The sequence below is a fragment of the Perissodus microlepis genome, chromosome 7 (assembly GCF_051167445.1).
Source record: "Perissodus microlepis isolate ML-2025 ecotype Zambia chromosome 7, ASM5116744v1, whole genome shotgun sequence".
NCBI lineage: Eukaryota > Metazoa > Chordata > Actinopteri > Cichliformes > Cichlidae > Perissodus > Perissodus microlepis.
Window position 1 is genome coordinate 27,232,975 of NC_140467.1, and position 288,358 is coordinate 27,521,332.

The following is a 288,358-nucleotide window of genomic DNA, read 5'->3' on the forward strand; positions in this document are numbered from 1 at the left end:
GCCCGGCCCTGCCTGGAGATGTACTGGCAATCAGACACGCGAGTTTCCATCAGAGCTGGAAAAAACCCTTGCAGAGCTCAGCAGAGCCTGCTCCAGGCAGGTGCTTTCTGCTTGTTCTGCTTCAACAAGCAAACAATGGCGACGCGGAGAGAGTTTCTCTGTTGGAGGCTCCGATTTTTACCAAAGATATTTCAGAGGCCACATCTCCAGCAGCTCAGGGAAGCTTTGTCAGCACGTGTTACAGCCTGCAGAGATCACCTTTGCAGCGTGTTGTAATGCTCAAATGTTTATGTTTTCCTGTTGCTGCTCATTTTAAAGATGAACATCACACAGCTGTTTCTGCACTCCTACAGCAGCTGCTTCCGGGAGATTAGCCTGGATTCTCTCATTAATGTTCAGTAACTTCTTATCTTTTGTCTTTAACTTTTATCCTCTCCACTTGCGTTTCTGGACACAAATTTCCTCCTTTTGTTGTTTCCATGAATATGATTATTGCAATCCAAGAGTCCAAGAGGCCAAGCCCCTAACTGTGCAAACCTTAAGCCTTAATAGAGTTTAAAGAGGTGAGCTGCAGGTGTAACAAGAATATAAATTAGTGCTGTCAAAATTAACACATTAAGAAAAATTAATCCGCCATCACGGTCAACGCGATTAAAATTTTTAACCCAATTAACGCATCTGGAGTGCAGAATGACTCAAAATCCCTGAAATGTTTCTGTCAATGCATTTCGGGCAGTTTGTCCAAGTAGAGTTACCTTCTCACATGCGCAAATGGACAGTTGATCTGGTAGTGACGGGCAGCTGAACCAATCAACTCAATATGGAAGATGATAAATGCACATTGGCCCTCTCGATGGGAAATTTGAGTATTAAAAAAATAACAAGATGGAACAGTCGACCGACACAAAGTATTATTTATGCACATTGTGCATGAAGGAATTTTTTTTTTCACCAAAGCACTTCCAGCTTAAAATATCACATTGACGCGAAGCATACGTTAGTCGGGGATGCTGCTAGCACTTTGGCTAACGTGTCACCCAGCTGGCGACAAACCACTCACAGAGCATCAGGGACTCAGTAAGTCTACCTTGGAAATATTGACTGACACCATTGCCAAGTGGATTGCAACAAACTGCAGACCTGTTAATATTGTTGAGAACACGTGCTGTACATAGCTTTGGTTCCTCGTTTCAAGGACTTGAAGTGCCTCCCCAAGAGTGACAGAGAGAGTTTTTTGTTGACATGAATGTTCAAGATGTTCAATAAACATATTAAGTGCATATATTTTCCCTTTTTTCTCAAGTCTGTTTGCTCATGCAAAATGAAATGCGACTAATATACCATAAAAATTAATTATATTTAATTGTAAGTAAGCAAAATTAATCCACAGTAACCCTGTGATGATTCTGATTAAACATTTTAATTGTTTGACTGCACTAATACATATTATATATTAGTGTATACTTACCTATTAGTATATAGGTTTTTAAAAAGTTGTATTTTAAAGGAGAGAACCTGTGTTAAAAGACTGAAGAAAACTATTCAAATTCTCTTCGAATTTAAGCATACATTCTTTGTGTAAATGTCAGTTACGAGCTGAAATTGGTCAAACAAAGAAATTCATTAATATTCTGCCCATTTCTGTGTCCATGTATGTAAATCTGCACGTGCCAGTGCATATACTGAGATTAATTTTCACTCGCCTGAATGTGTATGAACTCGTTTCCTCGCTCTGTATTTAGATCATGAACAAAAATGACAATAAACTGTTTTTTTTATTCTGCTGTGCACGTTTCTGCTGCACAAAGCGATGGATTTTGAATGTGACGAGAGATTAAATTCATTTGTAGAGTCTTAGCTACCACAATAAAGTCATGTCTGCCAGAGCGCACTCTCTCACTCATTGTGTGCAAGCTCACGCAGTTTTAGTATATGTGGTCGAGCAAATCCCACCACTCAGTCAGCTTTATAAATATGTATTTAGAATACTAGTGGCTCTATTTGTCTGCCCTATATTCAATTTATAACTAAGAATAATCTGTGAACTATTAGGCAGAATGTAATCCCTCCTTATTCTCAGTCTATTCTTACAGCTGACTGCCTCCACGCTGCAGAGCAGGGTGGAGTATGGTACTTTATCTCTGCATGCTACACACCTGCACAGGTAAACCTCTGTCTTTATGAACGTATGGTGCTTTATCCTGACTGCGTCATATGAAATATGAAATAAATTTATTTCAAAGTTATGTACAGAGGATGTTTTTGTCAGAGTAAAACTGTGGACCTACAACAATGTTCAGGTATTATTCAGTTTAAAAAACCATTTGAAAAATGCTTTTGGAAGAGTGTGAAACTAATAAAAGTGATGACCGATAGTATACATAAATATGTGAATGTATATCTGAATTATAACTGTCATTGTTTCTAAATTTATACATAGATTTTGCTTTTTTACTTTTTTGTGGGGCAAGATTACACAAGCTCTGCGGGGAAGTGGGGTAATAATGAATATGGTAAATAAACAGAGTTGAGAAGGGACTGAGGAGCATGTACATACTTGCTCCTACTCCATTTTGGACTTGATAATTGAGTGGTTATTTCTTGTCACTGAAATTTTGTTTATTTTGTTTAAGCAGGTGTGTGTATGTGTATACATATGTGTGTGTATATATAGGCAGGTTATCTTCATCATCGTCATTGTCATCATATTTTAGCTTTTAGTCTCCACAACAAGCTGTTCTCCATGGGATGAATAAACATACCCACCCCTAATCTACTGTTTGTCCTGGTGGTGCTGGCAGCAGCCAGGGATGCCTGGACCTTCTTCACCCCAGCTAAAGAGACATGATATAGCCATTGAGTCCTGGTCATCTCCAGGAGGCATCCTGGTCAGATGCTGAACCCCCTCAGCTGCCTCCTTTCAGTGTGGAGGAATATCAGCTCCACTGAGCTGCACCAGGCTCGTTTCCGAGGAAGCTCATTTCTGCTGCATGTATCTGCAATCCCAAAGGTCATGGACATTTTTAGGGTAGGAATTTAGCTTACTGCTGCAGTGGCCACTTGTACCTCTGAACACCCACTGGGAACAGGTTTTAGCACCAGCAATCATGCTCTCCGTGGTTCTACAGACTCTGAACACCCTAAAACAACAGTCCCTTCTGAAAAGAAGGGAACTTTTTTTCTTTTTATTTCCAAACACTCCGTTTATCACCGTTTTTTTTTTTTTTAATACTCTTGGATGATGTCATGGGAAGTGGCTATTCCAAATAAGGTCACATCAAACACAGTAGCCACACTTTCAGTACCCACAATTTCAGTCTGGTTTCCGCCCCAATCATAGTACAGAAACTGCTTTCTTAAGGATTACTAATGACCTTCTGATGGCAGCTGATTCTGGTCTTTTGATACCATTTCTCATAAAATCCTTTTGAACAGATTAGCATCCATTGGTGTTAGTCATTACCCCCATTGCCTGGTTCACCTCATATCGCTCAGACAGCACTCAGTTTATCCGATTTATATCCCACTCTTCAAGTTTCTTTCCTGTTTCTGCTGGTGTGCCCCAGGGTTCAGTATTAGGGCCTCTTTTATTCATTATCTGCATGCTCCCTCTTGGCCATATATCCTGAAAATATAATATAAATTTTCACTGTTATGCTGATGACAATCAGCTCTACATTTCTTCCAAACCTAATTCATCCCTTCCGCCTACCTCCCTCTCAAACTGTCTTATTGAGATTAGATCATGGTTTTCCTCCAATTTTCTCAAATTTAACAGTAATAAAACAGAAGTTTTACTCATTGGCACGGCCTCTACCTTAACCAAATCTCAGTTTCTTCATTAATATTGAAAATCCCCCCATCCTTCCTTCCCCTCAGGAAGAGGGTGCCATATTTGACTGTACTCTTTCATTTCAGTCTCACGTTAATTACATAACCTGGTCTGCATACTTTCACTTAGGTAACATTAACCGACTGCGTCCCTTCCTTTCTCCCCATGCTGCTGCCATCCTTGTCCATAGTCTTATTACTTCCTGGATTGATTATTGCAACTCCCTCTTATTTGGTCTCCCCAATAAGTCCGTCCATAAACTTCAATTTCTTCAGAATTCCACAGCTTGGCTCATGACTCATACTCCCGTGAGAGAACATATTACCCCAATTCTTACACAGCTTCACTCGTTGCCCATAGAAGCTAGGATAAACTTTAAAATTGTAGTTCTCACATTTAAGTGCATCCATACCCTTGCCCTTCCTTATTTCTGTTATCTGCTCTCTCAGATCTTAATGTACAATTCATCTTGTTGTTCCTTCTGCTCATCTTATCACTATGGGGAAAAGAGCTTTCCGTCGCTCTGCTCCTCGGCTCTGGAACTCACTTCCTCCAGTCATAAGAAATATAGATTCCCTTCCCTAATGTAAGTCAGAGCTCAAAACATACTTGTTTTTAACTGGCTTACTCGCTTTATTACAGATCTTACTTATTGTCAAATCTTGTTTTTTTTGTTTTTTCTATCTTACTTTATTTTAGTCTACTTTTTTAGAAAAGAAAGGTGCCCTCAAATAAAATGTATTATTATTATTATTATTATTACTTAATTACTTACTTCAGTTTAAGGGCCAGCCAATCAAAAGAAAATTGGCCTAAAAAACAGGGGATGGACTGAGGGGCTGCACCGAGGCCAAGGATCAGATAAAGAGGGATTATTTTGAACTGTGAATCATGCAAAGCTGCCCTGGTAGAGTCCAAGAATAAAAACTTGGAGCAGGAAGTGAGCAGAAGAGGTTCACTGTTACTGGCAGAAGATTTCAGATGTATTGATGGCATAGATTCCATGTAATTATATTTGGGTGTCTCATTAAAAGCAAGTGAGCAGATTAGTTGAATATTTTAAATCACATTAATACACAGAGTCCAAACAGACCAGGGAGCGAAACAGGCTTTCAGTCTTAAATAAAGGTTAAAGAAGAGCCCAAGGGAATTTTAATTGCCCACCAGTCAACCGCACAATCTGTGATGCTCAGCTCAACAAACAAATCTCAGCAGTCATGCAGAATTATTTATATGCTGAGATATTTGCAGGTCTTCAAAAGCTCTAACCATGTCTCCTCGAAATCATACAAAACTAATCAGGATTAGCAGACAGTATGTTAATATATTTTATTAACAGGAGAAAGAGTTTATATCATTCCATATTCAAATCCTAATGGCTGATTTTTGACAGGAGGAGAGCAACAGGAGTGAAAGGTGGTGGTGGTGGTGGGGGGGGTTAAAGATGGCACTGAGACCTGCTGGGATGTTTGGAGACTGTGGAGGTTGAGCTGAAGATGTTAGAAATGAGCCCATCAGAGGGACTGCAGAGTCACAGAGGCTGAGATGGTCTGAAGATGTGTAGAGGAGGGAGGGTGGAGAAACAGAGGAAGAGCTCAGGGGAGGTTCATGGATGTAGTGAAGGAGTACATGCAGAGGGCTGGCATGACAGAGGGGGATGCTGGGATTGGAGGAGGTAAAGTCAGATGATCTGCTGTGGCACCCAATACAGGGAGTAGCTTAAAGAACAAGATTCTAATGGTAATGATCGGCATCGGGCTCAAACAGCTCAAACCGTGCTTTACCCCTCTGCTTCATCTCCGCTTGTTTTGTTTCAGCTGTGCTCTCTTTTGACCACAGCATAGGTGAGCAAAGCACAAATCCAACACACCTCTAACTAGAGGTTTGCTGTCTGCTATTAGCCAATCAGTGCTCAGATAGCAGATTCACACTGTCAGACGCTATAAAATACTCTAGAACTTTGTACACAGTCTGTAAATGTGTACAAAGTGTTTCCTGCAGCTCTGTTTGGAGTTGGGATTTGGTGTGATACTCACCTGAAATCCAAGGACAGCCTTTGCTGCAGAAGCTCATAGTGGATCGTGGAGAAAGTACTTGGGTAGAAAAAGCATAGAAGCAAGTGCTTGTATGAAGGGGTGAATTAGTTGTGTTGTATAAAGCGCCGTATAAGAGCCAGTCCATTTACCATTTCCAGTTTCATGGTAACCTGCTCAATGGTGATTATGTGTTATCACTTCCACACATACAGTAAGAGGCCACTTCCAACTGTTAGGAGTTTGTCGTCACATTCATTGGAAGTCATTTCAGCTTGCTGAATGGAAGTTGTCGTGAGGAGGTAGAGTGGGGGTTTAATTAACTCAATATAAGAGTCTGAGATGATCCGGGGGGCGTCTGGGTTCAAGGAAAAAATGGCAAAGGTTTCAACACCAAGAGTGCTTTTCTCAGGGTTAGGTGAAGACAAGATCGTGGTTTGGGTCCAAATCCCACTGAAGGAAACATGTCAGCTCCCACTACATTTACCACCAGAGATTTTACTTGTGCCATCAATGCTTGATTTCTGTTCTCTTCTTTGCTTATAATGGATAAAAACAGCCTGCTCAGTAGAGGATGACATATACTCCTGATATGTATGACATGATTATAAGGCCCACAGGTTCCTGCAGTGGAAAACTCCTGGAAAATCGACCCTGAGGGCATGCAGGACCATTAAATCTCATACATGCTTTCTAGACTTTAGAACTTCTTACAGATTCAATTTAACCTCTGAAAGGACTCTGAGAGCTTCCTCAGTGGCCGCTTGTACCTCTGAAAGGAGCACTACTAGAATTTCTTTAGAATAAATCTCCCATGCCGTCGCTGCTCTTCTGAGAGAGCAGGATGAATCGTGCTGATGGCAGTGACTGTGTCCAGACAGAGTAGAGTGATAAGTGTGGAGAGCAGCGGCGGATCAAAAAGGAGACACGAGACTGAAATTAAGCAGACGAGTAAAAGGCCGGCATATGACATGAGGACTCCAGAGAGATATTTACAGTGTCAGAAGGCAGACAGAAGAGCCTCAGCTCTCTATGTGAGCGGGTAGATGAATAAAAGCACCTGAAACATCATGTCACTTTAACCTGATTAAACAGGTTGTGCAGTAGTTGCAGTCTTGGTCTGTTTTGGGGATGTCAGCTGCTGTCTGCTGGAGGTAATGCGCTAACTAGGCCAGTACCTCACACAGCTTCAGCCTAATTAATCCAAACTAACTCTTTCACTAAGTGGCTTCTTCCAGCCCATCATTATGTGAAAAACAGAGAGGGTGAGAGATGCGACAGTCAAGTGGAGCATGCGTCTGTCCTCTCAGTAAGTGATTGAGACAGTAGACAGCGGTGAGGAGGGCTGTGCGAGTGCAAAAACACATAAATATACCTGACAGCCGAAGCAGCATCTGGCTGCAGTTTAAAGACTTTTTTGTCTCGGTCTTGGTGTCGTCTCGACTTTGTTTTGGTCTTGACTCGGTCTGTCTTGGTCTTGGTCTTGTCTTGGTCTCGATACCCTCTGGTCTTGGTATTGTCTTGGTTTAGGTGGTCTTGACTACAAGTCTACTTATTTCCCAATCTGTGTCTGAATCTTAACAAAGAATCAGTTCCACATTTCTATGTGCTTATGATCTATGATCTCTGCTGTTTCCGCTGTGAACCCTGACCTTCAATTACATCACTTCTTGGCAGACTTCACAGAGCCCATCATCCTTTATCAGCACAGTCATTTTGACATGTTTATAGTCAAGGTCAACGTATAGGGTCACAAACAATCACCTGTTATGACAGATTTACAATCCGCTGCAATTAATATTGAAACTTTGATGACTAAGAGCAGTTTTTACTGTCAAATCTGCCAATTAGGAGGTGTAAAACCTCACGGTCAGCCATTACTACAAATCATGAGAACTAAAACTGTCTAAGTTTATCATTAGCACAAATCACAAAATCATAAAACAAGATGTGTAAATGCATAAAGTGTGAAGTATAGGGAGTATGATGGAAAGGTACAGGGCTCTCAGGCCTGAAATGTTAGCTTGAGTAAATCCAGCACTTCACAGTATACAGATCATTCCAGTCTATATGTCATAAAATCTCAGCATCCTCTTTTCTGATAGCTAATGGCATCGGGACAATCCACAGGTCACGGTGCCTCCAGCTGATTCAAATCAGCAGCACAAGGGTTCACAGATCTGTGTGTTTGGATGTTTGGAGAAGAGTCAGCTCATGCAAAACCTTTGCTTTGTGTTTGTCTCAGCAGCACTTAGAGAAAGTTAGGGAGTCAAGAGACAGTGGATGGGCAGGTGGATCTGACAGGTGAACATCTTCATGAGGAGAGCGGACCAAGCTGGGAGGCAGCAGGTGAGTGAGAGAGTGCTCCAGGTAACCGTTCCAGGGCGGCTTCTGAACAACAGAGATCGCTGGCACAGGTAAGCTTCAGAAAACTTAATTACTGCGAACGTAGACGACAACCTGGTGGAGGGTAGTGGCTTGAGCTGCTCCTTAAATACCAGCAGGGTGAGGAGATGAGTAACAGGTGTGTTGGGAAACAGAGGATGCCACCCAAAGGCGGGACTACTCAGGGACCTGCCCATCTCTTCCAGAAACAGCAAAGCGGAGAGAAGCCCCAGGGCGGCCTGGGACCATGGCACACACACCTCGTGATTACGATGATGACCATGATGACCATGATGACGATACCTCTTACATGATGTCTCATACCTGTGCTGGGACTACACTTTTTCTATTCTCATATCTGAGTCTTCCAAACTCTCACTCAGGTGGATGTGATCCTGACCCAGGAACCAGGTGATGATACAACATGTGCTGTCGGCTTATCCGAGCACTGCTTTCACGTTTTCATTGAAGGGAAAGATACACATATTGTCCCCGGCGTCGCCCCTAAAATCTACACCTACAGTGATGCTAAAGACTGTTTTGAGTGTTCAGCATCTCCATTCGGGCTGTTCAAAATAGAAGCAGGTGGATGGCAGCATGGCTTCGCGTGTCTGGATGTCCTTATCATGGGTTTTGTGCCTGATGTGGAGCGGTTTGAATCATCTGTGTTTGAAAGCAGCAACACAAATAAAGCAGCGTCACCAGCCCTGGCTGAAGGGCAAGGGAGGGAAGAGGAATGTGGGAAAAGAGGCTACGGATAAAGGAGGAGAGATGGAGACTTTCAGCAAGCAGATAAATGATCCTGTATTTCTTATCACGTTGCTGCACACTGTATGCACATGTGTGGTTTTCTGTGTGTTTGTGCGTCGGCCCGGTTTGCCTAATTCTCTCTGTAAATCAGTTTCCCCCGTCAGTCCTCGCTCGCACTCTTTCCCTCCTGTCCTTTTGCTCGCCGGCTGATCTTGTTGTATTCACAGAGAGCTGAATTGCTATTGTGCGCCGTGTTAATGTTGCTGACAAATTACAACATGTAAATAGTGTCTGGGTAAACGGCGGTCCCCTGGCAGCAGGATAATGGAGGAGAGATTCAGCTGTTTATTGAATGTTTTTCACAGGATTGTAGCTTGGGGCTATCTGTCCTCTCCTCTGTCACGGTTGTTCTATAAAAGACAGTGTGTATGTGTGTGTGTTAGCTAGAGGTAAAGGACACGTCCTTTTGGAAGAGGCTGTGTCTTTTTTCACAGCGTGTCTGCCTCTTTGTGTGCAGTATTAATCTTACCCAGGGTGGCAGCGATGGCATTATGGTTCACATGAAAACGCTGGAAGCACAAGAGCACACGGGTCACTGTTTGTTTTAACAGCTTCCTTTAAACTCCTCCTTTCACAGGGAGAGGCACTTCCTGCAGATTTTCCAGAACATCAGTGCCATCACGACTGTCTGAATATCTGCTCTGTAATAAGGCCACCTTTAAACAGACTGACGGCCGCTTCTTTCCTCGTCATCATCCAGTCTGATGTTGTGGCTTATTAGCTGGAGGCGTTGCTAGTTATAACGGACTCACTGGCAGCTGTCATGTTTTATATGAGCAGTTAACAGCTGTCATGCAGATTAAGTGCTTTTTCTTTTGGCAACACTTCTTTATTTTTTGATTTATTGAACAGCAACAGTGTAAATGAAGGCAATATGACAGCATCTGTGGTCTCTCTGTGCAGGTTTTATAAGACCATATAACATACAGGTGACAGTGACAGGCAGAAATGATCACAGATCTAACATGGTCTCCTCTCACGGCCCCCGAGGTCCACTAAACGACCCTTCTTTAAAGAGAAAAAAAACTTTATTGTAGTGCGCTATCTGATCAAAGTCAGGATGTAACCTCTGCCTGGTAACTTCATGACAATTATTCTTCTGCAGGTTATTTTTGCACTCAGAGTTGCAGAAAAATGGCTACACAGCTAAAGACAGACACATGGCTAACTAAAAATCAATCACTTATTTACAACTTGTCACAACTTGAACTAACTACAGTTGTGGTCAGTAGTTTCTATCCACAGAAGGTTGTCTTGATATTTGATTTGGCTGATATTTGACCGCTCTTCTGGGTAGAATTGGTAGAGTTGTCTGTGAAGGTTCTCAGTCATCCAGGTCATTGTAATCAAAGGAGCTTGGAAAGAAAAGTGTTAAAGACCTTAAAGAAGCCAGATGCTTTTCTTTCCAAGCTCCTTAATTGGTAGAGTTCATTTAAATTGGTTCATTTCCTGGCACAGTCCTGGCTTTTAAGCATAGTCCACACATTTTCCACAGCGTTGAGGTCAGGGCTTTGGGAAGGCCATTCCAGAAGCTTAATGTTATCCTGCTTTATCCAAAACCAGTTCTGATTTGTGATTGTCCCGTTGGAACATGATGTCCAAGTTTCAAATGTCTAGCTGCTGATTTGAGGTTAAGTTGATGACTTCATTCATTATTCAAGCCACTGACAGCAAAACAGCCCAGAGGATGATGCTACCAACACCATGCTTGACAGATGGTTCAGTAGTCTTAGGTTTGGAAGCCTCACCTTTACTCCTCCAAACATACCTCTTATCGTCGTGTCCAGACAGCTCAGTCTTTGTCTCGTCTGATCATCAGACCTTTCTCCAGAAGGTGTTTGGCTCGTCCTTGTGGGCAGCTGTACCCTCTTGGTCCATGGAGATGTGAAACTGTACTGTGGACATGATTCTGGTGTTCCAGCAGCTTCCAGTTCAAGGTTCAAACCAGTCAGGTTTGAACCTTGGTGGTTCCTGGATTGTTCCTGAACCAGTTTCCTCTCATCTGAGGGAGGCAGTTTGGGTCAGTGGGACTTTCCCATTGTTCTGAGTGTTGGTCAGTCCAGTCAGTGCTCAAACAAATTCTTTCATGCTGCAAGCAGAAACTACCAGCTATAATCAATCGTGATCCCAAATGAGAAGTTAACAGGCCATGTTAAATTAAAGATACTGTAAGAACCTTCAGCACCACTTATTAAAAGGTTGTAAAAGTCGTTAGAGTGTTTGCTTTACAATCATTTTGCCCTGGAAAAACAACAGTTCAAAGATGGTTCGAAACGTCTGACACAGCTTTACATAATAAAAATCTGTTAATTACAGCTTCTTTATAAAATAAGTTATACCGTATGGAGTCATCACACAGTACACAATCGTTTTAGAAATGAATCACCACACCTGTTTCCATGGTCTCTATAAATTTGTCCTGTGGAGGCACCTGTACAGGCAGAGATATGACTACACGAGTGCTCGAGTCTCTCCAGGAACACGGAGCCAAGAACATCATGTCTCTGCTCAGTCAACAGAAACACATAATAATGGCATTATCATCACTCTGCTCACTCTTTGTTGACCACAGTGCAGCTCTGCACACACTGCTGCACACCCTCTGCATGTATTGTATGCATGGATTTAAAACAAACAAACAAACACACACACACACGCACACACACACACACACACACACACACACACAGGTTAGTGCATATGGCTGTGCCAGGCTGCAGTGCAGGTGAAGTCTTGGCTCCACACCAGCACACACTGGTCTGAACATCAGTAACAGATTGTGTTATTTTATTGGAGCTTTGTGGGTCTTGTGTGCCTGGCATGGTGCTGGAAACAGGATGTGATGGGGAGGACTGCTTTCCTTTAAACACGGGCAACGGTGCTGTGACAGAGCTGTGACAAAGAAACTGATTTGCTTCTGAAAAACCACCAGCAGGAAGCTGAAATGTTGTGGGTAGTGTTCCATTGATGGCAATACTGTAGGCATGAACACCGGGAAGTGTGACCAGTTATTTACGAGGACTTCTCACTAAAACTAAAATCACCTTGAACTGAGAAAAAAACTTTCCATTAGTGATTATTTCTTATTTTTCTTCAGCTCATTTGGATTTTTCTACCTCAATGCCAGCTAACAAACCTGCAGCATCCAACCATGGAATCATAAAGCCAAGCACCATATGACATCCCCCCAACATTCAAGTATTCATCATCCATCTGTATAACCAACAAATCATTAACCCTACGAGAAGACAACAAACTCTGTAGCCACCAAATCTGATTTGTGTTCAACCCTCCATCCATCCATCCAACCAAACATCTAATCATAAACCACACCACCATCTATTTTCCAACAATATAACTATTAAAAGTTTAACATCCATTCATAAAGCCACCTGATTATCTCAAAAAAGTCAAAGAAAGGACTGGTTTGTTTTGGTCGGCCCTATTCACCCACAAGGTGGAACACTCACATTACCATATATTACCATATATCACATACCATCACAAGTGGTAGAATGGGTATTCTACCAATCTTCTGATTGGTAGATGACCAGCATTCTGGCGAGACGGCAGCAGCATGCAGCAGCCACTCCGGACCAAAATGGTGCTGGTTTTGTACTCCTGAGCCTGTACACCAGAACAATAGGTGTTTGTGTTTACCAACGGCAAACACTTCTAAATTACAAGCATCATATAAAAACTGACCAGGAACTGCTGGAAGCGCTGTGTGTCCTCAGGTTGCTACGGAAATCAGGCCTTCAGTTCCTGGCGTTGCCTGTTACCCATGGCCAGGGGAAGGATTGCCAAAAGTGGTGTGTGAGGAAGCGGAAGTGCGGCAAGCACGAGGTGGTCTGTGCTAAGACTAAGAGCAAATCCAAGCTCTTTCACACATCTTGCTCTCAAACATTTGCTCACTGGACAATAAACTGGACTACATTCGACTCCAGCGGACCACACAGCGGGAATTTAGAGACTGCTGCATCTTTGTTTTCACAGAAACATGGTTCAGTGACAGAGTTCTGGACACTGCCATTCAGCTACATGGGCTCACCTCATTTCGTGCTGACAGAAATGCAGCTCTGTGTAGTAAGGCTCGAGGTGGTGGCTTATGTGTCTACATCAGCTTGGAATGGTGCAAGAACTCAGTGCTAGTTTCTAATTACTGCTCATTGCTGGTAGAGTTTATGACTGTTAGATGCAGACCTTTTTATCTACCTTGGGAATTCACTGCTGTGCTCATTACAGCAGTGTACATCCCACCCAGCGCTAATGCCAAAGAGACACTCTGTGAGCTGTACGGGGAGATCAGCGAGCTCCAGAGCTCACACCCCGATGGACTGTTTGTTATTGCCGGAGATTTCAACCATGCAAATCTCAAGTCAGTGTTTCTGAAATTCCATCAACGCATGGACTTTGTGACGAGCGAAGCCCCGCCCCCATCTTGGACACTCAGACCACTTGTCTGTTATGTTAATTCCAGCATACAGACTGCTCGTCAGATGCTGCAAACCGGTTCTGAGACAGGTGAGAACTTGGCCTGCAGGAGCTCTCTCTGCTCTTCAGGACTGTTTTGAGCACACTGACTGGGCAACAAATGGCGACCGCACCAACTTGGAGGAGTGCACATATTCTGTGACCAGCTACATCACCAAGTGCATCGATGATGTCACTGACTCCAGGACTATCATAACATGCTCCAACCAGAAACCACGGATGACTGCAGAAGTGCGTGAGTTGCTAAAGACTCCAGACTCCACCTTCAGAGCAAGTGACAAGGCGGCCCTGGGAACAGCGAGAGCCAAACTGTCTCGAGCCATCAGAGCAGCGAAACGTTCTGATGGCCACAGCCACTTCCAGGACAGCAGTGACATGTGGCGCATGTGGCAGGGCATCCAGGCCATCACCAACTACAAGAAGATAACACCTGCCTGTGATGGTGACGCCTCTCTACCAGATGCGCTGAACAACTTCTGTGCACAGATTGACACTCAGAATGAGGTGCTGGTGAGGAAGTCCACCCCACTTCACAGTGACCAGGTTCTGTGTCTGACCTCTGTTGATGTGAGGAAAACTCTTCGCAGAGTTAACCCACGGAAAGCTGGTGGTCCAAAAAACATTCCTGGAAGAGTGCTCAGGAAATGTGCAAACCAGCTGACAGATGTCCTCACTGACACTCAGCCCACTTCTGTTCTCTTTGCTGACTCACGACTGCTCAGCAATGCACAGTTCAAACCATATCATCAAGTTCGCCGATGACACGACTGTGGTGGGTCTCATCAAGAAGAACGACAAGTCAGCATACAGAGAGGAGGTGCAACAGCTAACAGACTGGTGTAAAGTCAACAACCTGTCTCTGAATGTGGACAAAGCAAAAGAGATGATGGTTGACTTCAGGAGAGCACGGAGAGGTCACTGTCCACTTAACATCAATGGATTGATGGATCCTCTGTGGAGGTCGTCAAGAGGACCAAATTCCTTGGTGTTCACTTGGCGGAGAACCTCTCCTGGTCCCTCAACACCAGCTCCACAACTAAGAAGTCTCAACGATGTCTCTACTTCCTGCGGAAGCTGAGAAAAGCCCATCTCCCTCCATCCATTCTCACCACGTTCTACAGAGGGACTATTGAGAGTGTCCTGAGCAGCTGCATCACTGTCTGGTATGGTAACTGCACCTTATCAGATCTTAATATCCTACAATGGACAGTGAGAGCAGCTGAGAAGATCATTGGGGCCTCTCTTCCCTCTATTAAGGACACTTATAGCACCCGCTCCATCTGCAAAGCCACCAGCGTTGTGGAGGACCCCACACACCCCTCACACACACTCTTTACCCTGCTGCCTTCTGGAAAGAGGTACCAGAGCGTCCGGGCCCTCACTTCCAGACTGAGGAATAGTTTCTTCCCTCAAGCTGCCAGACTCCTGAACACTCAGTGACTGGAATGACACACGCACATCTTCATACACGTCTTCATGCCTCCCCTGCACCCTGGTGACACATCTTTACCCCAAGGCCCTGCATGTGTGGGTGATTGCGGTGGAGCGGGAAGAGGGTGGCAGCTGGAGATGGGGAGGGAAGCTGGCCCCAGGGAAGGGGCAAGTGACCCCTCCCTGGGGCCAGCTCCCCCACTGACCCCAGTAGGCACCCCCATACTCTGCAACCCGCCAGGGAAAGGGGGCCCAGGCCCATCCGGACCGGGGCCCAGTACAGCAGCGCCGCCCGGCCCCACAGAGCCTGGGACAGCCCACCCGACTCCACCTCAGAGAAAACTGCACCCACCCCGTCATCCACTCATCTTCCAGACTACACAAGACAATAGACGCCCAGGCTGAGATCTTCCTCCACCTCTCCTGTATCTCCGCCTCCTGCAGAGTGAGTTCCTGAAGAGAGGAAAGCTCCTGCAAGATGTAACAACCTCCCCCACCAGTTGAAGAGCCCCCCAGGTGGCTCGATGCACTGGCGGCACCCTGCGCCAGGACTGGGCCCCCATACACCCACCCGCCCACAACCCCGGCAACACACCAACCAGGACCCAAGCCCCCGAGGCCCAGCCAGGGCCCCAGCCCAGAGACGGAGCGCCCCCAGAACCTCACGCCTGTCCCGGACCCACCCAGGGGCAGCCAGGCTACCAGGTCAGTAACCCACGTCCGTCAGCACAGACCCTCCCCTAGCCCCGCTGCACGCAGCCACGAGGAAACTGTCACCTAAGAGCCAACAGAGCCCTTAATAGGCCATGACCGCTACCCCAGGTTGAGCCCTCCAAGGAAGATGCTCCTGGGGAACCCCCCGACGCCCTAAGCCTGTCCCTACCCCCACACCAATCACAACAACGAAGGTGGGACTAAACTATGACCCCCCACCCCGACTAGGTGATGGAGCTGATCAAAGGAGCCCAGAGCAATTGATCTGATGTGGTGGCAGAGGCTGTATCAAGACTAATGTAATCTAATAGATAATTTCTATATTGGTTAGAATTAAGATTAGTTTTTTATTTTTCCAGTTCATGAGGACTGTTTTCTTGGCTATGCATAGGGCAGTGAAAACCATATGGGCTATATTCTTTTCTGTAGTGACATTATCTAAGCTATATATCTATATATATATATATATACGAGACATAATTGAGAGATCAGTTGAAAATGGAAATCACTGTCAGCTTCAGCCTAACAAACTGCACAATTAAAATGGATAAATCACTTTAAATAACACAGACAGGCAACTGGAGCAGCAGGCGAGTTTCTGCCTTTCAAGCCTGATTAAGCTGTGAGAACAGAAATGCTGTGTGCCACTTTCAGGGGTTTATTTGCTTCTCAGGTGCTGGACTCTGTATTTGAAGACAGGAGCATCCATTTGCTTTGGAGGAAAGCTGGTTTGGACTGTCTGTCACTGCCTGTTACAAATCAATCAGTGTGTCATGGTGGGGAGTGCTGTGCTTTCAAGGAGAGTGTGAGGAGCTGATTCAATTTGTCATGACTGATAATGTATCCCACAGCAACACAGACTTCAAGCCTGTGTGGTCAGCTGTAGCAGTTTGGTAATACTGAGGACAAATTCAACCTCACAGGCCCTTTTCCACGTTCTGAGCTCATTCCTAGTGATAATAGTAGCATCATGTTAAATTAAAACAAGAGGATGGTTGTCAGAGTGAGCAGGAAACTGAGTTGTCGGGTACTTGGAATATATTAAAGGCAAACAAGCTGTATTCATCATGTTTCTGGTGCTTTTAACAAACTGCGAGCTGTCACAACACGACAATAATGGAGCATGACCTGGTCAGAAACATGAAAGCTGACCTTTTTACAGCTTAAAAGGAACTTGAAAGTCAGATGATTACTGTACTCGGTATAAGTCACATCCAAATCCCTCTCAAGCAAATCTATTCATGAAGCATGTTGCTGGTGTTTCTCAGAAACTGAAACATGGCAGGGCAAGATTACCGCCTGGTTCCACTGATGAATGCATGAAGGCACAAGAATACAGCCTGTTCAGATTAACCACAGCAGGAGGGAGCAGGAGTACAGCCCAGATAGTTGGATGAAAGCATGACGGTACAGGAAACCTGCCTCACTGGACTGACCAAAGCGCAGCAGCACACGAGTATGACCGGGTCAGCTGGATGAAAGCATGATGGCTGGAATACAGCCTGGTTGGAAGGCTGGATTCATGAAACCCTTTTGGAACTTAAAAGGAACTTCTAACTTGAGATGATTACTATACATGGAAAAAGAATTACTGCCACATGCAAAACGTTTCAAAATTTGAACAAACGTATACATCGAATATGCTTTTCAGAAAATGAGAGGCATGACAAGCTTGGTGCAGGAATTCTGCTGATTTATGGATCATGTAGATTTCTGCACCCGACTGCAGACTCATGAAATTAACCAAAAATGAACCTTTATTAACTAAACTCTATTGACTAAACATGTGAACATCTAATGATGGAGAAGGTGATGGAGATTCCAAAACAGGACACGGTGAATACAGAGATGACTGAAACTCAGGGAATAAACCATAAATGAAAAATATTACTAAAATTAAAAACTGAGCAAGCCTGAACAAAAACAAAACTAAAACTAAATGAGACGGACTAGAATCCACACTGACAATGACAAGAACAAACAGTGATGAACAGAGCTGAGAACATTGGGAGAGGCAGCCTGATGAAAGCACCATGCTGCCTGTTTAGATGGACTAAAGCATGATGGCACAGGAAGACGGACCAGCATGAAACTTGAGATGATTACCATGCATGGAAAAAAAAGTCACAGCCACATCCAGATTTTGAGCCACTGTATTCCTGATATGTGCCGCTCAGGCTTTCAAACCCGGTCCCTGACTAACCTGCCAGGAGACTGAATGCACTGATGAAGGTCATCAGTGAGATGGGAGGGAGAGACACTGTGGCCCTTCCATAAATGAAAGAAAACCACTTTTGTGATGTAAAGTGTGAGAATGTGTGTTTTCGGAAGACATTCAGTGAGTCAGCATCCACAAATGGGCTCAGAAACACAAATGAGAGGCGCCTAAAAGCTGTTAAACTTCATCGCGTATTGTCCAATTACAGTTCATAGATGAAACAGGATTATTTTTGCTGGATTATTGTCTCGTGTATCAGGATTTTAGGACCGGGCTCAGATCAGAGTCTTTGTTAGGGGATTTGTTTTAAGTCTGTCCAGCTTTCCGGTTTTACACTCTGGATTTAGTTTTGGCCGTGTCCAGTCCTCCTCATCCTCCTCCTCGCCCTCCTCCTCCTCACAAGTGCTGTGGTGTTCAGGGTTTAACAACTCATGCTTCAGGTCAAAGTCTGATCAGAGCCTGTAAATCCGGCAGCTCAGCTTTTCACTCTGTCCTCCTATAGACACCTCTCCCACTCCCTTATTCTCTGCTCTTCTTCACCTCTGTGTTTATCTGCAGCCTGCAGATTTGTTAGCCCCCTCCGCTCCTCTCCCTCAGGATTTGTCCCTTCCCTCATTTCATCGGAGGAAAACGTTTCTACTCTCTCCATGGTAACGCTGGCTGTTTTCATCAGGTTGAATTTCATTACCTCGTGTGTTTGTGCATCTTAATAAACCAAGTGTGTGTGTGAATGTTTGGAGTGTGTGTTGACAACCTATTAGTGTGAGAGCTGCGCTATGCGGCGCTCTGCACATCGATGTGTGTGACTTTACAGCTGTGTGTGCTGCAGAAGAAAAAGGTCAGTGTTCTTTTGAAGCCTGAATTCCTCCATCAGCTAAGAAACAGAGCTGGAGGGGTGAGAGGGAGAGGGGAGGAGCGGGGAGGAGAGGGGGGTGCTAAAGGAGAGTTAAAAACAAAATGCTTCTAAAACAAGCGAGAGCAGGTGAGGACAGGAGAGGAGGCAAGAAGAGGATAAGAGGGGAGTGTTCATCTGAATCATGGATGTCTGAGTCAAATGCAAGTGTTTGATTATAAATGGGCTAAACCAGTAAACTCACATCCATCCATTCATTTATTCATTTATCTATCCATCCATCATCTTCCACTTCTCCAAAGGTGGGTTGCAGTAGCAGCAGGAGAAATGTGGTATTCTACACATTTTGCCTCCTTCCTCGTGGGGGATCCGAAGGCATTCCCAGGCAGGATGAGATATAGGTCTGCCCTGAGGTCTCCTCCCCGTTGGCATACCTGAGAAAACCTTACCTTAACCACCTCAACTGTCACAAACTCAGCTGACATCTCTCTGAAAGTATAAACCCGGCTATCCTGTGGAGGAAACTCATTCAAGCCTAATATTCCTGACCTGACTCTTTCAGTCTTATGATCATAAGGCAGAACCTATGACCATAGGTGAGGGTTGGAACGACTCTGACTTCCAGCTCAGTGCTTCCTTAATTTCTCGAGTCTGTTACTGCTGACTCCTTACCAATCCGCTGGTCCTGGTGACTGTAGCGTCGTTGTCTGGGGCAACTGTGCCACTTAGGGAACGTCTGGTAGCCAGGCCTTAATCTGTGGGGCTTTTTAAAGTGCTGCCTCCCCAAAATAATATCATTCTGCCACATGTGGCCCACTACCCACCAGGGCAGGCATAAGGTTCGGGGGGGTTCTCAGGGAGCAGGACCAGTAAACAACTGCCTGCAAAGTTTTACCTATAAAATAATTCAGTTGGTTGATTTATGAACCAGTTTACATTCTGAAAATTTCACTTTCATTAAAGTGATTAACACCCAAAAATGTCTTAAGTAATTTCAACATTACACTGCATTATAAAGAAATTCTGCTTTAGTATAACAAAGAAAGCAGTCAGCATAGCTTAACCATGCTTTCAGAAATAAATCAGTAAAATTACATTGGCAGCTCATTACTTGCTTTTTGTCCCATAATTAAATGAGAAATTTTCTGTTAATCTGCAGAAAATCCTTTTTTTACTGTGGACATACTTAAAAACATGAAGTTCTGATATTTGATGGTTCACAGTGAAAGGAACTTTCCTGTTTTCTAGTGGACCCTCAGTTTTAAACGCTGGGGTAGTATTGTACTGTGGGTGAGTCTGTTAGTGACAATGTTGTAAAACTGTGAAAATGATCAGAAAAATGAACATCCACAGGGCTGGTTTGAATCCTGTGTTTGACCTCCCCGACATAATAATCAGAACATGAGTGTTACAAACTCCGTGCGACTCACTGCCTACCACAGCGTGCTAATAGTTGAACGCTATCATCACAATAATGTCATAACAATAATAATAATAACGTTTCATGCTTTGGAAATGTAATTTTTACAAACTGCCAATCATTTTCTCTAACATGTTAAATTTGCCCTCCACAACAGCAGGGGGTGCTGCTGTGATCATATAAAATGATTTTTAAGTGTGATTCATGTAAAGCTACTTTTAAAAACTATGACGTCTTTGTTCAGTTGATCTGTGACCTCAATGATCGCTTCTGTTGTGAAGGCTCACCTTTTAGCACACTCACTTCACCATATGCACCTTGTTTCTCTTCCTCACCTTTGATTGGGTGTGGTGCTTGCCCTTAATTGCACTCACCTGTCACTCGTTATATAAGGACTGCACTCACCTACAGCTCACTCTTTCTTCACACATGGGGCAGCAGCTGAGGTGAGTTTCTATTTGAGTTTCCTGAGTTCATGTATTATTTTGAGTTACTTAAATCATACTTTATTTCCTTTCAGAGATGGCAGTCCATGTGTGTCTTTCCTTTTGCTCATTATTCAATAAAATGGAAAAACCTGCAAGTGATTGCTGACTGTTCATTCTCATCCTGACCGGATGAGCCTATGATGGTAACAATCTCCAACCTCCTCTGAACCTTCCTCCAAAACAGCTTCACTTCGCTTTTCCAGATGTTTTCACATCTATTAATATTTATGTTCATAGAATGTTCCTAGTTTATAAATGTGCATTATTTGGACAGACACTAGATACCAGAAACCTCACCAATTCCATCTGGCTCAAGTAAGACAACATAAGGCTGGAAACTGGAAACTCGGTGTATGAAGAGAAAGCCGGTGCTCCGATCTCGGAGTTCTGATGTTGGGATTTCTTTGGACTCTGCGCTCTTTGTTGCTATGCATTCAGCAGCTCTTCCTCCTCAGGTGATCTATAAATACTTTAAGTCTGCAGCCAACTCGTTATTTTACCTTAAGCTTCTGAAGCGTCACCTCTTTTAACTCACTCCTTCTCTTAAATTTAGATTCCTTCTGTCCTCCCTTTCCTTTCTCTTCCTCCCTCCCACTCCATTGTTGTTCCAGATCAATATAGCATTAACCTTTACTCTCCCCTCTTTAACCTTTTCTTGGTGGTTGTGCAGGTGTATAATGTGATTACTCCCAGCGGGGCTCTGTGTGAGATGAACATGGACTCTGATCAGACTTATCTTGCTGCGGCGCGGGTGGATGTTCATGGTGGAAGTAGACATAAGCATTTTCCCTGCTGCTGTTTAAGTGGATCACACCGATGCCTTTTGAAGTTCAGAGACGGAAACGTAAATTAACAGTGCAGTGAGAGGAAGCACAAATTCAGTGTCAAAGCATTTCTGAATAAATGCTTTGAGTCTTCATATTCTCAGGCATTTTCACCATTAAACCTCCAAGAATGAGCACAGGGATCAGGAAACCCCCACTATCAACATGTAGAGCTGAAATTATCCAGTAATACATCAGCATCATCACTTGCACACCTGTGTTGTGCAGTCTAATACCAAACAGCAGCGCCAGCATTCAGGCTGCATGAAAACCCAGTGCCGAGGGGCGATTTACTCTCTCATTTCCTCTTTATCATTGAAGTTTTTGGATATGAACATTTATGTCCGGCTGGTTTCAGTAATATTCTGGGAACTCTTGCATGAGATCACCTTTGGTAGATTCACAGCAGATATCATGTTGATATCGACCCTGTCAGAGCTCTAGTTCAGCAGCGTTTTACGTTCAGCTGTGGCGAATCCCACAGATTCAAAATGTAATCATGTACAAAGGGTAATACATTATATGTATCTATTTAATTTACAGGGGTTGATCATGTAGGCCATATACTTTATTGTGATTGCTGCATATTCAGCATTAGCTTAGCCAGCAACAGTCCAGAGGTTGTTCATGCTACACTGAGAGGAGGGCAAACAGTGGCTGGAGATCAAAGCAGGAGCAACATTATCTGAACTCTTTAAAGCAACTTTGGTGCACCAAGAGAGCAGTAAGATGGAGTTTCATGCAATCTATAAAAATACAAAGATTAACTATATGAGTCACAATCATGGATCAGCTACTAGAAATTCCTCCGCAAACAGGGACATAGTTTCTGCAGGACTACGATTTTACTACAAAATGACAGAGACAACTGTTGTTCAATAAATTTAACCTCATAACAAAACATCAAGCAGTGGAGGAAAACCTCTCAGCCCTCCAGCTGGATGTGAAGCCAAAAACTATGAGTTGTACAAGGAAATTATCTCTTTAATTTGCAGCACACTGAAATTTTAAATGGGGTATATGTGCAGGCCTTCCTGCACTGGTACAAATGTACTGGAAGTCGGCCAGTAATGACTGGTGTGCCAGATTATTGGCTGATGGATTATTGGTGGAAGTTAGTAATGAGTTTGAAAAATAAATAAGTTGGAGGCCGGATAACTGTGTAAAGAAACAGATTTGAACATGTGAAATGTGCCACCATGGACTGACTGTGCTTGTGTAATTCCTATTGCTGCCAGAAGGGGGAGACGGACATTTCACACAGCTGCTTTAATCATTTTTAGATTAAAAGAAAAACAGAACTAGATTTAGTAAACATGAGAATTTCTGTTCTTTTAAATTCATTTTGTTTTTTCAAAATAAGAAAGCGTGGTCCCCATTTGGGGACCGATGCCCTACAGTCCTCTGTTTACAAATATATGAGTGTGTGTGTGTGTGTGTGTGTGTACATATAGGACTGTGTGTGTATAATCACTGATAGTAAACCCAATGAATTGTGTTTTGTAGAGCATGAGAATGCTCTGCTGATTTGGCCAATTATACGTGCGCTATCAAAAGGTCACCATTTCATTACACACAACACAGCCGAAGTCCTCCTGTCGCTAAGAAAGGGAAACAAAAAGAAAGAAAAATGTCACCAGAAACAGAACAACAGTGAACATGTTTGTACTGCTGGGCGTCACAAACTCTGTGGAGCAGGTGTTGCATTCAGAGGAAGTGTGTCTGCAGGATCGTCTTTGGAGATGTGATTTTAATCATAGACTCATCTTAAATTCACTTGGAAAGCAGAAGGAGAAAAAGAGCAAGAAACATCCAATGCAAAAGTATTTACATTATTCACCTAATTTATTTCTGTTAGTTTCAGCTCAGTGTGAGAGTCTTTGCTGCTGCTTACACTGTGGTCGAGCTCCTTTCCTTTCTGTCACGTGAGTTCCCCTCCTCACACAGACAAGTAAAGGGAAAAGTTAAAAACACTAAAAGTTTTCTTACTACAAGTGTTAACCTGAACATGAGGAGAGGAGGAGCGTGAGAGAGCCAAGCTGACAGTGAACGCATCGTTGTTGTCTGTGGCGTAATTAAAGCTACTACTGTTTGGCGCACTTTTTGCTCATACCTTCCTCCACGCTGTGCTCGGACCGTGCACCGATGCTCTTAGACAGTAGTGTTTCTGAGTGCAGTTCAGTCTCTGAGTCCCTCCTGGTAGTTAGTGCATGACCACAGGTGGCAGAAAAGATCCACATAGATGCAGGGTCTGAAAAATTAAGCCAGTGTGGATTTGCCTTAAACTTAAATATTTTTGTAGGCCACCAGGGGGCGATAGCTGTGGTCGCAGACTTCCTGTCCTAAACAAGCCTGTGGGGAAATGGCGCTCTGCAAGAACCTCAGTAAACACTGAGTTTACAGGCTCAGCCACTCTGAAGGTCTTCAGTACCAGACCACACAAACCAGTGGGCAGAGGTGAAAAGTAACGAATTACATTTACTTGCGTTACTGTAATTGAGTCGTTTTTTTGTGTATTTGTACTTTTTAAAGTAATTTTTCAAGTCTGTAATTTTACTTTTACTTAAGTATATTTTTTAAAAAGTATTGTAGTTCGCTACGTTTTCAATCACACCCGTTACTGAGTAAATTAAAAATAAAAAAAAACATTGCGCTTCGGAAATACTGCAGGGAATGATGGGTAGTAGAACAAATTGGTGCTAAGGTCACGTTAAAGATGGAGTCTGACATCGGTGTTACGGATCCAGTGAAAAAAGAAGCCCCGTCGAATTCTGCTGACCCTGAACTCGAAGAAACGGATGTGAACCCCTGGCTGTATTTAAGGGACCATTTCGGCTTCAAGTGCAAGAAAGGAAACAGCTTTATTATGCAGTGTAAGCTGTGTTTGCCCAGAGAGACCGAGTTAGCAGCTTTTAAAAATTCCACATCAAACCTGCGCAAGCATGTAGAGGTAAGTTAAATACAACTCGTACCGTTATGGTAGCAAAAAGGCTGTGTTCAAATTAATCACATTAAGTTAAGACATCTGTGAAGAACATAGATAATGTTGGTTGGTACTAGCAACTTGCTGTAATCGGGCACGTTGTTGTCCACGCAACTTACATTTTTTTTACTGGGTTGGTAAATTGCCAAAAGAAAATGTGTTTACCTACGTTTTTCCTGTTTGTTAATAATAATAATTTATTTTAAAAAATAGTTAAATTAAAGACAGAAGCGGCTACTTTCTTACTTAACCCACATATGTTCACACTGCAGGCAAAAGAATAACAGAGCGCTCACTTACCTTAGATTAGTCAAAGACAGCTGACTTCTGTTACTTGTTAATTAGCACTTGCAACCTCCCGTTAACTAGCCTGTTACTGGCCAATAAAAAAAAAACACGAGGTATATCGGTATAATTTACCAGCGGTAGCTATGTAATGCATTGATGTGTTATTAGGGACGTCAAAAAACTTTCTCTCAAACTTAACACTGGCCTGCCTGCCTCAGCTGCCTTCGAGCGTCTCTTTAGCTGTGCTGGACTACTGTTCACTGCAAAGTGAGCAAGGATGAACTCTACTAACTTTGAAAATCAACTGCTCCTCAAAATTAACAGGACGTTCAGAGAGTAACACTCTAGGATGGATACAAAGGAACTTTATTCTAGAGGTACAGTAGGGCAGGGCCAAGTTTAAAAAATTAAAAAACATTTTTAAAGCAGCTGCCGTTCAGTTCAGTACTTGTTCTCTTATTTGACAGTTTAGAACACATTCTCATGTGAAAGAATGATATGGTTTTGTATTGAAAACACTGTGATACCTGACAGTTTGGTTGATTGGTTTGGTGACCATTATCCATTTTCATGTATAGACTTGCAGTTTAACTGCCACTGCACTTTAATTTGTAAAGTTTTTCTTTTCACTAAAAAAGAACTACTTTGAGATTTATATCCCACTGTCTTTTTTTGCACTACTCAGAAGCGGCTGTCCTCCTGCTGACAGAAAAGTAACTATGTAACTTTTACTCTGAGTACATTTTAAATGAGCTACTTTTTACTTTTACTTGAGTACATTTTTAGACAGGTAATTTTACTTGTACTTGAGTAAAATTTCAGCAAAGTAATAGTACTTTTACTTGAGTAAAATATTTTAGTACTCTTTCCACCTCTGCCAGTGGGTGACATCACTGGAGCACCGCCCATTTTTTTATGGGCACTGTCACCTTCAGGCATCATTTCTGACTGATGCCCACTCACACTAATGCCTCCCCATGAAACCGAGCCACTGCTCTTAATTAGCTCGTAATACATTTGTTTTTAATGGAGACAGTAACCAACCAATGGTGTGATACACTTCCAGACTCACTGACACTGAAAGCGAGCCACTGACCTCCATAGCACGTCTGCAAACCGTCACGGCGTCACCATGAACAGCAGCTCGCAGGCTGAATGCAGCAACTATACATCACACCGATCTGACAGCTCACTGCTCGAGCATCTGCTGTTGGAAACATATAAGTGTGTGTCTTGTATAAATAACCTGCCTCTGTGTGTGTGTGTGTGTGTGTGTGTGTGTGTGTGTGTGTGTGTGTGTGAGGAAAGTGCCTGTGTGAACAGATTGTGTGTATTAGCCATTCGGGTATTAGTCCACAGAGACTCAGATCAGGTCAGAGGCAACATTCATCTCTCAGCCATTTTTCTGCTGAGCAGGAACATATTACACACACACACACACACACACACCTTACACTCTGAAATCTGGTGTAAAACTGCGAAAGGCTGCATGAATGCTTGGTGTCATCCAAGAGGGAACAAAGAGAGGATCCAAACAAAAAGCGGTACAGCTGACCTTCGGTTCACTTCAGAAAGCCTGAAAAAGCAGACTAATAACAGCTTACACTCTGCTATTTTACTTCATTCAGCTCACAGTTTAGTGCGGAGACTGGAGAAGAAACAGTGCTATTTCAATTTCTGCTTCCTGCTGTGCACATTAAAAGTTTTCAGTCGTGGTTTCAGGTCAGATCATCACCAAGCAGAACTTCTTTCAAAGTTTCCAGTGAATGAAAATTAAATCAAAGAATTTCAGTTCAGTGTTTGTAAAATTATTCACTCCTAACCTCTCGACTCTCGCCTGGTTCACATCTGTTCCTGTGTGCAGTGCTAACCTAAGCAGGTAGAAAGAGCTGGAGAGTGAGAGTTCAAGTAGGACACCAGGACCAAGCTTCTTTGTTTAGCATGCAGCTACAGTGCAGCCTAACCTTGTTCCTGCCCCTGAGGATGTTAAGAGGTTAAGCTCATGTACTGAGCTCTCTCCTGGGAATTCAGTTTCATAATTTATCAGCACCGTTTGGTCGTGCTGTGGTTAAAGTAGAGCCAGAGGTCCATGCCCACAGGACGCGCCACATGTGAGTCTTTTGTTTAAGTGTTTTTCATTTTGAATGGCACACCTGTAATCATATCTGCACAGCTTCTTTCTTCTGATGATGGTTGCAGACAATGTCACGCAGCACAGCACTTCACATTAATAATTACTGAGTTTGTTTGGGTTGAAATATATAAAATAAAAATAACTTCCACACAGATCAAAGCGATAAAAGGTGCAGAAAGAAGAAACTCTAATGAACTTGCAAAAAAAGGGGGGTTTACAAAAGCAAAATGCCTCTATTCATACCTGTAAATGTAGCTATGCTCATCAACACACAAGCAAAGCAAAGCCACGAGACCTGCAGTGATGACATCAGGACCTCATAAATGTTTGTAAAGGTGAGTCTTGAGCTTTGAATAAGCTCACAGGTCATAGACTGCAGGGTGTGTGGGGTGGGGTTGCACGGCTGTGAGACCTGTGCCACCTTCAGTTGTTGGTCTGGAGTTTAGGATGGATGACTGGGAAGGATCAGACCTGAGAAATAGTTGGGTTTCAGAGTCAGCTGACTCCTGGCAGGTAACTTACTTACTGGCATGGGGGGGTCTTGGTTTGCTTGGTTTGTCTTGTTCCTGTTTCTTTGGCTGGTGTCATACCGATGATTAGTTGCAGTTTGATTCACACATTTTCACCCCTTTAAACTTTGTTTTCATCCTCACTACTAATCACAGTCTTAGGTGTCATGCTGTAGACTTTATATGGTTTAATGAACAGTCTTAGGCCATTAAATGGGACTCAGTATGCACTCACTTACCAATTTCAAGTATTTTACCTGGCCATGAGTCCACCTACCTCTAAGTGGTGTGTGTAGAGTATGATCCATGAGGAAGTACAGCAGGCTGAAATAAAGCAGAATTATCCTTTAAATGACACCATTTCTCCTCCAGCTGTTCCATAGCACCAGCTGTAGAATGAATAGATTAAAAGTCTCTCAAACATTGTGCCTGATTTGGATGAAAATCTGACCGTAGCAGCTGATGTATTTCCCGGAGTGTTGCAGTTCACGCAACTAAACCTAGTACAGTCTTTTTTACCTAAAAGTGAAAAGGATGTGCTAACTCCAAATCTGACCACTTTATTGCGGCCACTTTAACAAACATCCAGTTTTATCCTGCTAGTGGAAATTCATGGAACTGATAGACTAACTGAGAGACTAACTCACAGTAACACACATCTTGGCTTCATGTGATTCTTTGTGTTTAAAATGAGTCGGGGTGGGTGTGACTCAAGCAGAAGGCTGACAGCAGCACAGAGTTTAAAAAGGCACCAGGAAGAATTTCCTTATGTGGGAATGAGATGTCACAGTGGTGCCAGCATGATGGGTCAGGATGGATGGTCATGTCATCATCTGCACAGGGAGCAGTGTCACAGGGTATTTCTACATTATGGAGAAGAAGATGAACAAAATAAAAAGTCATAAAATGATATGTGACCTGGCAAAATGCTGTAATGGAGCCAGTCTATCTGCTTGCATGTTGAAGTCATAAAAATGGGGCTGTTGGTCCAAACCTCATTCGATGGTCATCTAACTTACTTCTGCACCATTTGCATTCAATATGTCGGGCCAGGGAATCTATTTTCTGATAAAGGCATCAGCATTTAGGGCAGTGTGGAGGAAAAGTGTGAGGAAATGGAGACGGACAATTATTTTCATCAGGATCGGAGTTATTTAGTGAATGAAATCATTTCCATAAACACATTAAATCCATCTTTTCATGAGCTTGCTTAGTGGTGTGCTGGCTGATACTGTAGCTAGTACTACGGCTGAAGGTTTGTCTTCCTTCCAGCTGCTCTGTGGTTAGTGCAGTTCTCAGTGCACTTTGGGTTGGTGCTGATTTCTCTGGTTAATTAGGGAGTGATCATAAATGACATAACTGACTGATGTGGATTTCGTTGCTATGCAGATGATACCCCAGTATATTTGTCTAAAAGAAGTAATTCAGATTATCTGGTGAAAGTACAGGCATGTGTCAGAGACATAAATGTCCTGATGGCCTGTGCCTCTGCTTGTAAAACCAGATAAAACTGAAGTCATGATGGAATGAATGTCATGTGGTTGGAGCTTACAGAGATTAGGTTACGGCCTCAGTCACACTGGCCTCTAATTTACTTGAAAAAATTGAGAATTTTTACCTTCAAACTAAAACTTTGTTGGTTGCAGTAAAAAGGCACAACTTATATTTTGAAGGCAAACTATCTTCATTTCCAGGTTGTGTCTTCAGTTACTGCCAATCAGAGAAAAGTTTGCAAGAGTTTAGAAAAGATGGCCTCTTCCATGCAAATTAAAGGTAACTGTTGCAACCTGCTAGCAACCAAAGCAACTGCAAAGTTTCAGTGCAGCACTGTTTACCTCTTTCCAATGAATTCCACACTAAAGAGTGGCAGCATCCTCATAAACCACTCATCAACTGGTGTTTGAATTCATGCTTTTTACCTAGCAATTAGTGGTTACCCATTGATTACCATGTGGTCTCTAGGCCCGTGTAACTAGCTGGTTCCCATTTGCCATTATAACCTCTTAAAAAGATATGAAATAGCACATTCCTGAAAATTTGCCATATTATCTTTTCCAGATGTGTATTTTTAAACGGAAGTGTCTCTTGTTCAGTATTGCTTGAGCTCAGTGTTGCTTGCTCTCAGTGTTGCTCTTCTGGTACCGGCCTTAGTTATAGTTTCTCGTTTTGTGCCATACTGAATACATAACTAGATTTATTTTTTTAAGTCTTAGACATACCATATTTCAAAGTGGAGGATTATCTGTAGTACGAAATCATTCACTCATCATCAGTCATAAGTCATTAGCCAATGAGCGTGCAGTTTCAGTCAGACCCTCTGTTCCTCATCGCATCCATTTCTTTGTAATCAAGATGGCGACAGCTCATCTCACCAGCAGGTGATGTAGCTACATCCACCTTTTATACTGTCTGTGGTTCCAGCACTTAGATTAGATGTTGGTACTTGCTTACTCCTTGGTTCAAAAGTGGGAGAGTGGGCTGGTTTATTTCTCATTTCCAACATGAAGAGAAAGTCGTGTAGGCTCGAAAACTCGTCAAACATGAGTGAGTTAATCAGCAGTAATTCAGGCCGATATCAGGCACACGGAAAGCACAGTGTCCTGTTTTTCAAATTTAAGGAAAGTGAACTGGATCTTCTCCTCTGCTTCAGACATGCCTGTTTTCCCCTCCATGTGCTGACTGCCAGTGTTTTGGGTTAAATGTAGATTCTGCTGTGATTGGCCCTGTGAAACTCTGCCTCCTGGCTGCACCTGCTGCTGATTCGTTAGGAGCCCAGTGTAGTCCACTTGTTGGGGGATCCACCTGAGAGAGGCCCTGTTTAAGCCCGGCTGAGTGTGAGTAATCCTCAGCTTTGACTCTGTGAAAGTCTAGTTTTAGTTTGTAAATACAGCAGCGGACGGTTAGGGCACCCAGTGTGCTGAAGCCGCCTGTAAGGCTGAGCTCAGGTAGCAGGCAGGGTTAATCCTGTGCTTGAGGTGCTGGTTCCTGCCTGGGGTTGAGCCTGGTGTACACACACATCCAAATGCACTCGTGCATACACACAAGCTGTTGTGTTGATTCACATCAGCTGCGGGGTGCTGCTGCTCTGGATTTGGCTGATTTCTGTTAGCTCGGCGCTCTCTCAGGTCCTGCTGTCCCTGCAGTTTCTCTTCACTGCTTCGAAGTCATCTCTTGATTCCTTTTCCTGTGTTTGACATTAAACATCCCCACCAATCCCTACAACCTCCACCTTCCCTTCCCTCTCCCCTTGCTGAGCTGGGAGCTGACCTCCACCTTTACATCGAGGTTCATGGGACAGATATATTTTCCACCTCAAACACAATCTGTAACTGAAGAGTGAACCTTTTTAATATTACAGAAATTGTGAGTGTGTGCAGGTAGACATAAGTGACTGTCTGTAGGTATTTACATTTCTAAAACATGGAGCATATTTCAAAGTGGGCGTGTTTCTGGATAAACTGGACACATACGGGAAAGCTGGCCGTTAGCTGGTCACATGCATGTGATGTACTCTCAGTTTCAGGCCTGACTGTTTATCTATCCACAGTATGGAGCCTTTCCAACACAGCCTGCAGTGATTTGTCTGTGAGAAGTGCAGCTCAGAGACTAAAAGGATAACCTGAACCAGCCAAAACCTTCCTACCATCTTCCACTTTCACCCAACGACATGGAGTCCTGTCTCTGACTCGCTCCTCATGACGTAAGGATCCTGCAGCAGTTATCACATGAGTGTGTTGTCTTCTTCTGTGTTTTCCACAATGGAAGATGGCAGGAAGCACAGACAAGTCTGTGTACTTGTCTTCCTCTAATTAACAGTGTTTGCTCATTTAATTTCCCAGGGTGCTGCGCTGCAGATGGTCAGCATAAACTGTTCAATAGGCTCAGCTGTTCAGCCATCACGGGCTCAGTGTGTGTGCACACACTCATCCACAGGTCACTATGCTTCTGCCTGCATGCAGAGCACAGTGCTCTCCTCCTGGAAGACTTTTCAGCTTTCACACACACCTGTGAGGCAGTGCAGAGGTTTGTCAGGTGACTTTTTAGCAGCCTGGTGTCGTTTGCATGTGATTTAATGAGAGTAAAGTCAGAAAACGGCTGCAACATCACTGCCGGAAGACACAGTGCTGTTAGGAGATGTGGATTTACAGTGTAGTCCTGCGTTTGGACAGCAGACGGATTTCTACACATTCCTGCTGAACTTGCACATGTGGCCACCGGAACGTCACCCAGTGATTCGTCCTGCTCTGAAACCTTGAGCAATTTTTTCTGTGAGGAGTGAGCGGTGGACATGCCTGAGACTGAGGGAGGTGCTCATCACTTCAGTCACACTATAGCTCCGCCCCAGCTCAAAATCCCCATTTCCTGCGACTTTATTACTTTAATAATTAATAATTTCATGTTTTATACAATCAGACCAGGAACCAGTGACTGAGACCACAAACTCATCAGGAAAGAGTTTTTTGAGCTCAGATCAGTTGAGCGGGAGGCCCATTTTCTCATAACAAGTCTATACAATCAGACCTGTTACAACCAGAGGAGCCACTCCCTGCTGGATATTAGAGAGAATGCTGTTACCAGTTACCTCAGTTAGTGTTTAAGCATAGCACTGAAACTTCAAAACTCTGCAGTTCCTCTGATGTCCAGCAGAGGCAGCTGTGAGTCAGTCCCCATAGACTCCCATGTTATAACTTTACAACAGAAAAATATTTACAGGCTGACACACAAACGGTTTGATGTCTGTGGATAATTTCCTTCTTCATCATCAACACCTGTACAGGAGGATGTTTTTAAAAATCATCTGGATTAATGTTTACATTATTAAGGACGTGGCCTCTTTGACTGAGAGGTGGATGGTGACTATGCAGCTGTAGCTGCTAGCTTCACCTGCGCTGGACCTCTGAACTGTGTGTGCTGTTGGAGACTTTTGAAGCATTTTTAATGACACCATTTGACCAGTAATATGGCTGCTGTGAGGTTACTGTTCTAACAGACTGTCCAATAAGGTGGAGCTCCAGCTTTGCTGAGTGAAATTTGATTATTTTAATTAGATATTGTTGATTAGCAGGTACTTATGTCTGAGTGAGGCTCACATACACACTGTGGATGCAGACTGTAAACTGCTTGGCTGCTGGGAAATAAATATGTGACTTGTCAGTGCTGTAACTGAGAGGTAACACACTCTTTCCCATAGAGACTGATAATTCATTTTGATTTATTATGGTTGTTACTTGTTTATAATGAATCTCGTGGCGTTTTCAGGGTTGAGTATTTTTGGAGAACGTATGAAGATCATTTATGATTTATACGGTTTGATTTGGATTCCATATTAAAGTTTTCTGTTTTCTGTTGCTGCTGTGATGCTTGACAGAGTCAGTCTTAATAAAGTTTTCCTGAGTGAGTCTGATTTTGTATTCAGTGTAACTTTATTGTCAGTGCAAAGTAAGACCCATCCATAACATACAGCCTCCCGAACATGCTCCATCAGGCAGCTTCAGTCTCTTTTTTGAGGATGAAATCATATTTCAGCTGCAGCGCCTGTCAGGGTGTGCGAGGTGCACTCGGTTGAAGATGAGCGTCTGCATTTGCATCAGCATGCCACGTCAACAGCTCCTGAACAAAAATAAAACACCCGAGTGAAACGTGTCATTTCTGTGATTACTTTAGTCAGAACACTGAGTTACCTGATAAAAAAAAAATGTTATTCAATCCTCTTGGTCTTCTTTCCTCTGCATCAAGCTGCTCTCTGCAGGCATCAGACCCCCAGCCCACTGTGTCCATGTGGAGCCAGGGCTGAAGCCTGTGCTTTAACATCACCTCAGCTGCCACGATGATCTCTACAGATCCTGTCAGAGCAGGTGGAGTTAGGCAGGCAAATGTATCAGCAGTTAGAGGTCGATGCAGAGTTTTTTAGCAGATCAGGGAGAAGCATCAGGATTACTGTTCAGCTGTCTCACCACAGAAGTTTAAACTTTAAAAAAGAGCTTCGGTATCCACAGGTAAGAGATATTTAAAGAGCCTGAAGTGATGCTGTGATTCCAAACTCATGCTAAAATACAGGAGAATGTTGTTTGGAGATTGGTTAGAAAGTGAATAATGCCACAGACACATTATCTTTGCTGGTTTAACAGAATAACAGCAGACAGAGTGTGAATATGAAGCACAGCAGAACAGCAGAATCATGGCATCAATATTTAAAAGTACTGAAAGTCTCCAAAGTGAAGATGAAAACAAGCTAAATGTGATCTTGCTTCTGGTTACAGTAATGAGCTGGAAAAGCCCCAAATTATGACGATATTAACTGATCTTAAATATGATCAACCTGTCTCTAATAATCGTCTCTGCACCCTTCAAGCTGGCATCACAGCACAGAAACAGCTTTAGTGAAGGTTACTAATGATCTTTTTATGGGCTCTGACAGTGGACTCATCTCTGTGCTTGTCCTGCTAGACCTCAGTGCAGCGTTTGATACTGTCGACCATCATATCCTATTAGAGCGAATATTGGCTTCCCTTCATTGGCTTCCTGTTAAATCGACAATTTAAAATCCTGCTCCTTATTAAATAAGTTTAACTGAAGCAACCTGAAATGTTCTGTCACACTGTCTGCACTCAGTCTGAAAACCCGCAGTCTGAAAAACTGAGTTTTTTCTAGTAAATATCTGACTTTATAATCTTGGTGATTGCAGGCTCTGTTATTTATTTCTTACTCATCGTGGCCCTAATACAGCACTGTTAGTGATCACAGTATAAATCATGCCTACGTTGAACAGAAACTCTTAAATTAAACAGCGTATTTTTAGCTCCTACAGTATCTGAAGACTGAGAGATGACAGCAGGCTGTTGGGGTCCTATAACTGACTAAACCTTGTGCATGTGCAGCAGGAAACACGAGTACGGCACTTCCTTCACCGTCGTTTCTAAGTGAAGTTGAAACCGTGCCAGGGAGTTTGTGCCAGAACACGAGCAGCACGCTGAGTTCCTAATGTACCAGCAGCCGTATGCCGAGGCCACATCTGAGTGTAAATACTGTACATCCCTACATGTGATGATGTCCTCGGAGCCTCAGGGAGACGGAGTGTGTGGAAAATGAGTCTGAAGAGCCTGAAGTGAGCATTCATGACAGACTGAAGGCTGGTGATTATAAATCTGTCTTCCCTTTGTGAAGTCCTCTCCAAGCATAACAGAAGAGCTGAAGACATTCTTCATGTGGCTCACAGTGAAACATCGTCATCATCGGAGGAAAAGGCAGGAATATAGAGCTGGCTTTCCTCCACACAGCAGGATTTCTTAAAGGAAAGGTTCACTCTTCTCTCACGGCCCCTTTATTGTCGCATTCGGTCTTCCTCACGTTCAAACCCTCCAGCACAGGAGGTTCATGGATGTAGTGAAGGAGGACGTGCAGAGGGCTGGCGTGACAGAGGAGGTGGATGCAGATGATTTGCTTAAAGCAGGAACATCAAACTCATTTACATCATACAGAGCGTTTTTTAATCAGTGTCACAAACTTTAACTACACATTTAATCCCTGAGATATTCGACAGTTTAGCAGCACATCTCAGGTTTTCTACATGATACAGAAATTCAGCTGCATGTCATAAAAAATAAAATACATTTCAAATTACATAAATAATAAAACAATATTTAAAAAGACTGAAATGCTTCTTCAGTGAATGAAAGAAATCTGTCAGCATGTCTGAGGGTAAGAAATAAATGTGTAAAATCACAAAGAAAGAAACCGTTTTTCTACTCCTGTGTCGTCTTTGTGACATCATTTTAACATTTCTTTATCCTCTCATGTTATCTTTTAGATTTTTTTTTTTTCAGTATTTGGTTCAAATTTTCATTCTTTGGATATTATTATTAAGAAACACAGATTTGTGTAATTTGGACTCAGAGTCAGAGTACTTCCATATAAAACCCTCATAAGAGCTGCAGACTGTGCCCTTCACTGCTTGCACTGGAGCCATTGTGGATCTTAACTGTTAACAGGAGGAGCGGTTGGAGCGAGCGAGTGCCGGCAGGCTGAAAATGGTGTCAGCCCTTCAGTAGATTAAAGTCTCTGTGCTTCCTGAAGCTTTAAACCTAACATGCAGAACGCTCGCTGTCCTAATTGTTCTCCGAGGACTCTTTAGGTTGTGCAGAATAAAGAACACGAAGACTCGAGCTGAAACGTGCATTCCTGTTTCCTGTAATGGGGACGTGATCACCCCTTGCCCACCACGTCTTTACTTTGAGTCTATCAGAGGGTATTTTTCAAAGACAAGTTGCACAAAGGCTTTCTCACTTCTATTATAAAAACCACCAGTCAGCCAATTATGCCGCACCTCTGCTTGCCCGTCTCCCCGGACTTCCCTCATTTCCTCCTTCAGACGGCGAGCGGCGGGACACAGCGCTGCCTTCCTCCAGGGCCCGCTAGTTTTAGAGCAACCTACTTACCAATGTCAGGCGGTCTCATATTTAGGTGAAGACACGACCAATTTATTTTGTGCACATTACAGTCTGCCTCAGCTCCCTCTTTACCTGCTGTCTGATTTCCTGCTGCTGGTCATTTGTTTTCCTCTCTGAAAGCGACTCTGCTGCTATTTGTGGCACAAACCGGCTCCGCCTCAGATCCGTTAGGAGCTTTTTTTTTCAGCCCAGCTGAGCAAATAAAACCAAATTATTTCCATCATCGATTAGGCTTCCAATTATTTCTTTGAACTGTTTTGCGTATGAAACGACGGTAATCAGTGAGAAATCAAACCGTCTTTGATGAACACTTCAAAACTCCAGGATGCTCAGTCATGAGGAGAGAGCTCTGAAGATGAGAACCCAGGAGGGGCAAAACACTGTGTGATTATGGAAACACAAGCAAATTCATTTTGGGTTTATTAACTGAGTTTTACTTTTTTGTTTTGCTAGTTGTGTGTTCATAACCAAACGTGGCTCGAGTAATTCATACCCAGGGGGAGGAGCCCTGACTATCTCCTGTTTAGCTTTGTTCTTGTACTTGGTGAAGTACAGCACCAGGCTGCTGCTGCTAAGTATTTCCCTGTAACACCGCAGTGATTTTACTTAAAGTGCCTCGAGCTGACGCTGTAGGGTCACATTAAGAGCGTTAATTCAGCAGTTTGTGTTGGAACTAATGACACAGAGTTACTAAGTGGAGCTGTGAGTGTAATCTGCTAACAGCGCACATGAAGAATGAGTGACTGATCAAACAACATCCACACGAAACTCAAGTTTCAGGTGTGTTATCCAAAATCGAGCCAAGGCAAATCAAACCAGTGAGAGGCAGCTGACAGCTGATATGAGGTGAAGTTGATGGGGGCTGTGTGGAGGTCAGGGTGGTGAACATTATGAGCTTCAGCAGGTTTTCTCAGCTTTTAAGTCTGCGTCAGTTCAATGTGGTGTGGCGTAGCGGTTTGGGGGGGTCATCCAATAAAAGACTTCTGAATTACGGGAATAAATGCGAGCCATTCTTCATTTCATCACTGAAAAACATGAAGTGGCATTAATGATGTGACTCATGCGGCTTCGTGTGAATAATTAAATGTTCAGCTCTTCCTGCATGGCTTCACGTTCAGTGCTCAGTTTCAGGATTTTATTTTTCTTACTCGTAGAAATGTGCTGTCTCCCAGCTCAGCTGGAGCGGCTGACCTCCCCTCGCCGTGCTCGTCACGCTTCAGTTCAGCTCATTGAGCAGCAGCGCCCGTAAACGAGCTGTTTGCACATATGCGCTGTTGTTCCTGCTCTTTGTTCCACAGACCGAGGCCACCAGGCAATAAATGAAAGACACTCTGTCCCTCTGACACTCTGAGCATCTTTGTAAATGGAAATGTAGTTGAAATTAAAGAATATGTGCTCATACCCCCAAATGAAGATCGACAGGCAGAAAGGAATGAATCTTTGGACCAATCGTAGCCCACACCTGCACACCTACAGGTTTCTACTGGTCACATTTGGCTCTGACTCAGTGAGTCTGGATGCTGCAGGTACTGACCACATTTCAGGTGTTTTCTGACATTTGTGCCACATCTGGTCCATATGTGCTGTAACTCCTGGCTCACATCTGGCCTGCACAGCTTTAGCCAGTGCAGTGCCCGAGAAATACAGTTCCAGCTGTCACTTGGGTAGATGTCTGTTAGCTCGTTTTTAAACCAGATTCAATAAATCTTCAATAGGTTTGAGGTCTGAGCTTTGGGAAGGCTATTCCAGAAGCTCATGTTATCCTGCTTTATCCAAAACCAGTTCTCTGTTTGGGGTCACTGTCCTGTTGGAGAACCTGACTGAGTCCAAGGTTCACCCAGATAGCTCATGATTTCAGGTGAAGTTGAAGGATTTGGAGGTAGGCAAGGCAAGGCAAGGCAAGTTTATTTGTATAGCACAATTCAACAACAAGGTGATTCAAAGTGCTTTACAGAGACATTAGAAACAAAAACAAATAAAAAGCATGATTTAAAATTGATTAAAACAAGCAGACAAACAAACTAACTAATTAACAAACAAACAAACAAAACAGTATATAAAATCAAAATAGATAAAATCAGAACAATAGATAAAATCAGTAGTTAAAATGTTAGTTTTGAAATTTAAGCTTAAAAGTGTGGATTTGGTGCTTTATTCAAATGCAGCTGAGAACAGGTGAGTCTTCAACCTGGATTTAAATAAACTGAGTGTTTCAGCTGATCTGAGGCTTTCTGGGAGTTTGTTCCAGATATATGGAGCATAAAAGCTGAATGCAGCTTCTCCGTGTCTGGTTCTGACTCTGGGAACTGATAAAAGACCGGATCCAGATGACCTGAGGGATCTGGAAGGTTCATACTGGGTCAGGAGGTCACTGATGTATTTTGGTCCTAAACCATTCAGAGCTTTATAGACCAGCATCAGAACTTTAAAGTCTATCCTCTGACGGACAGGCAGCCAGTGTAAAGACCGCAGAGCTGGACTGATGTGGTCCACTTTTTTGGTCTTAGTGAGGACTCGAGCAGCAGAGTTCTCAATGAGCTGTAGTTGTCTGACTGATTTTTTAGGTAGACCTGTAAAGATGCTGTTACAGTAATCAAGCCTGCTAAAGATGAATGTATGGACTAGTTTTTCCAGGTCCTGTTGAGACATCAGATCTTTTATCCTTGATATATTCTTGAGGTGATAGTAAGCTGATTTTGTTATTGTCTTAATGTGTTTTCCTTCTTCTTTATTATCCCGTCTACTTTCTGCAGCTACAGCCCAGGGCATGATGCTACCACCACCGTGCTTGACAGCCTCACCTTTACTCACATAAACATGTCTCCCATCATTCAATTCAGTTTTATTTTAGTTATTATTTTATATATTTTATATATTTATATATTATTTTTACATGTGAATAACTTGTACTTCAGTACAGTTGTTGAACTGATGACCTTGGAATCTGCCCGTGATCAGCAGGTTTACACTGCAGCATATCTGAAGCAGATAAACTGGAAGCTCTTTAAGACTTACAGTTAAAATGCTCCTTTATAAAAGTGAGATAGGTGTGTGTTTGTGTGTGTGTGTGTGTGTGTGATGTTGTTGTTTTGGAGGCTGTGAAATAAAACTAACATGATTTCAATTTTCTGTGTTCAGCACAATAAACTGAACTTACTCATGACAGAGCGTGAATTTAATCGTACGACTCTGTTAGTGTGTGTGTGTGTGTGTGTGTGTGTGTGCGTGTGTGTGTGTTTACTGTGGAGTGTGTTGTTTAAAACACAGCTCGATGATAATCACTGTGAAATTAAACTCCAAGCTGTGTTAAAGACTTCTGACGTGGTGTCTGTGCTGCTGAGCAGCCTGTGAGGACAGCTGCAGATATCGGTGTGATCTGAGCTGGGTGACGCCGCCGCGGGGCCAGATTACCAGCCCGCTGTGCCCGGTGTCCTATTAAGCGCTCAGTGTGCCTCAAATAAAGCATGTGTCCTGTTGAAGGCTGCTGCTGGGAAATAAAAGTGCAGTAACATGACGCTGCTGCTCCTGAAATAGCCCAGAAACAGAGCTATGATGCGGCGTGCTGCCCGAGGACGGAGAGGGGAGGGAGGAGAAGAGCGTAAAGCCCCACACAGCAGTGGGTTTTGGTGCAGACCCCCCTCAGTAAATATAAGTTGTTGTGTTGTACCTCAGAGGCGCTGCGTCAAAGAGTCGTTTGCCAGGAAAGCGGACATAAGAGGCATTAAAGGTCTGCGGGAAACGTGAGTGCCCCACAGCAGATTTTAATGTTAGCGTTCTGCTCGGCAGAAAACATCCCGCGGCTTCAGTAACAGGAAGTTCAGGCACATACACGTGAGCCCGAGCAGGATAAGGCGGGGCCAAGCATCGCGGAGGCTGAGAAATGAAGCCGAAACCAGCAGAGCCTCAAATATAACAGAGCAGAGATGTAGCAACACGTTTTGCAGGCTCTCTGCTGAGGTTAGCATGCCTGTCCACCCTCATTATAACACTTCATCACTGAAGAGGCGACAATAACCACCGTGACCTCCAATCTGCCCTCAGTACACACTTTCTGTTGTGTGGCTTGGATGAAACTAACAGTAGAGAGCCGCTGAGGTTTGCTCTAGCCTAGCCAGACCTCCACTTCCACCACTTCCACAGTGTTATCATGCAGTGCAGATGTAGCCAGGATCCACTCTGAATCAATGTCTGATCATCAGTGGAGCGGCTCACACACTAATGACGAGGTCGAAGGTGTGATCATCAGCTCTACGTGTCCAAGGACGCGAAGCCCTGAATTACTGCTATCAGTGTGTGTGGATGGAGGACTGGATCAGAGAGGCAGATCTCTGATAAACAAAGAACCAGAATGACAGAGTTATCATCGGGCTCCACATGTGTGTCACTTCAGGTTCAGTCTCCACCTTTTCATCTCACTGTGCAAAGACATGCTGATGTGATCTAAGGTGTGTGTTTTCTGTGTATAATTCTGGCTCCTGATTGGCCAGTGGATTTATTATAATCCCCGACTGCCAGCAGAGTCGCCCAGGTGGATCTGACCGGTGGGTTTAACGAGCTGACCGTGAACCGTAACCTCAGTCTCCTAAATCCACCAAGGGATTACAGATGCATCTCATTATCTTCACTTCCTGTCTTCTCTCCACTATAAAAGCATCAGTTTCTCAGGATTATTGAACCACCAAGTGCGAATGAGGCAGCAGCTCATCTTCCTGCTGCAGAGGTGAAAAGCTCCTGTTTGTGTGCAGAATGTGGTAGATATCATCATTATTGTTGATATGAAGGTGTAATATGTTAACGTCATGCCCACCGCATGTTTGTGCGTCGGTAAATTGCGTTTTTAATCAGAGAACACGAGTCACGCCCTGGCTTTGCCTGTCATGTGACTTCCTGTCGCTGCATGAGTCTGAAGCAGATGAACCACTGTTCACACCGCTCACATGCAGGCTGCAGCAGCTTCCACTACATCGAGGACCCCAGTGAGGACACCGGTGAAATAATTGGAGAATAAATCCAGAGTATGTGTCTGTGTGTTGCGGGTGTGTGTGTGTGTGTGTGTGTGTGTGTGTGTGTGTGTGTGTGCGCGCATGGATGTACCAGATCCCCCTCTATTGATACAGACACGCTGGGCTGATCTCCACCATTATTCATAGGAAACGAGGAAGTTTGGAAGCTGTAGTGGTGTTGGTGGGGGCTGTACTTATTGTTATTAGCCAAGTGGATAAATGTGTGGAACAGCCATGCTCTCCTTTCATTTCTATTCTTTGTTCTGCTCCATGTTTTTTCTGGCTGCAGACTTCAAGGCCGGCGTTCTGCAGCGCTGCATTTGCTTGACAGGTAAACATCTCCGCTGTCTTTAAAGGTGACATTTTCTACAAAGGACGAGAAAGGAAAAGAAGAAAAAGACCTCCATATCTTTGTCGACTCTAATTTTGTGGAGGTGTAATCTGTTTCCCCTAGATTTTTTTGTACATTCAAAGCGCCGCCTGCTGCTCTCAGAGCAGCGTTATCTCTGTGATAAGGGCCTGTGTTTAAAGGTGCCAGTATCAGCTAAATCTGCAGTCGTGGAAGAAAGAATAAGAGCATCCGTCACCCACGCGATGCATATCTGCTGGATAAGAGCTGAGCAAAGGGAAGCAATCAAGTGGGAGGAGCAGGAGAGTTGGAAGCGCTGCGCTCCAACAAGCACACTAACTGCTTCGTTTGTCCAAATTAAGACCTGATTTGTCCACGACGGCCCGTCCCGCTTCATCCCTGGACCCCCAACCAGATTTTGCTCCACATGTTTATTTCCTCTTTGCGTCACTGAACGTAATGAAAATGCTCAGAGACTGAACTATATTCAGTGAGAGGGTAGGAGCGTTCTTCTTTTTTTATGCTGTGTGAAGTGCAGCTGTGAACATGATCAGTGCCGTCTGACAACTCCTTTAAACCTATGTCACATTTAAAAACATGAACGCTGTTATCAAAATTCATATTTAAAGCAGCTCTGGTTCCCATTCATATTTAAAAACAGAGAGGCAGAAGTGAGGGGAGCAAAATCAGAGCAACCACGTACAGATGTTTAGGACAGGATCGTCCTAAACATTGAAGACTGCACACGAGATGAGAGAGTAGAGGCTTCAGGCTCAGCCCCCCGCCCCCCCAAAAAAATATGGAGATGGTCAGCTGTCCATTTGTCTCTGTGCATCTTCAGTTTGGTTTCTTTCTTCTTTCTCGCAGTCTGCAGAAAAAAAGAAAAGCCTCTGGCAACGTAAACCCTGCAGAAATGCACCTGTGGATGTTCAAAAAACATAACTCTGTTATTTTCTGCACCATTTAGCTGCTATGGCCACTTACGTTTAGCAGCTCCTGTAAACTTGCGGTAGACCACACAGCTCGCTACTGTTTTCCTGGGGTTCGATATGGAGACATTTCAGCAGCGCATTAAGGATTAAATATGTTTGCTTGGAGGCGCCGAGTTGCACCACTTATCAGCGTCACCTTCAGGCCCGATCCCTGACACAGGAACAATGAGGCCAGTACGTCCTCCGGTGCCGGAGGATGTTTGTGTCAGAGATGTTGCCCGACGCTGCTGCTGATAAGCTCTCGGCCAGTGTTCACGATTTACATAAATGATTATATCAGAGCATGTCCCTGCCTCAGCTCGCAGGATGAGTTTGTTTAAATCACATGTCCATGGGGGGTCGTGGACCTGAAGCAACCCTGAAGTTTGACTGAGAGCGCGTCATTGCACACAAACAGTGCACAGCCCCCGGCACACAAATCCATCCCTAAATCAGTCAGAGGAAAATATGTCTCCATCAACAGCATGTTAAACATGAACATGTTGGTGATGAAGATACACTGTTTAACATGGGAGTCTATCAGCTTTGCAAAGGAAAGGTTGCTGGTTCGATTCCAACTGGAGATGATCATGTCCTTCATTTGGAAGGATATCCAGCAGAAATCTGTGCCAAGGTCAAACATGCGGAGCGAGCCGCTGTGGTGCCCCCAAGAGGGAAACTAGCCTTAGCCTCTGCAGGGACTGACCAATGACTGTAGAAAACATGGAAGACGCGACAGCTCCCCAAAAATGAAGCCAAAACGTCTCTATCGCCCCCTGGTGTCTGGCTGCAGTATAGGTCATAAACCCATAAACCGCGCCTCCTCCATGTTAGCGGATGGGACTGGGGTCAGACTAAAATTAATTAATTAATTAATTCTCCTCAGATACATTTTTTCCAAAGATTCCTTCTTTTATTATCAATAGTTCTCATCACGCTGATTTATGTCCAAGGGGTCTCCTTCCCCATAAGTTTGATTCTAATTCCTAACGGGGTGATGTTAAATTGGGGTATAACGTCATCATAGCAGCTTTGACTGGCAGCTGCAGTCACGGAGAAACTTGTGTATCTCTGTTCGGGAATAGCAGATAGAGCGTAGGCTCTGAGAGGAGGGCCAGTGTTTACGTTACGAAAACACGACCGACTGTTTTAACTAGTGATGTGCAATACCACTGATTTCCTTTCCAATCCGATACCAAGTAAAATTCAAGGTGGTATCGATGATACTGATCCGATACCGATACAATAAATAAAATAAGTTTTTGTGCAAAGTATCTTTTATTGTATCTCAATGTGACATGCACTACACACAGGCACACACACACACACAGGTCTTTATCACCAGATTCCACATTTATTTATAGTTTTCCCTGGGTTATGACTGAACACAGTCTGACAGCTGTCGGTCCCAGCTGATTTCCCTCTCTCCCCGCTCCTCTCCGTCTCACTATAAAAAGGGAAGGAAACCATCATCAGTCCAAATCGCCATCAGCTGTTCTCCCCTGCATCTCCAGCACCGCCCCGTTGAGCTCACTGCACCACTCCTCCCCTGCAGCCGCGCCCGGGACCACACCTCCGCCACACTCAAATTATAGCATCATAATGATTACAGGACATCAGATTACTTGTTCTTATCACTTAATAATGCAGAATTCATCATATAGAAATAAAAAAATCTGAAATTGTGCGCTATTTGAGCATGTTGCCTGCCTGCAGCACTAAAGGACGTCTGTCTCGCCCTAGCAGCACCTGTCCATGTCCACTCCTCCTCTTCAGTTCACCTCAATATACGCTCGTCATTTTCTGTGATATGATTTACTCTGAGATGTTTGACAAGGTTAGTGGTGTTGCCACAACACCTCACTTTCTTGCCACATGTATCGCAAACCACGTCTCGGCTGTTTGTGGATGTAAAATACATCCGCACATGACTCCAATTATGCTCAGCCATTGTTGTGAGTGCGCACGCCAAGGGGCTGCAAGACATTTATTCAGCCGTATTTCGCACATGACTATGAAAGGAGGAAGAGGAAGTAGTTCCTTCCAATGTAGACAATCCGAATGATATAGTTTCTTTCCACTGTGTTCCTGTTAATGATAAACTACAAATTTACCCTAAATTACTAAAATATCGATATTTTAATGTGAGAATCGATTCCAGAACATAAATGACTGGTATCGGAGGAATCGTTATTTCAGTATTGATCCGCACATCACTAGTTTTAACCTGACAGCCTGAGGTGTGCTTCAGTAAACTGGACTACCTGACAGAAGGCAAGGCAAGTTTATTTATATAGCACAATTCAACAACAAGGTTCAAAGTGCTTTACAGAGACATTAAAAAACAAAAACAATAAAAAGCATGATTTAAAATTGATTAAAAACAGTAGATAAAATCAGAACAGTAGATAAAATCAGTAGTTAAAATATAAGTTTTGAAATTTAAGCTTAAAAGTGTGGATTTGGTGCTCTATTCAAATGCAGCTGAGAATAGGTGAGTCTTCAACCTGGATTTAAATAAACTGAGTGTTTCAGTCCTCAAGGACCCGAGGCCCCGCTGCACTTTTTCGGTAAGTTAAACGTGTTTGTAAGCTAATCCGTAACTACCGTCCTTAGCTAGTTCCTGAGACCTAGCTAGCTAAGATGAGGACTCGGCTGTCGGGGAAACTTGTTTTCGTTCGTTTGTTTAGCTAATCCTTGCAGGTGAATGAATTTACCCCGACTAAAGAAATCAAGAGAAACGTCTGGGCTGCTCAGTCACTAATTACCTTTACTGTACTTTTATTACAAGTATTATACTGTAAATGCAACAGGCTGCACCCTGCTGCAGCTCCTGTGCAGAGCTGATTATTACATATGTGCAAACAACAGCATGTTTTCAGTCTCCACATGTGTAAAGACAGTAACACCATTTTTTTTTAAAGCTTGTACTTCAGTAACTCCTCATTAAGCAGTAACTGTGGATTAAACTGTAGAACTGAAAAAAAAAATGTAAGAGAAGAGCTTCAGATCCTGAGTGTGTGGGACAGAAAAGGATCAGCTTTATTTCAGATTTGAGACAAACTTTATATTCCAGTTTGTGATGGTTCTGTTCTCTTTGTGATTACAGGAGCTGCCCTCAGATTCAGACCTCAGCACCACCCAGTGACAGCAGACAGATCATCCAACTTGTTCACATGTTAACTGCAAGATTAACTGATGAAAACAGTACAAAGGTTAAAGTACCGCATGTGCTGTTAGTGAAAGCTGCAGCTGTTTTATTGATAAAGTTAAAGACAAAAAAACAAAAGGATTAATCACTCATGTAACTGTGTCACTATATATCAGCATTAACAGGACCTCAGTTTGGTGTTTCACAGAGCTGCTGATCTCAGACCTGCACAGCTTCCATTTTAAACACTTGATGTACTCAGCTGCATGAAGAGCACATGAGATTTTCAAGTAACAAGTAATGTAAGGGATTACTATTGCAAAAACGTTAATTAGATTACCGTTACTTTCCCGTAGGAACGCTGCGTTACTGCGTTACTAAAACCGTGATTTTTTTGCGAGAATGTCTCATGACAGTGACGTAAGCGAGTGCGACGTTCGTGACAACAGCTGTGTGCAGATCAACAATGGATAATATATCGAGTGCGGGAGAGGGTGTTTGCGTGCAGCTTTTAAAGCGTGGAAGTACTGACCTTATTTTGAGTTTGATTCCATAAAAAGTGACAAAAACATTAACGTCCGTTGTGCGTGGGAAGAAAACTTCTTTTTACAGCGAAAAAACCCTAAACAAGCACCGAGTGCGCTACGACATAATGGGAAATTCACAGAGAAGCTGCTGTATCCTTCCACTGACTGCTGCCGCACACCTGCACCAGAGCACACCTCCGTCTACCCTACTCCTGCTTTACAGGTGAAAATAGAGCAACAGGACCGCTGAGTCTTTGATTTTATTTATTTTCTGCTGTGTTTTACTTGCATCTATTTGAAAGACTGAGTGTAAACACAAAAAAATATTTTATTTTATGTGCTGGAATGTGCAGAAAATAGGTTTAAATGTTAAACTAATTTCTTCAAGTCAGAGAATGATGCATATAATTTAATTTTTGCTTGATGCATAAAGTTAAAAGATTAAAACTGATAAAACAAGTTAAAAAAACAGAGACTTTTCCATTTGATTACATTTTGTATGATGGATTATGCAGAAAAAGTAGAATTGGGCTGAAAGATCTATTGCTTTATCACCTATTCAGGTTGTAAATCATGTTTTTAAAAGTAACTAAGAAACTAAGTAATTAATTACTTTTGAAAATAAGTAATCAGTAAAGTAACGGGATTACTTTTTTGGGGAAGTAATCAGTAATTAGTTACTGATTACTTTTTTCAAGTAACTTGACCAACACTGTTAACAACAGAGTGATTTTAGAACTATAAGATGATAAGCTGTGTGTTTAAAAATACAACCATACAACCATGTCACTGTTATAAAAAAAAGTTTTTATAACAGTGACATGGTTGTATTGACCTTAATTAAACGAGTCATCAGTCGCGGTAAACCAGCTCAAAACTGGAGCAGCCGGGCTACGTAAAAGTGTAGGGGGGTGTGTTTGCAGTCACATCCAGCGGGTGTGTGGGCGGGAGCGTTACACAGTCGCTCCACCTCAAGTCACTACTGCACAGACTCTGGCTCCAAAAATGCAAGATGGCAGCCTCCACAAGTGGGATATTTTGGCTTCATTTTTGCACAATGGGAGGAGGCGGTGTCGCGTCGTCCATGTTTTCTACAGTCATTGGTTGTAACTGGTGTTATCGAAGGCACCAGTGCTGATGTCTCTTCAATAAGACACTAAAATGTTGCTCATCAACACCAGAAGTACAATTATTTTCTCCTACACTACACAGGACACACCTGAAACCCACTGCTGCCCCTTGGTAGGCTTCCAGATGAGGGGTATCCATACAGAGGCAGAACTGAGGATGAACTGAGGGAGTGCACTGAGGGTGCCCTGGATATTAACAGGTGGATGATTTTCATTCCTCCATTTCTTTCTTAACACCAGGCAGACAGAAGGAGTTAAAAGCTTTCATTTATGAGCTGCTCCACAAACACTCTTTGAAATCAGTTGCTTTTATGGAGCGCTTGGCTGCTAAAGCTCAAAGGAGTGGTGTTTCTGAGCTGGTGGAGACCAAAACCAGAGCTAAAAACATCTTAGACATAAACTCAGTTACTGCAGATCTAAAGCTGTAAAGAATACCCACAGCATGTGCTTTCACCCTGTTTGTGCCGGCACAGGTCTGTGGCTCACAGCGCTGGCTTCAAACGGGGAAGGCAGGTGACCTCCTGAGGCTCGCGGCCTGTCTCATTAACACCTGAGTGATTCCACTGGCCTTGGACTCGGAGAGGCACAGAGACGGAACGCTGAGCAGTGATCACAGCTCCCCTCCAGGCTCTGCATCGTCTACTGGCTCCTGCTTTTATTACGTTTCAGCACGGAGCATTTTATTTTTAGCTGCTCCCACCATAGACATCTCACGCACACACACACACACACACACACACATGTACATATACAAACTTGCACGCACACATATATACACACATGCACGTACACACGCACACATGCACAATCACGCACAGACACACATACACACACGCTGCATACATTACAGATGCCGAGTCTGCAGGGCTGTCCAGGGTTTCATGTTGTTCAAAGCTTCCCCGCAGGGCGCTCTGTGTGACACAGGAGGAAGTTTAATTAAAAGCTTTAAGCTTTAAGGATCCTGACAAACTAGTAAAGACAGTTCAGCTGCGTTTAGATTTACAGCGATCAGACATGTGGATGGCGAGGTTTCTTAGTTTTTCTTTTTTTCTTCTTCTGCATTTTGAAACCAGCATCCTCTGCGTTTCCTGCTCTATCAGGGACACTCCAGTGATCTGTACAAACTTTGAACTTCATTATGAATATTTTACTACATGCAATTTTTTGTTTAGTGTTACCCAAGTTACTAGGTCATCAACAAAACACACACAATTTGAACCAATCTGTCTCCACAACCTGGCAAGCCAGACCCCAATTCAGTCTCAGACAGAATGAAAGATGGCGGCCTTGAGCTGAGTGTTTTTCATCATTACCATCTTAGTGTTCTTAAACCTGATGTGAGGAACACACAGTCATTGGTTAACTCCACAGATCATGATAGATTATGGATTACTTACTTCAAGATGGCAGGCATGACAGCTTCATGGGTTACAATCTTTCAATCTGAGGTAAATTTTCTGCCACTTTCCTTTTGGCTCTCGGAGGAGGCGGACGCACTTTTTCTCCTCTCCTCTCCCTTATCTTCCCTGCTTAGTTCTTATGTCCTTGTCTAGTCTCGTGTTTTTTTGTATTACTTTCCCTGGAACACTCTCTCACAGTCTGTTTCTAAAACATAAAGAGAATTATGGATTTGATCAACTGGTCTCTGAATGCTATTGACACCCTTTTCTCAACGAGAAGTCTGGGCTCGGGAGAGCCCGAGTGCCCTGGAGGGACTTTCCCTGCCGGATACACGATGGACGGGTGGCAGAAATGGAGGGTCGTGTGCCTGGCGGGACTGTCAATTGAGGACGCTGAAGATATCTACCTATTCGGAACCATGATAACAGGGTTCTTGCTGATTGGAGCTGGCTTGGCCCTGGCTCATCGGAGAATTAAGAAAGCGGAACCGGCTGTTCAAACCCCCCCCCCAAGGCTGCCCGCTGGGATTGAAACGATGGGACGAGGCGCAACTTCTCAGAATGGGCTCATTGGGAGCAGCATGGTTAAGACCTTGGAGACGCTTACGGCTGCAGTGAATACTCAGAATAACACCTCTGAGCGTATATTGGGTTACATCAAGGAGAGGCCTGCTCAGAACAACACCTTTGAGCAAAAGTTGGATTACATCGTGGAACAGCTGACTGCAGTCATGAGTTCTCAGAATCGACTCTCTGAGCAAAAGAATGAAAACACCAGCAAGTTTGATACCATCATGGGCAACCTCGCGGTTCTCCAACGGGAGTTTGAGAGACCAGTGTCGGAGTATTAAAGAACAGCTTTGAAATTCTCATGAGTTGTTGCAAAAGACAAATTACCATCATAATCCGGCTACCCCTTCAGCGCCAGCTGTGGGCTCAAGGCTGGAGCTGAACAAAAACTCCCTGATAACGACTGTGTTGAGTCTGTTCCTTCCCATTCCATGCAAGGCCACCTGGGTTGGCTGGAAGACTGTTTACTTAGCCTGGCAGGGCGAAGGACACTGTCTCAGCTGAACTATGGACACGCACACACATACATATACTGATACTGATAAGCACTCACTGACGCATCACCCTCCCTACCCCGGATCCAACGCCACCTCCAACCCTCTGATGTGGACATCAGGTCAGCTGGAGGTGCAGTCGAAGATTGCAGCGGTCCCAGATCAGATGTACACACTGGAACACTTTCCCATGTTGCTTGTCTGTGTTTATTGTGCTATGGTGTGTTGATATCTGTGCATTCCTGTATTATCCTTTTGTGTTACACATTTCGATGTTTTCCTCGCTACCTAGCCTGACCTGTCTCTCCAATGTGATGTTTGTGTATTGTATGTACGGTCGGCAAGGTCTGTCATCTCGGTTGTGGGCAAAAGACCTGCAACTGGCAAAAAAAGGCTATCTCATCTCATCTCTCATCTCATTTACAGTTAAAGCAGTTTTTATCTGATAAAATTTCAAGTTAGAACTGGGCACAGTACCATTACTACAGCTGTGATAGTTGGCCCTGGACAGGAAACAGCATTGCACTGCTTTACGTGTGTATTAACATAGGAATTTTATATTGAAATGAATTGAAACAGCTGTCAAAGGCATTTTACTCAGTGGATCATTTGTTTAAAAAAAGTATTTATGCTGATTTTTGTGTTAAATGGTTTTGAAATTATCTGGTAAATCAAAATCAGTGTGTTCATGCAGAGGAATATAAATCTGCAGCGTTTCTATTTTACTTTCTATTTTTCTGAGTGATTTCAGTAAAAATCACTTTATGCTGATGATACTGTCATATACACACATGCTCGAACTTGACACTGCATTTCACTTATTGCTAACTGCTTTCCTGTGTTTAAAGTTTTTTTTTTATTATTATTATTGTTGTTGTTGTTGTTGTTGTGATGATGATGATGATTATTATTATTGACAGTCACACCTCATTTTTCCATGATGATCCCCTGGATCATCTTTCTTTGACCAGAACTGACAAAAAGGATCCAGGGGTCAGGGGTCAAGGGTCAGGATTTCTTTACTACTCAGACTGTTTTTGCAACCACAGCTGTCGCCCCCTGCTGGTCACTAAACAGACTGCAGGTTTCATGCTGGGGCTTCCCTTTTCCTTGCCGACCTACACGCGCCCATGTAAATCATCGAAGCCCCCTACGTGCTGTTGTGTTTTTCAGGATTCTTCCTCTTTGAGCTTTTCGGTGCTTAACTAGACCTGCAGCTTTGAGAGAGCCTGTATCGAGGCATCATTCATCCAGTGTTGTCTCACAGCTGTTATAACTCAGCTCCATAAGTTCAGCTGAAATGTGTTTTGGTTTGGCCTTTTCTGCACCTCCCGGTGCCACTAAAACATATAATAAAGAAGGACGAGTGGAGCTGTAGGTGCACGTTAGAAACTCTGTTTTCTGGACTTTAATTTCCAAAATGAGCTTCATGTTTTATTCAGTGAGACTTGAAACCAGCAACTGAACCATAAACTCATCAGGAAGGTGAGCAGTGGGCTCATTTCTCACACTTGGATCCAATCAGACTTTGAAATGCAGGTTTGTCTCTGTGCTGCTTTCATCTGTTTTATTGGATTGCGCCTCTTTGTAGTCATCTGAGATTCATCTTAATTGTCTTTGAGTCTCTTTTCAGCCTTTGCATCGCTTTCTGTTTATTTTCCTTCTGATTTGTGGGTTTGCATCTCTGTGGTCCTGCAGCTCTTTCTGGCTTCAGTCAATCTACAGGAAGTATTTGCAGTCGGAGGCTCTGGGCTTCACGTCAGTGTGTGCCATGTTTTCAGCATCGAGCTTCTTCCTAAATCACCAAACCTCATCACCTCTCTGATTGTCATCGTTCAGTGTGAGAAGGCACTGCCTCAGAGCCTGTTGTGGAGTTTCTCTCCTTTCGGGTCGACGGCTGATAGAAACATGCCTGACAGCAGGCGTGATGTAAATAATTACAGGGTGTCGGAGGGGAGTGGGTATGTATGGGTAGTTAGAGCCATGTTAATGCATTCATGTTTGCTTTCTGTGTTCTCTCGACTCTCAAACGAGTTAATCACCAACCCCAAACTCTAAATCCTTAACGCAGACTTTATTCTGCTCATCTCTGTTTTTAACTCTGGACTCTCCTCACACAGCTTCTTATGATTCACAGCCGAAACACGCAACTTTCTTCTGACTGGCTGCCCTTCCTGATCAAGAGTAGGTGGGGCCAGTGTGTTATATCCCTCTCTGTGATGTCACATTGAGGTAACAGTAGAAAAAACTGTGTGAAGCCAAGTGGAGGATTTTCACGGAGAAACACAAAGTAAGTAAAGGGCTGCATGTGTCTGAATCCAAATTAGTGTTTAGGAGGAAAATGTTACTGAAAAATCATAGAAATGTTCTCAGTGTTTAAATGAACTCACATTTTGCCAGCTGTATGATGTCACACTATGTTTTTAAACACTTAATATCTGAAATTTTATATTTTTAGACTTTGGTGATGATGTGACAAATGACAACAAGGCTTAAAATCCTCTGCAGATCATCTCTCCCCCGCCTCCTGCTCTAGCACTCATCCTGTCCCAGCGGGGCTTAAATTGTGATGTAAATGAAGCAGGAGCTGAACACGTGGCATCTGATTTATCATATTTAATGTTTCAGAGGTTTCATTTATTACGGTTATTTTTAGGCTTTGCTCCCACATCACATTTCACAGCGCCGAGTTCTTCGCGGGAAATGCGACCCTCACACAGCTACGTCGGTATTTCTCAGACAAATAACGACAACCTTCCTGCAGCCACACGTCACCGTCGGAGTGATGAGCGGCCTGATGACGAGTGTGTGCATCACAGCGGCCGCGATGATTGTTGCTGACATCTACGAGTTATCTCTCACTCTGAAGCACGATTTCCTTTTTCTGACCCTTGCTCAGGTCATCAATCCCTCTGATGTTTGTGTTCCTGTATGTGTGTCTGTGTGTGTCCCTGTGTGTGTGTGTGTTCTGATGGTACTGCAGTATTTAGGAATTCTTCCACCTCCTATTGCTCCTTCCTGTCTAGTTGCTATTTCCAACCGTTTAATCCCCTCTGCCTCCTCTCACTTCCTCCTTTCCAATTTCACTGTGTCAACAGCAGCTTGTGGTTGCCGTGTGTGGTTGCTGTGCACGAGCAGCCACTGGATGCTCTTAAAGGTAAAACACGTGGTGAGTTGTTGTAAATGTTAAGTTTAGAGTTTGTTTGGTGGGTGTGACCTGAAACATCACCTGATTTGCCACACTGCCAGCGTCAGTCACTGTGGGTCAGCTATGTCCATGTGATGCCCACCAGTGGAATGAAAAGTTTCAAAACAGTAAAGTGAACATAAGCCAACATGTTACTGCTCTGAAGGTCACCTGCTCCAGGTCCACTTCATCTGCATAGTGGAAATCTCACAAAAACATGTCAGACCTGTGAGACTCAGAGGTGTGCGATTTGGAGGTATCGTCTGATAAAGTCTGATGTACAGCTGTACCTGTGAACCACAGCTCCTTCGCCTACCCCTGATTGGATAGCTTCCAAACTCACCCTGCCTTTTTTACACTGCTTTTCTGTCCTTGTGCGTTTGTTTTTATTTATTTAGTTATTTATTTAGGGAACACAGCTGAACTCTATGATGAAAATGACCCCTGCTGTGCCGGTGACCTGCTGGATGTTCAGTTTAATTTGAACTTTGTTGCTCTTGATTCAGATTTGACTTCTTGTAAGAGCACAAACATCCCAGAGATGGAGACAGCTGCAGAGATATTTCTGCTGAAGCTGGAAAGATGTGGATCCAGCTCAGTGGAGACACAGGTCTCCAGAGACCTCCGTTAGAGCCCTCTGAGACTTCTGTTTCCATTTCAAGAGGTCTCTGAGTTTCAGTACCGACCTCAGAGGTTGGTGGAGGACCTCTGTCTCCACTGGAGACCTCTCAGTGGAGACAGAGGTCCTCACTGTGGTTGCCTGTGTTCACATTTGAAGTTTCTCCTAATTGGCAGTCTTATAGCAGAAGAACTCTAAGGTCAAATTAAGCCTCAGAGGTTCTTCTGCAATTCCATCACGGAATTGCAGAAGAACAAAATCTTCTGTAGGTTTAAACAGTCTCTGGCGAGTCCCAGAGCTCAGCTCCACGATCTGTTTCTTATCTTGCTGTGTTAGCAGAGAAGACTTTCTCTAATTTGAGTTGTGCACAAACCTCCCAGAACTTGTTGGTCTGATAGCCGAGGAGATGCTGGATGAAAGAACGAATCTTCTTTTTAAGAGCCTGAAAACGATTCAGCAGACCTGCAGCTCCTATATGTTTGTGTCTGTGCCGTCCAATAGGATATCTTCATCTCCTTCCTTCATTTGCATTCAAGTTTTTGATTGGCCGTCTGATTTGCACATCACACCGAGAAGAACAGAAGATGCTGCAGACAGATTGACAAGCTGAACCGCTGGGCTCAGACTTAATGAGGCAGGAGCGAGAAAGCCGGCCCTTTAAATATGCTCACACACATGTTGCTATAGTGACAGCAAAAACAGTGTGTTTACTCCCAGATATTTCAGACATACCAAACCTCACACACAGACACACACTTGCACTCGCACACACACACTCGCACACACACACACTCGCGCATACACACACGCACTCGCGCACACACACACACACCCTTGTACAGACACAGGCACACATTACTGTACATGTCGTCTGAGTCTCTGGATCTGAAGCAGCTCTGATTTTTATTACAGGTCAGACACTTTCTCTCAGCGTCAGTGACAGATTTCAGTTTTTGTTTCACTGTTTTAACAAAGAAAAAATAAAAATATGTAATATGCTATAACTTATCTGGGCTCACAGTCTCTGAGGTGCACACACTTGCATAAAAGATGGATGTCGCCTGCTGGTCAGTCAGGTCTCCAGCTTAGTGTTACGCTTTGTGATACAGCCCTTATGTGCCTGTATTAAAGTGGAATTTAATGTATTTTATTTGAAATTCCAAATAATGATGCTGTAACTGAATGGAAGACATTTGTTAGTAACTTTATGTAGTGCATGAGTAATTTCTGTGTAGTTTCTTGGTAATTTTGTGGAAAAACAAACAATATTTCTTCATCTTACATTTAAATATGTTGTACTTTTTGGGGCTGAATTATGGAGCGGCTTCACCTTCAAGCTGTTGGACAGGGATGGAGTCACAAATGAAACTGTATAAAAAAACTGGCTTGATTATGAACATAAAACCTCTTGAAATTAGGCAAAGTTCAGACGCTCCATAATACAGCCTGGCTGAGCCCCAGAAAGTACCGCGTTGCTGTAAATGTTCCAGATGTGATGTGAAACCTGGTGGGAACTGCACACTCAGCCACAGTTCCCATGTGTTTACCTGGTTCTTTCAGGGAGTCCACCTTTAACAGGAGGTGTAGTGCATTACAGGTCCGAGGTAATGCTGTGAGGGGGGGTTTGCATTACTGTGGCACATTTCATTACAATATAAAGCATTGGAGGGGACTGTTGTTGTGATATAAAAATAAAACTGTGAGGCAGCCAGTGGTGGACCAATCACAGTGTCTGATTATGAACAGAGCTGGGTCACATGGATCTGACCTCATTTTTATGTGAACACGGCTCTCGGCTCTGCTTCTGATTTGAACCTGGATCCCTCATCGTTCAGGCCCAGTCTGTTGAGTTCACTGCTATACAAAAGCGTGGTAAGATCCACCACAGGCACCCCACCAGCACCTCAACTTATTAATGAAAGCAGGTCTAATGAACATTGTAATCAGCCCTCATGCATAATTTGTATGCAAATGTAAACCTGAGAACATGGCTTCCTGTCCGTGGTGGAAGCTGCAGCCCCCGACGCCATATCAAAGTTTCACGTTCAGCGTGTAACAATGTGGACAAATATTTGATTATTTCTGATATAATTAGAGGCTTTCTCAGGCTGACTGGGCACCGCTTTTCTTCTGTCTTGAAAGTGCACAATAGTATCATAAGGACCTTTGCTCGTTTATGAGCACGAGTCTAATTAAAATTGTAATCAGCCTTCAGAATCACGCATAATTTCCCAGTAAATGTGGGATGTAAACCTGAGAACATGACTTCCTGTCCTCAGTGGCACCTCCTGAATATTAGCATGATATTAAAGTTTCACACTCAGCTTGTTACCTTGTGAAAATTATTTTATTATTAATGTGATTATATATTTTTCTCAGGATATTGTTCTGCTTCCTTTCCTGTTCTTCTGCCTCAGATTGTTTAGTTTTGCTTTGAGCCTTTCAGACTTGGACTCAGGTTTGTCTCAGTTAATGAGGGGAAGAGGGAAGCTGTCCTTCCAGTCTCTTCACTTATCGCAGGACTACAAAGCCATACACAAATCCTTTATCCTGGTTCTTCCTGGAAGATCCTTTTATACTAAATGAGATTTATAGTATCTCCAGAAAGATCTGTTCCTGCGTCAGAATGCCATCCAGGTAGTCATCCATGGAAAGCTACTGAAGGACCCCAGCTCCTGGAGGAGGAACACACCATCTTATTTGTCTGTTTCATAGATGGTGGCGTCCACACAGTTACCATAGAAACAGGAGCACATAAAACCTTCGCATCAGCTTCATAGATCACAGATCCTGAGAGAAGTCCACAAACAAACACACACACATGATTGGATGTGTGAAGGCTGAAGGCGGGTTGTCGGGCTGAGAGGCACACTGTGTGTCTCAGGAAGCTCCACTGTTTTCACACTGATTTAAATGTGTTTATTCTGGGTGGAGGTGGGCTGTTTGTGGGTGTGTCGGCTCTCCTTAAGTTCAACCCGGACTTCTTCTCCCTGAGCTTACCTGACCTTGTCTGGTGGCTGATGATGGCTGCTCCATCAGGAGGTGGAGCGGTAACACTGTCGCTTGGAGCTCAGCTGACATTAATCGTTAGAGTGAATGTCCACACGGTTAAACTCCTACCTCACCCGCCACCAACCTGCTGCAGCAGGGTGGAGCAGCGAGGACGCTGCGCAGCAGCTACAGATGATTGATCTGCAGCTCTTTGGATTCAGGATGAAATATTTCAGTCATTTAGTGTAAAAGACTGAAGAGATCCTGCTGTCCTAGCGTGAGGGTTTGAGGCTTTTAATGAAAAGCACAGCCTGACGTAAACCTGGAGGATCTCTGAGTAACTTCGTCTCACCTTGTTGTGTGTAATTGCTTTAATCAGCCAAAACCAGCAACACACACATACAGACACACACATACACACAGAGCATGTTCTGGTTGTCACGTATGACTTGATACCCACTGTCACCGGTTTCGATCCCGGCTAGTCCACAGAGTGTTTCACAGCTCCATGCTTAGTTTGACTTTGTTCCTAACTAGATCCACCTGAGACGGACCTGAACGCTCTGCAGTGGAAACACAAACTCTGAGTGTCTGCTTCATCTAACAGAGCCAGATATTTTTCTGGTTAGGTATGGCTGAAGGAGGCAGTAAAGCACAGCCAGTGATGAGAGGATAATGAGAGGGAAAGACAAAGTGATGAGGAAAGGGCCGGCAGATGGATCTCAGGAATGAAGACATAAAGGAGGCTGAAGCAGACGTGACAGGCGGATTCGGTGTGGAAATGGAGGGAATGGAGATGGATGGAAGGATGATGATTTCACACAACCTGCTATCAGTGTCGTCTGAATCAAAGTGAGAGAATCAGGATTAGCCGGGAGAGAGGAGGAGATGTGACAGAGCTGAGAGTAAGGCAGAGATAAGAGCAGAGAAGCAAAGACACAAACTCTCACGTGCACATCGTTTCTTTTTATTCTCCCGTCTGCTCACTAATCTGTCTCACGGCGTTTCAATCAGCGGATTCCTCACGCTCAGCTAAAAATACGGAACAGCAAGAGTCAGGTCAAAGTTCACATTTAAAAAGCCTCTTGTGAGTACATCGGGGGAAGGGTGCCTCTCACTTTATTCCTGAGAGCTGAACAACGCAGAGAGGTTCAGCTAAACTGGGAAAGGGTTTCTGATGAGCTGCAGCTCCAAATGAGCGAAACACGTTACATAAAGTCTGCATCACCTCCTCAGACTGTGACCTTCAGACGCATCAGCACAGAAACACTTCATTTACCTCCTGCTAACGCTCAAGTTAAACTGACAGTGTCTAATAAAGAGCGTGGTCAGTAAACACTGTGAGCCTGAAGCTCCAAACACTCCGGCTATCACAGTTTCTTCTGCTTGCACATTTTTATGATGTTAGTGAGGGCGGCTATCCTTATATGACTATGTCAGGGACACAGCATCCCCGTGTGAGCACTGACACTTTCAAGCCTTGTCCCTATGAGGGACAGCCAATCAGAATAAGGTTGGTTAAAGGGGGAGGAGCTAAAACAGCTCATTTCAGACAGAGGATGAAATAAGGAGCTGCAGGTTCAGGATCACACACCGGGACTAAAAAGTACAGGAAATTAAAAGAAATAAATAAAATCAAGCTTGATGTCCATCTATAGCTCGTAATCAGGATCATGCAGTAGATGTTAGTGCTAACGTTCGACACTAACATTACAGGTACAAACTGTGAGGCTTTAGTGCAGCTTCACAGCCACAAACACATCAGATCTGCAGAGCTGTGCTCGAGTCAGAGACCTGAAGAGTTTCCAAAGCTTTCGAATGTTGTTAACAGAGCAACACTTTACAAAATGAGCCACCCCATATGGAAAAGATATATAAAAATACTATAAAGTTTGTATCTGTCTTGTGTGAAACTTGTATGAAAAGCATACAAAAGTGGAAACAGATATAAGATCCCTTGAAAAATTATATAAATGAAACTTGTATGTTTTGGATACTTCCTAAAACAATATATGAAAGTGGCCACTTTCATGAGTAAATCATATAAGCCTAATATGATTTACTATATGAAGTAGGCCACATCTGATGCAAGACTTTTATAAGTTTTTTCTATTTCTTTTCCATATGGGACAGAAAGCCTAAATGTGTAGATTAAAGCCATGCTGACTGTTTCTGAAGAGAGAGTGGTTTTTGAATGAGTCAACAGAAGCCTGAAGAGATGTGTTTGGAGCCAACAGCATGGCTTCACTCTGATTTCAGCCTCCAGCCACCATAGTTCCCTCTCGGCTAGTTTGATGCCGAGGAAACCTTCACCAAACTGTAAGACCACACAGAGGGATTTCATCAGGCTAGGGGCAGCACTTTACTGAACACCTGTGTGACGTGTTTGTGGCCTTAACTAAGCACCCACAAAGACAAGTGTAGACTGTGTCAGGTGCTCAGGCAGAGGTCATCATTCAGAGAGGCTTCAGGAGGACGAAGAACTTGAAGAAGAAATGTTTGTGGACAGCTGTTGTTACAGATGTTACTTTTATTTCCAGACACATATTTCATTACACTGCTGAGCGCTGTTAAAGTTTACAAATAGATCAGCAAATTTACAACCTTCCTCACCGTCACCTTTGTCCTCATTTTACTCTTTCCCAACACACGGTTGTACCAGCACAAAGCCCTGTTCAGTCATCTTCAACACCAATGTAAAATCAGACATCCATCCTGAACAAACAGTTCTTTGTTTTCAAATACAATTAGTAATGAATGAATTGTTATGAATCAGATAGCATGGTGTTCCACAGGGATCGATCGTTGGACTTAAATTTAAAAAACTTAAATTTTACACTTGCGTTAGTGATTTGTTTTAATTTTAGTTTTTGCTGACGATACCATCCTATTCCTTGGAGATAACCACATTTATACAGGAGGGAAATTAAGTGCAAATGTGAAAGATAAACTTGCCTGCCAACAAAAACAGAAGTTACTGTAAATATTGCATTGTGACATTTCTGCCATTCATTTCAAATATTTTTCTCCCAAAATTTGAATTCTTCTACCATTAAACAGATAATTTTGTGATTTGTGTGCTGCTGAAATCGAATGTTTTCATGTTGATGTTGCTTGTAAAACAGGGGACCATCAAGCCTGCCAGAGATCATCTTCTGGGGATCATGAAAAGTTACAGTAAAGTTATGGAAATCGATTTTAATATTTTGTTATTTATAAAGTTCTGCACTATCTCGACACTAGAACTTTAATTCTGAAATAAAACCTGAAGCTTCAGCAGCACTAAGGCAGTGGAGGGATGAACTGCCCCTCTGGGTACCATGAATGTTCACACTGCTAATGAAACACTCAGGATCCCGATGTGCAGGGCATCATGAACAGCCAGCGTTACATTAACACTGAGTTTAATGAAAATCACATTTTAATTCACATTTTAAGCGAAAAAAGGTGTCTGGATGATGCCGGTGAGAAACTCCAGGGAAAAATGCTCCTGGAATAAAAGTAGATGAAAAAAGCAACATGATTATGGGACAAGAGGAAGGCCGAGGTGATTAGAAATATATGACTTCATCGTCCAATTTCAGACACAAAAACAAATCAGTCCTAATAATGATACTGCTGAAAGCCCGAGGGGAAATATCACAATGTTTACAACAAATTTAATAGCAATCTCACTGATTTGGACAATTGTGTAATGACCCTTCACGGACACGGTAATACGTTTTCCTGACCGCTAGCAGGGACGACAGTAATAATCACACTAAAGTAAGGACGCACCAGCGCCTCTGGAACTGATCTCAGGTCTTCCAGCCCACGGTTGGCACAAAGTGACGACTACCTCGAGCTTCAACTGGTGACAACCTTGCAGCACAACAGTTCATGTTCCACATCCTGGTAGCTTCTATGAAACATAAAAAATACCCCACAGAGTGGCCAGAGGTACCGTACACACTGAAAACCCCACACACACTCACATATTAAACACGTTAAGGGAAGCAAACGCAGGAGGAAGTGATCCAAATGTTACAAACAGCTGTATGCCATCCACCTGTCAGTCAGAGGCCACGCCCCTAATAATGTAAACTTTAATACAATTTAAACAGGTGAATCATAAAGAGTGATTATGAAGGGGAAATTATCTATAGAGACCAAACAGTTTGTGTATCCGGCTGTACACGTGTTTTTTGGGCTGACTGCAGAAGAATCTGAGCCAGTCTGCTGGAAACAGTGACCCTGCCCTTTAACACGCTAACACTAGTGACAAATCCTTTCCTTGAATTATTGATGTTTTCAGTCACCTAGTTCTCTTGGAACTTTCATTTTCTCAGAAGGGAGTTTTTCTTCCCCACTGTTGCCGAGAGCTTCTGTCTAATTGCAGGGTCTTACAGTATAAACACCCCTGAGGCGACTGCTCTTGGATAGTTGAAGCAGTTTTACATGTTTTTTGTGCTTTTAGGCTAAAAAGAGAAAGCCTAAAACCTACAGCGAAATGAAATCGACCAACTTGTAGGGACAATAGAGGAAACAGCTCCTCGAGGTGAGCTAGTGATAAGTTCAGCTTTTCTCCATTCTAAGTGACTGAAGCCGCTACCAGAGGAAGTGACGACAGCCCGATAGCATCGCCTGCTAACATGGTGCCAAAGAAGTGCACTCGACGTCTGGAAGCTAAACATAGATCCAAAAGAAATGTGGTCTACTTAAAAACACGGTGGCTCTGAAGCAGGTACCACTTCATATGATCGTGTTTGAACCGCTGATGATAAGAAGCAGCATAAGAACACAAACAACTTTTATGCTCTGAACTGAAGAGTCTTTGTCAACAGCCCCAAGAGCTACCAGGACAGAGGATGGTTTCATACAGGTAGGAATATAGTTGAGTCTTTGGTGCATCTTGGAGGCGGTACATTTGAAACCAGAAACTCCGCAGACATAAAGCTGCTGTGAATATGTCAGGTGTCAGCTGCCACCCAGCTGCCTGAGACTCTGCAGCTGTAACGGGTGGTGGGAGTCACTTTTTCTGATAGTGCGAGCATAGCTGGTGATCATCCAGAAACTGTGTGAGGAAGCTCAGTAGCTATAAATCAGAGACTCTGGGAGTAAGCAGGGAGTAAACATTTTCCCTGCCCATTCTGCTCTTAATCACCTATTTTAACAGCCTGCTGCGTGTGTGAAGAAGTACAACTCAAATCTCCAAATCTTCTAATGAGCAAGCGAATGTAGGTCCGACTTTCATCACAAAGGACAGACTTTTTTATCTGTTCTCCTAACCCAAACCAACGGGATCCAAAAACCCGTTGGTTTGGGTTGGAAAAAATGCAGTGAAGGGGCGAGCACTGACGACAAGTCTGGTGGGACACAACCCAACAACTGTGCTTGGCCCCAGACTGCAGTCACTCTCACTGTCATTTCTAACCTGAGTCCGTCTGTGCTGAACAGAGTGGCTCGTCTTTGCGTAGCAGACATGAGTCGATGGGCAGGTCTCTGGTTCTATCCTTATAGAAAAACCAGTTCTGCAGATTTATCGCTGTTGTGCAGAAACGACGTCACTCTTTATTGAGGAATTTCTGTTTCAGGCCGCTGAGGTTCAGGCTGGACTGTGTGATTGAAGACACCAACATGTTTTTTTGCCGTATTATTAGGAACAGCTTGCATTTAATTGCCAACCTGACCTGTTCAGTCACAGAAGGACAGCAGGCTGTATTGCTGTGTTGGTGCTCCAAAGTTGCTCCAAAGTTGGATTTTATTGTGAGCGGTCACAGCATTGTTCCCCGTCTCAGTGCGCTGGTCTTTACAATTTTGATGGGTCTGTGTCCACCACCACTGTCTGCCCTGCTGTAACTACAGCACCAGCAGCACCCATTTAAACTGAGACTGTGTTAAACTGACAGGGGCTTGGTGGTCTAATACCATGATAACAGCTGTAGCTTTGTTAGCAATACACCTACAACCAATCAAGACAAGAGGAGGAAAAATCTAAAACTCCCAAATTTAAGAGTCTGAAATTTAAAATTTGTTTGGTTGAGAGTACACACACATCGCTGTGTGTCCTGCAGCTGAGTCCTGCTTCCTTTGTTTGCTTCCACATGTCTGTACATCCACATTCAGCCACCGACACTCATGCACAAACACACACACACACACACACTCTCACAATTTTACACTTACATTTGTGAAATATACACTCTTTTTTCATATTCCACGTTAAATGAAGTTTTTTACAGAATGTCGACAACAAAATGAAGAGAAAGACCTGCGAAAAGCACACTGGTGTACAGCATGAGTGTTTGTGTCCTTGTGGGGACCCTGTTTGCCCGCTAACGAGGTCTAAGGGGAGGGTTACAGCGTGTGCGTTTGAATGTATGCAGTATAGCTTTCTTGCCACCAGAGAGGTCCAGGGAAGTGATAAATTGAGCTGACAAACACAGAGGAATGATCCGTCCCATCTGTCCAGCTCTGTCGTCTCTCTCACCATCGCGCTTAAGACTTGTTCTCCGTGTGTGTGTGTGTTTGTGTGCGTGTGTGTGCAGTTCCAAGCTTGAGCCAAAGTCCCTGTGTTCCTGAGCCCAGCTGTCTCGGATCCCAGAAAGCTGGAGGCAGTGAGTCTGAGCTGGGCTGCACACAAACTCTGCAGACACGGAGCTTTGGAAACGAAGTCAATGTGATCGAAAATCCCAGGAGTCTCTCTGTGTCTGCCTCTCTCATTCTCACCCTCGCTCAAACACACAACACACCCTCTCACGGTGTGTGTGCACTGTGTGTGTGGTGCAGAGAGCTGGCTAATCCGAACGTCCTCCAGAATAACTTCCCTCCTCCTCTGAAAGGCAGTTGTTGATGTTGGACGTCTGCTGGCTGACATTTAGTGTGTGTGTGTGTGTGTGTGTGTGTGTGTGTGTGTGTGTGTGTGTGTGTGTGTGTGTGTGTGTGTGTGTAAATGTGTGTGTGTGTGGGCATGTACGTGTGTATGCTAGTTCACATTTATGAGACGTGGAACAGGAACGCTGGCAGGATGGACACACACACAGTCACAGGGAGGAGGTGGAGGAGTGGGGCTGATGGCCGGCTGCTGCTTCTGGGCCCTGCAGAGTCTTGAGAGTCTATCGAGCCCTGGGCCAACAGAGCCTGAGCACAGAGGGGGGCAAAGGCACGAGCATTAGTGCACAAGTGTTTGTAACGCCTCATTCTGTGGTGTCCTGAAAATCTTACAAACAATGAAGCTGCTTGTTAGCTGGAAATCAATATACCTGTGAATATATCCATGAAAGTTTGTATAAAGTCCCTCTGACCAGCTCCTGTTCTAATTACAGACAGCCACATTTCATTCTTCAGTACTAATATTATAAATCCATAATTTGTGTGTCACTCGTGACTGCAGATTTCTGAAACAAAGCTTTTCTATCGAGCGGGTTCAGTTGTGGGCAGTGTTAGAACGCCTCATACCTCATATCTGGCTTCAGATAAAGTTTTCTACAATTAAACATTAATTCTTCATCAATATATAATTTCTTACTTTTTCAGATGTGTACCGTTTAATCTTGTCTTGCTATAATAATATAATAATAAATCTACGTACGGCTGTGTTAAAGTCTCTCACCACTGACCGCATGTCAAACTCTCAGATATCCCAAATTGAATTTTGCTATCAATAATTGATTTATTTCTTTTGTAACTGTCAGCTGTAGATGGCGGCGTCACTTAACCAGAGCAAGCAACTCGGAGCGTGAACCTCTGAAAATGCAGCTGAAGAGGAAACATAAAGCGTAAAATCTGTGGTATTGCACATTTGTAACATCGCTGCACTTTTATTCTTTATTTTTATTTTGTTGCAGGAGGAGCAGTATCCTACTGTGGTCGCCGCCCTCAGCACAGATGGTGTGTGGAGGCCGAGCAGGAGAGGTGTCTGCAGGAAGGTAAAGTGAGTCACAGAGCTGAGCTTTTATGGGCTGCTAAATATCTGAGTCTAACTCTCTTGCTTGAGTTTCAGCAGGTAATTCATTTTGTGTCTCTCTGTTTTACAGACAGATCTCCACCGAGGCGCAGCCGCTCCTTTTCTTTGCCACCACACTCTCTGCCGCTTCTTATTCGTAAATATTTCATGTTGGAAGTTCATCTCCATCTTCAGGTTTGGCAATAATATATCAATAAATGTTCTCCATCTGTCATGTGACTCTCCTCTCCAACCCTGGGTGGTAACAGCTGCTGATGAAGATATTAGTGTGGTGATCAAGTATTAATACAGAGCAGCTTATTGGAGGGAGCCTCACTTTGTTTCCTCACACTACACTTTACAGTTCAGCTGTGGATCTTTAACCCGAAAACAGATGGAGGACACTCAGTGAACCGGCCACAGGGAGGCTTACACAGGAAGTCTGGCAGCGAACTCTTAGAAATGAGAGTGGGCGAAAACACTGAAAACTTCTACTGCTCGCTTTTTAATGTGCCAGCTGTGAAACTGAGAGCTGAGTACACACAGCATCCCATCAAAAGACTACAGACACTACACTCATACGGTCAGTCACAGGTAGCCCCGCCCTAAACCCTTACCTGTTTTCTGGTCCTTTCTGAGTAACAGGACCTGAAACTCCAAAATGGACATGGTGCTTAAATGAGGCCTGAAAGCAGAGACTGACACCATAAGCTCATTGGGAAAGAGTTTCCTGAGCTCAAAGCCAGAGGCAGTTTCACCCATCCTTTAACAGTCTTTCCTGAAGATCACATCTCACCTCAGAATGATCTCCTCATAATCTCACTCGACCAAAAAGCCCATGCTGTAATAAAACAACACTTTTCCATTATGTTGACCAATAATAAAAGCTTTCTCTGTGATGTAATAGTGGCCCTCTCAGACACACAATCAGAAAACGTCTAGTAAACAGGTGTCAAACTTCAATTCTTGAGGGCTGGTGAGGTGGCAATTCAGCCATTTGATTCATGTTACAGCAGCTCATGAGTGAAAGCACAAGGTGCAAAAAAAGTACTTTTAGAAGTAAAAATTTCCAAACACTTACATTTACTTACATTTATTTAAAATTACTTGAGAAGGGATAGGGGTTGCCACCTCAGCATACATTCAAGTTCTATTGAGTCTCGCTAATGACCTAATTTTATAAAAGGTTGCAGCAGGGACACATTTAAAAGTTTCAGGACACCGGCCCTTGAGGACTGGAGTTTGACACCCCTGGTTTAGTATAATCAAGAACTTCCATTGTCTGGACTTCCTGTTCCATAAGGGGTGCTCTCAGGTCTGTCCAGAATGAACTTGCTCAGATGATTTTAGTGAAAGGGCTCTAAGCTGTCTGTCTCTGATAAAAATCATCTGTTCATTTTTAATCTCATCGTCTGATCTGGTGATGCACGTCAGCGTCATATAAACAACCTGAACACCACATCAGCTGGTCCAAGTGATGGGGGAGATGGAGACCCCTCCACCCATTACTTCAACCATCGTTTTTAAAGTTTTGATCAGAGCTGCTCACCTCCTCGCACTCGAAGTCATCAGAGGGGATGCACTTCTGTCCTCCATCCTGTAAAACAAGAGCTCACTGTAAGAAAGTATCAGGCTGAGTATTGAATAAGATCCATCCATCCACCCATCCATCCATCCATCCATCCATCCATCCACCCATCCATCCATCCATCCATTGATCCATCCATCCAGATCAGTAATAAAATGTGTGAGTGAACAACATTGTGCTTTCTGATGAGTTTCAATAGAAAAATCAAGCCATGGTGCTGGACTGAGACCTGCAGGAATTTGAAGTGTGATCTCCCTCTGCTGAGAGTCTTCATCTGTAATATTGTGCAGAAGCTTGTCAGAGAAAGCTGAAGGCTTTAGTTGATCTGTAAAAGCTCTCAGATTCTCTCATGGTGCACGCAAAGACCTCCACAATATTTTCAATAAATGATGGCACCATTTTCCACAGAACTGACTGGCCAGTGCATGGGGCTTAATCATGCTGTAACCACTGTGAACCCAGAGTTGAACCTCCCTAAAGTCCAAACCCTGTATCACAGTACAGGCCACAGACTAATAATCATAATGATTTTTGTACTTATACTGAGGTTTTGATGCATATGCTCAATCATCCAGGTAAGTAAATCCCCAAAAGTTGATTCTGTTCATCTGGACGTAGCGTTTTCAGTGGGAGAAACGTTTCGTCACTCATCCAAGTGACTTCTTAAGTCTCAGCTGACTACAGGTTTCCCCAATCTTATAATGATTCACTTGCTTAAATCAAAAGGATTTAGTTCCAAAAAGTACTCAGAGCCAGGTCCATAAATACCTGGACCCCACAGAGGTTTGAAATGCAGCATGCACACTTCAGCTTTAATTCAGAGGTAAAAATTAAAGTCAGTGTTTTCAAAGGCTCTCAGGTTCTCTGCAGATGTCTGTCAAACTGAGTGGAAACAACAGATTCCTCAGAAACAGATCATCAATAATTAAAGCAGATGGTCAAAACCTGAAGTAAAATGTGGTGTTTGCACCACTGCTTCTGTGAGATCGTTAAAGGAAGCAGCTCCTCCACGTTTCAGCCTCCTCGGGTTGTTAAACTGAGCTCCACCTTCATTAAAATGCAGAGTGCTGATGATGACAAGGATGCACGCTTATTTTTCCTCAAACACACACATGCCAGCATTTATCTCCGGCCTCCATCAGCTTCTTTGTCAGTGCTTCATTAGCATATCTCCTCCCGCTGCCTGGGTGGGTGAGCCAATCAGATCTTATCGCTCAGCGAGGAGGAAGAAAATTCTTTTCAGCGTCGGGGAAATCATCGCAAGTGGCCGGATCATTATCGTTTCCCTGAAATATACATGCGCAGAGCCACAAATAGGCATCCATGTGCACGCGCACAGGCTTATTTATCCTGATCATTAAAGCGTGCAGATGATTTGCTATCATATGGACATCTTCCGACGCCGGACGCCTCTGCACGTCTGCTTCCTTTAAAAGAGCTGAAAATGATCGCTGTATTCACGAGCTTTGGGGAAAAGACACCATTCACAAAGCAAATTCAGAACAGTATGCATGAGGTGATATACAGCATCAACAGAGACGCAGCGCACAGCAGTATCACATTCCTGCCGATCCCTTTCTCTCTTTATCTGCCTGTTTTTCAGATGTAACTCCATCTGCACTGCCGGCTGTCCACAGAGCATTCAGACCCACTCCAAACATGCACGCTGACATCGCAGGTCTTTAGAAAGAGGCTTTGAAAGTGCTGACAGGTAGCCGTCTGCAGCTCTCTGCACCTGATGGAGGGCTGCAGGGTGAATTCATACTGTCACACTATGTTAAACGTGCAGTACAGGTGCCGTGAAATTGGATCATCTGACTCAGGGTTGGTCTCCTGTGGTCGCAGAGCGTTTACAGGTGCTCAGAATGCTTCTGCAGGCACTCTGGCATAAAAGGGTTGGTTGAAGAATGGAGACAGGAAAATAAACCATCCATCCATCCATTGTTCTTCAGCCTTCAGCAGATCGCTGCTATGAGGGTGAAAGTGAATTTAGTTACAGGTTACAGGAAGCCAGAGGTCACGTCCCATTTGGACCTCTGTGATTTGAACATTGTTCCACTTTTTTAAAAAAAAAAACCCCAAAAAAAACAGTTTCCTCTCACTTCTGCTCAGTGGTTCTCCTTACTGTCAGCTAGTGGGTTAGGTTTAGGTGGGACTCTGCACCTCATGAAACTTGATGAAAACTTGGGTCTGAGCAGACCATCACTGTGACCTGATGTAGTGTTTTCCAACTGAGGTCCAGTGGTTGTGGGGAAACACTGAACAGAAATTCAGAAAGACAGATTTTTGGTCATGATCTTTGTTTGTGTTATCGTTTTTAAGTTTGGTTTTCTGACTTTAAGAAGAACTCATCCTTCCTGTGATGATCTGCTTTCACCTCGGCTCTTTATCCTTCCAGCCAGTTTCTCAAAGCCACATTTAACACGCCAGAGTTTACTTTCCATCTGTTTGCCTTCTTAACGCTTCCATCTTGGCAGTCTGTGAACTTCAAATGAAAACACTAAGCTCTGAACACACACGTCTTCATAAGGATGATCCACTGCAGCACTCTGCACCCACTCAGACATTACAGCTGAAATGCTGGCCACGATGCGCTGTGCTGTATGTGGACTGGATGCAGACTCATATCTGTGCTACAAGGATGTCTGCAGGCTGGACATAAAGGGAAGCACCATCGACCCTGAGGCCCGGTTGAGTTCAGACGACCATCACAGTGATCAACGCTGCAGCTTTGGACTGAGAGATGGGAAAACAGACACATGAGCTCCGATTCATCCGAACACTGTGCTCTGTGCAGCAAAAGAATTAAACAGAAAGAAATAAAAATGAATAGAAATGGTCCAAAAAGCAGGGACAATCCTCATGAGGAGGAACAAACTGAGTCATCTGCTCTTTATCTTAAGCCGAACAAATCCAACCCGTAAAGGTCCCAGAATCGCAAACCCTGGTCTTCATTCTTACTCCACTGAAGAATGAGAATTACAGAAACTGTTTCCATTCCAGGAAAAGAGGACCAGAACTTTGTGCACTTCCTGTCACAGGGACCACCTTAGTGGGACCTTTTTTACCTCACTGTCACCATAAAGCTGCTGATCCTAAAGTTGGAACCACAGTCATCAGAGGCCATGTGAGAAGTAACTGCAGCAAATGCAATAACTGGCAGATGCAGCCATCAATTTCTAACACCAAAATTTATAAACAGTATCATAGGTGGGCGGAGCTTCTGGGTCTGAAGACTGTAGCCACAGGGGGTGATATATGTGGCAAAACAAATCTACACCCTCTGCAAACACTTTTTTGATTTTATGCTCAATAACTTATTTTAGGTGATACTGAATAAAACAAAAAGTCACTTGTGTAAATTTTGGTCGTTTGATGTTTCAGAACGGTTTATCTGGGATACACGCACTGGTTAACTGTCAGTCCTAAATCATTAGCCAATGAGAGTTCACTTTCATAGTCTCCCCCACCCCGTTCTCATCGCATGTCGTTTGAAAACACCAACATGTCAACAGTGGAAACTTTCATCTCGAGCCTTCAAACTGGGACCTCACAAACGAGTAGGTCAACTGAGTACATGATAATGATATGTAATCTCAAATCTGCTAAAAGGGCCTCTGGTTAAACATCACTGAAGCACGCACTGCACAGGGAAAAAAAAAGGTTACTCCAGGGTAAGAACTTCTAAGAAACTCTATAAAACTGCAAGGCAGGGTTTCTCCTCTCAAACCAATCACCACCAGTTATTTGACAACAATCAGCAACCACCTGGAAACCACAGGTACTGTCACTAACAGGACAAATCATCCTTCAGTTTCAAAGATCTGTAATAGAGGTAGTAGTAGAGGTGTATACTTGCTTGTAGACACTGTGGATGGGCACATTGGTTGGCATGAAGCCATGCTATTCTGACATGGTAGCTGGTACATTGTAGTCTCGGTGAAGTTTGGTAGAAGCTGGAGGCCACATGTCACTCGAAGGTGAACTCACCTTCCAATGACAAAGCTCCAAGCTCACCCAGCTGTAACCAGAACTTCAAAACCTAGCATGGCTTAACTTGCTTCTGCTTCTGTTGTTGGGATTATGTGTGGAATTTACAGTGTGACTGAAGCTGTTACCAGTTATCACAGCCTTTGAGTCCAGTGCAGTGGAAACAGGCTGAAGAAGTGTCACCTTTACAGGCCTGATCACTGTGCTGTACACCAGCCTTTGGTTAGGGTTACCAGACATTGATTATTACAGTCAGGGATGCATGGCTTTGTCATTGGAAGATGGAACAACACTGCTAATTAAAGGTTCGTGGAGCCACCCGTCAACCTGAACCTCCACCTTAAGTGTTCTTTTTTTTACTAAAATATCAGCTGATTTCCTGTTTTTGTCCCATCATGAGAATTCTGACCACTGGAAAGCTGCTGGTGTTTAAGCACAATTTCCAGAAATGCCTGAGATATCTGCACAAAATAGAGCTATTGCTACTTTTAGCTGCTCCCTCCTTCCCAGCGGGGACCTCCGTATGTTTGATTTGGCAGAATTTCATATTGGATGCTCTTCCTTCAACCCCAGAGGGATTAGTGTCTCCTCCGCACAAAATATTAACTGTAAAACTCTTTCTCTACTACAAAGACAAAGAGAATAAAAACAACCCCATATGTTTAGGTGTACGAGTGCACCAAAATAAAAGTCTTCACATATTCAAGGCTTACGATCTAAAACAGAATGCCAAAATCCACAAACTGCTCCACAGCAGACAAATAGGAAGAAGACTCCAGTCTGAAGAACTGCAAGGACGATGTGAATGATGCAGTTTATTACAGACACATCAGCTTCAGCTCCAGTTTCAGTGATACTAACTCAGTATTTTGTGACTCCAAAACTGAAATGTATTAGAGGTGTTCTGGGATGGCATGAATGCTGGCAATGTGCTTAAAAAATAAGAACATTTCAGCTTTGGCTCAACCTTTAATTTTCCACATTGGCACAAGACTGCCAACACAGAGCTCAGACGGACCGAAAGAAAAAAATCTATTAGACATTTGGCTGCATGTGAGGAAACCATCACATAGAAACAGCTGAAGCCAAAACCCTCCAACAGAGGATGGCTGGACTTCAAGACTCAACATAAACTCTATAAAGAATCCAACATTTACATTATAATAATAAATAAACTAATAAAGTAGCCCTCATGTCTGTTTCAAACTAAAGAGAGGTATCAGCTTCTGCAGCTAGTTGAAATCATGGCCCTGGAAATGTGTTGAGGACATTCTGTGGTACCAGTCAGTGTGTGCTGGGTTCACTGGTCCACTTGTGTCTCCTGCTTTGCCTCTCCAGTCTAACACAGATAGTTTTACACTTTACACTTTTCTGTGTGTATGTGTGTGTATGGTTTTAAATATGCATTGCATGTTTTTTAGAGTATTTTTGGAATGGTAAAGTATATGATACCATGTCATAATTGAGAACCAACAGCAGGAAGTGACATTTATGGACTGGTCATTTAGTTCAGTCCTGAGGGTGGTGCAGTCTTTGAGCATGCTGATGTTGTTTAGCTGTCCAGGCTTAAATAAGAAGATTCACTGATTCATTGAGGTGTGTAAATTGTTACACATCTCAGAAACTCATTAAACTCATTGGTTTGTTGCAGAATTCTCTCTTTTCTGTATTTGAGCCCACATTAAATGAAGCTACAAACTCAGTACACACTGACTTAGTTAACGTGCACACTCATGATCAGCAAAACTAATGTTGGGTATTTTTTGTAGAGTTTTCATTTCTTTCATCATTAAAAGTTATATGTGTATGTAAGTGGGTTAAAAATGTAAAAGTTCAGTAAAATGTCACATCCATCCCATTATATGATGAAGTTTTCTATAATTCATGCTTTAAATCTCTTTCATAATGCATAGCAATTTATTTTGGCCTATATAACCTCCAGCCTTGCACCTCTTCTCTGTACATAATGGATGGAATTCCACTTTCCCACAATGCAGGCAGGATGACGCTAATGTGTGTGAAGGTGAAGAAGAGCGACGCACATAAAGCTGCAGTGCTCAGACCTCCTCAGTCATACCTGCTGTCTGCATTTCTCTTTCTATAACCACCCGTTTTTATTATACTGCTATAAAAAATGAGCTTTTTCAGATTTATCCCTTTAGAACCAAATATTCATACTTTATTTTTTGAGGCGATCCACACAGGTTGACTTTAGTCACAGTGCTCCAAAGGTACGCGTTCTCCTGCTTTCGTGGTTTAATTGTGGCTGTGAAACATCTTCAAAAGGAGAAACAAAATGAGGGCAAACATATTTTTATGTGTTTTTTTATTGCTAATAATGAACAGACTAACTTAAAGAAAGAAAATAACACAAGACCTTCCACGATTCTTGCTTCCTACTAATAGCTGGTTTAATTTCTTCATTTGGAAGAATCTTCATTTGCTTCTTTATCAGCTTTCCTCGGTTAACCACCACCTGATTTACAGATTTATAATCCACGGTGTGCCAGCAAAACACCTGTGACTGAGCTCCAGATCTCCTCTCCACACAGGAATGTAAGCTGCACTGTTTGCCTACCTGCTAGAGTTCTGAGACTGAGCTGAAAACACACAGACAGAGCTATCATGTCCTAAGCTTAAACACATTTTTACTGAGCCCCGGCATGGGAAGTATGAGAGGCATGCCCCTGTGGATTATACTGGACTGAATACAACCTAATATTTGTTTTTAAAGAGAAACTAGATAGTTATATGCTCCTTATATTTGATATAGATTTAAAATGAACAGTAGTTAGCTACCTGGCTGGTTATGGATTTAGACTACCAGCATGGTAAGCCAACAGGTCTGTAAGAATCCCACTACTGAGGTGAAGGTCCACTGGGGTTGGATGGATGGGTGTAAATTTCAGTATCAGAAAGTAAGTTTGAAGCGTGAACTATGCATGCATCCTTGGAGTGGACTGAAAAATACAGTAATGAGAACGGTTTGTCTGTGGTGTCTCAGCTCTGGAAGTGTTTGGTTAGCTGAGGGTAAACTGCACTAAGCTTTCAATTATTGAAAACTCAAACCAAATTCACCATGTCCTCTCAGCAGAAACACAACCATTAATAGCACAGCTTCTATAATACATTTTACCACCTCAGCCTCTATACTCCTGCATCATTCTGTAATTAATAATCCAGCTGAAAAAAAAAGGTTAGGTCCTTTGGACTTAAATTTTCAAACATCTGGCAAACATGGTGGCATAATCTCTGCCACCTAAAACTGCACATACATTTTTATGCAGATTACACTGTTTTATATGCCACTGGCCGTTCCTCGGATCAGGCCACTGCAAATGTACAGTCTGCTGTTGATACATTTCAAAATTCTCTGATCACACATAATCTTATTTTAAACTCTGGTAAAACAAAATGCATGAGTGCATTTAAGGTCAACTAAAAATATCCAGCATACAGTCCATACTAAAACTCATCATGGTCATTAAAATTGTTCTCTGTTATAAATATTTAGGACTCTGGCTGGAAGTTAGACTCACTTTTAAAAACCACTATTGAGGAAAATAAAAGATGAAGATTAGAGTTTCACATAGAAACGAATCTTGTTTCTCATTCACAAGCACATTGCCAGTCCTGGTAAATGGACTGCTTCTATCAAAGCGCTTTTCTACTGTACCCGAGCACTCAAGGCACTTTATACAACTTGACTCACTCACCCGTTCACACAAGCACTTTTTCTATGTAAGTGCTTTCTATCTGACATTCGAGGCAGCCCGCTCTGATGGATGCATCAAACAGCAACTTGGGTTTAGTACTCTCCACGCAGACTGGAGCACCAGGGCTTGAACCACCAACCTTCCAGTTAGCAGATGACCTGCACTACAGCCACGCCAAAAGGTTTGTGCCTTGGAAGGTAATGTGATTGATTTGGCAGATTTTCCATTCCTTCCTGCCCTGTGTCTGTAGAGAACCAGTGACCTTTTGCTTGCCATGCAAATGTGTCAACCATCACATTATAAGCAGAACACTAACGATGATATTGTTCATATGCATGCTTCTATATCCACCTCGACGCCTCTTGATTTTGTGTATTCTGTGCACTGAATCGTGTCTTTCCAGGCTCTGCTGCTTACCTCTGCTCCTTTGCTGAATTTAAACACAATACTTACAATGTCAGTTTGCATTAGCTGTGTCATTAGCTGTGCCTCTTGAAAACTGCATTTAAATACTTCGCTGCCTATAAATGGAATAAGCTAAAAACAAACCCAAGAATGGTGTTGTTTGATTTCACAGGAACGTTTTAAAGGGTTGCATTTGTTTATTTGCAACTACTTGAGTAGGTTTTTCTTCATCTGTGATGTGTAATGGCTTGTTCTATTGTGTAGCCGTCTGTCTAAATTTTTGAATTTATTTTGTACTGACATTCCTCTTGAAAAAAGATCTCGTTCTCACTGAGCTTACCTGTTGTAAAGAATATAATAAATAAGGCAGCAGCCATGTACTGTAGCTCAGGCCGAAACCATAAAAAACTATATCCAGACCAAACCTCTCATATATTCATCGAGTAATTTAAATAACTCGATGATAAAAAAATCCTCACAGCAAATTTTTTTTCTTCAATGCTTTGTTCCGTCATTACCATGTAAATGCGAGCGACACATAAACAGGCCAGAGATAGAAACTTATTCAGGAGTAGTGAGTGAATAAACCACATTAAGAACACACAGGCCCCAGTCTTCAACAAAAACACTGGTAACAGAAGAGCAGCAGAGATGATGACGCAGGCACAGTTTAACGTGGAGGAGGTTTGTTTCACATAGAGAAATCTGCAGTGAGTCTCTAGAAGTTCATTAAAATCTGCAGATGAAATGTTAACTTAGTCTGATATGTGTTTAAATTATACAGCTCGCTGAAAGCTGACGGCAGCCGTCCTATTTTACATGGAATTGATACCTGCAGCGAGCAGGGGTGAGTCTAAAGAGGGACATGGGGTGTACTAGTATTGTATTAATATTTCAAAATATAAATATTTAAAAAAATGTAAAAATATATAAATGCAAGAGCATTAAAAATGTACATGGGCCAATAAAACTGAGGATTGTTAGGTTGGACAGTGAATTATTATTAATATTAATTAAGGTCTACACTATAATAACATCTTGTTTTCAGCAGCACAGAAAGGCACAGCACACACTTCACAATGCTGATACATTTCTCTTCATCGCAGCCACCACATTTTATTTGTAAGCCTTTTCTTTAAAGGCTTACCGATACAAACTCACTCACTCTCGAGCATAGTTAAACATGCAGACACACACGCACAAAAACTCATAAACATAAACACACAGCAAATCCACCTCATCCAGGAGATAAAATGCTGTCACAACTCTTTCTGCCTCCTGTTTTTATTATTGCTCAACAATAAGACAAAAGTACTTCTTATCCAATTGCTTGATTAATCAATGAAATAATCACTAGAATACTCGATTACTAAGGCCTAATCCAAACTCACCTGCAGGTTCGCACAAGTGGAAAACATACAAGCACTGTCCAGGGGTTTGATTGCATTTCCGTGCAGAGAGGGAGCAGGTTTGGCGATGACTGGAGGCCCGGCAGGGGGCAGGAAAGTGGATGACGGCTCGGTTACGAGAAGAGTCCCTCCCTCCGAGCTGTAACCAAACGACTGGATGGCATTTTCTGTGTGGAGATGGAGACGGGCGGTCAGAGAAAGAGCGAGAACTTTCTACACCTGCTGAGAACCACACTGACCTGACAACCAATTACTGTTTTCTAATCAAGAGGCAGCTGCCACCTGGCCTTCCTCCAGGTAGGTAACTAGAATCTGACGCTGGTCTGTATCCCAAATTTAGATCAGCACACATGGTTCACTGTTGGGTCCTAAATCCCCCCCAAAACAAGCCAAACCCTCCAAGCTCAATCAAACTGGTAATTATTACCGAGTATGTCTGTGAATGTTCTAAGTCAACCATGTCATCGTAGTCTAAGGAGCTTGGAGAGAAAAGCGTCTGGACTTCTTTAAGTTGCTTGAAGACGTTTCACCTCTCATCCGAGAAGCTTCTTCAGTTCTAGGGTCACATGGTGGAGAGTCCCAGATTTAAACCCCGTGGGAGTTTCCCCCCAAAGAGGGACAAAAGGACCCCCTGATGATCCTCTACCTAATCACATGAGCCAAGGTGTGAAAACGGGTGTGGGTCACAATCAGCCAGGGTTTCGGGTGAGCTCATTGTGAAACCTTGCCCCACCCTATCATGTGATTTCCTGAGGTCAGATGGCCCAGGGTGTGAGTGGGCGTTAAGGCGTCTGGGAAGGGATCTCAAAACTGGATTATAGATGGCAGACAGTTGGTGTTGTAAGCCACCGCCTCTGTTCAAAGATGGTCATTCACAGTGGACATAAATGGCTTCTTTCACTTCTCTTTCAAACATCTGTCTTCTCTGTCCAAAATGTGAACATTGGCATCCTCGAAAGAGTGACCTTTGTCATTTAGATGCAGATGGACTGCCGAGTCTTGTCCCGTGGAGGTGGCTCTTCTATGTTATGCCATGCAAAAACACACAAAACACCATCCTAGCACCTCTTGTGGGTAACACCCCACATCACATCAAGAACTCCACCAACTTCACCGACAAGGTCCAGAAACTTACCCTGGATCCAGATAAAACCATGGTGTCCTTTGATGTAGTCTCTCTCTTCACTTGCATACCCACCACGGAGGCAGTGGAGACTGTCAGAAAACGACTACAAGAAGACAGCTCCTTGGAAGACAGGACCAACTTCACACACGATCAGATTTGCACACTGTTGGATCTCTGCCTTACCACTACATATTTCAAATACAACGAGGGTTTCTACAGACAAAAACATGGCGGTGCCATGGGCTCCCCCGTGTCACCTATTGTAGCCAACCTTTACATGGAGGAAGTGGAAAGAAAGGCTCTTGGCTCTTTTAAAGGAAGAGTACCCAGCCACTGGTACAGATATGTAGACGACACCTGGCTCAAAATCAAAACACAAGAAGTGGAATCTTTCACTGCGCACATTAACGCCGTGGATAAAAACATCAAGTTCACCAGGGAAGACACAAAGGACGACTGTTTGCCTTTCCTGGACTGCGCTGTGCACATTGAAGAGAACGGCAAACTCAACATCGAAGTTTACCGGAAGCCCACACACATGGACCAGTACCTCCTCTTTGACTCCCATCACCCTTTGGAACACAAACTTGGAGTAATTAGGACCCTACACCACCGGGCAGAACATGTTCCCTCTAAGCCTGAAGGAAAAAAGAAGGAACACACACATGTAAAGGAAGCACTCAAAACGTGCGGCTATCCTAAATGGGCGTTCTTAAAGTCAGCAAAGAGGCACAGAAAAGAAGACCAGACACCAGCGAGGGAGGATAAGAAGGACAGACGCAACAACATTGTCATCCCCTATGTAGCCGGTGTATCAGAAAAACTCAGGAGAGTTTTCTCCAAGCATGACATCCCGGTGCATTTCAGACCCAGCAACACGCTCAGACAGAAACTGGTTCATCCCAAAGACAAAACTCCTAAACACAAACTTAACAATGTGGTGTATGCTGTACAGTGTAGCGAGGAATGCCCAGACCTCTACATTGGAGAGACTTAACAGCCACTTCACAAGCGCATGGCATAACATAGAAGAGCCACCTCCACAGGACAAGACTCAGCAGTCCATCTGCATCTAAAGGACAAAGGTCACTCTTTCGAGGATGCCAATGTTCACATTTTGGACAGAGAGGACAGATGGTTTGAAAGAGGAGTGAAAGAAGCCACTGTGAGCGACCATCTTTGAACAGAGGCTGTGGCTTACGACACCAACTGTGACCCACACCCGTTTTCACACCTTGGCTCATGTGATTAGGTAGAGGATCATCAGGGGGTCCTTTTGTCCCTCTTTGGGGGGAAACTCCCACGGGGTTTAAATCTGGGACTCTCCACCATTTGACCCTAGAACTGAAGAAGCTTCTCGGATGAGAGGTGAAACGTCTTCAAGCAACTTAAAGAAGTCCAGACGCTTTTCTTTCCAAGCTCCTTAGACAATTATTACCGAGGCACACCTGTCAGAATCCAGCCGAAGTGTGCCCAAGTCTAGCCTGAAGTGACCTAATTCAGCTGGTCACCTGGGTGACCTCGAATAAAGTCATCTGTCTACCAGTTAGATGCTGACTCACTCCACCTCTCCTTCATTCACAGCCTCCTCCAAATACCTCAGTATCTCACCATCAATTAGAAGGACAGCCATGGCATTTAGTGCAGATACCCATGGTTGATGGAGGATGGGGAATTTTGGTGATCTAACATTTACAGTTTTGGGTGAACTGTTAACTCTGTGTCCACCCAGGATCCCCTGAGGATAATTTGGGATCACTTGGTTATTATCTGCTGTTTCTTCATTTGAAGGAGTCCAAATACTTTGGTGTTTTTGGGATTTTTGAGTACTGAACCTGAAAAACCTTCAGAGTAATAAGTGACGCTATGGCTTCAGACCAGATTCAGATTAGATTTAAGACTTTTAAGAGTTAAAAATGCAACTCATGATGAAATTCAAGGCCAGCATGACAACTATAAAACTGAAGAAACAAACAGACACAGGGTTGGAGACACAGGTGTTTTCTTTCACTGCAAAGACTTTTAAAAGATTGATTTAACCCCAGTTATGTCATTTTTAGTTTAATTAATTCAAGACCTTTTATGGATTGCAGGAATCCTGGTTTATACATATGAGTAATGCACACTGAAAATCAAATTTTAACCTTCTTTTATGGCTTTGAGTGTTTTTTCTGGTCTTTTTTACATTCTGGGGATCCACTGGCCTTGGAGATGAAAATATAACCTAACAAACTGAAGACGAATGACTATCGACCATTTTCACGAGGGCTGAATACAGAATAAAGAATATACAAGTTAGTATTTACACCACAGTCTGGCTGAACTGTGTGTGTTTATGGGAATTCATACTGAGACCAGCACAGAGATACACCAACAACTTTTTAAGCCCAACACACTGGTCTGTGGAGTCTGTTGGTAGGATCCATGGTGGTCTGTTTGGAGAATGATTAATGAACACAGCGCTGCAATGCAACCCACTCAACACAAGGCAGAGGCTGCTGCTGCCTCAGTGCAGCAAATCACGTTCAGATAACTGAAGGTTATTCTTGCATCTGAACATAAAACGTGTTTGTCCAGGTCTGACTACACCTCGACTGCAGAGAGCATTCTCCGCCCCTGTTACACGTTAACGTGCCGCCGTGTGTCTTCTGACAGACCGGGAGATCATAGAGAGGGTACTCGAGCCCTGACGCTGTGCTCAGGTATCTGCACCAACATGCAGATGCTTTCAGGCCGTAACCTGGGAGGTGGACCTCCATGGATTGGACTGTGGGTCCGAAGTTCACCTGATCCGTGATAACTCCCGCACACTAACAGGAGCCATGATGAAGAGATAATCAGTGTTATTCCCGTCACCTGACAGAGCTCACAGTGTTGAGCCTGATCAGAGCACAGTCCAGTAATCTGAGTACTTTTGGGTTTGAACATCTGGAGACATGTACATCATAAACAAGCTTCATCCTTCATTAACTGACTGACCTTCACATATACATGAATGCATGAAGTTCAATGTAACGGCATGGTTGTGTTCTTCGCTGCCAGCAGCACATGGATATGTATGTGTGCATCCACAGCAGGAGGAGGAGGAGCGGATGTGTGATGGTGGAGACGCAGAGGTGATGTTGGAGCTGGGTCAGTGTTATTTAAAGAAGGTATCTGGGGATCTTTAACACATCGGCTCGTACTTCTCTGTTTTTCCTCCTCCACTAACCTTTCCCCTCAATTATCTGCCTCACTCACACCTCTGTTTCTTTAACCATGCCAACGTTTTCAGCATTTCATGTGCTGAGACGACACATTTAACAGTAACATGTATCATGATTTTATTCATCGATTTAACCTCATGCTGCAGTTCCACAACTCTGCACAGCTTGGGTTAGAGTTTGATAACATTTCCATTAAAGTCTGAAAGTCTCATTATTTATGAACCATTTAATGGTTTCCCAAAATGAACGCCTACTTTTAAATGTGAATATTATCTCATTTTCTCTGTAATAATTTCTACAATCAATAATTAAGACATTTAAAAATAAGAAATTATTCAGTGTGAATATTTTCTGCTTTTCTATGCTTCATATTTGTAAACTGAATTACAGCGCCCAAATCACTTTCCTTTTATGGAATAATCAATTACACCACTGACAGAAAAACGCATTGATAATCAAATAGAATATTAAGTACATCAACCCCTCCCTCTTGCCCCACATGGATCAGCAAAGATCAGGTCATGTGACAGGTAATAACGTTATTGCATCTAATTAATCAGTAACACCTGGAGACGTTCAAACTTCAGTGTTTCCAGAATTTGGGAAATTGTTTGTTTACCCTTCACCCCTCCCACCTGTGGTCGTAGATCAGAGCTAACAGTTTTTGGAAAATGCATAACCTAAACAGGCAACATCACTGATAAGCAACATAGAAATGAAAAATTCTGTTCTGAGTTCTGTAATATGATAGAGCTGAAATTTTGAATTTCCATGAATTTCCACCCTTTCAGTGTAAAGGTGGAAGATACATTTCTGTGAGCAGCAGCTTCATAAACTCAGATCCATAAATGACTGAATCCATCAGACAACAAACAGAAAACACGGCATAAAACTACCTGCAGGTATGTTCACATGGTGTTACAGCAGTGTGACGGCTGATTGGCTTATAACCTGTTTGATTAATAATTTTGTTTTCTGGATTATTTAGGTAAATATTCTCCAGACTAACTGGAGAGGATCAGCACTTTACAGCTCTGACCCTCCTGATCAGGCATGCAGCACTCACTGAGGCAGGTGTTGTGTGTGAAATCGCGGTGGAAAGCTTCACACTCGTGCTCCTGGTGGCCGGTGCCCCTGCAGGTGCACCACAGGCTCATAGTGATGTTGGACGGGCTGCTGTCGCTGTAGTTTGGCGTTACATCCGAGCCTGAGGCAGGGAGGGGGGAGGAGGAGAGGAATAAGAATTAGGGTGGAGATTAGCCGGGAAGAAAGGTAAAGAGGATTTTTGCAAATTGGGAATTGAATCATTGGATGATTTCCAGAGAAGAAATGAGTCACCAGTAGAATGTTTCTCTGCTCTTAATTCTCAACTGAAAGATTTAAATAACGGTCAAGTGGCTGCTGATCACAGCCAGAAACGAACAGGCTGGCTTCACTAAACAGGTCATGTGGTAAAGTTAGAGGAAGGCACAGTTACCTGAACTCATTACATCTAAACAACTAACTCTGTGCTGGAGGATCTCTGTACCAAACACCTGTCACAGGTTAGGTCAGGTTCTACTGTAAACAGGAAGATATTTTGAGAAAGCAGAATTAATTACTAATCTACGGTGGCCCTGAGAGGCCAAACAGACTGCAACAAAACACCAGCAATTAGTAAAACGCTCCAAAAGCACACAAAACACAATAGAAATAGGAAAAAACAAAAACAGAAACAGGAAAAAACTGATTTCCAAAAGCACAAGGCAATTGTTTCTGTGGAGACAATAACCCGACGGACCAGTTGCAGGAATCAAAATGTGCTAAGAATTGCGCTGGGAGACACTTAAAAGAAGTGGAGGATCTAATGGTTTTGCGAGGAAAGAAAAGATGAGAGGTAAGTGTGTTAGCCTAACTATTAGCCTAAAAATCCGTCATCAGTATTATATGAATCATGATAAAACACACCTACCATGTTTTGGGTTTCTGCAACTGGTCCGTCGGGTTATTGTCTCCCCAGAAGCACTTCCCTTGTGCTTTTGGAAATCTGTTTTTTCCTATTTCTGTTTTTGTTCTTCCTATTTCTGTTTTGTTTTTTCCTATTTCTGTTTTGTTTTTTCCTATTTCTGTTGTGTTTTGTGTGCTTTTGCAGTGTTTTTCTTATTGCTGGTGTTTTGCAGTCCGTTTGGCCTCTCAGGGCCACCGTACTAATGAAGTCATTCAGATGTCAGTTTTCAGCATGTGTGACCCAAACTGTGATAAAAGGCAAGCAGTATTGTAACGACAGTCTAACCGACTCCATCAAACACTTTAATTCTGTTTCCAGTATTTGGGGTTAGGGTTGGGGCCATCACCACTGATGATGTACACATCAGAAGGTTAGCCGAGTGGAGGCTAGACTTACCAATGAGGCCGACATAGGACATGAGACAGCCGTGGTAGTTATCGTGAGGGCAGGTGGTGACGGTGTGTGGTGTCACCTGGCAGTTCATGTGGAAATCAGCAAGCCGAGACCTGCAACAGGAAGCAACACAACAAAAAAACATCAGTAACATGATGTAATTTGGCCAACAGCTACCAGCTCCCTGTGTGTGTGTGTGTGTGTGTGTGTGGGGGGGGGGGTGCTGTCAAGCTTGCCTAGAGTGAATGGGGTTCTTTGCCTCTGGAGAATAAACCTCCCCCAAAGGGCTTGAGACAATTGAAACACTTCTATTTTTAGATGTTCATGAAAGACCTTTCTGTCAGTTTACGAAAACCCCCCCATCTTGAATTGGGGTGTAAAGCGAGCAGCAGCCCCCTGTTAGCATCACCTTCAACCACCACAATCAGCTGCTGCTTCTACACACATGGTAGCTTCTGCTGGGCTTTAACGACGCTGCTAACATCTGCTGGAGTCATCGCTTTGAAACGGACACCATCGAGGGAGGAAGACCTGCCCTAAATCCTGAACCGGCCAATCAGCACACATTAGCAGAGTGCTAGCATTTTATGGCAATCACTGTGAGAAAAACTAAAGGACAGAAGAGTAGTTTTCCTTCATGCTGGACTTATGGAAGCAAAAATGAAACAGACTTTTGTGTACAATCAGCTGGAAATAACATTTTGTTCTATTCACTCCATCGAGCGCCTCCTGGTGTGCCCCCAGCTAAACTGCAGGCACAATGGACAGGCAGTGTAATGCTGTGGGTGGTTCAATGAGAGTGTGTTTTTAAATCCTGCATGCTGCTCGTCACGTCTGCAGAATCATTCCCGTGAACACTGAAAGCAAACACGTGTCATGTTGGGGGGTTTTGCAGGAAGGACTGATGGTCACATGACACTGAGTGGTCCTTAGTAATTAAGCCTAACAATGGACTGTAATAAGCAGCAGCTGCACAAACAACCTCTGGGGTTGACTTTTTTTTTATGGGATTCATCATCGGTTGATGGAGCACAACAGCTGGTGGAGGTGATTTAGCAGGTGTCATTAAACCACAGAAGAAGAAAAGAATGTGGCGAGGTGACGTCAAAGCCCCAGTCAAAGCGCCAACAATGGAGGCGTGTGGGAAACATGACGTTCAGCTCTGTGTAACAGTTTCGATGCTGAGGACACGCCCTGATTATCGCTGGGCTTCACCCTGCATCTTGCTCAGATCAGCAAACTTTTAAAACAGATGGATTTACAGAGTGGCTAACATAAAGAAAGTAAGAAAAGAGCAATTTTATTCAGCTGAAAATGATTCACAGATGGCATCATACGCTGTAACAGCTACAGAAATGGAAATGAATGGGAGCCGACTCTCGCAGATGTGAAGGGGACAGTTTTTCCTCTCTACATTTATCATACAGACCTGTCCCACACTCACAGACGAGTGGAAGTAAATCCAACAGATTATGTTTGAAGTCTTTCACACCAAAATTTCCATAGACAAAAAGTGGCTGATTTGGACTCCTTTGAAAGAAGACGGGTTGTTTTGGCAGCAGCATGGATGCTAATGAGACACTGGGGGAAAAATATCCTCCCCTCATGAAAGATGGGCGACGGCAGTGCCACAGTTGGCTGCTTATGAGAGATGAACAAACTGTGTTTAATAAGCTTCATGGGCTTGCCTCTCACTGCCTTGCAGTCTGGACCTCATGCCGAGTCCGGTTCAGCCCTCAAAACAAACTGATGAGTCAGCTTTTGTGCATGTGTAAAAAATTCAGACCTGACTGAAGAAAGAGAGAGAAGGGCCAGACTCTGATGGACTCTTTGCAGTAAGTGTCACTGTCCATGCATGCATCCACTTCCTGCTATTTATGAGGGCCAAATTAATGTTAAACCACAGTCCACGGCCTCGCCCACAAACCAACCAGTAACTCTCAGTTAAAGGTGCAGTTTATCAACACATGTTTAGTCAAGAGGAAGGGCGGCACACCAAAGATGCATTAAACATGCATCCCTACATGACACCAAACTCCATAACTGACTGAAAACAGGGGAAAACAACCGCATGAGAGAGAGCAGCCATTTATAAACTACACAATTTAGTTAACGAGCAGAGAGCAGAGCTACTGTTTCTCCATGTAAAACACTGAATTATCAGAGATTTGGAGATCGGGGACAGGACCAAAACACTGCTGCTGGGAGCAGGCTTTTTAAAATGGCCGGATGTAGACAGGAACCATTTAGCAGCTGACATGTGGACAGACTAGCCCATGGGTTTAACCAATCAGGTGGAGAGACACATTCTATCTGTTTTGTCCTCGGTCTGTTCCAGGATCCCATCCCGCTGTCTGGATAGGTGATGAGCCACCTCGGCTGACTCCTTTCGATGTGGAGGAGCAGCGGCTCTACTCTGAGCCTGCCTCTCAGGCCGAGCACAGACAGCTTTGAAGGAAGCTTTATTTCTTTTGTTTGGATCATCTGATAATGCCACCATCAGGAAAACTGGACCAGACTGTGAATCGAACAAAGGCAGAGGGTCTCCCCAGACAGATGGGCTTATGGCTGAGACCCTGCCTGAAAGAGCCTGCCCTGCAGTGTTCCCACCACCCGGATGAGATGCTATAGGGGTCTGATGATTTGTCACTGGGAAGGCAACCAAAACAGCTTGTAAGGACATAATTTACTTTATTTCAATGACAGATTAATCTGCTGATATGCTTCCAGTATTTTCTGATAACAGGGAGAGGACAGAGTCCTGTTTGAAAGAGTCTGCTCTTCTGGATTTAGTTCTTCTTGAGGTAAAAACACAGACATTTCCCAGTCAACCAGTTCAAATCATTCACGCCATGCCCAGTTTATCCACTGAGCAGAGAGATTTCAACACAACGCCTCAGTGTTAATGCTGTTTAAGTGCTGTGAATGGAGTATAAAGTGGGTATGTAGCACTTAGACTGCCGTTATTTGCACTGTCGAAGTGTAAAGTCCTTCAGAAATGCAAACAGTGTTAAAAACAGATCGAACAGATGCCCAGCAAACTCTCCTGAGAGCTGAAAATCCTTGTGGAAATATCCGCCTGATTCATGCAGTAGTTTGGGAGATTATCTGCTGTTCCTGCGTGCATGTCCTGCAGTATCCACTACATCATGCATATGTTAATGCACAAGAAACTGTCACAGGCAATAAGAGTAAAGCTGCTGAGCTTAATCTACTGCCTGTCCTACTTTTGTGTTTCACATCCCGTCTCTCCTCTTGGTTTCCTTTGTCTCGCTCTCCTCTTAAAGCCTCTCACCTGCTTCGTCTCTTTAACGTCGCTCTTCTTCTTCTCTCTTGAAAATTTTTGACAGACAGGTGAGGTGAAAGGTGGCATGTGGTGACGGAGACGTGTGATCTTGTCGCTGTTTGAGACAGCGTGATGGGCTTTGTGTTTACGCCGAGCTTTAGCTGGCCGCCATCGCAGGACTGCATCATGTCCTCAGAGAGGACATGATGCAGGACTGCATCATGTCCTCAGAGAGGACACGAGAGCGTGACACGGAAGACATGACTGTGTGGTGGCTGTAGAGAGTGATCGGGTGTGACAGGCCGACTGCAGAGTGACTTTCAAACAGAGGCCACTGAGTGTGTGTCTGTGTGTGGGTCTGCGTGTCTGTGTGTGCGTGTGTGTTTACGCAGGCACATTATGACAAAACTCACTCACTTGAACACATCCTCTAAGCATCTCCAAGGAAGGCTGTCACTGATGAAGGTCAAGTGATCTCAGCTTTCTCAGACCTGCTGCTAAACTTCACAAGTTCCCGGGCCTCAGCAGAACCAGGCCCTCCAGAACTTGGTGGAGGCTGGACCAAAAAAATAAAACTCACAGGAATGCAGTGCTTCATCCGTCCATCCACTGCAGGCCTGTCTCTGTGAGTGTGTGATGATGTTGTTGTATTTCTGTATTTTGAGTCCCATGTGCTCGTGTCCCGGCCAGTCCAGCTCATAGAAACTATGCGGGGACGTTATACTCTCCAGGAAACTGCTGACATCTGTGAGTCCTTCTGTTGATGATTATGATTATTTTTCTTTATGCTAAGACGATGACCGTTTCTCTCTAACTGATAGAGTCACAGGAGGAACTGTTGGTGCTGAACAGACCAATGACAGTAGCTGTAGATCTCTAAAAAAGTGAAAGGTCAGATTACACCGCTGGTTATGGCGCAGATTTCCAGCTGAAGCATAAATCCTCAGTAAGCTTGGAGCCTGTATTACAGCTTTATGCTGAAATACAGGCAGAGATCGGTGATGATGGTGCGGACTGGTTAGTGTGGGTCTGTGAGTAACTGCACAAACATGAGACCTTACTGAGACTCAGACTAGTTTATAAGATTATTTTTGTGTCTTTGTTAAATCTGATCTTTGTGTTTGAATCGCCTTGCACATACCAGCACACACACCTGCTCTCACACGAGAGACCAGAGCTGTGTTTATGGGAGGACCATCCTGACCTAAACCAGCCTGCCAGTGACCTGTGGCTAAACTGAGTCTGCGCCCTCAAACCTCACCTAACCTTCAAACTGCTCATTCCAGAGACAGAAGTACCATCACTCACACACGCACCGTACCATCGCACACACTCACACACACCTGCCCCTTCGCCCTTTGCTGCCTCGTCGTGGCAGATGCCATGTGAGGCATGAGCCAACTGCCGTCGAGCTCTTTGTTAGTTTTAAGGATGCATGAGGAGAGGGTTTACCACACGAGGCTGGTTTTTAAAGGACATCACCACCATCAGCCCATGACCTTCCTGCAGTTTTCCTACTAATAATTATGTCGAGTGACCTGAGGATCAGCTCCATCTGTCTGACTTCAAACCTTCACGTTTACTGGGTGAAAACTTAAAAAGTAGGTCTGCACCTCTATAGTGCCTTTTGCTTTGGGCTTTATGAAGGGCTTTCATTTATGCCTCCTTCTGTCATCACACAGTCACAGACGTGCGTGCATGTACGAGGCTTTGGTCGTACATGCACGGGTATAATCGTGTTCTGGAGGCTTAGGAGACCTAGCTGTTGTCAGCTCTGTTACCTGCTCAATTTTTAGCTCAGTCTTCAGCTCAGGCATCAGCTCTGTTTCCAGTTCACCCATTAGCTCTGTCACCAGCTCAGTCAGTTGCTCAGCCATCTGTTCAGCCACTTCCATCCTCTGCTGGAAGCTCCGGTGAGCTCATTCAGCCAGCAGGGGACTGCATCTCAGTAATAAATCCCGGACAGACTGTTTGCACTGCACTGCCCCAGCCGTTGCATCCTGTGCCGGCCGTGTGCCCCATGCAGCTACAGTTAGCGTCCCTTCTGCCGGAGGTCTCCATACCTGCTGGCCTTGCCTTTGTTCCTGCTGGAGGCCCAGGAGAGCCCCTCCAGCAACCTTCCTCGTCCACTGGGGGTTCAGGAGAACCGCTCCAGCCTCTTGCCACGTCAGCTGGAGGGCCCAGAGAGCCCATCCAGCTTCATGCCACATCAGCTGGTGGTTCTGGAGCGCCCGTCCAGCACCTCTCTGTGTCCACTGACGGCTCTAGTGAGTCCGTTCAGCCACCACCTGCGGCTTCCACACTGTCACCTGTAGCACCACCATCTGGTCCTGCCTCACCTGGTCCTGCCTCGTCCACATCTGGTTTGGTGTCAGTGGCCACCTTCCAGGCCGCTGACTGGACTTCTTCACCAGCACAGACAGCCTTTGGACCTGCTCAATCGCCACCGTCTTCCACGCGGTCAGGCTCCTGAACTACTTCGTCGCCACCGCTGACTCCGCGGTCGGCCTCCTGAACTGATAAACGATGGACTGTTATGCTGTCACCCTCCGGGTCGACCTCCTGAGTGGTGCTTTTGGACTTTGTTCACCTGGAGTCAGGGTCAGCTCCTGAAATGTTTATTAACTGTTTCCTGGGCTCCTGTGCCTTTCGTGGGCCTTTTGTTTCGGACTGTTTGAGTTCCAGGTTTTCTTATGAACCTTTTTGTTTTATTGATCAGTTTCAGGGTCAGTTTTAGGTTGTTTATTTAGTCTCCTCTTGTTTGCCTTAGTATTTTTCTATCAGTTCATTCGTGTCTGCATTTTGAGTCCACTCCTTACTACATACAGTCTGCCTCAGCCAGACTGTGACAGAATATTTGCTGAAGTTTAGGATGCTCAGTCAAATTAATCAGCTCTTCAAACTTAATACAACACGCATGGAAGCCATGACCCAGAAAAGTGGATTCACATCAAATTTTAAACCTGGCTTTAAACACTGAACATCTTATTAATCTCTTAATTAATATTTTACTCATGAACAGAAAGACTGAGCAGGCACAGGTTTGGTTTTGACTCATCTTTGAGACCGGATGTTTCAGACTCTTTCCTCCACTCTGTGAGACCTGAGAAGACTGATGACAGGAACCTCAGGGCATCAGTAAAGGCATTGACGGGTTCATATCCAGACTCATATCCACCACCACTAAAATAATCAGAGTATTTTACCCTGAAACAAAGCGCTTTACCCGTGCAGGAAGTAGTTAGCATGGTGACAAATGAAGGTCAGAGAGCGATGATGGCAGAGCCAAAGACAGCAGAGGAGTTGGGGCAGATTTAGCTGAGGAGTGCAGTCTGCTGCCTCAGAAACCACTTGATCAAATCCTGCCGAGCGCTCATCTCCCTGCAGGGCTCGTTAAAGTTTCATCTCCACTAATCATCAACTGGCAGAGAGATGGAGCAGATGTACTGTACGCTGCCTGACCTAAGATGTTTCCTCTGAATTAGACTCAGACCCTCGTAATACCAGGACTCTGGAACAGCATGCATGAAAAAATATGTTTGAAAAAGTCATGCCTGCAGGTTACCGCACGGAGGTGTTTGTGTGACAGCGACAGGAAGTTCCCGAGCGTTCAAGTCCTTCTTTGATTTGATGTGTTTCCATCGTCTCGTGTTCAGACATGTTTGTATGAACTTCTTCTTACGGTCATTACATTTAGCACGCTCTTTGAATTTTGGTTTAAAGGTACCGGCTTTACAGCCACCCCTCAGACGCTCCAGGCAGCAGCCATCATAGAAGTCCTGGACTCAGCCGTCTACATCAGATGACAACCGAGGCCTCGGTTTGCTGCTCCAGTTCATGGAGATTTATTCCATTAAGGGACCATTTTCAACTCATTAGCCTCTGTTTAGATAACACTTTTATTTGTAACATTAGCTAAAATATTTTTCCATATTTTCTTTAATAAACGTTAATATTTTTATTAGAATTTTAGACAGCAAGTGTTCATGAGTCACGTCTGCCCTGCAATATCTTTAGCTGCACTTGTAGCTAGCCTTTTATACCATCTGTTCAGATTTGTGTTCGATCATTTTATTGTATTACATTGAATTTTTACGGGCTGTGTCCACAGGCAGGGTTTTCTCTTCAACTTCATGAACATGAAACCAATTTTTTGAGTACAATGCAACTGAAGTATATAAAATCAAAGATTTATTTACTCAAACAATTAATCTTTAATTAAAATGTGCTCAGTGAGAAATGAATGTGTAACAGTTGAGTAAATTTAATTAGAGCAGAACATTTTATATTTTACAAAATTATATGGAAAATTTCAAATTAAAAAGTGAGAATTTCAATGTGAAGTTGAAATTCAGAGTCTCTTCAGCAGAGAGTTTTTTTCCTTGCTAAGGTCACGACACAAACACAAAATATAACCAATCAGGATCGAGAGTGTGCAGACATGACAACATCAACACTGTAAATACCCACGGAGCATGAATGCATCACTTGTTCCCAACTAATAAATAACACATTCACACAGGACACACTATTACACACACACACACACACACACACACCCACGCACACAAACTCACACATTAATATTTAGTGTTTCTGCGATAAATCAGATCGTCTGTTTTCCTTCTCTCATTTATCGCTGTGCAGTGTGTTTGTGTCTGTGTGTGCATGTGTGTCTGCGGTGGTGTGTGTGAAAGTGAAGGTGAAGAATATTAAAATTTAAATTACAGTGAGGCTGGGTGAGTCTAAATGCCCTCATTACTGACTGTCAGGCAGCACGATGTATTCGCAGTGACAGACACACACACTCAGGCCCTGCTGGAACGAACGAATCCAATTAGCTCTGCTGTACATCCTGACAAACACACATTAAAAGTGTATATGGTGATTTATAAGAGCTTCCATCAGCCGTCCATGCAGCATGTATGTTCCCTTATCCTCCCCCTCTGACCCTGACTTGTCAGTCATGGTGTAACAGACTCACAGATCCCTCAAGAGTTATTCAATTATCAGGTCTGCATTAACGGGGATAAACAAAGCACAAACACACACACACAGACACACCTATGTGAATACTCAGCGCACATTAATGCTCACTAAACAGACCTGTGTGGCGTGGCAGAAAAACAGGACACCAGTGGAAATAAACTTCCTCAAACCTGGAGAAGCTTTCGTGAGTGGGGGAACAGAATGTGTATTTCAGCTTTAGGGGGCTCACACTCTTCTACAGTGAGACGGGTCCATCCTTCAAGAACCCAAGAGGAGCATTGCAGATCATTGAACCAGCTCCTTGCAGCCTCGAGGGCGTGTGAGTTTTTCCAGACAGTCTGCTCGTGTTTTCTGGACCTGGAGAAGAAATCTGACTGCAGCCCCTGTAGACGTGCTTGGTTTGCATCACCATAATGGACAGACGGGTGGGCCTCACAGCCTGTTTGATGTGTTTCTGTGGGTGTTACCAAGCAATGACTCCACTGCGGCATTTTTGCCGGGGTGAAAATCGGCACCTCCAAGTCTGAGGCCAGGGTTCAGAGAAGCAGATCGCTGGGGTGAAGACTGAGGAGAGTGTGAAGGATGTTCTGCCCTCACCTGCCGTACCGAGGTGTGGGCGGTGACTGAGGTGGAAATGGGCTTCCACTGAAGGAGTGTGAGGGCTGTCCATAGGAGAAGAGCCATTGCTCCTTCACATCAACAGCCGACCACAGCTGGGCTGGTTTGACAGCTGGGCTGCATGGCGCCTGGGTGACCAGCGCCGGGACATTACGTCTCTCTGCTGACTTGGGAACGTCTGGAGAAGGAGTACAGTTTATGACCTTCAGATGAAACAGCTAAGCTGCTGCTAACTTTATAACTCAGCTGAACCTGAATCCTCTCGTTCAGGGACGCCTCGATTGGCTGTGCTAATCCTGTTATTGGAGCCTTTCAGCGTTTTTAACTCAGCCATGTCTCAGACTGATTTTGTGTGCAGAACTGTTTGTTATCAGTTAGAGGATAATCAATGTGACATGTCATAAGCAAGCGATCATGAAGTGATCACAAATCCATGGTTGATGAATATGAAATGCAGATTTTGTGATGGGCCATTTAATTATGATTAGTCATCTACGGTGTGTAAATGCTCCACATGTCGTCATGAGTTAGGCACGCAGTTTGAAACCTGCGAGTGAGTTCATTCATTCACTCATGTGTAATAAATGATTTATGATTTGAGTACTTGTTGGTGCACATGCCTCGACAAACTTTTGATCTGATTATGAGATTTATTGTGCATGAAAAATTAAAGTGCAGACACTCCAAGGAAAATAGACAGGTTAACACGGCGGAGTCCCACCTGTTTAAAGAACCACCCCATCAACTCATCAGCACAGAGAAAACACAGGAATAAAAGTTCCACACAACAACAAGACGCAGTGAAGCTCATCGCTCCATCAAGAGCAGCAGAAAAACAGAGCACTGCAATCGCATCATCACACCCATCACTGCTGACATTATAACGAGTTCAGCTTTCAGCAGCTCAACATTACACGTGTGAATACTTCAGGGTCCCTGGACCACTGCAGAACCTCCACATGTTCACTGATGAGAGGATATAAAACTTGAATAAAAGTCTGTGGATGCAGAGTAGTGAAGCTCAACATCAGGTTCCATGTTCAGAAGCAATCAGTAGCGCAATTAGTGCTCACATCAGAAATGTCTGACAGGATGGACTGTCCCTTTAATCCTTCCAGCTGCAGCGTGTTCCTAAATCCAGAAATAATCCAGGACCAACAGAGAGCTCTCGTGTGCACGTTTCCTGTCCCTGCCCTTGTAAAGACCTCAGGACACGAATGTGACACCGCCGGGCGCCGCACGTACGTAGATATAATTAGAAAAAGATTTAGTGCATGAGAAAGTGCAGAGAAAAGCCCCGCAGCATGAGGGTAACTGACATCAGATAACTATAAAACAAGCAGGATGTTCACATCAGTAACACTGAGCTGTAACAGTGGATCATAAATCCATATATATTATATAAGTACTTGAGTATATGAGTATCACTTTGCTTTCTACTCATTTAGATGAATAGAGCACCTGAACAGCAGTGTGGTGCTTTGAGCAGAGTCTATTTCACATGAATCTGAGGACGTATATGAGGTAAAGTGTTGTGGGGTCCCACAGGGATCCATTTTGGGTCCCGTGTTAATCACCATGCTAGCCCTAGGGCTAATCGTGCAGAGCGATGGCCTTGGCTGCCTAGTCTCTGTGTCCTGTTAAAGCCCATCAGCTCTGATGACTCACACACTCGCTCTGCTTCATGGTGCAAAATAATCCCACCCAGCACAAGCACCGCCATTGGTCTGTCCTCTTGTCTGGGCCTCGTGACCTCAGGGTGACCTTTGACTCAGAGCAGGTCATCCACGCTGTCCTTTGTCCTCCACATCAGTCATCCTCTCACACAGTTGAGCTTCACCTGAAATCTGAAGAGCTCAGACAGACGAACTCTGCAGCCTCTTCCTCTTCCTCTCTTCTTCTCTCCTTAAATTTTTTAAAACAATGAATGCCTTCTGAAAGTTTGACCTCCTTTTTTTCATGTGTGTGATTGTAAGAATACTTGCTTTCTCTCATTTCCACTGAGTTAATAGTTATAACAACTGAAATAGTCACTTAAGGTAACTAAAGGTAAAGTAATAAAGGTCCCGTCTTTGTAAAGTTCCTGCTGATGATTAACTGTGCAGTTCTCTGCAACGCCAACACTACTCAAATTTCATTAGGAGCCATTACTCTGACATTACCCTTTGTAAGGTGAGTAACTACAGACTGGAGCAAGGAGGTTCATAAATGATTGGGAGGGTAAGTTAGCTCATGATGTCAGTGTGTTTCCTTCCTGTCCTCCTCAGTATTTGGAGCTGTTATGGGTCTAAAAGCAGAAGAATTCCTTTTTCTAAATTCTGTGAACTGATCCTTTAATAACTCCTAACTTAACTTGTGATAGACTTGTTGGAGCTTTCCGCCGGGACACATCTGGCAAATGTGAGGATTTATGTGCATCAGATTCCTTGTGACCCCCATCAGACTGAGAATGCTCGCTGTAATGACAGCGGGGCGTATGCAAACACATACACACACTCATGTGCCGAAGTGCATGGCACTAAACTGCTTCCCCAAACCCGCCAGCAGTGACGGAGGCGGCGGCTCAGTGCTGTTTTAAGGCGAGCGAGCCAATCTAGCAGCGGCAGCGCTCCATTACACGGTCAGTGAGGTGGGGTGGTGCCGTGATGGAAATAGCTGCCTCTTTTCTGTAGGTCACAGAGGACGCCGGTACACGCACCAGGCCCGTCCACTCGTGCCGACGTGCTTGTGATTCATCTCATTTCCTCTGCACTCGTCTGAAGCCTGCTTTCCGGGTGGGGGTGGGGGGGCAGTAAGACGAGCTCACCCTGTGAAGATGGTGCAGAAAGCAATATAACCATGAGTGTGACCGAGGGCGAGCCATCCTGATGCAGACGCTGGCTCGTCAGCTATGCTAATATGTAAATATGCAAATGAGCATTCCCACTCAGGGACTCTTAATTAAAGAAACAGCGAGAGAAAACAAAGCAGCAAGATCACCAGACACAGACAGGAAATTGTGTGCACCCAGGTTAAACATTCAGGAGGAGCGCCACGGTGATGCCACCAATCACAGAGCAGCCCCTACCTGCCGCTCGCCCTCATATTCAGAACAAACAGCGCCATGTTTGCTCATCGTAATGAGATCCAAACCAGGATCTAAATCACTCCACAGAGTGCTGTTTGGAGCTCAGAGCAGCTTCAGTGCCTTGCTTTGTTCTCAGCCCCAGAACCACAGCCGGAACCACAGGCCCAACTAAATACTCACGCCCGAGCCCTCGGACCAAACCGCCGCCATGGCCGCCTCAGAGAGACCACACCTCTGATACCAGACGCAAACACCACCTCTGTGGACGCACTGAAGAGAGAACATCCACCAGGTCACTGCAGCCACGTGCTAAACAAGTTTCTAAAACCCAGTCACGTCAAGTTATTCATGAGCATGGTGGACCAGCGTGCCACACAACTAGCTGGAAAAAAGCAAAGCAAGAAAATACTGAAGACTAGAAGAAAAAAAAGTGTCAGAAACTAAAGATGTAAAGACTTCAAACAAAGATTTTAAAGATGAGTGTTGGAGAGGTCATAATTTGAAGAGCCAGACCGCTGAGCCGCTGACCTTAACGAGCTGTTAGCACTGTGCTTAGTTAAAGTTCAGAAAGGTAAGAGTGCTGATCCATGTACTGACTTCAAAACAAACAATAAAATGTTAAAATCAATTCTAAAGCGCACTAAAGTGAAAAAGAGGGAAACACAATCTCGTTTACGAGCACCTGTCAGGAGAAGAGCTGCGGATGCTGGAATCAATAATCAAGCCTGGACGAAGTGAAAGCATGAATTACTTCATCAAAGTCAGCAGATGAGAGAATGTTTTTAGTCTCTGCAAGTTTAAAAGATGATTCCCTTTCAAGTCAGACCGGTACCGGTCCGTGAGTCGTTTGGTACCGGGCCGCGAGAGTTGAGGCTCAGGTGTGAAATGTATGGTTTTCAGGGTTTTTATTGGTTTTCAGCGTTATTTTGTTATCGTTTTGATCGTTAACTCGGTTTTCCTGGGTCTTTTCACGTGTGTTATGAATAAATCTTCTTTTTTTCAGTACCGGTACTAGTTTTATTTTGTTGTATTTATCCGCGACACCTTAAAGGCCGGTCCATGAAAATATTGTCGGGCATAAACCGGTCCGTGGCGCAAAAAAGGTTGGAGACCGCTGGTGTATACCATGACTCCGTGCAGAGATCTGCAGGTGAAGCCTGAGTGCACACAGGTGAGTGTGTGCTCACAGCAGGAGCTCTGAGAGGTGCCGCCGTCTTTGGCTCAGTGAAAATGAACAGTAGGTGTGACTGTGCTCTTATTTGAAATGCAAATAAAGTCCAAAAACCTTTTAGAGCACCCCGTAGGTTTCTCCTACATTACCTGTGGCAAAGGCCATATTTAATTACTCCTTCTGTCACTCAGAGTCCCTCTTCCAGCAGTCGCTTCATCCCGGCTGCTTTCAGCCTCAGCGGGAGGCAAGCCACCCTCCGAGGCCGCCGAGACCCGGAGGACCTGCGGGATTCCCGTGATTATGCAGCTCTCCGCTCTCCATCCAGGGTTAATGGAGGCTAAAAGGAAAAGAACGAGCCTGCTCCGGATTCTTTTTACAGGCAATCAAACACGATTCATGCTCCATGTGTGATACCGGCCGTCACCTGCTGCAGAGTGCACTCTGAGGGGAGGGAGGGGACTCGTGGGGGGGGGGGGGGGGGGGGGTCCTGGGGACATTTATTTGGATTTTTGCCTTCTGGCTCTCAGCTCAGTGCTGAGGTTCTTTTGGTGGTCTTACTCCAACTCCCACTCACTGGTGTATCTGCTACTTCTCCATAGGTCACACTTAGACACCGAAACCACAGAAACCTCCTGCTGCTGTCACCGAGAGGAGCTTGTAAAAACCTGGGAGCTGTCTGCAGGGGCAAAGGATCATCTAAATACTCCACCAATAACCACGTCATGACTTTCGGGCCATGCCGCGCCCACCCAACAGCTGACATAACCTCTCCATATGTGGGCAACCCAACATGAGCCACTTCCCGAACTGGACTCTGGACTTCTCTGCCAGGTTTCTCAGTGAGTCCTAAAAGCAGCCCAGGTTAGGCCCCGAGGAGTCATCGAGGAGTTGAGTTGCTGAATCAGCTGATTGAAGAGTGGAGGAGCTTTCCTGCATCGTATGTTGGAAATACACATTCTTAAAAACAACCTTTGCACATGTGGGAGCAATAAGAGCATCAATCTATCACCTTCACAGGTTCTTCACAGTGAAGAGATCCAGCCTGCTGTGGAGGAGCATCGCTGCTGCTGAAGCAACAAGCAACCTTTGATGGGAAGAGAGCTCAGCCCAGCAGGCAGGTCAGCTGTTTACATGCTTCTCTCTAAGCATGCTCAACCCGCTGAACTGATACCCACATGGAGGACAGAATATGTGACTGAAAGCTGACAGCAGGACGGATAGAGACGGTAAACCCCGGAAAACTGGCAGAACAACCTCGGGATGAGTTCTCTACAGCCACCGTGTGAGAATTAAATATGCCACTGGTGCACTAACAAAGGATCTCAGTTCAACCTTCAGGTGTTAGCACCTTTCCTCGAGATTAACAAACCGTCCCACCCGCATCGCTGTTTGTTTCATCCAGATGGTTTAAGGTCTGGATTCAGGGAATACCTTTAGCTTGGAGCCCCTTCTGGGGATTTTAAAGGTTGCCTGGCATTTACATGTAAACAGCCAAGTGACTTCAACGTGAGTCACTGTGATTCTTACACCTGCTTCAGAGGTTTTCCTCCAAACTACTGTATTTTTCGGACTATAAGGTGCACTTAAAATTCTTTAATTTTCTCAAAAATCGACAGTGCGTATGAATTCTGGTTGAGCTTACTGACCTCAAACCGATTTTTTGTGGTACACGACACTCAAAAATCTGCTTCAACATAATATTATGGTGTGATTATAAGGACCCCAAAATGACACCTTTTAAGAGACATGCTTACGGGCCGAAATCGCCCACCTGTCAAACTCAGACACTGAAGATCGAGAATTTGATGGATTTCTGGACAAAGAATGAACTGAAAAAGTGAGTGTTTTGTTCTGTATTTTATGTGTTACAACTGAACAATGTTGAGAGTTATCGTGAATGAGTTGAATAAAGTTTGAATTATGTGACAGTTTTGTTTTGCTTAATGCACCTTATAATCCGGTGCGCCTTCTGTAACAAAATAGACCCGTTCATTGATATTGTGCCTTATAATCCGGTGCGCCTTATAGTCCAAAAACTACGGTACATTATCAGTTGTAATCACACATAAATAAATCCAGGACCAGGACAAGAGTGGGAGAAGATCCACACAAGGACCCTCTGGCTGTTTGCTGACCGCTGTTTCATTATCAGCTCATTTTAAAAAAAGACCTGATCTCCTCTTTAAAGGCTGAAACTGAAGTCCACATGAAGAGGTGGTTGCATGAATCTTATCTGGACCAAAGCTTCACTTTGTTCACTTTACTGTTTCACCATAGGCACCAAGTGTACTAGGGCTGGCATCTGGAACAATACACAGCTAAAAATGTCATATTAAATTAAAATGTAATATATTTCCAAAGCATAAAGAGTACTTTATGAAACGTACCTGTACATAACGTTAACCTTCATGTCACAGAGCTTGAATTTCCACCAAACCGCACCAACGGAGCTCAGGGTGCACTCCCGGTCATCAGATACATGCACGAAACAAACGTTTGACCTTTGAACTGCACCCTGACACTAACACAGAACCAGTGAAAGGACGCTAGCAGTCACAGTGATTGAATGGTTCTGTCTGCTCGAGCAAGTAAGCAGCCTTGGTATTAGCATTCAGAACTACCTGAAAACAATCCAGGGCAGATTTACTAGTTGAGGAAAACAGCGATCGACAGAAATCCATACAGGACGAGACTGAGTACATCAACTTACACCATCTTACACCCCAAAAATCCCTCCATAAGCTTCAACTGGTTCAAAACTCTGCTGTTCACATTATTATCAGAACCCCCTCCTACCAGCACATCACCCCTGTTCTTCAGGAACTTCACTGGCTCCCAGTGAAATTCAGGATAATATACAAACTTCTTCTGCTCACCTTCAAGACCCTTCATAACCTTGCTCCTCCATACCTTTTTGACCTGTTAAGCACTACCTACCCGCTACTACTGCCCGCTCACTTCGATCTTCTTCTTCTATCCTGTGCCTTCTTTCCACCTCACCACAGTGGGAAGGAGAGCTTTCAGCTGCTCTAGTCCCAGGCTGTGGAGCTCTCTACCCCCAGATTTAAGAAACATTGATTCCCTCCCCCTGTTTAAATCTTTAACTCAAAACCCATCTGTCCAAATCTGAATATTCACTGTGAACCCACTGTTTGTTTTTGTTTTTATTGTCCTTCATTTTGTCATCTCTATTATATGTTTTATCCTATTGTTAAGAGTCCTTGAGTGTCTTGAAAGGTGCTTTTAAAATAATTTAAATAATAATAATAATAATAATTATTATTATTATTATTATTATTATTATTATATTATATATATTATTATTATTTTATACTTATTATTATTATTATTATTAATAATAATAATTATCATTATTGTTAATATCTATAGAAGCTATATACCGGTATAAGTAGGTATGGAAGGACAGGGACTGATAGAAGGCACATTATGAACATCAAGAACAGACGCCCTAAATTATCACTGATCAGCAGGATCACCACGTTTTATAAGGCAGCAGCCATAACCTCTGGCTGTGTGGTCCCTGGCAGCAGTCAGGCGGTCCATTAGCATCAATAATAACCCGATCGATATATTAATGACTGATAAACATGTGTCAGAGTTGACTGTATGTCCACTGTGTTCGCTCATTATCTTCGTGCCGCTGTGACGGCTCGCCCTACTCTAACTTCAAGTTCCTCTTCATGTTGTAAGCCTGACTCATGCAGGTAATCAGTCCTTGTTACAGATGTCTGAGTTTATTTGTATGAAATATCTGGAAACACCGGCCTCACTGTGTGACTGCACATCTGATATTTCTGTTTCTCTGCTGAAGCAGCTTCATCACTCAAAACCACGAAGAGACAGCATGTGCTCACTTTAATCAGACAAGTCCATCAAGTGCTTAACCTCCACCCTCAAGGCTGAGTGCGCACACACACATACACACTAACACACACACTCCCCACTCATACATGAATAAGCTTGATGAGATGAGTCTGACCCCAACTCTGTGCTGAATGTATGAAGGTGCTGAAAGGAAACAGTTTGAATCATTAAATGATGGCAGTGAGCTCTGTGAGCTCAGCCTCAACGGCCAGGCTGAACCAATGAAAATGCTGAAAATGTGTAGCAGGAAATAAAAAACCAAACAGGGACTGACGGACTGAAGGTGGCGATAAAACTGACCTACAGGAACAGGAGGCCTGATTCCAGCCTGAGATCTGCTCCCAGAGCTCGACTAACAGGTTCAGGTTCAAATGGTCATCAATCCAAACACAGCTCTTGGATATTAATAAATGACTGACCTGTAGTCTATGAAGAGCATCCTCACGTAGCTCTTCCTGTTCTCCAGATGGCTCAGCGCTCTCTGTGAAGGGCGATAGTTTGCTCTGTAAGCAAACTACTACCCCTCCGTGGAGGGAGAGGGGGTAAAGAGTCTCTGATGTACAGTTTTCGTCATATTTTCTCACCACTCTGGCTCTTTTCTTCTCACATTTTCATATTTGGAACTTTATTATATTAAGATAAACTTGATTTTTCTAACTGAGGGACAGGAACATATGCACTGTGAGTGCTTTTGAGGTGATGATGAGATTAAGCTTGACTGTCTTCAGATGCAGCTAGTTCAATGGAGAAGCATAAATCCAGATGTTTAGAAGACCCGACCTCCACATGTGGAAAAATAGAGATTTCTTCTGTTTCAGAGTGTAAATATTTCCTGCAGCTGTGGGTTTGAAACTGTGCATAGCGTTATTTCTGATGATTCCTCTAAGTGTGTGGCACCTTTGCAGCATCAGTCACATGACCTAGCAGCTCTGTCTCAGGTCAGGTCCTGTCTCCATCAGTGGATTCAGCTCATACTCACGCAGATAAAAAAAAACATCCAATCATGTGTGAGCCTTTTCCCGGCAGTGCTTCCTTCTCAAGGACGCCTGGCCTGTAGTCGCTAAAGGAGGCAGGTGTGTGTGCGTGAGTGTTTGTGTATGCGTATGTGAATGTGTGTGTGTGTGTGTGAAATGCTGACTTGCCCACTTTGAGCCTCTCTCACCTTTAAAGCCGGTGCTTATCAATCAAATGTGTAATTTGCACCTGTGAGGCTGTGAGATTTCTCCCCATTAAGCTCTTAAGCTGCTGATTTCATTGATTAGCTCCTCCTCGGGCTTGGTGGAAATCATGCTGAGGAGCCCTAACGAGGCCTAACAAGGGTGGCTCACCTGCACAGGGCGTCCAAGCGGCAGGTGCGCCGCAGCTCCAGACAGCTGGCTTTGTGCCTCTCCTGGTGTGAGCAGGACGGGACAATGGTGCGACGGCGACGCTCAGCACACGCCTGGTCCGGGCACGAGCAGAACAGCAGGGGGTAGCTCAGCTCCCATGACACCCGCTCGAAAAACTGTCGCAGGGCCTGAAACACACGGCGCGAAGAAAAAGGTAAACAAGACGAGGAATGTGGTACAGGTGATTGAGTGCAGCGAAAAAGCTAAAAGCACTAAACTATTATTCCTTAATATGAGAAAAGAAGCCTGCATTAACAGTATAGCACAGCCTGTTAAATAATAATATCACTTTCCTAAGTGCCGAGGGAGACAACCGCCTGGCCGGGACTGGTGTCTGCATTTTTCTGGAATATAAACTAGGAATTCCCAAATTAGGAAAAAATATCTGGAAAGAGAAAAGTGGCAAAGTGGTCTGTTTCACTGAGGAGGGATCTGCAGCATCACTGGTCCCTTTGATTTAATCCTCACTAGCTTTACAACAAACCAGTGAGACTGGTGTCCACAGGTATCCACATGGTCGGGACGCTGAGTAAAATGTTAAAAAGAAATCTGAATGATTCAAAATGAGCTTAGATTTTTATTAAAACTGAATTTCCTCAGTTTAAACACGTGACAGGTTTTCTGTTTTCTACTGAGAATAAATTCTAGATTTCTGAGATCACTACATTCTCTATTTATTCACGTTTAATTCAGCATGAAAACTTTGTCAGGATTGGGGTTGTACACGGATAAAAGTTGTTCACGTCACACCTGCAGGAGGCCCTCAGCGTGAACCTCCCGGCACACAGTTTCTGTGCTGATGTTAATGCTGAAGGAGATCTGGAGCGCCGCAGTGACCCCAGTACTAACATAGCATTCCACACATCTCACGGGTCTGAAACATCTGGGCTCAAAGATCAATAGGTCTAAATGTTTTTGTTAGAATCCCGGTGAAGGCCTAAACTTCTTTGGAGGCAGCTCATTTGTTTTTCTTGTTAGACTTGTCAGAATTGTTTGCGGCTAGGGATGGGTACCGGTATCCGGTGCCTTAATGGCACCAGTTCTGACATAAACGGTAGTAACCAGACCGAAAAGCAGCGCACATTTTGGTGCTTTATTTCGGTGCTTTTTTTCCCTGAGATGTCATACACTTCAGATTCTAGCCAATCATTTTACCTTTGCAAGCGTAGTAGGCGGGCCCAGGTACGTACGTTCTTTTAGAGCAGAGCTACAGATTAAAAATGCCCAAGGCAAGCGGTCAAAAGTCTGGCTGTACTTCACAGCAAAAGATGCAAACTCAGCAGCCTGCAACAAGTGCGTTAAGGTGATACTGTGCAAAGGAGGTAACTCCTCGAATCTGATGAAACACCTGGCGACGTATAGCATTTTGTTAAAAGCAGAGAAATGCACCGTATTTGATAGCTTGCTGCGAGACCTCACATCGAGCACATCTACTGCGGGTGTGGTGCCTGTTATCGGACCGGAGTTAGCAACATCCCCCAAAAACCCAAGGAGTAGAGTCCTGGCCCCTGGCCCTGCCAGTGTAGCAGAAATGATGACGGATGATGATGGCAGCAGCAGCCGTTCTTCTCTGGGTGAGTAGCTTAATGTTGTTCGTGTGTAATTTACGTTGAGTAGGCTAACCACGTTATTAAATTAATGCATGTAAGGTGAACTAGCAAACACTGTCGTAGTTACATACGGCTGTCTTCTTGTTTGATGGCAGATACTCCCGTTACCCTGGCCAAAAAGGCTAAAATGACCAAAGGAAAAGTGGGAAACAGCTAAACATGAGAGGTTTTTGGACAAAGTTTGTGTTTTTTTTTTTTCCATTGTTTAAGCACTGCTTCCAGCCAAGAGTGATACCATAAATCCCCTATAGCTGCAGAAAAGGCTAACATTGTTATCTTTTTACAAAAAAAACGGCTAAACATGAGAGGTTTTTTTGACAAAGTCTGTGTTCTCCATTCTTTAAGCACCGGTTCGAGCACCGTTTAAGCACCGTCACCGTTTCAAAAGTACCGGTTTGGTACTGGTATCGGATAAAACCTAAACGATACCCATCCCTATTTGCGGCATCATTTGAAGACATAAACTGTAGATAAAAGATGGACTTTGCCTGCAGTCTTTCTCATGTCCATCAGGGGGTGATTCCTCAGGTCTGATTGGATAGTAGTCTGTTTGAGAAGTCTGAGCGTCCTGTTCGACTGGTCTCTGAGCTCAGTTAACTGTTTCCTGTCAGGTGTGACTGAATCAAACAGGATGTTACCTTTTGCATTATTATAATTGCAGGGTCGTGACCTTACAATATAAAACGCCCTGAGGCAATACTGAAGCTGAAACACGACGAGTCTAGAATTACTTCACCTTTTAGCCTTTAGAAAGCTTTTAGGATCACAGCGTGCACAGCGCTGATACCATAACACCAGCTCTGCAGTCCAGGCGCCGTCACATCATCACCATCATCAGAGAGACCCTTGGACGGTTTAAACATGGAGGCCGTGAGGTTTGAGCCTCAGGTGCCACAAATGCTGTAAATGATGCTCAATCACTCTGAAGGGCGCTGAGACATGGGCAGCTGTCAGTGCTAGCTGTGTGCTAACTGCACATGTGCATATGTTTGTGCTGGTGGAGCATTTTTAATGACATCATCTGACCAATAATATAGCTGCTATGAGGTTACTGTACTAAAATATCATCTGAGAATAATTACATAATTTACACCTGCAGGTATTATGACCTGATAAATAGATCAGTCTGTGAGTGAGTGCTGCATGCTCTCAATTTACATGAACTAGTTTCAGTCAGAGGCTCAGAAGGAAAAACGGTTATTTATTTAATTTTTATGTTGGCCTTATTGACAGATACAGTGAAGAACTGGCAGGAAAGCAGAGGGAGAGAGAGGGGGGAAGACATGTAGCAAAGGGCCGCGGGTCAGATTTGAACCTGGGCCGGCCACTCTCAGCCGTACAGCACATGGGTGCCTGCTCAACGCACTGAGCTCAACTGCCACCCTGAGCAGTTATTGACGAATCAGAAGGTTGGAGGTTTGACCCCCTGCTACTGCAGTCTGTATGTTGAAGTACCGTTGGGCAAGATACTAAAGCCTGGTGCATCCATCAGAGTGAGTGTGAGTTAAACCACTTGCTTCAATACAGAAAATTGTGCCTGTGTGACCAGGAGGATGAGGCCTGAAGGACCTTCAGCATAAAACAGGGCTTATTAAGCATCCCCTGCCTGTGACCTGCAGCATGTACCTGCAGTCTGGGTCAGAGCTATGATCCCTGTCTTTAAACCACCTCCCTGCTACATTTCCCACATTCCCTGCCTCTGACGCTGGAGCAGGATGCTGTTGTGGAGAGGTTCGGAGTTTTTTTTATCTACGCTGTGTGAAAGTGTGAAATAAGCTGAGCTGCACAAAGCTCAGCTGCACTGCTGGGCAGTTTTCTCACTGCTTCAGGATTTCCCCTCAAACTTGAGGCACTGCACCCACCTTCTGACACCGCTTCCTGCTACACGGCTCCTGATAGCCCGCAGAGGGCTGCGGGGGCGTGGTCTTGCTGCAGATGGAGTTATAGGCAGATCGGAGACGTTTACACGTCTCGTTAAGGTTACAAGCCTTCGCCGCATCCAGACAGGGGTTACAGGGTTTCCCTGCCTCGGAGCAGGGGCTCATCTTGGTCAGAGATGAATCTGCAGAGAGAGAAGAGATAAAAGATAAATTAAAGAGACTCACACACGTCTTTGTGCCCGAGCTTGCACTAATTTGTGCGCTTAATGAAATAATCTGCTGAAAGATAATTGAACGTTTTCAGAGAGCGACTTGACTTCAGCAAGGCTCCAATCAGCAAGGCTGTAATCACTCCACTCGCGGCACTCTCGCGTCTCCCAAAAGACACTTTTAGACTGAAAGCTTCGATTTCTGTTTTTATGATTAACCGTGTTTTTCTGCTTCTCCACTTACTTTGAAAAGTCCGAAGGCCGGAGGTCAAAGAAAAACAAAAACAAAGAGAAACTCAGAGGAACAACAGAAAGTCACCTTTGACAAAATAATAAGAACACTACTACAGCATGCACCATTAGACAGGTGAATTTGAATAATAACTACAGAGAAGCTTCGCTTATTGTAGAAAAGTGAACATTTCGCCTCCTGTCTATTCTGGCCGGGCTTGTCCTCCAGAGAGGAGGTTAGCCTGGGAACGCCTTGATGGTTCTGGATAAGCTGGAGGACGTGGTGAGAAGGAGGTCTGGGCTTCCCTGCTGCTGCCCCCGAGACCCAACTTCAGATCAGCAGAAGAAAATAAATGAATGATTTAATGTGTTATTTTAGATTTGAACTTTTATTGAAGTGGATGAACAGCAACCAGCTTCGATAATGCACGGCGCATTGCTCAGTCACAGTTTTAATAACACGTGAACTTTTGTACTAACATGTTTTCATACAATATTTAACATCAGTTTTTCTGCCTCGCCGTCTCGAGTATAACGTGTAATGTTGATAATGAAGCGGCATGGTTCATTGTTGAAGAATCTTTTTTTTAGTAGACTAAGAAAGTAGTCGCCAGGAACATCTCTGATTTATCTAACCTGCGATCTTTGTGTAAACCCAGTGACATGTTTGTACTGAATAACATATTAAAATCACACGAACGATGTGTGACTGATTGCTCCGTCAGCCCTCTAGCCTGCACCCGCATGCCCAATAATCACAGGATGAGAGCAGAGTGATCACAGATCACATCCATCAACGTGATTGGACAGGTTAAAGGTCATCATTGTAACTGTGTTTCTTCCTAAAACAGAAAACTCTAAATACAAAGCTGAGATTTTATAAATGATATTTTTATCAGGATGTCTGAGTTGTTGTGATGAATTCAGATAAACTTAAATGAAGAAGAGCTGTCTTTGGTACGCTGTACGAGCTCATGTGACTAATCCTCTGTAATCCTGCGTAAACCACTTACTGCTTAAGTTTGCTCCATGATTCAGAGTCAATCAGTCTGCATCCTTCTTCAAATATATAAAACTACTTTTATATATTGGACGTGTTTAATAGAGAGACTCAACATCCACACAGAAACATTTTAACAACTCAGACTGTGAAGAAAGAAAACCACACAAGACAGCAATCAGCGCCGCACACAGACCCACAAACAGACACAGAACATGCCTCCGTCAGTCAGGGCTCCCTGCTCTCAGAGCCAGCTCACTGTGACACAATCCTAAACAGCACAGCTGTCACGGTACTGGGTCGTGTGACCCAGTGTTTGAGTTTTTGTGTATTTTTTGTATTCATTTTCAGTCTAGTTAAATTCTAGGTTGCTGTTCAGACCTTATTTCTTAGTTATTTCTGTCATCTCCGCCTGTACTCAGTCTCCCTGGTTCCTGCGTCTACGTTTCATGTCTATGTGGTTAAGTTCCTGTCATGTTTTATCTCCATGTCTATGTCTCCGTGTTTCCTGTTTTATTTTGTAAGAGTCTGGTGTTCTTTGTTCATTGTAGTTAGTGTTTCTCTCCCCTGTATTGTCATTATGTTTCATTCGAGTCAGCTGTGTTCTCATGTGTCTCCACTTCCCCTGATCACCTCATGTGTGTATTTAAGTCCTCAGTCTTCCTTTGTTCGTTGTAGCGTCGTCTGTGTGCTTCCCCTCTAGTCAAGTTAAGTGTTTTTCAGGATTCTGTGCAGTTCATGTTTGCCATTTGGTTTATGTTGTTTTTCATGCAGCCGCACGATGAGGTTCCGTGCAGGTCATGTTCATGTCTGTTTTGTCATGCCATTTGGTTCAGTTTCCATCCATCTGCACAGCATTCTGTTCACAGTGATCATAGTTATTCCTTTCAGTCAGGTTAGTGTTTTTCCAGTTTAGATTTTTGGTTAGTTGCAGTCTCTGTCCCTGTTATGTTTTGTCTACTCCCTCCTGCATCAGCCCAAATAAAGGCTCGCTTTCAGTTCAAGTTCACTCCTGTCTCCTCGCCTGTGTTCACGCCTGGGTCCACCACACACACTCTCCACACGGTCTGCCCCCGCTGACCGTGACAACAGCATCCACCTGCTCGCATCCACCCAACAAACAGCAGCACAGAAGTCTGTCCTTCCTCCATCAACAACTTCAGCTCCATCAGTGCACTCACCATGTGACCTAATTAGGACTGTAACAGGAGGCAGTGTTTGTGGTTCTGTGTCCTGCAGCTGTGTTAGGGTTTAACAGTGAGCACGCTGCAGGAGCAGTGAAAGTGCTGTAGTCGTGTCCATGTCAGGTCTGAGTGCTGCAATCACATGTACCCACATGTGATTACCTGTAATCACCTGCATTCACATGTACAGCGGTGCTGATTAGCATCTCCTGCCTGTGAGGCAGACTGCTCTGACCACCACCGCTGTGCAGGACGTTTCTGATGAGCGCATGATACACAGGGACACGCCCAGACTCGCTGACCCTGGGTCAGCTGCTAACAGGCAAATAGTCTTAAGTGGAGCAGAAGCAGGCCGAAGGACTGGCAGCATGTCTGACAGGTCTCTGCTCACTGGCTACAGAACATTACAGGGAGAGGGGGTCAGCTGACGGCCTGTGAGGTGCTGATTAAACGATATCATCAGCAACGTGGTAAGACACCATCAGCATCAGTGCAGCTTCTTTGTTAACGAGCTGAGCTTCATTGAGTCTGATCTGTTTTACCTGAGTGCTGATTAAATGTGACTGACGGGCTGAGGTTTCTTCTCATGAGCGGCTTCATCCAAATACTGAACATCCTGAGTTTAATGGGTTTAAATGAAGCGCTCCCTGATCGTGCCCTGCTCCGTTTTTCACTCATGGAATTTATCAGAGTGGCTTTGCATGATTCACAGTTAAGAATCATCCTTCTGTATCATCCTGTTCCCTGATGGCCAACGTCTGGAAGCCTACTGAGGGACAGGACACAGTGTGTGTGTTCATTTCTTTACATTTACTTTATGCCGCCAATGTGTTCTTAGACTTTAATTAAACACTGGCCACTTTATTAGTTACACCTTGTTAGGATGTGGATGGGCTCTTTTCATTCAGAGCTGCTTTAACTCAACAAGCTGCTGGAAACGTTCCTCAGATTTTGTTCCATGGTATGACATCATCATGACATCATCACACAGTTTCTGCAGGTGTGTTGCTGCCTTTGTGATGAAGGTGAAGGTGCTCTGTTGGACTGAGTGCAGCGAACTTGTCGTCATGTTCAGAAACCAGACTGTTTTGTGAGTCTGAGTTTCTTGTTCTTACTGACAGGAATGACACAGTGTGGTCTTCTGCTGCTGCAGCCCATCTGCTTGAAGGTTCTTCTGTAGACGTTGGTTGTAATGAGTACCTTTCTATCAGAAATCTGCTGTTTCTCTTCTGACCTCTGAGCTCAGCAGGGCGTTTCCTCCCAGAGAGCTGATGTCCACCAATGTCTGTGATGGTGGTTGGTGGTAAAATCGCAGCAGATTAGCAGATTGTGCAACACTCAGACCAACAACCACGCCGCCCTCAGGCCCTTAAAGCAACTTTCTTATCATTCTGATGCTCAGTTTGAACTCGTGCTGCGCCACTCTGCAGATTGGTGTATATCCAACACCAGGTAAATACAGGGCCAGTACCACTGATACCGATACCGATGCCAATAGTGATATTTTTAACTATTTCTAAAGGCAGCTGATGTCGGGGAGCGCAGTGTGTCCTGATTTATGAGCTGAACCATCATCAGTTTGCAAATTCTGAAGACATTTTAAGTATCACTAAATCACTGTGATTTTTACTTTTAAAATAAGGAGTTAACACAGTAAAACACACCTTCCAGCTTTTATTTTGAAACTGAGCTGAATGTAGAGTTGTCTGGCTCAGCGTCTGTAGTTTAACTGTGCTGCAGGCTGTAAATAAAGCAGACAGTCAGCACAGACATGTTTCATAGCTCATGTTCGGGGTGTAGAATTTTAGTAAAAAATAACTTATTTAACACGCTTCAGTGAGCTGCACATAGAGGATAGAAACAAAGCATCGATCTGATACTATCGATACCTGGACGAGACCACCTCTAGTTTGAATTTCAGCATGTTTGCACACCTAAAGGCTCTTAACTGCTGCCGTGCGATTGGCTGATTAGACATCAGTGTTAACGAGGGATTGAACAGGTGTACCTAATAAAATGGGCGATAAAATGGGCGGTGATTATGTATTTAATGGTGTGCTCAGAGACTGGGTGGGTGGGTCGTGATGTTTGCGGCTCTACCTGCAGCAGCAGAGCTGAGCACATGTCTGTTGCCTTCCAACACGATCAGGATCTACAGAACAACGACACCTCCTCGTCTCCAGGGCTACGGTGAGATCCAATCACGCGTGTGAATGTCACACCAGCATGTCGAGTGTGAACACACACGTGTGGACACCATTAAGTCTCAGCCTAACACATCCAATCACACAACTCCAATGGAAAAGACAACTGTATCTGCGGCTCAGGGACAGATCATGAAGTGTGGCATCATGACATTTCCCTCAGTGTTTTAGCAAATTTACATCAGTGACTGACAACACCTCCAGATTCATGCCCTCCAGTGCTGAGCAGAGAAATCAAAGGCTTCCTGTGAGGCAGAAAACTGGGCACGATCAATGAAACCCCAGAAAAAATAATCTCATGCAGAGAATCCTCGAAGGAGCGGAGCCTCCAAACCTCAGAAATATGAATTAAATTGGCTTTTCCTCGGTGGAGGTATGAGCTCAGTGCGCCAGTTTCTCTGTTTACACAAAAACCATCAAGCTGAACCTCCTCAGGTTGAGAGCAGCACGGGACACCGGATGCAGATTCATCCACTCTGGAAGAGTGGGGGATGATGTCAATACTGCAATCTCAAATACCTAACATGCTGTGCGCTAAACCTAAACCTTTTAAAAATCACTTCTTTAAAGATGATTCAAATTCATTAGGAAAAGGTGGAGGTGGTGGGTTTTTAGGTAACAGCTGGTCCCTGCAGGTCTTCAGCCTCAAAGCTGGGAACATTTATCTATCCTAGACCTTCAGACAACTTCACCTCCAACTCTGACCTCAAGGTCAGAGGTCCAGTTTTTACAACTCCAGAAGGAAGTGACCTTGGATTTTCATATTTATGCCATCTAGCAAAAACCACTGTCAGTATTTTATACAGCAACAACATGCTTCTGCTTATCGCTGATGTCATTTGCTTCCCTGAAGACCCTCAACCTGTGATTGCTGCTCAGATCTGCAGCTATGCAGCGGCATCGTTTCACCCTTTGAACTTCTGCACCGCGTCTCTGTCGAAACCGCCGGAGTGAGCCGAGGTGACGGAGAGGACACCGCTGTGAGCTGCCATCACCTCTGACTGACACCTCACTAATTAAATATGAATGTGGTCACCATCAATGCACCTCTGCAGGGTCCTATCAGCATCTTCACACTGCAGATAACACACACACACGCACACACACGCAAACACACATACACAGACATACACACACGAACATACACACACACATAGTTACACGCACAGACACACACACACAGACTCTCCGTGTGCTACACATGTAGAAGTTTATAGGATGGGATGCTCTCTGGTGGTTTAAAACCTTTTATTTTCAGTGACAGAGTCGGCCCTCATGGAACATGTTCTTCTTTGAGCTCAAACATCTACTGACAGAGTACAATACACACACACACACACACACACACACACACACACACACACACTAGCCATTGTGTGTTTCCAGGAAAGCTCGAGCTGTTGAGGTGTTGCTTTGTGGCTCCATGAAAGCAGAAAGTCGAGCCATCGTGAAGACGTCTTCACCACCCACACGTCTTTCAGGAAACATCAGTCATACTTTGAGTTTTTTCTCACACTTGTTAAATCTGATGCAGAAAAATAAAAACCAGAAGAAAGGTTAAACCCAGATCTGTTCTAGGTGCTTCCCTGACTCTCCCGTCAAGCCCTAAAGACTGTGGAATCATTCACATGTGAAGGAGTCAGGATGAGTTATTTGGAGCGAGTTGTCGGTTACTTATAAAGAGCAATCAAGTTGCATGGGGAAACTGGACATGTTATCCTGCGGGAGTATTGTTTTTTAATTGTTCTCATTGTTTTCTACTCTGCTTCTATTTTGTGCTTTTACTTGCTGGTCAGCTTGTGGTTTTGGTTCTAAGGGTTTTAGCTGAATATTTACCCCGACACCTCCACAGCAGCATGTCAGGATAACCCAAACCCACAGCAGGCTGTTGCTGGTTTGGGTTTGCAGAGGCTTTAAGGTTTGGGCATTGCCCACCCACAGATGTACTGAAAACTGACTTCTGATGAGGAAAAGAATCAATGATAAGGTCCTTCGACAGAAACTGATAATGTTTGAGAGGGTGAAGAGGCAGAGATGCTGTGACTGAGTGATGCTGCTTCATGCATAAACTGCACAACAGCCAGCGCCCTACATTCCCAGCAGGTGTCTCGCTCATGCTAATGATCTGCAGAAAGTTTTTGTTTTAAGCACTTTCCCCAAAAACTTTGTCTGCCCATCATCTGAGTGCAGAGAGTGAGTCGTCTGGAAATGATGGAGCCGTCCACCGTCGAGCGCATCCAAACTTTTCACTTTATCTAACTGAGCAGAAAATGTTTGACAGGCAGAGAGAGGAGGTGGAGGTGGAAGAGAAGTACGCTGAATGCAGAGCGATGAGCTGTAACTCTGTTTGTCTCCAACAGCAAACTTTGATCATACTTTTGGGTTGGTAGATCTTTCTACCAGATCAATCATGAATGAGCTGACCGGGCTGGCAGAGCTGATGATGAGGATGATTCAGAGCCTCCTGAAGGGATCAAAGATGTTGGAGAGGGCTGCTGATTCACTCGAAGGCCGTCAATTGGGTAGGATGTTGTTGACCATAGTAGATGATGTTGTGCACGGCCTCAGTGTCTCCAACTCTGTAAATGTCTTACCTCGGAGAAACTCCCTGAGACTCGTTCCTATTCTCATTAAAAATTAACACTTTAATTATCTGGCTGCCCAGTTATTCACACAGCTACATGTCTGACTTATTTTGGAAGGTTGCTGCTTTGCCTGCTGATGGCGCTGAGCTGCAGATGTGACATGAAGTTGCTCTGATGCAAAAATAAACATTTGTATAAATTTGACTTTAATTTTCTCAAAATATTAAAATATACTATATCAATTGCTTTGATTTTGTTATTCATGCAAGTTTTTTGTTTTTTATTCCATTAGATTCATTTCCTCATGACAGAGCTTTGTGCTGTTGATAAAATTATTCTGTCTTTGTCAGACGACATCAGTTCTCTGTTCTCTGTCACTGGTTCTCTTGTGGAAGACATACAGAACTTTTTGCAGTAAAGCAGAAGAAGAGCTGAAAGTTGATTGAAGTTCAGATAAAGGCAGTTAAAGGTACTGGGAGGTGCATGTTATGCAAAAAAAACCTCTAAAATAAGTCTTTGTCCTTGAGCTGACAGCCACTTAAGGCCTAAAAGCCACTTCATCAGCGCGACATCAGCACCATTTAATAAGGTGAAAACAGATGACTGAGCCTACAACCAGGTGTTGGTCACACCTACTAGAGATATCCACACCAGTGATGCTGGGCAGCTAATGAGCTGATGAGGTAATCAGGTGCATTAAAGCCAGTATGCAAATATAACTGAGGACAGCGAGGCTGTTTGAACCTTTTTGACTTGCAGCTCATTTTCCAGCTTTAATGAAGCTGCTTCATCACCCTGATCAGCCTGATATCACCTCTGCCTCCACAGCAGCTTCAGCAGCTAAACGCTCGCTGGCCTGGTTGGTTTCATTAAAGTTCAGCAGTTTGGAGTCGTTCTCGCTGAGCTGAATGTGGCGGAAACTCGACATCTTCATCCTTGACAGACAGCACAGATAAAGCCACAATGTGCTTATATTCCTGCAGGACAGCCGGAACATTCTCATTCTCCACATCCAAACAGCGCCGGCTTTGAAGTGGGACAAAACAGCGAGAGAACATGCACGAGGATTTAACAGCTTATGTCCAGAAATCGAAATGAAGGTAGCTCAGCGTCGCTGAGGTTTGTGCTGCGCTCGTTATGCACACTGTTTCACGGCACGTTCAGGGACATACAGAAAACTTGTGCTTCCAGCCCATGAATAATTTCTGAATTTATGCAGCCTTCTCAGTGTTTCCATAGCGCACTTAGTTAAATGGGCGTGTTTGGTCTCTGAGGGGCAGCTAACACCTCCTCACACCCGATTATATCGATTCTGTGAAATGAAGCAGGCTTCCTCCGCTCCACACGCACTCGTCTTAATTTTGTGGCTCTGCACAGCAGAGGCAGCTGCTCCCTCTGTCCAGGTTAGAAAGAGTCCATCACCTGGTTAGGCCGTCACTGTTAATATGACACTAAATTCTACATCAGCCTGAGGGAATGCATTATTATCAATTTGAACAGCAGAATCCTTTTTAATGCTCCATAACTGAAGAAACACTCAGTTTGGAAGCACAGAAAAGCTGCATAAAACCAATAAAAGGCCACGTTTGTTTTCAAAGGATTGCACAAAACAGCATAAAGTTGATCAGAAGTTTTAATGATTAATGACATCACAAATCACTAATCATTAGTGATCTTAATGGGACATCTACGCAGGTGTACAGGAGGATGTTTCCATTTCTTCTCACAAGAACGTCATTATGAGAAAAAATCATAAAGATCCTTGTTAATGCCTTCGCTGTACTTTTTATGCACTCCCTCTTCATGCTGCTCATTTGTTAAATAAAAGTTTGAAAGAAACTTTTCTGGGTCCCCTCAAACTTTTGAGGCATAAAAATAAAAGTTATTTAAAATGAGTATTATGCACTATTAAAATATAAATTATGAGACTACAGCAGGGTGCCAGATTTCCACTGACTGTTGTGTAAAAGTGCTTCGCATTGTGCATGTTGCACTTGGATGTGATAAAAATAGCTGCTGGGATATTTTCATTAACTGTGAAATAACAGCTGCACATTTCAACAGAAACTCTGAGAGCTGCTTTTTTATGACTGACAACAGTTTTTTTAGGGACTTTTTTTCTTTTCTTTTCTTTTCTTTTTAACATGGAAGCTGCAGACACCAGTATTCACAGACTGGGGAGAGGACATGAATATGATGAAAAGCTGTGCATGTGATTTATTATGGAGCAATAACAAAGAAGAAAAACAGAAAAGCAGCAGAGGCAGCAGTGAGCCAGCCCCCATAGACTCCCATGTTAAATCTTTACAATAAAAATAAACATGTTTACAGCCTGATACACAAACTTCTTGGTCTCTGTGGATAATTCTAACACCTTCATATCACTTGTACAGTTGGAGGATGTTTTTATAACTCACCCTGTGGTATAACTGCATGAATTTTGGTAAATCATCCAAATATTTCACATGGTGTCAGTGTCAAATACTGAAGGCATCCTTCAGGTTAAATGAGCACCAGACCTGCCATATGTATTAAGAGACTGAAGACTTCAAATAGCAGCATTTTTGTTTTAGGAAACATGAGTCCACATATAAATGAGGGGTTTTCTGGAAGCAGTAACCATCAGAGATCACCGTGAGTCACAAGAAAAGAGAACAGGGCATCACAGAGTGTTTTCTTGGGGCCGTGGCGTTCCACAGGGCTCTATTATTGATCCTCTACTTTTTACACATTTAAATCATGTTCTTGTTTGTCACAGCACAAAATGTTTCCTCCTTTGTAACAACGTTATGGGGCAGAGTGTTTTTATAACTCACCTGTTTTAAGGCTTAAAGTTTGCATTATTAGGGGCGTGGCCTCTTTAACTAACAGGTGGATGGTGACAAAGGTGGCTGTAGCTGCTAGCTGTCTGCTAGGCTTTACCTAAACTGGACCGGACCGTGTTTGTGCTGCTGGAGCCTTTTGGAGTTTTTTTAATGACATCATGTGACCAATAGTATGACTGCTATGAGGTTACTTTGCTAACAGACCATGCAAGAAGAGCTCCAATTTAGGGGGGTGAGGCTTTGATTAGTAGGTATTAGCAGGTGACCACCATGCAAATGTTGAGCATTTAGAACAGATCATCATACACTAGTGTGCAGCAACAGTTCAGTTATGTCTATCTTTTATATACCATCCATATATATCAGTCAGCGAAGCCTGCCTCCACGTGTCATTCATGAACTGGACTTTCTTGTTAAACCTGAATTTAACATCAGCTCTGAACTGAGAGTAGAGAAAAGCTCCATGAATTAAAGATGTACAGGAAAGCACTTTTCCCACTACTGCAGGTAAAAAGATTTCCAAACCTGACTCAGGTACAACGTTTAAATCCTTCCTCACTTCAAACTGCTTCACACCGCAGCACATTCACACCACAGCGCTGCAGAGCTCTGATTGTTTGCTAGCACAAGCTGAATACATAACAGAGCCGCTTCCTCCTCCTTCAGAGTGACTGTTTCATTAGTCTGTCTCGCTGTTTAACCCTCTCGACCCGCGGCGTCTTCCTCCCTCTACCCGGCTCTCTCTACCTTCCAGCAGAGAAGAAGAAGAAGAAGGAATGATATGAGCGCAATGTTTGAAGAGGAGCAGATATATATAGAGAGAGAAAGAGAGCGAGTATCCGGGGCAGGAGTGCGGGCCAATTAGAGAGTTGCCCTAGGTTGTCCTGTTATCTTCCTCACACACAGTCTCAACAGGATATACACACAGAGCCCCGCTCAGGGCTATACGCACACACACACACACACATACACACACACACACACACACACACACACATACACACACACATAATGTTTTATTAAAACACTGCTCCAGTGTCCGTTATAGATATATACACACCACGGAGACACGATCTAACGAGGTCAGAAACAGAACTGGAGGGAGGATGTGGGCGTAGGAGAGAGAGAGCGAGCGGGGAGATGAAGGGGAAAAGGAAAAGAGGTCGAGCTGTGACAGAGTGAGAAGATGAAGACAAGAAGGAAAGACGTGACTGCAGCAGGATGGAGCACACCCACACCACCTGCAGCTCTGTCAGCTCCACCTTTCACAGGTGACCCCAAACAGCCTGAGGAGCATTTCTGTGGTACACCGGGGGGTTCACACCTGCATTCAGCTTCATGTGGTGGAGAAATGATCCACCACCCACACAAACAACCTGCAGTCACAGCTACTGAGTCTGACTGGCTTAGCTCTTTGACTTTCTAAACTCGACATGTGACAAGTCCGTACCCCTAATGAAGAGTTCTCACACCTCCACATGTTGAGTGAAGATGTGGTCTGAGCACCATTTGAAGAATTGCCGGGTTTTTGTGAGTGTAGCTGCACTAACTTCTGAACAAACCCAGGCATGTGGTTCTTTAAGCACCCTGAAATAAAACAGAAACCTCGCAGCTCAGCAAACAGCTTCAAGGGTTCCTGCTAGCAGGCTCTCAAGACTTAATGAGTTAATCATTTTACATGTGACAGAATATCATACCACAACAAGTTCTCCAAACTTCATACGGACACCACTAACCATGTCCGAGTCTAAATCCGCCTTCACTCCCTAAAAATAACTCTGAGTTAAAAAATAAAAGGATGAGTGTCTGTGCTTCCAGCTGTTTCAGTAAAGTTCATTCTGACTGAACTAACAAACAACATACAGCACTGCTGTGCCTAAACTAGATTATATAAGAATGGATTAACTGCTGGCTAGCTACCTGCAAAATGGAGGATGAGGGTTACTCAGTAAAGTTCATCTTCAGGGTCCCTGATGGGCAGAGACGAACATCGTCACATGACAGGAAAACAATGCCGAAAACAGAGAAACCAGGTGAGAGAACATACAAGATGATCCATCTACAGCAGGAGGTCTGTCATTAATCTGCTGGATTACTTGCTTTGCAAACGTCCTGATTTTGAGCTGGGCACAGATAGATGCAACACGTGGCAGCTCTGTTAGAGTACAGTCACATGATCATCAGCCAGAGCAGAGTGAAGACATGACAGCAACACACCTGCTCCCCGGTTCAAAGGCAACGGTTGCTATAACTGCGGTCTCCAACCGGTGTTCATATGAGCCTCTCATCTCTCACAGCGAGCATCACTTTGGAGCTGACAGCTCCATACTGGTTGCCTTGGTGTTCAGTCAGCCTCTCTGAGGCTCTGTGTGACATAACTATGACCAGCAAACTACGAATCACAGAGAATTTCAACAACCATATTTTCGTTGTAAGCCAATGAGTAAAAACTATGTGTGGTTCATTACATAACACTCAGAAAGTCTGTTTTAATTATGGAAGTGTTGAACTCTTAAATCACAGGTGTCGAACTACAGGCCTCGAGGGCCGGTGTCCTGCAGGTTTTACATGTGTCCTTGATCCAACACAGCTGATTCAAATGGCTAAATTACCTCCTCAACATGTCTTGAAGTTCTCCAGAGGCCTGGTAATGAACTGATCACTTGATTCAGGTGTGTTGACCCAGGGTGAGATCTAAAACCTGCAGGACACCGGCCCTCGAGGCCTGGAGTTTGACACCCCTATCTTAAATGAAGAACACTTTAATTTTGTCTTGTAAATATTTAAATATCACGTGTTGTATTCGGGCTGCTGGTCTCCAAAGAGTAGCTGTGCTGCATCGTGTAGCACCGGGCTAATCCTCATCCTAATCCAAATCCTAATGCCAGTGCTAATCCTAATGTCCCCATTAAAGTCAGAATCAAATGGCTTTCTGTAACTATCGTGCTTTTCACACATTTTTCATTAGTTCATGCTGTTGTTGTGTCGACCTGATGGCGCCGTGTCCAGCTGCCTGCTGCTGCTACACAGAACGTTCAGTGAGATTAAACCTAATCTGCTAATTTCATTATGACTGTGAAAGAGCAAAACACAGGAAATATGCTTACTCTTACTAAAAAAAAACAAAGGGGGTTGAAAAATGCACATAAACAGAATTTTTCTGGTGTGTTGGTTTGACAGATGACTGACAAGGTGTGATGCGTCAAACAGGGACGAGTCAGGCAAATTCAACAAAGGGAAGGAAGCTGAAGAGCTGAAAGAAGCCATTTCATCTCTTTTCCTTAAAAACAACCTGAAGGGGTTTGAAGTGTCAAATGATGTTGGAAATAAACTGAAATGTAACCTCTGAAAGTAGATAAACAACACAGGAGGATAAAAGTTTAGCTGTTAAAGCACTGAAAGAAGTGGCAGCCAGAAAACTGCTCTTGAATCGAAATGAACTCTAAAACTAACTGTTAAAGACAAGTTTTCTTTCTTCTTAAAAACAGAGGCCGGGGAGGGTGCGAGCACTTAATCACTTAAAGCAGAGGAACTCACAGATTAAAGGACTTAGTGAAAAAGTTGAAATGAAGGTCAAAACATGGATTCAGAGATAAGTTTAGGTGGAGCAGAAACTAGAAACTGAAACTTAGGCTGAAGTGGAAGAAGAAATCCAGACACAGTGGAGCGAGAGTCAGCTCATGTCCCAGAGCTGAGGAAATGATGGTAAAAGGTACAGGTGCAGGTGAGATGTAGCATGTTGCAGGGACTTCAGTGGATAAGCTGTGTGCTGATGGAGTAATGACATGTAAATAGCTGAGATCACGAGTCAGGTGACAGCGATCAGACTCCACTGGTCTCCATCCGGTGCTGTGGTGCAGACGAGCTCTGTGGTCTAGGTCACAGTTGGAGCTTTCAGACGTGGACAGGGGTCAGAGGTGATGCTCTGTGCATCCTATCAGAGTCTGCATAAACGTTTGAGGTCCAACAGCTCATCTGTTGGATCGGACCACAGCCTTCACTCCCTATGTGCATCAGTGAGACGCCCGTGACCCTGTCGCTGGGTCACCGCTGTTCCTTCCTTGAGTCATTCTGATAGATCCCGCCCCCGCAGACCAGGAACGCCAACAGTGCTGCAGGTTTGGAGATGTTCTGACCCAAACTGCACCCAAAATCTTCTTCTAATATCAACTCTGAGGACAACATGTTCACCTGCTCTCTGCTAGATCCCGCCCACTACCAATAGCCATGATGGAGAGCAGTCGCAGCGCTAGGCCTGAGGATCCTGCATGCTGACATCCCTGCAGCACCTTACCTGGCTGTCCTCTGACCTCAGCACCGTTCAGGTATATGTTCGGCTAACAGTGAGTGACCCCCTCTATACTGAACATAATTTCTCACTTTGCTGTGATGATGAAGTGAACAGCTGCAGGGAAGTGTCTGAAGTCAGAGTGAATCTCAGAAAAACCCACTTGCCTCCTCTGAACGTGGAGGACGCTGGGCGGACGGTGTCCTGAGCGAGCGCACAGACGAAGCTGCGTCAGAGGAAACGTCTTCCTCCCCTGTGGTTAAATTATCTGCTCCGCTCTCCTTTCTGCTGCCATCAACTCTCCTCACTTTCTGCTTTTCCAAGCTCTCGTCTCACATTTCTCCTCCTCTCTTATCATCTCCACTCCTCTCGGTTTTCTTTCCTCCCGTTGCTCCCTCCGGACCGCTGGCGTCACCGTTTCTTTCCTTTTCTCATGTCCTTTCCTCTATCTATCCTTTCATATTCTCTTGTCTCGCCTCCTTTGTCTTTCTTTCTGTCCCTCTCATATCTCTTCCAGATATAATTGAGCCCAAGCTGAAGTTGAAGTGAGGACAGCTGCATCCTTGCTGTGTCTTTGTATTGTTGTTTCAGATGTAAACGTGGACTCTGAACAGGCTCAGACCTTGATCAGGTCAGAGAGCTGAATAAGGGGAAACATCTGGAGCTGTAGAGTCTCTGAAAACATGCAGAGGGGTGTAATGAATGCAGATTAGGGGCTTTAGAGATGAAGATGAAGAAGATGAAGAGCCCTTTATTTGGGTGAGTGGTGATGATGAGCCTGGCCATCAGCTGCAGCGTGATTGTGTCTGATTAAGTGAATCATGCAGTCTCTGAATCATCAGCACAAAGAGGAAACAAACAAGCTGTATTTAAACCACATGACCATATACGGATGCTTTTCAAAGTAAAACATGTCATTACAATAAATCCAACATTAAAGTGACCACACAGAGACTCTAACTGCTGCTTTTTAGTTTCCACAGCAAGTGCATCTAAACACCATTAAAAGTTGAATACATGCAACACTTTATTTACAACTACAGTATTTCATTTTAAGATAATTAAAAGAGTTAACTTGAGCTAAAATGTTATCCATGACGCTGAGCTGCAGATGTTCAGATGTTCACTGGGAGTCCATCAGAGTCCCAGAGGCTGAGATGGTTTGAAGATGTGCAGAGGAGGGAGGGTAGAGGATTAAGGTGGAGCTGCAGGGAGGAGGAAGGAGTGAAGGAGGACATGAAGAGGGCTGGTGAGACAGAGGAGGATGCTGGGATAGCTAAAGGAGAAGAACTGAAATTTTATAACAGGATGTTATAAAGTTATAAATGTTATAATTTTTAACAGAGTGTTATAAGTTAGTGAAATGCACCCTGGGAGTTGTAGCTGTTCACAGGATTTTTAATTAGAGATGTTCTAAAATACTGACCTTCGTGCTTGTCCGGTGAGGTGATGTAACGTACAAGTTAAAGGACGTTTCATTGTTTGAGGGTCAAAGCAAGTTTTGGTAAACTTAAATTCTGCCCTGGGTCCCAACCTGATCAGCCTAACACCAAACTCCTCCATCAGAGTGAACCTAACAGAGTTTGACTCAGACGAACTCCCAAGTTGCTTCTGTTGCATTATAATCACAGCTGTTGCTTCTGTGGGCTTTGCTCTGCACATTTCCATCTTTGGGAGGATGAACTCTCAGCTCAGTGGCTGCTGTGTAAACTGAGTCTGACAGCAGCCTCTGGGTCTTTCTGCAGGTCTCTGTCCAGCATCAGCTTCACTTACAACACCTGACAGTGTAACACTACCTGCTGCTCACTAAAGTATTCTCTCATATCAGATCACATACCTGTTACAGCGCCGCCTCTCTTGCTGCTTAATGACTGCCTTACTTTCTAAGACACCAGAGCTGCTGTCAGTTTATCACTTTTTGTGTCTGTGAACACAACATTTCATCCAAACTCAAAGTTTACCAACCCATCTATCCACCCACCCACCCGCCCACCCATCTGCACATCCATCTGCACATCCATCTACACTGGCTGTGCGATATGACCAAAATCTCATATCCTGATATAAGACATTTATTATCCCGACAACAATACATATCACAAAAACTTTACATTTTCTGTAAAGTTTGTGAATCTCGGGTTATTTACCGTAATTGTCGGGCTATAAGCTGCTACTTTTTGCACAAGCTTTGAACCCTGCGGCTTTTAGTCAGGTGCAGCTTTTCTATGGAATGTCCATGATTTTTGTGATATCGTAAGACGATTTGTTTTGTTTGTCCCGCTGTTGTACGGCACTACGTTGCCTGGCGGAAGGGCATGTGATCAGACACACAGTATCGGGGTTCAAGAGTGGTATGTTGGTCACATGTCCATCCGCCAGGCAACATAGTGCCGTACGAAGTAGCGCGAAAAACAAACTTCAAAGTAGCGCTACACATTCAGCAGGAGGCGTGGATGACGAGCGGCGATAAACTTGCGAAAAGCAAGTTATGCTCAACTCCACCAGTGGATTCTGACAGCGTGGAAAAGTGTGAAAACATCCATGATTACCAACGGATTTCGAAGGGCTGGACTGCTGCATGATGGAGAGGAGGACACCGCCACGGCCCTTCTGAGGGTGTTCGACTCTGACACTGACAATGAGGATTTGTTTGGTTTTGAAAGTGACAACGAAGGAGAGAAGCTGAGAGTGGATGACGTAGCCATCCTGAGCCTGTTCGTATCCGACACTGGAGAAGAGGACTTTGGTGGTTTTAGTGCGCAGGAAGATGGTGGTGAATGACTGACTTTTCTTCTTGTTAAAGCCGTGTCACTGCACCTGAGCCTAAAAGGTAGTCCGAATCTATTTTTCTGGTGTGCTGTAGGTTATTGTTATGTACTACATTTGTTACTCATTTATGAAGCACAGTACATGTTTCGTACTTGTAATTACCGCTACTTGTACATATACCTAAAAAGTTATGCAAATATGTACCCCTAATTTGTTTTTCAAAATATTAATAAAAGGGGTGTGTCTCCAAACAGCCATCTCTTTCCTGACAATTCCCTTTGTGCATATTCTCTTACATATGATAAGTCAACATTGAAACACCTGCGGCTTTTAGTCAGGTGCGGCTAATGTATGTACAAAACAGGATTTTCCCCTGATTTTAGCTTGTGTGGCTAATATTCAGGTGCGCTTTGTAATCCGGGAAATACGGTACTTATTAAGCTCTGTTACTTTTTCTGTCTCAGTAACTTTACCTTACTGGGTTACTTTGTCAGATTCTGTGTTGCAGAGTTTGACCTAAATATTCTGTTATAGGTTGCACATGAATTTTGCAACTTTTAGGAATAAAGTATATCATCACTGCTTTGCTAACACACCCCTCCACCCTGACCTCCACTCTGTGCTAATTTTGTGATTCTGGGGAGCTTTGCTGTCGCATGTTTCAAACGTGATGAATGATGACTGACTGAGGGACACCGCCCTATCGTGCCTCTTTGACTCTCCAGATCTTCAAAATAAGCTTCATGCTTTATTCAGTGAGACCTGAAAGCAGTGACTGAGACCATGAACTCATCAGGATGATGTTCACTGAGCTCAGAGATCAGGGGAGTGGGAGGCTCAATCGCTCAAAGACTTCTATACAATCAGACAGCCAGAGGAGTCGCCCCCTGCTGGCCATCAGAGAAATTGCCAGTTTAAGACAACTGTGCAGTGGATGGCTACCTACATGCATGTTTCATGTGTTCAGGTTATGGCTACACTGGACTGATGTAGTGCAGACAGAGGAAAAGGTAGCAGGTAAAGTGGACTTGGCCTTTATTGGAGGTGACCTCAGGTGGGCCCGAGAACTTGATGGATGGACCACATATCTACATTTGCTGTGGACTGCTGCAAGTACATCAGTTGCTCGCAAAGGACAATTTGACTTCATTCATGTTTCTACTGACATGACAGGAGCTGCCCCCTGCTGGGCATCAGGAGGAACGCAGGTTTAAGGCGCTTCAGTCTGCAGACCCACAAGCTTTGCCCATTTTTTCCCCCTCTGGTGGCGGCGCTCCGAGAATGCAAACAGAGAGTTTGTTTAGAGGAGATAACAATATTTAAATTTTATAATCAGGTTTGCAGCTGCTTGTACGAGCTGAATCATTACAGCTCTAATTCGCTGCACACGCTAAAGTATTCTCACTGCGCCTCGAGTCTGCAAACAGTTAACAAGTTCTCGAGTACACACACTCACACACACACACACACACACTGTATTCACAAAAACTCTGTCACGCTTAGCCTTTCCCTCCAATCAATTTGCGACACTCTTGTCTGAAACGTACTTTAATGTTCCAGGGCTCTTTCTTCTTGCCACTGCTGTTTAACACACTTCTATATGATCCTCTTATCCCCCCACCCCCGTCTTCTTTTATCAGCATGGAGCATTCGAGCTTCTCTCGCTGCACATCTTCACATCATGCAGTCAGACTCCTGATGACAGGTGATTGGACTGCAAGCCGGCCCCTCCCCACACGCGCCTCTCCTGCACGCGTGCAAAGGAGCGGCCACAGATTAATGTTGTGTTTGGTGACGCCGTGTAAGAGGAAATAAGGGAAACTTTACACAACACCTGCACCAGTGTCCTCTGTGTGTCTGTGTGTGTGCACCATGTTTACATGACTTTGTGAGGACCAAAAAATGCTACTATAGTTGCAACTTATGGGGACAAAGTGCCCGTCCTCACGAGTCTGAAGATATTTTTGAGACTCAAAATGTGGTTTCAGTGTCAGGGTTACAGGTAGGTTAGGATTATGGTTAGGGTTAGACATTAATTTTTGATGTTTAGGGTAAGCAGCTAAGGAAAGGGTTATGTCATTTAGATGTCCTCACTAAGATATGAAGACAAGTGTGTGTGTGTGTGTGTGTGTGTGTGTGTGTGTGTGTGTGTGTGTGTGTGTGAAAGAGTGTGTGTGTGTGTGTGTGTGAAAGAGTGTGTGTGTGTGTGTTAGGAACAGAAAGTGCTTTTGAAGCTGTGTTGGTTGCAGCACTCCTGCGTTGACCGTGTTGTTTGTACTCGTGTTAATCTGAGAGAGCAGAAGCCAATTTACAGAGCCGTGAGTCTATTTCACAGATGTTTGACCACACACACACACTAACATACACACACATACACACACACACACACACACACACACACACAGAAAGAAAGTGTAAATGACGCTGTATCGCTCAGGGCGTCTGACATTTAAACACTCCTCAGAAACGTGTGAGACCGAGACGGAGAGCCATGCACAGCTTTAATGGAGTCCTGCTAACATGCTGACAGAGAGTGAAAAACACATTTTTAATACATCGATTCATTTAAGTGCATCTTTTCATGAAATCCTCCATCGATGGCATCCAAAAACATCTTTTCCATGTTTTATTTTTTGGTGCTGGCTCATTGCATGAGGATAAAGAAGATAACTCTGCAGGGATCCTGTGGTGATGATAACTGACTCATCAGCAGCCGTGATATCAACAGCGAGGAGGTTCTTTGGAACGTATGAAGGAGAAGACTGAACACACACATCCAACAGTTTCACTCAGTGACTGCAGGGCATTTGAACCTCACAAGCAGCTTTCAGCACCTTACATGACCCTGGTAGATTTAGTGCCTGACCCTAACCACGTCGCTGTTCTCATTTCATCCTTCAAACATTCCTGATGAGCAACTATGCGTTACATATGCCTCAAGAAAAACCAATACTTTACCAAAATCAGTTTATTGAAACTCATTTAAAATTTTTGCCATTTGCACTTCAGCGCATCTGAGAAGCCCAGGTGGTACCAACAGTCATGTGACACATGATACAAAACTAGAATAGGTCCTAAAAACTCCCTGAAAAGCCTTTCAGTTATTCAAAATGCTGCAGCAAGAGCAGATTTCTCCTATATTGGCTTCCCTTCATTGGCTCCCTGTTAAATCCAGAATTCAAAATCCTGCTCCTCACATACAAGGTGCTGAATAATCAGGCTCCGTTTTATTTTAATGACCTTATAGTACCACATAACCCCATTAGAGCGCTTTGCTCTCACACTGCAGGCCTACTTGTTGTTCCTAGAGTTTTTAAAAGTAGAATGGAACCAGCTTCCAGTTTGGATTCAGGAGACAGACACTATCTCTACTTTTAAGATTAGGCTTCAAACTTTCCTTTTTAATAAAGCATATAGTTAGGACAGGATCAGGTGACCCTGAATCCTCCCTTAGTTATGCTGCAATAGACGTAGGCTGCTGGGGGATTCCCATGATGCATTGAGTGTTTCTTCAGTATGTGTTTATACATCTCTGCATTTAATCATTAGTTATTATTAATCTCTGGCTCTCTTCCACAGTGTGTCTTTGTCCTGTCTTCCTTCTCTCGCCCCAATCGATCACAGCAGATGGCCCCGCCCCTCCCTGAGCCTGGTTCTGCTGGAGGTTTCTTCCTGTTAAAAGGGAGTTTTTCCTTCTCAATGTCACCAAAGTGCTTGCTCAGAGTCTGATTGTTGGGTTTTCTCTGTATTATTATAGTGTCTTTATCCCACAACAGAAAGCATCTTGAGGTGACTGCTGTTGTGATTTGGTGCTGTATAAATAAAGTTTAATTATGTTAATACAGGTGAGGATAAGTGAGATTCATATACCAGGACATGTGAGTATATTTCATTATCCTGCCATGGTCTCACTCTGGATGTTTTATAGTTAGAAACAACACGTAACTCTGCCACTGATCTCACATAACACTATGATTACACACATACAGCAGCACAGCAGAGGACCGTGTGCTCCACCAGCAGCACTCTCCACAAAGAGATGCGCTAATCAGAGCTTTTTATTGGCCACTAAACGAGCCACACCACCCACACCTGTGTGCTTTAAACAAAAGACTGCATGACGTTCCAAATCTGTGAATACTTTAAACTTTCCACAGCAGACGTTTCCACAGAGGTGCAGTAAAAAGCAACAGAAACGTAACAGTGGGAAAAAACTCGAAACATGTCACATTCAGCTCTCCAAAAAATACTTATGAGCATTTTTGCAGCATTTTTTCTGCATTTAATAAACTTAATATTTCATAATTTCATTAAGAGTAATCTGCAGGTTAATCAATAATGAAAATATAATAATTAGCTGCAGCCCTGAGCACATTTCCATCCCCACACTGATCCATGTGGGATGTCAACGATATGTGACAGCCTGTAATGAAAAGGAGCAGAGGTTATCTCTCTGCCCTCTGAATAATGAGCGCAGTATGTAGAGGCACAAACGCATTTTGGACGGAAAATAGGTTTTTATGAAAGAGCTGCTTCAGCTGCACGCTCTCTCACACGTCTGTAATTACAAAGACGCATTCATTCACGCACTCACAGATGGAGCGAGTGGCCCGAGCTTAATCAGCCCCTCCTCCACCCACACTAACCTAGATGAGTGTGTGTCCGTTGCTTCAGTCTGCTCCCACAAACACACACACACACACACACACACACACGGTGGCGTTACCTGAGATGATGGAGGCATGTCTGAATTCCTCAGAGAAGTGGATCGGCTCGTATGGAGACGTCTCGTAAAACTCCTCCCCTGAGGAACAGAAAACAGAAACATGTTCAGTGTACAGTCCCAACCGTCTGCATCTACTTGCGCACGACCTTCAAAGGTCTCCTGTCTGTGCATGAAAACGTTTCTCAACCTCCAGAGCCAAAAACCCAAACCTGCAGTTCCTCTAACGACCAGCGCAGGCAGCAGTGAGTCCCCATGGACTCCCATGTTAACTCACCTGTTTAAATTGTATTGTGGTAACTTTGGTAAATCATCTGAACATTTGACCTGGTGTCAGTGTCAGACAAAATACTGACGATAGCCTTTAGTTTCACACAGAGAAGCAGAAGTGCTGTGGTTTAATGATACTGTATATATATTAAAAATACACAATAAACTTAACAGAAATGTTTGTATGAAGAAACATAAGTCCGCATGTATGATGAGCCTCTGAAGGTCTGACCTGAAGTATTTTACATTCAAACCAGAGTTTTACTGGAAGCAGTAACCATCAGAAATCACTGTGAGCAACAAAACCCACCACAGAGTGCCTTCTTACAGCTCATGGTGTTCCACAGGGCTCTGTCATTGATCCTCTACTGTCAGTCAAAGGGGCGTGGCCTCTTTGACTGACAGGTGGATGGTGACACAAGCAGCTGTAGCTGCTAGCTGTCTACTAGGGCTCACCTGAACTCGACCTCTGGTCTGTGTTTGTGCTTTTGGAGCCTTTTGGAGTCTTTTTAATGACCAATAATATGGCTGCTGTGAAGTTACTGTACTAACAGAGCGTCCACGAAGGCAGAGCTTCAATTTAGATGGGTTTTTTTTTTATACAATTAGGGAATGCAGACTATTAATCACACAAATATAGTCCAAAAAACCCAAAATGGCGACGGCTGAAACACTAAAACCTATGTACAAAATTGCGTGCCTTTTTTTTAACACCGAGCCTGTTAAACATTAAAAAAAAGCATGATCATTTGTCTCCTTTTTGAACATTGTGTTGTTTCGAGAATGAAAGAGAAATTTAATGTGAGAATTTGTTGTGGGAACAGTAAAAAAAGCTCCTATATGACAGTTATTTTCTCTTCTCGATCATATGCCCAGTAATTTTTTTCCTTTATGGGACTTCCACGCTGAGCCGAACCCGACTGTCATCCTTTCTCACGTTTCTAATTTTATTGGAGCTTTACCGCCAAAGGTTTCTGTTTGTCAGAGAACGCCGTGTTCACACGTCTAAAATGAAGCGAGGACGACAGACAAAAGAAACAGAGCGCTACAGAGAAACCAGGCCTGCAGCACTGAGTCACACACTCAAACAGGAAAAGAGCTGGATCCGGATCATTCTGGAAACTTATCATCACTGCAGCTCATTTAAATCAGACAGAAAACAAACATGGCTGATTACAAAGCAATCTACATATCACGCTTCCGAGAACATTCAGAGCAATTCAGTAGCAGTTTCAGTCCACAGGAGCACAGAAAACAACTGTTGACAGCAGCTTTGGTGTACCTGATCTTCTGAAATATAAACAATTTAAGGCTTTAACAAGCTACTGTGACATCATTCCACTCCTTGTTTCAGCTCTACAGCCATTCACGCAGTCATCGTGCAGTGAAGCATGTGTGGAGCGTAGAGAAGCTTACAAGAATAAAAATAAATTATGTAAAAATAAAGTTGTGACTGATGTGACTCACACTGAAGTTTCTGAATTCAAAAATAAAGAATGAAGATGATGGACATCTTTGCTTTTTCTTCAGATGGTTTGAGCCGTCTTTTGGGAATACCCACAGAATTGGTAACCTGACAGCAGATGGACCGCTTGACAGAGGCACATCTGAACTCTTTCTTGGAAACTGACTGAAAACTACTGAGCACTGCGTCTCTATGGTCGGCAGGTAATTGGATGAAACATCTGTCTCTAACAAATCAGTCACCTGGAACTGTTGAAAAGTTTTTTCTGGAGAAAACTATTTGCTTGCTCTTCTCTCAGAAATCTGAAGGGACAGATGTAGTCGATACATATGCAAGGATGCTCTTCATCGACTACAGCTCGGCATTTAACACCATCATCCCCTCAAAACTTTCCACGAAGCTCGTCGACCTTGGGCTGGGAACACCGATCTGCAGATGGATTCTAAACTTCCTCACAAACAGGCCCCAGGTGGTGAAAGTTGGTAAGCACACCTCCTCATCACTCATCCTAAACACAGGTACGCCACAGGGTTGTGTGCTTAGCCCCCTCCTATATTCCCTGTTCACACATGACTGTGTTGCTAAACACGTGTCCAACATCATCATCAAGTTTGCGGATGACACAACCATCATAGGCCTCATCACAGGCAATGATGAGACGGCCTATAGAGAGGAGATGATGGCGCTGTACGAGTGGTGTCTGGAAAATAACCTGACTCTCAACATCAGCAAAACTAGAGAGATGATAGTGGACTACCGGAAACGACCAGTCAGGGAACACCAGCCCATCCACATCAACGGTGTCAAGGTCAAAAGGGTCAGCAGCTTCAAATTCCTTGGAGTCAACATCACTGAGGACTTCTCCTGGACCCTTCACACAGACACTGCTATCAGGAAAGCTCGCCAGCGGCTTTATTTCCTGAGGAGGCTGAGGAAGTTTGGCATGAACGCCAACATCACCTCAAATTTCTACAGGTGTGCAATCGAGAGCTTGCTGACGAGCTGCATCACAGTTTGGTACGGAAGCTGCTCTGCCAGCAGCCATAAATCACTACAGAGGGTGGTGAAGGCAGCAGAGCACATCACTGGCATGAGGCTTCCTGCCATTCAGGACATTTATCTTCAGCGATGCCTCCGTAAAGCACACAACATCATCAAGGACCACAGCCACCCAGCACATCAGCTCTTCTCCTTGTCACCATCTGGCAGATGTTACAGGAGTCTGTCTGCTCGGACTACAAGACTTAAAAACAGTTTTTACCACCAAGCCTTACGACACCTCAACCACAACACTTAAACACACACAACACAGTCCACAGGACGCACTCAGAAGCTACCCTGCAGCTTCACAAGTACTCTGTTTAATCTGCACTGGTCACTCCACTTTATTGTTATTGATATTTATATTTAAAAAGTGCAATACTGTAATTTTCTGCTGCACATTCCTGTGCAATATCCCATCTGCCCCCCCGTCATATTTCTTTTCAAGATTTTCTTATTTAATCACTAGTGTACATATATTTATATTTATAGATACATATATATTTAGTCATCTTTTCTCTTTCACGTCTCTCTAATATTTTGCTCTTTACTATTTTTCTATTTTTTTTTAATTATTTTATTTTATTTTATTATATTTTCTTCTACTGTACCATGCTGCTGAGTGACTGCTGCTTGTCAAACACATTTCATTGCAATGTTGACCCTGTGCTAACTTGCATATGACAAATAAAACTGAAAACTGAACAAAAACCTGTAGGTGTTCCTCAAGGGTCCGTTCTCAGGCCTCTTCATCTTCATGCTTGTTGCTTCATAAAGTCTCCTAACATCAGAGCTGAAGATATGACTGATATGGTATATGATATGGTGAAAATCTATATATGTGTTGTATATACATGGACAAACTAAAACACAACAATAAGACTCTGTACTCTCTACATCACAAAACTCTGTTTAACCCTTACATACTGTTCAGGTCAGATCTGACACATTTTGACCTTTGACAGCAGTAAAATACCCTAAATTTCATTATTTCAACCTGAAGTTTGATCATCTTTCTCATAGTGACCTAAAGGTCATATACATATATAAAGGTTATATACATTGAGCCTGCTCCAAATTAAAATTGACCAGTGTTTACCGAGACGTATTTTAGATCCACCCGTCTGAGTCAAATCAAGGAAAACAGTGATTTGGAATCTTTAATCTTGAGACCGGCACCAGCTGGACAGGACCATGGTTACATTCTGCTGCGAAATGAAACCCATTACTTCCTGTGGCTTGCGCTTCATATGAAAGGTTTGCAGCTGCAGTGACCATGGCGTGTTGTGTTTTGAGTGTAAAAGCACGCAGTACCCATAAAGACCACGGCTAAGGAAATGACAGAGCAGAGCGTTACAGGCCGCATTCGTCCCCTGTGCACCTGCAAACACAAGCACTGTGAGGAGTCACCTGAGCTGCCATTTCAGTGAGTGCAGGAAACACCAGTCAATCTCCCATCACCGCTCTGAGTGCTCAGGAAGCAGTTCGCAGTCAGTGTAAGTGAAAAGTGTTGATTAATGTTAAAGGAATATTGGTAATTATAGCTGGTGGACATTAGGGTGTTTTGATAATGTAACAGTGAGGATATATATTTATTTTGTAACAATGCTTTTAATGGTTATATAATAAATCCCAGCAGATCCAGGGTGTTGTTGCAACTATCAGTGAAATATGCTGAAGTGATTTTTGCTAACACAGGACCTGATATTGTTATTGAAACATGAATCATCAGTTTAAAAAAGCCAGGCCTTCTTCAGTAACTGGAATCATTGTTTTTTTATCACCAAACAACAAATTAGAATCAAAAGGTCACTCACTCAAAGTCCAATACACAAAAATCTACACATCAGAGCTGCAGGTGAGCCGATTCATTTAACATCCACTTGAAGTGAAACGGTCCTCCTTCCCCCTTTAGAGCAGAGCAGGAGCGACAGGATTCCTGTCTCAGCCACATATGGAAATAATTTGTGGAATCGTTTATTTTCAGCAGGCGAGACGGTTTTAATTGTGTCTTCACAGGTCTGAGGAAAAAATCACTCAGACAGCTGCAGCTCGTCCACACGGCTGCTGCCAGAGTCATCAAACACACCAAGAAATTGGATCTGTCCTTAAATAACTGCGTGTCACAGCACACATTCAAAATCCCTTCACCTCTTCATGCAGAGGCCCCCTCCTCTGCATGAAGAAGCAGGTTGCCCAGGAGAGGTCCGCTCAAGGTGAAGTGGATTTTATCTGCTGAAGCTCTCAGCTCCATTAACCTCTTCAGGCCCAGCAATGAAGTGGCCGTCTACGAGCACCATCTCAGAAAATGATCGAAGATTTTTTTTTTTTAATTAAGTTTGGCAGATTCCTCAATAATATCACTGAGAATATTTTAGGCCTTTTTAGGCTGAAAGTTGCTGTCTGAGTAGGTGCAGGTACAGCTGACAGCTGATGATGGAGTCTGTCGACCAGCAAAAACCAAAGGAGACTTTCTTGTTTCCACTAAAGCTGATAAAGTTTTTATTGTTTTTTATGGAATGAGCTTTCCCCACCTCACTCCTCTCTCAGTAGTGTCTATACAACCTTCTCAAACTATCATTTAGATTTTTGTGTGACTCATCCTCCCAGGACACTGTGCACCACTGCACAGCCGGAGCCTGGAAAGACAAAGTTTCCCACAGAGATCATCGAGTTTTACATCTGTTTTCATTCCTGAGTTTCTGCATTTGTGAGAATGCTCGGTCTCTCCTGACACGTCACTACCATGTGCCATGTTTCAGCTGCTGTGAGAGCTTTGAGCAAAACCATTATCTTTTCCTAAAACTAACGGAGCCATTTTTCATGCCTAACCCTTACCTGCAACAGAACGTCCAAAACATGAATGACACAAACAAACAACCCAGCGATGATCTACGTAAAATTATACTCTCACAGTTACTTTGCATAACTTTCAGATAAATTTACTTCCTGCCATAGCTCTGCATCTGCCGTACATCTTTAATTTGCTGTAATGTTGGATAAAATTGGAATTACAGAAAAAACTTGAGACTTTCTCTGAAGGGACTCCTGTTTCCTTTACAACATCATGACCAGTGCTGTGTTTGTGCTGTGCGGGGTCCATCAGAGATTCCCGTCAAACTGTTGGTACAAACGCAGCACGGGAAAGACTGAACGTGACGTCACGATGATCTGCAACACCGTCAGCATCACTTTCTGCTGCAGAAATGCTCACAGAGCAGAGAATGAAACCCACAGACATTGAGAGTCTGAGAGTCCACACTGTTGGATCAGCAGGGAGGTTTGAGGGCCAGACCAACTCCTACCAAACTTCTTCACCTGAACTTTACACCTGTTAACAACCAGCTGTGACCAGCATCATTGAGACTGAATGACTTAACTCTGAAAACCTGTTCAATTCAATTCAATTCAATTTTATTTATATAGCGCCAAATCACAACAAAAGTCGCCTCAAGGCGCTTCATAGATACAGAGAAAAACCCAACAATCATATGACCCCCTATGAGCAATCACTTTGGCGACAGTGGGAAGGAAAAACTCCCTTTTAACAGGAAGAAACCTCCGGCAGAACCAGGCTCAGGGAGGGGCGGCCATCTGCTGCGACCGGTTGGGGTGAGAGAAGGAAGACAGGATAAAAGACATGCTGCGGAAGAGAGAGAGGTTAATAACAGATATGATTCAATGCAGAGAGGTCTATTAATACATAGTGAGTGAGAAAGGTGACTGGAAAGGAAAAACTCAATGCATCATGGGAATCCCCCGGCAGCCTACGTCTATTGCAGCATAACTAAGGGAGGATTCAGGGTCACCTGGTCCAGCCCTAACTATATGCTTTAGCAAAAAGGAAAGTTTTAAGCCTAATCTTAAAAGTAGAGATAGTTTTCAGCTCCTGTTTCTGCCTCACAAGAACAAACAGCCTGCTACATCCTGGAGGGTTTTGGGGTTACTGAGGTCGGGGCTTTCCAGTTTGATCTTCCATCAGAAGCTGCTGCGCTGCTGCTGTTTCTCCATGGCTATGAAGCCCGCTAACACAGGTAGGAAATAAAAGTTCCTCAGGTCAGTGCTCTGCTAGCACACATTAACACTGACTCCACATTTTAATCGAATACATAGCTGCAGAGCACATTTTTCAGGTGTCAGGCCGCTGTGGAGGGAAACCTTAAGAAACAGTAACAAACAACTCCATCGACTCTCAGCGTGACTTTGAAACAGCGTGTTTGAATAGGAAGTAGAATCTGTCTGTTGCTTGTTGGAGGGTCTTTAGAGGAGGAAAGCAGAACAGCAGAAGCTCGATTTTCTAATCCTGACCCACTTTTAGCTTTTAATGCCTAAACCTAACCAAAGAAGACAAGTAAGGCTTTGCAGGGTCACACAGGCCTACAGGCGACTGAAGACGCCACGCCAACCTCACTTGACCAGGTAAAAGAAGCCTTTTCCAGCCAATGTGCGAGTCCTGCTGGATGTCACTGGGTAAACTGTTTATAAAGAGGACGCTGCATCGGAGGTTCATGGAGCTGGGATCACAGGAAGGACTACAAAGCAGAATGGTGGGTTTCTGGAACGTGTATTCCAGTTTGATCGAATTAAGTGGAACAAATTTCCTCTCAGTGTGAATCTGGTATTCTCATAAAAGATGGAAGAGGATCGCTGACTCCCTGTTTGAAGAATGTGGAGCGTTGCATGCTGCTGCGTGCATTAGCACTTCCTATATATTTATACCTGAGCTTTAAGCTGCATGCTCTCTCCCACACAAAACATACAACATGACAGGCAATGAGGCGGCGGGTGGGTTGTAATTATGCAAGCGCCTTTGTTTCCATCTGAACGTGTTGGGCTGTCAGCAAGTCTCCAGCAGCTGTTCCTTCACTGCAGCATATACATAACACTGTGCACTAACACCTCACAGACCGACCACCGCATGTGATCACACTTCCTCAGTCAGGACAATCCAAACAGGAAGCTGGATCTCTGCTGCATCACAGCGCTGTTCTCCTCACTGCACACCTGTCTTTGTTAAAGAGACGTGTCCACATCAACCGGTGCTCGAAAGCTGAGCTGATTTCTTTATTAATGAGTTAATGATGGAAACGTAACCGGCTACAGAAGCCGTGGTTTCAGGCCTCTGCTAGCAGCTCTCACAGGTTCCTGTCACAGAAATGCTAACTGAAACCAAGAGGAAACAGCTTAAACACGTGTGTGTGTGTGTGTGTGTGTTTGTGTGTGTGTGTGTGTGTGTGTGTATGTGTGATATCAGTGTGCTGCCTTTGACATATTACGTGATGTTTACATCCTGATGTTCCGCTGCTCAGCCTGCAGCAGCTGATATGAGCTCACCGGTGCCTGCAGCACACGAAGGCTGGAAGTCTGAGTGGAACCTGCTGAATTTAGTTATTTCTGTAGCTCAGAGTTAATGCTGAGCTACAGAGAGCAGCACCAGCTCCACCTGTGCAGGTTCACACTCTGTTAACCTTAAAGTTGCCCATTCACTTCATACAGGAATCCTTAGGGATGGGAATTAATAACAGTGTAGCAAATCCGATTCTGTTATCAATATCAGTTATCAGTTCAATTTCTTATCAAAAATTAATCACATGCCACATGCTCAAATGCGCGCATGCTGGAGGTATTTCTTCTCTTTTTTATGATCAGTTTTAGGGTCATTACTCAAAAAAGTAATTATTGCACATATTATACGGAATACTTTTCTTAAAAGTAATGCAGTACATTACTTAATTACACCCAGGATAAAGACATTTGTTACACTACTTGTTACGTTATTTTCATGTTACTCTGTAAAATAATCTGAAACACACTGTCTCATTATCACCAATCAACAATATAAACCTACAGACTACAGCCCCACACACCAACACAAATCCCTGTCCTAATGAGGACACACGTGATCTTTCTCTTAGTGTTTAGGTATGAACACAAGGAATTGGACTACTGGGAACCGTTCGCTACAAGAACCGGTTCTCGATTCCCATCCCTAGGAATTCTTTTACAGACTTAACAGTTCCAGTTTTCACCATCGTCCTCGTTATCATACAAATCAAACTACTTCTATTTAGACTACTCTAAAACAATAAGCATGTCGCGAACTTTGAACTTTAATTGCATTGTGTGATGGTCCTGATGAGGGAAACTCTGCTTTTTTAATGATGCATGTGTGTTTGAGCAACATTGTCTCAGGACCAACCCTAATCAGGAACCGGTGCCCAGGGCAGCTCCTGATCTCGCCAGGACCTCAGCCATCTGGCAGGTGGGCTTAACGAGACTTCCAGTGAGTGACTCATGTGAGGCTGTGTCAGTGCATCATCCCCTCTTCTACATACAGCAGGTATGATGCTCCTCACGTCACGTCGCGTGGGTCACGTGTGCACGTTCTCAGTCCGCAGCAGGACGGTGCTTCCTGCCGTATGATCATTCCTGAAACACTGACCTAACCGCTGCTCGCCACAAACACTGAGTGTGATGTTGACATGCGAGCTTAGCAACACAGCCGCCAATCAAAGAGCTTTCATCCTGCAGTTGAAGCGGAGAGCGGCTGATTCCGTGAAATGTCACATTCAGCCAGCCCTCAGATGCAGGGCTGGGTGAATGTGACATTTCACGGCGTGCTGAACCAGGGCCTCCAAACCACCGGCTCCCGTTCTTCTTCTGCTGCTGTTTTGTTTACAGGTCTGCACTGAGCCTGGAAACCTCAGCGGCTGATTTACTGCCGCATTAACGCTGAATCCCCCCCACAATTGTTTTCCACCCGCGAGCATTCGTCTGGCATTTAGCAGCACCGCGCCCCCCTGCCATGCCGCTGGCACCGCTCCTGCCTGTAGTTACAGAGCTGAGATCATCACATCCCGCCGAGTTTCAACTAATTTACTCTCACAGAGTAAAATGATAGTTTGAGAGAGACAAACCGAGCTGCTGCAACAATAAACAGAGGGAAACACTCCTGCGCCTCACCTGCCCGTCTGATCTCGTTTCATGTGCCGAGGCTTTGACACCAGATGCTCGCTGTGTTCATGAGGAAATAAGAGAAATGCTGACTCCCGTACGGGAAGGATTTCTGATCCGGCAGCCTCTGTAAATAAATGCTGCCTATTTCTGTCCACAGATTGGTACTGAGAGCAGATGAAAGGAGAGAGTGCCGCTGTGTGTCTGCAATTACTGCCACGAGCGGCTTTTGCATCCTAAAAATGCATTTTTACAAAGAAACAGCAGAGAAAAGGTCACTGTGACCGGATAACCAACTCTGGTAATGATGTGAGGAAGAGAAGCTGAAAACGTAGGGCAAAACCAAAAAATGTTCCCATATTTAAATCAACCATCACAAAACTCCAGTTACTCCACCATTGTGGTGTAGCTCACCTCCATCTGGGTGTTGTCATTCTAGAGTAGCTTTGCATGATTCTGGGAGGGGCTGCAGTTCCTCAGATGCCTCTGTGACATCACACAGACCCGAGCAGAAAATAAAACGTAATAAACGGAGTGTTTAGAGCATTTACATGGATCACTGCACACACACTGAAAACAATTAACTGAATCAATGAAATAAAAAACTCGTTAAACAGTAAAAATATGAGTCTGAATAATTATATTTGGTTTTATGAGCATATCTAAAGCATCACTGAGTTAGCTGATATAATCTCAGAGTGTGCACGGCTCGGTTTGATGTCTTAATGACTCTTTACCAGGCCATAGCTATTGCTCACCTTTAATAAAAGAGGAAAGGAGTTGAGCTCAGGTTTGGACCTTGTAAACAATTTGTCTGTCCTTGCTCTCACACAGCTTTATATATTCTAATTGTCATTCTTCCCATTTTTCACTGGACCTGCTGCAAACAGAGCAACATACACTGAAATAAAAAGCGAGCTTCCAAGCAAACAGATGCGCAGCAGCCTTAAAGCAAGCCAACAAATACATGCAGTGACCTTAAGATTAAAAAGGCGGCGTAATGAGCGGTTACGGAGCGCTGACATCATTTTAATGCATGTCCTCATTTAAATTTTCCGCTCAGCCATACAGTTAATGATAACACAGCGACTGTCTCCACCTGAAGGTTAATTATCAGCAACGTGTTCCTGAATGATGAGCCACCTCGAAACCAGGAGAGTGTGTCAGGAGCAGAGGAAGTAGAATCATATTCTAATGAAGAGTGTGTGTGTGTGTGTGTGTGTGCGTGTGTAAACAGAGCTGCTGATTTCAGCCCACAGGCACACACACCTGCAGTGGCATGCACGTGTCCAATGACTGCCTGTACACATTATGAATACCTGGTGTGAGCTGCAGTACGTCGTACTGACTAATGTAAATACTCTCATAGGATCAACACCTTGTAGTTTCAAGCAGACGAGACTTTTCGTTTGTGTCACGCTCAGCAGAACTTCCACACATGTTTCCTGTGAGTCTTTGTTTCTGCTCGGGTTCTACAAAATTCAAATATCTGTTTTCTTCACTTCAACAAACTGTCAGGGTTCCTGGGTCGTTGACCCAGTATTTTCAGTTCATGTTCGCTGTTTATCTTCTGTATGTTCCACTTCCTGTTGTATTGTGTTAGCCTTACTCTGTGTGCATTATGTTCTAGTTCTCTTCCCATTTATCATTAGTTCATTATGTTCAGCTGTTCACTCACCTGTCTCTAATCACTCATCATTCAGCCTGTGTACTTAAGTCCCTCGGTTTCATCAGTTCAGTGTCGTGTCATTGATGTTGTCACTGCTGTCTATTTCACGTGTTTGCCTTTCAGTTCAGTCATTCAGTCAGTCAGCCAGCCTGCCTGCCTTCTTCCCCGTTCTGTTCATCCGTTCATCCTGCCACTCCAATAAACACCTTAATTCTCACCACGAGTCCAGCGTTTGGGTCCCTCTTCTCCACATCCACACAGCAACTCCTGACACAAACTACTGCAAAAATGAAGCACGGATTCCTCAAACTACAGCTGTATAATTAAACTCACTGCATAAAAACAGTACTTTTACAATTAGAACAGATATCGCTCTGTCTTGACTGACTCCGCCCCTAATTCCTTAGAGCAACCTAAGATTGCATCAACTCCCTGTTGCTTTACCATTTAATGCTGGAAGGCAACCCGTCTCCCTTAAAGCAGATGACTTGTAAGCTGGAGAGAAAATGGCAAAAAGTCAGAGCTCTGTTGAGCCAACCATTCCTTTATCGTTAACTAGTAAAGACTTCATGAACTTCTTCACAAGTAAAACTGTAACCATTAGAGAACAAATTACAGATGTAACATTATCTAAAGCTACTCTTAGTACCATTGATATTCATTTAGTCTTTTTCTCCAACTGATCTTTCTAAGTTAATTTCAGTAATTAGTTCCTCAAAACCATCAATGTGTCTTTTAGACTAGGGTTGGGGGATTGGACGAATATATCGACTATTGTTTTTACAAGGGCGATTTATTTATTCATTTGCCCATCAGTAAGTTTGCTAACAATGATGGAGCTAATAGAAGCAGTCAACAGAAAAAAAAAATAATAGCGCTGTTTTAACAGCACCCTCTTTCATCTGTGAGCAAATGCACCCTCCTCAGAGTGCGCCCAAATGCTTGTTGATGGAGCTGCAGAAGCTAGTGATCGCCGCATACTCAGCCGGATGGTGGACACGTACATGCTCATGCAAATTAGTCGCGTTTGAGTACTTTGCTCGCACTATACGTCTGGACAAGTGGCACAACGCTTTGGTTACATCCTTAGGTTTACCTCTTTCATCTGGTTTAGAGCCAAAGAAATCCCAAAATGGTGACTTCATATTCTTTAGTCAGCGTTAACATGCCGTCATCACGACTAGCACGATTAACAATTAACCCATCTGGAGCGCAGACTGAGTCAAAATCCTTGAAATGTCTCTGTCAACGCATTTCGGGCAGTTTGTCCAAAGTTTGTTCATTCTGCGCTCCAGATGAGATTATTGGACTGATGATTTTCAGTTGGAAAATGTTTACATATCGCCCAACCCTATTTCAGACACCATTCTTACAAGACTGCTCAAAGAAGTCCTACCATTAATTAATGCTTCAATCTTAAATATGATCAACCTATCTCTAATAATCGTACCACAGGCCTTCAAGCTGGCAGTAGGACTGGGCGATATGAGGAAAATCTAATATCATGATATGACAGACAAATGTTATTTTCAACCATATAGTGCCAAAAGTTGCACTTATTCAAATTGACCATTCAATGTTTTCGACTTTGTATACTAAAAATCTGAATGAATTGAAATGTTTTATTTAACCATCAGCTGCACACAGAGGTTTTCCACGAATGAAAATACTGTGACAGTAAGTCTCTGTCTGTGGTCAACATTAGACCTTCAACAAACACAATATCACAGCAACAAAAAAGGACATTAAGCAAGAATTCACGAGACAAAATAAAACAACTGAAATTGAAAAGGTGCTCTTTGTGCTTATAACATATAAAAATTGTAATATAAAAAATGTGATGACCACGAACAGTAGAATGGAAGAGAGAGCCTTCAGTTTTCAGGCCCCTCTTCTGTGGAACCAGCTTCCAGTTTGGATTCAGGAGACAGACATTATCTCTACTTTTAAGATTAGGCTTCAAACTTTCCTTTTTAATAAAGCATATAGTTAGGGCTGGATCAGGTGACCGTGAATCCTCCCTTAGTTATGCTGCAATAGGTGTAGGCTGCTGGGGGATTCCCATGATGCACTGAGTGTTTCGTCTTCACTCACTATGTGTTTATACATCTCTGCATGTAATCATAAGTTATTATTAATCTCTGGCTCTCTTCCACAGCGTGTCTTTGTCCTGTCTTCTTCCCCCAACTGTCCGCCCCTCCTGAGCCTGGCACTGCTGGAGGTTTCTTGCTGTTAAAAGGGAGTTTTTCCTTCCTACTGTCGCCAAAGCGCTTATTCTGTTTGTTGTGGTATCTCTGTATTGGGTATATTGTAAGGGTATTTACCTTACAATATAAAGCATCTTGAGGCGACTGCTGCTGTGATTTGGTGCGATATAAATAAAATTGAATTGAAGTAATGGATGTTTGGATGCAGATGTTTTGAATCACCCTGAGTGCTGAAAGGCTCCAGTGTGAACTGCTCTGCTGTTTTCAGATGCATGCGTGTCTAACCCCGCCCCCATAACTTAGTTAGTGACAGCCTGATGATGAGGAGGAGTGATGCTGTACAAGGACTCTGTCAGCAGCTGGTCTGATGAGCTGCGGCTCCCGTGTGAAGCTGCACGCCTGCTTCTTGTCCAGCCTGTGCGTGTGTGTATGTAATACGCTGATTTTGAAGAATCTCAAAGTGCTTAGTTGCACTCCTCCCTGCTACTCCTCTCTCCTTTCACTCCCCCTGTTTAATTATTCCTGACAGGAGGGAGAGCATGTCCACCCTCTGCGGCTACCATCGCCGCCACACATCTTCTACTTTCTGTCAAACGCTTCATCTATAGTACTCCGGCATCAACTCACCGCCTCTTCACTGTGGGTCCTGTCATCAGCTGCTGCATGAAAACACGAATAATTACTATCATTCACAGCTAACGGCCATCTAAACAGCCGCTGGACTCTCAACCGTCAGACTAAACTCTGAGCCTGAAGCTGGAGGGCCCTCACCCTCAGCAGCTGGCGGATGCCCCCTGTCAGTCCGTAAGGTACAGTACGATGTAAGATGAGTGGTGATATTTTAATTCTGGTTCTCCACCTGAATCTGAGTCATGAGCCTGCATGCATGAGAACCCCAAACTCAAAGGATGCTCACGCTTTAACGTCAGCTTGATGAGCTGATGACCTTTTCCTGTTCCAAAGACATTTGACGTGCATCAGACTTCATCTACGACTCCTCCGCTGAGCTACTATTACCCCAATAATAATATGGCCTCAGGCGTTACTACAATAACCTGTGGGAATGTAATATTCCCATTACTACATCGTGACTTTATGTTACTTGCAGCTGTAAAAGGAAACTTTGTGAGCTGTTGGACGAGCCCACGGTCTCGTCCACAACGCAGCTTTTCAAACCTGTCGTACGCGCTGTGGTCAGGATCTGTTTTGGGGGTCTGAGGAATCATAATCAGACTGCTTGGAGCAATACAACACTAAGACAGAGAAGGAGAATTCTTCTAATAAAAGAGTATTAGTACCATTCAAAGAGTAAGAGAGGAAGGTCATGATATCACTTCCTGTGCAGGCTCTAATATTTGTCTGTAAGTAGAAACTGAAACCTCTGAGTAGAATAACTAAACACGCATATTCACTCAGATGTCTGCAGGTCCTAACAGTGTTTGGTTTGAGAAGTCAGATTAATAATAAATCATTTGTGTGGCTTGTTGGTAAGCCATACCAGCAGGATTCAACTTTGCACCCAACCACAAACAAACTTCAGTAAAATGTAGCTGAGGTCAGCGGCTGAATCCCCACGCAGGAGTTATTCATTCATTTGCTGGAACATTTCCACGTGGCCTATGTGGATAGGTTTTAAATGTAACCACAATTTAAACACACTTATCACACTCATGACCCAGCGCGGAGAAAGGTTTGACGGTTTCTGCTTAAATTATTGAAAAGTCAATGAGGTTTTTAATGTGGCTGGAATTCCAGTTTCAGCTCTGTCCAAACGCAGCCTGCATCTCCACAGCACTCCCACCTGTGGGCAAACACAGACACACCTGCTGGTGTGGTGACGAGACTGTGGCAGTGCTCTGATTGGACGGTCACAGCTCAGGAGAGCTGCAGGTTGATGAGTGCAGGTGTTCCTCCAGAGTCCAGTCTGACTCCACTGCTTTCCAACAACAAATGTTTCAATCGATTAGTGAGCGCCTCAAATGCTGTCGTTACTATTCCTGTCGAGTGTGTGTCTGTGTGTGTGTGTGTGTGTGTGTGTCTGTAAATGAGTAAACACAGAGCGAGCGAGTGAGCGCCGCCAAATAAGAAAGTGAGAATCATTTCAGGCCTAATCACTATAATTACTCTGTGTGTGTGTGTGTTCCTCATGTTGTGGGGACATAGCTGTGTTTGCTCAGAGGCAATGCGGGGACGCAGTTAAGTCTGGAGTGAGCTCTGGTTTAGATTAAGATCATCTTGCTTCATTCATAGTGCTGCCTTAAACCCATGAGCAAACAGAGACCTGCACATGGCGAACAGCTGTGATTGGTCTGTTCATGCTGCTCTTAGACAAATTTCACGCAAATCAGAGACTTCAGACCTCAACATGGACAGGAGTGCCTGCAGCCAGAAGGTTTCTGGATTAGTTTGGGATATTTTCTTGAAAACATCAAGATGATGATGTTGGACTCTAACCTGCAGCATGAGTTACCATGGTGATATACCTCAGTGAACTACCTTTAGTGCCCAGAGCCCAGGGTTAACCTGAAGTTACCTGAATAGGGCTAAATCCTGGCTTGCAGTGCAGGGCTCTGGTTTCTCATAGACGTCCATACAGTCAGGCTTCATCTAACACCAGAGGAGTGTGCTCAGATCCAGCTTCAGCTTCACTTTTATTCAGTTCATCTTCAGCAGCTGAACTTTTTCTGCCCAATATTAAAGACAAATTACGCTTTTTTGTCAAAGCTGAGCTAAAGCTAGAAAGTCTTGTTAAAACTGTGAGATCTCTAAAATTTTCTGTGGTTCTTTGTTCACTCTGTGTGTGCTGTGAAGTGTAGTTGCTCGATACCCCCACCCCCCACCCCCCCACTAAAACACACACACACACGTTAGTTGTCGATTGGGGAAGTTGTGCAGTCAGCAGCGTCCCAAAGCAGCCGATAAACGCGGGCGCACTCCTTCTTAACTTTCTGTGCTTTCAGATAATCGATGGCGTGCCGTGTCTGGTACCACTGTGTGGCATTAGAGCCGAACCATCTAGTCATAAATAATTAAGCTTCCAAAGAGCTCTGCTGTTGCTATAAAGCTCCACTAAACTGTCTTCTGTTGTGAAACTGCAGCTTGCAGCTTGCTGCTTCGATCTTTATGCTCATTGACTGAGCAGTGGAGCGTTTGAAGACTGTGGGACTAATCTATACTGATTCCTGTCATGTGCAAAATCCTGTGTGTGTTATACAGCTGTGAGTTTGCATGTTACAGTTCCAGGTAGGTGTGGGTGTGTGAGGCTTTAGAGAACATTTTTAGGCATTTTTATTGTTTAATGTTTAACAGAATGTGTCTATTTGCTGTTCTGGTTCAGACAAAAAACATCATATCAAACAAACAAAAACAAACACGTTTCTGTCATTTCTTATTAACATCAAAAGTTTCTAACTGGCTGTAATTTTAACTTTAACACTTCAGCACATCATCTCTATTAGTATCTGGATGCCACTCATAATGGTAAAGCACTGAGGGTGGAATAATTCTCACAGTCAGCAGGTTATCACAGGTTACTACATCAATGAGTCCTAATCCAGGAAAGTGAAATGCCCACAGCCTTTCCTAAGAGCTCACACCAGAGTGAAAATACACGCTAACCTCCTTGTGAAAAGCAAAAATCAGTTTTTTGCTGTCATAAACCAACTTTGCTGGTTGCCAGCTCTCCCACTGACTAACTGGTTACCCAGACTTCAAGCATGCAACTCCCACAACCTCTGAGGAACCTGGTGGAAGGCAACCCGTGTCTAACGATCACAGTGTGACTTGGACCGACTGTGGTCGCTCTCTGTTTGCTAAAGATTAAATCATTTAAACACACACAGAATGCCAACACGACAGGACCACACTGAGCTGGTCTGCAGCGATGAGCTCAGTTCATCTGTGTTTGTAGCGCTCGGCTCAGCGTCATATTCTGCTGCCGTGCTCATATCGCTGTGTAGACACTGCGTCACCGTGTCTGCACCGTTTGGCTGGACTCTTTCTGTGTTCAATCCACGACAGCTGATCAAAGTGTCATTAAAAACAGACTGCATGCAGTTACCAACGTAACCCTGTTCGCAGAATGATGACAGACCGACTCAGCCTTAGACAAACCAGTGTCACCTGTCCCCGCCTTCAAAGTGACCATTTAAAAGCCAATGAGATCGCAGCTCCACTGCACACGGTTGTTCTGCAGCACTTTCTTTGAGTGATGGTGTGAAGTTCAGAGTACGACTCAGAGTTAGTGTTAAGTTGAGGAAATGAAGCTAGAAAAAGCTGTTTTGTTTGCGGCGTCCCTGCTGAAACTTCTGCTGAGATGTGAAACACAACGTCAGGAGGGTTTATGTTGTTGCACACAAACAGGGACATTTTCTGCTGAGACACTGACCGGGGCCCTCAATCTCCTGCAGACATTACAGATTACTGACAGGCTTTTTGTACTCATGGTGCTCGATCACCAGGATTCAGATTACTGCCATCCCAGCATGTTAGCATTAGCTCTCCATGCACTTTTAACCTCTTCGGCTGGGAGGGTCGCCCTGCATAGGTTCACCTACGAATACCTGGCATGATTTTGTCTTCTCAATACTAAACTCGGCTTTTAGGCAGAGGTGGAAATGCACAGCTATACAGAAAAGAGGTGGACTTCATTTACAGCACAAGAAATCTGTGGAAAATTACCTTGGAAAAATGGATGATTTATCCTCTTTATGGTCTCATAATTGGTGAAAGTTAAAATCAAATTAAATTCCGATTAACTGCCCAGCCCTGGTTTTTTCTCACGGTTCCTGTGAGGAGAAGGAATGGGTGTGGATTTAATCTGAGTAAAAACCTCGTTCTTACGTGTGACTGCAGTCGTTCCCTGCTCACGCTCGCCACACACACACACTCTGACTCTGTGTGTGTGTGTGTGACACGCAGCTGAGAATGAGATGAGTAAACAGCGAACAGTGGTGTCTCTCTGCGGAGCAATACTAATCAGCCTCCAGCTTACTCATTAGCCCGCATGCTAAATACCTCGCTCATTAGCCTGCATGCTAAACACATCAGTCATTAGTCAGACTGGTAAATTAGCCATTTATTGACTACATGCTAAATACCAACGTCAGTGTTAAATGTGTCATTTAGCAGGCTGAACTCCAAGCACCTCTGTGATTAGCTGCTGCTACGAGCCAGTCACTGGACAGAATACTTAAAGCCCGGCACATTAGCATGCATGCTAAATGGCTTCGCTCAATACTAAGTGCCCTGATCTATTAGCTAAAGGATTTGGCAATCTACTCTGAGCAATTACTTAAATACTGTCAGGTCACTGTGTGCCTGAGCCGCAGGAAATCCTGCACTTTCAGCAGCTCGGGCTGCAGCGAGCTGCACGACTCCCAAACACTTTTATTCATATCTACACAAAGGCAGCAGAGGCAGCTCCACAGGAGGTCCCTGCTACAACAAAAAGGATTTTTACTGTGGCCAACAAAACTCTCGTCTTTATGGACAATTCACTCACTCTGAATGCAGACACAAAGACATCAAACCATTAAAATCATTAGAAAAACTGAAACACTGAAGGAGGTTATACAGCGTAAAACATCCCAGTCCAAGCCTGCAGACTGTTTATTCTTCACTGTCGTGTAAAGAAACAACCAGCACAGTAATCCCTGTAACAAAGCTCAGGCTGCTTTCAACAGTGAAGTTATGGCAAGCTCTGGGATTTTTATGATGTCATACAGAGCAAGAGGATGGATTGTGCATTGAATACTTTCTTCGTGTCACCCAGGCCGTCTCCCCGCCTCCGCCTGTAGAAAGTAAGACGGTTTGCAGATGCAACCTACTTCTGGGACCTGTGTTTGGAATAGTAACTAACTTCTTGTTTCAGTGACTTGAGTTTCACGCTTCCACCCTTTTTCCTCTACCCCTCTTCCCAGGTTCCTGCTCTGGATATTTCCCAGTGTCGGTTCCCAGCCATGTCCACGACAGCCCCAAGGCTCCCTCATGTACTCCCTCACTGACCACTTAATGATTAATGCGAACCATGTATTCACTGTAAATGTGTACATAGAGTGACTCACATAGTGCCTCTTTCGGTAGGGCAGCGTCTATAGTATTCACCTGGAGTGTTTTTGTATTGAGCTTGTGTAACTTTCCTAGATTCCAGGGAATCTTAGTTTAACCTTCATAGTGTGACTAGTGGCATTCTGTTCTCTGCTGCAGGGATTTATTAGCTCGTTGTGATGATAATCAATCAGATGAACTAGTTGTGTTTTCATCATTTGAAGTCATAGCTAAATCTGAACTTACAGTGACTGGTCTGAATTTAATTAATCCCCAGGGTTTAGTAAATCACACCAGGTGTCGTGTTTATTTGAGTTGTCACCCTGTTGGTTCTGTTATATGTTGCAAATAAAGTTTCGGATATTTGCATTCGCTTCACGTGCCTCCGAGTGGTGTCTGCACTTGAGTCCTTCCGCCTGTGTCAGCCTGCCGGCCGTGACATTGACCCTTGATTCATTTGGCTCAGATACTTAGCCAAATTAATCAAGGGTAGAAAGAGTAGAAAGAGAGAGCCTAGTTCTGCCTAGGTTTCTTCCTGTTAAACATTAGTTTTTCCTTCCCACTGTCACCAAGTGCTGCTTTTAGGGGTCATGTGATTATTGGGGTTTCTTTCTAATACTGTAGGGTCGGTAAGAACTTGACTTGATACTTCCTTATTCCAGTGTGCCTGGCTTTAAGTATTTGTAGGTAAATATAATTACACTGTGATTTAAAATAAAATATGCTGACATGACATGTACTTACAGGGGAATTATACCCTTATTAACAGGCTTCAATATAAAGTGTTATTGTGGGCTCTTTACCTTACATTAAATAGCACCGGAGGACACCACCTGTGTCACTGAAGGACATTACTTTAGCGCTTTAGAGGGAAGGTGAACAGCCTGGAGGCCTCAGTGTCATATTTAAATGAACCTTAGTTGAACAAGGACAATGTGTAAACTCCACAGTGAAGGTTCTCTGCCTTGTTCCACAGCACTGTGGGTTACATCAGTCACTCAGACTCAGTCTGCTCCCAAAATGAACTTTACAACTTTATTGTGAAACAATCAGCTTCTTCTGTTTGTGTGAAAAGGTTAAACATGATCCTGATGTTTGTCCAGCTTATATAAGGTCACCTACAACTGAGGAGCATGATCTGTCCGAAATATGAGATTAAACATGTCGTCACCCTGTGACCTCAGTCTGTGTACATGGCTGATATCGAGTCATTTCAAGTTTCTCTCGTTAGCTCTTCTACTGAAAGCCTCAGCAGTATTGATTTGATTTGATTTGATATACCTTTATTAGTCCCACAAGGGGAAATTTCATAAGGCTGCCGACCTATTGCACGCAATGGCGGCGCCATCTTACCCTCCGACCATACATACATTACACAAAACATCACATGGGGAAGACAGGTCAGAGAGGTATAACAATGGAAGATGCACCACATGAGGAAAGATAAGGAGAAAAAATAACTCCCCCTAGACTGAGCTCCAACAGGGAGATCAGTTTGAGAACAGAAAAAACACCTCTGCACATAGCACATGAAAAAACTCTTAATACACCAAAGAAACACATGACAAGCAACAGGGGTGGGTAAAGGGTGCAGCATCGGAAGGGAATAAGCATCGAAGGCGTTTGGAAAGGGAGGGGGGATGAGTGTGTGCATATCAGTGTATATGTATGTGTGTGCGTGTCCAGAGTTCAGCTGAGACAGTGTCCTTCGCCCTGCTAGGCTAAGTAAACAGTCTTCCAGCCAACCCAGGTGACCTTGCATGGAATGGGAAGGAACAGTCTAAATACAGTCGTCATCAGGGTGTTTTTGTCGGCTCCAGCCTTGCGACCGCAGCTGGCGCCAAAGGGGTATCCGCATAAGTGATGGTGCTTTTTACTTTAGTGCGAACAGCTCATATGAATTTCAAAGCAGTTCTACAGTCCAACACTGGTCTCTCAATCTCCCGTTGGAGAGCCGCGAGCTTCGCCATACTTGTTTTTCTGTGATGTTGTCATTTCTTGTGCTCAAGGAGCCAATTTCAGAGAACCCACGGCAGTGTGCCTCCCCGAGATGTCATCCAATTTGCGCCCAGAGATGTTATTCCGGGCTAGCACTTCCGAGATGTATCCAGTCTGCAGTCAGAGATCTTATTCTGAGTATTCACAGCAGCCGTAGCCTCTCCAAGATCTTATCCGTGCTGACTCAATGAGCCCATTTTGAGAAACTCACGCCTCTTGTGGTAGTGTTGTAGTAGTATTGTAGTATTTTGATTCTGTTATGTGCCTTCTGCAGTTGGTTTTTGCTCATTCGCACTCGCCCTGAGGGGCCTGCCTTCGCTCTTTTTGTCCTGCTCAGCAGAACAGCCTTCATGCCCTGCAGACTGGATGGAAGTGATAGCATTTTCCTTTTTGTTACTTTCCCACGTCCCCGGACTTTCAGGAGAACATAAGAGGTTGATAAAACAGACTAACCAGCTCAGGTGTGAGAACGACGTTATATCAATAGTGTTCCAGTGGATGCGTGATTTAGTAAATGAGACTTGTAGTAAGATAGCACTTTGAGTGCTCAAACTGAGTATAGAGGAACTATATAAGTATATAAGTACCAGTTATCATTTATTTATTAAGCAAAAACAATTTCTACCAAACATCTGACTCTAAACAAATTCAGCTTTATTTCAGTTTGTTCTTTAGTTTTGAATGCTCTGAATCTTATTTCAGCATTTTGAATATTTAATTGGTTTTTTTTGGCAGCCTTTTCAAATGTATATTGTACAGTATGTGTACAATATAACAACACATCCTTTTTATCCTCCATTATTCAGTTGACTGTTCATATTGCATACCCTGTGTTTAGCTATACGTTACTTTTCATAATGATCTGCCCTTTGAAAGATTTTTATTTTGGGGATTTTCTGGCTGCTTGTTAATGAGTTTTCATGGCCGCTCTCTCTGAGGCAGCACATTGTTTTAAGTTTATTTGGATCCATTACTTTCTTCCTAAACTCAGTATGGACATATTTTTAATATTAAATCATAATTTCCATATTTCCACATTAGCTCCTCGTGCCTGCAGGAAACCGCTGAGCCGTCCTCTGGGATTACAGCACCGCTGGGTGAGAATCACGGGAAGCTGAGGCACTCACATCCTTTATAGTCGACTTTAAATTGTTTCCAGGACAGAAGAGCTCCGTAAATCTGAATATCATTAATGTTCGCAGGCAGATGGGCACAAAAAAAAGATGAAAACAAATTTGGGTAAAATTCAAAGAATGTTAAAAACAGCATCTCTTTATCTGAAAGTCAAATTTCAAGTGTATGGTTTATGCAGCACTGCCAGGCAGTGAAAGAACCTGCACCATGTGTTCAACTCTAAAAACATCTGGATTTGACGCACATCTGTTACTCTTTATGACTTATGGGTTATTTTCTTGTAATCGTAAGAAAGCAGTGAGACTGAAGCAAACACAAAAGACATAAAACCATTAAAGCTGCACATGCGTTTTACCTTTGTGCACAAAGGTAGAACTCACAGTCAGCTGATACATTTGAGAAAGATGGCTGAGGGGAGAATATCTGTATATCCTCAGTGTTTCTGCCTCCTCTGATCACATTAACATAATGAGAGTGCTGTTTACTCGAGCTCTGCCGTTCCCACATTACTCTCTTAATGACTTTTTAATTGCATTTCCATGTAAACTGTGAAGATCACAGAAAGACAGAACAAAGACAGAGGAAGCAGCGCTCTCAAAGGCTGTTGTGGTCACAGTGTTCAACGATTATAACAGTAGAAATAAGCCTCAGACTGGCTTATTTCAAGCAGAGTGCATGCTGAGCCCCGTGTGTAACATTTGTGGTCAGACTACTTCAGACTACTACAGCTGTGACCACACCCACGGGTTCAGTCTTGAAGCCTCAAGCTTCACCGTTAAGAACTGATAGTGATGTCACAAGGAAACATCTGGCCAATACCATTCTTTGATGAGGTGTCAGTCCTTGTTTCTATCTGGCAACCATGGCAATGGTGGCAGTGTGGAGGTGTGGTTCAGGTATGACGCATCCAAACCTGCTCCAATAGAGCACCTGCTACCTCCACAGGTGGCTTCGCCTCACCTACCTCCGCCCCCTCTGCATGTTTCAGCTGCAGGAGATGGAGGTGATCGGTCGCAGTGGGAGCTCGGAGCAGAGCTGAAGGAATCAACTGACAATGCAGAGAGCTGACTAATGCCTCCCCTCCTCTATCCAACTCCCTCTGGGGACAGCTTAGACTGGCCCAAACCCTCCACCCTCCACCCTGACTCCACTCCCAGCCACACTCGCTCAGATAAAACAATAACTCTGTTCTTTTGGTCCACTCATATCCTCTCATATCCATTTATGTTTCTGTGTGCTAGTCTGTCACAGTGTCACGAGTCCCAATGTACTCCATCTCTCAGGGACTAGAAATGTGTGGAAGAAGACTGGATTCAAAGCTCATCTTCAGCTCTTGGTTCAGTCTGACAAAGTGAGTTATCCTTTCGCTGTACTTTCGCCTGGATGTGCTCCTTCGAGGCGCGAGAAACGCCAGACGTGTTGATTTCACCCCGATCTGCTGCAACTCTGTGAGAACAAAAGGCTGATTAACACCTCTAACAGCTGTTTGTGCTTCTGTCACTGGCTTCATGCTTTTATTTTCTGTAAAGGTGGCCATCTGTTGTTACTACCCACTCAGCTTTGTTGGCATTTATGTCTCTGTATATTTTCAGGCAGAAGAAGGTGATTTGTTCTTTTAATGGCAGCTCAGCATCCAGTGGGTTAGAACTGGACCTGAGACATGTTGCTACCTGAATCCAATCGCATCCATCCACACAGCAGAACACTTTTCATCTTTAACATCTTAGAAGGCAAAACACCAAAGTCACAGAGCGTGGCAGCTGTGGACCAGCAGCTCCTGTGTCAGATAAAAACAATCCCCACACCTGGGGGTCACCATGGACCCTTCGAGTCTCACAGTAGTTCTGATTTTGGTCATTAAAGAGAGGAGGATTATTCGAGATCACACCACATCCACCAAATATGAATCAGTGCAGATGAACATAACGCTCTCCTCTGGATAAAGTAGTCCTGAGTTCTACAAAATGAGTTCAGGGCAAGGATTTCAGTCTCTAGATGTGCAAAGCTGGTAGAGACATACCCTAAAAGACTGGCAGCTGTAATTGCAGCTGAACAGAGCAGAGAGTCTGGAGCATGGAGAACCAATCAGAGCAAATAAAGAGTCAAACCTGAACCAAAGCAGCCAGTCAGCAGAGGCTGACTGTTTTTATATCTGCTTTGTACTTTATCCAAAGGACATTTGAACTTTTCCATAATCATCCTCTTCTACAATAATTCAATGATTTAGATGTGTTAGTATTGTGTTGTTTGTCTTATTTTATCTTCACACTCTGTGATAAAGCGATCCATCAATGACAATCATTTTAAAAAATACATAAAAACTCTAAATTTATTCTTAATGTATTCTTATTTTGTTCAATCTCACTAATAACTGGAAAAATTAAGTGAAAAGTTCACTTTTTCGAGATATGAGTTTTTTGACAATTACTTCTGTTGTTGTAGGACGGGGTCAAGATCTTCCCCATGATATCAAAACAATAGACTATCAAGTATTATCAGGGTGTCAGTATTGACCTTGTCAATCCTCAGGGCTCAGAGGAATTAGAGGATTTTCAAGCTGATGGAGGGAAACAGAGACTCGCCTCAGCACTCCTCTGGCAGTGAAACGATCCAGAGCAAAAAAGCCAAAAGCACCAAGACTGGACGACAAGTCGCTCATTCACCATTAGACTAATACAGCAGGTCATCAGTGACCAGTCTGCCATCAGTAAGACTATTTAAGGTCAAATCAGCTTTACTCCCAAGTGGAAGGGCACCAATAATAATCATCTGTGAGGACAATAAGATCTGTGTATAGAAATGGCTGTGGTTTCTCTGCAGTGATTAATGCAGCATTTTTTATTCTACCCCTCAAACTGCAGCTCAGCCTCTGCCCTTTAACCCCACATTCATCACAGAACTGTAACATGAATGCTTGCCATGAAGATAAACAACACGTTCTCACTCCTTAAGCGTAATATTTTACGCTAGGTGACAAATCGTCAACATTTTATGCTTTCGGGTACCCAACACGTTCCTAAATGACGAGATCGGAAAAATGAGAAAACATGAGAACTGTTTGGACTCAATCTACGCATGTTCGTTCACGCCGAAGGTCACCTTTCGCGTTCCTCAGGAACACCGCGGGACGTGACAAAATGTCGGTATGCTACACCTTGGGAGTGAGAACGGGCTGAGATAAAAACACCAAAAAAACCCCACCCAAGCTGTTTGTCTTCAAGCGTACAGACATTAGTGCACCAAATAATCTTTCTTTATTAGCATTGGATATCCAGGCCCTCTGCGGCTCTTCATCAGCTGCAGATGTTTGTGAATATTTCCATTTTTCTCTGCTTCTGCCTTTAAGTGCTTCTCTTCTCTTTGCTTGTGCTCAAGGACACAGAAATGCTGTGATGGTTGTCACTCTCAGTATCGTTTAATGGACCGGCAAGCGGCACAAACACGTCACCGTACGGCGGGCAGGCACCACGCATCGGTGCCACAGTGATGGATCTGCGCAGGCCAATCAGAAATCAAGTCTCCATACATCACCTCAGCAGCTCGACACGCCGTAATCAAACAGCCAGCCACTGATTCATGGAGCGTTTTACAGCTCCTGCCACCAAAAAACAGCAAACCCTCCTCAGAGTGAGCCGTGTAAACAGGAAGACTTAACCTGCACCCAAGCTGCCGGTCCGAGTCCTTTAACGACCAGCGGCAGAGAAATAGAGGTTTGTGTCGCCCACCTTCTTGTCTATCTGAACTCCTCCTTCTGATCTCTCCCTGCTCTACACCATTTCCTCCTCTTTCTGTTCCCTGTCCTCAAATTGCATCTTCGTCTGTCATCTGCTGTCATCACACTTTGATCTGATTCCCGGGGTATCAGTCTTTGATCTGCTGATCCTCTGAGTTACCCTCAGCCCCGCCGTCTCGCTGCTGTTCACACAAACGCTGCAGTTTAATCAGCAGCTTGTTCCTTTCAAACAGCCTGCAGACTCATTCTTTTAACTCCATGACTGCAGACAGCTGTGCACATTAATCTGCTGTCAAACAATATTTGTATGCATTGTGTAAGCAATTAAATAACACTTAATAATGTAGCTGCACAAGATCCACAGTAAGAGTTGGAATTCATCTTCTAATGATCGCAGCTCAAAACCGTGAACTAGCAGCCAATTAAACAGAGAGAAGCATCCAGTGAAAGGAATCGCAAAAATCATAACGTTAAAGACATCAACAGGAAGTGATACCTGCAATACCCGCTGCAGCTTCATGTGCAAAGGATCTGTGCACGCTGCTGAAGAGACATGGGTGGGGGAAATCCATCCAATATTTTGCTTGGTGACATTTTATCAATATCAAGGGCCATCAAAAATGGCAAATGGTCTGATTCTTATATATTGCTTTTCTACTCTCCCGGAGCTCTCAAAGCGCTTTATACAACATGCCACATTCACCCTTTCACACCCACTGCGGATGCAAGGAGAGTGGAAAAACTGGTGAGGAGGGCTGGCTCAGTAATTGGAGCCAGATTGAAAAAAACGGGGGGGGGGGCATGATAAAATGATACAGTACAAATAGAAATGTATAACATATCACTGACTGTCGCTCCTGTAAGAGAAACAAACATACAGAGCTTGGAACACAAAAATATAAAATACACAGAAACATAAAACAGCAATCTCCTTATAGTGTGTGTGTGTGTGTGTGTGTGTGTGTGTGTGTGTGTGTGTGTGTGTGTGTGAAAGAGAGACTATAGCTGTGTCCGAAAACGTCGGCTGCATCCTTCGGAGGACCCAGCCTTCGCGGTCTACATGGGCAGGGTCCTTCGAAGACTGAGACGGCCAGAAGTGCGAGGCTGTGAAATGGGACGGTCTAGCCTTCAGATTTGCATCACTGCTGTGTCGGTGGAGTTTAATAAACTCGGCCGTCTGCTCCTTGCTATCTAAAATATAACAGGACACTGGCGTAAATTCTCGACCGTCTCACACTTCTGTTTAATCAGTTTTCTGTTTGACGTTTATTCAGCTGTGTGAAAATCCCGGAGGAACCCACCCGATGGATTAATAAAGTTTTATTTAATCTAATAATCTAATAACATTGATCTCAGCCAAAACAATTTACTCCGGAACAAATAAAACAAAAGCCAAACAATTACATTTTTAAGTTATCCGAGTGATATATCATGTTTAACCTGAGTAGCGAGTCCGCTGCTCTCGCCGGCTCGAGTGACCATTGAACCCCCTGGCTTGCTATCGAGCTGGTGGGTAACAGACGTCTCCAAAAACGTTGGCGCACTTTTGCAAATATGCGATGTCTTGATAAACCAAGCAGATATTTAAAGTTTACACAGGTACTTTCTCATTAAATATGTTAAAAGTTTATTTTGTGACCCAGAAAGATTAATAAGAGTAATTTTAAAACTTAGTAGAGGCCGCCATTGTTGGAAACTGAAATTTGGCTGGGCCGCGCTATGAATTCTAGGATATGGTGGGCCACAAAGGACACACCCGACCCATCCTTCAAATTCGGGGAAATGAAGTACGCATTTGTCGGCCACATTTGAAGGAGTCGACGAATTCGCCTGGCTGTGACGTAAACGGCCTTCAAGTGCGGCCTCCGGAGGATGCAGCCGACGTTTTGGGACACACTCTCAGAAAAATTATGGTTCTTAAATGGTTCTTCAGATGTCTTCATGGTTCTTTAAAGAACAATCATACGTCAAAGAACCTTTTTGTTTTGTGTATGGTTCTTCAGCTATTACAAATGGTTCTTTAAAGAACAAAAGGTTCTTCATCCTTAGTTATCTAAGTTTGATGGTGTAAAATGGCATAAATATTTATTCACTATAATGAATTTTAATAAAGTATTACTAATTTCTGCTTCAAGCCATTACTTTTGAGATTATTATATATTTTTGAAAATATAGCTTAATGATAATACTAGTTATTGTAAACTTTACAAACCACCCAGCAGTATTCAAAGGAGCTTGCAAAGAAAAGCATCTGGACTTCTTTAAGTTGCTTGAAGGCGTTTCACCTCTCATCTGAGAAGCTTCTTCAGTTCTAAGGTCAAATGGTGGAGTGTCCCAGATTTAAACCTAGTGGGAGTATCCCCCTACAGAGGGACAAAAGGACCCCCTGATGATCCTCTAATCGCCTGAGCCAAGGTGTGAAACTGGGTGTGGGTCCCAATCAGCCAGGGTTTCAGGTGAGCTCATTGTGAAACCTGGCCCCACCTTATCATGCGAATTCCTGAGGTCAGATGGCCCAGGATGTGAGTGGGCGTTAAGGCGTCTGGGGAGGGAACTCAAAACTGGATTATAGATGGCAGACAGTTGGTGTTGTAAACCACCGCATCTGTTCAAAGATGGTCGCTCACAGTGGACATAGATGGCTTCTTTCACTCCTCTTGCAAACCATCTGTCCTCTCTGTCCAAAATGTGAACATTGGCATCCTCGAAAGAGTGACCTTTGTCCTTTAGATGCAGATGGACTGCTGAGTCTTGTCCTGTGGAGGTGGCTCTTCTATGTTGTGCCATGCGCTTGTGAAGTGGCTGTTTGGTCTCTCCAATGTAGAGGTCTGGGCATTCCTCGCTGCACTGTACAGCATACACCACATTGTTAAGTCTGTGTTTTGGAGTTTTGTCTTTCGGGTGAACCAGTTTTTGTCTGAGCGTGTTGCTGGGTCTGAAATGCACCGGGATGTCGTGCTTGGAGAAAACTCTCCTGAGTCTCTCTCCCCACCATTTGACCTTAGAACTGAAGAAGCTTCTCGGATGAGAGGTGAAACTGTCATGGTCCTGGGTCATTTTGACCCAGCGTTTTGTGTTTCCTTGAAGTTCATTTTTGTGCCTTGTGTTTATTCTGATTTTGTATTAGTTTAGGGTTGAACCTGAAGTTTAGTGTTTTATCAGCCCTACCTGTGTCTGTCCTCGGTGCTCTGTTCATGTCCCCGTGTTGTGTTGTAAATCAGTCTGTGTGTTTCCTGCTTTACTTTGAAGGCTCGTGTTCTGGATTTCCTGTTCTATTCTGAAGGTCTGTGTCTGTTGTCAGTGTGTTCAGCTTGTGTCCTCCAGTCATCGTGTGTATTAGGATCAGCTGTTCTCCCCTCCTGTGTGTGATTACCCGATTACCTTGTGTGTGTATATTTAGTGTGTATCGGTCTGTGTTCGTGTGTTAGCTCGTCTGAGTTCATCTGTGTATCTCTGCGGTCCATGGTGTGTCGGTCCCGTCTCTGTGTCTCTCTGCCTCTCTGCCCTGCAGCCCTTTTCGTATGCTCTCAGGTTTGTTATTTAGTTTTTCCCAGTTTAGGTTTCCGTTAGTATTTCTCATGCTTCGTTGTCTGTTTCTGCCACTGCCACTTGTAAATAAACGTCACACTCTTCATGAGTCGCTTGCTTGCATTTTGGGTCCTCATTCATCTACAACACGACTGCTGCCCCAGCCGTGACAGAAACGTCTTCAAGCAACTTAAAGAAGTCCAGACGCTTTTCTTTGCAAGCTCCTTTGACTACGATGACCTGGATGACTGAGAACCTTCACAGACACCCAGCAGTATGTAAAGTCAAATTATAAAATACAAGTAAATAACAATTGCACAACAGAATGTCAGTGTAATGAACACACACTTAGTTTTGACAAAGCGCACTGCTTAGGTAAATGATCTGAGTAGTTGTTCATCACTGAGCAATTTGTTAATATGTATTTCGAGCCAAATAAATGACAGGGAGAGAGAGAGAGAGTGACGTCAGAACACGTCATACTATAACCTCCCGGGAGCGGACGGAGGGGGTCAGTCGTTGGGATGCGCATGCGCAGACAGATTGCGCGAGCGGCGGGCCTTGACCTTTAGGGGAAAGAAAACACTTTCTCACGGACGGTGACAGCGAAATGGTTAACAGTCTTCAGTACCTGCTGGATTTTGAAGCTCTGGATTCTGGGACTGTTGGAAAAGGTAAAACATTTTCATTAAAACCTTAATTACTGTTTCGTTTTTGTTACTCGTCATTGTAGCTTGCTGTTAATGTTGTGCTAACAGTAGCAATTAGCTAGATACGTTAGCCGTTGACGTCAGCGCAATTTAGTATCCGGTATACAGAAACTGTTTTCCTAACAAAACCACTGTTATAATTAAGTGAAGGTGCTCCCAGCTAATTTGAACCTTAGGCTTCTAAAATATGTGGTTCAATTGCATGCCGCGTACATACCGTAATGTCAGCTAGACCGATATTAAAATTTAATATATTGTTAAAGTCACTAAAATGGCGCCTGAAGCCTGTTTTGACATGAGCTCTGTCTGCTCTAGAAACTCTGAAATTCAGTAGAGCTGAGCCGTACATTAAATACTCACATGAACCTGCACTTTGAATTCTGTAAGAGCTGTATAAAATACAGCTATGCATAAGTGTTTTGAATGAATAGAAATGTGACACATGAGAAGGTGTGTCTTTGACTGTTACTGTATAACTTATTTTTGGACTAGTTGACAAGTTATGCTCCGGTCATTTGATGTTTCCAAGATAGATGTTCTTTTGTAATATAGTTAAATTTTCTTTGTATATTTCATTTATCCACCATCATACATACAAGCCAAGAAGAGGTCATTATACTAACAAGAGGTATCAACCCTGGGCCAAAGTTCAGCACGTGGTTAAAGTTTGTAATCCAGCCAGGGTGTAAATATCACTCAGCAGCCAGTCGTAGAGCTGAAGCAGGTAGCATCAACACATAAATCTACCCGGCTTAAATCACAAGAGAACCTCTGACCAAAAAGCTATAGATTTTTCTTGTTTGCACAAATTAATCCAGATTCACATTAATTCTGTTCACAGCTCCAACAAAATGAGGAAGAAGAGGGAGAAACACAATTAGATTGAATTCCAATTGGATGGAAGGCGAGGACAAGGAGAAGGAAGCTTAGGATGAGGAGGAAGAGAAGCAGCAGGAGCATCTTTAGGGATCCCTATGATGTCATTGAGGTTTGTTTCATTAATATTGTCCTCTCACAAAGAAAGATGAATTGTTTTAGTTCACCTACTTCCTGTATTAAATAGTGATGTGCAAAACGTTGTGAAAAACCATGGAGCAGGCACGTATAGTGCATCCAGTGTTGGGGAGTAACGGAATACATGTACCGCCGTTATGTATTTAAAATACAAAATATGAGTAACTGTATTCCGTTACAGTTACCGTTTAAAAAGGTGGTATTTAGAATACAGTTACTTTGTTGAAATAAATGGATTACACAGCAGTACTTTCCTGTTTCATATTGTGGCGGGTCAGGAAAGTTTGGGTTTTGTTTGACAGCTATGTTCTGTTGTTCCAGGTGGCAGTGTTACGGTTGCCAAGGTTACAGGGTGACGCTCTCTCTCTCTGTTTCCTGGGTGAGAGAGCACCTTGTTGTTGTGCTAAGCTAATAGACAGAATGCTACAGGCATAGCTCTAAAGAATGTAGCCTCATGGGCAGTGTAGTCCGTGCTGCAGGGAGAATGGACTGCCATACCCGTTATGTGTCTGTGAGCGCGAGGAGGGAGAAAAAGGCGAGTGGAAAAGTACGAGCAAAAACGGGAGATGGAAGCATATAAATATAATAATAACCACTGCAGCCAAGAAGACTGCCTGACAAGCCCAGTTGTAAGTAAGCTATTAAGACTCGACTGTACGCTGTGTTCGTGTTTTCCTCCAAAACAATAAGTTCCGTTGGAGCAGCCTTTCAATGTCTCTCTCTGTCTCTGGCAAGCAAAGTTGACCCACACAACAAAGTAAAGCTATTTTTCGGCTACGAGAACAACACGGAACCCGACGTATTAGCCAGAGGTCCCTTTACTACGGTTCGGAGCCGCGGACCTTCAGTAACAGTAATAAATCGCAACAATAGTACATTCACGTAGTTGTAAAAAGCATGATAATATATTAAGTAATCCAAAGTATTCAGAATACGTTACTCTCATTGAGTAACGGAATACGTTACAGAATACATTTTGGGGCATGTATTCTGTAATGGAATACATTTTAAAAGTAACCTTCCCAACACTGAGTGCATCTGCAGGTAAATGAACATCAAATCTCTAAGACAGACTGACATCTGTATATTTATCACCCTTATGATAAAACCCATGTCAGCCATTGGTTTATAGACTTAGCATTTTGAAGCCTCAACATTTGCTTTATTGCTACTGCTATGTTGTTTTTTGTGAGCCTTTTGGAACCATATTAGAATCTGGAGTGATGCACACTATTGTTTCATTTAGTGTGTATCCATAAGATTCGTACAGCAGATCAAAGTTGTGCCTTGAAAACAGGAAAGTCGTTTGCATAGAGGAGAACTTTAATAGCAGGCTTGTGCAAAGTGAGACTTTGTGCTCACATTTGCTGCAAACACTCGTTTTACTTCTGTCACCCTGTTTGATGCAGAATTCACTTGAAATCAGGCAAGAACTGGACTTGTTTTTTTTTATAATGTGTTCTTGTGAATTGATTGTGTATCGTGTATGTTTGATTTGACTTTCTGCAAGACAACAGTCGCCCGCTGGCCAAAAAAGTTTTCCAAATAAATCCACATTATCAAGCCTGGATTTAGAAAAGAATAGCAAAAAAATCTGCACCTCCTGCTTCACATGCAATTTGTGTTTCTGTGTTCAGAGGCGGCGGCGAGAGGGGAGACCTCGGATCATCCAGCTGGAGAGCCTGACCAGGAGGAGTCGAACATTAACTCTGCTCTTCCAGAGAAAGATTTAAAATGGTTCTTTAAAGAACCACTCAAAAAAGGTTCTTTAAAAAAAACATTTTAAAGAACCATTTGAAGGACCTTTTTAAAAATGGTTCTTTAAAGAACCATTTTAAATCTTTCAAAATAAAATGTATCATAAATTGAATTTGAGTAGGGTAAAATAAATACGAGCACAGTGGTCTGCGCTGACGTGATAAATAACATGACTGCTGCTGCCCTCACCTGCAGGCTGCTGAATAATGTCTGAAATCATCAAGTCCACAAACAACACAAATTAGGATGGATGATGAGCTTTCTGAGCCACCCGAATTGCGAGCGGTATTCAAACACAGCCGTTTTATCAGTGTGAAGTCTAAAGTAGGCCAGCGGAGAGGAGAGCAGAGCGCCTCACGCCTCCTAATTGAGATGTCACAGATTCGGCCTGTTTACCTCAGTGAGCGCGTGCTGCAGGAGGGTGGAAAATCTCTCTAGCACAAAGGAGGCCGTGAATCCAGAATTGGGACCAAAATAAAATGTCTGCTGAACAGCAACATGTTTAATAGATCCATCAGACAAACAGCATAGACATCTGGTCCTGAAGACGGTGTACTGCATGTTTCAGATATCGGCTCTACAGACCAGCCAGAGCTCAAACTTTAGGTTCTGATCCTGATCACTGTCTCACAGCAGAGAGGTGTGAGAGAGTCTGCACTGTTTTCATCTTCACACTGCAGTAAATGAAACGCAGCACACTCCGAACTGCAGGTCAGAGGCTGCATTCACACAGACCCTCCAGCCAGGTGTTGTCCATGTTTCTGCCAATGAAAGCTGTAATCTTTGGGGTTCGGGGTTGGTCACAGTCCACCTGTGTTTGTAGAATTTCTGCTTATTTGGAAAAGCCAAATAAAAAAGCTATGGAAGGAAAACTGAGGTCAGAATGAATGAAACTTCATTTGACCGGCTAAGCCATCTGGGCATGTCCAGGGCAGACACAGGACATGTTGGGTTCCCCAACAAACTCAAAGGATGTCCCTTCCACCAGTGCTTCTCAAGATCCATCAAGTCATCGTGAACCACTTAGTTGCGTTTTAGCCACATGTTTAACTAACAATGTCTCAGAAACTCCAGGACGTTAGCATTCACACACTTGATGACTCTATAACTTCTGTCGGTGCTGTGCTTATTTGGAACCGAATTTCCCAGAGGAACCCAGCCGAGGGATTAATAAAGTTTTATCTTATCTTATCTTATCTTATCTCTCTTCACATCAGTTCTCGTGTGGTTCTCCTGTAAAAACATTCGGGCTTGCCAAACAGGCGAATCTTACTGTAAGGGATGGAGATGTGAACCACAGCCCGTCTGGCTGAGGTGTGGTCTTTGTGGCTGTAAAACTGGAAGTGATTCACAGCCATGCAGTAACCCTTGATTCTAGAAAGTGAGCCATATTCAACAACATCATGTGATTCTGGGCAAAACAGCTGCTGGTGGCGCAAAGTGGGTGTGACCCAGGGTTTAGCAATTGGACAAATATATCCACTATAGACTATAGTATCGTTTTTACAAGGGCAATTTATTTATTTGCCGTTTGCTATTAGTTAGTTAGTTTACTAATTAGTTAGCTTCAAGCAACAATAATAGTAAACTAACAGAAGCAGGCATCAGAAATTATTAACAGCGCTGATTTAACGCCACCCTCCTCAGACTGTGCCCAAATGCAGCAGCAATTCATTTACTCAAACTCATAACAGAAAGAAAGAACGGCAGTAACCTATGTTAAGAAAAAACAAAAATATTTTATTTAAATAAAAAAAAACACAATGGTGGTGAAGGAAACAAAGAGAAACTGGCTTCTTTTTCCACTATAACTGTGTTTACAGGCTGTTCCATTGTTTATCTGTCTTACACACTCTGCCAAACAACAAATACAAAATTAAATAAAAACTATGTTAAGTCAAAATGTCTCTTCCAGTGAACATAACTTTATATCAGAGATATTTTTTTTTAAGTCTTTTGTGCAATTTGGCGCATATCAAACAAATAAATGAACAATCCAAAAAGTAGCTATATTAATACTGAAACAAACAAGAAAAGAAGGTAAAATATTCCCTCCAAACAAAACTTATAAATTATTCCATCCTAGGCATCCAGGTAAGCCTGGTGGGTCGCCAGGAGGCTCCAGTTGAGGGGTGGGTACTGTCATGGTTCCCATTAAGTCAAATTGTTGAATGTGTCATTGTGGTTCTTAAATTTGTAAAGTCTTAGTTCAAGCAGTAGGATCAAAGTCATTCCTTTGTCTCTGACCACCTCTCCAGCCACTCTGTGCTGGGGGAGGTTTTATTGCAGATACATCCTATCTGAAAGATCTGATTCTTGTGTGGTAAGCTTCCTGCACTTTTGTGGCTTCACTGTGTTGTGCATGGTGAACCAATACAGGAATTGAACCATATATTGGGTGTGGGGGAGATTACCATTTTATGACTAAGAATGTTGTTAGAAACAGTTGGAAATCACGCACACACACACACACATGCGCGCACGTTCTTGCACATGCTCACAGATGTTAACACACACACACACACACACACACACACACACACACACACACACACACACACACACAAAGTGCCTTGTCTTAGAACCATTTGGGGGTTTTACGGTGGATGGTGTGGTGTTTTTTTTGTTTTTGTTTTTTTTGTGTCCCGTTTGGATCTTTAGCCATCAGAATTGTTGTCTTAAAGCCAAGAAAGATGCCAATCGGATTTATTTTACCAAGTGGATCATCATGGCCTTGCCATATTCGTCCATTTGATTGACCTTTATTATAATTATGAATTTATTTTATTTTCGGTTGCTACAAACGGGACAGACATGACTGGGGGATAGGACAGGGAGAAAGAATGAAGGAAAGAGGGAGAGAAAGGAAACCAAAGGGGAGAAGAGACTGTGAGAAAGGGGGGAAGAAAGAAAGAAAAACAAACAAAACTCCTGGATCACCTGTATGGAGAAAAAAAAAAAAAACAGAAGAGAAAGCAAACAAAAAAAAGAGCAACATAATAAAAAACAGCACCATCACAATAAACTAGCTAGCAGTAGATAACAGTAGATACTAAATATTAAATGATATTGTGCAGCACGCAAGATAGACGGCGCACAATGTGCTTTGAGGCAGCAGCCAAGAAAGGTGTAGTCCGCGTCTGTGAACACCCGTGTGTACACCTGTGTGCACACCTGTGTGGATCAGCATGCTTGTATTCCAAAGGTTTCTCCATGTAACGATCTTCTAGGGAGTGTGGGGAGCCATAGCCCCGTCCACCAGGGTATGAAGCAGGTATGGAGGAGATCCAGGCCCCAGATATCCAGAGGCCTCAGAGTACAAGGACCCGAGGAGGACCACCAAAAGGGGGGAACCGTGCCACCCTCCTGGGAAGAGCTGAGTAGAGCCCCAAACGAGAGGTCACCCAGCAGCTACGGAGCAGAGGCCAGAGGGGGTTGCAGTGGCGTGCCCGCGGGCTCTGCCGGCAGCCAGCTGTGCCAGAGAGGACCGAGCTTCAGGCCCAGAGGCCTGAGGGCACCCCACCCCCTGGAAGGGGCCCAGCCGGGCCACAGGCGCCAGGCCCCGCTAATCGGCCACCAGGAGTGAGCCGGTACATACATGAGCACCCAGCCCCAGACGACAAGGACCACCAACACACCAACGTCTGAGGGCATCAGCCACCGGCAGGGAGTGTGGTGAGGGGAGATAGGCCTCCCTACTTTGGAGGGCCTGAGATGTACCCAGAGAGGTTGAGTCTAAGACCCAACCTGACATATAGACACAGGCGCAGGCGGACACAAACGTGCATTCCCACCCCATATGCACAACCAAATACTCGGCACTCACCCAACGTGTAGATAGACACAAATAGACACTGCACAGACAGTCGCACTCCCCAAACATACACTATATCCCAGGTCCAGGTACCCCCGCCCTCAGAGGGGCAAGCCACACCTAGACCCAGGAGATGTAACCCTTCTCTCTGGGGTGGAGGCAAGCGGACCACCTCCTTATCTGCAGTAGCAGGGAGGCCCCGCATCCCAGACCCCAATCTGACGGCCAGCACCTCCTCCCAGCCCCCCAGCCCTGACGGCTAACGGAACCGGGGTGAGTGAAGACCTCAAACCTCCCTACGCCCGCTCATATGTAGTGTTGCTGTGTGCTGTTCTAAAGTGCATTTAAAACTCAGGAGAGCATGGTACTTGCTTCCTCTCAGAGAGCAGCACGGCTCCTCCCGAAAACCCTTAGTGTCTATATGCATTTAAAATTGAGGGTAGGGCACCAACGCCAGAGGTGGGTTGGAATACACCGACCATCCTCTGGATGCTGTAAAACGTGCCCACCCCCAAGGCCCTATATGTATGTGTTATGTGAGAGTGTGAGTAATGTGGATGTCTAGGTTGCAGAATAAAATTGAGGCACAGGCGGCCAGAAGGGGACAGAGGGGGAGTGCCTCACCTGCACCCTGATGACATACCTGCACCCCAAGCCCTGCGTGTGTGTGTGTGTGTGGGTGTGGTAGAGCTGGAATAGGGAGGCAGCTGAGGATGGGGAGGGAAGAAAGGGGGGGGCAAGCAGCCCCTCCCTGGGGCCAGCTCCCCCGCTGACCCCAGTAGGCACCCCCACACTCTAGAACCCACCAGGGCAAGGGGGCCCAGGCCCATCCGGACCGGAGCCCGCAGCAGCAGCACCGCCCAGCCCCACAGAGTCCGGGGCAGCCCACCTGACTCCACCCCAGAGAAAACTGCACCCACCCCATCATCCAATCATCTCCCAAACTACACAAGACAATAGACACCCAGGTTGAGTTCATTCTCCCCCTCTCCTATATCTCTCCCCCCACCTGCAGAGTGAGCTCCTGTAGTGAGGAGACCACCTGCAAAGATACCACAACCTCCCCACCAGTTAGAGAGCCCCCTAGTTGGGCCGATGCACCAGAGGTCCCCTGCACTGGGGCTGAGCCCCCCTGCACCCACCCGCCCACTGCTCTGGCGACACAACAGCCAGGACCCAAGGCCCGGCCAGTACCCCAGACCGGGGGGTGGAGAACCCCCAGACCCCCAAGCCTCCACGCCCGTCCCGGACCCACCCAGGGGCAGCCAGGCTACCAGGCCAGTAACCAACGTCCGCCAGCACAGACCCTCCCCCATCTCCGCTGTACGCAGCCACAAGGAAAATGCCATCTAAGAGCCCCCAGAGCCCCTAACCAGGTCATGGCCACATCCCCCAGGTTAGGCCCTCCAGGGAAACATCCCTAGGGACTCCCCAGACGCCCTAAGGCCGTCCCTACCCCCATATCAACCACAATAGCGAAGGCAGGACCAAACCATGACCCCCCCACCCCCACTAAGTGATGAAGCCGATCAAAGGAGCCCAAAGGGATTGATCAAATGTAATGGCAGAGGTTGTGTCAAGACTAATGTGATCTATTAGATGGTTTTTATATTGGTTAGAATTTAAGATTATTTTTATTTTTCCAGTTAATGAGGACCATTTTCTTGGCAATGCATAGGGCCGTAAAAACGTGGGCTGTGTTTATTTCTGCAGTGACCTCATCCAAGTTGCCCAGCAAGCATACTAAAGGGGAGGCTGGAATGTTACATTTCAGACACTTTGATAAGTCTTCACATATCTCACGCCAAAATTTCTGAACTGGTGGACAGAACCAAAGAGCGTGGATGTAATTGTCCGGTGTATTTGCTGTGCAGTGTGAGCAGTTGTTGGAAGGCGTATAGCCCATCTTGAACATCCTATGACCAGTATAGTGCACTCTGTGTAATATTTTGTATTGTATTAATTGCAAACAGGGATTTCTGATCCATTGAAAGGTTTTTAAGGATATCTGAGACCAAAGGTTTGGGTCTAAGTTGATTGATAAATCTGCTTCCCATTTTGCAATAGGAAGGGATATTGATTCATCTATTTTAGAAAGTGTTCTGTATATTTTAGACAATAATTTGGGGGGTTTTAGACTAAAAAATTGTACCACACTTGGTGGTGTTTGTAATTCAGCTTCACTGGGATTAAATTTCTTTTTTACTATGGATTTAATTTGTTGATATTCCAAAAATCGTTTCTTGTTGATCCCATATTGTGTAACTAGTCTGTCAAACGAAATAAAGTCTGTTCCTTCCAATATATGTTCCAAGTATTTAATTCCTTTGCAACTCCAATCTGGAAAGTTTATCATATTATTGTTTTGTAATATGTCCAGATTGTTCCAGATAGGTGTACGTTTGCATGGGATTAATGAAGACTCTGTCATTTTTAGAAACTCCCACCATGCTGTCAGAGAAGAGCTAATATTGATGCTTTTAAAGCATTCATGTCGTTTGATGTTTGAGCTGATAAATGGTAGGTCTGAAATTTCTAGGTTATTACATAGTGCCTGTTCTACATCTATCCAAGGTTCATCTAAGAGGGTGTGTTTAAACCATCTAGAGATGAACTGAAGCCTGTTGGCTAAAAAATAGTGATTAAAGTTAGGCAGATCTAATCCTCCTTTATCCTTTGTCTTTTGTAGTGTTTTTAAGCTGATACGTGGGGGTTTATCTTTCCAAAGGAATTTAGAAATATACGAGTCTAGAGATCTGAACCAATCTTGTGATGGCTTATTTGGGATCATTGAAAATAAATAGTTTATTTTTGGCAAGACCATCATTTTTATAGCGGCGACCGTTCCCATGAGTGATATGGGTAAAGATTTCCATCTAGCCAGGTCGCCTTCTACTGTCTTTAAAAGTGGGATGTGGTTTAATTTAGTTAATTCTGAAAGTTTAGGAGAGACATTAATACCTAAATATTTTATATTTCCACATTGCAGTGGGGAAGGAGAAGAATTATGGAAGGAGCAATTAATCGGAAGAACTGTTGATTTTGACCAGTTAATTGAATAATCTGAGACACTTGAGAAAGAATTTATCAATGCAATTACCCCAGAGATATTGGTGAGTTTTGGAGAAAAAGTAACACATCATCCGCATAAAGGCTGATTTTATGTTCTATATTCTTACATTTTATGCCCTTAATTGTTGTAGCCTGTCTTATTGCTGCTGCTAGTGGCTCAATAAAAATTGCAAACAGTGAAGGGGAGAATGGGCATCCCTGTCTGGTGCCCCTCAGAAGAGAGAAGCTGGAGGATGTTTGGTCATTTGTTCTGACACAAGCTGATGGGGAGTTATATAATATTTTTAACCAGTTTATGAAAGAGGGTCCAAAACCAAATTTGTGTAAAGTTGCAAATAGAAATTTCCAGTTAACTCTGTCAAATGCTTTTTCTGCATCTAAAGAAAATATTATGGTTTCAATGCTTTTACTGCATGAGTAGTCTATCAAATTAAGTAATCTACGTGTATTTGTTGATGAGTGCCTACCTTTTATGAAACCAGTTTGGTCAGGATGAATTAAAAGGGGGGTTATTTTCTCTAATCTTTTTGAGAGAGCTTTGCAGATTATTTTAAGGTCTACATTAATAAGGGATATTGGACGATAGCTTGAAGGAAATACAGGGTCTTTTCCTGGGTTTTGTAAGAGACTGATATTTGCAGAGTTCATATTTGGTGGTAGTCTACCATTTTCTTTGATTTCCTGCAACATCCTGTGAAAAACTGGTGCCAGAATTGTCCAGAATTCTTTGTAAAAATCTGTTGGAAACCGTCTGGACCTGGAAAATTATTATTGGGCATACTTATCAGAGCTTTCTGGAGTTCACCTGGTGTCAGTGGCGAATCCAGTGCCATTGCTTGGGTGTCTAATAATTTTGGAAGAGTTATGCTGTCGAGAAATTGATCAATTTCGTTTTTAGATGGGTTAATTTGTGGTGTATATAAAGTTTCATAAAAATCCCTAAAAATTTTGTTTATTTTTTTTAAGATCATATATTGTATTCCCAGATAAATCTTTAACAGCACATATAGTTGTTTTTTTCTTTATTGATTTTTAACTGGTTAGCAAGAAATTGTCCGGATTTGTTACCGTGTTCATAATTTTGCAGGCGAAGTCTTTGTACTAAGAATTTAGTCTTTTTATTAATAATTTCATTTAATTCTAGTTTTGTCTTGCGTATTTTGTTTAATATTTTTTGATCTTGGTGTGACACATAGACTTTTTCTAAGGATTTGATGTTTTTTTTCTAGTTCCTGAATTTTTTTGTTTTCTTCTTATGTGATGACAAAGAGATTATTTTACCTCTCATGACGGCTTTCCCTGCTTCCCAGAGGACAGATGCTGATGTTCCAGGAATGTCATTAAAGCCTAAATATAGAGTCCATTCTTTTTTAAAGTATTTGATAAACTCTTCGTCTTTGAGCAGTGATGTATTAAATCTCCAGTTTTTTCTTGGTGTAGTATTATTCATCTGTATTAGTGTTAAAGATACAGGAGCATGATCGCTGACAGCTATAGGATGAATCTCAGTGTCTGAAATGTTACTCAGCAGTGAGCTGCTGACCAGAAAATAATCCAGACGAGAGTAGGAGTGATGGACATGTGAGAAGAAAGTATATTCCTTACTATTGGGGTGAAGGGAGCGCCATGCATCGCAAAGACCAAAGTCGCTCATATACTGTTTGATTATATTTGTGGACTGCCAATTACGCTGAGTTCCTGCTGTATTGAGCCTATCCATTTCTTCATTTAGTCCCAGGTTGAGGTCTCCCCCAAGAACAATTGTGCAATCTAGGTGTTCGGAGAGTGTACTAAAAAAACCATGGAAGAATGAGGGGTCATCAACATTTGGACCATATATACTTACAATACCTAACTTTTGGTTAAGTATAGATAGTTTGACGATTAGGAATCTGCCCTCTGGATCTACAACTGTATCGAGTACTGTGAAATTAATATTTTTATGTATTAGAATTGCTACTCCTCTTTGTCTAGAATTATAACCGGCTGAGAACACATTAGGAAACTCAGGTGTTTTAAGTTTATTCAAACCTGTGACAGGCATGTGGGTTTCTTGTAATAAAACAACGTCTGCCTGTAATTTTTTAAGTTGGTTAAGTATTTTTAACCTTTTTTCCCCTAGAGCGATAGGAGGTGAATGACGTGAGGAGCTGTGTATGAATGAAATCTACACTGACACTGTCAAAAACAAGGGTGCATAAGTTGAAATTTAAGTATACAATGACAAAAAGGGGGGAATGTTAAGTCAAATTGTTGAATGTGTCATTGTGGTTCTTAAATTTGTAAAGTCTTAGTTCAAGCAGTAGGATCAAAGTCATTCCTTTGTCTCTGACCACCTCTCCAGCCACTCTGTGCTGGGGGAGGTTTTATTGCAGATACATCCTATCTGAAAGATCTGATTCTTGTGTGGTAAGCTTCCTGCACTTTTGTGGCTTCACTGTGTTGTGCATGGTGAACCAATACAAGAATTGAACCACATATTGGGTGTGGGGGAGATTACCATTTTATGACTAAGAATGTTGTTAGAAACAGTTGGAAATCACGCACACAGAGACACACACACACACACACACACACGTTCTTGCACATGCTCAAAGATGTTAACACACATACACACACAAAGTGCCTTGTCTTAGAAACATTTGGGGGTTTTACGGTGGGAGGTGCTTTTGCTGTGATGTGTATTGTGTGAACTGTTTTCCCAATCAAAGGCAGCAAGCGGAGTCCGGATTTGGGGTCATTCTGTGGTAGGATTCGAAGTGCGTTCCTGAGATACCGATGAGGCCTCCCTTGCAAGTAAATCGATCGATCGCTGACTGTCTTGTTTTCTTCATGATGAATAAGTCTCTAAACTAGCGGGGCTTGTGGAAACACAGACACAACACCCGTGTCTGCTCTCTCTCTCTCTCTCTCTCTCTCTCTCTCTCTCTCGCCGCTCATGGCTCAGTAGCTTATGTTGCCATTATGTGTCTACCATTTAAGGCTGGGACACAGACTTCTCGTCGCTGGATGATTGTGTGAGACACGTTAGTGATCCTCTCTAGCTCTTGTGAACGTTAGCTTGTGTAAGATTCGTGACTTTGTGTAACCTGCCTTTCCTGTGTGATAGTTCACCCCCCCCCCCCCCCGTGACCTCCCCGCTGTGTGGACGTGTGTGTGTTTGAGTATAGGAGAAGAGAACGAGTGCAAGAGAGTTTTCCCCTGGACCTTTCCCTTGGACCCTCAGAACCCCGGATTTCCCCCCACTGTATATATTCTGCACTTGGTGTTTGTAAATAAACTCTGTGTTTGGAATTGACAACCCGCTCTGCGCTTGAGTCCCTGCAACAGTTTGTGACAGAATCATCCAGCCAAAAAAATGGACTCAGCAGATTCAGCGACCTTGACCCCCACTCTTGCCACATTGGCAGTGACGCTGGAGCGTCAGGAGCAAATGTTTATCCACATTCGAGGTGAGCTTGCAAACCTCATGCAGGCTGTGGCCCAGCAAACACCTCTGGCGGTGAATCCACCTGCCGCCGCACCCCCACAGGAGACGCCAGCACCAGTTGTAAGTACCACACCACCAGCTCCTACACCTGTTCTATTAGACAGATTTCTCCCTACACCTAGAGCTTTTTCTGGAGAACTTAGTAAATGCACTGGTTTCCTCACTCAATGTTTCCTCCAGTTTTGTCAGCAGCCGCAAGTTTTTTTTCTAGTGATGGTGTTAAAATTGCTTATATTGTCCAGTTACTCCAGTATCGCACACTGACCTGGGCGCAAGCAGTGCTTCACGCTACCCCTGAAATGTCCTTTTCTGACTTCCTTGATAAATTTTAAAATGTGTTTGACAAAAAGTCCACTGCAGCCGCCGCTGGCCAACGCTTACTCGCTCTCAAACAAGGTAAGCGGAGCATGGCCAATTTTTCTATGCTCTCTTCCACTTTGGCTGAGCAGATGAAATGGGGGGAAAGCCACTCAAGAGTGCGTTACTGACTAACATTATTGATGAACTCAAAAATGAACTGATGCTTTGTGAATTGCCTTCCTCCCTAGATGCTCTCATGACCCTGTGTATTCGAGTGGACAATTGAGTACGCCCGCACTGGAGTTCACACGCACCCTCCCGTTATGAACCTCTGGGGTTTCACGGAGCCTCCACAGCGGCTCGTGGGCTGCGCGAATCTGAGGCCAGTGAAGAGGAGTAGGAGCCCATGGAGCTGGGACGCTCACGGCTTTCGCCCATGAAACACCATGGAGCGCTACATCACGGAGTCGCTCGCGGCAGGCTTGATTCGCCCTTCCTCTTCACCTGTCACGGCCAAGTTTTTCTTTGTGTCTAAAAAGGATAAGTCTCTGCGGCCGTGCGTAGATTATCGGGGCCTGAACCAGATCACTGTGGAAAAACAAGTATCCTTTGCCGTTGCTTTCCTCCGCCTTTGAGCTGCTTCGAGGCATGACTGTTTTTAGCAAGCTGGATTTGCGCAATGCTTACCATCTGTATCAGGGAGGGGGATGAGTGGAAAACTGCATTCAACACCCACTTGAGCCACTTTGAATACCTCGTGATGCCTTTTGGTCTAACCAATGCTCCGCAGTGTTCCAAGCCATGGTTAATGATGTGCTCTGTGACTTTCTCAATCGTTTTTGTGTACCTGGATGACATGCTTATCTTTTCAAAGATGCTTGCGGAGCACCAAGTTCACGTGAGGCAGGTCCTCAAATGCCTTCTGGAGAACCGACTCTTTGTGAAGGGGGAGAAGTGCAAGTTCCACGTGACCTCTGTGGTTTTTCTGGGCTATATCATCGAGAGGGGGAACTTAAGGACCAACCTTCCAAATCGTCGGCAGCTGCAACGTTTTTTGGGATTTGCAAACTTTTACAGGCAATTCATTCGTGATTTCAGTAGAATCACTCTCCCACTCACTAAACTTACTTCTCCCAAAGTTTCTTTCCAGTGGGATTCTGCTGCGCAGCATGCCTTTACCCTGCTCAAGGAGAGGTTTTCTGCAGCGCCCATTCTCCGTTCCGGACCTCACCCAGCAGTTTATTGTGCATGCATCGGACTCCGGAGTGGGAGCGGTCCTGTCCGAGCAGGAGGATGGCAAGCTCCACCCATGTGCCTTCTACTCTTGCCACCTCTCTCCCGCAGAATGTAATTATGACATCGGACATTGGGAACTATTGGCCATCAAGCTCACCCTAGAGGAGTGGAGGCACTGGTTGGAGGGAGCAGCGCAGCCATTCATCGTGTGGACGGATCATAAGAACCTGGAGTACCTTCGTTCGGCCAGACGCCTCAACTCCCGGCAGGCCAGGTGGGCTTTGTTTTTTACCCGCTTTGATTTCACTATCACCTACAGGCCGGGGTCACAGAATGTGAAGCCGGACGCCCTTTCCCGGCAGTTTGTCAGCACGGAGGAGGAATCGGACCCTGGAACCATCCTCCCGTCCGCCTGTGTTATTGGGGCAGTTTTATGGGAGATCGAGTCGCTCATCCAGGAGGCACAAGAATCTGAGCCGGACCCGGGAACCGGCCCACCCGGCCGCCTCTTCATTCCTACATCTGTTCACCCTCAAGTTCTCCAGTGGGCTCACACCACCCATTTCTCGTGCCTCCGCACTGTATCCTTCCTCTGATGCTACTTTTGGTGCCCCACTATAACAAAGGATACCAGGGAATATGTGTCAGCCTGTTCTACGTGCGCCCAGAATAAACTTTCCAATCGTCCTCCCCCGGGCCTTCTTCAGCCTCTCCCCACACCGGCTCGCCCATGGTCACATATCTCCCTGGATTTCATCACTGGATTACCGCCCTCTTCAGGTAACACCGCAATACCATCTGCTCATGTCGACCATTTCTCCAAAGCCGCTCATTTCGTCGCCCTTCCAAAACTTCCCACGGCCCTGGAGACAGCTCGGCTCCTCACCGCCCACGTGTTCAGGCTCCACGGGATCCCCGAGGATGTCGTCTCGGACAGAGGGCCGCAGTTTACGTTCCTAGTGTGGAGGGAGTTCTGCTCCGCTCTGGGAGCAAAGGTCAGTCTCTCTTCCGGGTTTCACCCACAGAGTAATGGACAATCTGAGCAGGCTAACCAGGAGCTTGAGGCTGCCCTCCCATAACCAATCAACCTGGAGTGAACAGCTTCCGTGGATTGAATACGCGCATAACAGCCACACCTCCACCGCCATGGGCAAGTCTCCTTTTGAAGCATCCCTGGGATACCAACCGCCTTTGCTTCCTGCTATCGAAGGTGAGCACACCGTTCCTTCTGTGCAGGCTCACAGGCCGTAGGTGCCGCCGTGCCTGGCGTGCGACTCGAGCTGCCCTACTCCGCACTAAAGAACGGAACAAGGCGATCGCTGACCACCGTCAGACGCCAGCCCCGGCGTATGCTGTGGGACAACAGGTATGGCTGTCTACTCGCTTTGTGCCACTATGGGTCGAATCTAAAAAACTGTCAACCCAGTTCATTGGCCCTTTTGCCATAGACGCCATTGTTAACCCTGTGTCTGTTCGCCTCAAGTTACTGCACAACATGCGCATTCATAACATGTTTCATGTGTCCCAGGTCAAGCCGGTGCTCTCCAGCCCGTTGTGTCCCCGCAACCGTTTGTGACATATTTGACAGGAAAACGAGCATGTTTACTTTATCAGGTTTTGGCAGTGTGTGCAGGTGGTTAACAATAGGTGGTGTTGAAAGACCCGTTCTGAAGGTTTGCTTGTGGCTGGTATACGCAGATATTTCCGAACCATGTGTGACATCAATGGGAAACATTTTTCATGCCTTTTCCACCAAGCCAGTGGATCGTCTTCTCCGTTTACGACCTCCTCACTGAGATAACGGTTCATTTCTATCTGAGCTTTTTCCTCCAGTGTGCAATTTGGCAATTAGTTTGTCCAAACACAGAAATCCGTCTGTGCATGATTACATTGCTCCTCCCGTCAAAAAAGTCTACACATGCGCGAATATATTGCCTATCATCGGTTATTGGACTGACAATTGTCGCTTGGAAAATTTTTACATGTTGCCCAACCCTAGTGGGATCTGATGTAAACTTTTTGATACTTTAGCCCAGTGGTTCCCAAACATTTTTTGTTAGGCCCCCCTTTGTATTACAAGAAAAATCTTCACGCCCCCCCCACCACCCAACCACACACACCCATATTTTGAGGTGTGAAATAACCTCCGTCGCGGTTTATTTCACACCTCAAACATTTAGTAAACAATTAAGCAAATACAAGTAAACTGCAATAAATTACACGTAGCAATGAAATAAACTACTAATTCTTTTACACTACGTCCACACCTACATGGTATTTTTGAAAATGCAGCTGATTCTATGCGTTTGGGCCTTTCGTCCACACGTAAACAGCGTTTTGAATAAACGAAAACGGCGATGTTTTAAAACTCAGTTTTTGCGTTACGTGTGGACGAGGAATACAGAGTTCGTCATGCAACGTCAAAGGTATGTGCCTTTTTTCACGTCACGCTGTGCGCCACGTTATTGTTTACATGAGATGAATTTCTACAATGACAGAGACAAAATACTGTTACTGTTAATCTTATTTTCTTCAGTTTTTACACGCTTACAAATACACACACACAGTTACTGTCCCTCCATGTAGAAAGGCAGAGGCGTCACGGTGTCATTATTTTACGTGTAGTTGTTTTTTCCTGTGTAATAATATTCAACATTGCTATCAATAAATTTTTCAAAAATGCCTCTCTGTGCAAAATGGGTTTAAAAACCTAAACAACTGTGGGATACTGTGATTTGGACAGGGAGAACAAATTGTGGCAGGATCAGCCTGATATTATTTGTATCCCACTGTTACTTTACTGTATAAAGAGTGAACATCTCCAAAATGTCAGGAGTAGTTATTTATTGCAAGAAGTGTTTGTGAACTCCACGCAACATTGTAGAGGCGTGGAGATCAGGGGCAGTACCCCTGGACTGGCAGACCGGGGTGGTGGTCCCCATCTTTAAGAAGGGGGACCGGAGGGTGTGTTCCAACTACAGGGGGATCACACTCCTCAGCCTCCCTGGGAAAGTCATGGCAGGGTGCTGGAAAGGAGAGTTCGTCCGCTAGTCGAACCTCGGATACAGGAGGAACAATGCGGTTTTCGTCCTGGTCGCGGAACACTTGACCAGCTCTTTATCCTCTCAAGGATACTTGAGGGTGCATGGGAGTTTGCCCAACCCGTCTACATGTGTTTTGTGGACTTGGAGAAGGCATTCGACCATGTCCCTCGGGGTGTGCTGTGGGAGGTGCTGCGGGAGTATGGGGTGTCTGGCCCATTGCTACGGGCCATTCGATCCCTATACAACTGTTGCAAGAGTTTGGTTCGCATTGCCGACAATAAGTCGGACTCGTTCCCGGTGGGTGATGGGCTCCGCCAGGGCTGCCCTTTGTCACCGATTCTGTTCATAATTTTTATGGACAGGATTTCTAGGCACAGCCAAGGGCTTTCACTTCGGTGGCCTCAGAATCTCATCTCTGCTTTTCGCAGATGATGTGGTTCTGTTGGCTTCATCAGGTGATGGCCTCCAGCTCGCACTGGAACGGTTTGCAGCCGAGTGTGAAGCAGCGGGAATGAGGATTAGCACCTCCAAATCTGAGGCCATGGTTCTCAGCCGGAAAAGGGTGGAGTGCCCACTCCAGGTCGGGGATAGTTCCTGCCCCAAGTGGAGGAGTTCAAGTATCTCGGGGTCTTGTTCGCGAGTGATGGGAGAAGGGAGCCGGAGATCGACAGACGGATTGGTGCGGCGGCTGCAGTGATGTGGACGCTGCACCGGTCTGTCGTGGTGAAGAGGGAGCTGAATGTAAAAGCGAAGCTCTCAATTTACCGGTCGCTCTACGTCCCTACCCTCACCTATGGCCATGAGCTGTGGGTAGTGACCGAAAGAACGAGATCGCGGATACAAGCGGTGGAAATGAGCTTCCTCCGAAGGGTGGCTGGCCTCTCCCTTAGAGATAGGGTGAGAGGTTCGGCCATCCGGGAGGGGCTCAGAGTAGAGCCGCTGCTCCTCCACATCGAAAGGAGCCAGCTGAGGTGGTTCGGGCATCTGACAAGGATGCCTCCTGGGCGCCTCCTGGGGTTGGTGTTCCGGGCATGTCCCACTGGGATTAGGCCCCGGGGCAGACCCAGGACACGCTGGAGAGATTATATCTCTCGGCTAACCTGGGAATGCCTTGGTGTTCCCCCGGATAAGCTGGAGGAGGTGGCTGGGGAGAGGGAGGTCTGGGCTTCTCTGCTTAGGCTGCTGCCCCCGCGACCCGGCCTCGGATAAAGCGGATGAAGATGGATGGATGGATGGATGATGTATGTGAACTAAAAATAAAAAATGTGGGATACTGTTTGTCTGTGATTTGGAGAGCCCAGCGCGTGCTTCCAATGCAGGGAAAACTAATTCTATCGCAGAGACCTACCTTGGCACTTGTGCAGGTGAAGAAAAAGGGAAGATATGCTTCATCATATTTTCTAGTCTTTGGCTTGGAAGGTTGGTTTGGAAACATATTTGGCGATGCTTCGTCTCCTGCTTTGCTTTTGTGTGGGAGTCCCGTCAAAAATCTGTTCATTATGCTGGCAGTGTCCAAGCATTCTTTTTTTTTTTCTTTTTTTTTTTTTTTTTCTCTTTTTGTACCGCGCCCCCCCTGCAATAGCTCTGCGCCCCCCCAGGGGGCGGGCCCCACACCTTGGGAACCTCTGCTTTAGCCAATCCGGTTCAAGCTACTACCAATGAGCAGGACATTATTCTGGGTCAAGCAAAGGTCTGCAGGAAAGAAATCTGTGAACGTCTGGTCCAAGGCAAAAGTGCGATAAGAGCCATGAGGGAAGCAAACAAAATAAAATGATGGAGCTCAGACGTGTGTTGTTTTGTAAAGAACTAACCTCCCTGTGTTTTACAGAAAAAAGTAGCTAAGGCCATTTTTCTCTCTGTTCTGGATTATGGCGATATGATTTATGGGCATGCCTCTGCAGCTGCTCTTAAGGCCCTCGATGCTGTTTATCCTTCTGCCCTCGGGCCCCGGCTTACAGTCATCATCACTGCATCTCAGATGGAAAAGCTGAATGGTGTTTTCTGTTTAAAGACGTGATGATTGCTTACCATTCTATATTACCTTTATGATAGAACAACTGCGGGTCCACTCACTGGTGCCCACCAAGAGGATGCTCTTGTAGCTCTCAGAGAATTAAATCACATTTCACCTTCTAGTCATACCTGACTACCTGAAATAATCCTACTCAAAAATCTGATACCATCAGGCCTCCGTAGACTAGTGCTTTACACGTTCATCTGACAAGCAAGAGCTCACAGATGGATTTGTGACCCCACCCCCCAAACCCATTCCTGGTAATGGGATTAGCTTTGCCATGGTTTTGTAATGTGTGCAACTATAGCTATGTCTTGCGAACAGATGTGTGTTGCAGGCCAAGTGATGAAATCCTCAATCATCAGTCCACCTTAAGTCAGTGTAAATAAAATAAAGAAATATATTAACAAAATGACAGGCAAAATGTTAAACCAACAGATGATGCAGGTCTTTCCACAGGTGAGTCGTGGTGACATCAGTCGTCATCATCATAGCTACTGTGGTAATAGATTTATTCAGCATCTCTAACCATATCCAGGTTTTTATTCTGTGCCTCACTTTCTGATAATTTGTAAGTTTCCTTCTCCTATTAAGGTGCTTCCACTCACCTTCACATTCACAGTGAACATAATAACAGGTGGGAGGAAACCTCTGAGAGTCTCTGTCACCCCACTTTGTTCCTCCTGGGTGAGTGTTTCCTCAGCAGCACTCAAAGAACGAATAATGAAAAGAATGCCAGAGGAAAAGCTTTCAGGAAAGACTCCAGTCCTCCGTCTCTGGACTCTCCACCCACAACCAATTTTCTGTCCCTCAGCTCATTACTCATTTCCACCCTTCCCTTCAACACCTTCCCGGCAGCTCTCGGAGGATCGGCCGGGCAGAGAGACTCACTGGAGAGTCTGCAAAGTGAAACCTGGATGCTGCCGTCAATCACAGCTCTCCTAATTAAGCCACAGGCTGCTGATTTACTCAAGTGACTCACAAAGACCATATTTAAGACTAAGTGAAAGACTCTGTATCAGACTATAAAAGCAGCGTCACGCAGGAGTGAACTACGTGTAATTAGCAATTTAAACACATTTCCAGAGCATGCTGGTATTTCAGAGACCATTTCACTTCTGACTATTTTCTCTTTCTGTGCTCTGAACAAAAGGATCGACAAAATATTTGCAAGAAAAGAAACGATTACTGCCTGTTGCTGGAATGCAGGTGGGCACGTTACAGAAACCAAAACCACAGTGAGGCAACAAACTAAACAATAAACCCTCAGAAACACAATGACAAGTAAAGATTTCATCACATATTAAAGACTTCATTCAGGACTGAAGACGCACTCAGAGAGGATGTGACAGCATTATTTCTGAAAGTTAGCATCACACAGTGACCGAGTCTTCGCCCCTCTACATGAACTTTAATAACAATTAAAGTAAATCTTTGACTAAAAACACACAAATAACCTCCGTGGTGGAAGCATTGCAGTCTCGAGAGGAAAACTCTTCACGGAAATATGTAGAAATGTCTGGAAGGTCTCCTGAACACAGCGCTGAGCCTAGCAGTGAGCAGAGATTAGACTGAAATTTACAGAATTAGGCCTAAAGACAAGACTCAGGTCTAAATGTAACACTAAGGACTAGATGATCTATGTGAGGCCCTCAGCGACCCCAACCTCTCATTTCCAAAACAAAAGACATTTCGTTGTGTGTTAGTTTCAAGGTTTATTTTTTATTAGCAGCCAAAAATCCAATAATCTGACAGGACTAATCCTGATTAGGTTGGAATTTACTGATGATGATTCAGGCCAGAATAACACATAAAGACTTGGCTAAAAACTTTAGACTGGATTAAACATGTAAGAATGAAAATCAGACTAAAGACCAAGTTTGAGACCGAGAACTAATTTTAACATGAATCAGATTAAAAACCTAAGAGTAGATTAAAGATCTCAAACTGGATGTCTGCTGCACACTTTAGTTTCACTCCTGTGTTTGTAGATTTTCTGTGTGTGTGATGTAACAGTCATTGTAAAATTTGTATTATTATTATTATTACTATCATTATTATCATTTTTTCTTAGTGACATTTTTGTTGTTGTTGTTCTTATTATTATTATTATTATTATCATTATGTAGTTAAAGACTGGCTCCTCTGATGACCACAGCTCTGAGTTTTGAACCTGTCTCCTAAATCCAGGCTCTCCAGGCACATAAACACAGGCTGAACCTCGTACTGGGAGAAACTTCGGAGTCTTTTCAGTCTCACCTGTTCTTCCTCCTGACTTCTATTATAAGTTTTAAGATGAAAAGCCAACACATCCCCTCCTGCCCGTCATGCATGAACGAGACAAACAGTGCAAGAGAAAATCTTTTGTTCAGTGTCACATGAAAGAAAAATATAGCTGGAAGCCAAAACTACAGGAGCACAATTTCTATAAACCCATCAGAAGCAGGATGTAATTAAGCGAGCAGCAGATGAACTTTCCTGTGAGAAACCTTTTAAAGCTTCTTTGTAGTCACGCTGACGTTCGTAGCAATCTGCACCGACTGCTGCCATGTTCAAATCATTTTTAAGATTCATGACTCAAGGCTGCGCGCCACATCAAGCCATTTACCTGCACCCTTGAAATCCTGCTCATTAGCTGAAAGTGCACAAACACTGTTTGAGTTTTTAACTTTGAGTTGTCACCTTGTTCAAGGTTTGGAGAGGACTGTAGTCTCTGATGCGACAGCTTTGTAGCACTGATCATCATCCCTCATAGCCACTAAAAAAACATAACTATTGATTCAATTCAATTTTATTTTCAATTTTATATATAGCACCAATAAAAACAGTCACCTCAAGGTGTTTTAATACTGTAAGGTAAAGACCCTACAGGATTACAGAAAAATCCCAACAATCACATGACCCCATGTGAGGAAGTACTTTGGCAACAACATGAAAGAAAAATTTCCTTTTGACAGGAAGAAACGCGTTAATGCAGCGTTAATGCAGCGTTAATGCAGCGTTAACGTGGTCATCACGATTAAAATTTTTAACGCTCTCAACCCATCTGGAGTGCAGAATGAACAAACTTTGGACAAACTGCCCGAAATGCATTGACAGAGACATTTCAGGGATTTTGACTCAGTAGCATCGGATTAACAATTAGCCCTCCAGATGGGTTAATTGTTAATCGCGTTAGTTAGCGCTGACAGCACTAAAAAAATATAAAGTCGCCATTTTGGGATTTCTTTGGCTTTAAACCAGATGAAAGAGGTACACCTAAGGATGTAACCAAAGTGGTGTGCTGTTTGTGCAGACGTATAGTGCGAGCAAAGTACTCAAACGCGACTAATTTGCATGAGTATGTACGTGTCCACCATCCGGCTGAGTATGCAGCAATCACTAGCTTCTGCAGCTCCATCAACAAGCATTTGGGCACAGTCTGAGGGTGCATTTGCTCACAGATGAAAGAGGGTGCTGTTAAAACAGCGCTATTATTTTTTTTTCTGTTGACTGCTTCTATTAGCTCCATCATTATTAGCAAACTTACTGATGGGCAAATAAATCTCCCCTGTAAAAACGATAAATAAATTCGTCCAATCGCCCAACCCTAATTCATCCAGGTGTCCATCATCAGGCTAAGTAACCAGGTAATCCTCAAACATCTCACCAAACCTGGACACCCATCTTCAGTACCTCCCCAAGAGGCTTCCAGCTCTTCTGAAAGAGGACAGCAACTTCTGCCAAATACTTTCAAGTCATTCAGATGCACAGTCGCCTCTACTGAGGTTCCGTGTTGGGAGCTTGATGGTTTCTGAACTCTGCAAGCTTTACCTTTAAGTGTGAAGTCATGGCTCCTGTTTCCTTTTCCTCTGCTTTTGTGCAAGTTGGGCCCAGTTGAGGACTGACTTTCAGTTCCACCTCCTCTCAGGGTCAAAGCTGGACATATTCTGTGACAGCTAGCATCGTAATTTTCACGCTCAGGTCCTGCCTTTGAATAAACTCAGTGTTTCTGGTCATCAGCCTCTAGCAGGGCTGGAGGATTGATCAGATTATAATTTGGCTTTTAGAGATGATGGAAACAAGGCAAGCTCATTTGATTTTGTCTAATAAACGAAACGCTCCCGTTGCCCCTCCCTAAAAGTCATTCACTGTTGGTTTAGCTTGAGCTAAAAGTCACTAAAAGAGAGATTTTAGTGAACAAGATCAGTGCAGAGGAAATAATACAGGTTTGGAAGATCATTAAGAACTGCACATGACTCTGTCTCTGGATGTCAAAGCGTTTCTCACTGGTCCACCTTCAGCTGTGTGCGACCGAGATGTTTGATCGCTAGGTTAAGATGTGACAATTTAATGCAAAAAGACTCTGAAACACACTGCAGAGCTCAGACACACGAACACAGCACGAAGGAAAGCCGTGTGAGCATGTGCAGTGTTAGTTGGTATAGATGTTTGTTCTGCTGCGTGTCAGACAGCATGTTTGTGTTTCTGTACATTACAACTTTGTCAGGCTTAAACACACGGCCTGTGTGTGGCCGCACAGCATTGAGTGTGTGTGTGAGCGTGTGTGTGTGATGTGGAGGCTTTGCTAGCTTTGCTGGCACTACAGAGACATCCTCAATGGAAAGGAGAACAAAGACAAAGGCTCTTAATGAGCTCTGCCACTGCCGAGACCTAAACTAGGCCAGCCAACGGTCTGTGTGCACGTGTGTGTGTGTGTGTGTGTGTGTGTGTGTGGCAGTGGGATGTGAACGAGCCACGGGCGTTATCCAGGTGACTGAGAACACAGCAGCTCTGCAGCGAGCGAGCGTTTCATGTGAGCGGCTCGTTTGTTGTGCTAAAATTCCCAAAGAAGCATCTCGGAAAGCCGTCAGAGGCTCGTCAGAGGCTCGTCTGTCGGCGCACCGCTGGAGCGCTCGCGATGGACACTTTAAAAGGATCAAAATCATTTTTAGGTTCCTCTGCAGAAAACCAAACAGCTAAACAAACACGCCACCCTCCCTTTGTAAAATCACAAAGTCAGAGCTGACAAAGTTTGGAACACAGCCCCGGGTGAACCTCAGCGTGGCTGCAGGTTTATTTGGACTGAGAGTTTTTGGGTTTTGCAGATTTCAGTGAAACATGGCAGAGGAAGGGACGCCTGACGCCCACAGCCATCAGTGTGATGGCATCAGTGGGCATCAGTGTGACGGCTGTGGGGGTCTGCAGGCAGCCTGGGGTACAGTGCTCTGCTGTATGAACTGTGTTTCATATACACCTGACCTGGATGTGTTGAAGTCACATGTCGAATACATGCTGTGAAGCTATGCTACAGCTAGCTGTCTGTTATTATAGAAACTAAATGGTAGTAAAGCATCTTTACTCTGAGCCTTTACACAAGATTTACCGATTGATAAAATCAACACTCTTTGACTTCATGTATTTACAGCTAACTACCATCTGGATTTTAAAAATCATTAACTGAGTCCAGTCTGGGGGTCCATACTGGACTTTTGTCAACAGCCCAGCTCACACTCCACCCAACCCCAGGCCCTCTGGAGCGGTGGGCTCACTGAGCAGCAGATCCATGTTATTCAGGAGGTGTCCAACCAAGCCTCATGGACCCAAAACCAGGCGCTCACCTTCAAAGATTGATGAACACATGTTTGGATGGACGGACAGATACAGGGAGTGCAGAATTATTAGGCAAATGAGTATTTTGTCCACATCATCCTCTTCATGCATGTTGTCTTACTCCAAGCTGTATAGGCTCGAAAGCCTGCTACCAATTAAGCATATTAGGTGATGTGCATCTCTGTAATGAGAAGGGGTGTGGTCTAATGACATCAACACCCTATATCAGGTGTGCATAATTATTAGGCAACTTCCTTTCCTTTGGCAAAATGGGTCAAAAGAAGGACTTGACAGGCTCAGAAAAGTCAAAAATAGTGAGATATCTTGCAGAGGGATGCAGCAGTCTCAAAATTGCAAAGCTTCTGAAGCGTGATCATCGAACAATCAAGCGTTTCATTCAAAATAGTCAACAGGGTCGCAAGAAGCGTGTGGAAAAACCAAGGCGCAAGATAACTGCCCATGAACTGAGAAAAGTCAAGCGTGCAACTGCCAAGATGCCACTTGCCACCAGTTTGGCCATATTTCAGAGCTGCAACATCACTGGAGTGCCCAAAAGCACAAGGTGTGCAATACTCAGAGACATGGCCAAGGTAAGAAAGGCTGAAAGACGACCACCACTGAACAAGACACACAAGCTGAAACGTCAAGACTGGGCCAAGAAATATCTCAAGACTGGTTTTTCTAAGGTTTTATGAACTGATGAAATGAGAGTGAGTCTTGATGGGCCAGATGGATGGGCCCGTGGCTGGATTGGTAAAGGGCAGAGAGCTCCAGTCCGACTCAGACGCCAGCAAGGTGGAGGTGGAGTACTGGTTTGGGCTGGTATCATCAAAGATGAGCTTGTGGGGCCTTTTCGGGTTGAGGATGGAGTCAAGCTCAACTCCCAGTCCTACTGCCAGTTTCTGGAAGACACCTTCTTCAAGCAGTGGTACAGGAAGAAGTCTGCATCCTTCAAGAAAAACATGATTTTCATGCAGGACAATGCTCCATCACACGCGTCCAAGTACTCCACAGCGTGGCTGGCAAGAAAGGGTATAAAAGAAGAAAAACTAATGACATGGCCTCCTTGTTCACCTGATCTGAACCCCATTGAGAACCTGTGGTCCATCATCAAATGTGAGATTTACAAGGAGGGAAAACAGTACACCTCTCTGAACAGTGTCTGGGAGGCTGTGGTTGCTGCTGCACGCAATGTTGATGGTGAACAGATAAAAACACTGACAGAATCCATGGATGGCAGGCTTTTGAGTGTCCTTGCAAAGAAAGGTGGCTATATTGGTCGCTGATTTGTTTTTGTTTTGTTTTTGAATGTCAGAAATGTATATTTGTGAATGTGGAGATGTTATATTGGTTTCACTGGTAAAAATAAATAATTGAAATGGGTATATATTTGTTTTTTGTTAAGTTGCCTAATAATTATGCACAGTAATAGTCACCTGCACACACAGATATCCCCCTAAAATAGCTAAAACTAAAAACAAACTAAAAACTACTTCCAAAAACATTCAGCTTTGATATTAATGAGTTTTTTGGGTTCATTGAGAACATGGTTGTTGTTCAATAATAAAATTATTCCTCAAAAATACAACTTGCCTAATAATCCTGCACTCCCTGTAGATGGTGGGATGGTTATCAATATCGGCCCTAAAACTCCAGCATCAATAATAAAATAATAGTTTGGTGAAATAAGAGTAATCCTAAAAAAATAGCACAAACATGAGTCGATCTGAACCAGCAGCTGGCCCAGGTTAAAGGTCACCCACTAATCAACATGATTGCAGCAATTTTGTCAAACAATCAGTAATAACTCCCTCAAACCTGACTGCACAGACACGATCCCATTGTCATTAGATTCAGGGTGGCTCGTGCTGCTGAGAATTTCACTACGTATACTGTCCATCACACATAAACAGCCAGAAAAACAACTCTGCCCAGGACGCAGAACCTGCAGAGATTGAGGGATCAGTGATGCTTCCCTGACAATCCAGAGGAGCATGAAGAATCCAGCCAATTCAAATTATACTGATGAAAAACAGCAGGGCTCGCACTGCAGACACAGTGTAACTCATCCATTCCCCATTCCTGTCAAATCTCTTCATACTCTGGTGATGATGTCTGAGCTTCTCCTGAATAAACACACTTCCTGTCACATCAGACTTCAGGCTGCTCCCCTGCACTCTCTCACGTCTTTACCTGCTGTTTGCAAGTGCTCACTGAGTAAAACTTTCTCTACTTTCTGTCTGCCCTCCAGGCCAACAGACGACCTCAGCGTGTGAAGAGAAGACCTGACATAAAAACACCAGCAAGCTGCTGTGCTCCATCGGCGGCAGCAGGAGGCTTTATTAGCTCTGGACAGGGCCCAGCATGGGAGGCTTACCCTCAGTCAGGCCCATGTGGATGCTCCAGTAGTTCTGCAGGCACTGCAGCTCCTTCTTCATGCCTCTCTTGCAGCGGCAGTCGTAGAGCGGCGAGTCCTGCAGCACCTCCAGCGCCCCCTGGCACTCCTTGGAGGCCAGCATGGCACTGCGCTCCTTGTCCCCGCCCGACAGGCACTGCCGCATGATCCGGTAACGCGAGCTGCACTGACTGTTCTGGTTGCACAGCTCGGAGGCTCGGACACAGTCTAGAGGTTCCCTCCAGCCGGGGGTGCCGAGCTCCGAGTCACAAACGCACACATCTGCAGGAAAACAGGGAGAAGGCGGGAGTTAGACACAGAGGTGTTAGCTTCACTCACTTCCTGTTTACCTTTGTGATCATTTTATCTATTTGCAGTCATTTTGTGTCTCATTAGAGTCACCGTGTGTCTCTGCTCTGCTTTTTGTTAAATTTTTGTGTGTGTCTTTTTAAATATTTTTCCAATATTTTTGTCTCTTTGTAGTTTTTGGCGCCTGTTTACTGTCACTTATTGCTTCTTTGTGATCTTTTTCCATCTCTTTAACATAGCAAACTAATCAGTTCAAACAGAGCTCGTTTAAAACTAAATGTCAAAATATTAATGGGACTGTTGGTCAGATAAATGTGTGTCTCTGCAGACTCAGGCAGGCTTTTCCTCTGGTGCAGGTGGAGGTGTGTCTGTATGCTTTGCCTCAGTTTCTCAGCTGTGACTCAGATTGCAGATTGAAGGCTCAGTGATGGATCTCGGATCGAGATGAGATGATCTCCTGATAAGAAGCTGAGGATAAAGCCAGCACATGTTCATAGAGCATCATATCATATATGTCTTCCTGTTGTAGGTTATTGTTGTTCCAGCGGCCGTTAGCTGTGACAGAAACATATGAAACTGAAATAGGAAACATTAGAAGGCATTGCGCGGATGTCCTCAAGAAAATATCCCACACTAATCCGGCTCCACATCTCCTCCAGGGCGCACAGACTCAGCTCTATCTGTGTCGAGCGTGGCCTTTGTCAGGCAGTTCAACAGCTTCCATCCAGCAGAGACAATAACATGCGGGTGAATCCAATTAAGCGAGCATCACAGGGACCAGATAAATGAATGTTTACCTGTCGGCAGCCGCAGATAGCAGGTGTGTGCATTTCGTGGGATTTCGAGGGTTTTCAGAAACAGGAAGTGTGTGTGTGAGCTGCTGGAGTCATTATTTTAGAGACATAACATGCTGAACGCCAACAAACAACACGATCTGACAGTTAACCGGCACAAAACCAGGCAGGAGGGTAAAAGTAAACTATTACATTACATGCCGCTGACATTTCACAGTCCCAAAAATTACCTATGATAACCAGAAGCATAATCATATAATAACTCTGTGAATGAATATAAAGGCTGTGTTATAGAGAGGAAACACGATGTGGAACAAACACACATTCAGATCTTTGTCCTTCAGCTCTGTTTGGTGTCTTTGAGTGCTTCACCTTACAGAAGCGTGCGCAAAGCACCATAGTCCTCCTTCGAAATTAAAAATGTAAAGCGCTGAAGTTCTCCTTCAAAATAAAAGTGCAAAGAGCTGCAGCTCTTCAAAATAAAAGTGCAAAACGCTGTAGTTCTCCTTCAAAGTAGAAGTGCAAAGAGCTGTGGTTCTTCAAAATAAAAGTGCAAAGAGCTGTAGTTCTCCTTCAAAGTAAAAGTGAAAGCGCTGCAGCACGCTCCTCCTTCCATTTTCCTCGTCCCTGGTACAGCTCCTGAAACCTCACATGTGGACCAGAAGCTGGGGATCATGGCTTTCACAGCGAGTAATCCAGACCATGAATGGTTGACCTCATGCTGTGGACAAATCATCTCACCCATTCTCTCGGCTGAAGTTTGGTTTGTTTGGCATCTTCTTTGCGCCTTCTGCCCATTGAGGGACCTCAAAGTGAACTTTCATTTAGGAAGATTTTCACCCTTATCCTCCATCTTCTCTGTGTTCATACGAGCCTAACCACAGCTCTGCAGGTAACAACTGATATACCTCAACCTGCCCTCCAAATATTGCTGCTGTTCAGTTTTTTCTTTCTGTCTAAAGTTCTAGCAGGAAAATCCTTCAGTCAGAACAGCTGGAGAACATCTTTGGACCATTTCTAACTGTCAGATGTGTCTCAGAGCTTCCTGATTCTGGGATTTGAAGAAGACCATCAGGTGCTTGAGCTGAGCTTGTTTTTGTCCTTGCAGATGTTTGAGCTCTCATCTGAAAGGCTTTACAGTTCAGAAAGCTGACGGCCGTCCCAGAGTTTGAGGTGGTGAGATCAGCAATGATGATGTGAAGAGCAGTGCAAAAACTAAAGCTAAGCCCACCTCTCGAAGAGGCAGCTGTTTCTTACAGGTGAGCTGTCTGTTACAGCCAGGTGGACCGTTAACCCGTTACTCTCAACTAACCATGAACCTAAACTCTTTGTAATCCGTGTGAAAACATTCATGAACGAGGCTGTTACTGTGGGTTCATCCACATCTTTGCTGTGGATGAACAAAAACAAAACTATACAGTAGGGCTGCACGATTAATCGATAGAAAATCGCGATCTCGATTCATACTTATGTGCGATCTCATTTCCAAATGACAACGATTAAAAAAAAATAATTTAAATAAAAGACAACGACGATTGTACCGCATTTTGATCCGGGACGTAATCTGCATGAAAACAAGCGCTCACTCTTCCTGCTCAACAAATGACAAGGGCGGAGCCTTATACCACGTGATACAGAAGCTGTGCCGTGTGATGCTAAAATTAGCAGGGAAAAAAACAACGGAGAACACGTCAGGGATGACGAGAAAGTGACAGGAGAAAATCCGTCCCGGTCAACCACCCAAACATCAATAACGGGAACCTTATACAGCGCTTCCCTATACCCGTCGAACTCCCGCAGGCACAAAGAAATTACGGAGGCTATCACTTATCACCTGACCAAAGATATGGCTCCCATCAACACTGTGCAAAACGAGGGATTTAGGAAAATGATCAACACCCTAGACAAACGCTACACAGTGCTGTTCCGCAACTATTTTTCTATTGTTGCACTACCTGCTCTATACACGCAGTGTCGAGCAACGGTGGAGACGGAATTTAAAGCAGTACAACATTTTGCGGCAACGACAAAATGTGAGACATTTGTTGTTTTTATGTTTATTTATTGTTTTTATGTTCAGTCTCAACTGTTACGAAGTTGATGTGCAGTTAATAAGTGCAATAAATATTTATACTGGAAAAGAAAATCGTGAGAGAATCGTGATCTCAATTCTAAGCAAAAAAATCGTGATTCTCATTTTATGCAAAATCGTGCAGCCCTACTATACAGCAGAAAAATAAAGTTTCACGGGATTGTTTTACTTTGTCGATGTGCAGGGCACAAGAGAAATCGATACGTGACAAAGCAGCGACAGGCTTTAAAAGCTTTCTGCTGTGGGTTAAAGCAGCGGTCCCCAACCTTTTTTGCGCCACGGACCGGTTTATGCCCGACAATATTTTCATGGACCGGCCTTTAAGGTGTCGCGGATAAATACAACAAAATAAAACGAGTACCGGTACCGAAAAAAAGAAAATTTATTCATAACACATGTGAAAAGACCCAGGAAAACCGAGTAAACGATAAAAACGATAACAAAATAACGCTGAAAACCGATAAAAACCCTGATAACTATACATTTCACACCTGAGCCTCAACTCAGGTGTGAAATGCGGTCCCCAACCCCCGGGCCTCGGGCCGGTACCGGTCCGAGGCCCGGGGGTTGGGGACCGCTGGGTTAAAGGATTTCCAATGACTGAATATTTTCACATTTTTGTCATCCATCAATTTTATCTCCTCAGTGTCAGATCTCCAGGTGAACATGTACGTAAGAGCGAGATCAGAAGTTTAGTAATAAAAAAAATAAAATTAAAAAATAAAAATATGCTTTCTATGGTCTGCAGTGAATACTGATGTCCCACACAGGCTGTGGTCCCTGAAGTCCTCCTTAATCCTCACAATCACTTGAGGAGGCTCTTCCTGTCCACCTGGTCTAAGGAGAGCACTGTGGAACATAGCCACCTCATAACCGGAGCTAGTGAAGGTGCTGGAGCTGCTGGAGCTGGTGGACAATGCTACACCTTTAAGCTGACTGGACCGGGACTGACGCCTGAGACCTGAGCTGGCCTTCACTAAGTCTCCTATGATGAGTAACTGATGGAAGCTGTGGGACACTCTGCAGGCTCCCCTCATCTCACACTTTATCAGCACCTGACGCGGTGCTTGCAGGGGACATCTGCACATTGTATCTGTAAAAAATAACCTGGGTGACTCTCCAGACTTTCCTGTGGTTAGTGCTAGGTCAGTAGGGCACCAGGCGCCCCCTGCTGGAACAGTGGGACAAAATCCTGTGCTGCTCTCATGCAGAGACACAAAAAAAAAGGTGGCACGAAAAAACACGGCTCCACACTCTGTTTGTTCCACTGCAGACAGAAATGCTCCAGCACCACGAGCTTGTGTCACCCACCCCACAGCTCCACCTCAACAAGCTGCAACACATCAGACCAGCGCTCAGAACCAGGGGCAGAGGAACAGCTCCCACAGGTGTGGGCCACACAAAGAGCTAATTACTGGACCTCGGGGTAACGATGTGACCTTTCAGGGGTACGTGGATGTTTGTGCAGCAGTAAAAAGTTCAGATTAAAATATTCAGGATCAGAACAAAGGTTCCCGAGACCTGCTGTCCTCAGTCCTGGTATCAAGCACCTGGTACTGCACCTGAAGATACTTCATTTACTGAATGTAACAAAGATGCTCTTTATGGCTGTGATGAAAAATTAAACACTGAATAGAAACATAATAGAAATCCAAAGAGAAGGTACAGCAGAGTACACACAGTACTCTGCACACACAGTACTCTGTACTATTCTAACACGTCACGGCTGGTACATGGGTCTGAGGGTAAGGGCGCGCGCTGTTTGTCTGCGGAGATTTAAAAGTTAACTTCATGCACTGCAACATTTTCACTTGTAATGGAGTATCTCTGTGAGTATCCGAGTACTCCTGCTGACGGTTACTCGGTGTTTCAGAGCACGAGAGCATCTTTAGACCCAGCTGACTGACAGAGGCGCAAACCGAGCCTCTGCCCTCACCTGTGCGCGTGCACGCGGGCAGCGGAGGTGTACTCACCGAGCACGAGCAGCAGGCAGACGACGCCGATTAGGATCATGTCGCGTGCTGCTGTAATCCCACAGGAAGTCATGGTTCTCTCGCTCTGAGCGTCGGGGTCTCTCACTCTCTCTCTCCGCACATCGCGCGGACTGCCACCGGCATAGTGGCGCGAGCACGAACCCCGGACACGGTGGGACCCCCCCTCCCAACCCGTCGTCCTGGGCTCACAGCAGCCCCGGCAGGGACGCAGAAGAAGACGAAGAAGAGTGGGAGTCCGGGCAGGAGCGCATGCTCCGGAGCGGCTCTCCCGGAGATGGAGCTCTGTCGTCGGTGAAGAACATCAGCTGCCACCGATCACTCCGCAGCTGTACTCCAACTTTCCGGGCTCAATGTGACTCTGTCCGCTACTCTTCCTCCTCTTTGTCACACACACACACAGACACACACCGGAGCTGCCCGGTGCGTAACGGCACGTGCGTCTCCCGCCGGTTAGATCCACTCCAGTAGCAGCCGCGTGCGTCTTTCAGCAAGCCCAGCGCGTGCGAGCACTGAGGAAAGCCTCGAAACCTCCTTCTCCTCCTCCTCACCCCCTCCTCACCCGAAACTCAGACTCTCTTTCGCTCTCTCTCTCTCTCTTTCTCCCTTTCTCCGGGCGTCAAACAAGCGCCACGCACGCGCGTTTACTCCTTACGTTGACCCGGAGTGTGACCTCAGAGCAACGTCATCTGACTGAAAGACACGATCTGCTATTACTGTAATGACTGTTTATTTATTTATCTTTTATTATTGAAAATGTCCCAGGTATTTTATATTTTCATCATACATTTTATTTATATTCATTTTTTATTTTACATTTTAATTATTGTCATTATTAATTATTAATTTATTTTTATTCTTCGTTTTATTATTTACCTTTTTGTGCTGTAGTTATATTTTTCCTTATTTCCCTTTTTTAAACTTATAATTAAATTAAATTAAACTTAGAATCATATAACTCTAATTAATTTTTTATTATAATTTCATCTTAACATATTTTTTGATCTACCTTTATTATTTTAGAATATATCACATTGATTTATTATGTCTTTTATTTCTAATTCCTCTCCAACTCCATAATGCTGTTGTAATTTTATTTCTTTTTCAGGATTCTTGTTCTAATTATTGCTTTTTAAAAAAAATCTTTTTAATCTGTGTATGTAATTATTTAATATTGTTTTAATATTTGGGTTTTTTAGGGGGAGTAATCAGATATAATTTATTTATATATATATACATTTATTATTTTCTGAACTTTTGATTTAGAGAGTTATTTTTATGTGGTCTTGAAGCATTTAGTAAAATGTTTTACATAATATTTTTATTTTAATTATAGTTTTTATCCCAACAATCCATTTGCCTTATTTTTTTAAATAATCATGTGTGCGTGTGTGTGTGTGTGTGTGTGAGGTGTGCGTGTGTGTGTGTGTGAGGTTTGTGTGTGAGAGGTGTGTGTGTGTGTGGGTGTGTGTGTGAGGTGTGTGGGTGTGTGCGTGTGTGTGTGTGTGAGGTGTGTGGGTGTGTGCGTGTGTGTGTGTGTGTGAGGTGTGTGTGTGCGTGTGTGTGTGAGAGGTGTGTGTGCGTGTGTGTGTGTGTTAGGTGTGTGCGTGTGTGTGTGTGAGGTGTGGGTGTGTGTGTGTGTGTGTGTGAGAGGTGTGTGTGGTGTGTGTGTGTGTGTGTGTGGTGTGTGTGTGTGGCTGACTGATAGTTGCAGATTGTGGACTCTGTGTCTCAGCTCACAGACGTCGCTCTGATACTGGTTCAGGATGTGCTTCTGATTGTGGTCGAGCAACAGCACCACCACCAGCAGCAACAGCAGCAGCAGCAGCACTTGTCCTGCTGAGCAGTGAAGATGGATGGACAGTCGGCCTTTATCATCCCTGGCCGACACATTTAAATTCACCGCCTGTAGGTGCTCATGTCTCCCAGGAAGAAAAAAACAGAGAGGCTCAGAGCTCATGAAGAAGACTTATGAATACACAGACTGAGTTCTCAGAGCTGTGATCTGTGATCAGTCATATCAGCAGGAGCTGAAATACACTCCCAATGAGCAGCATCACAGGGCTCACTCCTAACTCCAGCTCATTGTTGATCTCAGATTATTTGGCTGTAGAAGCGTGAGGTCAGCATGACTTTAACAAACAACAAATGATAAAATGTGTTTTTGTGCTTCCAGAGATGAGGAAGTGTAACAAAGAAAACACAGGGCAAACTTAAGAGTTCATTCTTACAAAAAAATCTTTTTAATTTTACTTTCTGTAGACAAAATCAATTAAAAACCTATTTTCAGTCTAAACCCTGAGTACAGCCTGGAGGCTGCTGGCATCCAGATGTTATACACAGACAGATGTGGTCTCTGTGACATAAACAACAAAGCTTCTGGACTTGTGGCAACCACCATGTTGTTTTTCATTTGTTTTGTTTTTTTTGGAGCCAGAAGTGACAAATGCTAAAATATCACCTAATGCTGGGTCACTTAGGTCACTTGGTTAGACCAGACCAGGGGTCGGCAACCCTAGGCACGCGTGCCACAGTTGGCACGCGAAGGGTTAACTGATGGCACGACCATAGCTGGACTGGTCATCGGGCATACCAGGCATTTGCTCGGTGGCCCGGTGACTTTTTTTTTCTTTGTAACGGTATAAACAATGAAAGGTGGTGGATTGGCCAGATCCTGGCCGGTGTTTAAAAATAACTCAGTTGTTTGGTGGTGGCTATGGCGCAGCTTCCACAGATTCAGTAAAATTAACAAGTGGTGGAGGCCAGCAGGTGGATGAGGGAGAGGGGAGGCAGGAGGAGGAGAAGTTAGGGTAAGAAGTTATGACCTGCACTCTATCTGGGTCAGATATAAACCAAGTTTAGGGGTAGTTTATTTTCGTTGTGCTGACGTTTTACAATCAGTTACAATAACTCGTACTGCGTACTAGCTAGCATTACGGAGTTTCTATACAGCTGGGTGGGTGCTATGATGTAACTGATAATGAACTTTATTTTATTCATAAGGTTAGTTAGTAGAGTTGCCAACTGTCCCGTAAAAAACGGAATCGTCCCGCGTTCAGAGAAATTATTACGCGTTTCGTGTTGAGCTGAGAAGGGACGCAGTTTGTCCCGGACTTCAGCTAGAATGGAAAAAGACACAAAGGTGGATTTATTCTGTCATTACGCTGCACAGCTGCATCTTCTTCTCTCATTCTCTCCCCCTCCCTCTCCTGTTTCTACTTCAATCATGAAACTGATCAATGATCAGCTGATCAGCTTTTCTCTCGTTTGTTTATCGCCCACTTTGTGCCAGAAAGAGGAAACCGCCAGATGTCGCGCTAAACAACAGCAGCACGTTTAAGCTTGATCAGCTGTTGTTAGAATTTATTTAATATTAATTTCTAGTATCAGCTGATGTTTGCTGGAGCCACAGCTGTAAAAGCTGCTGGTCATGATATCGGTTTGGATATGTGGTGAGAGGGAAACATGAAGATGAAACCAGGAGATCACAGCTGAACAGGTGATGGAGAAACAGGTTTACCTTTTAGGTGACATGAATGAGTTGAAGGGAAGTTATGAACTGTTTCTGAGAGACAAATAACACCAGGATCCTTTTCTAAGTAGCTGACAGCTGGTAACTGTGCAGGGGCGGGTCTAGCAAAGTTTTGCCAAGGGGGCAGGTAGGGCATTAACAGGGAGAGGGGGGCACAAAGAAATACTTTCTTATTCTCATTTAAAATGTCTGGCTGTTATTAAATAATTATCTGAAGCTTACAACCAAAGTTTTTATCTGACATAAAATGTATAGAAATCATACATATACCAACAAGATTGTACATCACTGTCACAACAGCATTTGTTTTCATTCAAAGGCTTTATGGCTGTAATACCTGGTGGGCTGGTCTTTAGTCAAACTGCCCTGGGCACGACACGCAGTGAATTAATCTGAGAAGGTGCATTAAAAAATAAATGGCTGCGCCAGCGGTGCACATCGCAAATCAGCTCGCATAGACACATTAGTTGTGCCTCTTCTTAATGACGGTATCTTAGCTAACAAACACAACTACCAGATTCAACTTGTAATTGGCTAAAAATAACTTAGCCTACTGGTGAGAGGGACATTGTTAGCTTTTCACATTCCGACACTTCAAAAGCTTCAGGAGCTTTCCGCTCAGCACAGCATCAGCACCACAGAAACACACGGATACATCCGTAGACTCGAGACACAATGGATTTTTGGGACTTTCAGGTGTATGGACCAATGTTCTATTTTTTGATCAAACCAGAAATCTTTAATGAGCAGCAAGATTTGTCTCGCATTAACTGGCTGAGTTAATGCCAGTTAATGCAACATCGAAGCAGCTGGAATCCACAGCTGTGCGTGTTCATGGAGCTTGCATTTTCACCTGCTGGACATCACTGCCTGACAAGTTTAACTGTCTTCAGAACATTGCAGAGGCCTTATTGACAGTATTTGGCTCTACATGTCTGTGTGAGCAGATTTTCTCTCACATGACTGTCCTCAGGTAGCCGTCTGAATGCTGGACACTCGGAGATCTGTGTCTCTGAGTGGGAGACCAGAGATTACATTAACATGTGTGTCTCTGTATTAACAGACATGCCATATTGGCTCAGTTTATTTTTCTTATCATTGTTGTGAGGAGACCATAAATAGCATTTGTATTTTCTGTTGTGCAGTTCATTTGCTGTTATGGAGTTCTTGTTATGGATTTGTTTCAAAATAGCTGATAACTATTCGCTGATAGCTGCCAACATCTGCAAACAAATATAATTCTATTAAGTGGTTCTATATATTGTGTAACTGTTCATATAGAGCGTTATTAAATTTATTGCTAATGCAATCATATGGCACACTGACCTCTGAGGAAATTTTAAATGGCACTTGCCGTCAGAAAGGTTGCCTACCCCTGGACCAGACTATACGAGAGTATCAAACACGTTTTATTGTGTGAATATTCAATGCATCATTTATTCTCTTTTTTTGTTGTTGTCATATTTCTATTTGGACTGAGGGTGTTGTTCAGTGAGTCAATACCCTAAAAACTTGTTTTAACCGAGCCCGGATCAAGAATTTTAGGTCACACTGACTGACATAACTAGGTCCAGATATTTTCTGTTATATGAGTGTTTTATGAGTAACTGAATAAATTTGAGTTTGAGTCATTTTGTGTCTGTTTTCTGTCATTTAGCACCAGGGGTGCCACCAGAGATATGGGACATAAATAATAATATCACTTTGGGCACCACCCATTAATACAAACACTGTGCAGACATGAAAAATTGATAAATAGAATTAATGATTTCATGCAAGGTTGATGAGATATATGCTTTTAATCATTTTAATGATAACAATACTATAATTTTATTAATTTTTTTACATTTTATTTCCGTTGATTGGTACCTTACACAAAATACAAATTAAATATACATAAACCTTTGAACAGAAATAATTTTTCATTCTCATCTATAAAATGGTGTAAAGTATTTTTACTGCTAAAACATTGTATTCATAATATTAAGTATTGGGAAATATAACTTAAATAATCCTTTGGATCTTAGTGGTCAAACAAAGTAAACCCGTGTGCAAAATATGTGCAGAGCAACACACACGTCTCCATTTATACAGCAACAAATCACAACAGCAGTCACCTCTAGATGCTTTCTGTTGTGAGATAAAGACACTATAATAATACCGAGAAAACCCAACAATCAGACTATGAGCAAGCACTTTGGTGACATTGAGAAGGAAAAACTTCCATTTAACAGGAAGAAACCTCCAGCAGAACCAGGCTCAGGGAGGGGCGGGGCCATCTGCTGTGATCGATTGGGGCGAGAGAAGGAAGACAGGACAAAGACACACTGTGGAAGAGAGCCAGAGATTAATAATAACTAATGATTAAATGCAGAGATGTATAAACACATACTGAGTGAAGAAGAAACACTCAGTCCATCATGGGAATTCCCCGGCAGCCTACGTCTATTGCAGCATAACTAAGGGAGGACTCAGGGTCACCTGGTCCAGCCCTAACTATATGCTTTACCAAAAAGGAAAGTTTTAAGCCTAATCTGAAAAGTAGAGATAGTGTCTGTCTCCCGAATCCAAACTGGAAGCTGGTTCCACAGAAGAGGGGCCTGAAAGCTGAAGGCTCTGTCTCCGATTCTACAGGGTGGGCCATTTATATGGATACACCGTAATAACATGGGAATGGTTGGTGATATTAAAGTCCTGTTTGTGGCACATTAGTATATGGGAGGGGGCAAACTCCTCAAGATGGGTGGTGACCATGGTGGCCATTTAGAAGTCGGCCATCTTGGATACAACTTTTGTTTTTTCAATAGGAAGAGGGCCATGTGACACATCAAACTTATTGGTAATGTCACAAGAAAAACAATGGTGTGCATGTTTCAATGTAACTTTATTCTTTCATGAGTTATTTACAAGTTTCTGACCACTTATAAAATGTGTTCAATGTGCTGCCCATTGTGTTGGATTGTCAATGCAACCCTCTTCTCCCACTCTTCACACACTGATAGCAACACCGCAGGAGAAATGCCAGCACAGGCATCCAGTATCCGTAGTTTCAGGTGCTGCACATCTTGTATCTTCACACCATAGACAATTGCCTTCAGATGACCCCAAAGATAAAAGTCTAAGGGGGTCAGATCGGGAGACCTTGGGGGCCTTTCAACTATCCCACGACGACCTTTCCAGGAAACTGTTCATCTAGGAATGCTCGGACCTGGCACCCATAATGTGGTGGTGCACCATCTTGCTGGAAAAACTCAGGGAACATGCCAGCTTCAGTGCATAAAGAGGGAAACACATCATCATGTAGCAATTTCAAATATCCAGTGGCCTTGAGGTTTCCATTGATGAAGAATGGACCCACTATCGTTGTACCCCATATACCTCACTAAACCATCACTTTTGTTGTTCCAACAGTCTTGGAGGGATCCATCCAATGTGGGTTAGTGTCAGACCAATAGCGGTGGTTTTGTTTGTTAACTTCACCATTCACATAAAAGTTTGCCTCATCACTGAACAAAATCTTCTGCGTGAACTGAGGGTCCTGTTCCAATTTTTGTTTTGCCCATTCTGCAAATTCTGTGCGCCGATCTGGGTCATCCTCGTTGAGATGCTGCAGTAGCTGGAGTTTGTAAGGGTGCCATTTGTGAGTAGCTAATATCCGCCGAAGGGATGTTCGACTAATGCCACTCTCCAGTGACATGCGGCAAGTGCTACGCTGTGGGCTCTTGCTGAATGAAACTAGGACATCCACTGATGTTTCTTCATTAGTGACAGTTTTCTTGCGTCCACATTTTGGCAAATCCAACACTGAACCAGTTTCACGAAGCAAGCAGTTTGCTGACTGTAGCATGGGAGATGGGTGGTCTCGTAGGGTGTCTTGCACTGAAATCTGCTGCAATGACCCAGTTACTGCGTTCACTAGATATCAACACAATTTCGATCCGCTCCTCACGTGTTAACCTCTTCGACATGTCAATGGCTGTGAACAAGGAGCCATTGACAAATCAAAGTGTTAATCAGAGTCCTGATAATCATATTTTATTAGAAAACATGGAGGCTGTAGAGTATTTACGCTGAATATATTCATTTGTTCCCTTCAATAAAAATCAATCAGTTCATCAAATAAAATCTGTTGTTGATCGACTCAGTTTGATTGACAGGACAGATGATCAGAGGTGCAGAGTTTTTACCACCATCTTTGTTACAGGGACTGAAGTATGGGTGGAGTTTGTGATTGAAGGAGCAGCCAGTAAAGGAGTTGATAAGAGCTGCAGCACCTACATCATAAAAGGAGACCAGACCCTCCTCATAATCCACAAACACCCCCACCATCTCAAGACCAGACTGAAGACAGAGGGGGACTGGAGGACCAGCAAGAGCTCTGTATTCATTTCCATTTCTCAGCCACACAGTCCAGAAACCATCCTGAGAACACAGTGTGATTTAACCTGAACCGCAAAGTAAAATCTGCCTGAAGAGAAACTCTGATTACAAACAGAGTTTGTAAACATTACAATAACGTGTAAATCTCTCTGGGTTGTCAGGAAGTTTCTTCCTCACATCACCACAGTGCACTTGTTTTTCATCATCAGACAGGATGAGTTTAGAATTTGCTGTATCCGGATCCAGAGTCACATCCACTGCATACTGCTGGACCTTCTTCAGCTCTGTAGCCTCAGACAGCTTCTTCTTCCTGAGTTTCCTGAGTGTCTCCTCCAGCTGAGCCACAGCTCTCACCACAGTCCCCACCACCCACCAAGGGTGGAGCAGCTTTCAGAGACGAGAAGCTTTGGAGTAGGTGGAGGTGGTCTTCAGAGCATGAGAGCTGCTCCACCTCAGATCTTCTCTTCATCAGCTCAGAGATTTCCTGTTCCAGATCTTTGATCAGACCTTCAGCCTGTTTCTCTTTTGTTTCCTGTTTGTCTTCAATCTCCTTTATGAGCTCCTTCAGGCCTCTATCGACAGACTTCTTTAGAGCAGTGAAGACCTGAACACCTTCTGCTTTCTGTCTGTCTGCAGCACCTTTACTCATCTTCACTGACTCTTTGATCTGCTGAATCTTCAGTCGTCTCTTCTGGATCATCTGCTGAATTTCAGCCTCTGTCTTCTCCAGCTCTGCCTTCTTTCCTTCGTATTCGTCCTTCAGAGGAACAAACTCATGGTTCTTGTGGTCTAAAGCAGAGCAGAGCATGCAGACACATGTGTGGTCAGTCTTACAGAACAGCTCCAGAGGTTTATCGTGCTTGTTACACATCCTGCCCTCCAGGTTCTCCACAGCCTCAATCAGCTGATGTCTTTTCAGGCCTTTCTTTATCAGATGAGGCTCCAGGTGAGTGTGACAGTAGGACACCTGACACACCAGGCAGGACTTCAGGGCCTTCAGTCTGGTTCCAGTGCAGATGTCACAGGGAACTTCTCCTGGTTTGGCAGCTTGTTGCTCTGTGCTGCTGCTGCTGGCTTTCTGCTGAACTTCACGTCTGAACTGAGCGACCACCTCAGACAGCAAAGTGTTGACCCTCAGCTGAGGTCTAATGTAGAAAGTCTCTTTACACATGAAACACTGACACACAACATTCATGTCCCAGTGCTGAGTGATGCAGTTTTTGCAGAAGTTGTGTCCACTGACTGGATCAGTGAACACATCCAGACAGATGCAGCACAGAAACTGATCTTCAGATCGCAGACTGCTGGCAGCAGACATGTCTGCACTCTGACGGAGAAAGAAAAGAAACACATTTAATTTAAAATTCACTTTAAATTTCATTTTTTGGAGATTATGTATTGGAATTTCAGGAGCGGGACCACACCTCCAAAAACGCTCCTTCCGGTTGTCATCTATATAGGTTCCCCCAGTTCTACCATCTGTTCATTATCGTTTATGTGCAAACAGGGTCCATTCTCGGTCAGACTAACAACTACTCAGGCTCAGCATCCATCACTTTTCCTCCGGCAATCCCAGAAACACACCGAACGTCACAGCGGCGCTTCCAAGAAACCGAATGCTGACGACCTCCTAGCAGTTTTCTCGACACCTGACATACGGTCTGCTACGTCCATCCATCTAGTCGTCTTATCTCTGCTAAATCCAGTTATGAAGTAACTCCGGCCGCCCGCCACTTCAGCGAAAACCAGCGGGTTTGCTCGCTAGCAGAACTCACAGCTCCTCTCACGTTGCTCCGAAACGGGCCACAGGCCGGGCGAGTTAGCCGGAAAGCCGACGGATGTCAGCGCCGAACCCACGCTTCCAAACAAATCACTGGTGGTGTGCGGATCGATATTGAAATATTGATGTGTGTGTTTAAGTATTTTTAAACCTTGTGATCCACAAAACAACATAACAGTAAAAGAAGAACTGATTGCGTTACAGTCAGTGCGGGAGCAGCGGCTTCACTCATGCGCGATTCATTTGCAGTTTGGACTAGTGATGTGCGGTTCGATACTGAAATATCGATTCCTCCGATACCAGTCATTTATGTTCTAGAATCAATTCTCATATTAAAATATCGATATTTTAGTAATTTAGGGAAAATTTGTAGTTTATCATTAACAGGAACACAGTGGAAAGAAACTACATCATTTGGATTGTCTACATTGGAAGGAACTACTTCTTCTTCCACCTGTCGTAGTCATGTGAGAAATGCGTTGCAGCCGCTTGGCGTGCGCACTCACAACAATGGCTGAGCATAAATGGAGTCATGTGCGGACGTATTTTACTTCCACAATCAGTCGAGACGTAGTTTGCGATACATGTGGCAAGACAGTGAGGTGTTGTGGCAACACCACTAACCTCGTCAAAGACCTCAGAGTAAATCATATCACAGAATATAACGAGCTTATGTTGAGGTGAACTGAAGAGGAGGAGAGGGGTAGGTACTGCTAGGGCAAGACAGACGTCTCTCGCGGAGTCCTTTAGTGCTGCAGGCAAGGAACATGCTCAAATAGGGCACAACTTCAGGTTTTTTATTTCTATATGATTATTCTGCATCATTAAGCAATAAGAACAAGTAGTCTGATGTCCTGTAATCATTATGAAGCTATATTATTATATTATTATTACAATTACATAATGCAATTAGATATTGCATTATGAAATACAATGAAACATTAAGTTTTGTTACAGTCTGTCTAATTCAGCTTTTCCATAAGTTCTACCATTTCCCTTAAATAAATTTTTAACTTTTGTATGAATTATGAGGATTTGCATGGGTTGCTATCGTTGCTATGGACTGACAGTTAGAGTGCGTGCACTCTAAGCTCTGAAACCCTTCTTCATGTACGAACAAACTCCTGTTGCTTACTCAATTTTCACTGAACCCACACAAATTATACATCGAAACGTAGGTATTTTTGTTGGCTTTAAGACAGTGTCACTATCATTATCGTTCGAGTTATGTTTTTTCACAATTTGCCTCAAAGTGAAAAAAGGTCTGAAAACTCCCCATTCAAAGTCTATGGGGAGGTTGTGAAACTCAGAGCTGAAATTCTGTAACGGGAGGCATTTTCGAATCGTCATATCTCCTTAACGAAGCAAAGTTAAGACATGAGGCTTGTGCCAATATATCTTCAGACACTGCTGACACTCACAGTGGAAGCAGTTTTTACAATTATCTTACCCTTGAGCGATGAATTACGTTTGTTTGAGGGGCGGAAATCTGTCCTTCAAACTCTGGAAATGAAGCCGTTTCTTCTCTCGTCATATCTCCGCGATGGAGGTACAAAGAGCTATGAAAATCGCAGTGAAAGTTCAAGTCTTTTCAGCAGAATTTTTAGCTTCTTGGCCTGTTTACAGCAGAACTCTCAGTTTCTTCAACTCTTTTTACCATAAAATTCAACAAGTTCACTTTTTTTCAGCAGAATTTTCAGCTTTTTCACCTGTTCTCAGCACAAATCTCAGCCTCTTCTGCTCTTTTCAACAGAATTTTAAGAATCTTCACCTCTTTTAAGGAAAATTTTCAGTTTCATATCGTTTCAGTCACCTGCGAACCAGTTTGGCTCGGTGAGATAAGCAGCCACCTTGAGACCAAGTGGTGCAGGTTCAAATCCTACCTGCAGCTGATGCCCTACGTCTTCTCCTCTTGCACTCACTCTACCCTTTCAAATAAAGCAGTTTTCAACAAAGACATAAGCTTCCACACAGTGTTTTCAGCAGATAGTTCTTCTTCTGCTTTTTTCAGATTCCACTACAAGGCATTCACACAGTATTTTTGCAGGAAATGCAACTTTTTCTAGTTTTTATTCAACAGCTAAATGTATAAAACATATATATTAAACATATAAGGTAAATATGCAATGTCAGATTACATTAAGATAGCTCAGAATCAGTGGCGGTCCTAGCCTGTTTGGCGCCCTGGGCGAACACTCCCTCCCTCTTCTTTTCTATTTTTTCTAAACTGATCACCTGATGGCTTTGAACTTTTCTTGTCCATCTTCCATTGGTTTTAATTTTGCACTCCAGTATGAACACAAATCCCCCAACTCGAGGATCGCCACAACATAACCTAATAGACCTACACCTTAGTTCACAGATATGCTTTGTCTAGGGTTTATTTCTGGGATTTCGCACAACCCAGGATTCAAATCATGAATACATAATGGGCTTGGATTTCTAACATTAAGAATGAAATGTGCTGTATTTGGAAGCAGCCGGCCCCCCTCCCCTTTCGACAGGTTGTGTGTGAGACGTTAAATCATCAAACATCAAACCCTGGAGGTTATTAGATACTGCTCCAGCCAGCCAGAGAATGCCCCGCCGCCCCGCCCTCTCCTCCCTGTGCCGCGAGCAGCAGGCGCACCTCGCAAACGGAGGGCACCCTTACTCCCAGCAAATGGTTCTCAGTGAGAACACAATTATCTGTAAAAAGGTATTTTAGCTCCTGTCCATAGTCAGTGGTTTGAGTCAATGGTTCTCGCATATTTAGTGCCTCACTTCAGAATCTAAACAAAGTTCACAAGTCACAGCTCACTTTAAAAAAAAAAAAAAAATTAACTGTCAATAATAAAAAGCATCCAGATTTAATTGTAGTGAATCAAAAATCTAGATCAAAAAGATTTACATGATCAAACTCCCTTTTTGCTTGTTTTTCTTCAAAAACATTCATATTAGTTTCCCTGTAATCTCTGGGTAATTTGTGCTTTAATATGAAGTGCATGTAAACACTGGACCAAGCAGCAGTATGAAGCCTGAGCTAAGGATATGTCTAGCTTCTTCTTCCTTATAATAAACTAAATAATGCATTCAATTTGTGATGTGTTCACCCAACCAGCACACTGCCACAAAGGGCAGTATGCAGCCCCCTCATTATGTCAAATTTGCCAAAACAGATCAAAGGAGCTGCAGAGGGAACACGGAGCTCTGCATCAGCCGGTAAAAATACAACTCATTTAGATGGAAAAGGAGCAAACAACCAGCATCGCTTCCTCAGACTAGCCCTCGGTTGGCCTTTCCTTCAGAGCAGGAGCTGAAGCTGCTGTCCTGGTTTTTGTGAACCTCAGGTGACATGGATCAAAACACGAAGACTCTGCATTTATAATTTTACTCTGAAACCTGCAGGGAGGATTACAGCAATTAGCAGACTTCTGTCACAAAATATGAATCTCATCAGGGAAAGTAATTAGTCACAGAACTGTAAAAACTCTGCTACCAGTGGAGTTTGCTCAGAGTAAGACAGTCTCATCTGTTGAGGGCAGCAAGTCAAAGATCGGAACCAGAGGGAGTGGAATCTGCTGGATGTGAAGTTTCATGGTTGGTGCTCTGTGGCTTGGGCTTGTTTTCGAGCACACTCCACAGATGCCCAGATAAGATTAAGATTTGAAGAAATTTGAAGGATCTGATTTCTTAAAATGTTGCTAAAAATGTCTAAAACACTCCTGATTATCATGCTGAAAGAGGCCCCTGCAGTCACATTGACCTGTGACCATCAAATCTAATCTGATCATTTCTAAATCCAAGTACGTTACTCCGTTTTGGAGCCAGCCTCAACAGGTAATTTGACAGAGTGCATTTCCAAGTTGGCTTAATTTTTAACCCTGGAGGTTACTTCTTTTTCTGTCTATCTTTCCATGTGAGCTCTTGCTCCAGGACAATGTGTTGCAGCTTTGAACTTTCTGTTTCTTTGAGGTCTGAGTGTAATCATTCAGATGTCCAGAGGGGAGTTCAGAGCTGAGTCTCTTTGTGTTAAAAGGACCTTTCTGAGATGGTTCAGGTCCTCCTGAGTCCCCTTCATTGATGCTTTTCCAGGCATCGTCTGGACCCAGAACACAGTGAGGAGATTATCCTTTTTGTTTGTACTTGAAATGTCCTGGGTTTTGTTAGGCAGAGGCATGACTGGAGTACCATGACCACAGAGAGGTGGACAGATGCATATATAAATAGGTGTTTGTGTTGATTAGCAGCTATTAACAGTCTATTATCAGAGATCTCATTGACTTGTTGCGACATTAAAGTAGTGAGCTGGGTTCATTAGAAGTTTTCTGAGCATGCTGTCTGGATGTGCTTGAAATCGCAGCCTGCAGCAGAATGCTGGCCAACGCCAGATTTCACAAACAGTGGAGGAGTTTCTGCAGTGGCACTGGCTTGGCTGCAACACAATCACCCTCACATCACAAGGCACAAGAGGCGTTTGAGATAACAGCTCCTACAAAGAAGCTTTGCATTTTTTTTCTACAACAGACTGAAATAGACTAAGACGAAACCCACAGAATCTATATCATGATGTCTGAACAGGAACTGCTCTGTGCCGCAGACTCAAGCGAGAGGCAAATATTGGATGGTAAAAAGAAATATTCCTGTGTGTGAAAATTAAGTGGAGAAAGTGTGACAATTCAAACCAGATGCAGTCTGCTGGGAAATCACTTTTACAACAAGCTCTCAGGATTAGTCTGCCATGATTTCCATTCTCATCACCCTCCCTGTTACATGCCCTCTACTCATCCACGCCTTCATTCCTATTTCTTGTTAAAACTTCATCTCTCTGATTGCTCTTCTCTGCCTCTCTCTCTCTTTTGTTGCTCTTTTTTCCCTCTTGTGCAGCAGCACAAACCCGAACTTGCTGCAACGCTGACCTCTTTTACCTTGGTCTCCTGGCACTAATTCAATTACAACAGCCACTAGAAAAGGCATTTATAATTAACACTGATTAATGAGGTGAAGTCAGAGGATACATCCGAGATAGAGTGATTGGACAACATTAGTGGGGGACAATTACGGAGGCGAGCTATGAAGTGAATCACACCCACAGTCATTAGAGGAGGAATCAGCGCTCGCTGTGGGGAAAGCAAGGCCAGAGGTTTACAATGTGATCAACAGCAATCCAAATCCGGCCCAAATCACTCTCCCCTTATCAGAAGCTGTGTGACTCCAGGCCAAAGGTGACTCTGAAAACAGAAAAACTACATCAATGTTGATAACAGACTGTTGTATTGTATTGTTACCTAATATATGGTGACTATGTCTGCTGAAATACGAATAAAGTCCAAGAAGGCATCCTGCTGCTTCCAGATGCGGAACCACTTTTGAACCACTCATCTTCACAGCTTCACTGAGCTATACAGGGAGTGCAGAATTATTAGGCAAGTTGTATTTTTGAGGAATAATTTTATTATTGAACAACAACCATGTTCTCAATGAACCCACAAAACTCATTAATATCAAAGCTGAATGTTTTTGGAAGTAGTTTTTAGTTTGTTTTTAGTTTTAGCTATTTTAGGGGGATATCTGTGTGTGCAGGTGACTATTACTGTGCATAATTATTAGGCAACTTAACAAAAAACAAATATATACCCATTTCAATTATTTATTTTTACCAGTGAAACCAATATAACATCTCCACATTCACAAATATACATTTCTGACATTCAAAAACAAAACAAAAACAAATCAGCGACCAATATAGCCACCTTTCTTTGCAAGGACACTCAAAAGCCTGCCATCCATGGATTCTGTCAGTGTTTTGATCTGTTCACCATCAACATTGCGTGCAGCAGTAACCACATCCTCCCAGACACTGTTCAGAGAGGTGTACTGTTTTCCCTCCTTGTAAATCTCACATTTGATGATGGACCACAGGTTCTCAATGAGGTTCAGATCAGGTGAACAAGGTGGCCATGTCATTAGTTTTTCTTCTTTTATACCCTTTCTTGCCAGCCACGCTGTGGAGTACTTGGACGCGTGTGATGGAGCATTGTCCTGCATGAAAATCATGTTTTTCTTGAAGGATGCAGACTTCTTCCTGTACCACTGCTTGAAGAAGGTGTCTTCCAGAAACTGGCAGTAGGACTGGGAGTTGAGCTTGACTCCATCCTCAACCCGAAAAGGCCCCACAAGCTCATCTTTGATGATACCAGCCCAAACCAGTACTCCACCTCCACCTTGCTGGCGTCTGAGTCGGACTGGAGCTCTCTGCCCTTTACCAATCCAGCCACGGGCCCATCCATCTGGCCCATCAAGACTCACTCTCATTTCATCAGTTCATAAAACCTTAGAAAAATCAGTCTTGAGATATTTCTTGGCCCAGTCTTGACGTTTCAGCTTGTGTGTCTTGTTCAGTGGTGGTCGTCTTTCAGCCTTTCTTACCTTGGCCATGTCTCTGAGTATTGCACACCTTGTGCTTTTGGGCACTCCAGTGATGTTGCAGCTCTGAAATATGGCCAAACTGGTGGCAAGTGGCATCTTGGCAACTGCACGCTTGACTTTTCTCAGTTCATGGGCAGTTATTTTGCGCCTCGGTTTTTTCACACGCTTCTTGCGACCCTGTTGACTATTTTGAATGAAACGCTTGATTGTTCGATGATCACGCTTCAGAAGCTTTGCAATTTTGAGATTGCTGCATCCCTCTGCAAGATATCTCACTATTTTTGACTTTTCTGAGCCTGTCAAGTCCTTCTTTTAACCCATTTTGCCAAAGGAAAGGACGTTGCCTAATAATTATGCACACCTGATATAGGGTGTTGATGTCATTAGACCACACCCCTTCTCATTACAGCGATGCACATCACCTAATATGCTTAATTGGTAGTAGGCTTTCGAGCCTATACAGCTTGGAGTAAGACAACATGCATGAAGAGGATGATGTGGACAAAATACTCATTTGCCTAATAATTCTGCACTCCCTGTAAATGTCCCCAGTGTGAGCAGCATATCAACACTGAATGAGCGGTAATGGTCATCCCCTGCTGAAGTTACAATTTCACTCAGAGTTTCATCAACCCTCTCCTATAATAGCTGTCTGGATAAGAAAAGGCATCGTGTCTCTTTAATGTCTGCTGTGCAGTGCTTGTGGACCACTGTAGAGCCAAACACCCAGCAGGATCATCGCTGTTTTAAAAGCTTCATTGAGTCTTACCTTTTTCAGGCTGAGGACATACAGAATGTATTGTAGCTGCACGTCACTCTGTAATTAAACTGTCTGAATGCTTTTGCCTGCACATAGTCATTAGCTTTTTATGAGGAGTCACGTATGGTGCCATACAACAAAATCAGTGAGGAAGTAAAGCAGAAAAGCAGCTAATGGTGTATCAGTGTTGTCTTACTGACATGTTGATTCTTAGTGCTGTCAGAACAGGAACAACAGGTTTTCATGCCACTGATAATACAGACATATGATAAGACTCAATGGAGAGGTAGCTTCATCTATTTAAACCCAAAACATGGCTCTTAGGCTGTTTTCAGATAAACCTGGCTGGGATTATTTACACTAGTTTCTGGAAGATGTAGTGAGAACACACTTTAAATACCATAATTTTCGGTCCATAAGACGCACCGGATTATAAGGCGCACTGTCCACGAACAGGTCCGTTTTCATACATAAGGCACACTGGATTATAAAGCGCATTAAGCGAAACAAAATCAGATAAGTCAAACTTTACTCAACTCATTCTTCTTGCTTCCTCCACTTCGGATTCATTAATGTTGAATTCTCTCGCAGCTGCTCTATTCCCATGTTGTTGAAGTATAATAATGACTAACCTCATATTGTTGATGGATTATTTCAGTTGTTCTCCTGACTGAAGTTTGGTCCGTTTACAGCATCCTGCCATGTGATTGCATTTGTCCCTAACCATAGGGAACCCTCACATTAACTTTTATGGAGTGGAAAAAAGTTAGTGTTCCTCCTCCAGCTTCACTGTGTTTATGTTATGCTAACATAGCTGTGTTGCTAGTGATCACATACAGGGCTCTAGAGTGCGACCAATTTGGTCGCAAATGCGACCAAATTTTTCAGTGGTGCGACTAAAAAAAAATATTTGGTTGCACCTGTGCGACCAACTGTTCGGGTAGCAAAAAAAAAAAAATCTGCAACCTTCCCTGTGGTCAACAACAGACACACATTATGCCCCTATCGTGGACTAAACCAATCAGAGATAGTAAGGGGCGGGATCTCTCTGATTGGCCGTGGTCCAGTTGAAAGTGCAGGTGGAAGTGGGAGGTGAGTAGCTTGAATAAAGCGATATCAATTCATTAAATCCTGAATCGACTTTTAAATATAACTGTGTTTTGCCAGAAACGCCAGATTCTCAGATTAAAGCTCACGAAAACCATTTCAACAACAACCAAACAGCAGATGAGAGCAGGTACATGGATTCCACACAAAGACGTAAACACGGAGCGGAACCAACGCATCAGAATCAGCTTTGTCTTTCTCGGCTTTCTCACCCGACGGCCCGTAGACGGACACGCTGTCGGAGCTTAGCGATTCTAATGCGCTGTGATTACGTCTTTTTGCGCTGATTCTGAGCTGCAGGTTTTGTCTCTCTCCAACCAAAATTCACCGAGCCAGCAGCAAAAGAAGCAGCAAACTGCGCTTCACATTTGATCAATGTCGTCATGAATTTTGCTGTTTTGCTTCCACGACTATTAAAATCACACTTCATGCACAGCTAGCTCTCTCTCTATCTCTCTCTGTACTTCAAGAACAGTTTCCCGTCTCCAATCTCTGTTTTCTGTATTATTCATTCGCTTATTACCCACCAGTCTACCGTTGTTTACAGCGCTGTCGGCTGCTGTCTTTTTCTTTTCTTTTTCTTTTTTTCACTTAAATGACCTCGGACAAGAAAGCCTATTTTTCTGTTGTTCAATACTGAAGAAATTTAAACTTTATATGCAGAACATTGTAGAATATTTTTAAGGTTATCTGCTATAAAAAGCCAGACCAGGAAAATCTCCTTCATGTTTTTCTGTGTTTTATTCTCAGTTACTTTCACACAAAGGCATCTGCTGTGATGTTCACAATTCTGATGAAGTCAGTACTGATAAATGATCAGAATTATAATATTTCTGACTGTCTGAGGCTAAGTTGAATCGAATCGGGACTTTGAAAACCGGAATCGAATGGATTATAGAAATCAGTGATGATACCCAGCCCTAGTGAGCAGCCTAGGCATGACAGAAGTGGATGTAGCTGTAATAGGAAAAGAACTATTGCTAACTTTTCTGTTAAGTTAAGGCCTGATCCTTCTGAAATTCATGGCCAGTGCTCTGACACGGTGTCATCAATCTTTGAATGCTGAAAAAGCACAGTGTATCCAGAAAAACACATTATATTATATAAATTATTATAAAATTTGTGTGCGCCTAATTTTTGTGCCGGTACCCCTAACTTTTTAAAGTTAGGCGTACCGGTACGCCCATGGCAAAAAGTTAGTCTAGAGCCCTGACATAGCACATCATTATATACCAGCTAGCCCAACTTCAGTAAAAATCAGTTCGAGGGCAGTAAGCACCAGAACTCATACATGAGGCGCAGAAGATTATAAGGTGCACTGTTGATTTTTGAGAAAATTAAACAATTTAGAGTGCACTTTACAGTGCGGAAAATACGGTATGTAAAATGATCTAAAGTGGTGCCTGGGAAAAACAATGTAAGCACCCAAGTTCATGATACATACAGGGAGTGCAGAATTATTAGGCAAATGAGTATTTTGTCCACATCATCCTCTTCATGCATGTTGTCTTACTCCAAGCTGTATAGGCTCGAAAGCCTACTACCAATTAAGCATATTAGGTGATGTGCATCTCTGTAATGAGAAGGGGTGTGGTCTAATGACATCAACACCCTATATCAGGTGTGCATAATTATTAGGCAACTTCCTTTCCTTTGGCAAAATGGGTCAAAAGAAGGACTTGACAGGCTCAGAAAAGTCAAAAATAGTGAGATATCTTGCAGAGGGATGCAGCAGTCTCAAAATTGCAAAGCTTCTGAAGCGTGATCATCGAACAATCAAGCGTTTCATTCAAAATAGTCAACAGGGTCGCAAGAAGCGTGTGGAAAAACCAAGGCGCAAAATAACTGCCCATGAACTGAGAAAAGTCAAGCGTGCAGTTGCCAAGATGCCACTTGCCACCAGTTTGGCCATATTTCAGAGCTGCAACATCACTGGAGTGCCCAAAAGCACAAGGTGTGCAATACTCAGAGACATGGCCAAGGTAAGAAAGGCTGAAAGACGACCACCACTGAACAAGACACACAAGCTGAAACGTCAAGACTGGGCCAAGAAATATCTCAAGACTGATTTTTCTAAGGTTTTATGGACTGATGAAATGAGAGTGAGTCTTGATGGGCCAGATGGATGGGCCCGTGGCTGGATTGGTAAAGGGCAGAGAACTCCAGTCCGACTCAGACGCCAGCAAGGTGGAGGTGGAGTACTGGTTTGGGCTGGTATCATCAAAGATGAGCTTGTGGGGCCTTTTCGGGTTGAGGATGGAGTCAAGCTCAACTCCCAGTCCTACTGCCAGTTTCTGGAAGACACCTTCTTCAAGCAGTGGTACAGGAAGAAGTCTGCATCCTTCAAGAAAAACATGATTTTCATGCAGGACAATGCTCCATCACATGCGTCCAAGTACTCCACAGCGTGGCTGGCAAGAAAGGGTATAAAAGAAGAAAAACTAATGACATGGCCACCTTGTTCACCTGATCTGAACCTCATTGAGAACCTGTGGTCCATCATCAAATGTGAGATTTACAAGGAGGGAAAACAGTACACCTCTCTGAACAGTGTCTGGGAGGCTGTGGTTGCTGCTGCACGCAATGTTGATGGTGAACAGATCAAAACACTGACAGAATCCATGGATGGCAGGCTTTTGAGTGTCCTTGCAAAGAAAGGTGGCTATATTGGTCGCTGATTTGTTTTTGTTTTGTTTTTGAATGTCAGAAATGTATATTTGTGAATGTGGAGATGTTATATTGGTTTCACTGGTAAAAATAAATAATTGAAATGGGTATATATTTGTTTTTTGTTAAGTTGCCTAATAATTATGCACAGTAATAGTCACCTGCACACACAGATATCCCCTTAAAATAGCTAAAACTAAAAACAAACTAAAAACTACTTCCAAAAACATTCAGCTTTGATATTAATGAGTTTTTTGGGTTCATTGAGAACATGGTTGTTGTTCAATAATATAATTATTCCTCAAAAATACAACTTGCCTAATAATTCTGCACTCCCTGTATAGGTATAACTGTACTGCAGCTTGCCAGTGTTAAAGCCAAATAATTCCTATTCTATGCAGATGATAGCCAGTTATATTATCTACATTGCCAACTCAAATAAATCAGCTTACTGACCAAAAGCAGAATGCTTCATGATCTCGGGGGCTGATGATGTTTATGGAACTTCTGGATTCCAATTTGTCTGCATGAGTTATGGGTCTGGTTAGGTTTTAATTCTTACATTTGGCTGGTTGGGTTTGGATTCCTGTTTCCTTTGATTTCATTTCATACTGAACTATACAACTATACTTACTGTCTTGGCTGTATCATGGCTTAGTGTGAGTTTCTTGCCTCTGCGTTTCATATTTGTCCTTTAGGTTTTTCTTTGAGCTTTAGACCCCTGCTGTGATTGTCATTATTACTGTGGTGGCGCGAAGGGATAACCAGTGAAGGTGACTAAGGGATGTTGACAATGCCACCTGGGGAGGGAGTTACACCCCAGGAAATATGTCTGTGAAGGTTCTCAGTCATCCAGGTCATCGTAGTCTAAGGAGCTTAGAAAGAAAAGCGTCTGGACTTTTTTAAGTTGCTTGAAGACGTTTCACCTCTCATCCAAGAAGCTTCTTCAAATGGTCAAATGGTGGGGAGTCCCAGATTTAAACCCCGTGGGAGTTTCCCCCCAAAGAGGAACAAAAGGACCCCTGATGATCCTCTACCTAATCACATGAGCCATGGTGTGAAAACGGGAGTAGGTCACAATCAGCCAGGGTTTCGGATCGGCTCATTGTGAAACCTGGCCCCACCCTATCATGTGATTTCCTGAGGTCAGATTCCTGGGAAGGGATCTCAAAACTGGATTATAGATGGATAGTTGATGTCGTAGGCCACCGCCTCTGTTCAAAGATGGTCGCTCACAGTGGACATAAATGACCTCCACCAAAGCAACAAAACAACAAAACATATAAAACATTAAACAAATCAGTAAAAGAGATATAAACGAAACAAATACTCCCTAAGGTACAGTTATAGTTTATAAAAACATGATTAAAATATATCAAACAATTCAGAGTAAAAGACAATAAAACCAGGAGTCAGTTAAGGCCAGTCCATAAACGTTTGCAAAATGACAACATGGCTACAGCAGTGTGGCACAATCCACTCTCTAAAGGGCAATACTAAAATGAGCAGCTTTCCTGGAGAAATCAAACTGCTCTACAATACTTAACCGCTTAACACTCTTGGCCACTTTGGATGGGAAAGGACTGCCAAATGCCTCCTTGTGGTAGTGAAGCGCAGCTGTTTCTTATAAGGCCTCTAATTATCAGCTGGAAAGGTGTGGATGTTAGCGCTGCATTCACGGACATCACGTAAAAGCCTACCCCAAAATCTACTTAACTACATTACTTTCAGCTGGGTTTCATTTTTCTCCCATCATCCATGTGTATAAATAGCCCTGTCTTCCTTGTTGTCTCTATTGCATCCTCCTATCTTCTTTTAAGTTTCCTGTGCCTAGTTATTTACTTATTGTTACACTCAATGTAAGAATGAAGAGAATCCTTTATAAGACTCAAAGGGAGATTAATATAGGTTTAAACCCTCCTATGGCTTCTTCATCAGTAACCTGCCTTCTGATATCATCATTTATGTAGTCTATAATTACATAAACTTGTGAATTTATCAGTCACCAGAAGGTTTTGAATCATAAATATTTATAAAGAATGATGTTCAAAAATATATCAATTTGAGCTGCTGTGTAAGTTTTAAAAAGTAAAGATAACTTCTTCTTTTGCTGTTGTGTATAAACTGCTTCCTCCAGAGGAATATGTATGATGTTGAGATTGATTTGTCTTAACTGTCTTAACTTTGTTTGTTCATCCGTGGATACATTTTCAGAGCATCATTAAGTGCTGAGGGATTGCTTGAAAGTTTGCTTGAAAGTGTTTTGCACTTGGAAAAGTTGCCTTTCTTATTTTTACCGGTGGAATGAGACTGTAAATGACAGATTAGTACTCTGAAACAGGGAGAGCATTAATAGTGTATAGTGACCATCTCCGGCTATAAAACAAAAAAACTCAGTAATTCAACAGCAGTGTGCAGTGTTGGGGAGCATTATGTCTTTAAAATACAAAATATGAGTAACTGTATTCTTACAGTTACCGTTTTAAAAGGTGATATTCAGAATAGTGTTACTTTGTTGAAATAAAGGGATTACACAGCGGTCTTTTCCTGTTTCATATGTTAGGCTATGCTCTCTCTATTTTTTGTAATTAACTTTGTGCACGTTAGCATATGCTACTTCCGGTGCGGAAACTCCTGTGGGGAGCTTTGTTTCCGGTGTCCTATTCTTGCCCTGTTTATGGTCCAAAACAAGTTAAGCAAATGAAAGAATCAAGCGGCGATTTACATTTCTATAGATGTCTTGGGCATTTACCCAATATATCTGTAAATGATGTTCATCGACTTGTCAATATTTTACCCCCGCGCCTCAGAGCAAAAGAGAAAAGGGATTCAAATGTTATATTTCTCAGCTGTCCCTCGTTTATCGCGGGTGTTATGTTCTAAAAATAACCAGCGATAGGTGAAATCAAGTAGCCAATTTTATTTTTTGACGGTGCAAAACGTTTCGTCGACATACAGTACTGCACTTCAGAGTCACACTGCTAGCGATCGATGCAGCGATTCTGTACTGTACAGGAGAGACGTCACGGAGGAGGTCGTCTGCAGAGATCAGGACGCAGGACACAATGTGACGTAAAAATAAGCATGCAAACTTGCACTAAAAAATCTGAGAAACAGCGAGGTGAAAGGTGAACCGTGTTATAGTGAGGGACCGCTGTAATTTTGAAGGTAAGTCACAACATACCCTTTGTAAATACTAATGTATAGAAACCCTTACCAGCAATCATTCATTTTTTGTGTGGCTTTTTTCACGGTTTGCTAACATGCTGTGTAGGTGTGTACTTGACTAGCTGATATCGACATAACGGGGAAACATCTGGTTTGACTGTTGTTCACCTGTAGTTTGAATGCTGAACATTTGCCTGTTTAAATCATAAGACCAGTCATTATACAGAGATGTGCTTCTGAATGTGGACAATGTGTCTTCTGCTGCAGTAATGCAGTTCTGCTTGTGTTGAGTGATGTAAACAACTGATCGATCTAAACTCTTTAAACCTCAAAATTGATCATTAGATTTTTTTATGACACAACAGTGGTGAGTGTTCCCACCTTCTGTTCTTTGTAACTTAACGCGATCTTTCCATTTTCGAGTTTTGGACAAGATTTTGGAGTATATCTTCGCAGTAGCGATCAGTGTTGGTCAAGTTACTTGAAAAAAGTAATCAGTAACTAATTACGGATTACTTCCCCAAAAAAGTAATCCCGTTACTTTACTGATTGATTATTTTCAAAAGTAATTAATTACTTAGTTACTTTTTAAAAACACGATTTACAACCTGAATAGGTGATAAAGTCAGAATCAGAATCAGAATCAGAATCGTGTTTATTGGCCAAGTATATGTGCAGACACATACAAGGAATTTGGTTTCGGTAGATGGTGGCTCTCAAGCACAGCAATGTAAATCACACACACACACACACACACACACACACACACACACACACACACACACACACACACACACGTCTATATATACACATTACACATACATACACAAAGCTGTGTAAACCAACTATAAATAACTAATCTAAACTTATATACATAAAATACAGAAATGAAATGAGGTGGAATGAATACTACAGAATGTACATAAGGTGCAGCTGCAGTCTGGCAGTGGGAGCAGTGTGACAGGTTAACTGTTTAGAAGGGAGATGGCGAGGGGAAAGAAACTGTTCCTATGTCGGGTGGTCCTGGTCTGCAGGCTTCTGTACCGTCTGCCAGAGGGCAGCAGATCAAAAAGTCTGTGTCCAGGGTGTGAGGGGTCTGTGATGATTTTCCCTGCCCGTTTCCTGGTTCTTGAGAGGTACAGATCCTGGATGGAGGGCAGGGGGGCACCGATGATCCTTTCTGCTGCCCGTACAGTCCGCTGCAGTCTGCTCCTGTCCTGTTTAGTGGCTGCACCATACCAGACTGTGATGGAGGAGCACAGGACAGACTCAATGACCGCAGTGTAGAACTGGATCAGCAGCTCCTGTGGAAGACTGTACTTCCCCAGTTGTCTCAGGAAGTACATCCTCTGCTGGGTCTTTTTGAGGATGGAGTTGATGTTGGTCTCCCACTTCAGGTCCTGGGAGATGGTGGTACCCAGGAACTTGAAGATCTTCACAGTCGACACAGGGCTGTCTGACATGGTGAGGGGGAGTGATAGATCTTTCAGCCCAATTCTACTTTTTCTGCATAATCCATCATACAAAATGTAATCAAATGGAAAAGTCTCTTTTTAAAACTTGTTTTATTAGTTTTAACCTTTTAACTTTATGCATCAAGCAAAATTTAATTATATGCAACATTCACTGACTGGAAGAAATTTGTTTAACAGTTAAACTTATTTTCTGCACATTCCAGCACATAAAATATATATATTTTTTGTGTTTACACTCACTCTTTCAAATAGATGCAAGTAAAACACAGCATAAAATAAATAAAATCAAAGACTAGCAGTCCTGTTGCTCTATTTTCACCTGTAAAGCAGGAGTGGGGTAGGCGGAGGTTTACCCTGGTGCAGGTGTGCCGCAGCAGTCAGTTGAAGAATCCGCGAGTTTCTCTGTGAGTTTCCCATTACGTCGTAGCGCACTCGGTGCTTGCTCGGAAGTTTAGGGGGGGGGTTTCGCTGTAAAAAGAAGTTTTCTTCCCACGCACAACGGACACTAATGTTTTTGTCAGTTTTTGTGGAATCAAACTCAAAGTAAGGTCAGTACTTCCACGCTTTAAACGCTGCACGCTCATACTCTCTCCCGCACTCGATATATGATCCACTGCTGATCTGCACACAGCTGTTGTCACGAACGTCGCACTCGCTTACGTCACTGTCATGAGACATTCTCGCAAAAAAATCACGGTTTTAGTAACGCAGTAACGCAGCGTTCCTACGGGAAAGTAACGGTAATCTAATTACCGTTTTTGCAATAGTAATCCCTTACTTTACTCGTTACCTGAAAAAAGTAATCAGATTACAGTAACGCGTTACAAGTAACGCGTTACTGCCCATCTCTGGTAGCGATTGACCACAAAGTAAAGCTACCGGAAATGTACAACCCTACATCCGGTCTCAAACCAGGAAGTTAGCATTTTCTCGTGCACACGGTCTATTCCACGCTGGTGGAAACCCAAACAAAACACGCATTAAGAGGCTCTAGTGCCTGTGTCTCAATCTCGCAGCCCATGTCACCCCTACTTGCAGCCCGCATAATGATGTGAAGAAATATTTTTAAAAATTATTTTTGAAAAAATTATTTAATATGAAGGCAATAGGCAGAGTGTTACAGGCATAGCCCTAAAGAAAGTAGCCTCATTGGCAGTGTAGTCCGTGCTGCAGAGAGAATGGACTGCCATACCCGTTATGTGTCTGTGAGCGAGGGAGGGAGAAAAAGGAAAACTACGAACTGTCATCGAGCAGAAACGGGAGCTGGAAGCATGTAAATATAATAATAACCACTGCAGCCAAGAAGAGTGCCTGACGAGCCCAGTAAGCTATGAAGACTCGACTGTACACTGTGTTTGTGTTTTCCTCCGAAACAATAAGTTCCGTTGGAGCAGCCTTTCAACTCCTCTCTCTGTCTCTCGCTAGTAAAGTTGACCCAGACAACAAAGTAAAGCTAGTTTTCGGCTACGAGCCCAACACGGAACCAGACGTATTAGCCAGAGGTCCCTTTACTACGGTTCGGAGCCGCGGACCTGTTTTATATACGCGCGGAATAGTTTTAAATCACACAGCAATAGTACATTCATGTAGTTGTAAAAAGCATGATAATATATTAAGTAATCAGAAAAGTATTCAGAATACGTTACTCTCATTGAGTAACGTAACTGAATACGTGACAAAATACATTTTGGGGCATGTATTTTGTAGTCTGTAGTGGAATACATTTTAAAAGTAACCTTCCCACACTGGCAGTGTGGTTCCCACAGTTGTGGACTGTATTCGTGGGCGTGGCTAAAACATCCTAAAATGATGACGTTTACTAACAAAACTTTAAATTGTCTACTTTATGACAAACATGTGAACAATATAAGTAACTCCCTCTCCAGTGAGAGTCCAAAAGTGGCCCTGTAGTTGCTTCGAATGAGCTCATATTTTTATTAAAATGGTACATTTTCTCAGTTAAAACATTTGAAATGAATCTTTAAATCCAGAAAACAGTCCAAATATGAACCTTTTACGTTTCTAAGTCTCGTAAGGCTATCCTGAGGTCCAGTAACGAGCCTCAGTGGTCAGTTTGTGCAGATTATATGTGTGGAGGACAGAAATGGATCTTTACTGAACTCTGAACATGAAGATCAGACTTAACCCTCGTGCCGTCACCCGAGTCAGGTCTTCTGAGAGGCCTCCCAGGCTGCTTTGCTGTAATCGTCTTCATTACTTTATGCTGACCTGCGTCTGATTCGTCACATCTGAGTCCTCGCCACTCCTCCACTCTCACCTTTTTTTTCCTTGCTTTTACAGTACCTCACACTCAGCTTTGTTCATTTAATTAAGGTGTAATTATATCTGAAGCTGCAGACATCCAGCGTCAACTTCTCTGCAGGTTTAATATCCACCTTGCACGCTAAATCAATTCTCCTCCAAACTGAATCTGAAATTAAATCTCAGATCATGTTAAATCACATTTGAATCAGAAAATTATGCTACTTTAGAATAAGGACATCACATGGAGCTCAGAAGGATGACTGAAAGAGTAATAATATGTTAATAATTATCATCATCTTCATCATTATGAATCTAAAACACTTCCCTCTGGTTAAGTGTCCTTTGCGGGGAATGTTAAATGTGCTTAGTATCACAAACTGAAACTGGATCAGGTTCAGACCACCAAAGGTGCTAGCTTACATAAAGACTGATGACCTTCTTGTTTTAGTTCCTTTAGGCTGACAAACTCTGAGGGCAAAGAGGAGATTTTTCCTCTCTGCTTTGACTGATCTAAATTTGCTGAGAATATGAGCTGAAGAAGAGGTGGACTCCTTTTGTGAAGAGTCCTGTTGATGCAGTGTTGTGTGTTCTGTGTTTGTGATAATGACGGATCTGATTGGGTGAGTGGAGAGTGTCTCGTTCAGAGAAAGGCGCGATCCCTTTGCTTTTATTTTCAGGCGATGTGCTTCTGCTGGCTTAGTCAGAATCCACCTCAGTTTGCACCAAGCGTGAAGTGATGTGGATAAAGCTGTGGTTCGCTGGAACACGGTGGAATAAGAGTCGTTGCCCCCAAGGGAGCAGTTTATGAATTTTGGGATCTGGACAGTGGATATCTGCAGGGTCAGTGGTAATGTGAGCGCTGTGCTGGACTAAAGTGAAGCTTAAATGTTACCTCAATTGTCATCCTGAGCTCTCAATAATGACCAAAATGAACAGATTCAGATACAAGGATTAGGATTAAATGTTATTGTCATTACACATGTATAAATACAGGGTAACGAAATACAGTTTGCACCTAATCAGAAGTGCAAAAGCAGTAAGTGCAATAAGAGCAGATTATATACAGATAATATACAGATAAGACACAAGTTTCCTGTGAGCCCTACAGACAGGCCGAGGAAATCCTGTAGCAGTAAAGTGAGCCTTTGAATCGTTTAGTCTTCTGTGTTCATGATATCTCAGTATTGACCAGAAGAACAAGACTGCAGGTAAAAGAGGCCGGCACAGTTTCTGACTGGTCTCAAGCTTTGGTCACCCACACAGGCAAATGCCCCTGGTGGATTCTAAGGCTTACCTGCCACTCACCTGACTGCCCACTCTTCACAGATCTCCACTGCCCACTGGTACCTCCTCCTGAGCTCTGCTTGCTTGGACTCTCAAATAAGACTTCATCCTGCAAACCCTTTCAGTTACTGCCCTTTAATAAACAAAGCATACCTAACCGTCTCCCCTCCCACTCTACAGACGCTGCTCATGTTCAGTATGATGAGGACGCGTTTCCCTACAATCTATCACGGCTCAACACTCAGACAAACAAACCTTTAATGACTCTCTCTATTGTGTGACTGTCTTCTCTCTGCGTCAGAATCTGACGGGCATGCAAAGCTCAGAGGTAGACTAAGAAACCGCTGGATCTGGTCTGGGAACACCTCAGTATCCCAGGCGAGGATGTGGAAAACATTCCTGGGGAAAATGATACCAGGAATACACTGCTTAATCACGACCAAATTTCACATAGGTAGAGTAGATGGAGCTCGCCTCTACAGAGACCTTTTTACACCTGTAAGTTTTACTGAAATTTACGGGAGACACCAGGCTGAAAAAAACCCCACAAGCTCATGTCCATGACCTTCTTTATCCTTTGGATTAGCTCAGGCTGTAAGTAGGCAGCAATTTTCTAGGATTTTGCCATATTTGCAGATAAATAGAGTACGTTGTGTCTTATCCATCAACCTGCTGACATTTCTTCTGTTATTACCTGAACAGCTGATGTTCCAGCTGCACGAGCTCACTGCTCTTCTAAAAGAGAAAAAACACCTTCTGCACCTTTTCTCAGCAAACTCTTGTTCCTGCTGCTGCTTCGGCATTCTGTTTTATGTTTGTCTTCGCACACATGCAGACACACACACACACACACACACACACGAAGAAGCACACCTGAGAGGCAGTATCAGTGTGAGACATGTTGGTTAGGTAACAAAGCTCTGAGCTGTAATTGGAGACTTTCTCGCTGCCTCCTCCGAGCTGACATTGATTTAATTTAATTTAATTTCGACTCCCTCCATGGGGACGCTCAGATAACATTAATTAGGTTTTCTCTTTTAACTTTTTTAATACTACCCATGTGTCCCTACAGAGTTTATGCAAAGCCAACCTACCTGTCTATCTCGCTGTCTATCTGCCGCTCGTCTTTCTGTCTGTCTTCTAGACTCCCTCCATCCCTGTCTCTACATGCACTTTATTTTTCACCTTTATCTCAACCCACAGCTCTAATAGGAGCTATTTCACCCGCACACATAAATATTTCCTCTGACACACACAGAGTCTAGGTGGTAGTTATGGATACAGTCCAGTTTTTAAATGTGTTTCTGAGCGCTCAGGACTGATGCTGTGACTGCTATATAATTACAGTTGACAGGCAGGAGGCAGACAATAAAAGCAATGCATCCACTGTGGCTTTTATCTTTGAATACTTAAAATACATGCACTGCATCAGCAGAGACTTCCAGGGTCTGACAAAACTACAGAACTGAGCTGCCACACTTTTATTTTGTAAAGATGTTCTTTTGTTTTTGTTGTTGCACCTCCTGGGGACAGACTGTACATAATCAATGGACATGGCTACCATGATGTCACCCACTGGTTGTGGATTTATCATTTGGAGTTTATGTATCGGAATTTCAGGAGCGGGACCACGGCTCCAAATACGCTCCTTCCGGTTCTCATCTATATAGGTTCCCCCAGTTCTGCAAGCTGTTCATTCTCGTTTATGTGCCCCACCCTCCCTCTCTCCCCTTTTTAATTCTTTAACTTCTTCACTCCTATTTAGTACATGGGGATCTGCCAGGCCCGGGAGCCATCACCAGTCTCCTTCGAGGCCTTCCCCAAACCACAGCTCAATTCATGTCCAAGCCATTCACATTTACCTACTGAAACGCTGTCAAACCTAAAATGAGGACGTGGGCCCAGCCAGTGAAATTAGAGTTTTGGTTACCACTAGGGATGGGTACCGGTATCCGGTGCCATGATGGCATGCCATGATGCTTTTTTTTTCCTGAGCTGTGATACACTTTAGATTCTAGCCAATCATTTTACGTTTCTGAGGATAGTAGGCGGGCCCAGGTACGTACGTTCTTTTAGAGCAGAGCTACAGATTAAAAATGACCAAGGCGAAGTGGTCAAAAGTCTGGCTGTACTTCACAGCAAAAGATGCAAACTCAGCAGCCTGCAACAAGTGCTTTAAGCTGATACTGTGCAAAGGAGGTAACACCTCGAACCTGATGAAACACCTGGCGACGCATAGCATTTTGTTAAAAGCCGAGAAATGCGCCGTATTTGATAGCTTGCTGCGAGACCTCACACCGAGCGCATCTACTGCGGGTGTGGTGCCTGTTATCGGACCCGGAGTTAGCAACATCCCCCAAAAACCAGAAGAGTAGAGTCCTGGCCCCTAGCCCTGCCAGTGTAGCAGAAATGATGAGGATGATGATGGCAGCAGCAGCCGTTCTTCTCTGCGTGAGTAGCTTAATGTTGTTCGTGTGTAATTTACGTTGAGTAGGCTAACCACGTTGTTACATTGATGCATGTAAGGTGAACTAGCAAACATCATCATAGTTACATGCGGCTGTCTTCTTGTTTGATGGCAGATACTCCCTTCACCCTGGCCAAAAAGGCTAAAATGACCAAAGAAAAAGTGGAAAACAGTTAAACATGAGAGGTTTTTGGACAAAGTTTGTTTTTTTCATTGTTTAAGCACTGCTTCCAGCCAAGAGTGATACCATATATGCCCCATAGCTGCAGAAAAGGCTAACATTGTTATCTTTTTACAAAAAAACAGCTGAACATGAGAGGTTTTAGGACCAATTTTGTGTTCTCCATTCTTTAAGGACCTGTTTGAGCACCGGTTAAGCACCGGCACCGTTTCAAAAGTACCGGTTTGGCACCGGTATCGGATAAAACCTAAACGATACCCATCCCTAGTTACCACTATCTTGAATTTTGGGAGTCAGAAATGTGCCATAATGTACCAAATTGTCAGCTGGAATTAACCCCGGCTAATCGACACTCAGTAACATCCAGTTTCTCCTGGACTCTCTGTTAGTACAGTGGCCATATATTGGTATATTGGTCACATGATGTAATTATAAATGCTCCAACAGCACAAACACGGTCCAGAGGTTTATTGTGTTAACTGGCTGCTGATAATAAGATCTTTATTTTATAAATCATAATAATTAATTATTGTCTTCATAATAATCTACATAATCACAGCATAGTCTTTGGATATTCATGAAATTGACAGAAACAGACTTCAGCAGCTATAAAGCAGAGTTAACTTCGGCACAACAACAAACTGCTGATTCTGTTCAGAGTTTCTCTCTTGGTAAAGCTTCCACACTTTACTTTTTCTAATTCAATGAAAAAAATAAGATTTCTTTCTTTGTTTCTATTCAGGATTTTCAGCTACAAAACGTAAACTTTCCCTTTATGTGAGGATGAATGTATTATTGAATCATCCAAGGCCAGCAGACACTGTGGGAACATTTCACACTGGAGCACTAGTACATGGTGTCAGGTGAAAACCTTGCATTTCCAAATGATTGTAAAGACTATAAAAGCAGAGACAAATAGAGTGAGATTCTTTTTTTTTTTCTGGATTCTCAGAACTACAAAGTAAGAAAACTGAGAATCCAGTGTTTTTCATCAGCAGCAGAATGACTTTAAATGGTTGTTCTGTACACCTACACTGCATCAACACCAAAGCTGGCAGCCTGTATTGTTCTACTCGCAACAAAAAATTATACAGAAGCAATCAAAGCGATTTCCTTTCATCACCAGGACAGCTACAGCGTGTTTGCATACAGATATGAAAGACAAAATGTGGATGGAGAGCAGTCAGAAAGCATGTGAGTCTGCAGCTGCAGATTTAGCCCCCCCACCTCCACCTCCACCACCAACACCCCCACCTCGTTTTCATCCCCTTATCTTCATTTAGCTCCCAGAGGCTTTGGTGCTGCAAACACTGCCGCATGCACTCGCATTCACACACACCTGCTGCAGTGTGTATAACGCGCACACGCCGTTATAACAGCAGCGTGCAACCTGATGATGATCTTCCTCCACTGTTTAACAAACTGGACCAGATTAAAACACCTTTTCATGGTTTTATGCTGCCGATCTTTTATTCTTTCATGCTATTCTTGTATGCTGACAGACTTGTATGTCTTGCTGCGCTTTGCGTGGACATCCTCACCTTTCTGTGAGTAATTATGCGTTCCTTTCATAAAATTAGCCAAAAAACACCTCACTATTTTACTTAAAGTATCAAAAGTGAAAGTGTTAAATGGAATAATATTACTTCTGCAGGTGTTTAAGCTTCTAACTACTCTGCGGTCAGTGGTTAGCATCGGTTTCTCATCAAAGAACAGACATTTATTCATAAAACATACATGTAAACTAGCCACTGTTAACTGGACACACACGCGCTATCAAAACGACAGATGCTTAACATGGAGCCCTGCTTCCAGAGACAATTTCCAACTGCCGTCACAAGATGGCAGTAATTTAAAGGATGTTAGTTTCCAGTTCATGCTAGCAGGTCAGTCAACATTAGCCAGAAGAAAGTGGATCAGATTCAAATGTCCTGCTGATATCGCGTCTGTTTGGTCAGACGGGCTTTATTAGATAAAACTAGACTTCTTCTGGCTAATGTTAGCTGACATTAGCTGCTTCACTAATGATACAGGCTTGAGCTAAGTATTGGCTCCGATGTTAAATGACTGTGTCTGGCTGTTTTCAGTGTTTAGTTACAGGGAGCACTAATAACAGGAGAGTCTGTTTGTTTGTTTTTTAAATTTGGGCTTTAATGCATATAAATGAAGTGAAATGAAAATATTCTTTTATAATGGAATTGCATTTCTTATCATTATTTTACTTGAAGTAATAGCTACTGTTTCCCCTGAAGTGAGAGCCAAGGCGGAGGAATGCGGAACACCAGCACAAATTTGATGAAGCTCAGCTCAGAGGTGGAACACAGGTGAAGGAGGACGCTTTTAACGGTTGGTGCAGATTCACAGCGCTTTCTTTAAAACTGGCTTAAGGTGTTTTTGAGTTTCTGTGATCTATTAAATATTACCTCATCAATCAGCAATCATGTGGTATCAATGTGGTGAAATTCCGACTTGCATCACTTGGTTCTCCTCCACCTGTTTCAATGTCATGACACATACAGGTGCGCACGCATCCTGACAAACACTGCAGGCCTTTCTGCCTCCTGCTGTGACTGCAACACATCAAACACTCTCTCTCTCACACACACACACACACACACATACACACACGCACGCACACAGACACACACTTCATGTATTGCATCATGTGTAAATGTGCATAAACACCCTCTCTGTCAGCGTGTTTGTGCGTTCAGGCGGTGTGAGCGAGCTAAAGCGACAGCCCGCTGACCGAACTCCTGCCACTGTCGCCATCGCCGCCACTGAATACCAAAGAGCAGCTCCCACCGAGCGTAAACACAGGGCGCAGCAGGGCCGTGACAGATGACGGCAACGCTGCTGCTCCTGAGCACCTCCGGCATCAGACGCTGAACGTCAGTGGAGGGAAGATAATCACAGGCCGACGGCAGGAAAGGAGACAATATGGAGGCAGGAGGAGCAGGGTGAAGCGCTCTAACAGCCTCACCACAGGATGCTGGCCTCGGAGGCGGAGTCAGCCCGTCATGCAGAGTCGACTCGCCTGAGTCTGCTGTGGAAGGTGGAGGCAGTCAACTCCTCTCCTCTCACCTCCTCTTACTGTGGTTTCTAGCTGCTGCAGGTCGGGTTCCTTCAAGTTTTTTTGGCCAGCGGGTGGCAGAGGCCTTTGTCGGCCTTTACACCTCAGGCGCAGCAGCTCCACCACAGAGCTCCTCCATCACTTAGTTTTCACATATGAAGGTATAGATTTGTTCGACTGATAACCTCCTCCAAGAAAAGCTGTTTTTATAAAGCTTTTACACCCTAAACACACGTTTAGGGTGTAAAACGCTGTGTGACGTGTAGCGGTGTAACGTGTAGCAGTGTAACGCTCCAATGCTCCAAAGCAGCCAATAACACATCAAGATGCGCTCACATCCACAGGGATACTGGCAAGTTCTGTTAACTAAACGTGCGCCGAAATCAGTGCCTTTGTTACACCTGACCATTTTTTGCACTACACCGTCATGCCGTTTGGGTTAAGAAATGCCCCAGCCACATTCCAGCGACTGATGAACACTGTGTTACGTGGAGTCCGAAATTGTGAAGTGTATTCGGATGATATAGTGGCCTATTCATCCACCTGGACTGAACACCTCAAAACCCTTAGCGAAATATTTGACCGCCTGTGTGATGTCTCTCTGACACTAAACTTGGCTAAATGTGAGTTTGGAAAGGCTGTTGTAACCTACCTAGGCAAGCAAGTAGGACAGGGTCGAGTCCTCCCTTTTGCTGCGAAAGTGCAGGCAATATTAGACTTCCCAGCTCCTCAAATGCATTGAAAGATGCATTGTTTTTTAGGCATGGCCAGTTACTACCGTAGTTTCTGCAAAAACTTCTCTGAGGTAGTAGCCCCGTTTACCAGCATTGCCAGTCCTAAGTCACCGTTCGTGTGGTCAGAGACATGTCAGTTTCCTCTGCAGTGCTCCTGTACTTACTGACCCTGACTTTGCGTGCTCCTGTTGGAGGATGAACATGGCTTTGACCATCCTGTCTGTTTTTTTGGGGTTTTTTTAATTCATAAAACACCAGCTACATTATAGCACGATTAAAAATGAGGCTTTAGCTTTGCTGCTCGCCTTGCAGCATTTCGAAGTGTACCTTGGGTCCAATCCTCTACTAACCATTGTATTTTCCAACCATAACCCCCTCGTGTTCTTATCTCAGATGCAGAACAGCAACCAATGCCTCATGCTCTGGTTTTTACTCCTCCAAGACTTTAACATTGAAATCCGTTAAAAGAAGGGCTTAGATAATGTCATGGCTGATGCGCTGTCTAGATCATGAATCAAACTTCCCGTTGAGGACGAAAAGTTTGATCTTGGATAGGGGGGTATATTATGATTCAGTGTTATGGATGTTTTGCACTTTGTCTGCCACACCAGAGGGCGGCATAGTTTGTGTCCTGTGTCATTGATGTTATGTGGGTTCCGGGTGTAGGCTGACCATTGATGGAAGACTGGGAGAGGCCGGCTATAAATGAGGACCCTTCTGAACCGGCACGCCCCCAAACTACTTCCTGTTCCCAACGAACTGTGCATGTGGCTACATATGAATCTGTATTCTGGAATGAGAAGCTTTTGCTGTGTTGTAAATAGTTTTGTTGTAAATACTTTTACTCAGTAGATTTAGTGTCACGGTCTGGCTGGCAGACCGTGGGGAGATGGGGAAATAGGACCCAAACGCTGGACTCTTCAGTGCAACAGTGTTTATTTACAAGGTGGTGAAGTAAACAACAATAAATCCCCAGTTTCCCAGACTCCCGTGTAGTGTCTTCTTCCCAAAAGTCCCCGTGTAGTGCTCTCTGCCCCAGTGCCTTCGCACACCCTGTGTGTCTTGCAGTCCTGTGTTCCGCTGTCCTCATGGAGTCTAACTCAACGATCCTGCGCCGGAGGAAGCTCCATCGCACTGTTAAGTAGCTCCCCCGACGAGCCTGATCAGAAGCAGGTGTGTGAGAACCTAGGCGTGACCCGCAGCCGGCAGGGCCACGCCCATCAGGCCTGCAGGTGGCTGTCCTTCATCCTTCAGCCACACCCGCAGACACCCACACGTACACACACCAGCATGGAACACAAGAGCACAGTGCAGCAAACATACATCCAATACAATAATAATAATAATAATAATAATAATAATAACAACAGCAATAGTAATACTAAAGGTCCACACTGCTCACGGACCCCAAGTCCCCGGAACCGGGTCTGTGACATTTAGAGGTGAGAAGCCATTTTCTTTTGGAACCTTTTCTCCTGTTTTTGGTTAGGGAGGCAGGTGGGGGGTTTTCCGTGTAGGTAAGCCAGTTGCACTGCATTTCTAGAGAGTTTTGTTTGTTGTTTTGGCCATGCTCTGTTAGGAGTTGGGTTCTGGTTATGTGGTGTTTTTGTCTGTATGTGTTTTTTGGTGCCTCCCTTTTTGTATAGGTAGGCGGGGCAGTGAGTCACTGAACCTGGCACACCTGTTACTCATCAGATGCTTTCCTCAGAAGTGTTCTTTAGGAGCTACCTGACAGAAGACTAGTGTCGGAGTATTGGCGTTTTTTTGGAGTGTCTGAAATTCTGCCTCTGCCTGCTGGAGCCCTTGGATTATTTTGGTGACTGTAAGGAGTTTTGTTTCCTCCCTAGGATTTTGCCTCGATTGGTTTGTTTTCCGTCTGGAGGTTTTGGCATCAAACAGTACCAAATCGAGTGCACTACCTGTGTGTGTTTTCGTCACCTGCACGTCCTGGCTCCGCGTCCCCATTCATACACTGTATATATTTTGTCCTTGTAAATACCTCCCCCTCACTGTAAATAAACTGTCTTCACCGCAACTCTGCCTCCGTGCGTTCTGCTTCCTGGGTCCATCTGCATTTGCCATAACATGCTCACCCTGATGCCCGCTACCTTTTGGGACTTAATAAACTGACTGGATGTTGTAAATCTGTGGCAGTTTTTGGTTTGTCTTCCTTGAGAGCAGGGAGTGTGGGGGCACTTTCCTTTCTTTTTTTTTTATTTTCCTTGTGTTGCACACCGGTTTCCCCTGGGCTGGGGTGTAACATAACACCGCACAAGTGTAGCTTCCTGGTTTGAAAGGTGAAGCCAGTGCAGATGTGCCTTAAAGGGGTTTAAAGGAAGTCCTACACGTGTGTGGGTCTGTTTGTGCTCTGACTCTTGAGACTGTTGTATATCTATAAATACTTTTTTATATCTAGATAATAATATCATTCAGTCCAGGCAGCGGAGCAACTTCACTAAAATAATCATTCAGCTCCGCTGAAGTATTTTTATACTGCTTGCTGTCACTCTGTATAACTCAGTACATCTGCATTTCAGAGAATCAACCTCCAGATCATCATCATCACATTAATACTCATACTGCACTGCAGTACTGTGAGCCATAAAATTAAAGCCATGGGTCACTTTCAGAAGGTGCTGTAGATGAATGACGACAAAAAACAAGTCACTTTTGCCTGTTGCTAGGTGGTTGCTAGGCAACATGATGACATAGCTGAAGGTTTTTATGTTATCTGCTACAGAAGAAACTTCAATAGCCTGAGATGTACCTGTGTGCCAGTTTTGGGTGCCGAACACACCGCATGGTACTGACGACTCCACACTGTAAAAAGTTCACTTCTTTTAATGAAGACCTCCAGGTTTGCAGTTTTCCAGCAGCTTCCAGTCATTGTTTCTTTGCAAGTTTAGCCTCCACCAGCCGATCTGGCAGGTGAGAGTTCTGTTATCACAGCTTCCTGTGAGGAGTTGTTGGAAGGTTGCAGGTAAGTCTCACCTGAAACACAGGCAAAACAAAACTGCAACAAAACAAATTAAATCACAACCTCAGACAAACAAGAACTCAGCAGAGTCAGTGAAACACAAGTCAGAGGTAAATATAATTTCTTGCTTTTTACAGGTAATTTCCTTTGATTCCAAAAGAAACTTTGTATCAACTCACAGTCAACATTTAAAAACCAGTGAATCCATGGAATATAAATGCTTGTGCTACTCAAACTGCTCTGGTTTACCTCAAGCTGCTCATCATCTGCTCTGTGAACAGATGGTTCATTAAATGTGAACGTCCTGGTGACATCACAGGAAAGCTTGAGTGTGATATATTTGTTTTACTGGTCTGCCCACTTGAGATCAAACTGGGACAGAGTGTCACATGTACTAACGTGGCTCTAAAGAGGGGCTGAGGCCTGAAGTTTAAGTATCAGGAAATGAAATATCATGTTTCTGAGTCTAGTGGACAGGAAACATTAACTTGCCCTTTTTTCAATGATGTGTTTTTTGTCCAGTTGTGATTAACCCTTTAAGACCTACCATAGAACCAAGGCTGCCAGAGCTTACTTTATATTTTTACATGCTGTAGTGCCATTTTTGGGAGCATTTCAAGTTGCTATACATCAATACAACTGTTATAGCCCATATTTTAATAATATGTATGCATTAAGTCCATAGTAACTACATAAATTGCAAAAAAGTGCAATAAACTACAATACAATTGAAAATCGTTTTGGGTTTTTTTTTACATATATTTCTACTTAGAGAAATTTAAGAGGTTTAAATACAAAAAAGTTGCAAAAATAGTTTACATCAACAAGAAATTTGTTTTGAGTGTCTTCATAGTTTTATTTTTGAGATACACCATTTTTTATATACTGCAGGAAAAACGAAAAACAATCCTATGATGCAAATTTGCAAAGAAAACAGCATGTGCATCAAAATAAACTATTTTAAGCAGTGCAATTTGAGTTCTAAGCATCCCAGCAACTATTCAGAAAAGCATAAAGTCAAACATGACTTATAAAAACACCAGTATAGGATTTTAAGGCCTACAAGTAAAAACCTACATTTTCCGCGAAAATGGCGTCACTTCCGGTTTCGGGCAGGTAATGGCGGACATGCGATCATTCGCGCTGATGTCTGTTTCAATGTGGGAAGTGTTACAAACAGCTGATCGGATCGGCAAAGCGTGTTTCTGGAATATTATGTTTTTGTTCCTGCAAGCGCTTTTTATGCAATATTTGCAAAGCTATATGTGGAAGGAAACCGTGACCTAGGACAAGCTGATGGCATAAGATGTAAGTACAACTCCTCCGGTTTCATATGCAAAAAAAATTATTGCCCTAGCTTACGTGGTTCCGGTTCTACAGAGTTCAAAGCCTTCATAGTGTCTTGCATTGTAATTAAATTAGTCACTGTAAATAAAGCACTGTATTCACATCAGTTTCGCCTCCTTCTGTGTCTGCACTTGAGTCCACACACACAGCCTGGCCCTCTTGGCCGTAACACTGACTCAAATTCACTGGAACATGTTGGCAATCACCTATAATTAGACTCAATTCTTTGCAAACCTTTGCCGATTGGTCTGAGAGTGTGACGGTTGTTGAGTGTTTTTGGACTGTCAAGTTCTCTTTATTTAAATGCTCAGTTGGATTTGGGTTTGTTTGGTGTCTGTATTTATTTATGTGTTTTCTGAAGTGTACTTATTCACGAGTCCTTACCCCCTGGTTTTAGTTTTGGTTATATTTGCTTGGTGTAGTTATTTTGCTGCATTTAGGCTACGTTCCCACTGCAGGTGTCACGGCTGGTGGGGTGAGCCGTGTGGTGTTGGAGAAAAGGAGGACCCAAAATGCGGCAGTGACTGATGTTTCGAGTGACGTTTATTTACAAGGTGGCAGTGGCAAAAACAGGCAGTGAGGCATGACAAAACAACTGACGAAACCTAAACTGGGAGAACTAAATGACAAACCTGAGACCATACAAAAGGGGTACGGGACAGAGAGACGCAGAGACAGGAACGGAACAGCATAGAACGCAGAGATACACAGAAGAACGCAGACGAGCCGACAACAAACACAGACCGACACCCACTATAAATACACACACAAGGTAATCGGGTAATCACACACAGGAGGGAAGAACAGCTGAACCCAATACACATGATGAGCGGAGGAGACAAGCTGAACACAATGACAGACAGAGACCTTTAGAACAAAACAGGAAATCTAGAACCCGAACCGGACACAAGGGGGGGAGGAACCCGAATAACTAGAACAGAGGGACATAATCATAACACACAAAACGCTGGGCCAACGACCCAGCACCATGACAGTACCTCCCCCTCCAAGGGCTGGCTCCAGACAGCCCAAAACAAAAACAGACGACCAACCCAGGGCGGGCAGCGGGGGGTCCAGGACGGAGGGACCAAAACCAAACAAAAAACAAGCTCCAGTGATCCAAAAGAATTGTCCAAAACACAACACACACTGGAGTCCCTGAACAGGGTCCCAAAACATAGTTCAGGAGGCCGGCCCGGAGGCTGACAACTCAGGAGCCTAGAACAGTTCATTTCCGGGGGCCGACCATGTGGAAGGCAGTGGCGGCAACGGGTAAACAGTTCAGGTGGCCGACCGTGCAGACGGCAACGGCGGCGGTGACACAAATCCAGAGGCCGGCCGCGCGGAAAGTAGCGGCGGCGTTTGGGAGGTCGTCCATATTGGCGATGACGCCCAACAAGCGGCCTGGCAGATGACCGCCGATGTCGAGGCGGCGGTTCGGGACCCGAAGGCTGCGTGGCCCCCGCAGCACCAGGTGAGACGGAGGCCGGACCAGGCGAGGCTGAAGCCGGACCAGGCGAGGATGAGGCCGGACCAGGCGAGGCTGAAGCCGGACCAGGCGAGGATGAGGCCGAAGCTGGCGAGGATGTAGCCGGACCAGGCGAGGATGAAGCCGAAGCTGGCGGCTGGACGGGCTCCCGCGGGCCCTCCAGCTGACGAGGCAGGAAGCTGGACGGGCTCCTCGGGCCCTCCAGCTGACGAGGCAGGAAGCTGGACGGGCTCCTCGGGCCCTCCAGCTGACGAGGCAGAAAGCTGGCTAGGTTCCCCTGAACCTCCCGCTGACGAGTCTTGGGGCTGGACGGGCTCCTCGGGCCCTCCAGCTGACGAGGCAGGAAGCTGGACGGGCTCCTAAAACATTAGATATGTATTGGAGTACCACATACGAAAGTGACCCAGGTCTGATTTGAAAATATCGGATTTAGCCAAAGGCTATGTTCACACTGCAGGCGAAAGCGCATCAAATCCGACTTTTTGGACTCTATACGACCCATATCATGGTATGACAGTGTGAACAGCACAAATCCGATATTTTCAAATCTGATCTGGGTTATCACATTTTGCTGGCTTTATTTTGAATGTTGTTATGCTTTGCTTTATGTTTCACTTCCCTTGTCTCGTCACCTGATTCTGTTCAGCTCTTTCTTATTCTCCACCTGTCTCTACTCCCCTGATTACCCTTACAGTGCTGTCTTCTCCTCAGTCTTTGTCCGAGCATCTCCCATTGGTCTAGTGTGTTTTCAAGCTTCCTGTTCCAGTATTTATAGTTTCAGTTTCTCCTTCTGGATTTTATGTTTTGCCTGTTTGATTATCTGGAAACAGCCACTGGAGATATTTACTTTAGTGTGGCTGAGCCATAAGTAAAAAAATAAAATAAAAAAAATGTGATAATCAAGCTTTCATCTTTGATTCTTCATCTCAAAATTTTCAATCCAAACCAAGCTCACAGCTGGATTTTCTGCATGTATTCCTTAAAGATGTTCATTCTTCTTCATGCACATCAGTCCCCTCTTGATCCAAATTATAAATGTCAGTTTATTCATTTACTTATTACCAAGAAACCACTCTCATATGTAAACAAGCCTTTCAGTAAATTAAATATTACGCTGTTTAAGCAAAAAACTTTTGCTACGCTTGTTTTTTCTATATGCAGCTTCTGCAATTTTCTGTGATTGAGAGTAAAAATTATGGTATGGCTGCAAAATTAGACCGTTTGAAAATGTCATCGTGGTCCAAACAGGAACTTTAGAGTCTTGAGGTTTGCTGATAAAAAAGATTTTAAAATGGCAGAGCTGATCCAAAAGTGTTTGTGTGGGAAGCTGACATGAAGGTGTTTAAAAGAAAACACACACACAAAAAAAAAATCAAGAACACAAAAAACTAAGAACACACACAAACACAAAGAGCACACAAACACAAAGAACACAGAATGTCCTGGTGCGGCTGTGTGGCAGGCAGGATGTAAACCCAAACGCAGGACTCGAACTGAAAGAGGCTACTTTATTGCAGTAGAAAGAATTCCACAAAAACATAAACTTGCAAAAAACGAAACCACACTAGAAACTAAAAACTAATAACAAAAACTCTGGGAAACCTGGAAACTCAAGGAGCACGGAAGCCAGCACAGCATGGTGAGGGAACAACACGACAGAGAACAAAGGAGAACACAGGGCGTATATACACAGGGGAGTAATCAGGGAATGGGAAACAGGAGAGAGACACAACTGGGAGAAATTAGACTAACGAGACAGGGGAGACGTAAAACTGAACACACTGACATCAGACTGGGATTATCAAAAAAAAAGCAGAACACGAAACAAATCACGAAGATGCAGACTTGACACTGAGAGGCAGGCAGAAAGAATATAACACATGGAACCCAGAGATGACAGAGACTTAAAGAAGAATTAACATCAAACTAAACTCATGACCAGAGCCAAACTGAAACATCGATTTATAGTACTCGTCAAAACAGGATAGCTAAAGAATCAGACATAAATCATAATATAGAAAAACACCAAAACATAAGAAACAGAAAATGATGGGTCAAAATGACCCAGAACCATGACAATCAAGAACACAAAAACATCAAGAACACAAAAAACATCAAGAACACACAAACACCAAGAACACATAAACATCAAGAACACATAAACATCAAGAACACAAACATCAAGAACACACAAAACACCAAGAACACAAAAAACATCAAGAACACATAAACATCAAGAACACAAAAAACATCTAGAACACACAAACACCAAGAACATAAAAACACCAAGAACACACAAACACCAAGAACATAAAAACACCAAGAACACAAAAAGCATCAAGAACACACAAACACCAAGAACACAAAAACATCAAGAACATCAAGAACACACAACACCAAGAACATAAAAACACCAAGAACACAAAAACATCAAGAACATCAAGAACACACAACACCAAGAACATAAAAACAAAAAGAACACAACAGCATCAAGAACATCAAGAACACAAAACACCAAGAACATAAAAACATCAAGAACACAAAAAGCATCAAGATCACACAAACACCAACAACACAAAAAACATCAAGAACACAAAAACACCAAGAACACAAAAAACATCAAGAACACAAAAACATCAAGAACACACAAACACCAAGAACACAAAAAACATCAAGAACACACAAACACCAAGAACACAAAAACATCAAGAACACACAAACATGAAGAACACAAAAACATCAAGAACACAAAAACACCAAGAACATAAAAACACAAAGAACACAAAATCATCAAGAACACAAAAACATCAAGAACACGAAACACCAAGAACACACGAACACCAAGAACACAAAAACACCAAGAACACAAAAACATCAAGAACACAAAAACACCAAGAACACAAAAACATCAAGAACACACAAACACCAAGAACACAAAAACATCAAGAACACACAAACACAAAGAACACAAAAAACATGAAGAACACACAAACACCAAGAACACAAAAACATGAAGAACACACAAACATGAAGAACACACAAACACCAAGAACACACGAACACCAACAACACAAAAAACATCAAGAACACACAAACACCAAGAACACACAAACATCAAGAACACACACACACCAAGAACATGCAAACATCAAGAACACAAAGACACCAAGTACACAAAAAACATCAAGATCATACAAACACCAACAACACACAAACATCAAGAACACATAAACATCAAGAACACAAACATCAAGAACACACAAAACACCAAGAACACAAAAAACATCAAGAACACAAAAACATCAAGAACACAAAAACATCAAGAACACACAAACACCAACAACATCAAGAACACCAAGAGGTTCGAATGAACTTAAAACACCTGAGTTTCCTAATGTGTTCTCAGCTTGTTATAATTCTAGACAAAGGGGAGTAGCAATTTTAATACATAAAAATATTCATTTCACAGTACTCGATACAGTTATAGATCCAGAGGGCAGATTCTTAATCATTAAACTATCTATACTTGATAAAAAGCTATGTATTGCAAGTGTATATGGTCCAAATGTTGATGATCCCTCATTCTTTCACGTTTTTTTCAGTGCACTCTCTGAACACTTAGATGGCACACTTGTTCTTGGAGGCGACCTCTACCTTGGACTAAATGAAGAAATGGATAGGCTCAATACAGCAGGAACTCAGCATAATTGGCAATCCACAAATATAATCAAACAGTATATGAGCGACTTTGGTCTTTGCGATGCATGGCGCTCCCTTCACCCCACCAGTAAGGAATATACTTTTTTCTCACATGTCCATCACTCCTACTCTCATCTGGATTATTTTTTGGTCAGCAGCTCACTGCTGAGTGACATTTCAGACACTGAGATTCACCCTATAGCTGTCAGCGATCATGGTCCTGTATCTTTAACACTAATGCACAAGAATAATACTACGCCAAGTAAAAACTGGAGATTTAATACATCACTACTTAAAGATGAAGACTTTATTAAATATTTTAAAAAAGAGTGGACTTGATATTTAGACTATAATGACACTCCCGGAACATCAGCTTCTGTTCTATGGGAAGCAGGGAAAGCTGTGATGAGAGGTAAAATAATTTCTTTCTCATCACATAAAAAGAAAAAAGAAAACAAAAATATTCAGGAATTAGAAAAAAACATCAAATCACTAGAAGAAGGCTACGCGTCCCACCAAGATCAGGAAACATTGAACAAAATACGCAAAACAAAACTAGAATTAAATGAGATAATTGATTAAAAAAAACCCAAAATTCTTAGTACAAAGACTACGCTTACAAAATTATGAACATGGTAATAAATCCGGTCAATTTCTAGCAAACCAGCTAAAAATAAATAAAGAAAAAACAACTATATGTGCTGTTCAAGATTCATCTGGGAACACAATATATGAACCGAAACAAATAAACAACATTTTCAGGGATTTCTATAAAATGTTGTATTCACCACAAATAAACCCGTCTAAAAATGAAATTGATCAGTTTTTGGACAACATAACTCTTCCAAAATTATTAGATACTCAAGCAATGGCACTGGATTCGCCACTGACATCAGGTGAACTCCAGGAAGCCCTGATAAGTATGCCCAATAATAAGGCTCCAGGTCCAGACGGCTTTCCTGCAGAATTCTACAAAGAATTCTGGACGATTCTAGCACCAATTTTTTACAGAACGTTGTTGGAAATCAAAGAAAAGGGCAGACTTCCATCAAATATGAATTCTGCAAACATTAATCTCCTGCAAAAACCAGGTAAAGACCCTGTATATCCCTCAAGCTCTCGTCCAATATCCCTTATAAATGTAGACCTTAAAATAATCTGCAAAGCTCTCTCAAAGAGACTGGAGAAAATAATCCCCCTCTTAATTCATCCTGACCAAACTGGTTTCATAAAAGGTAGGCACTCATCAACAAATACACGTAGATTACTTAATTTGATAGACTACTCATACAGTAAAAACCTAGAAACTACAATATTTTCTTTAGATGCAGAAAAAGCATTTGACAGAGTTAACTGGAAATTTCTATTTGCAACTTTACACAAATTTGGTTTTGGATCCTCTTTCATTAACTGGTTAAAAATATTATATAATTCCCCAACAGCTTGTGTCAGAACAAATGACCAGACATCCTCCAGCTTCTGTCTCCTGAGGGGCACCAGGCAGGGATGCCCACTCTCCCCTTCACGGTTTGCAATTTTTATTGAACCACTAGCAGCAGCAATTAGACAGAATTCAGTAATTAAGGGCATAAAATGCAAGAACGTGGAACATAAAATCAGCCTTTATGCGGATGATGTGTTACTCTTTCTCCAAAATTCACAAACCAATATCTCTGGGGTGATTGAATTGATAAACTCTTTTGCAAGAATATCAGATTACTCAATTAACTGGTCAAAATCTACAGTCCTTCCGATTAATTGCTCCTTCCATAATTCCTCTTCTACACCACTGCAATTGGGAAATATAAAATATTTAGGTATTAATGTTTCTCCCAAGCTTGCAGATCTAACTAAATTAAACCATATCCCACTTTTAAAGAAGGTAGAAGGCGATCTGGCTAGGTGGAAATGTCTACCCATATCACTCATGGGAAGGGTTGCCGCTATAAAAATGATGGTCTTACCAAAAATAAATTATTTATTCTCAATGATCCCAACTAAACCGCCACAAGATTGGTTCAGATCTCTAGAGTCATGTATGTCCAAATTCCTTTGGAAAAATAAACCCCCACGTATAAGCTGAAAAACACTACAAAAGACCAAGGATAAAGGAGGATTAGAACTACCTAACTTTCAGCACTACTTCTTAGCCAACAGGCTTCAGTTTATCTCAGGATGGCTAAAACATACCCTCTTAGATGAACCTTGGCTAGATGTAGCACAAGCACTTTGCAATAATCTAGAGATTTCAGATCTACCATTTATCAGCTCAAACATCCAATGACATGAATGCTTCAAAAGCATCAGCATCAGCTCTTCTCTGACAGCATGGTGGGAGTTTCTAAAATTGACAGAGTCTTCATTAATCCCATGCAAACGTACACCTATCTGGAACAACCCTGATATATTACAAAACAATAATATGAAAAACTTTTCAGATTGGAGTGGTAAAGGAATCAAATATTTAGAACATATACTAGAAGGAACAGAATTTATTTCATTTGACAGACTAGTTACACAATATGGGATCAACAAGAAAAGACTTTTAGAATATCAACAAATTAAATCCATAGTAAAAAAGAAATTTAAACCGGGTCAAGTTGAACTACAAACACCACCAAGTGTGGTTCAATTTCTTACTCTTAAAACCCCAAAATTAGTATCCAAAATATACAGAATGCTTTCAAAAACAGATGAATCAATATAACTTCCTATTGCAAAATGGGAAGCGGATTTATCAGTTAACTTAGACCAAAACTTCTGGTCTCAGATTTGCTTAAAAACTTTTCATCTAATTAGAAATCCCAGTCTTCAATTAATTCAATACAAAATACTACATAGAGTGCACAATACAGGTCATCGGATGTTCAAGATGGGCTTTACGTCTACCAACAACTGCTCACACTGTCAAACCAATTCACCGGACAATTATATCCATGCTCTTTGGTTCTGTCCACCAGTTCAGAAGTTTTGGCGCGAGATATGTGAAGACTTATCAAAGTGTCTGAAATGTAACATTCCAACTTCCCCTTTAGTGTGTTTGTTGGGCAGCTTAGATAATGTCACTACAGATAAGAATATAGCCCATATGGTTTTAACTGCCCTATGCATAGCCAAGAAAACAGTCCTCATGAACTGGAAAAATAAAAATAATCTTAATTCTAACCAATATAGAAATTATTTATTAGATTACATTAGTCTCGATACAGCCTCTGCCACCACATCAGATCAATTGCTCTGGGCTCCTTTGATTAGCTCCATGACCTAGTGGGGGTGGGGGGTCATAGTTTGGTCCCACCTTCGCTGTTGTGATTGGTGTAGGGGTAGGGACAGGCTTAGGGCATCGGGGGGGTTCCCCAGGAGCATCTTCCTTGGGGGGCTCAACCCGGGGTAGCGGTCATGGCCTATTAGGGGCTCTGTTGGCTCTTAGGTGACGGTTTCCTCGTGGCTGCGTGCAGCGGGGCTAGGGGAGGGTCTGTGCTGACGGACGTGGGTTACTGACCTGGTAGCCTGGCTGCCCCTGGGTGGGTCCGGGACAGGCGTGAGGTTCTGGGGGCTCTCCGTCTCTGGGCTGGGGCCCTGGCTGGGCCTCGGGGGCTTGGGTCCTGGTTGGCATGTTGCTGGGGTTGTGGGCAGGTGGGTGTATGGGGGCCCGGCCCTAGCGCAGGGTGCCGCCAGTGCATCGAGCCACCTGGGGGGCTCTTCAACTGGTGGGGGGGGGGGGGGGTTGTTACACCTTGCAGGAGCTCTCCTGTCTTCAGGAACTCACTCTGCAGGAGGGGGAGATACAGGAGAGGTGGAGGAAAATCTCAGCCTTGGCGTCTATTGTCTTGTGTAGTCTGGAAGATGAGTGGATGATGGGGTGGGTGCAGTTTTCTCTGTGGTGGGGTCAGGTGGGCTGTCCCGGGCTCTGTGGGGCCTGGGCGGCGCTGCTGTTCTGGGCCCCGGTCCGGATGGGCCTGGGCCCCCTTTCCCTGGCGGGTTGCGGAGTATGGGGGTGCCTACTGGGGTCTTGCCCCTCCCTTCCTTCCCTCCCCATCTCCAGCTGTATGTCTGTGTCTATATGTCAGGTTGGGTATCAGACGCCACCTCTCTGGGGACATCTCAGGCCCTCTAAGGCAGCGGTTCCCAACCCCCGGGCCACGGACCGGTACCGGTCCGTGAGTCATTTGGTACCGGGCCGCGAGAGTTGAGGCTCGGGTGTGAAATGTATGGTTTTCAGGGTTTTTATCGGTTTTCAGCGTTATTTTGTTATCGTTTTGATCGTTAACTCGGTTTTCCTGGGTCTTGTCACGTGTGTTATGAATAAATCTTCTTTTTTTCGGTACCGGTACTAGTTTTATTTTGCTGTATTTATCCGCGACACCTTAAAGGCCGGTCCGTGAAAATATTGTCGGGCATAAACCGGTCCGTGGCGCAAAATAGGTTGGGGACCGCTGCTCTAAGGTATGGAGGCCTATCTCCCCCCACCACTTCCCCTGCCAGTGGCAGACGCCCTCAGACATTGGTGCGTTGGTGGTTCTTTGTGTCTGGGGATGGGTGCCCAGGTACACACCGGCTCACTCCTTGGTGGCTGCATATCGGGACCTGGAGCCTGGGGCTCGCTCGGGCTATTTCAGGGGTGGGGTGCCCTCGGCCTCTCGGCCTGGGTCTCGGTCACTCTGGCACAGCTGGCTGCCGGCGGAGCTCACGGGCACGTCACTGCAACCCGCCCTGGCTTCTGCTCCGCGGCTGCTGAGTGACCCCTCATCTGGGACTCTGCTCAGCTCTTTCTGGGATAGTGGCGCAGCTGCCCCTCTGTTGGTCTTCCTTGGTCTCTTGTGTTCTGGATGCCTCTGGATGTCTGGAGTTTTGATCTCCTCCATTCCTGCTTCATGCCCTGGAGGACGGGGCTGTGGCTCCCCACACCCTCTAGCAGATCATTACATGAAGGAACCTTTTAAAAACAAGCGCGTCCATGCTCATAGGTGTACACACGGGTGCTCACACACACAAACTACACCCTTTTTGGCTCCTACCTCAAAGCACACTGTGCGCTGTCGATATTACGTGCTGCACAATAATGTTTAATATTTAGTATTTACTGTTATATTCCCATATATCATCGTGATGTTGTTTATTGTATTGCTCTCGTTTTCTTCTGCTTGTTTTCTTTTTTCTTTCTCAACAGGTGATCCAGGTGATTGATATATGTATTTTTTTTGTCTGCTTATTTAGTTGGTTTTTGTTTTTTTTTGCCCTTTATCCCCGTCCCTCTTCTCCGCTGTTTTTTCCCCCTCTTCCTTTCTCCCTTTTCTTTTCCTCATTCAAGTCTGTCCCGTATCTAGCAAGTGAAAATAAATAAAATAAACAATAAAAGGTGAATCAAATAGACCATTACGGGAAGGCTGGGATGGTCAATTTGGTAAAGTAAATCCGTTGGGCATCTTTCCTCGCCTTTAGACAATAATTCTGATGGCAAAAGAACCAAATGGGACAGGCGAAAAAAAAAAAAAAAAGAACACCAAGAACACACAAACACCAAGAACACACGAACACCAAGAACACACAAACATCGAGAACACAAAAACATCAAAAGCACACGAACACCAAAAACACAAAGACATCAAGAACACACAAACATCAAGAACACAAAAAAATCAAGAACACACAAACATCAAGAACACACAAACACCAAGAACACAAAAACATCAAAAACACAAAAAACATCAAGAACACAAAAACACCAAAAACACAAGAACATCAAGAACATCAAGAGCACACAAACACCAAGAACATACAAACACCAAGAACACACAAATATCAAGAACACAAAAACATCAAGAACACACAAACACCAAGAACACAAAAACATCAAGAACACTAAAAACATCTAGAGCACACAAACACCAAGAACCCACAAACACCAAGAACACACAGTGTTGGGGAGTAACAGAATACATGTACCGCCGTTACGTATTTAAAATACAAAATATGAGTAACTGTATTCCGTTACAGTTACCGTTTAAAAAGGTGGCATTTAGAATACAGTTACTTTGTTGAAATAAATGGATTACACGGCGGTATTTTCCTGTTTCATATTGTCGCGGGTCAGGACTGTTTGGGTTTTGTTTGACAGCTATGTTCTGTTGTTCCAGGCGGCAGCGTTACTGTTGCCATGGTTACAGGGTGACGCTCTCTCTGCGACTGTGCGTTTCCTGGGTGAGAGAGCGCCTTGTTGTTGTTGTTGTTCTGCTAAGCTAATAGGCAGAATGCTACAGGCATAGCCCCAAGGAATGTAGCCTCATGGGCAGAGTAGTCCGTGCTGCAGGGAGAATGGTCTGCCGTTATGTGTCTGTGAGCGCGAGGAGGGAGAAAAAGGAGAGTGGAAAAGTGCAAGTTGTCATTGAGCAGAAACGGGAGCTGGAAGCATGTAAATATAATAATAACCACTGCAGCCAAGAAGACTGCCTGACGAGCCCAGTTGTAAGTAAGCTATTAAGACTCGACTGTACACAGTGTTCGCGTTTTCCTCCGAAACAATAAATTCCGTTGGAGCAGCCTTTCAACGCCTCTCTCTGTCTCAAACTTGACCCAGACAACAAAGTAAAGCTATTTTTCAGCTACGAGCCCGACACGGCACACGACGTATTAGCCAGAGGTCCCTTTACTACGGTTCGGAGCCACGGACCTTCAGTAATAGTAATAAATCACACAGCAATAGTACAATAGTGCACCCATGTAGCTGTAAAAAGCATGATAATATATTAAGTAATCCAAAGTATTCAGAATACGTTACTTTCATTCAGTAACGTAACGGAATACGTTACAAAATACATTTTGGGGCATATATTCTATAATCTGTAAGTAAGAACACACAAACACCAAGAACACAAAAACACCAAGAACACAAAAACATCGAGAACACAAAAACATCGAGAACACACAAACATCAAGAACACACAAACACCAAGAACACAAAAACATCAAGAACACAAAAAACATCAAGAACACACAAACATCAAGAACACAAACACACCATGAACACACAAACACCAAGAACACACGAACATCAAGAACACAAAAACATCAAGAACACAAAAAACACCAAGAACACAAAAACATCAAGAACACACAAACACTAAGAACACACAAACATCAAGAACACAAAAACATCAAGAACACAAAAACATCAAGAACACAAAAAACATCAAGAACACAAAAACATCAAGAACACAAACACCCAGACCACAAAAAACATCAAGAACACAAAAACATCAAGAACACATAAACATCAAGAACACAAAAACATCAAGAACACAAAAAACATCAAGAACACAAAAACATCAAGAACACAAAAAACATCAAGAACACACGAAAATCAAGAACACAAAAACATCAAGAACACACGAACACCAAAAACACAAAAACATCAAGAACACACAAACATCAAGAAAAAAAAAAACATCAAGAACACAAAAAACACCCAGACCACAAAAAACATCAAGAACACAAACACACCATGAACACAAACACACAAAGAACACACAAACATCAAGAACACAAAAACATCAAGAACACAAACACCCAGACCACAAAACACATCAAGAACACAAACACACCATGAACACAAACACACCAAGAACACACAAACACCAAGAACACAAAAACATCAAGAACACAAAAACACCCAGACCACAAAAAAATCAAGAACACAAAAACACCAAGAACACACAAACATCACGAACACAAAAACACCAAGAACACAAAAACACCAAGAACACAAAAAAATCAAGAACAAAAACACCCAGACCGAAAAAAATCAAGAACACAAAAACACCAAGAACACAAAAACATCAAGAACACAAAAACACGAAGAACACAAAAACACCAAGAACACAAAAACATCAAGAACACACAAACACCAAGAACACACAAACATCAAGAACACAAAAACACCAAGAACACAAAAACACCAAGAACACAAAAACATCAAGAACAAAAACACCCAGACCACAAAAAATCAAGAACACAAAAACACCAAGAACACAAAAACACCAAGAACACAAAAAACATCAAAAACACAAACACACCATGAACACAGAAACACCAAGAACACACGAACTTCAAGAACACAAAAACATCAAGAACACAAAAACGAAGAACACAAAAACATCAAGAACACAAAAAACATCAAGAACACAAACACACCAAGAACACAAAAAACATCAAGAACACAAACACACCAAGAACACACAAACACCAAGAACACAAAAACATCAAGAACACAGAAACATCAAGAACACAAAAACACCAAGAACACAAAAACATCAAGAACACAAAAAACATCAAGAACACATACACACCAAGAACGCACAAACACCAAGAACACAAAAACATCAAGAACACACAAACACAAAGAACACAAAAACATCAAGAACACACAAACACAAAGAACACACAAACATCAAGAACACACGAACACCAAAAACATAAAAACATCAAGAACACACAAACACCAAGAACACAAAAAACATCAAGAACACAAAAACATCAAGAACACACAAACATCAAGAACACAAAAACATCAAGAAGACAAAAAACATCAAGAAGACAAAAAACATCAAGAAGACAAAAAACACCAAGAACACAAAGACACCAAGAACACAAAAACATCAAGAACACACAAACACTAGTGATGGGATTTCTTGCTCTTTTTAGAGAACCGGCTCTTTCGGCTCGGCTCACTAAAAAGAGCCGGATCTTTCGCCTCCGAACCTGCTCTTCAGGTTGTGTTTTTTATTTTAATTAATTTATTATTAACCAGTGTTGGGACTAACGCGTTATTAAGTAACGCGTTACAGTAACTACGTTATTATTGTGGTAACAAGCACGGTAACTAGTTATTATGCCAAAATCAGGAACGCGTTAGTCGTTACTGGGATTTAGATAGGGTCGTTACTCGTTACTTCGTGTGGTGGCTATCGCGGCGCTTCCACAGATTCAGTAAAATTAGCAAGTGGTGGAGGCCAGCAGGTGGATGAGAGAAAGGGGACGCAGGAGGAAAAGAGACCCGAGGCGGCCGCTGGTCCAAGTGTGAACTGAACTTCAGGTAAGAAGTTATGACCTGCAGTCTATCTGGGTCAGATATAAACCAAGTTTAGGGGGAGTTTATTTTCGTTATTCTGACTTTTTCCGTACTGCGTACTAGCTAGCATGACGGAGTTTCTATACAGCTGGGTGGGTGCTATGAAGTTAATGATGTTGAACTTTATTTTGTTCATAAGTTATTAGAGTTGCCAACCGTCCCGTCTGGTATTCAGAGAAAATATTACGCGTTTCTTATTGAGGTGAAAAGGAACAGTTTGTCCCGTAATTCAGCTACAATGAAAAAGGCACAAAGCTGGAGTTATTCTGTGTCTTTGCTGCACAGCTGCCTCTTCTCCTCTCATTCTCTCCCCCTCCCTCTCCCGTTTCTACTTCAATCATGAAAACTGATCAATGATCAGCTGATCGGCTCTCTTGTTTGTTTATCGCCCACTTTGCGCCGAAAGAGGAAACCAGCGGATGTCGCGCTAAACAACAGCAGCACGTTTAAGCTTGATCAGCTGTTGTTAGAATTTATTTAATATTAATTTCTAGTATCAGCTGATGTTTTCTGGAGCCACAGCTGCAAAAAAGCTGCTGGTCATGATATCGGTTTGGTTATCTGGTGAGAGGGAAACATGAAGATGAAACCAGGAGATGTCTTTACTGAATCATCAGAGCTGAACAGGTGATGGAGAAACAGGTTTACCTTTTAGGTGACATAAATGAGTTGAAGGGAAGTTATGAACTGTTTCTGAGAGACAAATAACCCCAGGATCCTTTTCTATGTAGCTGACAGCTGGTAACTATGCAGGTGCGGATCTAGCAAAGTGTTGCCAGGGGGCCAGGTAGGGCATTAACAGGGAGAGGTGGGCACAAAGAAATACTTTTCTTTCTTATTCTCATTTAAAATGACTAGCTTTTAAAAAATAATTATCTGAATCTTACAACAAACGATTGATAGATTGATGCATATATACCATCAAAACAGTGAACATCACTGTCACAACAGTGTTTATTTTCATTCAAAGGCTTTATGATTTTTCCTATAATGGTGGGCCAGTCTCTAGTCAAAATGCCCGGGCCAATTTTCTGTCCCAGTCCAGCCATGTATGCAGCTCATCTGCAGTCTGGTGTTGCCTACATCTTCCTATTCAGAAGGCAGAATTTCCGAGTTCTGAGTACAATCGAAAGCACCACGACTGCAGTTTTTGTGTTGGATGTAAAAGGCGCACATGACGCTGTGACGTAGGCTAGAATCATGGCAGCAGTCAATGACGGTCCAGGCGTGGGATTTCTCTCGTGGAAATATGCACATTATCTTTTCCTCTCTATTGGTAGGTGGCACAGTGCACTTGTGGCAAGTAAGCAAGCTAGAAGACTGGCAAAGTTATGGAAGCAACACATTAACAAGAGAATTCTGAGTAAAACTAGTAAAAGTTACTTTCCCTAGTAACTAGTTACTTTGAAAGTAACGAGTAACTTGAAGTAACTGAGTTACTTTTGAGAGAAGTAACTAGTAATGTAACTAAGTTACTATTTTAAAGTAACTTACCCAACACTGTTATTAACAATAATATAAAATTATGCACAAAAGGAATTACTAATGTAAAAAAAAAGTGGTTTTACTTATATATGTTTATATATAAAGATATGCGGTGGTCCCTAGAGACAAAGTATGTACAAATTCCAAAGCATGTACAAACTCCAAAACACATTTCTAGCGTTAACTGAACTTCCAAAACAGAGCTACCTAGATCACTTAAATTACACAATTGAAAGCATATGTGTATTGTTTGTGTATTTATACACAAGCACTCATATATATTCAAATAATTAAAAAAAAAAAATGTTCATTTACCTGTTAGTACCACACACCAAATCTGGTCGTTGGTACTTGCTGGCTTGTGTAGCCACTAGGTAACAAAAGCTCAACACTCCACCTAGCATCCTGGAGCACTTCTGTTGTGTTTTGTACATGTTTTGAGTTTTTATGTGCTTCTGAGTTTTTACGTGTTTTGTAGTTTTTACATGTTTTGGAGTTTGTATGTGCTTCACAGTTCATACGTGTTTTGTCTCTTGGGGCCACTGTAAATATACCTTTATTTATTCACTCCACATAAAATGTAATGAAAAAATCAGATTGTGGCATGTAGAGAAATCTTAACAAAGAAGCTCACAGAGAGAGATTGAACTTGTTATTCAACCCCAAGCTGGTAGGGGGAGCTCTTTATTAAAACACTTGCTGGTGCTACAATGTGCCTCAAGGTTCAACAACAGCACAACAGAAGTCACTCACGGTACAGCACTCTCTCTACAAAACAACTGTCAGTGACTCTGCACCACAGCGTAAACACAACATTCAAGATAACAGTTAAAAGTAACGTAACCATAAACAATAAAACAAGAACATCTAAACAGCAGCACATGTCCCAAGGCATGATGGGAGAGAACTAGCTGCTCCCCCAACACGCCACAATATAATACAAAAACCAACTATTCACATTTCAACTTTTAACTATTTAAATTTTCAGCTTTTTCCTTTTAAACAAATTTAAAGTGAAACAACACAAAACACTGCAAACCACAATGCAATTAAATATAAATTAAAATATGAAAACAAAAAGAAGATGCATATTCTCTGTCATATGGACCTGCATGAATAAACTTTCTGAATCCTTTATCATCTGCAACTGAAAATGGTTGTGGATGATTACTATACCTTTCTAATGTGACGTTGTTGTCCCTGGCTCTCTTTCCCTGGCTGTATCCCAATTCAGGGTCTGCAGCCTTAAAGGCCGCATTTTAAGGCCGATTACGTCACTGCGACGCGACGAAGGCTGTCCCAATTCGAAGGCTGCTCGAAATGCGGCCCTCAAATGCGTCCTTAATTTCCCTGAATTTTAAGGACGTGGCGGTGTAGACTTCGTGGCCCAACATATCCCAGAATGCATAGCGCGGCGGTGGGTGTGGATAATTTTGCCGAAAAAAACGGCGGATGAGGGGCGCCCGAAGAGTAAACTTTAAGTAAGTACTGAATGTCATGTCACTTATTTATGTGCAGATGTTTAATAACGAAGAACATTAAAACATTACTGTTGGCCACATGTCGGCAAAGTTATGTGACATAAGTGACGTTTGTACTAACTTGGTTTTACAGCCTTTACTTTAAAATATACGCCGTTCAATAGCTGACCTTAATCTTACAGAGAATGATCAAAGCTCATGTAGAAACAAACAAACAAATGAACAAAAGATTTTCTCCTTCATTTCTGTCAAACAAAGCTATATGAAACGTTTCCAGCTGTTAGTATCATGGTTGCTAGGCAACCTGGGCAGCGCAACGGAGGCCAGACCGTCCCATTTCACAAGCCTCGTACTTCCGGCCTTAGCGGTCTTTAAGTATGCGGCCCTTGAGGATCGTTGAGGCTGCGTACTTTAAGGCTGCAGACCCTGAATTGGGATACAACCCCTGTCTCTCCCTCCCGCTCTGTTCCTGTGCTACTGCAAGTGTAACTACCGCCCCTCCCCCCTCTTCCCAGCGCAAAAGACAAGGCTTGCGTGAGGAGTGAAGCGGAAAAAAAGTGCGAGAGAGAGAGAGAGAGAGAGAGAGGGTGAGAGAATGAAAAAAAACTCACGGCTCGTGATAAAGATCCGGCTTTAAGAGCCATTTCGTTCGCGACCGACACATCACTAACAAACACAAAGGGTACAGAGATACACCGAGCAGGACTTCTGGTAAATCTGTCAGTGGTGTCGACATTATTGAGTCAGTCTGGGATTAAACAGTCGGGTTCATTAAACGCTTGGTTTATTTAAGCTTTAGTTTATTCTTCAGCAGGAAATGAAAGCTGGTTAGCTGCTCAGTGGAGTGTACGGTGCACTGACTGAATGTAATATCTTTCTCTCATTTTGCATGTGTTCATCTGCATCGGCACATCTAAATAATTTTGTTTAGATAATAGAGAGATGCTATTTTGGTCATCCCTGGTTCATGCTCTGCAGAGTGACTGACTAACCTTCAACAGAGTCTCAGATTCTTTGAAAAACACAGATACGATTCTTCTGATCCAGCGCTGAGCGCACATGTTAAACTCAAATGACCGTGTGTGTGTGTGTGTGTGCACTGTCCCTGTGAGCTCACAGCTTGGGCTGCTATGAGCACTCACTTGATCAGTTTTTTTCACTCTTGGATCGATCTGATGTCTGTATATGGTCACAGAAATGGCTGTGTTTGGAATACAGCACCCATTTCACTACAGTCTCATCCGTATAGCTCACTGGTCGTGTCACGGACAAACAGTGACATCGCCACAATCCTGGCAATTTTATTTATAAAGCACATTAACTCAATGTGCTTAAGACATAAAACCATTAAAAACAGGCTTATACTTACAGTGTAAGCTTGCGGGACCACTGAGCTGAAAGCGCACTCTAATCTGATTCTACATCAGTTCAAAGAGGTCTGATGGGGTTAAAGACGCCCAGTTAGACCAAACAGTCGACGGCCTTCAGCTTCCCATTGCTGTTTTATTTGCAAAACTGAGTTGTATGTTTTAACCAACGGGGTCTAAGTCACAGAGTAAACATCATGGTGCATTCATTAAGACTTCAAACTAATTAACCCACAGGCTTCTGTCCAAGATTCAACAAGTTTATTGTCATATACACTGCATGTGTCCAATCACATTTCCTTGAGCAGTCTCCCCCTGCTGGCCATTACAGAGAATATAGATTTAATATAAATTTAATACATAGAGACTTAAATAATTAGATCTTTCAGAGGCAGTTCTGGAATGTCGTCTTGCACTGGTGCAGCTCCTTTAACTTGATGGTCGTCTCCAGGTGTTGGAAGAAGCTGCAGGCAGGTAAACCTGGTGCATCGTTCAGGTGAAAGCGTTCAGGTTTGCGTGGGCAAGAAACAAACCTCTGTTTTCAGTCTGAGGCTGAGGCGGCTTGCTGGCAGAGTTCATTCTGTTTCCTTTGAGTGTTTTCCCTCAGATGCCCTAGGATGTTACAGTAGAAGAATGCACTGACAGTCTCACCCTGGGAGACAAATAAACACTGCACAACACAATGAATGTAAAAAAAATAATAATAATAGAAGACGAGCACTGCAGTCTCAGTCCTCACCTCACCTGCTGCCTTCAGGTTTGGAAGCACTGAAAAATATTAGGTCACAGCTGGAGATCAGCAGCAGCCACCAGCCGGCCTCTCGCCCTCGTAGGTGGGTCCAACTCCAACTGAAAACAGTGTGCTAATACATGAAACTGATTGTGTTCATAGTCAACGCATACTTCACTGAAAGGGTCACTGGAACTATTTTATCTGCTTTATGTTTCAGACTGAAGCTCTGAGAGTGACACTCTCTGTATGTGACCCACATGTTACCTTCAGCTTGTCTCTTTCTTTCTGACTTGCTTGGCAGGCCTGACGTGGTAACAAACACCCAGAGCCAAAAACACAAAACAGAGTGACACCCCGACACTTCAGCGAGATATGAATCAATATGGATGGAGACAGCCCAAATCTGGCTCCAGCCCTTCCCCGGGCTTACAGGCACCGATACAAGAACACAAAATCAATACTCACTCTGAAACTCTTTCAGAGGAATCTCATCTGCCTCCAGTCTACTGCTCCACACTCAGTTATCCTTCTATTAAGACATTGTTTAAATCAAGTTTAATGCATAATAAGGGTCTTTGTAGCAGCTGTAACAAGCTCGTATAATCAGCGAACAAAGACTGGAAATACTGTTAAAGGAAAAGGAAACTCGAATTTGCCCTCAGCTAAACAGAATATCCTGAAACAAAGAATAGTTTTACACTCTGAGAAAAACAACACCGATATACATCAGCTACAGATACATCAGAGCCAGCAGCAAGTCCCAGAGTTACCCACAGAAACAAGCTGGCCAACCCTGCAGTTTCTCTACCGTCCAGCAGAGGCAGCAGTGAGTCAGTTCCTATAGACTCCCATGTTAAAACTTTCCAGCAGAAATAAACGTGTTTACAGCCTGATACACAAACTGTTTGGTCTCTGTGGATAATTTGCTTGTTTATAACAACATGTGCTTATAACTCACCTGTTTAAACTGTATTAAACTAGCCTCTGCTAGTCTTCACCCCAGCTAACTGGAGTCCCTGAACTGGACCTCTGGACCATATTTGTGCTGTTGGAGCTTTTTTGAGCATTTTTAATGATATCATCTGACCAATAATATGGCTGCTGTGAGGTTGATGTACTAACAGACGTCCAAGAAGGCTGAGCTTCAGTTTTGGTGATAGGAATTCGCTGTGATCATGGCAGTCATGAAGCTACAATCTAGGCTTCAGTGGGTAATGGTCTAGCGACTATGCCAGTCTTGATCTGAAGGTTGCAGCTAGGTTTTTTTGTCTTTTAAAGTAAATGTTAATTCAAAAGTCAATGAATGGCGGGTCCACATCCAGAAGCAGAAGAAAGCCTGCATGTGCAAAGTGAATATTCCAATATTCCAAACCGGCTCTGAATGCGTAATCCAACCAACCAATGCTGAGTGACATTTCACATTGTAATTGGGACTTTGATGTGGACGGTTTACGTCAGATGGTTGTTGTAGGTCAGACTCCTGCCGACCCAACTGGTTTGATCCCTGCATTCTTCTGCTGGAGTAAATAAGAGGTTCAGTAAAATCCTTCAGTGCCGATGATTAGCCTGTTCACACCATCTGAAACATCTCTTTGTGATAAATGTGACAAAATGTCAGATGCTCTCTGCCCGTAAAGGTCAGAGTCAAGCGGTTTGAACTGGTTCTTGACATGTTCAGGACGGTTTAGTTTAGGCCAGGTCTAACACACTTTAGAAGCTTGTCAAAACCAGCTGTTGACCTATACACACACACACACACACACACACACACACACACACACACACACACACACACACACGTGTATATGTACAGGGTGGGCCATTTATATGGATACACCGTAATAACATGGGAATGGTTGGTGATATTAAAGTCCTGTTTGTGTCACATTAGTATATGTGAGGGGGCAAACTCCTCAAGATGGGTGGTGACCATGGTGGCCATTTAGAAGTCGGCCATCTTGGATACAACTTTTGTTTTTTCAATAGGAAGAGGGCCATGTGACACATCAAACTTATTGGTAATGTCACAAGAAAAACAATGGTGTGCTTGGTTTCAATGTAACTTTATTCTTTCATGAGTTATTTACAGGTTTCTCTTTGTTCACAGCCTTTGATGTGGACGGTTTACATGTCGAAGAGGTTAACACGTGAGGAGCAGATCGAAATTGTGTTGATATCTGGTGAACGCAGTAACCAGGTCATTGCAGCAGATTTCAATGCAAGACCCCCTACGAGACCACCCATCTCCCATGCTACAGTTAGCAAACTGCTTGCTAAGTTTTGTGAAACTGGTTCAGTGTTGGATTTGCCAAAATGTGGACGCAAGAAAACTGTCACTAATGAAGAAACATCAGTGGCTGTCCTGGCTTCATTCAGCAAGAGCCCACACTCGCCGCATGTCACTGGAGAGTGGCATTAGTCGAACATCCCTTCGGCGGATATTAGCTACTCACAAATGGCACCCTTACAAACTCCAGCTGCTGCAGCATCTCAACGAGGATGACCCAGATCGGCGCACAGAATTTGCAGAATGGGCAAAACAAAAATGGGAACAGGACTCTCAGTTCACGCAGAAGATTTTGTTCAGTGATGAGGCAAACTTTTATGTGAATGGTGAAGTTAACAAACAAAACCACCGCTATTGGTCTGACACTAACCCACATTGGATGGATCCCTCCAAGACTGTTGGAACAACAAAAGTGATGGTTTGGTGTGGTATATGGGGTACAACAATAGTGGGTCCATTCTTCATCAATGGAAACCTCAAGGCCACTGGATATTTGAAATTGCTACATGATGATGTGTTTCCCTCTTTATGCACTGAAGCTGGCACGTTCCCTGAGTTTTTCCAGCAAGATGGTGCACCACCACATTATGGGTGCCAGGTCCGAGCATTCCTAGATGAACAGTTTCCTGGAAAGTGGATTGGTCGTTGTTGAAGTTGAATGGCCCCCAAGGTCTCCCGATCTGACCCCCTTAGACTTTTATCTTTGGGGTCATCTGAAGGCAATTGTCTATGGTGTGAAGATACGAGATGTGCAGCACCTGAAACTACGGATACTGGATGCCTGTGCTGGCATTTCTCCTGCGGTGTTGCTATCAGTGTGTGAAGAGTGGGAGAAGAGGGTTGCATTGACAATCCAACACAACGGGCAGCACATTGAACACATTTTATAAGTGGTCAGAAACTTGTACATAACTCATGAAAGAATAAAGTTACGTTGAAACCAAGCACACTATTGTTTTTCTTGTGACATTACCAATAAGTTTGATGTGTCACATGGCCCTTTTCCTATTGAAAAAACAAAAGTTGTGTCCAAGATGGCCGACTTCTAAATGACCACCATGGTCACCACCCATCTTGAGGAGTTTGCCCCCTCACATATACTAATGTGCCACAAACAGGACTTTAATATCACCAACCATTCCCATGTTATTACGGTGTATCCATATTAATGGCCCACCCTCTATATCTATATCTATATATATGGAATTCACACAAAATGACCTGATTGTATTAAAGACAAACAGAAAGAGAGGTTCCATCTGGACAAATGCCGTGTGAAGATTCATATAATGAAGAAGTATTTGATGATATTTCGAGGAAATCAGAGTCCTCGGGTAACAAACAGAAGCATCCACTGAGTGCATTTCAACTGTTTTGCAGCCATTTCTCTCTGGAAGTGTTGCCTGTATTTTTTTCCTGCTTTGTATTAAGATGAGCAGATTTGCGTGAAAACTTTACCAGTGGTGTTGAATGGCCTAACTGATTTATTTTTGGAGGTTTTTTCCATCAAAGGTGTGGTTGGTCGGGGTCAGAGTCATTGTCATCTTTGTCCCACCAACCACTCATGTTCTGTGAAGGCTTCTTACTTCTCTGAGGAGGTCCCATCTTTGCTACTCGTCATCATGAGGACCTTCATCTTTGTTTTCCCTCCCACCTTTGAGCCGACCCACTGAATGGCCCTGCGTTACCTCCAACCTGCCTGTTTTCCTGAAAGCTTTTATAATCTGTAAGACTGAGTTCCTTTTGCTCCCATATGCTGTTTTGTGCAGCTCATTGTTTCTCAAAAACAAAGCTGGAGAGTTTAGTTTAAATTTTCTAACAAATCCTTTCAAATTAAACTCTTGTGACTAATTATACTAAGGTGTTAATATTGGAATTTATTATCTCGGTGTTTGCAGTGATTAAATCACAGTTTCTGTTGTTTTCAACATGTGGACACTGTCATAGCTTTGATGTTATAAATGACATGAAAAGTGTAATTAGCATCTTCACGGTGTGCTTTAACAGCAGCGGTTTCTCAGACGAGCGTGCGATCGATGGCATGATCTGACTCCATCTCGGGATCAGTAATTGTGTTCAAATATTTTGCACTTGTCTTTGTCTTTGCTCTCTCTGCAGCTGAAGTGTCCGTGTGTAATTTGTCTGCATCCATGAATGTCAGCTGCTGTCTGCACTCGTCTCTGAGCAATCTGGCATCTTAAAAAGCTTGGCCTGACAAGTAAATAGCTGAAAATTGCCTCAGACAAGATTTGTTTTGGCTTTTTGTTTTGATTTTTGCAGAAATTACATTCCTTTTAGGAAATGGCAAGAAGATAGCTGCGGGTGAAGTCAGCGGCATGCAAGGCCATCCTCATTTAAACTTTGGACATTTCAGCAGTGCGTCTTTGTCTTTGGCATAATGTCAGCTGTTCAGGATGCACAGACAGAGGTCCGATGATGACGATAACACCTGAGAATATTAACAACATCCCACGGTCCTGCGCACAGTTTATCCTCTGAACTCGGGAGGTTGAGAGGCTGTCAATTCGGAAAAACATTGTTTTCACAATCCATCTGCGAAATGTTAGAGGCATTTATTCTGGACGTGGATCCAAACCTGCTCCATGTTAACACATTTATGTGGAGTTTACCTGCAAAGAGGACCTGTTCTGTTTATTATGATTGTTTTATGTTGTGAAATTCAACTGAGTAGATCTGCATGAGTCATACTCAGGTTTTAATTCATGCTTCCTCTTATGCTGGTCCTTCAGCATCGGCCTCAAACAGTCTTTTTCTTTTGCATTTCTAAGTATTTGTGGCCAGTGTCTTTCCTGCCACCAGCATGAATCAGTAAGCATGTCACTTGTCCATTTGTGTTTTATTCAGTTTAGGAGACTCAGAAAGGTGCTGATTTTCTAACACTGGAAAATAACTCAAAATGTTAGAAATATTCCAGTGTTAGAAAATCAGCACTGCTCAGTGTTAGCCATTGTTAATCTTCAAAACTGACTAGGTTACTTTTAACACTGTCAAAAGTGTTAATTTAACACTCAACAGTGTTGTATTTAACACTCAGAGGTGTGGACCCATATAGACACTCTCTAGTGTTAATTTAACACTGGAGATTTTGCTGTGTGGGAACGGAGGGACAACGAATCTACAGCGCCTTACCACTCGCTACGGATGATTACGAGGGATCCGTAAAGGCTTTGGAAACGTACTTTCATCCTAAAGTCAATGTTACCGCTTCAGGCAACGAGCCCAAGCTGTTGGTGAGTCTACAGATCACTATGTTGCAGCACTGCGTGAGCTCGTGAAACAATGTAAGTTCGGGGCTATGGAGAATGAAATGTTGCGGGATCAACTTGTAGAGAAGACAAATAATGCTCGTATACGTGAAAGACTGCTAATGGAGGAGGATTTGACGCTCGATCGAGCTTTGGAAATTGCTAGGCGTACAGAGGCTGCAATAGCTGATGCAAAGGCCATTGCTGTTGGTGAAACAAAGCCTGTTGCCGCTGTTCAAGTACAAAAGAAGATGCGCAAGCCAAAATACAAAGCAGCTAAAAAAACGTATACAGCTCCGACATGCTACCGTTGTGGTTCAGCTGATCACAAAGCCAATGATAAATCCTGCCCCGCAAAAGACTGCAAATGTAATACGTGTGGGAAAATCGGACATTTTTCGAGAGTGTGTAAATCTTCTCATAAGCCTGTTAATGAAGTGACTGTGCCTGAAATGTGTGTTTTAACTGTTGACAATTGTGTCAGTGGTGATCCGGCTAAACTGATGTGCACTGTTACTGTCACTGTACCAAATACTGCACAGGCATGTACTGTTAAGCTACTAGTAGACACAGGGTCTGGTGTTTCCATACTGCCTGAACATGTTTACAGCACAAATTTTGGCTCAGTTAAGTTAAGTAATCCAGCTGTTCATATTCAAAAGAGAAACTGGATGTATTAGGGTGTCTTAGAGCTGACATTACTTACAATGGCAAGAGTGCCTCCACAGATCTCTACATTGTGAGAACAGGAACACCTATACTGGGAATGGACTTGGTGACTGCCCTCCAGCTACACATAAAAGGGGGACAATTAGTTCTTGACAGTCCCAAGGTCTGTGCTACACTTCAGCAAACCTCTGCTCTGCCCACTCAATGCAAACAGGAATGTGAGTCTCCAGTTGCATTCGGATGTGCAAAGGACTTTGTACATAAAGTGAAGGTGCGACTTGAAGTGAAGCCAATACAGCAGAAACTTCGACGCTTACCCCTGTCAGTCCGTGATGCTGTTTCCGCAGAACTCAAGAACCTTGAGGAACATGGCATTATAGAGAAAATCGATGCATCTGAATGGGTCTCCCCGATTGTAGTCACTAGAAGGAAGACTGGTGGCATACGCATGTGCGTTGATTTGAGAGAACCTAACAAAGCGGTGGTCGTTGACAGTCATCCCTTGCCACTGATAGAGGACATACTGTCTGAGCTGCGTGGGGCTGTCATGTTCTCCACCCTGGAACTTAAATCCGCCTACCATCAGCTGAAACTACATTAAGAGAGTAGAGGGCTCACTGCTTTCATTACACATGAAGGACTGTACCAGTACTGCAGAGTTCCCTATGGGTTGAGTTCAGCACCTGCAGTGTTCCAAAAGATGATGACATAAATCCTACGTGGCCAGAAAGGGGTGCAATGCTATCTTGATGATGTCATCATATACGGAACTTCAGAAGCTGAACATGAGGCCAACCTGCGTGCTGTGTTACACAGAATCAACAATGCAGGACTGAAACTCAATGTTGACAAATGTCAACTCCGTCAAACTACTCTGAGCTTTTTGGGTCAAAAGATCGGTCCAGAAGGTCTGCTGCCAGATGACTCTCATGTCACTGCTATCCTGCATGCTCCACCCCCTACTGATCCTGCAACCCTGTGCTCATTTCTTGGCTTGAGTGCATGGTACAGCAAGTTTGTGCCAAATTACGTGACTGTTGTTGAACCTATGAGAGCTCTTCTGCGTAAGGACTGTTCATTCCACAGGAACGAAGCAGCTCAGGTAGCGTTTGATCAAGTCAACCGGGTGGCTGTAGCTCAGGTGGCAGAGCAGGTCAGCCACTAATCAGAAGGTCGGTGATTCGATCCCAGGCTGCCTCCTGGCTGCGTGCCAAATATCCTTGGGCAAGATACTAACCCCATGTTTGCCTACTGGTGGTGGTCAGAGGGCCCGGTGGCGCCAGTGTCCAGCAGCCTCGCCTCTGTCAGTGCGCCCCAGGGCAGCTGTGGCTACAATGTAGCTTGCCATCGCCAGTGTGTGAATGTGTGTGTGAATGGGTGAATGACTGAATGTAGTGTGAAGCGCTTTGGGGTCTTTAGGGACTAGAAAAGCGCTATACAAATGCAGGCCATTTACCATTTTTACCATTTAATCGTGCACAGCCCTGCACTGGTGATGTTCGACCCCAGTAAGCCAACCATAGTCTCGACAGATGCCTCAGACTACGGTGTAGGTGCTGTTTTGACTCAACTTGACGGTAATGATGCAGAACAGACTGTTGCATTTGCATCTCGCAGCTTGTCTGATGCAGAGAGGAAATACTCAATCGTTGAGAAAGAAGCCCTATCTTGCGTCTGGGCTGCTGAAAAATGGCGCACATGGCTCTGGGACAGAAAATTTCTCCTACGAACAGATCACCAAGCACTTACAACACTGCTGACTACTAAGGGCAATAACAGAGCTGGTCTACGCATAGCCAGATGGTCAGCTCGCCTCTTGGAGTTTGACTATGAAGTGGAATATAGAACTGGGTCATTGAACCATGTTGCTGATTGTCTTTCTAGGCTCCCACTTTCCGAGACAGACATGGCATGTGCAGAGGATGTGGAGTCAGTTGCAGCCATCCTCACTGATCTGAGTGCTGTGTCTGAGGATGACTTCCAGTCAGAGTGCAAGGCCTGTCCAGTGTTCACAAACCTCCGTGTGCAGATACAGAAAGGCTGGCCTGCAAGGAAGACGTCACTGGAACCTGACTTACAGCCGTACTTCCCAATCTGCCATGAACTCGCGGTCTTGAACGAGTGCATTGTCAGAGGTACACATCGCTTGCTAGTGCCTTATTCATTGCAGAAAAAACTCACTGATATAGCTCATGAAACTCACCAAGGCATTGTACGTACCAAACAACGCCTCAGGGAATTGTACTGGTGGCCCAAAATGGATTGTCACATAGAGACACTGATAAAGAACTGTGCAACATGCAGACAGAATGACAAGTCCACTGTCACCCATGATGCTCCACTCCAACCCATTCCTTTACCAGCTGCTGCTTGGGAAAAGGTATCTGTGGACATCATAGGCCCTTTTGAAATAGCCCCTTCAGACTGTAGATTTGCCATCACATTGGTAGACTACTTTAGTAAGTGGCCTGAAGTAGTTTTTGCTTCCCGAGCTGATGCAGCTACTATCATTCAGTTCCTTTCTGTAGTTTTCTCTCATGAAGGGAATCCAAAGACATTGATAAGTGACAATGGCTCTCAATTTCTCTCTGCTGAGTTCGCTGACTTCCTTAAAAGCAGGGGAATCCAACACCTGAGATCCTCAGTGTATTACCCAAGAGCTAATGGGGAAGTTGAGAGATTCAATAGATGCGTTAAAGACTGCCTACAGACTGCCTCAATTCCTGAGAACTTACCTGATGGACTACAGAGCAACCCCTCATTCAACAACTGGAGTTTCCCCTTCAGAACTGCTCCATGGACGACGAATGAGAACAAAGTTACAGGTAATGGATATGCCTGTTCCTCAGACAGAGAGGCATACCATGTGCGAAAGAGTTAAGAATAAGCAAATGAAAATGAAAGAATACACTGATAGAATAGAATAGAATAGAATAGAATAGAATAGAATAGAATAGAATAGAATAGAATTGAATTGAATTCAACTTTATTGTCATTGCACATGCACAGGTACAGGGCAACGAAATGCAGTTTGCATCCATCCAGAAGTGCTTTAGTGATATAGATATATTACAATATATATTAGCAATAATATAGATATGTAAGTATATTACAGAAATGGGTCTATTATGGTATGTTATAATGTACACGGTATGAAGTATGTTGTGAATATTCTATAACTATAGGTATGTACAGGCTGTAGTGAGTACAAGCTATGTACAGGCTATGAACAGGATATAAATATGAAAAACTATACAGAATATGAAATAAATAACTTTACAGAAATCTGAGATATACAGTTATACAGAAATGGGAACTATGCAAGTTGTAAACAGTTGTAGGGTTAAAAATTATCGTATGTACAGAATGATTATTTACAGAGCTATACAGTAGTGCAGTTAAGATAAATTAGATATGTGGATAATTTCTACAGTATCTATATAAAGTGCTAGTGGTTGTGAGTGGTGGTTCAGTCCATGTTATTATTGTGTGTTTGAGGGTACAGTTGTCCATTGTGGGTGTGTGTATGTTCAGTCCATGTGTTAACGTGGGTCAGATGTCAGGAGGCAGAGTTCAGGAGTCTGACAGCTGTGGGGAAGAAGCTGTTCCGGTACCTGGTGGTCTTAGTCCGGAGGCTCCTGTAGCGCCTCCCAGAGGGCAGGAGGGTGAAGAGTCCATGTGATGGGTGACTGGGGTCTCTGATGATTTTCCCAGCCCTTTTCAGACACCGCTTCCTGTAGATGTCTTTTATGGCAGGAAGTGGTGCTCCGGCGATGCGCTGGGCAGTTTTCACGACCCTCTGCAACGCCTTCCGGTCCGAGGCAGAGCAGTTCCCGTGCCAGACTGTTATACAGTTGGTCAGGATGCTCTCGATGGTGCAACGATAGAAGTTCACCAGGATGTCTGAGGACAGGTGGTTCTTCCTCAGAGTCCTCAAGAAGAAGAGGCGCTGGTGAGCCTTCTTGACCAGCTTGGAGCAGTTGGTCGTCCAGGTGAGATCCTCGGAGATGTGGACTCCCAGGAACTTGAAGCTGCTCACACGCTCCACAGCCGTCCCCTTAATGTGGATGGGTGGATGTGGGTCAGCATTCCTCCTGTAGTCCACGATGAGATCCTTGGTCTTCTCGGTGTTAAGCAGCAGGTTGTTTGTGTCGCACCACTCAGCCAGCCACCTCCTCCCTGTAGGCGGCCTCATCGTTGTCACTGATGAGGCCAATCACCGTGGTGTCATCTGCAAACTTAATGATGGTGTTGGAACCATCAGCAGGTCTGCAGTCGTGGGTGAAGAGGGAGTAGAGGAAGGGGCTCATCACACAGCCTTGTGGTACACCGGTGTTCATTGTGATGGTAGATGAGCAGTGGTTATCCAGCCGGACATGTTGGGGGCGGTTGGTCAGGAAGTCCAGTAACCATTTGCAGATGAGGGAACTGATGCCCAGGTCTGTCAGTTTCCTGATGAGTTGTGAGGGGTGGATTGTATTGAACGCTGAACTGAAGTCTATAAACAGCATTCTGGCGCAGGTGTTGTTGTTGTCCAGGTGTGAGAGGACAGAGTGCAGTGCGATGGAGACTGCATCCTCTGTGCTCCTGTTCTGGCGGTATGCGAATTGGTGGGGGTCCAGGGTGGGGGGGAGACAGGATTTGAAGTGTGCTAGGACCAGCTGCTCTAAGCACTTAGTGATGATGGGGGTGAGTGCTACTGGGCGGTAGTCATTGAGGCAAGATGGGTTGGAGTTTTTGGGTATCGGGACGATGGAGGTGGATTTGAAGCAGGCCGGTACCACAGCGTGGGCCAAGGACAGGTTGAATATGTCTGTCAGCACTCCTGCAAGCTCCCCAGAACACGCTCTGAGAACACGCCCGGGTATGCCATCAGGGCCTGCAGCCTTGTGGACATTGATCCTGCTCAGCACCGCTCCTACATCGGTGGGGGAGAGAGTCAGAGGTTGGTGGTCTGGCATCACGTCTGCTTTGGTTGTGGTTGTGGGGTTCCCTCGCTCAAAACGAGCATAAAAGTTGTTGAGCTCGTTGAGGAAGGAGACATCAGAGGATGCGGGGGAGGGTTTGGTGGTCCTGTAGTCTGTGATGGTCTGGAGTCCTTGCCACATGCGTCGGGGGTTGGAGTTGGAGAAGTGTTCTTCTACCTTCTTTTTGTAATGGTGTTTGGCTTTTTTGATGCCCTTCTTTAGATTAGCCCTGGCTGTGCTGTAGGCGTGTGCATCTCCTGACCTAAAGGCGGTGTTGCGGGCCTTCAGGAGGAGACGAACATCCCGGTTCATCCAAGGCTTCTGGTTGGGGTACATGGTGATCCGTTTCTGGGTGGTGACACTGTCTGTGGTTTTGGAGATGTAATCCAGTACAGATGAGGCGTACTGGTCCAGGTCTGTGTGGGTGAACGTATTCCAGTCTGTGTTTTTAAATCTGTCCTGGAGCACTGCGTCTGTCCCCTCTGGCCACACTTTAATTGTCCTCACAGCAGGTTTCACACGTTGGATGAGTGGTGAATACCGAGGTGTGAGGAACAGGGAGAGATGGTCCGATTGTCCAATGTGGGGGAGGGGTGTGGCTTTGTAGGCTCCAGCCAGATTGGAATACACATGGTCTAAAGTCTTGTCTCCTCTGGTGTGGCAGGAGACATGTTGGTGGAATCTGGGGAGGACTGTCTTTAAGTTGGTGTGGTTGAAGTCGCCAGCAACAATAAAAGCAGCCTCGGGGTGTTTATTCTGGTGTTTGTTAATGGCTGCAGAAAGTTCTTTCATGGCCAACCTAGCATTAGCGTCGGGGGGTATATACACGGCAGTGAGTATGATCGAAGTGAGTTCTCTGGGGAGATAATAAGGTCTGCATTTGACCATTAAAAACTCCGCATTAGGTGAGCAGTGACTCTCAGTAGTAGTGGAGTTCATGCACCAAGCATTGTTAATATAAATGCACAAACCTCCACCTCTGGTCTTGCCGGAGTCATCTGCTAGCCTGTCGGCTCGGTGTGTGTGGCGTCCTGCTAACTCGATAGCATTGTCCGGGCAGCTGTTGTTCAACCATGTTTCGGTGAAAAACATGACATTTGAGTCCGTAATCCGTCTGTTGTTAGTGATGGAGAGCCGTATCTCATCCATTTTGTTTGCCAGAGAACGGACATTGGCGAGGAAAATACTGGGTAAAGGCAGCCGGTGTGGTGTTAGCGTTAGCTTAGCCCGTAGCCCTCCGCGCCTACCTCGATGCTCGCAGACACGCCAAACCATCCAACTTTCAGCCTGGTGACAAGGTACGGGTTAGGAAGCCGTGGAAGGTAAAGAAAGGCGAGTTAAAGTTTTCCAAACCAAGGACTGTCATGACAAGGAAAGGACCAAACACTTATTTGCTGGATGATGGATGGACCTGGAACGCCTCACACTTATCGGCTCTGTCAGAGCTGAACACAGGTACTGATTCTGACACAACAATGGACTGTCATAAACCAGGAACTGATCTAGCATCTAACTCTGAGTCTGATAGTAGGCTTAGGCCCACCAGGATGAGGAACCCACCTTGCTGGACCCAAGACTTTGTCATGGGAAAGTGAATGTTACTGAGTAATGTGAAATATGTTAAACGTGTATTAGGTGGCATACATCAGAATGATGAAGTCAGGTTCACATAAGAAATCTTTGTTCAAAGGGGGAGATGTTGTGTCCACACATTATTGCATTTGTTCTGTAGATGCATTTACCAGAAGCGCTAGAGGGCGCTAGTGAGTATGTTGTTCTGGTTGTGGTATTTGAAAGAAGAAAAATAAAAATAAAGAAAGGAGTTATCTCCGGTGATCCTCTGTTCCTACCTGCGTGTGTGTGTAATGCCTGCTGAACTAACACCACACAACAAGCGCTCCTGTATCAATAGTATCGATACCAACTGTATGATACCGTAGCCAATGTATGATGATTCAGCTCATAAATCATGATACCTAACAAAAGTTAGGTATCGATCTCTGTAATTAGCCCACCGAGGAGATTTGAGCTATTTCTATGATGCCCTTCATAATTGTTTAATCACACTCTCCTTTAATGTATCTTAATTGTTTTATGTTTGCTTTTAATTAATCTGTCTAGGTTTAATTTTATTTATTCATTACTTGGAATCTCTTTGAATCCTGTACCTAAAGCTGATCACCTAAATCTCCTCTATAAAGTTTGATTTGCAGTTTGTTTGCTTCTTATCTCCTGAAGCACTTTGAAAGGTGACATGAAAGTAAAGTTTGTTATTATTTATTAGGACCTGCAGCGCTTTTTTTAAACTCTGAGCACTGGAAAATAACTCAAAATGTTAGAAATATTCCAGTGTTAGAAAATCAGCACTGCTCAGTGTTAGCCATTGTTAATCTTCAAAAGGGTTAATTTAACACTCAACAGTGTTATATTTAACACTCAGAGGTGTGGACCCATATAGACACTCTCTAGTGTTAATTTAACACTGGAGATTTTGCTGTGAAGCTAGGACTGCCACTTAAACCTACTGGTTAAACAATTAGAGTTGTTAGCTACCAATTCAATACATTTTGTTAATACAGCAGCATTTAGTCAGGATAAGCAAGGAAAGCAGTGCTTGCCCAAAGAAGTCTAAGTTACAGTGATTTCTCTACTGTCCCATTTCTCTCATCACCTGTGTGCATCCATTCTTTAAATTATACAATCTTGTGGACGTAGTAGCAGCATTAACTCAGGGTGCACTTGTAGAGTATCTCAAATTCCTCTAGAAGAACATCCTGGAGGACTTGCATCTCTGGTTGGAATCAAAAACTTTAAATAGAGATTTGGATGAAATGCACTAAAGCTTCTGCTACAGAAACCACAGTCCTGAGACTCAACTCTGATCTGTATCTGCTCTCTACACACCTCATAATTCCCTCTAAAATGTCTTTTTATTCAATTATCCATGCAAAGATTTTCAGTTTGGATCAGAATAAATTCCTCCGCTGTGTTCGAAGCCATATTGGCCAATTTAACCCATTTGTTTGGTTCAGAACAGCTTTGATCACTTTCCTATTTCCACGCCGCGAGTGTTCGGCCCTCTGCTGCCAAACGCAAACTAAAAAAACAGAAAAAGTAGCTGCAGAAACAAAAATCGACTTTAACTCTCTGATCCTTTTAACCGCACTTTGTGTTTTGTCAAACGGAGATCTCAGTGTGAGGAGGAAACTGGAAGCAGCACTGTGCTTTCATCTTTTCCAGCTCCCCACTGACTCAAATTAGGAACATACTGACTCACTGTTACCTACACAAAAACTAGTCATTTCTCCTCTGCATCACATCTTTCCTCGAGCAGATCCCAGTTTGATCATCCAGGTCTGGATTCACACACTGTGCTGCGTGGCTTTAAACGCCATCAATCACACCAAACATGCAAATCAGAGTGTGATTATTGGTGTTTGCGTGGAGAAAAATGAAAGAATTCACGCTTGTTAAGGGATGTGTTCGTGTTTATACTGAATGTGTCTTTCTGTTCAAAGCCTTCCTGCCTCAGCCGCCTGTTAAAGGACAAGGCAGGGGGATTTGGAGGCGGGCGTCTCCTCAGCTCATGAAAGCATAACTTGAGGCGACACAGACCAAACAATGAAGAATACCTCCCCTGTGTGAGAGCCACACTCAGCACAAATCAAAGCAGAAAACAAAGGAGCTGACAACCTGGTGAATTTTAATAGGATTTGAGTCAGCAGCTTTACGCAAATTCTTTTCTTTCTCAATGTCATTGACGCAGATGAGGCAAAGGGGTGAGGTCGTCCTGCGTTAACCTGCATGGAAGCACCTGCATGGAGTAAATTTAACCATTTTCAGCTTCAGAGGGAAAGATTACTGCGTTACCTTATCTGACAGCTGAAGTTAGTATTCAGGCCTCTCAGTAAGACTTCACAGAAAAACAAAACAATGATAGCGCATTAATCAGCCAGAAAATTTAAATGACTGACAGGTGAGAACATTGATTACTTTATTATAACGGCACCTGTATGCGGGGAAAACGAGGATCTGCAGTTATTTTTCTCTTCTAACCTTCTAAATGAATAAAATCCATCCACTTAATGATTAAAAGGAAACGTCCTGTTGCTGTGCTACAAATGAGTTTATTAAACAGAATGTTTTCATGGTTAGAGAAGCTTTCAAAAAAAATGACCTTCTAGGTTTTTCCGAACACCGCTGGCTAATTAACTTTGAGAAGACCGACGGTTAGCTCCTTGTGATGCCGACACGAGAGGAGCAAACTGGGAGTGTGTTGTTAAATATATTATTGACTTTGAAACTTAAAAAGAGGTGGATTATGAATAATGGATTTATTCTCTCCCGTTTCAGTGCTGTGGAAAGCTTAGGGACAAAATGAGAATGACTAGCATGAATTATTTCAGTTACAGCTTTTACAACCGGAAATCTGAAAGCTTCAGCTCAGATTTTCATACAGAGCAGAGCACTAATGTACAGATTTATGTTTGGGTGCTGTTTATTCAAATCTTCATAAAAACTACAACTACAAAATACCATATAATTACTACAGAACAACACTGAGAGCAGGTAACAGACAACAAGAGCACGGATCATGTTTGAAGCCTGTTCAGCTGTTTATTTCTGCTAAACAGAAACATGAGTTTACAGCCAAGAGAACTACAACCAGAAATTTGGAGGGTTGGTGAAGTCTGCCTGGTTGATGGAAACACATGATGATGGAGGACAGGGGCGATTTTTAGCCCATTTTTGGGGGTCAAAATGAATCAAAGCACCCCCAAAGATTTCTTACTTTTTTTGACAATATTTGCTGTTTGTGTGACACACTACTAAAAATATAAAAAGCATACAGTACTTGGTTGAGACGTAACATTTTAAGAACAAAAGTATAGATACCCCCCCCCCTCCCAAAATGGTTTGTTCGAGCTCGCCTCTCCCCTGCTCTGGCTCTAGCACCGTTGCTGCCAGAGGATGGTGGCTGAGATGCAGTGGAGCGGAGGTGTAAGTGCCTGATTTAAAACAGGACATATTAGCTGCATTTAACCTTCAGTTACTCTTTATATAGTTAGGTAGGAGTCACACCATGTTTCTTTCTAGCTGACCGTCCTGTTGCTCCCATTGAAAATTATGCAGCCTATTTAAAATCTAAAACTTAAAATTGTTTTAGCCTACTGTTGTTGCCACTGTCCTGTTTGAAATGGAATGAGAGAAGCTGCTTATATGTGCATGTGCCGATATTAAACCCAGGAACAACATTCAGGTAAAAATGAAAGAACAAATGATCCATCAATCAAGAATAATGTTGGATCAGTGTTTCAATATTTATATCTTTTATTAGATGTACATGTGGTTTGGTTATTTGCCTTTTGATTGAAAGTACACCGAGAGAGGACTTTTTTTTATTAGTGATCTTAATAATATATTTTTTTTCATATTAATGTAATTTTTCATCTAATTGAATACAATCTATTTGTGTATGATTGTCAGTCCAAAGAGGGAGAGAGGAAAGAGGGGAACATGAGGAGAAAGTACAAGGTCAGGAAGAAACAGGGAACAGTGACAGGCACAACAGAAACTGTTAAACTGCTTGAGAGAGTTGATCACCAAAAAGTGATAGACAGATTTGCCAACCTGAAGGTGAGGCCACATAGGTTAAAATAAAAGAAAAAATCTGCAGAGCCATATTAGTATCTGCAGTAAAGATTTTTTCATACATTGTACCATAGGCAAAGTTGCCTCCATTTTTATAACTTTTTTATCAATATTTTGTACATTTGTAAATTTCAAGGACTCTATTTTTGGAGTGTATTTTGTGTATTTTTTGTGTATTGAGTGTATTGTATTATACATACACATTCAAAGTGAATCTCTGACAAAAAATGCACTCAGTTTACTTCTTACTCACTATGAGCATCATTCATTATTCTCCTGCAGTAATTAAGGTTAGAATATGTTTGTTTTTTTTATTCCAATCCATTTTTCGTTTGCAGCATTTAAATAACCTTTATCTGATTTGATGGTTATGTTACAGACTTTAAAAAAGTGTTTTGCTTTTCTTTCACAAATGTGGGGATTAAATTGTGTTAAAATGTACAAAACAGTGATGTCATGTTTTGTGACGAGGACCCAGGCACAGAGAGACTTGATGAATTTAAGAATCTTATGATTTAATAAAGAAATTTGCAGACTTGCACAGAGATGGTAAAATTATGATGACTGATAACGGAGACGAAGACAACAGACGATGAGGACAGGGAGGATGCAGGGACTGACAGAGACAGGGAAGAAGTCTCATCGTGACGAGTAAAGTTTATCTTGCCTGGCTGGGCAGCTCTCTGGGTGCTCAGCACCCCCAAAACTCTGATCCTAGAATCGCCCCTGATGGAGGATAAGGGTTCACGTTGATGCCATAAACAGACCATGAGATGATCCGTCCACAGTACGATCTTAGTCATTAATCCACTGCTGCGTGTTTTGGTTTACTCTGCAAAAACTCCTGATCCACAGCTTCATGTCCACACTGAGAGGGATTTTTCTCTTCAAATAGTCACTGTGGGACACCTGATCCCAGAGGCTGCAGTCCAACCATTACTTCTTTACCCTGGATGGCCTTACCCTGACCTCCAGTAACACTGTGAGGAATCTTGGTGTCATGTTTGCTGTGTGGCAGGAAGGATCTAGGACCCAAACGCAGGACTCATACGCAGAGAATAAACTCAAAACGGCGCCTTTATTGCTGGAAAAACTCTAACATCAAATACAAAACTAAACTGGAAACAAGAAACTCAAACTAGAAAATGAACCAAAAAAGGTTGTGACAATGTGTGAGGCTGATGTTTCTGGCTGAGGAGTGAAAGCAGCGATGACACTCGTTATCAGAGGCTAACGTACAGAGCAGAGTTCACTTCTAGTCTCAGTTCTTGTTCTGCTCTGTGGAAAAGTCAGAGGTGAGAGCAGGTGTGGGTGTTGTCTCCATGAGACAAGGCTGTTGTTCTGTTTCCTCCTGTAATTATATATTTTTTTCACTCTTTACGCTGTTTTATTTCAGGCCTCTTATTAATCACAGCTGATCGGCGATCCACTAAGAACCGTTTGTATCTATGTAGATGCAGCATACCTGCGCTTCCGGATAATAACTGTAATTAATGGGATGGCATCACGGCTGACATTGCTATCCACTGTAATTACTCACAGGCGTTTAAAGTGCAGATCTATACATGTAAAGATTATTTAAATGGGTTCACACAGTCATGGAAACAGCTTAAAGTTAATCTGCACTGAAGGGCAAAACAAATGGAAACTCAGACAGAAACAAACATCTGCCAAGGAGGCGAAATCCTCCCAGAAACACGCTGAAAATAGGACAGTGTGTGAAAGGAGGCGTGCAGTGCAGCACCTTCACTCAAGAAGTTCAGGCTTAAAGTACGTGAACTTTTCTCGAGTGTCCTCACAGATTTTATGGCACCTCAGATGAAATTATTAGTCACAGGTGGCTCTGCTGTGAAGGTGCACTCGGCTGAAGTGTGAAGTTTAAGAACCCTCGATTTATTTTTTAAGTATTTCTGCGTGAATATCCTAAAACACATCTTCACATGTACTACAAATACTTAATGAGATCTCAGGATAAAAATGAGACAAAGCCTTCATTTATTGAGGAAAATTATCTAAATTAGCATCAGTGAGGGGTGGACCTTTGCTTCTGGTGTCCTGTGTGACCCCCGTGTGCAGAAATAATTGCATGATAATAATAATTTGGGGGATTTTTAGCCACTCCTCTACATGTGGGTGGGATTTACTTCATAGATGTTTATAAGAAACAAGGTGAACCCGATGCTGAAGAGCCTTAAACTTGCCTTCTTTCCTCAAACCAGGAGAACTCCTCTAAAATATGATTGGATGGAAATCTGTCAGGAAATGAGCCCACCTGATCTCTGACCACAGTAAAGCCGTTTCTGAGGCGTTCATGGTCCCTGCAGGACTGCAGGATTTGGAGTATCATTTCCACCCATCTGTCCATTAAACCAAGGTGCAGATTTTAACATTTACAAACATATAATGAGCCTCTTTTAACAACATATGTTTCTGGGAAATGTCCAGAAGTTATTATGAGCTCTATGCCTCTATCTGTCAAATCTATACCAGCCTCTCGAATTATATGATCCAGCATACTTTGAGTTTTTGCTGAAGTTCTACTCTGAACAGTATTTATGAGAGTCTGGGTCTGAGTTTCAGATGGCATGAAACAAAGCTCATTTAAGGAGAAAACAATGATCCTGCAGCTAAATATATCTGAAAAGCCACAGAAATGCTTGCATGCTCATCAGCTAAATAACATAAAAGCATGCTGTTATCATGTATCATCACATTTATTTCATAGCGTGACCTTTTTGAGAACAGCAAGATTCCTGCAGGCGCACAAATATTATTTTGTGAAGCGAATATCATCATGCAAAGACTAATTAAATTTGAGCAAAGGGAAAACTCACACTCAGTTCTCATTCTATCCACATGCACAATAATAATCTGCGTGGTTCGCCTGCACACTCAATCACAGAGTCATATCCTCGCAGCGTGGCGGGTGGTGCTGGAGGCTCGTTCTAATGTTTCTGGGAATTACAGAGACACAGAAACACCCAGAACTGCACAATCATGCAGAGGAGGTCCTGCTCGCAGGCCGGGCAGGCCGGGTGGTCTGCAGGTGACAGTCATACAAAATTCTTCTGGCTCAGAATCACATAAACAATATTATTGTTCCTCATGTCTTACTGCAGCGATCTGATCCCAACGCAGAGCACCTCAGCTTTGTGCTTGATGGCCTGCATCAAAGTGTCTCCTTCTCTTGACCGATGAACATCAGCGGATCTGCAGCCGAACAATAGAAAGTGTTTTAATGACCATGCAGCTGTAACTCCAGTCACACCCTCCCCGTCTTAATGACAGAACTGTGGTAGTCTGTTAACAGTTTTCATTTTTAAAACTCTTTTTAAATATTAAACCTGCACCCTTTCTAATGACCATCAAGGGGAGACACCTGTTGTGGTCTTATTGAGGTTTCTCATATAACCTTAGAGTTGTCTGCCATATTAGATGTAACAGAAACATGTTTTTCTGACTGCTGGCGAACACGGCAACATGTTTCCCTGCTACCTGTTGGTTTCAGTTGGGTCTGCAGGTCGGTGTGTCTGGGGTCTTATTTACATGACTGTCAGCCCAATATGGCGAACAAGCTAACGTTGTGTCTGCAAAACCTCAAGTCTGTGGAAAATCGGCCATGACCTCAATAGCACATCCCTGGGGGCTTTGGGTCGGGCGCTTGTTTTTGTTCTGAATAAAAAAAACATTTAAAAGTTAATTTTGTAGATTTTGGTCATTCTGAGTTTTGCAAAGGAGAATTTTCTAGGATATTCTGATTGGCTACCAGCTGATTAGGTACCAGGTAATGATTGACAGGACGTCAAGGTGGCTACGTCCACATTTTTTACTGTCTGTGCGCTCAGCCTGTATGATGTTGTGATGTCTCCTGTTTGTGATTGGTCAGATGTGGCTGACTCATGTGTCACATGACCATCCTTAGGCTATCGTCACGTTCAGGCAGAAAAGGAAAAGACATCCCGGCTGTGCTGAACTGCCTTTTCGGCCGGAGGCCTCTGGGCGACCTCACAATGAGAAGCTGAGGATGAAGCTGGTGAGATGCAGAGATGGAGAGAAGTGAAAACACAGAAACAGGCAAAGTAAAACAGGATTTAACCCAAAGAAGGATGAGAAAATGGCTCAGATAAACAGGAAGCCATGGGACAATGAATAACAGAAAACACAAATATCACGGAGCGTAACCAAAAAACATGACATCTGTCATCACATGTAAAGCAACTCCATGCAGTGCTCGACACTCACGGAAACATAAAAATATGAATACTTTTCTATTTTCTGCCAAGCATTGGTGTAGGCCAGCAAGCAATGGTGTCCTTCCAGTGCCTCCTGGGCGGTTGGGGTGGAGCAGCGGGACTCTCGCTCGGCTCCATCCTGCAAAGGAGAATCTCATGTCTCATGTGGAGAGCCATCTCGTGTTGCTGTATTTCAATGAATTCTTTATTTACTTGAATATTTCCAGGAATGAAAGGCTTCACCTCTGAGAGAAGAAGGTGGTGTGAAAGTCTCACTGTGAAACTTGAAAAGTGTCATTATTTGCAGCGGGCTCTTTATTCAGCCAAGCGTCCCCGCAGCCAACACGATTAGTGGAAACATAACCTTGCATTAAATAAATATTCAAGTAAAAATACTTTATAGTAGTCAAAGTAGTTTAGTCCTCTGACGGCACCCGTGCCTTTCGAGTTTTTATAAGTGAGCGCTGCAGGTGGAGGCAGGCTGAAAGGGGCTGGTGTGAGCTGCTGTCACTGTGCAGCTGAAACAAATCCTCACTTTCACACAGGATCCCAGTAATCACGGTCCTCTTTCCCCAGCAGAACGGCTCCGGTACAAACCTCTCGGGCACTTTGTGTCCTTGGTTGTTGTTTCTAAAAATAAGTGAGCGGTCTGCACTGAGGCGAGCGGCGGCGTTTTTTCCAGCAGGAGCGAAAACATTCAGCCGGGGAATCGATTGTGCAGCAGACAGATGACAGGAGGTGAAGCTCAGCTCTCACAGCTGATCCAGGAATAATGATGTGATTGGAATGTCACGATTCCCAGGAGATGATCTGTAAAATATCAGCTTCTGCTCAGGCAGTCTTTGGAAAATAGCATGGCAGCCCCAGAGGTTGACCGTCGGGATGATTGCAGATGGATGTCGCAGAGCAGCAGGGGTCCGAGTTTCTGACAGCTGCCATCACGGAGCAAATACAGACTTTAAAGCCACAACATAACAAATATATTTGTCCTGAAATCGCCCAGAAATCATCAGACTGTTTGAGTTTGTGCTGACTAAAATTATCTCTCTGTTTAAAGACACAGCAGTGAGCTGATTAGAAAGTCATCAGTTGAAAATTTGAATTAGAGCTGCTTCACTCCTTCTGTAGGAGTCAGTGTTATTTAAAGAGAGTGCTCAAACTGAAACGTCAGTCAGTGCTCTGTCAGGGCAGCATTCACAGGATCCTCAGATGATGTCATCCACACTCTGCTCGAGAGTCGTCCACCATATCAGGTGTGATGCGACCCCCGGTACGAGGGACAAATGTGTGTTATTCACCTTTTTGGCTGCTGGCTTTGTCAAGTGAACTCATTCATAGACACCCAAACACCTTAATGTGATGGCTTTAGTTGTTAGCAGCAGGAGCTTTAGTTATTAGCAGGTTGCCATGGTTACCTGCAGTTTGCATGTCGACTTGTCTGCAAACACTTGGGGATTTCTATGTGATGCGCCTCCTCGTCTCTGAATGGGTCTCCTCCAGGCGATCTGGACTGGAGGTGAGTCTATCTTCCAATGTTAGCTCTGCGACAGATTGGACACCTGTTCAGGGTGCTCTCTGCCTCTCGACCTGCGAGACTCCAGACTCCATGCCAAGCATGACCCAGAATTGACTTATGACCCAGCCCAGCTAAAAATCCTCATTTTATGCACATAGTAGTTCCAGTTATCTGTATAAAGTACTGCTCCTGGTTTTGCAGGTAATATTACTCATGTCTGTATTATATAAAAATGTCAGGGCTCTGTGTGTGAGCAGGTGGAAGTGAGGATCCAAATGCAGGACTTGGAGACTGAATGCAACTCAAAAACCACAGCTTTCTTGCTGGCAGAAAACAAAAACATAAACCAAACCGGGGAAAACACAAACTGGAACACACAGGCACAATCTGAGGGTACAACGCAACACTGACACAAAGAAACATGGGGCGTAAATACACTGAGGAATAGAGCAGGGCGATATGACCAAAAATATTTATCACGATATACATTTGAAAATTTGCGATAACGATATAACTGAGGATATAATTGACACTAGACAAAATACTTTACAACTCCACAACTTTATTAGTGCAAAAAACCCCATCAATGTATTTTCACTTAAACAAGCAGCTGTTTATTATGTGCATTAAAGTTATATAAAAATGTAACAGTGCAAAAGCAAATTCCTTGCTGACAGTTTAACCAAAAGGCATTTCCAGTGGAAATTGGCCGACATATCCTCAGCATAACCATATATAATATCCACAAAACTTAAAAAGAGGTTATACACACACAATACGGTAATATTATGTTGAAGCACAGTACGTATCACTCCGCGAGGCTCCTGCCTAATATAGCCGTAATGCTCCGACAATCCATCAAGCGGTGTGGGCTCGTAGCTTAGCAAAGTCGTACTAAAACATGTGACAAATTTTCGAGCGCCGTGTACGACATAAAATCGTTTCGAGGTCAGTAAACACAACCAGAATTCATACATAAGGCACACGGGATTATAAGGGGCACTGTCGATTTTCAGAAAAATCAAAGGCTTGATTTTAAGTGTGCCGTATTTTCCAAACAACACGGTAATAACGACGGCCCGCTAGCATGCGCTACCAAAAATAGTGCTTTCTTGTGTATCTGACGGATGAAAACTAAACCAGTTCCACACCACTGAAGTTGCAGCATTTTCACAAACCAATTCTGGTTCATCCGTTTCATTCAACGATCCGCTTTCGCTCTTCTTATTCTGCGTCGCCGCCATGTGCGTATGTAAACAAAGGCACTGCGCATGCGCGTTTTACCCATATTCTATCGCGATATTTCATTTTCCTATCGTTGCCCAAAATTACACCGGTATTACCGTGAACGGTATGATATAGCCCAGCCCTACTGAGGAAGTCATCGAGGAATTAGAGACAGAAGGGGAACACAGCTGGGAGGAATGAGACCTAACGAGGCAGAGGAAGCGAAACTACAAACACTGACATGAGACATAGCCCTTCAAAATAAAACAGGAATGGTAAATGGTAAATGGCCTGTATTTGTATAGCGCTTTACTTAGTCCCTAAGGACCCCAAAGCGCTTTACACTACATTCAATCATTCACCCATTCACACACACATTCACACACTGGTGGTGTTAACCTACATTGTAGCCACAGCTGCCCTGGGGCGCACTAACAGAGGCGAGGAAACAAGAGACAATTCACAAGACACAGACTTGACACATGAGAGCTAGAGCAGTAGAAATACAGAGAAAGAAGCTTAAACACTAGTAGTGATAACAATGATGAAAACCAAATATCAGATCAGAACACAAGTCACTTACAGCAAAGAAATTATAGAATAATAATAATAAACAAAACACTGGGTCATCAACCCAGGACCGTGACAAAAAAATCTTCCATGCAAACTGCAGGCGCTGAAAGCAATCATAAGAAGGTTTTCAAGCAACTTGTTGGGGAATACACATTTCTCCCTAGTGACTGGTGGTTGCCAGGGACCAGTGACTGATCCCTCACAGGCCAACTTCACCTCTAGCTCGTGCAGGTTTTATTCTTAATCAGTGTCTGGAAGCTTCACTGAGTTCCTTGAACTCTATATCATCTTTTTTGGTCTTTGTGCTGATTTTGTCATAAACATTTTCCTGCTTTGTGTTTGAAGCTGTAGAGCTCTGGCTGCCTTTTGCAGAATTTCACTGCATTAGATGGTAGAGGTGTTCCTAATAAAGCGCTCAGAGCGCATGCTTTCAGCAGCTCGGTGTAAGAAAAAATAGGAAACAGTATTTTCCAGTAATTTCTCATCTTCTCCTGTGGGACGTAGGTTCCTAAGATTACCCCACACTGCATGCAGCCGGTATCAGCATTGTTCCATCTGGCTGTTTGTGAATATATTTTGTGTATACCATACAGAAAGAAGATGAATCCGTCTCCTAGCAACTGCTTTAATAGCTGTGAAACTGGCGTATGGCGTTTAGTGAGCAAAGCTTTTGAAGACATCACTTTAAGGTTGTTGAAGAAACATAAAAACAAATCTGCAGTCTGTCAGTGGAGCGTGATCCCTCGGAGGTCTGAAGACGATGCTGCTCAGTAAACATTTACTCTACCTGTTTGATAACTGTGAGCAGCGCGGCTCCACGGGGAGCTCACATCCAGCAGAGTGGGTAACTACAGCCGAGGAGGGAGAGGAAGACGGGCCAGCAGGAGGACAAAAAGACTAAGAAGCTGAACAACCAATTAACTCAGACTTTCTCTTAAATACACACTGAAAACAGAGCGGTTACAGTCCCATCACACTCTGCAGACCAAACATCAGCATCTTTGCAAAGCACAAACTCCTGCAGCCTGATGAGTACTTTAATTAACATCAGGTCCAGAACTTCACACACTTTTATCTGAGTGAACATCCGTGCAGTCAGTCAGCAGCAGCTCACACCTGAAGGCCACACAAGGAACCGCCGGCCCGATCGATCAGAAACTGAAATATAACAAGTGTCAGGACAACATGAAGAAAGCAAAAAATGAACAGGATGAAAAAATCTGAGAGAAACATGGGAAACACACAGAGGACAGTCGGGTGATAAAACACAGGAGGAGGACAAGACAATCAAATAAAAACGGAAGAACACAAGGGACTGCTCATTACCAAAGTAAAACAGGAAGTGGATAACCATAACTGATAACAGGAAACTCAGACACATTTAACATGGCTGACTCAGGAGGAAAGCACAGAGAGAAATTATGAGGAGACTAAGAAATACATGAGGATGAAAATGGTCATTGACACAAAAACAAATCAAGAATATGTAAGAAATTAAAAAAAAAAAAAAAATCACAGTTCTTAAAGTCAAAACCCCAGGTACAATACCCAGGACATGACAGGAAGTCTGCGTTACTAGGCTGGACTACAATCTTAAAACTCCAGTTTAAAACTGCTCTTCTCCATCTAATTAAAAGTGTAAATCAGTGAGTTGACCACACTGAAGTTTGAATTTGCTTCAGCAGAAATGAAGCACAACACAACCTTGTGCAAGACCAGAGAAACCTCAAAATGTTTATGAAAGAGGTTCACAGCATTTTGGTTCGAAAAATCAAATACCTGTTTTCTGTCTAATGACCAGCAGGGGGCGACTCCTCTGGCGGTACTGAGCTTCATGCTCAGCTGATCACTGAGCTCAGTGAACTATTTCCTGATGAGTTTATGGTCTCAATCGCTGCTTTTCGAACTGACTGAATCAAACATTTAAGTTCATTTTGGAAGTGAAGGTCCTGTTAAGAGTCAAAAAGGAGGATGAAACAGGTGCAATCTTAATTTCCCTGCTACTGTCATGAGTTAATGTAAAAGTGAGGTGCCGAAGCAGTTCAAACCTGTTTTCTTTCTGATGGCCAACAGGAGGCGACTCCTGTGGTTGTACAGATGTTGATGAACAAAAACCTGAAGCTCTCTGAGTCACACATCATGAGCCAATGAGCATGCAGTTTTACAGTCAGATGCACGCTTTGCTTGTCACTTCAGATTAAAGAAGATAAGCGTGGCAACAACGATAGCACTTGGCTCGAAGCTTTATAACGAGACATGAACCAATGGGTGGTGTGACGGTAGCCACGCCCATCTTTCATACTACCTGGATTAAGCATGACCAGAATCAGAAGAGTTTGACCTGATAAAACTGGCCTTCTCTCTTTTTCTCTTGAGTTGATCAGAGAAACAGTGTCTAAGCTAACGTATCCAGCGTCGCTAACTACTGCGGATGTAAACAGAAGCTTTGAAGCATCAATGACACATTCTTTGGATTTTTGTGACTTTTTCTGAGTCTTTCACACAGAAATCAGCTCACCGGCTGTACCCCACGCTGCTGACAGCAGAAGCTATAGCTTTTGTTTGTAGCTAAAACATAAAACATTTGGGTTTCTTTCTGTACTCTATGCATGTGTGGTGTGAGATCCAAAGTGACCTCTGCTGTCAGTGTTGATGTCTGACCGCAGCCTCCTGTGGTTCACCTGATACCTGACATCGATCCGTGCTCCTCGGCACACAGCAGCGACTCCACTCGTCCATTGCAGTTTCAGGAAGCTTTGCCACGAGGCTGAGTGAGAATCAGCTCGGGCAGAGACAGCTTCAGCTGTTAAAGGACCATGTCACCATGCTTTAACCAGCTGGGCTCCAGAACAGGAATTGTCTCAGTGATGACACGGTAGACTTTGATGAAATTTGGTTGTTTACACGAAATGTATGAATTAATTGGACAGGAAAGATGATGAAGAGAGAGGCATTTGTTGTTGTCAGACACATCGCTCTCAGCAGACTTTATTGTAATAATAAATTTATATTCAAATTCAGCATCTGCTACTCTATCTGCAATTCATTGCAGCTCTCCTGAGCCCAACACATTAAAAAAAGAGTACAGACTGTTAAAGGAACTGTAGCTCATGCTAATATAACAGCTAGCAAACAAAGCTCCAGTCCTCCTTTCTTCAGGGACGTCAGCCGCTCTTTGAAGCCTTTAGAGTCACTTTTCCTTCATGTTTGAGTCCATTTTGCCAACTCCAGTTTTCCTCTGTGATGCTTTAGTCTAATTTTCCTTCTTCTCAGATTTTTATTCCAATATTTTCTGTTATTTCATATTTCAGTCCACTTTCTGCTTTCATGGTTTAGGGGTGTTTTACTCACGGAGTACTTTTCCATCAGTAACATTTTATTTTTCTTTGTGACATTGTACTTTAAAACTGGAATAAAATGTTTCCTCACTAATGTTCATTTTTGATTTTTTTTGTCACCTTTTATATTTCCTCCTGCAGCTCTCCTTGACCTTATTTTAGTCTTGTTTACCTGAATAAGGTTTAGTCCTTTTCTCTCCTTGTTTAGTCTTCCTTTTTGATAATTTGCTTTAAAGCTGGAAAGTGTTGCTGCTATTCGAGTCCTCCATTTTTCATTATTTAAACTTGTAACAGATATTTTTTTATAAACAAACCTGACTTTTAACACTTTTCTTGTCAGCTGCAATCTTATCTCTTCAGGCCTTTCTTTAAATTGGCTACTGTCCCACACTTCCTTATCCCTACTTATAATTAGTCATGTAAGTCAGTTTATTTGGTTTCAGGTCTCATTTTTAATGAATGAATGAATTATTTTACAGAAGAAAATAAAATTTAAAAAAAACTTATAACTGCAGTTATGTGGAAAAAGAGAACATTCCAAGTTACTTTAATTCCCAGTTAAGGCCCGAAAATGCTGCATAATGTCAAGAATTTGTGGGGTCTTTACATGATGGACTGATAGCTGTTAATATTATGTCATGCATAGAACAGAATGCGTAAACAGGCTTACAAGACCACATAAATAAATAACGGTTGTTGTACCAATAACTCACAAACAAATCATCTTTAGTACCAGAGGCGTTGCACTCAGAGTGCAAGGGAGGCTGTGCTGATGGTTGATGGTTGTGTGACTTGGGGTTCTATAAATGACCACTGCAGAGTTTTGCCTACAGCGAGCTGTAGATTTTCACCTTTGCCTAAAGCAGAGGATCACTCTGTCGCTACCACTGAATTATTTTTTTAATCTCAGCTTCAGTCAGGTGTCAGTGAGGTGGTAAATGACATCACTGAGATGTCAGATGGTTCTATTGACGTTTTGAAGGATTTTGACACAGTGGACTTTGTCGCCTCGCTCAATAGACTTCACATTATTGGCTTATCGGGTCATGCTGTAAATTGCTTTGAAAATAACTTGTCAGGGATTGCAGGTAATCCTTTACTTTTCTCACAGTATTGAATGATGTGCCCCATGGTTCAATACCGGGGCCACTTTTGTTCCCTATCAGTGGTTATTGTCCTGCATTCGGTTTCACTTTTAGATTTTTTTTGGCCTAAAGGCATTTCAGTAGTTTTTTTTCTTCCTGATTCAAATTTTAGTTCAGCTTCTTTTCCGCTCTGTTCAGTCCAATTTTCCTTGCAGTGATATTTTCCTGCTGTATTCCTTGGCAAAATATATTTTAGTCCTGCTTTGGCCTCGGTCACATTTCAGTCCCCTTTTTGTTACAGTTTATTTTTTCTGTTATATTTTATTCCAATTTTGAGGGCTTATATTTGAGTCCAGGTTTTTTCAGACACATTGTACTCCAGTTTCATCGTTTTCTTTCTCATTAACATTTTATTCTAGTTTTCCTTGCAGACATTGTAGTCCAGATTGAGTCATTGAATTTTTGCCCACGTTTCTTCCTGACCAACACGTTAAGTTTTCCCTCAGTGATCTGTTAGCCTGGGTTTCCTTTCTGATGTTTTACTCCATTTTTCTCATTGACACTAAATATGTTTTAATCCAGTGAATGAATTGGAAGAGATCCCAACTTTTTAACTGAGTCATTGAAGATTTTCTGTTTTTTTCCAGAATATAGTGAGAAATTTTCTCATGAAACATGATGGCATCCATAGTTAAAATCTCCCTTTCTCTCATCTCAGGAACTGTCTTTGGTTTTTATTTAATGTTTCTTTGAGAATTTTAGAGAAAAACTGTAAAAGGGAAACTTAATGAAAACCTTTACTGCCGTTTAAAAGAACTCGTGATGGGTAGATAAGATGCTTTATGATTTCAGCCCCTGGCTCTGGCATCTTTCAAGGTAACAACAGATTAACACAAAACCAGCCAAACAGTTTAAACACTGCCCAGAATCATTAGCACCGATCCTCTTCTTCAAACTGTCAGCGTAATGAAGGTGCTTGGTTACCTGATCCATCTGTCTTCAGCCTCCGACTCCCACACTGCTCCCAAGGTTAACATCTGAGATAAATATGCAAGCCTTGATGTCAAAAACCGTAAAGAAGACGTCCATCATTGTGATGTTTGAACACAGCGTAACAAAGGGATTCACAGAGTTAATCTGCATTCAAGGCTTCACTGGGAAAATGGGCCATTTTACGCCTTTTGTTTTGATTCTTGGTTTTCTGGCGATTTTAATTAGCACGACTTTCCCAAAGCAAATGTCGCTCTTAGAGGCCAGCTGTGCATGAATCACATCCAAAGCAGGACGGAGGAAACGTTGAATGAAGAGGAACCTTTTGGAGTTTTAAACCCACACTGGCCCATACTGTTTGTCTTATCTCACCTCACCTGCTAAGCCCATATTTTTAAGAACATCGTTTTCCACCTTTTGACACATCCTACAACAAATCAGAGTTTGTGTGTTTCTGTGCCTGTGCACACAGACTGTGTGCATAAGCTATTTATACTGCAGTGCGTTTGATTATATTCGATAGAGTAGCGTCACAATTTGCAGCTCCACTGTGAAAGTACCTGTCAGACTCAGATAAGCATTAAAAAAAAAAAAGAAGCGAGGCAGAAGAGTGAGGAAAATACCTGGGGAGAGAAAGAGGTGGAGAGAGAGAGAAATAATAAAGACAACTGGAGACAAACAAGTTCTCCATTAATAGCAACAGCATCATTTAATGATCAGTGAAAGCAAATGCATGGAAATGGATGTTTGAATGGAGGCTAATATTTGTGGTCTGAAGAACAAGCATCAAACCAGTCTGACATTTTTACAAATAAACATCACTTCTGGATGAAGCTGAGAATATCGATCCCCATGTGTAGCTTAACTTAGCATAAACAACCAAACCAATACGAATCATGCAAACCCCTGGTCCCAGCACTCAATACCTCTCACCATAATAAATTCTTACAGCAACAAGAGGAAGCTGCAGGTATTAAAGCGTAAGTTAGGACTGGATCAGGTGACCCTGCTCACAAGGGATCATGTGATTGGGTTTTTTATTCTAACATTGTAGTTTTTTAAAACTTTATTTAAAGAAAGAGTGCCACATAGAGAACAGACCCTGTCCTGCCGATGATGGATGGCAGTAAGTTAATGAAATGCTGCAGGTCAGAGGAAGGAGGATGTTTGTTTTCAGCCTCATTAAAGATGCAGTCACATCTTCTACCCAACGACAGCAACAGCAGAGATGAACGTGATCATCACAGAACTAAAATCGGATAAAATAGAAAAATGAAGCAGTAATGAGCTGGGTCTGTGTAACCTTAATCAGCACAGTGATCACAGGAACGATTACAGCTCATTCAGTTCCACAAGGCGGCACATTTCCCTCCAGTTCTCCGAAGGCACCGCAGACAGAGACCAGCCAGCTGCCGTGGATGGAACTGATAAAAGGGGAGTAGTTCCTTCTGGTCATCTGAAATAGGTGAAGTAAATATACCAGTAGGCAGCTTATTAATGTAAGCCACAATATGACAGATATGATCTTAGGTTAATGCACAGATCTTACATTAGACAAAAGATCATAAGATGAGCTAAAGTCGATCCCTGGCTGCCTGCCCACATGCCAAAGTGTCCATGCACCAGGGTCCTACTGCATGCCTCAGAGTGTGTGTGTGTTGTCTAAAGCTCTGTGTGAATGGTTGAAATAAAAATGAGTGCTCATTTAGAGCTGAAAAGTACTTTTAATTACTCATCCATTTAAGAATTTATGAAACACCACCATGTCTAAACACAGTAAATACTATTGTAACACCTGCTTAGTATAGTAGGGTTAAACTTATAGACTAGATTCGAGAGGAGTAAAATAAATTTGAGAGAACTGAGTGTTGAACAGCCGGCAGATTTATTACAATGTTACAGTGGTGCAATAACCCAATGTAAACAGCATAGAAAATTAACAGAAGATCAACAGAGAAGAGCGCTCTTTTGAAAATAACAACAAAATAAAATAAAATGAGTAGTCTCTTTAGACCTGACTCCTGATGAGCAGGATATTGGGAGTTCAACTGTTTCCCAGAGAAACAATTCGTATCAAGTAAGCAGTTTTTGCTCTTGCTTATCTGAAATCCTGCGATTCGAAGTAATTCAGACTGTAGCTCTACTCCTGCACCCAGAACAGCTGGCCACACTGCTTTTGGATTCGCCAAGAGTTTTCACAGGGTCTGGCTCGCCATCCATATCCAGAACCACTTTAGATCCAGGATCACAAAAAACCAGTCTGCACATACAATACAGAGCAATAAACAAAATAGTTCTTAACAGTTTTTCTAAATAAAATGAGATCTCATAAAGTTTTCAAAATCAAGTACACTGTTGTTTTAACATTGTTCTGTCTCTATGAATTCCATTTGTATTGCTTTACAGCATTACAATCAATTGTATTCATATACCCCTTTTTAAGGCATATGTAATCACATCATGAAATGTTTGTAACGTAACTAGTTTTAAATAACTTATTTACATGAATTAACCTATAACTGAAATGACAAAGTGCAGAAAAAGCACTGGACAACATTTATGGCTAAAAGAAAAGTGCATCCTGCATTAGTTTTGCGCATATGTTAAGATGCCCAATCAAATAGACAATAAAATAAAATACCACACTCCATTTCACACACAATTCAAGTACTCCGACTGGTTTTAGCGTTTTTAGACAATACAGAATTAGCACTGTTGCAGTGTTTACCACATGTAAAATTAGCATAAGTTTTCCTGCTACTTATCATCGCTAGTAACTCATCGGAGTTCCCAAGAAACAAATACACACTCTGCCTGGTTTTGGTCAAGAGTAAAACACATAAAGGCCTCTGAAAAGTACATAACTTTAAGTTAGAGACTGTTAAAAATACTTTATAACACTTATTTTATACCGAAAGACTCACTGTGTAGCTTGTTAATTGCTCTTGGGTGTCTTGCTCCGTTTTGCCTAGCTTAATGCAGCAACGTGCTTTTGTTGCATTCACTGAACTACGGAAAATCAAAGTGTGTTCAAGGGGTGTCGGAAATAATAATACAAGGTAAAAAACAAGAAAATACTAGTAGCCATGTCTATAGGGGTTGCACTATGATCACTTTCAATCACCACTCTGCCCGACAACACCAACATTCTTTCTTCTTCTTCAAAATCAGAAGCTGGCAGTCGTTGCTTATGTTTGTCAATGCAGGCCCTAATTTTTCCTCTTATACCAGCTTCACACGTGAACAGTCTAATACAGTCAAACCAGTATGACACAATTAACCCTTCATGAATGTGGCTGAGCTCTTACAAATGGGGACAGGTAAGGTCACACTTCTGTCAGAGGACCAAGAATGAAAGCACTGAAACATTACAGGCAGGCAGGTGTGTTATTTAAGCTGCTTTGACATATGCTGTACGTCTGTGAAGCATCAACCTGACCCTTTAGCGGCATCACGTCACATGATCCTTCTAAGGTGGAGTTGTATGTGAATGGAGGCAGCCAGACCTACCTGATGAGGTGTCCCACAGGAAACTGCTGCTCTGGTATTATTCTGAGCTCCTTAAAGGCCACAAATCATTTTCTATCATAACAATCCCCCAAAAAAACTGCATTAGTGCTTTGATGTGCTCGTGCATGTGCACGTGAGACGTTATAAAGCTGCTGTGTCTGCCGCTCATTCAGCTCCTGCAAACAAAATCCCCAAACCTTCGTTTGTCCTTGTAGTCAACATAAGTTTGTTCCACCAGTGTGTGTCCTTTTCCTCCACACACACACACACACACACACACACACACACACACACACACACACACACACACACTTGTGGCTGTCAAATGTCAGCAGTTACAGCGCAGCGACACGGTGTGTGGAGGCTTCACAGAGAGAGATGATTGCTTGTGTTATCAGTGTTGAAACAGACAAATCAATCCCGCCCTGACAACCACACAATTAGCCGCTTTATTAGCCCGCTTGTAGACCAGCTCCTCTGGAGGGGGGAGTCAAGTGCCCGCAAAGAAATGCTTGAACACACGGCGGCGAGGCGAGGAGGCGGAGGAGAAGAAGTATGTGTTTAATATGGAGAGCAGGGACAGGGGTGAAGATTGATTGGACTGATTCACACACATAACACAGTCACACACTGACGTACACACACACACACACACACACACACACACTGACGTACACACACTGACGTACACACACACACACACTGACGTACACACACTGACATACAAACACACACACACACACAGCATCTTGTGCAGGTTTCTTTTGATCAAATTTGTTATTACAGTTTTTTACAGACGCTAGGACACATTTCTCAATACTTAGGTCACTTTTGCAAAACTCCTCACACAGTGAGCACAACAGAAGTCTATGTGGGCTAAACTGAGGATCAGTTATCATTGTTTTGGTACAAAATGCATTCAATGACTACATCTCTCAAATTTCATGAATTATTTTCTCACTCAGACACAACAACTGCCAAAAATCTTTGTACGTACAGGACATTTTGCATGTACTTACATACTGTTTTCAAAACTGTTAAACTTATGGTCAAAACAATAACATAATGCAAAACTGAATAAGACAGCAAAATTCAAAAGCAATATTTTATTGAAACATATTTTAAATCTAAAAATGCAGTTTAACCAGCCACAGCTGATTCTCATTGTAGATGAACATCTACACAGATGTTACTCCTTCAATTTCATTACAAAAGGAGACAACTGCTGAATAGGTTTGTTTTGTGATGTAAACATGGACCCAGCCAGAAATGGAGAAATGGCTGAAAGAGGAAGAAGAGTGGCTGGGAGGGGGCGAGGAATACATATGCGTGGTGGAAGAAGAATAAGAGGAAGATCAAGAGCTGTAGTCTCAGATGAGATCAGAGCTACTGTAATTGATCATGTAGTAAATCATGGTCACTCAATGAGAGAGGCTGGTCAGAGAGTGCAGCCAAATCTGCAACGCTCCACAGTGGCATCTATTGTTAGAGTTTTCCGGCAAACCAACAGGTAACTTGTATTCTGCAAGGGCATTTGCACATTTCAGAAGTAAATAAGCTTTTGTGTAATTGTTGTTGCATTTCTGCTTAGGACTCAACGGTTACCTCACACAGGAGGTAGAGGACGGATGTTCACTGATGTGCAGGAAACTGCCATTGTTGATATGGTCATCAGAAACAATGGGATAAAACTCACTGAAATTAGACACAGAGTCTTGGCAGACAACGTTACTTTCGCAAATATTCACAGTGTAAGCATAACAACAATTTCTAGAGTCCTGAAAAAACATCAGGTCAGGATGAAACAGTTGTACACTGTGCCTTTTGAGAGGAACTCTGAACATGTCAAACAACTCAGGAACCAGTATGTCCAGGTAAGATCACAATAAAATACAGATCTGTTTTTGAACAAAACCAAACACACACAAAGACAATTTTTACAAATTTACTACTGTAACAGCTTATGTTGCCTTGTGGATTTATGTTAGAGAGTCATGGAGATTGAAGGCAGGCAAACACACCACATTTTCATCTTTGTGGATGAGGCAGGTTTCAACTTGGCCAAAGCACGGCGACGAGGGAGGAATGTGATTGGGAAGAGAGCCACAGTGAATGTCCCGGGCCAGAGGGGTGCCAACATCACAATGTGCGCAGCAATATCCACTGATGGACTGCTGTTACACAGACCACTAATTGGGCCATACAACACTGAACGGCTCCTTGCGTTCCTGCATGATCTCTATGGAAGGGTTGTGCTAGGTGAGGAAAGGGATGCGGAGAGAAGGAATCAGCCAACATTTATAATTGTATGGGACAATGTGGCATTTCATCACTCCCGTGCAGTCACCGAGTGGTTTGCAGCCCATCCCAGAATGGAGTCTCTTTTCCTCCCACCTTACTCTCCATTCCTCAACCCCATAGAGGAATTCTTTTCCTCATGGCGGTGGAAGGTTTACGACCATCATCCACATGATCAAATGTCCCTCCTGGATGCAATGAATGCTGGATGCCTGGAGATATCAGCAGAAGATTGCCAGGGATGGATCAGGCATGCCAGAAGATTCTTTCCTAGGTGTATTGCCCTAGATGACATAAGATGTGATGTGGATGAGAACCTGTGGCCAAATGGAGAAGACCGAGTAGATTAGCATTACTATTGTATGTGTATCAGTGGATGGTGTGTATACAAATTCTTGTATTTTGGGATTACTTAGTGCAAAAAATAAAAATACATAAACAAATATTAACGAATTCTGCATGATGTCTGATTCATTCCAGTAACATATATTGAAATTATAAACAGAGATGTGTCCTTGTTTTACACAAGAAAACACTGTGTAATGCTACATGTTGTTAGTGTTTTTTAGGTCATTGTTTTGTGGGTGACAAAGTGTGTTTGTCGGCTGTCGACCTTTGCTAGTGTTCTGGAAGAATGAGTTTATTTGAGACCTGAATAAAGTGTTTTGGTAGTTGTAGTGCATTTTGAATGTGAAATGAACTGCTTTGCCAAGCTGAAGGTCAGTTAGGAGAATTGTGTGAAGAGTTTTGCAAAAGTGACCTAAGTATTGAGAAATGTGTCCTAGCGGCTGTAAAAAACTGTAAACTAGGCAGTTATAAGTGTTTTTAGAGGGGGTTTCAAATATTCGCGGGCGGTTATGGTCCCAACCGGTTATGGCTCAGCTGTATCTCATTCTAAAGAGTTTAGAGAGTTTCCCTTCAGTGTGAGGGACAGGAAACACCTGGGTTTACCTGCTCTGGGTCTGGTTCTTTGTGGTGTGTCGGTGCTGCTGAAGGACAAATCCAGCCTGTAGAGCTCAGGAAGTTTTGAGTGACTGTGTGGAGAGAGCGAGCCTGTCAACTCACCAAATGTGATTCAACATCTGGGCTTCCTGTCAGTCAGACTGATACGAGCCTGTGCGGCATTCAGTTACAGCCAAGCTTGTCTAGCACAATGCTTCACTTCATTTTAAAGCCACCGAACTACATTTGTGTGTCCCAGTGATCTCGGGGCCTGTGCTGTGCAGGCTTTTGGCCCTTGCAGGGACTCCCAAGTACAGCTGGTCCTGGGTAAAGAGCCATTCAGACGACACCTATGAGAGAATAGAGACAGATCACCTGCCTGTGATAGGGAGCTCCAGGGAGAGCACCTGGTAGCTGGGCACAAAAACGAGATACAGACCTGCCTACCTGCAGGAAGTGCAGGTGGTGGTTGGGTGCAGTGTGCGTCAGGTTACTAAGGTTACTGAGACTGACTATGGGGAAATGGAAGTCACCTCTCTGGTGGGGAAGGAGACTGAACTTGATCATCAGTTAGATATAATTGGGGTCTCCTGGAGATGTCCTGAACTCTGTTCCAGCACAGACCCCGAGACTCTGTTCCAGTCTGGAGTTGGTGAGAGTCAGCGGGCATGGTGGGTAACCTTGTATCCTCCTGGCTTCCTGCCTTTATGCTTGGTGTTTCCTGGTGGATGAGAGGGTTGCTTCACTGCACCCTCAGGTCAGGGAACAGGTCCTGACGGCACCCAGAGTAGCCTTCTTTGTGCTGGAGAGTGCTCCACCTGCCGACTCCATCTTCTACACATGTGGACCCTTTCACTGCTCCTGCTGGTAACACCAGGCCGCCTACTCATCCCTCACTGTGCTGCAAACAGACCAGTTTCTATACCTGACCCCACAAAGTTCCTCAAAGGATCCATCTGAGCTTGTTAACAGTGTGTAAATAATGCTCTCTCCATGTGTCTGTGATCAGACGCTGCTTGAACGCTAAGACTGCTCAGCGAGCGCGCCCGAAAACCTGAAGTGCAGCAGCCATAAATCTTTAACCGCCGACAGGCAGCGAAAACACGAGCAGTGAGCATCCTTGAGTCTGCGAACCAATACAAAACCCGGTGTGTGTGTGTGTGTGCCAGGTCTGTGTGCGTGGGTGTGGACAGTCATTGATTTCCCGTCTGCAGGCTAACTCAGTTGGCCCAGAGAGGGGGTGACGGGATGGATGAGGATTATTTGTCGGATCCACATACGCTAAAAAAACAGAAACACAGCGCAGTGCGCACACACACACACATACACACACACATCAGATCAATGAGGGCGAGAGGAACATCACCCTGAAGACTGATTGTTTCCAGCCCGGATGCAGAAGGAGAGAAAATAGCTTTGTTATTGAATCAGCACCAACCTGCTGCTCCCTTATCACACACCCTGTATGCTGCCTCACACACCTGTGTGTGTGTGTGTGTGTGTGTGTGTGTGTGTGTGTGCGTGTGTGTGTGTGTGTGTGTGTGTGTGTGTCAGGGAGGAAATTATCCATCAAAAGCATCAGACACGATCAGATGAGCCTGAAGCCAGACGCTGGCTGTTTTCTTCTGCTGTCAGTCTCACTTCCTCTCGCTGTTTGTTCACACCCAGCTCAGCAAGCAACAGTTTACCGATGAACGGACGCCACAATCTGCTTTGTCCGGCCTTGTCACACACTCACACTCATTAGCAAACACTTCCTTCTGCTTCAGCTTGCTCTTTTCACTGCGCCGGTTGGAAATCCGGAAGTGGTCTCTACGTTGGGACTTCATTAGTGGCTCATTTCATAGACCTGCCCGCTGCTGTTTCAGGTGGAGATGGAGGTTCAAAGGGCAGCAGGCACACCAACCGTGGAGGTGAAAACATTCAATGCATGCAGATGTTTGAAGTGATTCAAACTATGACTCAAACCAATGGATCCAGGTGACACTTTAGTCACATGACCCCTGACACCTTCTGCAGTGTCACACATAGTTTCCAGGCCTGAAAAATTAAGATGTCATATTGTGTCTCCTGGTAGTTACCATGGAAACAAAAACATGCCGACTGGATGGAAAGGTGGCCTATGATATGTTAAATCTCATTTTCCACTTTTCCAGAGGACATGAGGTCATCAGAGAGGTGGCATCATTTACTGTAAAATGTGAACGATGGACCGTGCAAGCGATCCAGAGACAAAGCAGCTGTTAATATAAATAAATGTTTACATTTTTACATGCTGTTTTTTTTTACTTGCTATACATAAATACAAACTGTATACCCCAAATTTCAATCATATTTAAGTCCACAGTATAGGGATGAATTGATAAAAATGCTACAAACCACAAAGAAATTTAAAATTGTTCTTGATACAGAAATGTCACCGCTGAATCCCTCAAAACCATAAATGAAAAAAGTCAAACAAAATCTTTTCAAACAACAGGAAATTTATTTTGAGTGTGTTCATTTTTCAGATACTCTAATTTTTATTAACTATAGCAAAAACAAAAATGGATATGATTACGCACAATCTGCAACAAAAACAGCATGTCATCAAAATAAACAATTTCCAACCAAGTGTGCACAAACATTTGTCCACCTGTGGACAAATGTGACAGGCTCTGAAAAAGTCCAGGAAAATGAATAGAATAGAATAGAATAGAATAGCCTTTTATTGTCATTGTGTGCAGGAATAAATAACAATCAGGAGAAATATAGACAAAAATAAAAGGCACAAATTAGAGAACAAGTTGCAAAGGACACACAGTGACATCACTCCCTGTTGTCACAGCTGATCAGGTCAATGAAGAACATGCGACTGTCAGGGTCCCTGTGCCTACCCGGTCGGTTCAGTATGGCTACATATGTTTTTATATTCTTTTTTTTGTTCCTGCTCTCTCCCTTCCCCTCTTTCCCTCCTCCCTCTGCCTGGGCGGAGCTCACCTGTGGGCTCCTGCCCTTGGCCCACACACCTGGTCGCAATCACGCACCTGTGGCTCATCACGAGTGTTCCAGCTCCTTTATAAGATGGCAGCTCTGTGTTTCTCGTCACTGGACCGTTGCTGACCCTCGTCAGTGTAACCCCAGCTCAGTTACCTCTAGAGTGTTTTCACAGCGATTTGCCTTATAATCCCTTCGTGTCTCTGTGTACAGATCCCCTGGACCAACCCCTGTGTTACCTGAGTGATTGGAGTGTGAAGA

General features: G+C 43.5%; 1 protein-coding gene, 1 long non-coding RNA gene and 1 pseudogene across 2 annotated transcripts; all 3 read right to left on the reverse strand.

Annotated features, from left to right (window-relative positions):
* Positions 1-58,765: 58,765 nt before the first annotated feature.
* On the reverse strand, positions 58,766-190,164 carry gfra2b (GDNF family receptor alpha 2b). The gene is made up of 10 exons (XM_084934491.1): positions 189,566-190,164; positions 184,380-184,679; positions 125,915-125,992; positions 103,876-104,075; positions 100,344-100,531; positions 82,003-82,112; positions 80,686-80,826; positions 75,270-75,454; positions 65,729-65,776; positions 58,766-63,374 (listed from the first exon to the last, which is right to left on the reverse strand). Exons 1-10 carry the CDS (start codon positions 189,636-189,638, stop codon positions 63,231-63,233), a joined length of 1,467 nt encoding a protein of 488 aa, XP_084790617.1. The 5' UTR covers positions 189,639-190,164; the 3' UTR covers positions 58,766-63,230.
* A 7,058-nt stretch (positions 190,165-197,222) lies between these two features.
* LOC146383246 (E3 ubiquitin-protein ligase TRIM21-like) lies at positions 197,223-198,813 on the reverse strand (annotated as a pseudogene).
* A 67,656-nt stretch (positions 198,814-266,469) lies between these two features.
* LOC146383247 (uncharacterized) lies at positions 266,470-270,156 on the reverse strand. Its single transcript, XR_014800738.1, has 2 exons — positions 269,675-270,156; positions 266,470-268,620 (listed from the first exon to the last, which is right to left on the reverse strand). It is a non-coding gene; the product is annotated as an uncharacterized LOC146383247 (long non-coding RNA).
* Between the last annotated feature and the right edge of the window lie 18,202 nt (positions 270,157-288,358).

Coding starts and splice junctions, on each gene's coding strand:
- gfra2b (XM_084934491.1), bottom strand. CDS start 189,638: ATGACTTCCTGTGGGATTACAGCAGCACGCGACATGATCCTAATCGGC. Junction 100,532..103,875: donor GCAGGAAGCGGTGTCAGAAG/GTGGGTGCAGTG, acceptor CGTGTGTTTCAG/GCCCTGCGACAGTTTTTCGA. Junction 82,113..100,343: donor CGCTTGGACGCCCTGTGCAG/GTGAGCCACCCT, acceptor TTCCTGTTGCAG/GTCTCGGCTTGCTGATTTCC.